The sequence below is a fragment of the Mytilus trossulus genome, chromosome 6, assembly GCF_036588685.1.
Source record: "Mytilus trossulus isolate FHL-02 chromosome 6, PNRI_Mtr1.1.1.hap1, whole genome shotgun sequence".
NCBI classification, from domain to species: Eukaryota; Metazoa; Mollusca; class Bivalvia; order Mytilida; family Mytilidae; genus Mytilus; species Mytilus trossulus.
Window position 1 is genome coordinate 4369247 of NC_086378.1, and position 204232 is coordinate 4573478.

Here is a 204232-nt window from a genome sequence, read left to right on the forward strand (position 1 = left end):
ATGAGAAACCTGTACTTGTGTTCAATACAATGACTTTAAATTTAGTATCTGGCCTTGCATCATAAAACTTTCAAGTCAGTTTTTTGTACTCGTACTTGAAAATCAACCAATCAAAATGCTGGATTTTATGTTTCGAGCAAGACTTTTGTGCTCCAAGCACTGAGCAATTTTTTATGATTCAACCCCTGATACCATTCCCTTGGTTTTGAATCGGAAAGTCCCTTATCAAATGCTGAAATAAATAGCTAAAACACATCATCAAACAAATGGAAAACAGCTGTCAATTTCCTTATATAGAAAATGGCGGATAAGAACTCAAGAAAACAGATATACATGGAGGTCTCATTGGCACTCACACCACATCTTCCTATATCTAATTACCAAAAGATCAGAATATATGTTAAAATTAAATGATGGTATTTTTTGATATCACACACGTAGAATATCACCGAATCCAACTTAATCAGACAGGCAAAAGGTATACAATTCTTCCTCCTGAACAAACATCTATTATCATTGTATTGAGTATTAGTGTCAGTCAGATCTAGGAATGAACTTCAGTCGGAGTGGTCTGTCCGGTGTCATTACCGTATTCAGAATAGGTTCAATATCTTCATGATGGTATTCCAACTTGAAATTTTGAATTATCTGAAATAGAAATGTTAAACGTGAGAACTTGAAAATAAAGAAGGTGTACAATTAATGTTGAAAAATCCCGTTGTTAGAAGGTGTATAAAGGTTTTGAAACATATTAACTTTCTTCCCCAGGCACAAATTGCTTTAGCTGTAGTTGGAATTTTGTTTTTGTGAAATATTACCTGCAATGCTCTTCAACTTCGTATATAAATTGCAACCTTCAACTGTTCTGATTCTGATGCAACTGATGAGTCTTGTGTAGATTAAATGCATCTCTGCTCCACAAATTATAAGCCTTGCTTTTTTTTATTTTGCATATATGTTTGAGACAATCTCTAACTGCAAAAATATAGTAGTACCAACCTAATCAAGCCCGAAAAGTGAAGTTTCGACTTAATATACTTGACAAAACTAAATATTATACACGTGTGGTATAATGCAATATGTAATACATATGTAACCGTGTTGAAGGCCGTACATTGACCTATAATGGTTTACTATTTTAAATTGTTATTTGGATGGAGAATTGTCTAATTGGCACTCACACCACATCTTCCTATATCTGCATAGCGAACTGTTGAACATTATATCAAATAACTGCTACTAGTGGGTGGCTGTTGAATTGTTTGAGAAAAGTTTTAAACAAGAAACACTTTTCTGAAATATTGATTCTCTATTCGAGAAGATTCAATGCATGTTAATTTTAACAAGTTAATTGAAAATTTTGGAATTATAATCTGTCAATCATTGACATATACCATCATCTATTTTTATAACAGTTCTTAACATGACCACAAAAATATAACTAATACCTTGGTTAACATTATATACATCTCTTGCTCAGCGAATCTTCTGCCTAAAAGTAACAAATATTACGTTTATAGATAGATTAAAAGCACTATCATGACTAGTCATTGGTATGAAAAACTGCCTGAGATATAAACTAAACAGCATTTAGTATTCAATGAAGTGACAGTTAACCGTTACAATGTTATAAATTAAAAGTTTGAAAACTCAACTTCGAACATACAACGCATATAAAAGTACCAATAAAACAGAAGATGATACAAAAATGAAAAAAGAACACATATCTTCTTCAAATACTTGCCAATACACATTCTTGCTCCATGACCCCAGACCAAGTTTGACAATGATTTGAGCTTTCTGTCCATTTCACCGTCCAACCATCTCTCTGGTTTGAAACTCTCTGGATCTGGATATAGTTTAGGATCATGGTACATAGCATATAGGTTCCCCTGAACATGCGTCTTTATTTAGAAATAAAAATTGAATAACTTAATATGGAGATTTAAAAAAATAAAAAGCAAACCTATGTTCGAGAGTGACGTACAACGTCACTAGAATAATAAGATAAAATGCTGATTTTCATGAAAATATTTCATCGAAGATTCAGTTGTGTATTATGTGACGCTTGAAAATTACTTTCAATAACTTAAAAGTCACATGGCCATACAAGAGGCAGGTTTGGCATGCCACAAACACAGGTCCAACCCACCATTTTGTCCTTTAAAAATGTCCTGTACCAAGTCAGGAATATGGCCATTGTTATATTATAGTTCGTTTCTGTGTGTGTTACATTTTAACGTTGTGTTTCCGTTGTGTCGTTTGTTTTCTGTTATTTTTTAGTGTGAATTCACATTACTATAAGACGTGCCACGGTACTCTGGGGGTATCTATCCCAAATTCATGCATTTGGCTTTGATGTTGTATTTGTTATTTTCATAGGATTTGGTCTAATGTTTAGTCCGTTCCTGTGTGTGTTACATTTTAATGTTGTGTCATTGTTCTCCTCTTACATTTAATGCGTACCCTCAGTTTTAGTTTGTTACCCCGATTTTGTTTTTTGTCCATGGATTTATGAGTTTTGAAGAGCGGTATATTACTGTTGCCTTTAATTAAACCAATGTAATACACACATTTGTTACGACGATTGTTTCTTGTGTATACTTCGATGCAATTTGCTGTCAAGTTTTTTTAAGCGAGTAAATACAATAACTGGCATATTTTATGTTTATCAGAATCATACCCGATAGCAAGACCACGTGATGCATGTTCATCTACGTTGTATTTATCCCCTTGTTTCTTCGATGATTGAACTTCCCTTTACAAACTCAACTGACTAGTAACGTTTTCGAGTATAAATTTATTGAATATTGAACATTAAACTTGCAATGCAAATAACAGGTTCATCTAGCAATACCATCAAGTTTAATCTTCCATTTTCTTATTTAAAAAATGGCAGTACCAAGTTAAGAAAAAGACAGTTGTTGTCCATTCGTTGGACGTGTTTCATCATTTGATTAGGGACTTTCCGTTTTGAATTTTCCTCGGAGTTGAGTATTTTTGAGTGATTTTACTTTTTTTATATATATATATCTATTTTACTTTGCCATTTGCTTAGGGACTTTCCGTTAAAAAGATCTCTCAGAGTTCGTTATTTTTGTTATTTAACCTTTTTTTTTTGGTTCAGACAGTTGGTATCTATGCTTAGCAGGAGACCCATACGCTGTAGACGAATACAGTCTGATCTCAGTTTACAATGCTATCATGTTTTATATATATACAATAAGAACAATCCTCCTTTCGTTTGATGTGTTTCAGCTTTTTAATTTTCGTTTTGATAAAAGACTTTCAGTTTAGAATTTTCGTTGGAATTCTTGGTTTTGTTTACTTTTTTTTTGTTTAAGTTGAAAAGTACATACCCCTGCTGGGATAATATAATTGTTGACTTCCAAGTCATCATCTATATGTCTGCTGGTGGCAAATGTTATAGGATATAATCTAAAACAATAGAATATATTTCTATCAAACTTGCACTGTAATTCCATCGTGTGAAAACATGTACGGAGTTTTTCTCCTGTATTATTTTCACAAAAATATCGACTTCGAAAGGTTATCATATCATACCAGAAGTTCAATAGTTTAAAGTCTATTTCATATTTTAAAAAACATTTCTATTCAATCATGATATTCAGCGCTATAAAAGATGGGGAAATTGACTTTCCGCTTTACAATAAACCTAACAAAATACCCACGTTTTTACCAAAGCAATTTCATAACGTTTAATTGTATCTATTTTTTCTGGAAATTTCATTCATGATGTTTGAAGACAAAACTTCAAGCGTTTAAACTTGTTTGTTTTAGTTTAACACTGAGTCTATTCGTGTTACGCCATACATCTGTCTCAATTACCTATGATTCATAAGTATTGTAAACTTCCATAGGGGACAAGGGTTAATTTTGGGAATTATTGTTATTTACTTTGATTGCAATAGTAAAATAACTGATGAAAATTCGACTAGATATGAAGAAGAGGGACGAAAGATACCAGAAGGACAGTGAAACTCATAGATTGAAAATAAATGACAACGCTTTTATAGAATCGTTTTACGCATCTTCTGCAACCTAAGGTTTACATGTACGGTGTAACAGTGATGAATCTCACCTGAAAGTTTCCTTGACAACAGCTTTAAGGTATGATAATTGGCTTAGTATTTCAGGTGTTATTGGTTCTTTGTTTGGTAAAAGATTATTAATTTCTTGGTACAGTTTTTCTTGTACTTCATGATTCTTTGCTAAGCTGTATAGTATCCACAAAGAACTGGTCGTTGTCTGGGTACATGCAACATAAGATATAAACATTTAATTAACCTACTGTATTTATTTATATAAGAACAAAAAGAGATGTGGGTTATACGTTTAAAGAAAGTACACATGGTGTTGCCTTTATGTTGATCAACCCTCCTTTTTGTACACTTCAATCTTGTTTTAATATGTCCAGGGTTCTGCTTATTTGTAAGTAATGTTCGTCTTTAGTCTTCACTTTAAACTACCAAGGAGCTTTATAACAAAGTAAAACAGTCTACGCGTGGTTTGGTGATGAAGTTAATTTTAATAGTACCAGGATTATAATTAAGTACGCCAGACGCGCGTTTCGTCTACATAAGACTCATCAGTGACGCTCATATCAAAATATTTATAAGGCCAAACAAGAACAAAATTGAAGAGCATTGGGGATCCAAAATTCCAAAAAGTTGTGCCAAATTAGGCAAAGGTAATCTATGCTTGGGGTAAGAAAATCCTTAGTTTTTCGAAAAATTCAAAGTTTTGTAAACAGGAAATTTATAAAAATGACCACGTTATTGATATTCACGTCAACACTCATCAGTGACGCTCATATCAAAATATTTATAAGGCCAAACAAGAACAAAATTGAAGAGCATTGGGGATCCAAAATTCCAAAAAGTTGTGCCAAATTAGGCAAAGGTAATCTATGCCTGGGGTAAGAAAATCCTTAGTTTTTCGAAAAATTCAAAGTTTTGTAAACAGGAAATTTATAAAAATGACCACGTTATTGATATTCACGTCAACACTCATCAGTGACGCTCATATCAAAATATTTATAAAGCCAAACAATTACAAAATTGAAGAGCATTGGGGATCCAAAATTCCCAAAAGTTGTGCCAAATACGGCTAAGGTAATCTATGCCTGGGGTAAGAAAACCTTTAGTTTTTCGAAAAATTCAAAGTTTTGTAAACAGGAAATTTATAAAAATTACCACTTTATTGATATTCATGTCAACACCGAAGTGTTACTGCTGGGCTGGTGATACCCTCGGGGACGGATCATCTATGCCTGGGGTAATCCTTAGTTTTTCGAAAAATTCAAAGTTTAGTAAACAGGAAATTTATAAAAATGACCACGTAATAGATATTTATGACAACACTGGGCTAGTGATACCCTTGGGGACGAAACGTCCACCAGCAGTGGCATCGACCCAGTGGTGTAAATATTTATCGAAAGTACCAGTATTATAATTAAAAGTTGTTCAATCCGCCTTATTGTACACTTGAAATAAAGTTTTCGTCATGAGTTTGGCCAGCATAGGTTTGAAAATGAAAACGAACAAAAAAGTTTATTTACATTTAGTTCTTACCGTTTCTGTTGCGCTGACGAGAAGATCGGTTGCTGTTGATAAAGCTTCGTCTGGGGTGAGTGACTGATTCGACAGTAAATATGTCAGAAATGGTACGTGGTCATCGCTCTGGTTCTCTTGAGACTGAAGCTGCGCAGCTTTCTTTTAAAGATATAAACAGGTTTTTTTCAGTAACATGATGTTCAAGTTTTGATTATTTCAAACTCATATACAAAAGATCTCATTTTTTCTCTTTTATGTGTTGTGGACTGCTGTGTCTTGTTTTCACTTTAACTTGGACTGTTCTCTTACCTATTTCATTATGCATTCTTGTTATCCTTTTGTTGTGTACGATTTTTTCGAGAGTACTATTATCTTATCTTTTGATATGCTTCAAAAAAGACAATTTATCCATGCGAAACGTTTATTTATTTATGCGTGTGTGTGATTAAGTGACTTTTAGGCTGCAGAAAACTGTGGAAACCAAAAGAAAACAATAAATAAAAACATAATGACCATATTCTTTCAATCATTCTACAATGAATAAATTCATCATGCATAAGTCAAAGTTAAACACTTTACAAAGCCACATCAGCATTTATATCGATCATATTTACATAAATAAACTTCCGATAACTTAAATGTTGCTTACTCTGTAGGTATCAATGTTATAAAATAAATACATATAGCGGGTTATTTTCGCGGGGTGCAAATTTTCGCTTATTTTCGCGGATAGAACAAAATCGCCAAAATAAGTTCCGCCAAATTAAAGATGTACATACAAAGATATGGATACAAGTTTTTAATCCGCCAAAATAATAACCGCCAAAATATTTCGCATACCTTGTTCAATGAAAATTGCGAAATTTTACACCCGCGAAAATAACCCGCTATACGGTACCTTATCTACGTAAGATCGTCCTATTTTCAGGATATTGTCTGTATATTGTTCATACTGTTTCCATGTTTTAGTTGGGTATAATTTATAGATTGGCAGATTGTACATCAAAGGCTGCATCAATTTAAAGAAACCATGTAGATTTATGATAAAGTCTTGGGCTTGTTCTGGTGTGCTATCTCCAAGGCATCCTATTCTTTCGTCAAACAAAAAAATACCTATTGCTAAATTGAAAAAAAATATAATGTTGATACAATTTAAATTCCTATTGCTGAAATATTGTATATATTGTGGGCATAATTAGTTTGAATATTTTGTTTGTGCTTTGCATTACAGAATAGCAGAAGGATAAACGTAATATAACTTTATAGATGTACATGTGCATGTGAGGAACAGTCAAGCGACATGGTTAATATACATTTTAAACATTGCAGATAGTTAAAATTAATAGGAAGAACAACACGTTTATTTGACGTTGTTTGCTTATTAGTTCTGTTTTAACATATTCTTTTTGGAAACATGACATACATACATATATATATGAATGCATTTCTAAAATTTGACAATGGAACAATTGAAATTGATTTTGGAAACAATGTTGACCTTTTATAAATCTGTTTTCCTGCATTTTCAGAACTTATAACTTGAATTTGAAAACTTTCCATTGATCTAAATGATTTCATGTGTAAAATCGATATTAAGATATCACTGAAGGTTAAGTTATTTTATCATAACCATATTCTCAAAAAAAATAATGAAATGAATATAAGTTATTTAAGCATACTTAATGGCAATTTTTGTGTTATAATAGAAATATTAGAAAGTGTTACCAGAATTTTTTAAGGTATTAAGCTTACATTCCATGGACCACTTGAATAAATCCGTCTCTAGTCCCTGTATCTCGCATTCGTCATCAAGCCTGGTCATAAGATGTTTGATAAAGTCTTCTGCTACTATGTCCAATCCCTCACAATATGCCATCACCTCTTTCATTTTCAACATTTTCTTACTGACCACAGTTCTGTGTTTGTGCCATTCTTCTCCCTGTCTTTATATGTATAAATAAAGTGAACTACAATTAACACTGCCATTAAAGCGGGGGGGGGGGGGGGGGGGGGGCATGCCACAAAACAAGGTTCAACCCACCATTTTTTCATAAAATGCCCTGTATCAAGTCAGGAAATTGGCCATTGTTACATTATAGTTTGTTTCTGTGTGTGTTACATTTATGTGTTGTGTCTCTGTTGTGTCATAGTTCTCTTATATTTGATACGTTTCGAAGTCTTCGATATTTATAATTTGTATTTTTGCATTTGTATGGCTAAAAGGGCGTTATCTACGAGTAATATAAAACAATAAGAATAGGATTTTATTTTCGTTCAATCATCAATCAATGAAAGTTGGAAATTGAAATCATATATATCTTTTTTAGCAGTTAATTTGATCCTATTTTGTCAAAAGAATTTAAGAAACATCGCTGATGATTGATTTTTTCGACCTAATTCAATCCGTATTCATGTGAACGTCAATTCAACACCTTAGCTAGATCCACAAAATCTCATTTTGTACAGGTAAAAACGACTCACATGACTAACATATATCTTTTTTAACCTAGAAAAATCCAATTGGGCGAGTTCGCTATCTATTTATATCTATGTTCATGTTTATATCGGTTATATGATCGTTGACAGTCTTCGGAGGTCAATGGTAATGAGATAACGTCTAGAATAAAATAAACACGAAATGCTGAAACTGATTATCGTGTTCATGCATAGTAAATTGTTTCTTTCAGACATTTTTTGGAAATACGTTTCAGTATGTAATAATGCGAATATGAGAAAAATTGTCGTACATGATTTTGACAGCTTATGTCCCTTTTATAGCAATTTTTTATACGGAAAGTTTAAAAAAAACACATTTTGATTCAAAAATGAAATAGTATATAAAACATGAATTTTTGATATCGACAACAGTAGTTAACCGACGTTGAAAACATTTTTCGGAGGAAGCGCGAATACAAAGTACAACCAAACAAACACATCAGACGCATTTGACAAAAATCAAATGATTTATTTAATATAGTATACATACGCATTAACTAGCCCTAATCCTATTTTCTTTTTCCTTCGATAATGAGCCATCGGTTCCATTTCTCTTCTGTTTGGATATTTCCCCTCTGAACGAATAACCTTGTTGTACTCAAGAGGGTCACTGATTACTACGGTTGATATTGCTCCTATTTGCTCCTTGTATATTGGTCCATATTCGAAAGCTCTTTGTTGGTAGGCCTGTAAAGGAACATCCAGATATATAAATAAGAAATGGAGAGTTGTCTCATTTGCACTCACACTACATCTTCCTATATCTATTGAATATTCCTTTAGTTTCTTTCACCTCCATTTTATATAATACATCATAAAAGATCCAAAATATTTTTTAATGATAAACTCCTTTTCTCCGACGGAAGTTTGTTCTTTTCAAAATTTTTACACGAGATAAATAATTACAACTTACTTATTTGTTTCAACCAGAAATATACAACCAAATGAGAACAAAAGAAACCTGAAAAAATTAATTGAAGCAAATGAGTCTTGATTGAAAAATAAAACAATTATAAAAAATATCATTTGTAATTATTCTATTAAATCATAAGCATTAGTTATGGTTACTTACTTTAAACATTTTATTAAATCTAGGTCCATCTTTTTTAAAGTAATCAAACAAAGTTCCCACGATCGGTAATCCTTTAGGTCCTGGAATATCTTCAAACAGTTGTGTTTCGTTTTCAGATATAGTAGTTGTTTCATCTTTTGTTTGTAGCGTGTGTGTTTTTCTGAATGGACACTACAACATGAAAAATATCGGCTACACAGAATTTTGTTTTGTTCACCATACCATACAATATCATGTAAGACATAAGGAACATTTTGGTACGCCATGTCAACATTCTTATATCCGTAAACGCGAAAGCCATATCGTTTGAAAGTTTAGAACACTTTTGGATATAGGATTATGTTTCGGACCAAATGTGTATTTGGACCATACGGGTATGTTCATTACCTTTTACCAAATTGAGTAATGTAAATATTGTTGTCATTGCTCATTGGAAGATAATTTTAAAGTTGAATTAAAACAAAAAATGATTTGTTACTCACTATAGATGACAATAAAAAGAAAAGACATACAATGTACTTATAAATATACCATATAAAAGAGGGACGAAAGATACCAAAGGGACAGTCAAAATCATAAATCTAAAACAAACTGACAACGCCATGGCTAAGAATGAAAAAGACAAACAGAAAAACAATAGTACACATGACAAAACATAGAAAACTAAAGAATGAACAACACGAACCCCACCAAAAACTAGGCGTGATCTCAGGTGCTCCGGAAGGGTAAGCAGATCCTGCTCCACATGCGGCACCCGTCGTGTTCGCTTATGTGATTACAAATCCGGTAAAAAGTCTAATTCGGTAGGTCAAATTCATGAAAGGGAAAGGGATTGAAGTAACGACGTAAGGAACATATCCGATATCATTTGTGAAACGGTTATTCCATAACGGTCAACCAACTCGTGATGGCGTCCGTAAAATTTACGAAGGTATGATTTCAACTTCACCATTTGGAACTCTTGGTTAAATAGCTTCCTTGTGAGCAGTAACCCTCTATCAAGAAAATCAAGATAGGAAATGCGAGCACGGGAATATCGTATCAATTGGGAGATATATACCCCGTATACAGGAGCTGCTGGAATGTTGCTACTTAGAAATGGAAAGTTCACAATTGGAAAGCTTAAATCATCTCTTTTGTCGTAAAGTTTTGTATTCAACCGACCCTCATTGTCAATTTCTAGATGAAGCCGGTTTAACGTTATATGTAGTATCCTTTATCTCCAATTCGATGGGATAGATGCGTTCCACATAGTCACCAAATTCTGAATTGTTTAGTGAAAGAACGTCATCTATATAGCGGAAAGTAGAGTTAAAGGATATTGCTAGCTTCTTATCTTTCTTCCTAAGAAGTTCCTGCATGAAGTCAGCCTCATAATAATAAAGAAACAAGTCAGCAAGTAGAGGGGCACAGTTTGTTCCCATTTGGATGACGACAGTCTGTTGAAAAACACGTCCTCCGAACGTAACAAATATGTTGTCAATCAAGAAATCAAGCATCTTGATAATATCGGTTTCAGAGAATTTTTTGTTTGAATCAGAGTGATTCTTTACAAAGTAGGATTTATCCCTCCCTAAGACAAGATACTTGTAACTACGTTGGCCATTCTTTTTTATGAAGCAAAGTAATACCAACTCTTTTTATTTGTCTTTTAGTTTGGAATGTGGAATACTTGTGTAAAGAGTAGAAAAGTCAAATGTTTTAATACTGTTACAAGATGAAAGAGAGTTTGATTGTATGTACTCTAAAAGATCTTTTGAATTTTTAAGTATCCACATCTGATTCACGCCACCTCTAGAATAGGCAGTGTCACAATAACTATGAAGCCCGTCTTTGATTGCTGATAAAATAGATGTTAATAGTTTAGAAAGGGGTTTCGTGGAGCACTTGGAAGACCCAGCAATATACCGTTGTTTGTAAGGACATTTAAGTAGTTTAGGTATCCAATACAGTGATGGAAGATCCAGTTCTTCATCTTTGGTTGAAATACTAAAGGAACAAAGAACAGACCTATGATTATCCAGGATTTCCTCATTGGTAAGTGTCGTGAGGGTATATGTTGAGTTTCCAAGTGAATTGTCTATACCTAATTCGTTTATCAAGCAATTAATGTAATGACTTTTACAGACAAAAACGATGTTATTTGGGGCTTTGTCTGCGGGGACAACAACATATTTATCATGGAGGTCGGATAGGTGTTTAGCAACATTTGGGTTTTTGAAGATTGAAGTAGCAGGGGCATTGATAGACCCATTCAGTTTCTTAATTCTGATTTGTATTAACGACCTCACTGCCTTAATCCATTCGGATAGAGTGTCTACGTCTTCCTTCTCGCGCTTAGCCCATTGCCTGGCATAATCCTCGACTGAATCCATCAAAATTTTAAAGTTGTATTTCCAATTGATGGATTTAGGCTCACGATATTTCGGACCTTTCGATAACACATTTCGTAGAGAAGTGTTATTAACAATGTTAAGGTCAGCGGTAATAACGTGGCCAGCAGGATTGTATGTGAATTGGGAACTAGCACCGTGCAATCAGGAGGTTTAGACTTGAAGTCGTCAATATCGAGATCCTGCAAAACGCGTTTGTAATTGAAAATCTTAGTTGCAATAGGTTTGGTATAGGTATAAGAAATTATTGGTACAGACTAGTCTTGGAAATAAGGAGGTATTTTCGATTGAACTAATTTATGATGAAGGATATTGCCTAGGTTGACGCCATCGAGACCTTTGTTGGCAAAGGAAAAATTTAGAAAAGATCTTTTTTTTTTTTCATCTTTTCCAATGCGAACTGGCTTGAAAAGTCTGTGACTTGCAATATCCGAAATTATAGATTGAAGTTTGTATTGGTTTGAATGAGGGTTTGTAACAGTGGATTCCAAACATAAATTTAACAGAGAATGAAGTTTTGAAAGGGGTAATGAATAAAGTTTCGTGCGAATGTGATGAATACCTAACGGTTTTTGTATGAATGGCAGCAAGTCATTAATAGAGACATCATGCAGAGAGGGTGATGTATAATGACGATGACCATGACTGCGTCTACGTCGAGGAGTCGAGTTGAAAATATTCATCACATTCACCGAGTTACACGAAGGACTAGATAGAATACCTATACCATCAATTTTGTCATTGCAGCCATACGGTGTTGCAGTTCCCAATTGTCTAATCCAGTAGTCTTCTTTTTGTCTACGGATAGTCGTTGAAATATTAGGATTGTTAGAGCTATGGTATATCTTTTCGATAAAGCGAACTGTCATAGAAATATATAATATATATAACCTAAGAAATACTGAAAACTCAGTTTCGATGATATCTTAAAAGATCGTCAATTTGCGATAATAACAATTTTTCTGCACCAGATGCGCATTTCGACAATACATGTCTCTTCAGTGATAATCGTAATGTTTTGGATTGTAGTTTGACTATCCGATTGGTATCTTTCGTCTCTCTTTTACAAAATCTAGGAAAAAACTACATATACATTGATTAAATTTCTAATGATTTTAAAAGAAGAAAACATACGCCATCGAATGTCGCTGTATCACCACGAACCACTTCTGTTCCTGTTGCATTTATTGATCCTGTACGTTTCGATGTGCTGGACAATATAAACTTAAGTTTGCTACCATGTCTCATGGCCATTCTATAAACATACAACTACAAAAGTTAGTTTTTGGATAGCGAACAAAATATGTTAAGCATAAAGGTCAAAAACAGTTATTTGGCCTTATCATATTTCTTTTAAAATTTTGCATACAAATTTTGGATCGTTAAACCATACTAAAAAACAAGAATATATCACATTTATCTCATTCTAAAATGTATATTATATTATTTAATTCGAAAAACGATACACGTTTGTATAGAAATTATGAATTCGACAAAAAATGTTGTTTCATAAATGTGTCTTACAATCATCAAATTTGTAATTACCATTGAATAATTTTTCTTTTCATTGTTGTAAGCATGTTAATTTCCATTTTAATGATATGAAAGAAATATCTGAGCCTAACATAGCTGTTGTTTGAAATAGTTATCAAAGGTACCAGGATCTTAATTTGATACGCTGGACGCGCGTTTCGTCAACATAAGACTCATCAGTGATTCTCATATCAAAACAGTTAACAAGCCAAACTTTTCGTCTCATGAACATTCCTGATTGTACCCAACATAGGTTGCATTTCTGATTGGGTACAATAAAGATTTGTTGATATTTGTGTCTCATGTGAGTGTTGTCTTCCTTGTGTTTCCTGTTTTGTATCGCCTTCTTCTTATTTGAATGATTCATAGTTTGATTTCAATGACGTGCAAGAACTAGTGAATGACTTACTTATATAATATGTAGATAGAAGGTTAAATTTATTTATGGAAGTTGTCACTTATTTTGGTGACATTTCAGATTCAAGGAAACTTATTTCTTGTATTGCATTTTCGTTGTTGTATGTATTCTGACCTTCCTGATGATACTGGTAACTTAGTGGGAAGGTGCAAATTTAATAGGTAAACCTCATAGTCATAGAACAGAACAATATAACGGAAAATAAAAAACTTCAAATAAAATAATAGTTCATTAAACCTAAAACAAACCCATAACTTAAATCAGTAACATATATTTATTTGAGCATTGCAATGATAAACTCTACTTTGGGATATAAACTGATTGTGATAACAGTTGTCTCTCTATTATATACGGCTGTGTGTCCAGTTAAATGATATGAAGGGTCAATCGAAATCAAGCTAAGAGGACAAAAAAATAACCTATTTGAATAAAGATAACTTAAATAAAGGCAATGAAAAACTAAGATTGAAAATACCATCCGCTATATAACAAAACGGACAGATATCACACCGTACAAAGACCTTCCTACCCCACTAATGACATCTGTTAAGCCAGGTAACTTTGATAACCATTTACACCACTGGGTCGATGCCACTGTGGTGGACGTTTCGTTCCCCAGAGTATCACCAGCCCAGTTATCTGCACTTGAGTGTTGACATTAATATCAATTATATGGCCATTTTTATTAATTAACTGTTTGAAAATGTATTAATTATTCCAAATACTAAGGATTTTCTTATCCCAGGCATAGATTACCTTAGCCGTATTTGGCATAACTTTTTGAAATTTTTGGTTCTAATACTCTTCAATTTTTATACTTGTTTCCAACTATTTTGATCTGAACGTCACTGATGGGTCTTATGTAGACGAAACGTGCATCTGGCGTATAAAAAAAATGAGAAATCACAAAAATACTGAACTCAGAGCAAAATCAATTCGGAATTTTAAACCTGATGCTATTTGTTTGCTTTTCTTTGTCTAATATGTTCTGCTTTTTATTTGTATTGTAGTCCTGTAATTTTTTGTTTTCATTTCAATGTTATATTTAACTGTGCCTTTAAAGTGCGAGGTTTGGCATGCCTTAAAACCAGGTTCAACCCACCACTTTTATTCCCCTTTAAAAGTGTCCTGTACCAAGTCAGGAAGATGGCCATTGTTATAATATTGTTCGTTTCTGTTTTCTCTTATTTTTGAAATAAGACGTGGCACGGTACTTGTCTAATCCCATATTCATGTATTTGGTTTTGATGTTATATTTGTTATTCTCGTGGTGTATTGTCTGTTGCTTGGTCCGTTTCTGTGTGTCGTTGTTCTCCTCTTATATTTAATGCGTTTCCCTCAGTTTTGGTTTGTTGCCCCGATTTTGTTTTTTTTTCCATGGATTTATGAGTTTTGAACAGCGGTATACTACTGTTGCCTTTATTTAATTATTCCAAATACTAAGGATTTTCTTATCCCAGGCATAGATTACCTTAGCCGTATTTGGCATAACTTTTTGAAATTTTTGGTTCTAATACTCTTCAATTTTTATACTTGTTTCCAACTATTTTGATCTGAACGTCACTGATGGGTCTTATGTAGACGAAACGTGCATCTGGCGTATAAAAAAATGAGAAATCACAAAAATACTGAACTCAGAGCAAAATCAATTAGGAAAATACATAATCACATGGCAAAATCAAATAACAAAACACATCAACTGGCGTATCAAATCAGAAGCCTGGTAACTTAGAGAACTATTATGTTTTTCACGACAGGTATTATCTTGTGATAAAGCAATTACCAGTTAAAAAACTCTGAAGTCAGATTTGTTTTTAATTCTTATAATTAGTCTTTTGAAAACAGTATATTATAGGAATTCAGCAAACACACACAAACCTATCCACTTTCCAAATACTGGAGAGAAAATATAGGAATATTAAAAAAAGTAAAATTAAAAAAATCTCGATATTGCAATTCAAATACTCCAATATCACATGTTTTTATGTTTTTAATCGGAGATAAAATTTAGCATTTTTATAAAATATTGTTATTTTGTGAACATTGTAAAATGTAAAACTTACTTTTTGATATCTTTCGTTCTTATTCCAGCTGTTGGCAAACACTCTTAAAACACTAATTGTATTTCCTTATTTAAGTTGTAAGTGGGATTATTTTGATGAATGTTTGAATGATTGGTCAATAAATCTGCTTCTATTTTAAAGGCAACACCTGATCACAAATCACCTAGTGTGAATGTCGCGAAAACAGATATTTAATTCAACGCCCTCAAATTTACTGTAAATGGCGACTCGTAGAACTTTCACAGTATGTTTCTTGACGTCAATTATATGTAAAATAATCTTTCTATTTTTAATTGAGTTTGAACCTTCTTCCTTTTACTTATTTTTGAATCCATCAAACTTTTCATGTTTTTGCAGGAATATACTATACGTAAATTTTTTACGATATCTTTAATGTTTAGTCATATACTTTATCTCCTCTTGGAGATTTTTCAAAAGTTATAATCGCTATTAGAAATTATTTATTAAAATTTCTGTAACGATTTCTTTAAAATAGAGAATGAACTGCAGTTGCTTCAAATGTAAGCCGTTCTTGCTCAAATAGTTAAATCCTTCACGTTCCAGGTAGAATAATCTGATTATAAGCATTCACTAGGGAAGAAAGACCTATGTGTCTACGGCAAATATAGAATAGAGGTAATGTGTATCACTCATTTTTTATAACAGTCAACTAACCAAAATTCTTAAAAATTACCTCTTTACTTGTAAAAAGTAAAAGTACAAAATACTGAACTCCGAATTTACAAATCAGGTAAGAGCAGATATTAGAGTATCATGATATCGTATATTGAGGCTGCCCAGGGGATATATGCGATCAACGCATTCACTGCATACTAGACTATACAATGAAAGGACACGTCTTTTAAAAACGTAGAAAGTGAAATCAAAGAATTATGCTAGACTTTGCATGCAATATGCATAGTACGGATAAAAGACAAAGTATCCCAAAAGAGGAGCACATTTTGTACCCAAAGGAATAAAAAAAATGTATCAACCTTGGACAGGTGCGAGAGGACAACATAGGAAAAAAGGAAAAAACAGATCGAAACTAAAGCATAAAGACAAATAACCAAAGGAAATAAAATACCCAAATTACCGATCCTGACAGTTAAGAAAAATTAGTTCAATGTAATATACAAATTCTGAATAAACACATAAAAACTAAAATATCAATCAAAACTCTTCCAAAGGATTAATTTAACTGTTAACTTTATAGACACACATTATTAGATTTCACTATACAAAACTAGTTTATATCATAGTTCGTTAAAGTATCCATTCTAACATCACCTAATGATCATGTCTACAATTAGGGATATAACAACTAAATGTTTGTATTAATCTAGAAAAATGAAAGTTACTTTTTGGCCTTTAACCTTAATATAAAAGTTGTAGTAAATCTAAAAATAGCTGGAACAAGTTATGTAAATATCAATGAGGTCAAACTTTTAAAGCGTCAACATTTGATTTCATTCATTTTTTTTAAATGCCTGTTTGCATTGATCAGGTTAATCAAATGATCACATACTTAGGATTTTTTAATTGATTGAGTGTCGGGTAGAATATAGATATGAAGTAGTTGTCACAGTCTAGGTTACAGTAGATGACTCATTTTCACATGACTATTTACGGTTGAATAACCTGGATCAAAGTCCAATATATTCAACAAAATACGCAAACATGGAGAAGTTCTACTCGGTGATAAGTTTACTATTGTTTGTTGTGGAAGTTTCATCCATCGCAAAATGTAAGTATTATATACAAGTATTTGTTAGATATACGTCTTTTTTTATGTCAATAAGAAAAAATACTCTATAAAATATTAATGTATACCATTTTTACAAAGCGAAAGTAGAAAACTTAAACAAAACAGTTGGGTTGAAAGTATGTAGAAGAAATGAGTGAAACAAAGTCGACATCTATATATCTAATATTTCGTTCAAAATTGTGGTCGAATACACAGATTCCCTTATTTTACAGTCAACACAAAACAGATGTCAAATTCAACAAATTGTCTTCAATTATGGACAAAACGCTCATACAACAAACATCAAATTCACAATCTTATTGGGTTCTATAAACTGCAGTTTTTCAAAAATTGGATATCTATTTTTGATATAATAAAAAAAAACTATACACAATATCACACCATAATTAGAATCGGTTGGTTTTTTGTTTTCTTTTATCAATGTTTTTTTCTCTTAACGATTTGTCTTTGGTCCTGTATGTATCTTCTCGCAAAATATATGTATACATGATGTAAATGTATATTTATAATGTTAGACTGTATCTATGATCTACATAAATTTAAGATTTGTCTTTGATGGTTTTATTTTGTATCTTCTGATATCGCAATTTATATGTAAATAAAGGCAACAGTAGTTTACCGCTATTCGAAAGTCATTAATCGATTGAAAGAAACCAAATCCGGGTTACAAACTAAAACTGAGGGAAACACATCAACAACAAGAGGAAAACAACGAAACAACAAATCAATAAAGTACCACAAAAAACAAACGATAATGTAATACAATCAGAAACAAACTATAAGATAACAGCTTCCATTTTCTTATTTGGTACAGAACATTTAAAGAAAAAAAAATGGTGGATTGAATTTGGTTTTGTTGCTAGCCAAACCTAGCGCTTTTATGACAAATGTGTAAATATAATCTTATTCTTTATCTATGAGTATTTTGTTTATCTTTCAGACGACTTGAAATCTGTATGCAATGGTCCGTCACAGCTGTTAACAATACCTACAGATGGAGACATATTACTATCCCAGTCCTCATCAGATCCTCTGCTGCCTAATAAGACATGTGTTGTGTCTATTTACAATCCCATGACGAAGTATCCCGGGAGAGTATTGGCATATTTTGAAAGTTTTTCTACAGATAAAAGTAAAAATTGTGTCAATTCCCGTTTGGACATTTTTGATGAACGTGGAACAAGTGGAAATAAGGCTCTTACAGGTTAGACTCATTCCATAGATAACTGTGTTTATACATAAATGATATTACTGGAATACAGTTTAGATTTTATGTTTTTCGATATTTTATATACATTCTTGTCCATAGCAAAAATTACTATGAAATGGTCTTAGTACAGTCTCTTAAACTATACTGCAGCCAATCTAATAGAATTATTTAATCAAACCGACTGATAAAAGAATGATAAGTTCCAGATAAGGTTAAGGCATAATTTTTAAAAACTTAACTATGTATTTATGATTCATATACAAATAAAAGAAAGACTGTTTATGTCATCAACTGAGTAGGGAAAAAATCAAAGACGATTTTAAGGGGGTTCGCGGGTCTAAATCATTTATATAGGATTTCTCTATATTTTTCTATAAATAAACTTTATCTTATAGTTAATAGAAAAATAAAATAAAAAAATTGGGTCACCGTTCATTTGCGCTCACAATCTGCTTCGAAAGAAGCATAAAAGTGGGTTTTATTCTGTTGAACTAATAGGAGAAATAAAGGTAATATCGAAATAAAAAAAGAAATTTATTACAGAAATCGCTCAAATTTTACAATAATTTAGTTTAAGTACAGCATATATCGAAATTATATCCAAAAATATAGGTCACCGATGAGTTAAAAGAGATATTTCAATTTTAAAGCCAAAAAATGGCATTTTTCCACCAAAGGGAGATAATTTGGAACTTTTTCAATGATGTTTACCAAAAAAAGTCATCTGGGGCCAACACCAATTAATTGTTTTGAATGTTTTTGTACCATATGATAAAGTAACAACTACAAAAGGTAATAAATAAAATTTGTAATCAAAAACAAATGTTTAATTTTTTTTGAAATTTTTATACCCTCGAGCCTCCTTAATACCATATAATGAATAGACGATATCTATAAATGATGATATGAACAGGCATATGAACGATATAAAGTTTAGAATTTTCAATATGTACAAATGTATTAACATAAACCGGTCCATATTTCATGCTAATTGTAACTTTATATATATATATATATGTACCGGATAAAACTTCTAATTTATTTTACTTATTTACGAATGCTATACCAGTATCATATTTGTTACCTATATAGGTCCAAATGGTGTTTGTGGTGATAGGGAGAGTCTTGATGTATATTATAATTCTACACAGCAATACATGACATTCAGTTTTAGAGATGTAAACCAAACATCCAATTTTAAAGTCGTGTTAACAGCAGCGCATACAGGTATGAACCTTTAGATGTATTTGAAAGACTTGCAAATCGTAAAACATTTTCTTATTATTTAGTGTTTTATTTTTTCCATTGCAATGTGTCTATTTTTATATTAGACTTTAAGTTTATATGGAACAACATAAAGGCAACATAAGAATACTACTGTTCACACATTGATTTTGAGAAAACAAATCTGAGTTACAAACTAAAATCAAGAGAAACACATCAATTATAAGAAAAAAAACACTGCAGTGGCAAATAATTAAACATTTACTTAACACAACTTTTCTCAAAATTTTCGTTTACATCTACCACACTTTTGATATCTGATTATAAAGTAACATGTTTTGTAAAACCATTTGGTTGACCAGGGAGCGTAAGAAGTTACTACAACAATGATTGGTCAGCAGGTTCCACAGACCATTATTATATATAAGATTGAAACCAACACATACAAGGTATACCAGCAATACGCTAACAATCCTAAAACGTTTCTTATTCAAGCGTCACTATAGAGTCTTTTGTGGACAAAACGTTCGTTTAGCGTTCAAAATGTCTGGTATATAAGGTCACTTTGTCCCCGAGGGTATCACCAGCCCAGTAGCCAGTACTTCGGTCCTGGCATGAAAATACGGATTTTTTGTGTTATTAAAATTTGCTGTTACAAAATATTAGAAATTATTATAAATTAAGGAATGTATCTCCCTCATGCAAAGCTCTAATTCTTTCAAGGATTTGGCTATACTTTTTGGACCTTTTGGATTATACCTCTTCATCTTTTATATAAGATTTGGATTTCAAATATTTTGGCCACGAGCAGCACTGAAGAGACATGTATTGTCGAAATGCGCATCTGGTGCAAGAAAATTGGTACCGTTAATTTTATTGTAAGAAAACATATTTAAACTGTATTTTGATAAAGCTTCCTAGATGCTGATTTTAATTGCAATTGAATATAGATGTCCGTTGTCAATTTCTTAATCTTTTACTTTTCCTAGGTATTTGCCAAAAGATTGAGTTCGGTTGTGGAAATGGTTTTTGTATCGGACAACATCTAGAATGTAATGGTTACAACAACTGTGGAAATGATATCGACGAACTGGCATGCGTCGTGGCACTAGCTGCCGGAATAATCGTCGTCATTATAATTGGCTCAATTTTGGCTATCATTTGTATCGTCACAGCAATTATGTGCTTGGTTTGCCGTCCACGACGTAGGAACATATATACAAGGATATAAAAATATGTACTAGAAAATAAGTGGTTGATGAACTCATACTATTGTCCTACAACTGAAAGCATAATATATCTGAGGTTTGAGGGTTGGGATTTTTCTAACTATATGAAGGCATGCACATATTTGACGCTGAAATACCGGGGTAGGTTTCTTTTTGAATTGTTAGCTTTCTATAGGTTGTAATTTCGCCTCGACAAAATGTCAATTGGTCATAAGTTTTCATTTTTCAACTATATATATGCATACTTGCTCCATTATCCATTTACACCAAATCAAAGTATATGGTTATGATAAGAAGAATATTTATTGGTCGTGATTTCAGATGACTAAAGATATGATTTGGGATTGTTAAAAATTTAAGCTGCATGTCTGTTTCTGAAAAATTCATGTTAAGATCACTGCGCCTGCCACCCCTGTCCTATATGAAGAGGTTGTTTCATACCGATTTGTGTGATTTGTACTGCCTTTAGAACCCACGCTATATCGGACTTAAAAATAAGCGTTATTTTATTGTATATATAGATCTGGAAAATGTGTATCATTAGATATAATGTTATTGTAATATTTATTGTTTATTTTTGTATTAAAATCTTTTAACTCAACATTGTTTCTCACATTATAAAAGCATTGGCGTCACGTTTCTTCAGCTGGCAATATTTCAGTTCAGCGGAATGAGCGCCACATTAAACACACAAACATACAAATGAATCTTTTTTTTTTAAAACACATGAGACTTAAAAATCTATTTTTCTCTCTTAATTTTGTATGTATAGAGTGACGTTTGATTGCTGTTTACACCAAATATTGTTTTAAAAAAAGTTCAGACATGTTTCGCTTATGTTGATAAAAATAAAATTGGAAAGATACTTATAATTGTCAATGTGTCAAGTCTCCACAACTTACCAAATGAAGTAGAAAGGAGTCAACTACAGATCACCATACGACCTTCATCACTAGCAAAACCCAAACCACATAGAAAACTGTTTAAGGAGGCAAAATTAAAAAGATAAAACAATTCCTACGAGAAAAGTAACAGTCTTATGCACTTACCAAAACAAAATGAAACATAAAAAAAAAAAAAAATATATTGCAAAAAAAGACAACCGCTGAATGACTAACTCCATACGTAGGACAAGCGCAAACATAAGTGTGCGTGTTTAAGCATGTTTCTTGGCATACAACCTTCTCCTAACCTTGGACAATGATGTATATTCACAAAATAAGAACGAACTGTAACCTAGCTCTAAGTCAATACCTAAGTAATAATCTGTTTTTTTTTAAACCGCATATTTTCGCAAAGACATTTTTTTTATATATATATACAAATCAACATATGGCGCATACCTTTAAATTCGTTATGAAAACTCTTGCGTGGACTTGATAATTAGATTTATAATATTATCCTTGACACTGTGATTTGTGAATATTGCCTTCAACCAGGTTTACCTTGGATAGTATAAGACATATCAGATCAATCAAAACTTCAATTTTCAAAAAAAATATAATTATAAAATAGAGAGGAAAACAAATTCTAATGAAATATACAAAAGGACAAGACATAAATATATGTACATAAACGCTAAATGATCCTGTCAACCGAACAAGAATCAAGGGACTATGAAAATCTAACTATATTGAAAATAAACTCATCATAGATACCAGGACCAAATTCAGAATACACGTCAGACGCGTGTTTCGTCTACAAAAGACTCATCAGTGACGCTCAAATCGAAAAACGTTTTAAAAGACCAAATTAAGTACGAAGTCGAAGAGCATTGAGGACCAAAATTTCCAAAAGTTTTGCCAAATACAGCTAAGGCAATCTAAGCTTGAGGTATAAAAGACTTAAAAAAGACAAAAAGTGCTGACTACTGGGCCTGTGATACCCTCGGAGAAATAAATCTCCACCAGCAGTAGCATTGACCCAGTGGTTGTAAATAAACTCATCATAGATACCAGGACCAAATTTAGAAAGTTAAAGATTAGTTGGAATAGATATAAGCAATTTCTATAATCCATAAAATGCGAATCAATCAGAAATATATTGTTGATGGATTGACCATAACATAAATAAATGTGGTGCACATAACAGTAAACAGAACATGTGACAGTTGTTGTCCATTCGTTTGATATGTTTGAGCTTTTGATTTTGCCATTTGATTAGGAGCTTTCCTTTCGAACTTTCATCGGAGTTCAATATTTTTGTGATTTTCCTTTTTATACGACCGCAAAAATTGAAAAATTTTCGTCGGATATTGCTATCACGTTTTTTCCATTATGTTATTCCACCAAACTGAAGCAAATAATATGAAGTGTCATGTTTTTATATTTCGTTATGAACTAGACTGGTGACAATGAAAGAACATTATGATTTATGGAAATGGAAAGAGTTCTTTTTTTGTACCTGAACAAATATTAACGATAGATAAATATACTGAGCCAAAAAAGTTTAGCAACAAAAATGTGGAATTTTATTTTATTACCAAATCATAACAACTTATAATTTTAATAATAAAAAAATGAAATTATGATTTGTCAGAAGCAACATGAATGTTTATCACTTACATTAATTAGGATTTTCTTTGTATGGAGCGCGGGAGGGTCAAAATGCGTAAATGAGTAAAGTGTTTCTCAAATTGAATTTCTCAGCCATGCCCTAAGAGCACCAATGAAGGATTGGCAGGCACACCAGCAGCTTCCCTTAGGCAATGCACTACTTTTTTGCCGGAAAAAAACTTGTCACGTGTTGACGTTAAGCGAAGGGAGCGCTCCTCACTTGACGATTGTTTTTTTTTTGTCTACGAGATATCGACCTATCCTGTGCAGTTGTAATTTGTCGATATCTGTAAGTTAGTCTCTAAACTGTTGCCTTGTGCACATTAAATCGAGCCATGATGTCAGCAACCCTCATTCCGGCATCAACTATTTCAAGACCTTTCTGACTGTCATTTTCGGGGAGGCCTGGTTGACGACCCATGCATGCAATTTTTTCAAAGGTGTTTGTGTATTTCTTACCAATGGTGTGTTTCTGAACGTTAGTGAAAAAGAAAATTTTAATATCGTTTAAATAGTATAGGTACAGAAGGTAAAACATCATTTACACGTGCCAAGCAGAAATGGCGCGAAATCAATCAGCAGGAAAAAAGAACGACTGACTTAAGTTACAGGTAAAACTAAGGATAATATCAATGATGGTTAAATATTTTTTTCCAAAAACAACCAAATATAATTTATGAAAAAAAGTGTTGCTAAACTTTTTTGGCTCAGTATAGATCAAAATGTTATCAAAGGTTAAAGGGAGATTGCTCAAATGTTGAGAATAACTGTACTTAAACTGTTTGTTATGAAGTTATGTCACAGAAAATGATTAATCATTTTCGCATACAGAAGAGACCCACACATATTAACTCCCCATATATACCAGGAATGACATTATGTAAGACAAAAGATTCATCAGTAATGCTCGAGTCAAAAAAGTTAAACAGGCAAAACAAAGCATTTCCTGCCTTCTGGCTGGTAATACCCTCATGTAGGAATTATAAAACAGCAGTGCAATCAATCAAAACGTTTTTGATTAACTACAAGGATTATATATTTTTGCGCCAGATTCGTACAAAAGGAGGGGAAATGTACTTCACTGTTTTATACATTCACACTGATATAAGATAGCTGTGACTTGACCAAGTGATGTTTATATCACTAGCTCCAAGACCCGGATTTTTACAGTTATATAGATTTACGGCTATTGAATAGCGGTATACTAATAATGCATTTACTAATTCATTTACTTATATAAGCATGCCTAAACCTCAAAAAGTGCATACAAATATAGAAATTCACCATTAAGAGGGTTCTTAAACAAGGAAAATATTGGAACATTCATGTTGTAGTCTCAGATAGACGACTTTTTATTAGTTGTTTTGGCACTGAACTAGCTTTTAGTAATTATGAGTACTAAGATCTGTATATAGTTGATTTTGTTGTTGTTGAATGAACGCATGTATAACCTGCCACGTCCAGTCTGCATTTTCTTTACTTCTTTTTCTACTTTGTATCGATCAGACGAGTTATAGTTTTAGTTGGTAGCACGAATTTGTTTTTTCTCAATCGAATAATGACTTTTTAACACCGCTATACTACTGCATGTTGCCTTTATCTTAACTCTTTTCATTTTTTTTATAGTGAATTTATATAAAGTTCTGTTCCATCCCTTTTCGAAGGTTATGGGAGGGTTGGGCGTCCGTTGAGATAATTAATCACGCAACATTCTTAGTGTGTGTCCTAAGTTATGGGCATGTAATTCAGTGATTGTCGTTTGTTTTTGAATATCATATTTGTATAGCTTTTTGTAGCGGACATTGCGGTTGGATTTTCCTTATTTTAAAAGCCGTACGATGACATATAGGTCTATGTCAATTTGTCTCTGATGGAGTGTTTCCTCATTCGTTATTTTGCTTCAACTTCTTATTTTTATATGCTATATATATCCAGTCTAATATTTCTGCATAATTATTCGGAATGAGGCTTCATTATGGCACGAAATGATTTAATCTGGCACACGTTATTTCCAGACGTGCAAAGGTTTTGTGAAGAAATGCCATCTTCTTTTTTATATAAGTTTCATGTAACTTTTTTTGCAATCAGGCAGACTGTTATGCCCTATAAAGACTTATACCAAAATCGGAGTTTAACAGCTGATTTTGTGACCAAAAGACAATGACACAAAAATAAAATAAAATGGCAAAGAAAACAGTGTACAGAGAACTTAATATTAAGCAAAACACATCACGAAATACCAGGAACGCAGGGATATGGAATTTGGAAAATATCGCAAAAAAAAAACCAACACCTCATTATGTCGTAGAATAAATAAAATCAACAATAAATACGTTTTACAGTCATCAAAATAAAAAAGTTGACCGATGCAATATGTCGGTATTGGCGTCGTGTTTGTTCTCAGTTTAAATTGTAATATTTGAATGTCGAATAATGAACGATGGATAGCTGATATATGCATAGTAAGATACACTTAACTTGGTGACGCACTCCCCAGTCAGGTTTCTGAGTTAATGTGATACCCTCAGATGTGTAAGCTAGTGTGCTTTGTCGTTATGCCTTATGATGTTTCATTGATACATATATGACGTGGGTATGTACTATGTAATCTGTCATTGTGTTATTGTACTATGGTAAATGTGTGTATACCGTCTTTATTTTGATAATATGCTTGGTCTTCGGTGATGTGGATCATAACACAATTTTGACTGCTGTACCCTTGTGTTGATTTTTTGACTATTGTGTTTATTTGTGTGTTACACATCGTAAAACCTTTAAAACATTTATTATACCAAATTAATTTTTTCGATTTTTCTTTATCTTTTTAAAAGTTCTACGTGTATACAACTTCTTTTTAAAATCGCTGGAAAAGCCATTTACGTACCTGTTACCATAAACATTGATGTTAATTTTATAAGATAACTACTAGTGAATCCTTTCATAATTATAATTATATCAAATTATATTTTGTCGAACGCATCTATCGCATTGAACTAGAGATGACTGTTAAGTCGGACTCATATCTTGACTTACATCTTTAAATTAACAATGAGGGTCGATTGAAAATAAAATTTTAAGATGATTTCAGCTTACCAATTGTGAACTTTCCATTTCTAAGTAGAAAATTTCCAGCAGCACCTGCATACGGTGTATCTATCTCCAAATTGAAACGACACCCCGTGCTTGCATTTCCTATCATGATTTTGTTGATAGAGGGTTGTTGCTCACAAGGCAGCTATTAAATCAAGAGTTCCAAATGATGGAGTTGAAATCATCTCTTCATAAATTTCACGGACGCCATCAAGAGTTGGTTGACCTTTATGGAACAACCGTTTCACAAATGATATCGGATATGTTCCTTACGTCGTAACTACAATCTATTTCCCTTTCATAAATGTGCCCTACCGAATTAGACTATTTTCTATGTTGTATCGTGTGTACTATTGTTTGACTGTTTGTCTTTTTCATTTTTAGCTATGGCGTTGTCAGTTTATTTTCGATTTAGGAGTTTGACTGTACCTCTGGTATCTTTCGTCCTTCTTTTTTAGAAGTTCTTGTCCATAGACTATTTAAATTTGATAGTGTATCAAAAGTGAGTGGTTTATCATTATTAAAAAAAAGTTCAGGTAAAAAAAGAATATCAACACCAACCTTTTTTTTATAGGGAAGTGCTAGCTGGTATATTATCAATTTATCACACTTCAAAAGTCACTCATATGACCTAATGTTATCACATGATTCTCAATGTTTCCGTATTAGAACTTCCGTATTATGCACAATGGGGAAGAAATAAGATGGCTGTTTTATACACATTTATTACACTGATTTTAGTTGCAAATGTTAATTCAATTCAAACAAGTAAGTGTTTGTCCATATACTTATTAGACGTTAAAATGTTACTTGTTTGATATATCAATAGCCGAAATCTACATTTGTATTGATATAGAGCATTGATTAAAAATGAGTTTTGATTGTGTTTTTATATTCGTGAATTGAAAGTAAATAGATATTTATACCTTTCACATTTCAAAAATTTATAACCTACACAAAATGTGTATACAAGTAGACACTATATTAAAAAAGCAAAGTTTATTTATGCACTAGTCACAAATTATGTTAAAAATATCAATTTTATTATGAATACAGTTAGATCAAGCAAATGAAGGTCTAACACCTTCAATAAGAAGGAAAGTGGATTTCATTTTTAACAATCGACAAATTCAAAAATTATCAAGTGGCTGATATATGATATATCTCTCTTTTGATTTGTTTATGTTTAATTCGCATTGATTAATTTGATTTACTTAACTAGAAGTGTAATTCGCATTTGAAACATTCTTAGTCTGAACGTAAATTCTAAAACGATTTGCAATGCGCTTTACTGTCCAAACGTCGTTAACTTTTCGCATTATCAGTTAACTAATTGTAATTTGATTCGAATTACATTAAAGAAAGTGTCTACACAACAATTTTATTCGAATTAAAGCGAATCAACTTATTCACATCAACGAATAAGAATATTTAATGTCAATTCGATAATGCAAATCAGCCCATTTCAATTCGACTCGAATTAATAAAAAAAAAAAAAAGAGATGGTGTGAACCTGATTAGCGAATACGATTCGAATTCGATGCGAATTCATTTCGGCTTCAATGTACGTGTGAACGAGACATATATTTGTATTACATCGAGAACAAAAAAAACTGTCCCTGCTTGCTGATTACGTATGTTAGGTCTTACTTTAATCCCATGTACATGGGGTATCATGTAAAGAAATCAAATTGCAAAATGAGCAACTTAAAAAACTAACTTCCAGTTTGTTGTGAATAAGGCAGACAAGAGGTAAAAAAATACAAGTGACGTACTTGAACAAATAAGTTCTTACTGAACCGCAATAAATTAAGTATTCTAACATTCAAAATGTACGGGAAAGTGCACAAACAATAAAATCGTGTTTTTTTTAATTTGACATTCGGGTGTACCACAAAAAATGTCTTTCAAACCTATATCGTTTCGATGAAATAACTGCGACTGGAATATCAGCTTAAAAAATACACAAAAATTTGCAAAAAAATATAAATAAAATCTAGATATCTGCACAAACAAAAAAAGTTAGCACTCCCCATTTCAAGAAACATAATTTTTCAGTTACCGTAATTTGTTTTTATCTATTTCAGAATACTTTAAATCAGCTTGCAACCAAACTATACCAATACCGGACGAGGGAGATATTCTATTCGTAATAGACAAGTCTCACCCTTTATCAAAAAGTCCATGCACAGTGTTTGTCTTCAATCAAAAATCTCCGTCACGTGTTTTGGTAAATTTGAACAAATTTAAAATTGATGGTTCAAAAAAATGCACACAATCTGGTTTGGATATTTACGATGGACATGGCAGTAACAAGAAACAGTCACTGACAGGTACCAATAACTTTATGACTTAATTATTATTAACAAATTCAATCAAAGTACCGATGAAAATAAAATTTAAAGCTCTGATTAAATTATCAAATTACTATTTTTTTTTAAATGAGATCAGTCAAAATATCGATAATATGTCATATTAGGATTTCTATGAAAAAAATAAGGCAAAATGAGGATGTGATATCTCGACCGGCATAGCTATGTAATGGAATAAGTCGGAATGTCAACAAGTGATTTCACTGCTGTCGTAGTAAACCCAATTGAAATCATTGAATTTATATAAGTAAATATTTATATTACATAGTCACTTTCAGTGGTTTTTCATCTTATTCTTATTCCTATGGTATTTAAAATTTATCAAAGAATTTCAAGTTAGTATAACCATGTTGATTTATTTATTGATATAACTTCGTCCTTATTTTGAATATTTGAATTCGGCATGCAGATCAAAGGTAAAAATCCATGTTTTCGGGGTTTTTCTAATCATTATTTGTTAAGTTTTATTACTATATTCAGCTCTTCCATAAACAGAACTTTTTTCCAAATTTTAAAGTTGCACAAAAAAGTCTAACCATTGTTGTAACAGTGCTAATAATCAATTATAGGTCAGAACGGGTTATGTGGCTCTATCAAAATAGATTTGTACAACTCGACGCAACAGAATATGACGTTTACCGTCCATGATAATAAAGGAACAGCTTTGCTTTCTCTACTGGTAACGTCAGCTCGCAAAGGTTTGTTCACTTTTGTTTGCTTTAAACTGCTAGTAATAGACATGTTCATCATAAGCTGATACCGAAACCGAAACCAAAAATAGTAGTAAGGTAAACGGGAAATGATTATTATGTTTAATTTAATTAATTCTTTTACTCCATTTTATTGTTTGAAATTTAAGTGTCAGTCTTTGTAAGAATCAGGCAATTTAGGTAAAAATCAAAACATGATCAGAAAAAACCCACCGAGCTAATCATGCTATTTAATACTAACCATCGTCCTGAGTTAAAAATAATTGGTCTTTCGTTTGTGTGCATCTGGTAATATCAAATAACTCGGTTAGAAAATTGGTTAGAATGATAGCAAATTATAGCAAATTACAGAGTTATCTCCCCTTATTCGTTAATGTCAAGTGCATTTCAACCAAATTGTATCTTCTATTACCAGAACAGAAAACAGAAATAAATGTTATTTATGTGCATAACTACATTTTATGAACTGAAATGAATGTCAAATTGGTGGGGTTTTTTGGTCATGTTTTCACCACTGCCTGATTCTTAGGCAGACTGGCACTTAAAACACTAGATGGAGTTTTTATTCAATTAAAAAAATAAAAAGAATCTATCAAAAAAGCCCCATCAAGTTTTTTGGACCTCTTTCTTCTGACACAGATTAACAGCAGTCATACACTTATAATTAAATGAAAAAATGTTTGCCTTTATAAGTATTTGTTTTAGGTCATTTGGTAATTAAAGGTTCCCTTTATATATGTAGTTTCGTGAATGATAAATTCTATGCTCTCTGCAAGTTTAGAACCCTTGCAACAATTCTCTGCGAGGTCCGATGCCTGATGCGAGGTAAAATATTTGTCCTTTATTGGTCAAGATATCCCACCTACAATCCTGGTCATCCAACCTAGCAAAACCGTGCATATTATATTGCTTGTATTTCCTATCGTGACTTTCTTGATAGAGGGTTGCTGCTCACAAGGAAGTTATTAAACCAAGAGTTACAAATGATCAAGTTGAAGTCATCCCTTCGTAATTTTGTTTTGTTCACCGTTAAGGAATTATCGTTTCACAAATGATATATGATATGTTTCTTACGTCGTAACTACAACCCCCTACCCTTTCATGAATTGTGCCCTACCGAATCAGACTTTTTACCGGAACTTTTCGGTAATACTTTTGATATTTTTTTATTGTATGATTTTGTTAAAATAGACGCAAATGTGACAGCGCAATATATATTGGTTGTAACATAACTTGATACTTTGGGGTCTAGATGACTAAATGGTCTAGGCAGTATTGTCCTCTATATTGAATTATCTGTAACGTTGTCTGTTCGAATCTATCACAAAATTAATTTTGTTCGACTATGATCCTTATTTACATGTGCATATTTTCAACGTTTTCATGTAGAAGGTTGATTGTTCTATCAGTTCCATTCATCATATATACAAAAAAGGCCACCTTTATTGCAAAGGATGTTGATAGTTGTGTCAAATACTAACACCTAAACAAAAAACTTTATCTGATATGTCGGAAACATTAATTTACTGCAGTAAATCTGCATTTCTTATATTGAAATAATGCCTATTTTTTTCTGTAGGAGAATGTCATCATAACGAATTGAACTGTCGAAATGGTTTTTGTATTCCTGGAAAATTAGCATGCAATGGATACAACAACTGCGGAAATGGAATCGACGAATTAACATGCGTCTTATCACTAGCTGTTGGTGTTATCATTGCCATAGTTATTGGTGCTTTGTTGGGGATTGCGTGCCTCACAACTGTGATCATATGCGTGGTATGCCGTCCACATCATAGAAGGAGGTATCGACAAATATAGTTTTTGGAAGAAAATTGAGCAAATTTGGTGTACTCGATGAATCCATTCGTTCTGAAGACCACTTTTTAAAAATATCGAAAGAAAGAAGCTCGATTTACCTCTTTTGAAAATATTCTACTCCTTCCAACTTTTTTTTTGTCCCAAGAGTGTATTGTAATAATCATTTAAATAAATCATGAGTTTTAAAAGTCTTCTTTTAAACCTTAATTCCATATAAATAGGAATATGACAGGTTTTTATAAAGAATACTTTATTTTGTGTAGATACATAGGATTCCAGATTGAGAGAGACAAATGACTGTAAACTTCATTGAATTCCATACAATGTACTAACATTTTCGAATATCATTATATTTAATGTTTATTTTATATACTTACATGTCTCTTTTGAATAAAGTTTTCCCCATCTTTTTGCGTACTTTCATTCATAATTTGAGACCTTTCAAGAAGGTTTTTTTTTAAAGAATTCATGAACAGTGTAGGTGAAAAAATTACCTCTAAATATTGCATATTCATCTACGTCACAAACATGGACGGTGTAAGTATCAAGCCCTGAGTACGGAGCTGATGATACCACTGGGTACTTAAATATGAATTCGAACTTGAAAAAGTTGAAAAAGTAATATCGAGTTCACGTCAAGTTACGATTTTTTGACTGTCATACAAGTGAGAGGTTTAGCTAGCTATAAAACCAGGTTCAATCCACCATTTTCTACATAAGAATATGCCTGTACCAAGACAGGAATATGACAGTTGTTATCCATTCGTTTGGTGTGTTTGGACTTTTGATTTTGCCTTTTGATTTTGGACTTTCCTGTTTGAATTTTCCTCGGAGTTAGTTCAGTATTTTTGTGTTTTTACTTTTTGCATTTATGGGATACAACTACATGAGTATTAAGCATTACATGGAATAGCCACGAGGGCATAGAAAAACAAGTAGTTGAGAGATACAAATGATAATACTGTGTTATTTGCCAAATGAATTCTTAATATACATATTTAGTATATGTTGATAAGCAGTTATTATTTTAACACCTTCGTAACTTCTAAATAGTAAATTAACTCATCAAATAGATTTATACGCAGTGACGTTTTTTAAGTATTATAAAACACTAGACGATTTTATAGGTGGCACGGTAGTATTTCCTGGCCCATAGGGGATAATGATAGCCTTTTTAGAATTTTCACCATTTTCTAACACTGCAAAAAATTCTACATTCACAGTTAACTGAAGTACTTTCATTTTACTATTCAGAAATGAATTTGAATATGTATCATGACCGTTTACTTTTTTTGCTATTTTTAAAAATCTAAGGCCACTAGTACTTTTAGGTCTTTTATGGTGCAGTGAATACAAAATTTAAAAAAATTCTCAAAAATTCATTTTCATCTGTATGTAAAATTATTTCATATTTTTCTACACCTGATTCATCCCTCAGTTTGGGAAAGTATGTTCAGTTGATACTGTACTTTTTGTCCAATCACACTGTTTAGATACATTTACCTAAGTAGGGTACACAAAAGAGCAACCTAAATTCTGGAAAGCAAATACTACCGTGCCACCTATATGTAAAGTGACATTATTAAATTCTGGTCCACAATCTAAATCGGAACTATAAATTTGGTCATACCGATTTCATTGAACACCTCGCTAGCTTCAGCATGGTTCAGTTGACAGATTTTTTTTTATTATAGCTGGTAAAAAAAACATCGAATGAAACATTATTTCATCTAATTCAAACATACAAACGCAGTTAAAATTAGTCCATCTAATACAAAGAGACAAACACGGTAAATATTAGTCCAGGCTGTACAAGCAAACATAAGAGTAAATAGAGTTCAAATACAAACAACGATTACTATCCTTTCCTATATTTCTATATTTCAGTTACATGTGGAAACTCAACAAAAAAAATCATAGCAAAACGGACATTATTTATAACCTTCACTTTATTCTTCCATAGAGACAAAGATTAAAGTTTGAAAGTTTGGAAGTACCTGTAGAAAATTTATTGCAAACGGAATAAAACATCCTTATTTTTACGGTGATGTTGTGTACTGTGCCCGTAAATTTAGACGATCATCAAAATAAACTGTTTAAAAAAGGTAACCAATTCAAAAGTGCAATTGGTTTTTTGAATTTTGTTTTTATCGGTAAAAATATTGATTTTGTTATCATTCAATTGAAACAAAATGAAATAGTATTGTTATACATATATGTGCATTGACGGTCCTACACTACCTATATTTTGGCATTGTACAAGGTCTTGGTATTCTCTGACTGTTAATGACGTGTTAAAACTTAATTGATTGGATGTTTGATGTGAATTGATTAATATTTTAGTTTTAGGAACATGATCTTTTTTATGATCGAGTACCCAAATATGTACTTTGTGTCTTTTTGTTTTATAATTGTTTTCGTGCTTTTTATCGATTTCATGAGTTTAAACCTTTTCAACTAATTTTATAGCATATTCTGCTGTTATTCCACTGTCCCAGGTTAGGCTAAGGGTTTTGCGCTATCAAACAATGTTTAAACCCACCCCATTAGGGAGAGGAATTTGTATAAGTGACTTGTCACTTGTTTTCCAATCCATGTATTGTATTTATGTACGTATTTATGTTTATACTGCAATCAGTTATTTTACTATACAGATAAAGCTATAGTTTCTAGTGGAGAGTTGTCTCATTGGCAATCATAATACATATTATAATTATTAATAAATTTATTAGCTGGAACAAACAAACAAACAAGCGAATAAAACATGAATCAATCTTATATAAACAGACAAACAAAATGAGTTCAAAAGATACAAGCAAACATGAGAGTAAAGAGGAGATCAGCTGGTATAAACAACTCATTAGAACTTACTTTAAATAAATCAAATATGAACGGTTATAACTGTTTTCATTCCTTGATTTCGATATTTCAGTTTTACACGGGAAACTCTCCACTCAAATTAATGTACTACAAAAGGGACAATGTTTTATCGGTATTGGCGGTTAGCTGTATTGGCCCTCGACCCTTACGGCCTCGAGGCCAATACAGCAAACCTTGAATCTATACCAGTGCCAATACAGAAACAGCCAGTTCATAACACTTTTATTAAATGTCTATAAGAAAACTAAAAACTGTTATCCATTCAGGGCCAATACGGTTTTTTTCCTGCTTTTTCCTGTATTGGCTCTGTTTTTCTTTAAAAAAAAACGTTATCATTAAAGGGCCAATACGTCTTTTCCCCGCTTTTATTCTGAACTGGCCCTGTTCGAAGAGCAATACCAAATCTTGATTTATATTGACAGTATTAGGGCTTATTTGCTCATATCATTTAATAATATAGTATATAGTTATCAAAGGTACTTATAATTTAGTACGACAGACGCGCGTTTCGTCTACATAAGACTCATCAGTGACGCTCATATCGAAATAGTTATAAACCAAACAAATACAAAGTTGAAAAGCATTGAGGATTCAAAATTCCAAAAAGTTGTGCCAAATACGGTATATGTCTCTCTTTGACATGAACCCCATTCAAAACAGTAAAGATCACCTGTTGATTAACTTCCTGGATAAGATATGTTTCATAAACATTGTTTAAACAGTATTGGTTTATAAAAATGATCAGATTCTTTGAATATTGTAACCATTATACATTATGTTGTATCCCTGTGTAAATTTGTCATAGTTTGGGCTGGTCATCTCACTTGCACTCATTCTTTTTCTAAAACCTAACGTACAGTCTATTGAATACTCAAATATTTTATTACTTATTGTACATATTTTGTTTGATATTTCAAATCTCTAGTGACTCTTGTATGAAAAATTGCCGAGTTTTCAATATTTTCATTATTTGAAAAGTAGAAACACCTAACTACTTCTATAAAAGAGGGACGAAAGATACCAAAACTTATAAATCTAAATCAAACTGACAACGCCAAGGCTAAAAGTGAAAAAGAAAAACAGAAAAACAATAGCATACACAACACAACATAGATAACTAAAGAATAAACAACACGAACCCCATCAAAAACTAGGGGTGATCTCTAAATTTGAACCAGGAACATTTATTGTAATTATTTACTTCCTGTTGTCGTCAACGAGTGTAACTACAACAGTTTGTCATATGATTGATTATTGATAAATTATATAACAGATCTTAATTCTGCGGCCAAGTAAAACATCATGGCCGAAGGTAAGTCTTGTGTTATGGTACCAAATTTTAAATGTTTAACTATTGACGCACTGCTACCTTTGTTTTGAATAACATTTATTTGTTTAAATGTTTAAATTGAGTAAAATCTAATTATTGTAATGTTAATGAAGTTTTACAGACTAGAAATAAATCCTAGTCTATTATATATATCTTCATTGCATAATTACACCCATAAGGGTAAAGCAATACAATCAAACAATAATTTTGTACAATACAATGCAATACAATGAAATGCAATGTAATACAATAAAATACAATGCAATACAATGTAATACAATATAATACAATATAATATATAGAATAATAGAACATTAGAGTTCAATTATAAATGCATGTAAAAAACACCATCATTACCTTGCCCGACACGGGTCTGACTACCTCAGTTCTAAAGACTGTTTAATGAAGACTACAATATGACAAACAAGTTCAAGGATGGGGTTTAGAATGTGTTTAAGTTTATTGAATGCATAAAGATGTTGAAATAATGATATATAGTCTTTTAGATTATAACTGGGGTTAAAAAAAATAAAAGTAAACAGTTGTGAACTTCTTTTAAATATAAGACGTGTCATAAACCATTCCAATGAACCATACAGGGGCTTTATTGCGTATTGGTACATATGAATGTTTGATTGATTGAATCTAGTCTATTATTATTTGATACACCTGGTGTTTCGGTTGAGGCTTTATGCCAAGGCATTCCTCATCATGTACCCCTAACCCGTATTTTTTAAGTCTAGTTTTAATGATTGTATGCATTAGATACTGGATATTATTACTGGGGCACGACACCTGGTGTATTTTTAGACTGGCACATTATTGAAAAAGGCGAAATTGCTTAACAGCTTTTTCAGACACCACCCATTATAGTCTACAAGAAGCAAAATAGCGCGAAGGACATACTGACATCATCCAATCATTAAAACTAGTCGAAAAAATATGGGGGTACCTGATGAGGAATTCCTTGTCCTTAAGCCTAAACCGAAACATCAGGTGTATCAAATAATAATAGACTAGACATGCAATTAGAATCATTTAAATCTATGACAATATTCAATCAATCAAACATTCATATGTACCAATACGGATCAATTAAGCATCTGCATGGTTCATTGGATTGGATAAGGACACGTATTATATTTAAAAGTCTGTCTGTACTTGTGATTGCAAGAGCCTTTCATTGATAGTCCATATGACCCATTTATACTTTTTTTTTTAAAGCGGGGGTATAATGTTTCACCTCTGTCTTTCAGTTCATTCGTCCGTCCATCCGTCCCTCCATTTTTATGAGAAGGGTGTAATGGAGCATTCGTCCATTCGTCAGTGTGTTAGTCGGTCCGTCCGTTCCATGAATATTTTTCGACGCACCCATCAGGAACTACATTACTAGGATTTCTGAAGTTTGGTTTCATGGTTTACATAATTCAGCTATACTGTGTTTTCAGATTCATCACTCAACCACTTCCTGTTTACGGTAAAGTATTTGGGCGGGGCTATCACTAGTGAGCAGACGCTCGTAGTTTTACTTGCCCAAACTGAACTGTATACTAGGAAGTTCAATTTTGTAATTGCTTTAGCCATAAACTCTTCTATATGTATTGCAACGCAATCGTTATCGATGATAAAAATAAGAAAAATGAAAAAATCATAATACGGCGAAGAGTTGGGGCTATTTTGTGGCCGTAACGTTAATGATCTTGTTACAATTTTTTAAGCAGAGATTTATTTGTTATCACTTTTCGTCTTCATTGCATTTTTTCAGCAAGGATGGGTATTTCTCTTTTCTTTCTGATTGGGTTGGATCATTGTTATACACAGAATTTTAACTGCATCAATATCTGTTTAGTTTCATTTCAAAACTATTGAAATCCCATTGATGTTTGTCAAAATATTAATTTTTCAAATACATTTCGTTGTATAGCTATTGAAGACTAAAGGGGCACTAGCTACGAGATATATAATAAACTTAAGTAAGATTTTTGTTTGTTCAATCAATAATGAAAGCGAAATAGTGAAATAATAATTCGCTTTTACCAGCCAAAATGGTTCAATTTTGTCAAATTAAGCGAAGAAACATTGATTATTACTCATTCACTTGCAAGTGAATTAGTCGACCTCATTAAATCCGTATTTATGTGAACTTTCAATTTAACCCTTAGCTAGAGATTGAAATCGCATGCATTGTACGTGTCCTGGTTAATTAAATAAAAATAATGTCAACAATGAAAGTGAAACTATGGTAAATCATTTGATTACTGATTCGATCCATATAAAAGCATTCTTAAACGGTTAAAAACAATGAGAAACCGTTATTTTTAATCTTTAAAATAAACTCAAACAGACCTAAAAAATACAATTGCACGTCATCTGAGGTCAAATCGATAGTTAATTAGATGGCGTCTGGACTAAAATACATACGAAAAGAACCTCCATATTATCTACGCCATGCTCAGTAAACTATTTATTTTAGACTTTTGGTAGTTTGGATAAATGTTTTACATTATTATAAATCAAATATGAGAATTTTAGTCAAATCGGTGACCACGAATTTGACAGCTAGTGCCTCTTTAGATATGACAAACTTTTTACCTAAAATCACCAGCACCTTATCAGAATCCACTAGCACAATGACAGGACCCACCAGCACAGTATCAGGACATGAATAAACTGAGAAAATATTTTTTTACTAAATTGCACTGGTTTTTCACAAAATAATTTTGTCATTTTGTCGTTTTGATTTGTGTATAGAAAGCGGACTTCATGAACATTTATTTTTTTATTTTTGCATTACTAGATTTTCTGAAAATGAGCACTTTTGTGTTACACTTACTGAAACAGTTTAGATGGACAACTTTTTAATGGTTTGGATATGAACACAAAAGAAACAAAATTGAAAAATCTCAACTGCTTCCTTCAATTTTTTTTAAGAGAAAACGTCAGAAATCATTATTTTCGTCTTTGTTTACATTTTTTCATTGATCACCGGCACCGGTCAGGACCGAATCACCAACAGATAACGTTTTCTCACAGGACAACCGTACCCACTGTGAAAATAAACTTTAAAACTGACAATTATCAATTTAATATATTTATTAAAAGAAACACAAAACAACATATATTCTTCCTTCAGGTGGATATAATGAGTCTCTAGCATCATTAGAAGACTTTAACAAGGTTTTTGCAATTCCATTAAAGTATAGTGATTCAAGTAAATCTTGGCCAAGTATACCAGTTCTGCTATATAAATACGCATCAAATACTACTGGTAAACATTTTGATATACCTGAGAACACTTGGATAAGAGTAGACAGCAGACTAGGACAACATGCTGAATCAATTATGGTAACAGATCTAATAAACACTCAGGATTTCCTGGAAAGTCAGGTAGAATATTATACAGGTAGCCGTTACCAAGGTATACACAGCATAGAAGTAATTCTAAGTTATTCACCGTGTAGTACTTGTTCCAACAAGTTATGTGGTTTGAAGGGAATACTTGATGAGAAAATTACACAACATATGATGACAATCTTTAGCATTGGAACAGACGTTGAAGAAACCGAAAAGACGGAATTCAAAATTACTTTTTCAAACTTCAACAAGAACAATGTGGATGAACAAGGTTACGAAAATAACGAAGGTTTGAAAAATCTGAGGAAAAATGACGTCAATCTTTATATCAAGTCGGATGACGATTGGCAAGATTTTCTAAAAGCCGCTGGATTAGTTACTGAGAGACGAAAAAGAGAAACAGATGACAAGATAGCTCTCCAATATTTTGAAGGATCTGCGGATTTGGACCCAATCAATCTAAATTATTTCAAAGGTAATGAATTTATATAAACATTGCATTGAATGTACTTTTTGTGACGTATTCAAATTGTTATTTTTAAAAATGGCAATTATAAAAGAATAACGTAAATAACATATCAGTTCTAATATACATATCACTAGTAAATTATTTACCTTATAAAACATAAAAAAATATAAATGTATTGCCTACTCTGCAGGAAAATTTAAACAATTGAATCAGGTAGGGATTATTATAAAAAAAAAAGAACAGTAATTGAATCAATATCTTTTTCTGTTTTTGTTTCATTTCAATAGTACTCCCATTGATGTCAATCAAATATTTATGTTTTAGTTACATTTCGTAATATAAGTTTTAATGACTCAATACTTTTAGCTATGCACATTACCAACATTGTTATGTTAATGGTAAGAGTTTTTACCAGCTGTTAGCTTAAAACAGAATCCCAAAAACTAGTAAATTATAATCTACAGACACAAATAAACAATAAAACTGAAAATTGTTAATGCTTTAATTTATTAATAGAAATTAAAAACAAACTATATTTTTTTTCTTTCAGGTGTAAAAAGTCTTTCTTCTGTATCGTTAGTAGAATTAAATGAAACGTTTTCAATTCCATTCAAATATGGCGATTCAAGAAAAACTTGGCCAAGTAAACCAATTCTTCTTTATAAATACACATCAAATGCTACTGTTAAGGATATTTACATTCCTGAGAAAACTTGGATGAGAGTAGACAGCGGACTAGGACAACATGCTGTATCCATTATTGTAACAGATCTAATAAACGTTCAGGATTACCTGGAAAGTCAGGTAGAATATTTTACAGGTAGTCGTTACCAAGGTATACACAGCATAGAAGTCATTCTAAGCTACTCACCATGTAGTACTTGTTCCAACAAGTTATGTGATTTGAAGAGAATACTTGATGAGAAAATTACACAAAATATGATGTCAATCTTCAACATGAGAACAGAAACAGAAGAAACAGAAAAGATTGACTTTATAATCACTTTTTCAAACTTCAACGAGATCGACGAGGATGATCATGGTTACGAAAATAAGGAAGGTTTGAAAAATCTGAGGAAAAATGACATCAAACTTGATATCAAGTTGGATTGCAATTGGTACGATTTTCTCAAAGCCTCTGGGTTAGTTACTAAAAGATGAAAAAGAGGGAAAGAAAACTCTGTTCGACATTTTTACAGACATTGAACTTATCTAAAGGATTATCATAAGAATAGGTTGCATGTTATTTTTGTTGAATTTTCAAATTGTTATTTAAATGGCAATATGAAAAGTAGAATAATTACTATGTCAGTTAAAAAGTTCAGATCATTACATTATAAAACATGCAAAAAAATATTACTTAGTATGCGATTTTCAAAACATGAACAAAGACAAATGTATGAGTTACATACTCTGCAGAAAATTGAATCAAATAGAGTTGGTATTGCATCAATTACTTCTTGTATGACACCTGATCAGAAAACTTCCTAACCGTCTTGCTGCTAATTGTTTTCAAGATTGCATTTCATTAGCCAGAAATACGACCGCTCGACGTTTGTGACATGATATGCCAAACAATGACGTCATGCCATAACGACCGTTACATTTGACAGCCATTGTAGAAACATATTACACATTTTAATTTGCTGTCTTTTATTTTGAAAGAGGTACAGCAATGATAACGAGCTGGCATAAATTAAAATATGGATATATGTGTCCTTCCGGCACCATCGGTGTGGACACATGTGTCCTTCCAGCAGCAAAAGGGTTAAATTGGAACTATTCTAATTAAATTATTGCTTATGGTTTGAAAATCATGCTACACAGAGGAGCAAGTGATCAGTATGCTGGAGTTTTTTTATTAGGTTTTGAGGTGTGCACTTCGTGTTGTGATAAGACTAGGTTTGTCTCTCAAGAAAATACTACTGTACAGTTCAATATTCTATTAAAATATAACCATTATCAGTAACAATATTACTAGTACATAGATACGCGACGTCTTATCGTTAGTGGCGGTGATACATATAATAACGCTTTACGTTCCCGTAATCCTCGACAACATATTTGAGGATTTTTTTAACAAATTAACGGCTTCTTATATGAACAAACTGTGCGCATCTCCTTGACGACCTCTTCTTATTTTCATATGCGTCGGAGTTCCTTCAGACACTTGTAAAAAAGAAGAAGATCCAGGAAGCCAGATAAATAATTTCACATTCAGATATATTGATGATGTTCTTTCCATGAACAATCAAAACTTTTCTAATTGGGTTCCATTTAAGTATCTTCAAGAACAAAAAATTATAGAAACAACAGACACGGCTTCCTCAGTCTTATTTTTAGACTTATGCCTCGAATTTGATATAAGCGGTCATCTCAGTACCAGAATCTGTCACAAGCTTATATGGTCATATTATAAATTTTCTGTTTATAAAACTTTGAATTTTTCGAAAAACTAAGGATTTTCTTACCCCAGGAGTAGATTACCTTAGCCGTATTTGGCAAAACTTTTTTGGAATTTTGGGTCCTCAATGCTCTTCAACTTTGTATTTGTTTGGCTTTTTAACTATTTTGATCTGAGCGTCACTGATGAGTCTTATGTAGACGAAACGCGCGTCTGGCGTATAAAATTATAATCCTGGTACTTTTGATAACTTTTTAGCAGCAATATACCACTTTTCATTCGTTATTCAAGAGATTGCAGCTGCTACTCAGACTTTATGAAACGTCACCAGTGTCTGAACAGAAAGTTAACGAACCAGGGTTATATCAAATAACTTCTCATTTTTGGGCTAGAACAAAGTTCACTGGAAGATACTAATACCTTGTTGATAAATATTCCGTATCATACTTTTTGTACATTCCGCCATTGTGTTGTTGTGCTATGAACTTTATTATATTGTTGTCAAAGAATTAATCATCAAAGTTTAAATTAAACATTAAGCATAACGAATCAAGTATTGAATCATGTCCAAATTTTCTAGATTTGAACATGTTTCACGAAGATATAGGTTTTGTTTAGGGTTTTCTCACATAATTTAAGAAAAAATGCTATCCCAAAGTAATATATTTTGGCAAAATCTTCTAATTATGGCGTTTACAATTTGAAAAATTCATCCAATTACTTGTATGATACCATCATACAAGTTATTACATGTACAAATATAACTATACAAGTAATTACGTGTATAATTTCTGGAGATAAAGAAAATAGCTAGTAATAACTCACTATCTTTGAGTTGTATTTGTAACTTCTTCTGTTTCAAATGTTTTATTCAAACATTCCTTTCTTTGGCTTTGTTAGCTTGGGATATATTGTCATTGTTCTTTTTTCATTTTCTAATTTCTCTTATTTATTTATTTGTTTGTTTATTTTTGCTTAGTATATATCACTCAGTGTTTGTATTTTGAATTTTTTATTGTGTTTGTTTTTCTTTTCTTTCAAGTGTTTATTTGTGTTAATTTTGAAATGTTAGAAGATTTCAGACGAGTGCAATGTATTATGATAATTTGAGCTTGGGCAAATTTAGCTTAACAGATATACATTTGCCTGTTTTACAGCCACCCCGACAGCTGCGGTGAACATGGTCTTGGCCATCATTTGCAATTGCAATTGTACTGCTTTCCTGATGTTGACTTCAACTATTTAGTGAGAGAACATCATCTATATAGAGGAAAGTAAAGTTACAGTATACTGATAACTTCTTTTCTTTCTTCTTAAGAATTTCCTTATGAAGTCAACTTCATGAGAATAAAGTTACAAGTAGGCAAGAATATGACCACAGTTTGTTCTCATTGAAATGCCGATGGTTTGTTGAACCAAACGTAACAAATAGGTTGTCAATCAGGAAATTAAGCATCTTGATAATTATAAACTAGAGGCTTCAAGGGGCCTATGTCAGTCACATGATATTTTTATTTACAATTGATGCATGAAATAGTGCATTATTTTTCTCTAGTTTCAAAGATACAAGTCAAAAACTGAATTTCCAAACTATAGATATAGGAAGATGTGGTGTGAGTGCCAATGAGACAACTCTCCATCCAAATAACAATTTAAAAAGTAAACCATTATAGGTTAAAGTACGGCCTTCAACACGGAGCCTTGGCCCAAAACCGAACAACAACCTATAAAGGGCCCCAAAATTACTAGTGTAAAACCATTCAAACGGGAAAACAACGGTCTAATCTATATAAACAAAACGAGAAACGAGAAACACGTATATATTACATAAACAAACGACAACTACTGTACATCAGATTCCTGACTTAGGACAGGTGCAAACATTTGCAGCGGGATAAAACGTTTTAATGGATCCAAACCTTCTCCCTTTTTCTGAAACAATAGCATAACATTACAACATAGAAAAACATACGAATATGTTATTTATAGCCATGTCTGTCATCTTGGTTGGCAGACAGGGTGTCGAAAAACAAATTTAAAAACTAAATATCCGTATATAGATATAGGAAGATGTAGTGTTAGTGCAAATGAGACATATTCATTATTTGTGGCCAAGTTTGGTTAAATTTGTCTCAGTTGTTTAAGAAGAAGATTTTTGTAAAATATTACAAAAATTTATGCACAATTGTAAAATTTGACTTTAAAGGTGAGTAACTTATTTGTAGATCTTACATTGCTGAAAATTTTTGCTGTTTACAAATTATCTCTAGCTATAATAATATTCAAGATAATAGCCAAAAGCCACAAAATTTCCTTAAACTTACTAATTAAGGAACAGCAACCTAACAACAATTGTCCGATTTGTCTGAAAATTCAAGGACACATATGTGACCCGCCATGACATTTGCAGGCTTATGGAGGTAGAACGTCATTGTTAATTTTTTAACTACATAATAATTTTATTCATCAAATATTGCTTGTCATTGGTAGAAAAATTAAAAACATGATAAATATCGAGATTCAATGAAATACGTATTTGTGAAGAAGAGATTAAAACATTCCTTGGCTTCTTTTTAGCGGACGCCGAACTATACATCATATATAAGTTTTGAAGAAGTTTGACTTTATCGTTTTAATTGAAAAATATTTGAATCTACATTTCAAATTGATATAAAAAAAAATCAAATTTCTGCTCTATAGATTTCCTTTCATAAATGATGTATGAAATACATCCATGATAAATGTACCGCATCGAATACCTATAAGAGAACACCTACTTATAAACGGTTACACGTCGCATACTATGTTTAGAGACATGCATAATAAATCTCAATTAAAAAAGAAATTCTTAAAGCTTAGTTTGACAACTTTTAAATTAACTTCATTTCAACAAGTTTAAATAACATGTTTCAAATTGAGCTACAAACAAAACAAAAATGCTCCTAAAGATTTTCTTTCAAAAATGAAGTCTGGAAAATATCCATAATAAATGCACCATATCAAATGCATATATGAGAACACCTACTTATAAATGTTACGCTTCGCATACTATGTTATGAGACATGGATAATAAATCTAAATTAAAAGAAGGAATTCTTAGAGCTTACTTTGACAAATTTCAAACTAACTTCATTTCAACAAGTTTAAATTACATGTTCTAAAATAGAGCTAAGAATTGTTTGTATTGTAGTAAATTTATTTTTTTGAAATTTTATTCAAATATGCTATTGAACACCACTAAGAGCCAATAAATACAATAATTTTGTATTTTATATATTAGTGACTTCAACAAATAAAAGTCGTCATAGAACAGTCTCATTTCCATACCGTTATTCGAAATTTCATTGCTTTTACAACAAGTATGTCATAATAACATGACAGAGAGTTTGTTTCTGAATATTCTACATAAATATACAAAAAGCAATTTTTAGACAATTTTCCCTCCTAAGCCTGGAAGTGGCTAGTCACATATAGTTTACGGCGTTTTTATCACAATGACGTTCTACCTCCATAAGCCTGGATATGTCGTGGCTGGTCACATATATCTAAACCTGATAAACATTTTAATCAACATCAACATTGCTTTAAATGCTTTAGTTTCAGATATTTTACGGCTATGTTCTATGTTAGCTATGTCGACCATGTTAGTTGGCAGATGCTTTCATCAGACATCTTTTTTTAAACAAGATACCCTAATAATTATTATTACCAAGTTTGGCTAAACGAGTAGGTCCAGTTAGACCCCTTTTTGGCCCCAAAATATAACAGTTTTACCAAATTGTTAAAATGTAAACTTTAAGCTATTTTAATTGGAAAGTAGAATACTTCTGCTACATAAATATGAGGCGTTTTTGGCAATACAATGCAGATATATCGGGTACAATCATCATTAAGTCATGCTAAATTACTAAAATCCTCGAAATGTTTGCATTTTTGTAAATTTTTTGACGGTTTCCGTTTGAAATAGAAGTGGCCGCATTTGTGTTCATTCTAAATATTAAAATGTAAGTTGAATTTGACGATAATACATAACATATATAAAGGTTGAGAGTGAACACGGATGCGGCCACTTTCATTTTTGACAAAAATCATATGAAAAGTGACATATTATGGCATATTTGATAGATTTTTCATATGTAAGCTTGAATTAGAGCGTTTTTAGTGATTAAATCAGTTAAAATCTTTCACATGTACTGATTGATTCGACTTAAGTAGACACTTAAGGGGGCTCGCGGGTCTAAAATTTTCAGAAAAAAATAAACTTTTATTTTTCATTACAAATTTTATTTATTACCTTAAGTGGTTGCTACTTTATCATATGGTTCAAAAATTATTAAAAAAAATCAATTCGTGTTGGCCCTATGTGACTTTTAAAATGTGGATATCTATCTCCCTTTGGTGCAAAAATGCATTAAAATTGAAATATCTCTTTTAACTCATCAGTGACCTATATTTTATATTGTTGTTTTCGAATAAGCTGTAAAAAAAACCTAAATAATTGTAAAATTTAAGCGATTTCTGTAATTTAGTTCTTTTTTTTATTCGATATTATCTCTATTTCTTCAATTAGTTGAACAGAAAAAAGGACATTAACAAAAATGTATGCTTCTTTCGCAGGCAGATTGTGAGCGTAAATGAACGGTGAACCCATTTTTCTATTTCATTTTTACGGTGGCAGAATGCGGCCATGAAAGATTTTTTTTTATGTCGTTCCCTCAAGGTACTATGTCGTTCCCTCAAGATGCTATGTCGTTCCCACAAGATAGCTATCTCGTTCCCTCAAGAAACTATGTCGTTCCCACAAGGTAGTTATCTCGTTCCCTCAACATAGCAATATCAATACAAAGATGATATGTCGTTCCCTCAAGATACTATGTCGTTCCCTCAAGATATTATGTTGTTCCCTCAAGATCCTATGTCGTTCCCACAAGATAGTTATCTCGTTCCCTCAAGATGATATGTCGTTCCCTCAAGATATCATGTCGTTCCCTCAAGATATTATGTCGTTCCCTCAAGATACTATGTTTTCCCCTCAAGATGATATGTCGTTCCCTCAAGATGCTATGTTGTTCCCTCAAGATAGTTATCTCCTTCTCTCAACATAGCAATATCAATACAATTTAAAACTTTGTTGAGGGAACCACATAGTATCTTGAAGGAACGACATAACATCTTGAGGGAACAACGTAGTATCTTGAGGGAACGACATATCATCTTGAGGGAACGACAAAGTATCTTGAGGGAACGACATATCATCTTGAGGGAACGACATAGTATCTTGAGGGAACGACATATCATCTTGAGGGAACGAGATAACTATCTTGAGGGAACGAGATAACTATCTTGTGGGAACGACATAGTATCTTGAGGGAATGAGATAACTATCTTGTGGGAACGACATAGTATCTTGAGGGAACGACATAGCATCTTGAGGGAACGAGATAGCTATCTTGTGGGAACGACATAGCATCTTGAGGGAACGACATATCATCTTGAGGGAACGAGATAACTATCTTGAGGGAACGAGATAACTATCTTGTGGGAACGACATAGTATCTTGAGGGAATGAGATAACTATCTTGTGGGAACGACATAGTATCTTGAGGGAACGACATAGCATCTTGAGGGAACGAGATAGCTATCTTGTGGGAACGACATAGCATCTTGAGGGAACGACATAGTATCTTGAGGGAACGACATATCATCTTGAGGGAACGAGATAACTATCTTGAGGGAACGAGATAACTATCTTGTGGGAACGACATAGTATCTTGAGGGAATGAGATAACTATCTTGTGGGAACGACATAGTATCTTGAGGGAACGACATAGCATCTTGAGGGAACGAGATAGCTATCTTGTGGGAACGACATAGCATCTTGAGGGAACGACATAGTACCTTGAGGGAACGACATATTTTTTTTTTCTTTCATGGCCGTATTCTGCCACCGTACATTTTTCTATTAAGTATAAGATAAAGCTCATTAAAAAAAAAAATAGCGAAATCCTATATTTAATAAAAAAAAATTGATATAGACCCGCGAGCCCCCTTAAGTGTTTTAAATGTGTCCAAAATATTTCATCAGATGATCCTGAGATTTGAGGCCAAAATCGGCCTTTACCGGACCTACTCCTTTGTCTCAGTAGTTTCAGAGGAGGAGATTTTAGTACGATTACAACTTTTACTATAAAGGACAATAAGCCCTTAAGGGATTAAGCGACCATTTTGATCATGTTGACTTATTTGTAGATCTGACTTTGCTTACCTGGGAGAGTGGTGTAACCTTTCAACAGCCTTTATGCTAAGTAATACATTATTTGTTTAAAGGGAAACGATTTCATGTTAATATCAATAAGTCATAGTAGAATAATGATTTGTAGAAGTTATATTATCTTTTTCTGAGTAAAAATTGTACTAGTAATTACTAAATTACAAAATAACAACATGTACATTCCATTAAATATATAGAAACTGCAGAAACAGATGTTTATAAATTTATCATTATATGGTTTTATGGTATTATTGGCTGTTATTAGAAAAGGTCATCTACAATGTATTGATATGAAAAAAGAGTTTTCGAAAATTTCACTTGTAAAGATAGAGATGTAGTTAAATAAGCAAAAAGTAACATTATGATTATTTCTAGTGTTTTAACAACGAACTTAAAAAGATATTTCGTGTTTCATTCTTAAAAAGCATCTATACTCTAAATTTAGAATAACAATAAACTCGGATGTCCCCATACATAATTTGACGTCAATTAATTTTTTACGACTTTTTTTCACAATGACGTAATATCTTCATTAGCCTGGAATTGTCATTGCTGGTCACATATTTGTTAAATGTAAAGTCATAAAATACCGAATTGCCCCTGACCTTTACGTCTTCATAAAACATGACCAAGTATTGCCTAACCTATATGTAAAACAAATAATGATTAATCTACAGGTGCTCGAAAAGATTGATAATTGTAACGTAATTTTAAAGATAAATTGGTGTAATATTTTATTGACAAATATTACGCATGCCCATATGATATCAGCTTAAGCTTTATCATATACGATAAATAAAGGTTAAGTTTTAATGGTAATTTCATTTTGGATAGCTCCAACAAGGACATGATGAGAGTTGGTATAAGCTTCGCGACGTTTTTGATTTGTTTTACAAAAGTGACGTCACTTAAAGACTGTAAGTATCTACAGGATAAGAAACTAAGCGATTATATTTTCTTTTATTAACAAAAAAAAACGATACACAAATAGTGGAATATGCAATGAGACGCACTGCGAAAAAAGTAAAATCACAAAATAACTGAACTCCAAGGAAAATTTAAAACGGAAAGTCCCTTATCAAATAGCAAAATCAAATGATAAAGCACATCAAACGAATGGACAACAACTGTCGTATTCCTGATTTGGTACAGGCATTTTCAAATGTTGAAAATGGTGGATTGAACCTTGTTACAGACAAACTAGTATTATTTCATTATATTATTTATCCAGTGGCAAACTATTTATGCATAACCGTCACGAACAAAGCAAAAGAAATAATCCAGAAGACCAGTGCGTAATGTGTGTCCATCACCATTCCAGTCGCTTTTGACAAAAATTGTCCGAAACACGTCACTCGTAAGTGATAAAAGTAACACTAGTAATAACAAAGAATTTGTTTTATTAGATAGTTTTTTTGGTCGAGTTGACACTTCAAATAACTCTTTCAATATCTAACTTTTATGAATAAGTTCTTTTAGTAGCATTTCTGGTCGTTAGTTAATCATGATATGATTTCACACATTTTTATCAAATCCATTCATGTGACTAAAAGAATTATCCTTTTTTTTCAGATAATTTTAAATTGCAATGCGGTAGTAAACCAATCCAGATAACTAATGGTGCCATTACACTGTCATATTCTTCAACATCACCCATAGCTTACAATACAACATGTACTGTCAGAGTATTTAGTCCTATCTCAAAGTATCCGGCCAATGTTATAGCCTATTTTAGAACATTTACCACAGACTACAGTCAGAATTGTGTAAATTCACGAATGGAGATATTTGATAGCTTGGAAACCACTGGAAGAGCTATTACAGGTACCAACCATAAAACTTTGAATAGCGGAAGAGCTCATATACTAAAAACTTCAGACATGTCATCGCTTTTTTCTCTCCATATAAAGCTACAAAAAAAAAAAACAGGCATCAAATTTTGATACATGTAAATACTAGGAAATTATGAGTTTAAACAAGCTATATATGTTTATTTTGTTTTCAAATTTAAGTATGCATTTTTTCAACGATGTCATGAACAGTATGTTCCTTATCATGAGTTATTTTTATTCTTTATTTTAGTACTATTCCTGTGCAAATGGAAATTTATTTATCCTCTTCACTTGTCTCAAATCAAAATCCTATATACCATAATTTAACACAAGGTACTTAACCCGCATTTTAGAAAAATGTAAGCCGGTGGCGAAATTCCGATTCATGCCGATTTCTCGGCTATCAACCCAACTAAAGTTAGTTTTGTCGTAAATCTAAATTGATTTTTCTACACCTGGTGTATTACACGTCTACTTCTATTGTCAGAAAAAAGTAAAACCACAAAAATACTGAACTTAGAGGAAAATCTAATCGGAAAGTCCGTAATCTCATAGTAAAATCAAATAACAAAACACATCGAAAACGAATGGACAAGAATGACTTGGTACAGGCATTTTCAAATGTAGATCTGTAGCAGGCCTATCGATGTATATCAATCGTAATTATTTTGTCTACTGACGTTGGATTGAAAATAAACGTCTTGTAGTAAAGGTATCTTCCCATTCTCTTAATATATATATATATCGGTTTTCGTGGGTCAAATTTTATGACGATTTCTCGGCTGTCATTCCCAGTAAAACTTGTTATGTTGTCAATCTAAATTGGGTTTTTAAATAGAAATATGCATGTTTATAAAGTTGTCATGAACAATATGTTCTGTCATGACTTTTTGCTGTGTTGAAGACCCATTGGTGGCCTTTAGCTGTTTTCTGCTCTTTGGTCGAGTTGTCTTTTTGACACATACGCGTTTCCATTTTCAATTTTACTAGTAAATAATTGAATTCAATACGCAATATTACTGGAATATTAGACCGATTGCCAAACAAAGTGAATGTAATATAATAATGTATATAAATATAAATCATGATTATAATCTGATGATGTCCGTATAGATAATATGATTTATAGTTATAACGATTTTTCTATAATTGTAGGACAAAACGGTTTGTGTGGAACTAAAACCATGGTTGCATTATACTACAATTCATCACAGCCTTACATGACCTTCAGGTTTAGAGATGTTAAAAGGATTTCACATTTCCAAATTACTCTCACGGCAGCACATACGGGTATGTGGTCAAATGCTGTTAGGGGTCATATACATGTAGCTTTTGTGGTAAAACACTGTTTAGTTTTAAGGTCAAATATACAAGTTGGGTTAGGTGCAATATACAGAGGCTTTTGGTGTCTCGTAGGAATGAATGTTTTGAAATGACACCATGTTATGCTTTTGAGGTTTAATAAAAAAAAATATATTAAGACAAGTTAAACTAGAATGTTATAAATGCACACCTTTACGCTTATACTTTGATACAGAAACTATTATGCCTCTTTGCTAAATAGTAGAATTAGTCACCTTTCATCTGCAAGTTTAAATAATTCATCATCGATGTTTCTTAGCTTATCTTGACAACATTGAACCATACTGACTGTTTCTTTCACCGTTTCACATGCAGTGGTGATTGAACAGAAAATACATATCTTATATTTTTTAATACCATGTAGCTTATGCCTTTTCAAAAGATACTATATTTCAATCCACAGGTACTTGTGAAAACAACGAGTTTAGATGCACTAATGGCTTCTGTATAGACAACAGACTAGTCTGTAATGGGTATAACAACTGTGGAAATAGAGATGACCAGGTCACGTGTGATGTTTTGGTTTTAACAGCTGGAGCCATTGTTGGTATTGTTGTCGGTGTCTTAGTGACTATTATAGCAATCCCCTTATGTTTCATATACCTTATTTGTCGACCACGACGGAGCCGAATGGTGTATAGACAAATGTAATGCTAGAATACAAATTCAAATTTATTTTTTTCTACTTGATTCGTTTAAAGTTTTTAAGTAGTAGTATGTTGTTAAATGCATGCATGCATGGAATTAAAGATATATTGTTTGCATGGAAATTCACACAAAAAGGAATATATACACTTTAGTTGACATATACTAGATCTGTTTAAAAGAGTCTTGAGAGTTCTCTGAATGGAGCTCTGTCAGGGTGGAATGGAAGTATTTCACCATCTTAGATTGTAAATTTGCAGATGGCAATAGGTTTAGAGTTTCAATCAAATAAGCAAATGTTGCTGTAGCACAGCCGATTATTGATCAGAATGTACATCTAAACAAATAAATGTATGTGGTATTATCTGATGATAACAAATATGTTTTACAAAAGTCGAAGATCATTCCGTCATAGTATTCATTGTGAAAAGTAAAATTACCAAAATACTGAACTCAGAGGAAAATCAAATTGAAAAATTCCTAATCACATGGCAAAATCAAATGAAAAAACAAATAAAAAACGGATGGACAACACCTGTCATATTCGTAACTTAGTACAGGCATTTTCAAAATGGTGGATTAAACCTGGTTTTAAACCTCTCACTTTGTACGACAGTCTCATCAAATTCCGTTATATTTACAATGATGCGTGAACTAATCAGACATAATAAATAATAAAATTAACGGTACCAATTTTCTTGCACCAGATGCGCATGTCGACAATACATGTCTCTTCAGTGATGCTCGTGGCCAAAATATTTGAATTCCAAAGCTTATTTAAAAGATGAAGAGCCCTATTCCAAAAGGTCCAAAAAGTATAGCCAAATCCGTGAAAGGAATCAGAGCTTTAATCAAATTATCATCTTGTTACAACTTTATAAGAGATGATTTCGCGTGTCTGACGCCAGAAAATGTATACGTCACATATTTTTTGACGTTAAATGTTAATACAAACAATTCTAAAATTTCACATGGGCAATGTTGGCATACAGGGTTAAAAAATCAAAAGCATGTAAGAATTTATTTCAGAAATAGACCGAGATTTAAAATAGCCCCAAAAAGAATTATTAAGAATCCAAAAATGGTTCATTCCACTTCGTAATTAAATAATTTTGACGTTTGTGGTTCCACGAATTATCTAATTTATAATAGAAATATAACGTGAAATGGATATTACAGAAAACAATCCAACAGTAAAAGTAATATTAATAATAGAACAAAGACAAATGAAAAAACGATATTACACGTTGTTAAGATGATAAACAACGTCAGTACGTAGAATCCATGCATTCAGATCTACATGTGTTATTTGTGAAATTGATATGGAATATTTATCAACAAGGTCTTGGTACCTTCCGATTAACTTGTTTAGAAAAAGGACGATACGTTCTTTGAAATACCCCTGGTTCATCAACTTTCTGCTCAGACAGGTCATTTTTATCACACATCCTTGTCAACATAATGGTATTTTATGCGACTGTCATAGTGAGAATTAGCTAGATGTAATATAAGATTCAATCCTTCATTTTCATCATAAGAAAATGCCTGTTTCAAGTCAGAAATGTGACAGATGTTATCTACTAGTATTCGTTTAATGTGTTTGTTCTTGTGATTTTGACATTCTATAAGACACATTCCGCTTTAATTTTTCCTCGGAGTTCGATATTTTTACTTTTTAGTACAAAATAAAGGCAACAGTAGTATACCGCTGTTCGAAACTCATAAATCGATAGAAAAAAACCAAATCCGGGTAACAAACGGAGACCGAGGGACACGCATAAAATATAAGAGAAGAACTACAACACAACAGAAACGCAACACCGAAATGTAACACACACAGAATCGTACTATTATGTAACAATGACCATTTCCTGACTTGGTATGAAAAAATGATGGGTTGGGCCTGGTTTTGTGGCATACCAAACCTCCCGCTGTTATGGTTGTGTTAATTTTAAAATTAAAATGACAATATTAAACGAAAGGGTTACAATTAATAAACAGATAAATGGGAGAAAATATAAGACAGAGAAACAAACGAATACTAGCCTTCTAAAGGTAACAGGTTAAAAGAAAAAATTATACACCAGACGCGGGCTACGTGCACACATAACTATTTTCAGATGTAAAAATTACAGCGGAAAAAAACACCAAAATTGGAATACAGACTGCCTTAATCATTAATCCAGCAATCTCAACTAAATGTTGTCGATCTGAAAGTCATCTTTTCTTTGAGTTCTAGTATCTAGTTTGACGTTATAATTAGAGGCTCTAAAGAGCCTGTGTCGCTCACCTTGGTCTATGTGAATATTAAGCAAAGGACACAAAGGATTCAAGACAAAATTGTGGTTTGGTGATGGTGATGTGTTTGTAGATCTTACTTTACTGAACATTACTGCTGCTTACAATTATCTCTATCTATAATGAACTTGGTCCAATTGTTACAGTGGAAAATGTTAGTAAAATTTTACTTTCGTGAAATTGTTAAAAAATTACTATATAAAGGGCAATAACTCCTTAGGGGGACAATTGACCATTTTGATCATGTTGACTTCTTTTTAGGCCTTACTTTGCTGTACATTATTGCTGATTACAGTTTATCTCTATCTATAATAATATTCAAAATAACCAAAAACAGCAAAATGTCCTTACAATTACCAATTCAGGGACAGCAACCCAACAAAGGGTTGTCTGATTGGTCTGTAAATTTCAGGGCAGATAGATCTTGACCTGATTAACAATAGTACACGTGTCAGATTTGCTCTAAATGCTTTGGTTTTTGAATTTTAACCCCAAAACTGCATTTTACCCATATGTTCTATTTTTAACCGTGGCGGTCATCTTGGTTGGTAGGCTGAGTCACCGGACACATTTTTCAAACTAGATACTCCAATGATGATTGTGGCCAAGTTTGGTTTAATATGGCCCAGTAGTTTCAAAGGAGAAGATTTTTGTAAAAGTTAACGACGCAGGACGACGACGGACGACGGACACCGGACGCAAAGTGATGGGCCAGGTGAGCTAAAAATGTGTTCTATGACCACGACTGCCAACCATCATGGCATTTATGGCTACAAACTAGTACATATGGTACGTTGAATGAAAGGTTTGTCTTTTATCCTGGTAATCGCTATAGATACAGAAAAACCAACATTGGCAGAAAATTCATAACGTTCAAATCTTCCTATTAAACATTTACATCAAGAACTGTCAGACGGCAAAACATAAAATTTATTGCCCTTTTTGTCGAATTTTTCCATTATCGTTATTTTTTTACTATTATAATGAAAATTAAAGCTAGAAACACACTTCAAATAGCAACAAAATGACAGTGAAACAAAATCTCCAAATAAGTCAAATGACCAAAATCGTCAGTCGATTCCTCATTGGAGTTGTAGCTCATTTAGAATAACAAATCAATCATATCTTTTATTCTAGGTAGTTGATCTATTATATTCAAGCTATGATATATAAAATAGACACTTAACATCAATAAGACAAGATCAGAAATTAATCGAACATGTAAAAATATCGTCAGATGTCTTCTTATAGCAGTTAATTTGTTTTGTGATTTAGTCGTCAACATATAGAGACATATAAATAGGATTAAATACCAACAAAAAAAGAGGAATGACAAAAACAAACGTACATTCTAGTCTACAATATAAGAGAGAGTCAAAATATTATTGAACACGCTGATAGACCTAGATAAGCGACACAAGCTCGTTAGAATAACATTGATTTGCTGTGAATTTCAAGTTGATTAGTGAGACATTCCATAGAAACAATTATTAATGGTAACTTTTGTAACTTTTCAAACAAAATATCTCTGAAACTTACATTATCTATCCCATCGAACTAGAGAAAGAGGGTACAACATATACAGTTATGTCAGTCTATTAGCTTGACTCACATCTAGAAATTGACTATGAGGGTCGGTTGAAAACAAAACTTTACCACAAATATGATTTCAGCTTTCCAATTGTAAACTTTCAATTTCTAAGTAGCAACGTTCAATCAGCACCTGCATACGGGGTATATATCTCCGAATTTTTACGATATCCCCGTGCTTGCATTTCTTATCATGACTTTCTTGATAGAGGGTTGGTGCTCATAAGGAAGCTATTAAACCAAGAGTTCCAAATGGTGAAGTAAAAATCATCTCTTCAAATTTTACGGACGCAATCACGAGTTGATTGACCGTTATGGAATAGCCGTTTCTCAAATGATATCGGATATGTTCCTTACGTCGTAACTACAATCACCTTCCCTTTCATGAATTAGACTATTTACCGGATTTGTTATGAAATGAGCAAAACGACCGGTGCCACATGTGGAGCAGGATCTACTTACCCTTCCGGAGCACCTGAGATCACCCCTAGTTTTTGGTGGGGTTTGTGTTACTTATTCTTTATTTTTCTATGTTGTGTCATGTGTAGTATTGTTTGTCTTTTTCATTTTTAGACATGGCATTGTCAGTTTATTTTAGATTTATGAGTTTGACCGATCCTCTGACCGTCACTCTTTTGTTAATAAACACGTTTTTTGCTATCCTCAACGTTTGCCACATTAAATGAAAAGCCTGGTATATTTGATGAGTTATTAAAAAAAAGTAACAATCAAATAATTACAATTAAACATATTCTATTATCATCATCATTAAAACAAACGTGCAACCTTTAAATTAACCCTGAGATTATAACATTTTGAATTATGACTAGATAACACAATTTCTTTTCGCATGGTTGATATCAAATTTAAGCTATATTCTTCTGATTGATATAATATAGTAGAAAGCTCTGGATTATTTTAAATTGTTTAGACATATAGATCACCATGGTAAAGATTTTCCATTATAATCTACAAATATGTCGGATGTTTCTCCATTCATTTTAGACATAACATCTAATATTCCTGCAATTGATGTATCTTTAGTTACGGCTGCATTGGGTCCACCCATGTCTGTCTGTACCCAGCCTGGATGTATGCAGAAACATAGAATTCCTTCTGATTTAAGATCCAAATTCATATTTTTGGTCAACATATTGAGAGCTGCCTAAAAGAAATTATGAAAACATTTCTAAAAAATATGATAACAAATATATCAACAGTTTAGGGACGACATCAAAAGATCAATGTAAGATAAAAAAAAACTTAATTCAAATAGTTTGGGGATGGGGGATTGAACTGCTGCAAGATTTGGTTATCCGACATTGATTTTTACATACATTTGTATATCTAAATGGGTCAATCAATTTTTGCCAAATTAAGTTAAGAAGGGGGTGGGGGAGTCAATGAAAAAACTATGTTAATTAAGTTTTTTATCCTTCATTGAACTTTTGGTGTCGTCCCTTACCGCATAGTATAGTCCTAAATCGATTTAGCAAAAACAAGAAAACAAATCCGGGTAACCAACTAAAACGAAAAAACAAAAACAAAAAGAATGGCACATCAACTATAAGAGGAAAACAGAACAACAGAAACACTCAACTGCAACACCAAAAACCCCAACACACATTATAAACGGACTATTTGTAATATGTAATCTGCAACTTTTGTTCTTTTTTTTGCCTTATAACTTTTTGATTGGAGCTTCACTGATGAGCTTTTTTAAGACGAAATGCGCGTCTGGAGTACAAATTATAAGCTTGGTATCTCTGGTAAGTTTTTTGTTTGTTAGATGTATAGTATGGAAAAAATCCGCCACTTTGCCATGAATAGACATTTTTATTGTCATCCTTGAAACAAACTTTACTGTAAGTATTATTTATCAAAAACAAACAATTTCACAGCAAAGATTTTCCGTTCATACAACATTAGAATGCTAACTGCTTTATTAACCTTATCCTATGATTTAATCTCATATGAACAACATGACGGGTGATACATATGAAACATATTCTGCATATACTTCCTAACCACATAAAATCGCTAATAGTTATGGTGCGCATCCTGTTGCTTAGTCTTTCGTTTTCTATGTTTTCTTTGGTGTACTGTTGTTTGTGTTTTCTTTATTTTTTCGTTTGTCGATTATATTGTTCTGCATAAAATTAATGTTAGACCTTAGGAATAGATAAAATAAGCTATAGTTGACAATCCATAACGGATCTACAAAGCTCTACAACTTTCGCACTTTTGTTCGCCACATAAATTTGTGATTCTATCTTCACTGATGATTTTTTCGTCTTGCGTACAATATTAAAAATAGATATGAAAAGATGTGGTATGAGTGCCAGTGAGACAACTCTCTATTCAAGTCAGAATTTATAAAAGTAAACCACAAAAAGCCTTGTATCTTGATGTTTGTTTGTTTTGTTCAATATATGGTATGGATAAAGTGAGCCACTTAGTCAGGAATAGACATTTCATTGTCATAATTGGAACAAACCTTAGAAGTCCGGTATGGATAAAGTCCGCCATTTTGATTTTCAGCAATAGATGCCAGTATACTTGACATATTGACAATAGCTGCCCTATTACAGTTCAAACTGGTATCCGTTGAGGATATTGCTGCCTGTTTTATGTATGGTAATAATGCCTACAACAAAATATAAAATATAAAATATAACAATTGTTGGCTATTTTTTGTCCTTTTTATGTTCTTAGGAATCCTATGTGTTGGTCCATCATACATTGTAAAAACTTTCAGTCTGGACTGGCTTGTAGTTAATATCTTAAAAGCGCGTCCATTTTGCGTTAGGAAACAAATAGTGTTTGCATTGTTCATATAAATGTTATCCAAAGAAACAAAAATGTTTATTCAAACACGAAAAGATAATAAAAATTAACAAACAGAATCCTAAAATATTTGAAATATGTATGATGGTCTCATTGGCAATTAATGTGGTATCAAAAAGTAATCATCAAAACTAAAATTGATATTTAATAGACACATAAAGCAATGTTTAAAAAATCATTTTTTATTTGTTATTGATGAAATAGTTACATGTAATTATTGTACATTTGAATCTACGTCATCGAAAATAATTTGAAAGTCGGCTATATGATACTTACGCTTTCGGAGACCCCAAGCTCATCCCCGATGTTTGATGGGATTCGAGCTGCTAAGACACTCTCTTCTACTTTGTAGTTTAAAACAATTGTTGTTTCTCATTTGGTGGTTTTCATTTTGTTTTGCCATGGTGTTGTCTATTTAATTTCGACTTATATATTTGGATGTCTTTGTCGTATCTTAATTTATCTTCTTTTTAATGACAATTCACATAACTGTTACCAATTTGAATAAGATTATATTGACATGTCAGTGGGATCATCGCAAATAATGTGAAAGTCTATACAATGACAACTTAGTGTTTTATAATTCTAAATTACTAAAATATAGATTTTACATACAGTGAACCAAAACAATATATCTAGTAATTATGGTAGTGATTTTTTTTAACGTTACATGAAAACTTCACCTGTGACAATAGGATAGGACCAAAGATGTTAACGTCAAATTGTTCTAAGAGAGTTTGTTTTTCCAAATTCCCTAAATACTGTTTCTTGTTGGCAATGCCTGCATTGTTAATCAGCAGGTTAAGTCCCTCTTTGGCTAGATTTCCAGCTAATTTAGTTGTGCATTCTCCAATATCAGCAGGCTTCGTTACGTCTGTTATGAGCAGATACAACAATTAGTTAATAAAAAAAAAAGAATTAACACCAAACCCATACAACTGTTATATATGTGTTAGTAAGTTGTCAGTGATGTTCAGATTGTTTCAAGAGCTCTTTAAAAAATTCCCCTTCTCCTTTTGTAATTCAAATTACCTGAGTGTTGGCACTCAAGTTAAACAACTGGTGAATATATAAAAAAAAAGATGTGGTATGATTGTCAATGAGACAACTATCCACAAAAGACCAAAGCTCATTTACAAAAAAACAACATGTTCAAAGCACCTGCTTTGTATTTGGTATTGTACCTTTGTTGTGTGAAGTGGAAGTGACAGGAATTAAACAAATGGATAATGGATTCACTTAAATGTGGTTGATAAAACTTGAAGTCAAAATAGTACGAGGAAGGCAGAATTGTCTATAAGAAATTTATCCATTTCTGTCTTTCAAAATTACACCTATGTCGACAGGTTTTGATAATAACACAAAAATAGAACTCAAATAATTGGAATATGAAAACATTTGAAACGGAGTGATACCAGTAACTTCGACAGCACACAAACTATATGAATCTGAAGTTTTATCAATCACGTAATTTCATCTCCGCTGATTTTGTATTATTAAGTAGTATATGATAATATTAGTGGAATACACCTCACATGTGATATTATTTGTGATAAAAAATAATGTTTCAGAGTCATCAATAATGCTAGGATGTATATGACTGGAAATTAATTCTGCACTAGTAGTTAGTAATATAAGAAACAAGATAATATTAGTTTTCAAATTATTTTTTTTTGGTGCAGCCTCGTCTTTACGTAAGGGTGTCCTTCTTTTAAAGCCTGGTATCTTTGATGGCTTCATCTTCGACTCCTACTTTTTTCTTATTGTCATTTTGCTTATTGTAAATTATCACAATTTAAGGTATAAACCTGACAAATTGTTTGAAAGCTTATAAGTTAAAGGTATTTGACCCATACCAAAAAACCAAGGTTTCATGAACTAAATTTAATTCCCGTATCAGTTTAATATGAAGTTCTTTTAACAGTCTGAACAGTTGGCAACTTGCTAGAAAGATGGTTAACAATGTATGGGTCCGGTTGCAAGATTTATTGGTCTCTCATTACCTGAACCGTTCGCAATGGACCAATGACATTAGTTGTGTATGATTCCATCATGCTATCATTGTCAGCTTCCACTAAACCATGTCTTATATTAATACCAGCGTTGTTTATAAGTAGGTTTAGCCCCTCTCCTTCAATGAATGACTCTACCAATTTCGGGAAATTCTCAAATGAGGTAGGTTGTGCTACATCTGTGAAATTGCAGAAAAAAATCACTCAAAGTTGAAAAACAATAGAGTTATAAGATATGATTCATGATTTAATTTATGAATTTCGAACAGCGGTATACTACTGTTATCTTTCTTTAAGCTAAGTTTTTTTTCATCGACCTTGCAAAGTTAATCAGATAACCCTATCTGATTTTATTGCAGTGATAATGACAGGGAACTTTAGCACTTTAAAAAGCAATTGCTTCCTTTTAGCAGCTTTTCGCTTAATTGAAGCTTCTCAGTTTATATGATGCTACGTCGCTCATTTATGACAAAATATTAAAGTTCCTAGGCTTTGGGTCGCGTTTCATCTATTCAAATCATAGCAGTAATCAAGTATTTGCATAGGCTACATATATGAACATCATGATTTTTAAACAAAAATTACATTTTCAGATTTCGTGTAGACTTCAGAAACGTTAACTGTGAAACACATTTGATGTTTATATCTTTATCAATTCAAATACTTTTTTATACTGCAAACTGTGCAAGGTCTAAAATTGAAATATACTTTTAATTCTGCAATTCAACAGAAAATGATAACTGTTTCTCGTAAAAGATGTTCAACTTTAAGCCTAAATGAAAAATGTTTTAAAATTTACTGCCAAATGTATGCAAATTTGTGACATTGTTGAAGAGATTCTTTATAAAATCAACCGGAGTATTCCTTTTTCCGATAGGAACAACCTCCTTGAGGCATAAAAGGAAATAAGAATTCCTGTTCCAAAGATCGGGGATTTTTTGTTTGTTTTTTATATATTCAAATAATAATGAACGAGACAACACAGATATGTTTAATGCTATTCTATGACAGAACAGAAATGCTGACTTATGAACTGGTGGTACCTTTATGAACGAAAAGGCCATCAGTATTTATATCGACCCATTACTTGTAAAAGTCATCAAAGATACCAGGCTTAAAGTTTAAGTACCCCAGACGCGCATTTTGTCTTCACTAGACTTTTGAGAGGTGGCCCTATCAAAATATATGGAAACCAAACTAATTACGAAGATGAAGCGCTTGGAATCCAAATAATGAAGAAATAATTGATGCAAGCTATATTTTATTGTAGTTTTAACATGGGTAGGCATTAAATTCGTGATTTGTTTTGCCCGAGCGATAGTGATTAGGACAATTAATGTTATTTCTATGTCCGATGTGTATAAGTGAAGAACTTTTGTGTAGGCTCTTCCATGAACCTCCGTGTTTTTGTTTGTAAACATGCAAACGAGTGGCAACGTGATTTTTAAGGGGTCGTTTTGAACAGCCAGCATAAATGGTTGTCGTATCTAAGTTAAATATGTCAATTTCGAATTGCAGCACATTACAGTCATGATAAATGAATTAGTAACAAAGTGTGCATCATTTAAGAGTTTAGAAGTGTTTACGTTAATGAAATATATTAAATGCAGGCAAAATTGACAAAATGCATTAGTCTGCAGTAGTCAATATACGCATGTGCAAACAAAAAATATTGGATTTAGACATTTAAAGCATAAGAAGCAAGTCATATTAAAATCCTGCAAAACATTTTGCCAAATTAACATCAGTAGTGAACCTATTAGTTTGAAAGCAAACATAATTCAGAATATAATTTTCGCTTTCTTTTAATTCCCTCATTTTATTTTTTTAATGCATTATGCTGTATTTAAAATGTAGTTAGAATATCTTAAAAGGCTATTAATATCCCTCGTGTATAATGGTCATTACAAAACTTTTTTGCATGTTGTGTCGACTTTCATTATGTGTGTGTATGTTTGTCTGTGATAAATGTTCTTTCGTGTGTTAGTGCTATATTTCTGTCACATAGTGTTGTCATTTTAGCGATATTTTCCAACATTGTCATGAAGCGGTCGGTTTGGCTAGCCATTTAACAACGTCTAACACCATTTGTTTCTTAAAATGTCCTGTATTAATTCAGGAATATGGCAGTTGTTATCAAGTAGTTCGTTTCTATGTATGTTGGAGTTTGTTTTGTTGCACTTAAATGTTCCTGTTGTTTCTTTGTTTTCCACTTACAGTTGACATGTTTCCCTCAGTCTAAGTATGTAATCCTAATTTGTTTTCTCTCAATCGATTTATGACTTTTTAACACCGGTATACTACTGTTGCCTTTGTTTAATGATGTATCACAACTCACCTAGCTTCATGACTTTTACATTGCTGTGTTTGGCAGCGATATCATTTAGATCCTAAAAATATCAATAATGTGATAAACTATAATGAGAACATCGAAAAAAAAATTAGCATAAAAATATTGATTACATTGGTTCCTCATATTCAACCTTAACACTAACATTTAACACAATACCTGTTTACATGTCAAGGTTATTTCACGAACAGATTTTAACGACAATTAACTGACGGAAGTAACTATGGGAACAGGACCTATTGACCCTTTCAGATCAAAAAAGTTCACCTGGGTGGGATTTGTGTTTATCCGTCTTTAGTTTTTTGTAATAAGTTTTTACAGTTATGTATCTCCATTTTCCTATTTGGTCATTATTTTGTCCGGGTTTTTTTTCTCTCGTACTTTTAAGGTTTTTGGTTGCCTTCTTTGACATACTATTCAAAATATAGTTCTCTGATTTCGCTATACTCATGAATACGAACACTGGATCATAATAATATCCGCCTTTATTTAGATATATTGAATAATAAGTGGATAGAAAATATATTAAAATCAGTTAATATAACAAATATTAATAATAAAAGAAGATGCGTTATATACTTGAATCAGAAAGCAACAATTAATTATCTGCCATCAACACCAAATGCTTCATAGAAAAACAAATATTATGATATAACACACATGAAGAATTGACGGGGATTCAGACGCGGGACATGAATATGAATATGTTACGATGTTAAACAGCAACCAGTAGAATAAAAAAACGAACAGTAGAAAAGCATACAAAATAAGCACTTCATGTACATGCTTCATGGAAGGCATTAATATAAAATTAAAGAACTTTTGTGAGAACGCTCACATACCCCGCCAATCCCAAACATTCACACTCCTCAAACAAAATATCATAATACATAATTGCACAGACTCATTTCTCATACAAAAGTCAATTAATTTCTTGTGGATATGCACATTTACATATTATCCTGTCCTTATTATCTACACAGAATCATGGAATTCTGTGGTGTGCTTTCGGAGGAGTTGCAGTGACGAGAACAGGACTTACGGACTGTAGTTTATTGAGGAAAATAAGTTCAATTAGGCATAATTCCTAGAAAAAAAACTAGACTCACAGACTGACTGTTGCGTGGGTTGTAATAACAGTTTAATAGACATCATTATCACGAGCTGGTTGACCATTATGGAATATCTGTTCAATAGACGACAGATATGTTCCAATTGCCGTGACCACAAGGCCGTCCTCTTTTCCTCTAATGTCATCTACCGAGTAGGAATTGTCACATACGAGCGCAACACGACGGGTGCCGCAAGTGGAGCAGAATCTGCTTAACCTTCTGGAGTACCTGAGATCACACACACCTGTTTTGGTAGGGTTTATATTTATCAATCGTTTTCTTTTGTATACCTTTTCGTACTTTTTTCGTTTTTAGTCGGTCAGCCTCGTCATCTCGTTTTCGCCTTATGAGTTTTATATTCCTTTGGTATTGTTCTTCTCTTTTCCTAACTAACCTTAAACAAACCCAGACTAAATAAAAACAAAACACAAAGAAACCACAAAGCCAAAAAAGAACTATGTACAAATTTTCAGGATCTCTATAGTAAAGCATTGTTGATGTCAGCTAGGCAATATTTTTTTTAAACATGTAAACAAGGTCTACTAAAAAAGCCACATAAATCACAAAATCACGAAACGCCGTTTCGCGTACAAAATTTAATTCTGATATCTATGATGAGTATTTTAAGAAATAAGATGATGTGGTATAAGTGTCAATGAGACAATTTTCCATCAAATTAAAAATATGTAAAAAGTAAAGGTACCAGTCTTGTATTACAACTCCAATTTCCGGTGCATGTCAAAACATGGAGGGAAACAAAATAGTGCATTTTTTTCTGAATTTTTTTCTGAACTCAATTTTTTCTGTTTGATTATAGGTTTATGCTGAATTGAAAGATATATATAGACTTTAAAAAAAATCTTGCATCTTTTGGGGATATCAATCCAGGAAAGTGGAAGGATATCATGTTTACTGGCAGTGGTGCGGCCTAGTAAAAATAGCAAACAGAAAGTAGAAAAACAATGTTTTGACTTCAGGATTGCGTAACTTTTTATTCTTCGTGGCAACACCCCCTTTTTTTTCGATTAAATCACAATTTCACATTAGTACATACATGATATGAACATGATTTTTTTTTTCTATGTAGCATTTTTTATTTTTTTATTTTCAAAGATCAGCTGTTTAACATGTAAGCCTATGGCGCAGTCAATTACAAGACTGCAACCTGCATAGGGTAATTTGTTCATATGTTCACTGCAAGAAAGTAGCTCATGTGGACTTATGTGTGCCCAGAATGATAAAACATTATGATTTAAGAACTTTTTAAGAGAAAAAAATTATGGGGTATCAAGTTACACTGAAAAAACTGAAATTATGTAATAATTATGCATTTTCATACTAGACACCATTCAAAAGTATTAATAGATATAAAGCACAACAGTTTGAGGCACTTTGAGATTTTGATGGTATTACATACATGATTTTTAATCAAAAAGAACATAGAAAGATTTTTTTCTCAATGAATTCTTCTTCTTATGATGCAATCTTTAGTTGCACAGTTTTATTGAAAATAAGAGCAAAGTTGAAGAGACAGCTACATACAAAATTACTGTTTTTTCTTTAGTGTTATTATTTTCACGGCTCAATTGTTGACATTTAGGTAGAATATGTATAAAATGAACTTTTGGTGAAAAGATTTTCACAAAATGTTAATTTTTCATGAGTATATACTTCTTTTCCTGTCTGCGGCACTGCATGGTTTATTGAAATTTCCATATTTGGGTTAAAAATTTGTTTAAAAAGTTGAATTTTTCTAAAACTATCCATCATGACATGGTTTTTTGTGATTAGGTGTGTCAAGTAATCAATATTCTTACCAAAAACACTAACTTGAGTATTCATTTTGCTTTTTCTTGAATTTTATTTCAAGTTTTATATGCATAGGTGGGTCAAGTACAGGCTAAAAACCATGATATAGTAGGCATGTTTAAAGACCAGTATAGTGAAACAAGAGAAAGGTATGGTATTTCTTGTGTCCAGATAGTTGTATTGTAGCAAATTCTTCAATATGAAAAAGTTTTGGGTAGTTTTTCAATTTTGACTTAAACAAGAGGCCCACTTGTGTAGATTTCATTGAAAAAAGGGGGAGGGGTAAACTATTGAATGTGGTTCATTTAAACAGGAGGAAAAAAATAAAAATAATAGATCAGAATACTCTTCTAGCTCCAAAGTATCCAAATAATAGAAAAACATTCATGAAGATAGACTAGAATGAGATTTACAGATCATTTAGTAGACATGACTGATTTCCAAATTTTGCCTGTTTTCAGAAAGGGGTACTGCTTTAATAGTGGGGTTATTTTTATAAATATAGCCAAACAGTTCTAATAATGGCATTTTTTATGTTCAAATATGGCTACTTAATGAAACTAAGTAAATGAATTATTTTTTTAAGACATTTCATTAATGTTATAGGTACCAGTCTTGTATTACAACTCCAATTTCCGGTGCATGTCAAAACATGGAGGGAAACAAAATAGTGCATTTTTTTCTGAATTTTTTTCTGAACTCAATTTTTTCTGTTTGATTATAGGTTTATGCTGAATTGAAAGATATATATAGACTTTAAAAAAAATCTTGCATCTTTTGGGGATATCAATCCAGGAAAGTGGAAGGATATCATGTTTACTGGCAGTGGTGCGGCCTAGTAAAAATAGCAAACAGAAAGTAGAAAAACAATGTTTTGACTTCAGGATTGCGTAACTTTTTATTCTTCGTGGCAACACCCCCTTTTTTTTCGATTAAATCACAATTTCACATTAGTACATACATGATATGAACATGATTTTTTTTTTCTATGTAGCATTTTTTATTTTTTTATTTTCAAAGATCAGCTGTTTAACATGTAAGCCTATGGCGCAGTCAATTACAAGACTGCAACCTGCATAGGGTAATTTGTTCATATGTTCACTGCAAGAAAGTAGCTCATGTGGACTTATGTGTGCCCAGAATGATAAAACATTATGATTTAAGAACTTTTTAAGAGAAAAAAATTATGGGGTATCAAGTTACACTGAAAAAACTGAAATTATGTAATAATTATGCATTTTCATACTAGACACCATTCAAAAGTATTAATAGATATAAAGCACAACAGTTTGAGGCAAATTGAGATTTTGATGGTATTACATACATGATTTTTAATCAAAAAGAACATAGAAAGATTTTTTTCTCAATGAATTCTTCTTCTTATGATGCAATCTTTAGTTGCACAGTTTTATTGAAAATAAGAGCAAAGTTGAAGAGACAGCTACATACAAAATTACTGTTTTTTCTTTAGTGTTATTATTTTCACGGCTCAATTGTTGACATTTAGGTAGAATATGTATAAAATGAACTTTTGGTGAAAAGATTTTCACAAAATGTTAATTTTTCATGAGTATATACTTCTTTTCCTGTCTGCGGCACTGCATGGTTTATTGAAATTTCCATATTTGGGTTAAAAATTTGTTTAAAAAGTTGAATTTTTCTAAAACTATCCATCATGACATGGTTTTTTGTGATTAGGTGTGTCAAGTAATCAATATTCTTACCAAAAACACTAACTTGAGTATTCATTTTGCTTTTTCTTGAATTTTATTTCAAGTTTTATATGCATAGGTGGGTCAAGTACAGGCTAAAAACCATGATATAGTAGGCATGTTTAAAGACCAGTATAGTGAAACAAGAGAAAGGTATGGTATTTCTTGTGTCCAGATAGTTGTATTGTAGCAAATTCTTCAATATGAAAAAGTTTTGGGTAGTTTTTCAATTTTGACTTAAACAAGAGGCCCACTTGTGTAGATTTCATTGAAAAAAGGGGGAGGGGTAAACTATTGAATGTGGTTCATTTAAACAGGAGGAAAAAAATAAAAATAATAGATCAGAATACTCTTCTAGCTCCAAAGTATCCAAATAATAGAAAAACATTCATGAAGATAGACTAGAATGAGATTTACAGATCATTTAGTAGACATGACTGATTTCCAAATTTTGCCTGTTTTCAGAAAGGGGTACTGCTTTAATAGTGGGGTTATTTTTATAAATATAGCCAAACAGTTCTAATAATGGCATTTTTTATGTTCAAATATGGCTACTTAATGAAACTAAGTAAATGAATTATTTTTTTAAGACATTTCATTAATGTTATAGGTACCAGTCTTGTATTACAACTCCAATTTCCGGTGCATGTCAAAACATGGAGGGAAACAAAATAGTGCATTTTTTTCTGAATTTTTTTCTGAACTCAATTTTTTCTGTTTGATTATAGGTTTATGCTGAATTGAAAGATATATATAGACTTTAAAAAAAATCTTGCATCTTTTGGGGATATCAATCCAGGAAAGTGGAAGGATATCATGTTTACTGGCAGTGGTGCGGCCTAGTAAAAATAGCAAACAGAAAGTAGAAAAACAATGTTTTGACTTCAGGATTGCGTAACTTTTTATTCTTCGTGGCAACACGCCCTTTTTTTTTCGATTAAATCACAATTTCACATTAGTACATACATGATATGAACATGATTTTTTTTTTCTATGTAGCATTTTTTATTTTTTTATTTTCAAAGATCAGCTGTTTAACATGTAAGCCTATGGCGCAGTCAATTACAAGACTGCAACCTGCATAGGGTAATTTGTTCATATGTTCACTGCAAGAAAGTAGCTCATGTGGACTTATGTGTGCCCAGAATGATAAAACATTATGATTTAAGAACTTTTTAAGAGAAAAAAATTATGGGGTATCAAGTTACACTGAAAAAACTGAAATTATGTAATAATTATGCATTTTCATACTAGACACCATTCAAAAGTATTAATAGATATAAAGCACAACAGTTTGAGGCAAATTGAGATTTTGATGGTATTACATACATGATTTTTAATCAAAAAGAACATAGAAAGATTTTTTTCTCAATGAATTCTTCTTCTTATGATGCAATCTTTAGTTGCACAGTTTTATTGAAAATAAGAGCAAAGTTGAAGAGACAGCTACATACAAAATTACTGTTTTTTCTTTAGTGTTATTATTTTCACGGCTCAATTGTTGACATTTAGGTAGAATATGTATAAAATGAACTTTTGGTGAAAAGATTTTCACAAAATGTTAATTTTTCATGAGTATATACTTCTTTTCCTGTCTGCGGCACTGCATGGTTTATTGAAATTTCCATATTTGGGTTAAAAATTTGTTTAAAAAGTTGAATTTTTCTAAAACTATCCATCATGACATGGTTTTTTGTGAATAGGTGTGTCAAGTAATCAATATTCTTACCAAAAACACTAACTTGAGTATTCATTTTGCTTTTTCTTGAATTTTATTTCAAGTTTTATATGCATAGGTGGGTCAAGTACAGGCTAAAAACCATGATATAGTAGGCATGTTTAAAGACCAGTATAGTGAAACAAGAGAAAGGTATGGTATTTCTTGTGTCCAGATAGTTGTATTGTAGCAAATTCTTCAATATGAAAAAGTTTTGGGTAGTTTTTCAATTTTGACTTAAACAAGAGGCCCACTTGTGTAGATTTCATTGAAAAAAGGGGGAGGGGTAAACTATTGAATGTGGTTCATTTAAACAGGAGGAAAAAAATAAAAATAATAGATCAGAATACTCTTCTAGCTCCAAAGTATCCAAATAATAGAAAAACATTCATGAAGATAGACTAGAATGAGATTTACAGATCATTTAGTAGACATGACTGATTTCCAAATTTTGCCTGTTTTCAGAAAGGGGTACTGCTTTAATAGTGGGGTTATTTTTATAAATATAGCCAAACAGTTCTAATAATGGCATTTTTTATGTTCAAATATGGCTACTTAATGAAACTAAGTAAATGAATTATTTTTTTAAGACATTTCATTAATGTTATAGGTACCAGTCTTGTATTACAACTCCAATTTCCGGTGCATGTCAAAACATGGAGGGAAACAAAATAGTGCATTTTTTTCTGAATTTTTTTCTGAACTCAATTTTTTCTGTTTGATTATAGGTTTATGCTGAATTGAAAGATATATATAGACTTTAAAAAAAATCTTGCATCTTTTGGGGATATCAATCCAGGAAAGTGGAAGGATATCATGTTTACTGGCAGTGGTGCGGCCTAGTAAAAATAGCAAACAGAAAGTAGAAAAACAATGTTTTGACTTCAGGATTGCGTAACTTTTTATTCTTCGTGGCAACACCCCCTTTTTTTTCGATTAAATCACAATTTCACATTAGTACATACATGATATGAACATGATTTTTTTTTTCTATGTAGCATTTTTTATTTTTTTATTTTCAAAGATCAGCTGTTTAACATGTAAGCCTATGGCGCAGTCAATTACAAGACTGCAACCTGCATAGGGTAATTTGTTCATATGTTCACTGCAAGAAAGTAGCTCATGTGGACTTATGTGTGCCCAGAATGATAAAACATTATGATTTAAGAACTTTTTAAGAGAAAAAAATTATGGGGTATCAAGTTACACTGAAAAAACTGAAATTATGTAATAATTATGCATTTTCATACTAGACACCATTCAAAAGTATTAATAGATATAAAGCACAACAGTTTGAGGCAAATTGAGATTTTGATGGTATTACATACATGATTTTTAATCAAAAAGAACATAGAAAGATTTTTTTCTCAATGAATTCTTCTTCTTATGATGCAATCTTTAGTTGCACAGTTTTATTGAAAATAAGAGCAAAGTTGAAGAGACAGCTACATACAAAATTACTGTTTTTTCTTTAGTGTTATTATTTTCACGGCTCAATTGTTGACATTTAGGTAGAATATGTATAAAATGAACTTTTGGTGAAAAGATTTTCACAAAATGTTAATTTTTCATGAGTATATACTTCTTTTCCTGTCTGCGGCACTGCATGGTTTATTGAAATTTCCATATTTGGGTTAAAAATTTGTTTAAAAAGTTGAATTTTTCTAAAACTATCCATCATGACATGGTTTTTGTGATTAGGTGTGTCAAGTAATCAATATTCTTACCAAAAACACTAACTTGAGTATTCATTTTGCTTTTTCTTGAATTTTATTTCAAGTTTTATATGCATAGGTGGGTCAAGTACAGGCTAAAAACCATGATATAGTAGGCATGTTTAAAGACCAGTATAGTGAAACAAGAGAAAGGTATGGTATTTCTTGTGTCCAGATAGTTGTATTGTAGCAAATTCTTCAATATGAAAAAGTTTTGGGTAGTTTTTCAATTTTGACTTAAACAAGAGGCCCACTTGTGTAGATTTCATTGAAAAAAGGGGGAGGGGTAAACTATTGAATGTGGTTCATTTAAACAGGAGGAAAAAAATAAAAATAATAGATCAGAATACTCTTCTAGCTCCAAAGTATCCAAATAATAGAAAAACATTCATGAAGATAGACTAGAATGAGATTTACAGATCATTTAGTAGACATGACTGATTTCCAAATTTTGCCTGTTTTCAGAAAGGGGTACTGCTTTAATAGTGGGGTTATTTTTATAAATATAGCCAAACAGTTCTAATAATGGCATTTTTTATGTTCAAATATGGCTACTTAATGAAACTAAGTAAATGAATTATTTTTTTAAGACATTTCATTAATGTTATAGGTACCAGTCTTGTATTACAACTCCAATTTCCGGTGCATGTCAAAACATGGAGGGAAACAAAATAGTGCATTTTTTTCTGAATTTTTTTCTGAACTCAATTTTTTCTGTTTGATTATAGGTTTATGCTGAATTGAAAGATATATATAGACTTTAAAAAAAATCTTGCATCTTTTGGGGATATCAATCCAGGAAAGTGGAAGGATATCATGTTTACTGGCAGTGGTGCGGCCTAGTAAAAATAGCAAACAGAAAGTAGAAAAACAATGTTTTGACTTCAGGATTGCGTAACTTTTTATTCTTCGTGGCAACACCCCCTTTTTTTTCGATTAAATCACAATTTCACATTAGTACATACATGATATGAACATGATTTTTTTTTTCTATGTAGCATTTTTTATTTTTTTATTTTCAAAGATCAGCTGTTTAACATGTAAGCCTATGGCGCAGTCAATTACAAGACTGCAACCTGCATAGGGTAATTTGTTCATATGTTCACTGCAAGAAAGTAGCTCATGTGGACTTATGTGTGCCCAGAATGATAAAACATTATGATTTAAGAACTTTTTAAGAGAAAAAAATTATGGGGTATCAAGTTACACTGAAAAAACTGAAATTATGTAATAATTATGCATTTTCATACTAGACACCATTCAAAAGTATTAATAGATATAAAGCACAACAGTTTGAGGCAAATTGAGATTTTGATGGTATTACATACATGATTTTTAATCAAAAAGAACATAGAAAGATTTTTTTCTCAATGAATTCTTCTTCTTATGATGCAATCTTTAGTTGCACAGTTTTATTGAAAATAAGAGCAAAGTTGAAGAGACAGCTACATACAAAATTACTGTTTTTTCTTTAGTGTTATTATTTTCACGGCTCAATTGTTGACATTTAGGTAGAATATGTATAAAATGAACTTTTGGTGAAAAGATTTTCACAAAATGTTAATTTTTCATGAGTATATACTTCTTTTCCTGTCTGCGGCACTGCATGGTTTATTGAAATTTCCATATTTGGGTTAAAAATTTGTTTAAAAAGTTGAATTTTTCTAAAACTATCCATCATGACATGGTTTTTTGTGATTAGGTGTGTCAAGTAATCAATATTCTTACCAAAAACACTAACTTGAGTATTCATTTTGCTTTTTCTTGAATTTTATTTCAAGTTTTATATGCATAGGTGGGTCAAGTACAGGCTAAAAACCATGATATAGTAGGCATGTTTAAAGACCAGTATAGTGAAACAAGAGAAAGGTATGGTATTTCTTGTGTCCAGATAGTTGTATTGTAGCAAATTCTTCAATATGAAAAAGTTTTGGGTAGTTTTTCAATTTTGACTTAAACAAGAGGCCCACTTGTGTAGATTTCATTGAAAAAAGGGGGAGGGGTAAACTATTGAATGTGGTTCATTTAAACAGGAGGAAAAAAATAAAAATAATAGATCAGAATACTCTTCTAGCTCCAAAGTATCCAAATAATAGAAAAACATTCATGAAGATAGACTAGAATGAGATTTACAGATCATTTAGTAGACATGACTGATTTCCAAATTTTGCCTGTTTTCAGAAAGGGGTACTGCTTTAATAGTGGGGTTATTTTTATAAATATAGCCAAACAGTTCTAATAATGGCATTTTTTATGTTCAAATATGGCTACTTAATGAAACTAAGTAAATGAATTATTTTTTTAAGACATTTCATTAATGTTATAGGGTAATTTGTTCATATGTTCACTGCAAGAAAGTAGCTCATGTGGACTTATGTGTGCCCAGAATGATAAAACATTATGATTTAAGAACTTTTTAAGAGAAAAAAATTATGGGGTATCAAGTTACACTGAAAAAACTGAAATTATGTAATAATTATGCATTTTCATACTAGACACCATTCAAAAGTATTAATAGATATAAAGCACAACAGTTTGAGGCAAATTGAGATTTTGATGGTATTACATACATGATTTTTAATCAAAAAGAACATAGAAAGATTTTTTTCTCAATGAATTCTTCTTCTTATGATGCAATCTTTAGTTGCACAGTTTTATTGAAAATAAGAGCAAAGTTGAAGAGACAGCTACATACAAAATTACTGTTTTTTCTTTAGTGTTATTATTTTCACGGCTCAATTGTTGACATTTAGGTAGAATATGTATAAAATGAACTTTTGGTGAAAAGATTTTCACAAAATGTTAATTTTTCATGAGTATATACTTCTTTTCCTGTCTGCGGCACTGCATGGTTTATTGAAATTTCCATATTTGGGTTAAAAATTTGTTTAAAAAGTTGAATTTTTCTAAAACTATCCATCATGACATGGTTTTTTGTGATTAGGTGTGTCAAGTAATCAATATTCTTACCAAAAACACTAACTTGAGTATTCATTTTGCTTTTTCTTGAATTTTATTTCAAGTTTTATATGCATAGGTGGGTCAAGTACAGGCTAAAAACCATGATATAGTAGGCATGTTTAAAGACCAGTATAGTGAAACAAGAGAAAGGTATGGTATTTCTTGTGTCCAGATAGTTGTATTGTAGCAAATTCTTCAATATGAAAAAGTTTTGGGTAGTTTTTCAATTTTGACTTAAACAAGAGGCCCACTTGTGTAGATTTCATTGAAAAAAGGGGGAGGGGTAAACTATTGAATGTGGTTCATTTAAACAGGAGGAAAAAAATAAAAATAATAGATCAGAATACTCTTCTAGCTCCAAAGTATCCAAATAATAGAAAAACATTCATGAAGATAGACTAGAATGAGATTTACAGATCATTTAGTAGACATGACTGATTTCCAAATTTTGCCTGTTTTCAGAAAGGGGTACTGCTTTAATAGTGGGGTTATTTTTATAAATATAGCCAAACAGTTCTAATAATGGCATTTTTTATGTTCAAATATGGCTACTTAATGAAACTAAGTAAATGAATTATTTTTTTAAGACATTTCATTAATGTTATAGGTACCAGTCTTGTATTACAACTCCAATTTCCGGTGCATGTCAAAACATGGAGGGAAACAAAATAGTGCATTTTTTTCTGAATTTTTTTCTGAACTCAATTTTTTCTGTTTGATTATAGGTTTATGCTGAATTGAAAGATATATATAGACTTTAAAAAAAATCTTGCATCTTTTGGGGATATCAATCCAGGAAAGTGGAAGGATATCATGTTTACTGGCAGTGGTGCGGCCTAGTAAAAATAGCAAACAGAAAGTAGAAAAACAATGTTTTGACTTCAGGATTGCGTAACTTTTTATTCTTCGTGGCAACACCCCCTTTTTTTTCGATTAAATCACAATTTCACATTAGTACATACATGATATGAACATGATTTTTTTTTTCTATGTAGCATTTTTTATTTTTTTATTTTCAAAGATCAGCTGTTTAACATGTAAGCCTATGGCGCAGTCAATTACAAGACTGCAACCTGCATAGGGTAATTTGTTCATATGTTCACTGCAAGAAAGTAGCTCATGTGGACTTATGTGTGCCCAGAATGATAAAACATTATGATTTAAGAACTTTTTAAGAGAAAAAAATTATGGGGTATCAAGTTACACTGAAAAAACTGAAATTATGTAATAATTATGCATTTTCATACTAGACACCATTCAAAAGTATTAATAGATATAAAGCACAACAGTTTGAGGCAAATTGAGATTTTGATGGTATTACATACATGATTTTTAATCAAAAAGAACATAGAAAGATTTTTTTCTCAATGAATTCTTCTTCTTATGATGCAATCTTTAGTTGCACAGTTTTATTGAAAATAAGAGCAAAGTTGAAGAGACAGCTACATACAAAATTACTGTTTTTTCTTTAGTGTTATTATTTTCACGGCTCAATTGTTGACATTTAGGTAGAATATGTATAAAATGAACTTTTGGTGAAAAGATTTTCACAAAATGTTAATTTTTCATGAGTATATACTTCTTTTCCTGTCTGCGGCACTGCATGGTTTATTGAAATTTCCATATTTGGGTTAAAAATTTGTTTAAAAAGTTGAATTTTTCTAAAACTATCCATCATGACATGGTTTTTTGTGATTAGGTGTGTCAAGTAATCAATATTCTTACCAAAAACACTAACTTGAGTATTCATTTTGCTTTTTCTTGAATTTTATTTCAAGTTTTATATGCATAGGTGGGTCAAGTACAGGCTAAAAACCATGATATAGTAGGCATGTTTAAAGACCAGTATAGTGAAACAAGAGAAAGGTATGGTATTTCTTGTGTCCAGATAGTTGTATTGTAGCAAATTCTTCAATATGAAAAAGTTTTGGGTAGTTTTTCAATTTTGACTTAAACAAGAGGCCCACTTGTGTAGATTTCATTGAAAAAAGGGGGAGGGGTAAACTATTGAATGTGGTTCATTTAAACAGGAGGAAAAAAATAAAAATAATAGATCAGAATACTCTTCTAGCTCCAAAGTATCCAAATAATAGAAAAACATTCATGAAGATAGACTAGAATGAGATTTACAGATCATTTAGTAGACATGACTGATTTCCAAATTTTGCCTGTTTTCAGAAAGGGGTACTGCTTTAATAGTGGGGTTATTTTTATAAATATAGCCAAACAGTTCTAATAATGGCATTTTTTATGTTCAAATATGGCTACTTAATGAAACTAAGTAAATGAATTATTTTTTTAAGACATTTCATTAATGTTATAGGTACCAGTCTTGTATTACAACTCCAATTTCCGGTGCATGTCAAAACATGGAGGGAAACAAAATAGTGCATTTTTTTCTGAATTTTTTTCTGAACTCAATTTTTTCTGTTTGATTATAGGTTTATGCTGAATTGAAAGATATATATAGACTTTAAAAAAAATCTTGCATCTTTTGGGGATATCAATCCAGGAAAGTGGAAGGATATCATGTTTACTGGCAGTGGTGCGGCCTAGTAAAAATAGCAAACAGAAAGTAGAAAAACAATGTTTTGACTTCAGGATTGCGTAACTTTTTATTCTTCGTGGCAACACCCCCTTTTTTTTCGATTAAATCACAATTTCACATTAGTACATACATGATATGAACATGATTTTTTTTTTCTATGTAGCATTTTTTATTTTTTTATTTTCAAAGATCAGCTGTTTAACATGTAAGCCTATGGCGCAGTCAATTACAAGACTGCAACCTGCATAGGGTAATTTGTTCATATGTTCACTGCAAGAAAGTAGCTCATGTGGACTTATGTGTGCCCAGAATGATAAAACATTATGATTTAAGAACTTTTTAAGAGAAAAAAATTATGGGGTATCAAGTTACACTGAAAAAACTGAAATTATGTAATAATTATGCATTTTCATACTAGACACCATTCAAAAGTATTAATAGATATAAAGCACAACAGTTTGAGGCAAATTGAGATTTTGATGGTATTACATACATGATTTTTAATCAAAAAGAACATAGAAAGATTTTTTTCTCAATGAATTCTTCTTCTTATGATGCAATCTTTAGTTGCACAGTTTTATTGAAAATAAGAGCAAAGTTGAAGAGACAGCTACATACAAAATTACTGTTTTTTCTTTAGTGTTATTATTTTCACGGCTCAATTGTTGACATTTAGGTAGAATATGTATAAAATGAACTTTTGGTGAAAAGATTTTCACAAAATGTTAATTTTTCATGAGTATATACTTCTTTTCCTGTCTGCGGCACTGCATGGTTTATTGAAATTTCCATATTTGGGTTAAAAATTTGTTTAAAAAGTTGAATTTTTCTAAAACTATCCATCATGACATGGTTTTTTGTGATTAGGTGTGTCAAGTAATCAATATTCTTACCAAAAACACTAACTTGAGTATTCATTTTGCTTTTTCTTGAATTTTATTTCAAGTTTTATATGCATAGGTGGGTCAAGTACAGGCTAAAAACCATGATATAGTAGGCATGTTTAAAGACCAGTATAGTGAAACAAGAGAAAGGTATGGTATTTCTTGTGTCCAGATAGTTGTATTGTAGCAAATTCTTCAATATGAAAAAGTTTTGGGTAGTTTTTCAATTTTGACTTAAACAAGAGGCCCACTTGTGTAGATTTCATTGAAAAAAGGGGGAGGGGTAAACTATTGAATGTGGTTCATTTAAACAGGAGGAAAAAAATAAAAATAATAGATCAGAATACTCTTCTAGCTCCAAAGTATCCAAATAATAGAAAAACATTCATGAAGATAGACTAGAATGAGATTTACAGATCATTTAGTAGACATGACTGATTTCCAAATTTTGCCTGTTTTCAGAAAGGGGTACTGCTTTAATAGTGGGGTTATTTTTATAAATATAGCCAAACAGTTCTAATAATGGCATTTTTTATGTTCAAATATGGCTACTTAATGAAACTAAGTAAATGAATTATTTTTTTAAGACATTTCATTAATGTTATAGGTACCAGTCTTGTATTACAACTCCAATTTCCGGTGCATGTCAAAACATGGAGGGAAACAAAATAGTGCATTTTTTTCTGAATTTTTTTCTGAACTCAATTTTTTCTGTTTGATTATAGGTTTATGCTGAATTGAAAGATATATATAGACTTTAAAAAAAATCTTGCATCTTTTGGGGATATCAATCCAGGAAAGTGGAAGGATATCATGTTTACTGGCAGTGGTGCGGCCTAGTAAAAATAGCAAACAGAAAGTAGAAAAACAATGTTTTGACTTCAGGATTGCGTAACTTTTTATTCTTCGTGGCAACACCCCCTTTTTTTTCGATTAAATCACAATTTCACATTAGTACATACATGATATGAACATGATTTTTTTTTTCTATGTAGCATTTTTTATTTTTTTATTTTCAAAGATCAGCTGTTTAACATGTAAGCCTATGGCGCAGTCAATTACAAGACTGCAACCTGCATAGGGTTATTTGTTCATATGTTCACTGCAAGAAAGTAGCTCATGTGGACTTATGTGTGCCCAGAATGATAAAACATTATGATTTAAGAACTTTTTAAGAGAAAAAAATTATGGGGTATCAAGTTACACTGAAAAAACTGAAATTATGTAATAATTATGCATTTTCATACTAGACACCATTCAAAAGTATTAATAGATATAAAGCACAACAGTTTGAGGCAAATTGAGATTTTGATGGTATTACATACATGATTTTTAATCAAAAAGAACATAGAAAGATTTTTTTCTCAATGAATTCTTCTTCTTATGATGCAATCTTTAGTTGCACAGTTTTATTGAAAATAAGAGCAAAGTTGAAGAGACAGCTACATACAAAATTACTGTTTTTTCTTTAGTGTTATTATTTTCACGGCTCAATTGTTGACATTTAGGTAGAATATGTATAAAATGAACTTTTGGTGAAAAGATTTTCACAAAATGTTAATTTTTCATGAGTATATACTTCTTTTCCTGTCTGCGGCACTGCATGGTTTATTGAAATTTCCATATTTGGGTTAAAAATTTGTTTAAAAAGTTGAATTTTTCTAAAACTATCCATCATGACATGGTTTTTTGTGATTAGGTGTGTCAAGTAATCAATATTCTTACCAAAAACACTAACTTGAGTATTCATTTTGCTTTTTCTTGAATTTTATTTCAAGTTTTATATGCATAGGTGGGTCAAGTACAGGCTAAAAACCATGATATAGTAGGCATGTTTAAAGACCAGTATAGTGAAACAAGAGAAAGGTATGGTATTTCTTGTGTCCAGATAGTTGTATTGTAGCAAATTCTTCAATATGAAAAAGTTTTGGGTAGTTTTTCAATTTTGACTTAAACAAGAGGCCCACTTGTGTAGATTTCATTGAAAAAAGGGGGAGGGGTAAACTATTGAATGTGGTTCATTTAAACAGGAGGAAAAAAATAAAAATAATAGATCAGAATACTCTTCTAGCTCCAAAGTATCCAAATAATAGAAAAACATTCATGAAGATAGACTAGAATGAGATTTACAGATCATTTAGTAGACATGACTGATTTCCAAATTTTGCCTGTTTTCAGAAAGGGGTACTGCTTTAATAGTGGGGTTATTTTTATAAATATAGCCAAACAGTTCTAATAATGGCATTTTTTATGTTCAAATATGGCTACTTAATGAAACTAAGTAAATGAATTATTTTTTTAAGACATTTCATTAATGTTATAGGTACCAGTCTTGTATTACAACTCCAATTTCCGGTGCATGTCAAAACATGGAGGGAAACAAAATAGTGCATTTTTTTCTGAATTTTTTTCTGAACTCAATTTTTTCTGTTTGATTATAGGTTTATGCTGAATTGAAAGATATATATAGACTTTAAAAAAAATCTTGCATCTTTTGGGGATATCAATCCAGGAAAGTGGAAGGATATCATGTTTACTGGCAGTGGTGCGGCCTAGTAAAAATAGCAAACAGAAAGTAGAAAAACAATGTTTTGACTTCAGGATTGCGTAACTTTTTATTCTTCGTGGCAACACCCCCTTTTTTTTCGATTAAATCACAATTTCACATTAGTACATACATGATATGAACATGATTTTTTTTTTCTATGTAGCATTTTTTATTTTTTTATTTTCAAAGATCAGCTGTTTAACATGTAAGCCTATGGCGCAGTCAATTACAAGACTGCAACCTGCATAGGGTAATTTGTTCATATGTTCACTGCAAGAAAGTAGCTCATGTGGACTTATGTGTGCCCAGAATGATAAAACATTATGATTTAAGAACTTTTTAAGAGAAAAAAATTATGGGGTATCAAGTTACACTGAAAAAACTGAAATTATGTAATAATTATGCATTTTCATACTAGACACACAGGCACTTGTCTCAAAAAAAAATCTCCTATATACCTTAATATAACACAAGGTACTTAACTAAATTTTTAGAAAATGACACCCAGTCCCAAATTCACGTCATTTTTTTTTATTTCTCGGTTTTCAAACTTACTTAAACTTAATATGCCGTAAATCTAAATTGATTTATCTACACAATGGTATATGACACGACTATCACTGTTGTCGGGATCATTGGTAGCAGGCCTCAGAAGTCGGTCAACGGGATGTTTTTTTGCATTCGTCTCAATTTTTGGCAACACCCGGTCCGCATGTAATTTTATACTGGTTTCTCATTGGTCAATCGTCTGGCTAAAAATAAATGTGGGAAATTTTGGTCAATTTATAACTCTACATTAGTGTCGTTGTGTACACGTGTGTTTCATAACAAAGTTATTTGGGTTTGTTTCACATAATCTGTAAAGAATTTACAATAAAGGTAATAATTCATAGTCAGAGGGAAGCTAACAGTTTTTATTTTAATATTTTTTTATAATAATTCAATCACTGCGGGCTGGGTGTTGCCAAAAATTGAGACGAATGCAAAAAACATCCCGTTGACCGACTTCTGAGACCTGCTACCAATGATCCCGACAACAATGATAGTCGTGTCATATACCATTGTGTAGATAAATCAATTTAGATTTACGGCATATTAACTTTAAGTAGGTTTCACAACCGAGAAATGAAAAAATAACGTGAATTCGGGACTGGGTGTCATTTTTCAAAAAAATAAGTTAAGTACCTTGTGTTATATTAAGGTATATATGAATTTTTTTTTTGAGACAAGTGCCTGTGACTAGACACCATTCAAAAGTATTAATAGATATAAAGCACAACAGTTTGAGGCAAATTGAGATTTTGATGGTATTACATACATGATTTTTAATCAAAAAGAACATAGAAAGATTTTTTTCTCAATGAATTCTTCTTCTTATGATGCAATCTTTAGTTGCACAGTTTTATTGAAAATAAGAGCAAAGTTGAAGAGACAGCTACATACAAAATTACTGTTTTTTCTTTAGTGTTATTATTTTCACGGCTCAATTGTTGACATTTAGGTAGAATATGTATAAAATGAACTTTTGGTGAAAAGATTTTCACAAAATGTTAATTTTTCATGAGTATATACTTCTTTTCCTGTCTGCGGCACTGCATGGTTTATTGAAATTTCCATATTTGGGTTAAAAATTTGTTTAAAAAGTTGAATTTTTCTAAAACTATCCATCATGACATGGTTTTTTGTGATTAGGTGTGTCAAGTAATCAATATTCTTACCAAAAACACTAACTTGAGTATTCATTTTGCTTTTTCTTGAATTTTATTTCAAGTTTTATATGCATAGGTGGGTCAAGTACAGGCTAAAAACCATGATATAGTAGGCATGTTTAAAGACCAGTATAGTGAAACAAGAGAAAGGTATGGTATTTCTTGTGTCCAGATAGTTGTATTGTAGCAAATTCTTCAATATGAAAAAGTTTTGGGTAGTTTTTCAATTTTGACTTAAACAAGAGGCCCACTTGTGTAGATTTCATTGAAAAAAGGGGGAGGGGTAAACTATTGAATGTGGTTCATTTAAACAGGAGGAAAAAAATAAAAATAATAGATCAGAATACTCTTCTAGCTCCAAAGTATCCAAATAATAGAAAAACATTCATGAAGATAGACTAGAATGAGATTTACAGATCATTTAGTAGACATGACTGATTTCCAAATTTTGCCTGTTTTCAGAAAGGGGTACTGCTTTAATAGTGGGGTTATTTTTATAAATATAGCCAAACAGTTCTAATAATGGCATTTTTTATGTTCAAATATGGCTACTTAATGAAACTAAGTAAATGAATTATTTTTTTAAGACATTTCATTAATGTTATAGGTACCAGTCTTGTATTACAACTCCAATTTCCGGTGCATGTCAAAACATGGAGGGAAACAAAATAGTGCATTTTTTTCTGAATTTTTTTCTGAACTCAATTTTTTCTGTTTGATTATAGGTTTATGCTGAATTGAAAGATATATATAGACTTTAAAAAAAATCTTGCATCTTTTGGGGATATCAATCCAGGAAAGTGGAAGGATATCATGTTTACTGGCAGTGGTGCGGCCTAGTAAAAATAGCAAACAGAAAGTAGAAAAACAATGTTTTGACTTCAGGATTGCGTAACTTTTTATTCTTCGTGGCAACACCCCCTTTTTTTTCGATTAAATCACAATTTCACATTAGTACATACATGATATGAACATGATTTTTTTTTTCTATGTAGCATTTTTTATTTTTTTATTTTCAAAGATCAGCTGTTTAACATGTAAGCCTATGGCGCAGTCAATTACAAGACTGCAACCTAAACAATTATGCTTATTGGCAGTTTTCAGCAAGTGCTTAATTATTCCATCTTTTCCATTATGCCACTAATAAATACACTGTATACTGACCTTTGCATTTTCTGGACTTCTGCATGTTGCAAGTAACGTCTTAGGTGGTGACGGTAACCTCAAAAACTGCTTAACAAGTTCTAGTCCTAAACCTCTATTGGCACCTGTGATAAGAACATTTTTCGGCTGAAGTCCCATCTTGTGTATGTTGTTGAAGTATCGTACCCAGGTGTGAGAATGGTGCGTTCGTACAAGCACCTTGGGGTATATTTTGTAATCTATAAGTATATATCGGAAAATTTTGTAATCTATAAGTATATATCGGAAAATTCAACTTTGATTAACGGATCTAAACTGAATTGACCATTAGCGGCACTGTCGTAAGAACGGTGGAGCAGTTGTCCCTCCACCTTCCTCTACCAAATATTAAAAATGAAAGACGACACTGGTATTCCACTACAGAAAAACATAAACGTTTATGTCATGTCCGAATGTTTTTTCACAACTCCTTCTTACAGGTAATCAAACCATATAAACCATTAAGGAAAGAAACATTTATAAAAATAATATAAAGTTTTGAGGATTTGTTACGAAAGTTTAATTAGATACAAGAAGATGTGGTATGAGTGTCAATGAGACAATTTTCCCATGATCCAGATCACAATTTGTTGAAGGAAACCATTATCTGTCACAGTACGGTCTTCAACACGGATCATTGGAAAACAAATGCATTGGGTTTAAACGTTTAAATATGTACAAACCTCCACCCTAACCTGAAACAATAGTAAAACATGACAACATAAAAAGGAGACAGATTAATATTAGCAATTGTTGCCGCTTGTTTCTGGATCCTTATTGTGAATATGTTTATAGTTTATACTTGTATTTTTTATAATAAAAATATTGTTTACACTAACATAGAAAGACACACTGTAATGACTTAAATCAATCAAAATACAGGCGTTCGACATTTGCGTAGATTTCATTTTTTTCATTTGCGCCGATTTCATTTTTTACCGGATTTTTGAGACAAAAAATGTCGGTTATTGATTTGGGGATGTACGGCGAGCGGCCGGCAATCAAATGTTGTCCGTGCATTAACTCATGAACCGTTCAACCAAAGCTTTTCAAATTTAAATATGTTGTTATTGACAACTAAATGAAGGTCAAGTTCAATAATGGCGATTTTGACTTTTACCGTTCAGGAGTTATGGTTCTTGAAAGATTGAAAAATGGAGATTCCAGTCGTGTCCGTGCATTTACACATACACTGTTCTACCAAAGCTTCCCAAATTTTAATATGTTGTTACTGATGACAAAATGGAGGTCAAGTTTAATAATGACGATTTTGACTTTTACCGTTCAGGAGTTATAGTTCTTGAAAGATTGAAAAATGGAGTTTCCAGTCGTGTCCGTTCATTTACACATGAACTGTTCTACCAAAGCTTCCCAAATTTTAATATATTGTTACTGATGACAAAATGGAGGTCATGTTCAATAATGACGATTTTGACTTTTACCGTTCAGGAGTTATGGTTCTTGGGAATTTGAAAAATGGTGTTTCCAGTCGTGTCCGTGCATTTTCTCATGAACCAATCAACCAAAGCTTTTGAAATTTTTATATGTTGTTACTGATGACAAAATAGAGGTCAAGTTCAATAATGACGATTTTGACTTTTACCGTTGAGGAGTAATGGTTCTTGAAAGATCGTAAAATGGTGTTTCCATTCACTTTGTTGCATTTACACATGAACCATTCAATCTAAGCTTTTCAAATTCTAATATATTGATACTGATGACAAAAGGAAGGTCAAATTTGATATCGACGATTTTCACTTTTACCATTCATCAGTAATGGTTCTTGTGATACTGCCAGGACACAAATAAATGTTGATAAATTCGGTTTGCTGTCGTTGTGACAGCCTCTTGTTTCATTTGCGGCGATTTTGTTTTTGCTTTAATTGCTTTTACAGTTTAACATAGGTGAGTAAATACTTGTTTTTCTAAATACTTTAATTTTTATGTCTACAATTTTAATAGATGGAACTTTTCTGTGCTGTCCGAAATATTTTTATCAGTTTTATACTCTACACGGATGTAAAATTGGAAACTGTTTTCCTCTAATATTACCCCCTCTTACCAGCGTAAGATGAGCAGTGTTAGGAAGTGATGTGGAAAATAATTTGCGATCTCTGCCGTCAAAAACAACTTTCCTTTGAGTCCGAGGTTATACATTTTGAGTTTGAACAAGCAATGCATAACGCAATTATGGATGCTTTTCCACAATGAAGAATAGATTTAAGCTACACAAAACCCCTTACAAATATAGATTTATTTCGTCTTCAAGCCATTGTTCAACTACTAAATTGTCTATTCTTCTTACCAGCACACTTGGTACAATTAAAAACCTTATAATAAATTGTTCAAATAAGGCCTTCGAAAATAGTGGAATAAATTACTTTTGGAGTGTCAAGAACTCGTTGGAAGTACTTGATAAATTGCATGCTTATATTGGTGATTTTAAATCTGTTAAAAGTTTTTATTTTTCTACCCTGTATACCACATTGCCTCACATTCTCATTAAGAAATAATTACACACCTTATTAAATGGGCATTTAGAAAATCAGAATGTGAATATATATGTTCAAACTCTTTTAGGTCATTTTTTAGTAGCAATAAACAAAAAAACTATGTTAATTGGACATGCTTTGATACTATATATGCCCTTGAATTTTTACTAGATAACATTTTTGTTCGCTTTGGGGATTCCGTGTATCGTCAGATTATCGGAATTCCAATGGGGACTAACTGTGCACCACTTATTGCGGACCTGTTTTTGTATTGTTATGAGTTACAATTTATGACAAAAATAAGCAAAGACCCATCGAAACAACATCTGATAAACAAATTTAATAATACTTTTAGATATTTGGATGATATGTTGGCTCTCAATAATGACGACTTCAGTATGTATATTAATGAAAGTTATCCTGTTGAACTTACTTTAAATAAAGCTAATACTAACAATGACCACTGCCCTTTCCTCGATCTTGATATCTTTATCACTAACGGAAAGCTGAATACTAAAATTTATGATAAAAGGGATGATTTTTCATTTCCTATCGTTAATTATTCATTTTTAGATGACGACGTTCCCTTGTCACCATCTTACGGTGTTTATATATCTCAACTTGTACGATTCGCTCGTGTATGTAACAATATTTTAGATTTTAACGAGAGAAATTTATGTATTACTGAAATATTATTACACCAGGGTTTTCGATATCACAAACTAGTCAAAACATTTACTAAATTTTATCATTGGTATACAGACATCATTCGTAAATATAGCTCAACATGCAGACTTCTTATACGTTCAGGTATTTCACATCCAATTTTTTATGGAAATATTCTTTATAAAGCACAAAGGTGTCAGTAATCACCTCAGAAACTAACAAAACCTTTGAATAGACTTATTAAGAAGGGATATCATTACGATACTGTTGTCAAGTCATTAAAGATTGCATATTTTGGCGTTAATATTGAGTCACTGATAAGGTCTTTGCATCGGAACTAAACACATTTATTCTAAAAACAGTTGTTGGCATGACACGGGTTATGTTCTTCTCATATATGCTATGATGGTATGATACTAAACCCCTAACGGGAAGGATTGTGCCTGATGTTCATATGATGAAATCATAAGATTTCATTCAGTTTAATTGAAGTATGGAGCTGGCATGTCAGTTAACTGCTAGTAGTCTGTTGTTATTTATGTATTATTGTCATTTTGTTTATTTTCTTTGGTTACTTCTTCTGACATCAGACTCGGACTTCTCTTGAACTGAATTTTAATGTACGTATTGTAATGCGTTTACTTTTCTACTTTGGTTAGAGGTATAGGGGGAGGGTTGAGATCTCACAAACATGTTAAACCCCGCCGCATTTTTGCGCCTGTTCCAAGTCAGGAGCCTCTGGCCTTTGTTAGTCTTGTTTTATTTTTATTTTAGTTTCTTGTGTACTATTTGGAAATTAGTATGGCGTTCATTATCACTGAACTAGTATATATTTGTTTAGGGGCCAGCTGAAGGACGCTTTCGGGTGCGGGAATTTCTCGCTACATTGAAAACCTGTTGGTGACCTTCTGCTGTTGTTTTTTTATTTGGTCGGGTTGTGGTCTCTTTGACACATTCCCAATTTCCATTCTCAATTTTATTTTAAAGGAAAATCCCGTCTGTTGGGCTGAGCAACGAGTATTAGACAAATTAAGTGACATTGCTAAATGGCGGTCCCAATTGGTTGACGTTCATAACATTTGTAAAACTTGTTAACGGAAGAGGTCTTTGGTGATAAATAAAAAAAAACCATTCACCTGAAATTAACCTGTTATTTACCTGTAAAATAGTCTGTGCGAATGAAAAATAATCGGCGCAAATGAAATAAAAAAGAATCGGCGCAAATGAAAGAAAAAATCGGTGCAAATGAAATGCAGATCGGAGCAAATGGAAAACGCCGCAAAATACCTACCAATTAAGTTAACTCAAACAAGTAAATATACCCTCAACGCATAAATTTTATCTATGACACAATGTTAGTACAAAGGCAATAGAATAGAGGGTGAAATGTTAAACAATTTTAGAAAGACCATTACCTTGAACAAAATGCCGCCAAATAGAATAATGATTATGTACATAATAGGAAAATGAAATTAATTTTGTTGTAAGGTAAACATAATGGAGAACGGAAATACATGTAGTTGTTTCCAAAATGAATATTTTTGTTGTTCATAGTACGAAAACAGAAGTGAAATTTTATAGTCATACCAGACACTTATCAAAGCTGTCATATATTTAAAATACCGAATAAGTAAACATTAAATTAAAAAAACATTCAAATTGTATCAACATGTTAAATTAACACGAAAGTGCGATTTGAGAGTACTCGTAGTTACTGAAACCTACATAATAAGTTTCAGTAATTTGTTTAATAATTTTTGGCGGTTTCCATGGTTACGGTGACCAATTCCAAAATGTTATTAACAGGTACCTATAATGGTACTTGGAAATTCGAAGGAACAAACCATTTAAGTTTCACTGGGTTTGACCTACCATATTAAGAGAGGAAATGCTACTTAAATGTTTTAGAGCATTTTGACCTTTTTGCATTGTTTTAATGGTAACGACATACATTTTGGAAATTCAAACGCAAATTGCCACATCTGCAAATGCTGCTCATCGTTACTGTGAAGTTTCATCAAGTTTGAAGCATTTTTATATTTTTTAATTTTTTAGTGCAGTTTCCATGGGAGCATAGTAGTTCCGACCATTCAAGTTTGAAGCATTTTTATATTTTTTAATTTTTTAGTGCAGTTTCCATGGGAGCATAGTAGTTCCGACCATTGTCAAAAGCATACAAAACCTGTATAAAGTGTACATCTACCTAAAACGTCTCTTTTGTTTGGAGTTTTCCTTTAGAAATTGGAATGTCTAAATCTATTACAGTTTATGTTAGATTTAGAAAGAGTAAGTTCTTCTGGGTAAATGTCGGTAGTGTGTTTAGAGAACTCTGGATTATTTAACAAAACATATCATCAAGATAACGGTAAGTATTGTTGAATGTATCAACAAAATGTAAAAATGGCGTGTCTTTACTGGGTTGGTCATAAACAGGAATAAATCTGCTATTAAAGGGGTGCAGGTTTTGCACATAGAAATACCTACTACTTGTCGATACACTTTATCGCCGAAACGTTTATATAAGTTGTCCAATCACTCCAATTTTTATTGTCACGCAGATACAATTATGTCGCAAATATAGCGATCATATATTGCGCTTTCCGAGTGTGGTCGTGTCGGCGTAGGCAACATACACGTTCAGTCTGTGGTTATATTTTATAAGCATCAATCACTTTTTAAAACCTTCGCTGAATTTTCTGAAACTTTAGCAGAGGCTTATTTAATGATTAAGAGATATCAAAAGCAAACTTTTGAAAAGAGATGAGATTTTTTTTCTTCATTTTTCGACTTTTTTTTTTATAGATGGACTCTGTTAAAAAATTTTACACTCAGTCTGCTTGTTATGAAACTTAACAGAAGCTTCTCTGCAAGTTAAACTAGAGGCTCCAAAGAGCCTGTGTCGCTCACCTTGGTCTATGTGAATATTAAACAAAGGAAGCAGATGGATTCATGACAAAATTGTGTTTTGGTCATGTTGGTGATGGTGATGTGTTTGTAAATCTTACTTTACTAAACAGTCTTGCTGCTTACATTTATCTCTATCTATAATGAACTTGGCCCAGTAGTTTCAGTGGAAAATGTTAATAAAAATTTACAAATTTTATGAAAATTGTTAAAAATTGACTTTAAAGGACAATAACTCCTTAGGGGGTCAATTGACCATTTCCGTCATGTTCACTTATTTGTAAATCTTACTTTGCTGAACATAATTGCTGTTTACAGTTTATCTCTATCTATAATAATATTCAAGATAATAACCAAAAACAGCAAAATTTCCTTAAAATTACCGATTCAGGGGCAGCAACCCAACAATGGGTTGTCAGATTCATCTGAAAATTGTAGGGCAGATAGATCTTAATTTGATAAACAATTTTACCTCATGTCGGATTTGCTCTAAATGCTTTGGTTTTTGAGTTATAAGCCAAAAACTGCATTTTACCCCTATGTTCTATTTTTAGCTGTGGCGGCCATCTTGATTTGATAGTCGGGTCACCAGACACATCTTTAAAACTAGATACCTCAAAGATACTTGTTGCCAAGTCTGGATTAATTTGGCTCAGTAGTTTCAGAGGAGAAGATTTTTGTAAAAGATAACTAAGATTTACGAAAAATGGTTAAAAATTGACTATAAAGGGCAATAACTCCTAAACGGGTCAACTGACCATTTCGGTCATGATGACTTATTTGTAAATCTAACTTTGCTGAACATTATTGCTGTTTACAGTTTATCTCTATCTATAATAATATTCAAGATTATAACCAAAAACTGCAAAATATCCACAAAATTACCAATTCAGGGGCAGCAACCCAACAACGGGTTGACCGATTCATCTAAAAATTTCAGGGCAGATAGATCTTGACCTACTAAACATTTTTACCTAGTCAGATTTCCTCTAAATGCTTTGGTTTTTGAGTTATAAGCCAAAAACTGCATTTTACCCCTTTGTTCTATTTTTAGCCGTGGCGGCCATCTTGGTTGGTTGACCGGGTCACGCCACACATTTTTTAAACTAGATACCCCAATGATGATTGTGGCCAAGTTTGGTTCAATTTGGCCCAGTAGTTTCAGAGGAGAAGATTTTTGTAAAAGTTAACAACGACGACGGACGACGGACGACGGACGACGACGGACGACGGACGCAAAGTGATGGGAAAAGCTCACTTGGCCCTTCGGGCCAGGTGAGCTAAAAAAATGTAATCTTAAAAAAAAGGTTTGCCTTTTAGATTCCTGTATTTTACTGATTACAATTACATTACATATGCATCGGCAATCGAAGACGAGACCACAGTCATCCGTCACGAAACTTTACGATTCTTTGAAAAGGTAATGTGCTGGTGGCGTAGTAGAAGATCTAGACTGAGATTCGGGGTAAACAAATGTTGGCAAAAAGTGAGGGCAATAACATTGCTTCTACTCAAAAGTGTGTATCATCTAGGTTTTGAGTAAAGGCCATTTCTAGTGTTTTCATTTGTAGATAAACAAACAGTTAACATTGGATTAACAGTTTTGTTTAGATTTAACGTTTATTGTTATGTTCTATTTACCTTTGGTGTGACCATATGCATTGATCGAAGGACACCACGGCACCCCACCCCCGTGACATATCTGTGTTCCTATATCAAGAAGAAATTGATGATGGACGATTGAAAAAAAGTGCAGAAAACACATTAAAACCTCTGAACAAGTGGTTATTTTTTTGTATTTGTTTTATTTAGACCTATGGAAGCAGGTTCTTTATTTTGAAAATATATCGAATTAGGTGTTCATAAGGTATGCATATTGGTCATTTCAAGGTTAATATCAAAACGCACCTTAGGTAGTAATTCATATTTACATAATTTTATAATAGTTTATAAAAACTGCAGTTGATTGCTGTAGACTAACTTACTTCAGGAAAAATAATTATAATTTGCAAGTTTGAATGTTCGTGTTTTTATGACATAATAGGGTGTTCATGTACTAGTATAAGAAATAGAATGTATTAGCTGGACTAAAACGAATCTGACATGGACGTAAGAGAGATAACTCTATATTTCTTCATAAACTTTTTGACATGCCGCCCGGTTCCTGTATGTGTGTATTATGGTTATAATGAAGACACCTCTCTTTACCTCTCGATAATTTGAATCTTATAGATGTATAAAAGATATTCAATGATAATTAAAAGCAAAATCTATAACAATTGTAAAACCAATCTTTATTTGTATCTTTGATTCGAATTCGGTAACTCGGAACATTGTATACTCGGAAGAACTGTGTGGGATCGTCGTTTACTTAGTTTTATCATAAATTCCATTACCTCGGATTAATTTGATGAATATGTCATGTGCGTTATCTTTCAAACGTGTATACTAGTATTATGTTCTTTTCTTTTTTCAATTAATTTGGCTGATCTTATTTATAAAGTACATTATAAGTACAATAAGGAGCATGATATGATACTAGTATATGATTGCCAATGAGACAACTGTCCGAAATTGAGTCCATATACCATCGATTGTAGAATTTGTGGATCACAAAACTGACTTCAACATTCAACAATATCCATATTCATCTATTTCAAGAAATAACTAAAAGTTGCTTAGTTTTCTAAATGCTAACTTAAGTAGGATAAACCTGGGCAGTGTATATATTCTTTACAGTTAACTTACCGGTCAAGTTATACTGTTCCTGACCTGGGACATACTATATTGACGTATAATGGTCCCATAATAAACTGGTATGGCTTGTTCACACAAAGGATACTTGAGAGTCAAATCTGCGTACTACTGCTGCTAAAGTTATTTCTAAAATTGTTGATGGTGTGGCTTTCTTTTTGATTCAGATCGATGCGAGTTGGACTGTGTGAATGATGCTCCTTGCATTGAGCACCGCCCCTGGGTTTCTATCGCAGCTGAGGCTGAAAACTACCGTGACTATTCCGGTCAAACCCTATTACTGCAGTATATTTTATGTGCTGTCATTAAACTTGAACTTTTATAACCATAATTACGTTTGTTTTTACTGCATCAGCTACGAGGTTTGCTGAGGCTATTTTCAAAGCTCACAATCCTAGACTCCATCGTACCTTAATAATTGGTATATGTTGTAATGTCAGAGCTTGGTAGATTTCCTATGTATTTTACTATAATTTTATCAATGTTAAAATATTGTCATAGACTGGAACATTTAACAGAAGGACTATTATATGATGCGTTTATATGTTGTAAAAAGTTACATAGCTCTAATGTAAATACATGGTATTCTAGTATAGATTATATTCAGAGAGAAATTGAATTACCAAATTTTGACCAATCAATTGGTTCTTTATGTCAGTATGTTAAAAATAAACTATGTAAAAGTTATGTCACTTTTTGGAATAAACTGAAATATCAAACAATTAACTCTGAAAAAGGGAAGCTTGGTACTTATTTTTCCATAAAAAATTGTTTTAAAAAAGAAAAATATTTAGAATTGCAGGACTTCAAAAAAAGGCAGTCAATTTGTAAATTAAGAATAAGTGCTCACTCTTTAAAAATTGAGACAGACAGATATTCAAAAAAGCATATAGAAAGATCTGAGCGTCTTTGTACTAATTGCTCACTTGGTAAAGTTGAAGATGAGCTTCATTTTTTATTAGAATGCCCTCTTTATGATATTCAAAAGGACGATTTTTTTCAAGACATTTCTAACAATTGTTATAATTTTATAAACTTAAATAAATCTTCTAAATTTTTATGGCTCTTGACCCAAGAAAATGTTACTCTTATGGAAAAACTGGGTTGTTATATTTGTGACTGTTTTGAATTAAGGAGATCAGGCATGAACACTGACATTTAGTCAAGTAAATAATTTGAAAATAAATACATATGCATGTATAATGTAATTTTATTATTCTTTTATTCACAATATATATATGTGGGTTTTAGCTTGATTCTGACCAATGCTTATATTCCAATTATATATGTATATGCCTCTATTATTGCTGTTGTTACTAATTATGTAAATCAATTGTATCTGATTTTATGCCCTTTATGGGCCCTGTAATTTGGGAAATAACAATATTCTATTCTATTCTATTCTATTCTGTTGTGGTTAAACCAGCAATCAGCCCGAAAACTTCACAGTGAAGTTAACAAAATAAGTAAAACCTGAAATAATAGTTACTGAAGATATAGTCAAGTGAGAAGACATTTGCTACATATCTGGAGCCTATAAGGCTCCCTTAAATACTTTTATTTTTATATCTAAATCTATACCGGGCACCTTTTTTGTCTCAGAAAAAAATCCTTTATAAGGAAAAAAATGGTGAGAAAATTAAAATGCCTGTGCTCTGATAAAGATATTTTTATGATGTGTATTACTGGTATCAGGAACATATATATTAGTTATATATACTGTTCCCAGGTATTATCAGAGACATATAATACAATTATTATATGTCTCTGGTATTATACCTATATAAAAAGGAAAATGGTGTGTGATTTCTTATGAGCAAACTCTCCACGAGAAAATATGAAGTAAATACTGTGTACTATCATTATTATCATTTATAGTATTATTTTATTTTATCTTTTTTGAAATTTGAACACATAATAAAAATACGCGGACCTCGTTGAGGACACCCTTACATTTAATTGTTGTACAGCGAGTTCGTAATTTCCAGCGCGCCTCCGGAGAAATACACATTCCCGTACCTCACACTGGATTTGAATGAGTGGATTTTGACAGATAAGAAAAACCGGGTCCCAGGTGATAAATAACAACAAACGTTTAATCAGTGTTCAGTAAGATGAATTTATCAATAAGTGACATTCAAATTGTGTAAAACATCAAAGAGATTCAAAGAATCTTTCGGTATGATCAACTGTTGAAAGAAAATGGATCGGTAATGTTATCGGAATTTCTGCTTTCTTGTACGTTTTCATTCACTTTAGAGGTAAATTGTTTGGATATGTGTTCACATAGGAGAAATTAATTATGTGTCTGAGATATTATTCTTATAATCAATGATTGATCCTCAAGAAAGCATTTGAATATTTTTGAAATCGAAAAGATGAGCAAGATGGCGGCTCCCAGCAGTTTGTGGTGTCTGGGATCATATTTAATTCTGTTAGCTATAGATCTTGTAATGTGTGATCGTGTCAGTAAACTTCATGTTCCTCATTTAACTCCACCTGATTCTGTCATTATTACAATATCATCATTAGGTGACATACCATCGTTAGTTAATCAACAGGAGTTATCAGGAATATTTGACTTATCTGACACAGAATTCAAATCAAAAGGTGATCTTTCTGGATTTTTAGGTGGAACATTTGATATCATTATTAAAAGTGATGTGCATACTTCTGAAGAACACCATCTTCTTGTTAAAGTTGATAATTCTTCAAAATTATTTTCATTTTCACATCATCAATATTTTGCATCAGTGCTAGAAAATTCAGCTCGACATACTAAATTAGATGTCATTGGGGATCTCTTTGTGAATTGTGATACAGATGTGTCCTTAAGATTTGTCTCAGGTACGGGAGATAAATTTTATGTGAAACATCAAATAAATGGTGCTAAGCAGGGTGTAGAAATATATACTAATGGACCACTAGATCGAGAAAAGAAAGATTCATATTCATTACTGCTACAAGCAAAATCACTGGATGGAAAGATTGCACAAACAGTCATTCATGTGTATATACAAGATGAAAATGATGAAATTCCTCAATTTAATCAAACAAAATATACCACAAATATACCCACTGGTTTGTCAGTTGGGAGTTCTGTTTTTAAGGTTCTGGCCATTGACAAGGACATTGGAACAATTTCATATTATTTAGAGGGAACAACAGATTTCAGTATTAACTCAGTGTCCGGAGAGATCATACTATCTTCAAGTTCATATTCCGTAAGAGATCATAAATTCAGAGTAGTGGCTACTGACCAAGGTGGACTAAGGTCATCAGCAATCATTCAAATAAATATTTTGCCAGGGAATTTAAAGTTTATTCCACATCATCATTTGTCAAAACGATCAGTCAATAGATTAGAGAGAAGTTTTGAAATTATTGAAAATGAGGGTAAAAGCAAACCCCTTTTCTCCATTGCTTCCCAGCCCTCACCTTCAATAGGAATTGAACAGTACCACATCATAGAGTCAACTATTGACATGTTTCAAGTGGATACGAGAGGAAATGTTTTTATCAAAGAAGGACGTACTTTGGATTTTGAAGAAGCCAGTCACAGATCCATCATCATGAATTTTAATATAACTAATACTAACAGTCAGACAGGTAAGATATCAAGTTCAATACAATATACATATATACTTAGTATTACTGACACTTAAAAACATGCATACAGTACAGGTTGGAATCCAGGATTTTGAAAAAGACCCCCCCCCCCTCTTTTGGCAAGCCAATGTTTGGATTATCAAAAAGAATCTGTCTCTGTTACAATTGAACATTTTCATAGTCGGATCCAGGGGGCGACCCGGAAACCTTAAATTTGTACCTACATGTATACATAAACAAGTTCTTGTTTTTACACTGTACAAAATAATGGCAAACGAAAATAGTTCTTAAATTTACACAGACATTTTAATGAAAGAGTTATTGTCCATGTACATAATGTACATGTACATATATAATATATTTATTTTATGATTGTTTAATTATCTGTTTCTTTAACAAGTTATTAACTTTTTAGTCACTGCTTCACATGCATGTGTACACTATTGACTACACCTAACTTGTATATATAATGAATTATGATTGACATATGAACCATTGTTTTTACTTAAGTAAATTAGTTGTACACCTTGAATAGATTGTATAATTAAGTCATTTCATGGTCAGATGGAAAGGCTTTGATTATAGTATAAATATTGGGATAATCACATCAGCCTTAGTTTACTTTGGTGGTGGTTTTTTTTTCTTCACAATACAGATCTATTTATTAATATACAAAGAATTTAAACAATAAATAACTAACAATCTAGAAAACTTTAAAAGAACGGTATTTCATTTGGGATTTCACAACTGGCATCCCACATTTTCTTTTAGGCCTAAATTACTATATTGTTTGTTTCCCCAATCCCGACCCTGCCAAGCCAGGTGTTGGTAGGTAGGTAGGGAAATAATTTTATTTTTCCAAAAAGCTTGAACAATATCATACACTCCGGCAAGCCAGGAAATTGGAAATGAATATAATGATATTTGACTTAGTTTTGACAATAAAATTTTATGAGTAGCACTGATTTTGCAGGGTCGGTCGGAATTGGGGAAACAAACAATATTTTATTTTAGGCCTTATCAATACATGTATGTGCAAAAGTTAAGCACCTTTTTTGAGTGCCATGCATTAAAAATGTTAATACTACAATGTACATTTTACATGTACAAATGTATATCACAGTTTTATGAATATAGAATGGAGATGTACTCAAAATTGTACCTTTATATACAATGTATATGTTTTAGATTGGAAATGTCATGAATGGATGCATCTTAAGTTAGGTTTTTGCAGGAGTTGATGTTGCTCAGTCTTTGTTTTCAAATTTGTGTTTTATGGACAAGTACTAGTCTTTTCACCCTTTCTGTTTTTTTATTCATAATGATATGACATTGTCAGTTTGTATTCAACTTTTACATTTGAATGTCCCTCTGCAATCTTCATGATCTTTTGCCTCTAATTTATTTAAAAGCAAATTTCAGGTCAAAATTCATTTTGAAATGATGTTGCAAAAGCTACATGTATTTGTTTTACATTTATAATATTTTTAATTCAGTTTGAGTTTATAATACTAGAAATGAGTTATGTTACTATTCAGACTGTGCTAAAACTTCATTGATTTAAAAAATGCAGCCATGCACTTGATGACTCAATTATTTCTTGGTATTTTAAATTTATTTAAATTAAAAATTTAATATCACAAGACTATTTGTCATGGGCTTAAAACATTGACAGAAGATAAGAAGTAAAAAATGTCTAAAGAAAAACATAAGAACACATTTGCCAAAGAAAAAGATGTAAAGACAAATAAAGTCAAGTCCACAGGTTAATACACATGCAATTTTATAATTTACTGAAAGAGGGTTGAAGGGTTGGACTCAAAAGCCATAATTAACCCAACTAAAAAGGGGGAGGTGGTTGAAACTGAAGAGCCCTGTAAAGGTTTACTTAAGAACCTCCAATTATTATGTATCAATCCTTTATGACTTGTGACCTGGCACTATAGTACAAAATGTATACTAGTACTATATACATTGTATGTATGAAGATTATCAAATTGTATTTTCAATCAAAGTACACTATACTTTGATACTACATTGTAGCTGTGAGTCATTGCCATTTTTTAGATTATAAATTTTTATGTTATCAAACACTGTGATTTAAAGATTGGGAGTGCAGTGTACATGTTGTTTGAAAGGCCTAGACCTATATGCATGTATCAATCCTATTTGGCTTGTAACTTATAATTAAATGTCAATCAAGTCTAACGCATGTTTTCTTGGTATATATTTCACCAATGAATAGCTGTATAAAGTCATCTAGAGCTTTTACCAGTAAAGAGGCTTTCTTGTTTAATTCTTTGAAGGTTTAGAAATTCAGTTTTATAATCTGTGGGGAAATTATAGTGATATTTTCAATTTGTATAACACGTTTTGCTGTTTAGTAACTTTAGTTAAGGACCATATATTGTACATTCGTGTTGTCCTTCAAACCTATGGATGCCATCTGAATTCAAACATACATGCATGTACAGTCTCTTCAATGCTCTTGTATATATTATATATCAGAATATGTTGCAGACAATTTATTTATCAAAAACAATGCACTGACTTTTTATTGATCCATCAAGACAAGGATGTATATTAGATATATACGTCCTTGATCAAGAATAAGAAGTATCCTCTGTACATTGGAACTATTTGAATTTTTCAGTTCTGTGCTAAAATTTCCTCTAATTAGCTATTTGATTTTTTTACTTCTACCCCTCATTTTCTCCTTCGACCTTGACTTATTTTGTATTTCAGTCCTGTATTAGGAAGCAGATTGGTGTAAATTGAAATTTTATTTTGAAGTTCTTTACATGTACATACATGTATAAATGTACATGTAATTAGCTTAGTATAAACAATTCTTTGTGTGATAAATGTAATTAGCATGATAAATCAGTTTATTAGTTTATTGAGATAGTAATAAATCTAAGATTGATTTAATTTGATTATCTTTTCCTCTCCACAGGAATAGTTATATTGTGACCAATATAGATAAAAATATTTTCTCTTTTAGTTTTGAGTATATTTATATTGGTTTTCTCAATCAGTATTTCTGTGGATGTACCAAATTATTTAAATGTACATGTATCATGCACTGAAAAATTGCTGTACATGTACCTGTATATTTACTAAATTGAATGTCACCTTTGTTTACATGTGTATGCGTCATGTAAGATTTTGAAGTAGTGGAAAATCCTGCCATCTATTTGTCATTCAGATATTTAGAATTGTGCCGTTTAAGATTATATTTCATCTTGATTACACCACTGGCTGATGATTTAATTTAGGGTCAGCCATTTCAGTAACCTGTATACATACGTTCATTATGAATTTGCAAGATGCAAGCTGATTCCTATTATAACATTGGTACTATCCATTAGCCATTCTTATTCGTAAATTAACTATAAAACATGTAAATTAAAATATAAACACAATAAAACCTAAAATGATATCAAAAACTGTTCTTTTTATATACATGCATGAATATGTATTGTAATTTCAGAACACAGTTTAAAATGCTATCTTAAATGTTTGATTATCTAGATCTGTTGCACATGTACATAATACCTAGTATTTTGTCCTCATTTTTTGTTAGATTACTCAAATAGTCAAATTTCGGTCTGAATGTAAAGATATTTTTTGGATCTTAACACACACTAAGTGTAAAATGGAACGTTATAAATGACAGGGGTAACAGTATGCCTAATATATATGTTCCTGATGTTAAACTGTAAATAATTTACTGGTAAATATAACTACATCATAACTTACATAAAATTATCACATTGTGATTGGTTGAACACCTTCATGTGGTGACCCCCCTATGGATCCTTAGGGGGTTAGTAAATTTCATAGGAGGTTCATGACGTCACATCTACTTTTATGATGACGTCATGTACTAAGGTTGTTGTGTTTAATTGTTTATTTTTATACCACAATTTGTCATACAGTTCACTAGTGACCCCCTATTGACCTTAAATTGGTGTTAAAAATTAGCCTTGCTAAAGTGTAACCCTTTCCACTACTTTAACCATTTTGGACAGTAACCCTCTTTCCTCAGACTCTGGAACCCGCTCCTGGTATCAGCAATCACTAAATACAGGCTCTCATTAGTAAACTATTTGGGAGTAAACAATACAGTTGATTTGAGTGTTTGAGGTTTGAAGAGTTTTCTTGACATATTGATTTTGATTTCACAGACAGTTATGGGAATTGGTTTCAGATAAAAGGTTTCAGACATGACTCAGAGAAGAGGGGACCTTGTAATGACCCTGATGATAAAAGGGGGAACCTGTCTGACCTTCCAGTACATCACACTGGTATGATAGGATCAGGTTGTAAATATTTACTGTCCTTTATCGTTGATACTCCAGCTGGTCTTTGTCTTTATCTCTGCCATTAGATTCTGGTTTCACTTGATTTCAGTTTAATTACATACTTGTTGGACATTTGGTATGCATCATGCAGTTTAATGAAGATTTAATCTCAGAAGTATGTATGGCCCTCAACTATTAATTGCATGTAAATTATATATTTACCTGATCATTAATATAAATTACTTGCTTACTTACTTACTTAATATTTATTTACTGGCCAAGAAAAAAAATAAAAAAATAAACAGTTACTACTTCTATGCTATTTAAATAATTTTCTATGATTTTATATATATAATTATAAAGCTTTTGTAAAAAAAACAATTCTCCTTACCTAATTTTAAACTAAATTTGCTTTCCTCCCGTACCCTAACATATTTTATGAAAATTTTTTGTTGAAGTTTCAAGTCCTTATATTTGTTATTAAGCACCTCCTATCATATATACATATATAATTACAGTTTAGAACACTTCCTTATATGGTCTTAATTAAGATATTTTCCAAATAACATTACCTTTCCTACCTACTGACCCCCCTCCACCCCACCCCTGTTTAAAATACTTGATGGACATTGGACTTACAAGGATCGTTTATTAAAAGAAGTCATTACGTGCATTTACCAAAGAAACAAGTTTAACGAAAATCATAATTTTAAACTTTAGTTTTCTAAAAAAAAAAAAAAATATTGCTTTATCATCGAGTGTTTTGTTTATAATCAGAATGTAGGCATAATAAACATGTAAGAATATGTAGAGTTTGAATTCGAAATGAAACATAACTTTATTACAATTTACTGGTACACCTGGTAATCAGACTGTTTGATGTGGTGTCTGCCAGCAAGCTTTATTGTTATTGTCTGTTTATTCTCCCCTATATACATGTAGGAGAAAAATAAAGGGTAGTATTATATTTATGTTAGGACACTATTGGTCAACTTAACATAACATTGTCACATTATATCATAAATATGCCATATTTCTAAATATTGTATTCTTTTCTTCAGGTCATAAAAAAAATCATAAAATCGGTGTTAGTAATAAAGTTGTATTTATACAGTAAAATTCAGAAACCATCTGATGTCCATATTAGTTTTAATGAAGCTTGTCTGAATTCACACTATGTTCAGTGAAATGTAAAATTAGAAATTGAATGGTAATTGTGTAGAACTCCATCCCTACTGCTTTTATTTGAAATCTTCCAAGATGGAATTGTGCATCTAGTACCATATGAATAAAGCTTAAGAAAAGAGGCTTTTTTTTGTAAATGAGTATTTAAAGTGATGGATCAGTTTATAAGAACATTAGAGAAATCTTTTTTCTTTTGTAATGTAAAAAAAATAAAGATGGTCCAGTGGACCTAATAAATCATTCATTAAAGCGTGTAATTAGGGTCGGAGACAGGTCACTGCTATTATCAATAATTGACTTTATTTGTAGCTTCCTGAAGCTCATTGGACCATGTTTACAATAATAGTGGTCCATAATCCTTGATCAGGAATTTGATTTGGTAGTAATTAAATTTGTAATGGTAGCTTTCATCTAAATCCTGATCCAATAATAAAGTGTAGATACATTGTAATATTGAGATAGATAATTATCCCTGTTGATGTCTTTCTCTTTCACGGGAGGAGTTAAGACTGTCAGATGTGATTTGTAACTTTCTTAATTTAATTGTGTCCAGAGAAATCAATACAATTTTATTGGTCATTTGACCAAATATGGACAATGTAAAGGCCATAAAGCTGTCCAGGGGGCCATGTCATCTTTGTCATATGGTGTTAAATTTCACACTGTCCATGACATCCATTTAATTTGTTTGATTTACGTTTCACTAGGGGGAGATTACTCCCTGATACATGTGAAGGTTTGAAGTGTTTTGTTTGGGAGAAATATCAAATTAGGTTTTGCTGAAAACATTAAATGGATAAATAACAGACGAAACATTTCCATTTGTGGTTCACCCTCTAGCTTGTCCTTTCTATATATATTCTTTCTGCTTTTTTCCTAGGCAATACATTATCTGTGCTGAACATTAATTTCACACTATATTGGTAAATATTCATCTCAACACTTCCCCCTATATATATAGAAATTCTTGTTACATGGTATTTCTTCCCACAACTTTCAAGCAGGTTGATATATTAAATTCTTCCCTTATATTAGATTATAAAACGTGATACAGTTTGATGTCTGTATTTCAAAAATAAATAGCTGAGCTTTATCTCATTTTTTGTTATAATTTTGATGTATTAAATTTACATTTGCTGTCAAAAATGTTCTGCTCATTGTTGAAGGGGTTATATTAACCAATAGTTGAAGAATTGTCTCATTGGCAATCAAATCACATTTTCTTCTCTCTATATCAATTTATTCACAAAATTGATGTTATTTGAAACGACTATGTATATTTAAAATATTCAATTAGAAATAATTAACAATTTAAAAAATGATAACTCAAGAATATTTACAATGGTAAGATTGTGTTGTCAACCTAAAGGCTTTAGAATCCACAAATTGAGTCCCCCTTTTTTTGGGGTAATTACACCAAAACAGTGCAAAGGTTATAACTATAAACGAAATTGATTATTGAAGTTCTGAGTGATGACCAGGCATCATACATTATTAATTAATCCCACGTTAATTAAGTTCCCAAATTTATAATCTCCTACATTATGACTGTAACTCCATGCCAAATAGAATATTCAAATATTTTGTCAATCAAGTGTTTAATGATATTGAGTCTGTAGAAGAATTTTCTTTGTGTGCATTGCCATGTCAAAATTAATTAGTGTGCTATTGGAAAGTCTGCTGTCCAAAGCAACCAAGTCGTTAATGATAGCTCTCATTATTTCCTTTTAAGAAAAAAGTGGTATGGCGTTAAGCATGGATTTAACCAAATTTGCTATTAACCCGGGAATGAGAGTCAACTTGCATGACAGAAGAGATGCATTTTTGCATCTATCCTAAGTCAGTCCATGAGCATTTTACCTTTGTTAGTATTGTATGTTTTTGAATTTTAGTTCATTTAGATATAGGAAGATGTGGTGTGAGTGCCAATGAGACAACTCTCCAGTAACAATCCTATTGTTTGGATTTCAAACTAATAAAATTCTTATTCTATTCTTATTCTTATTCTTATTCCATCCAAATAACAATTTAAAAAGTAAACCATTATAGGTTAAAGTATGGCCTTCAACACGGAGCCTTGGCTCACACCGAAACAACAAGCTATAAAGGGCCCCAAAATTACTAGTGTAAAACCATTCAAACTGGAAAACCAACGGTCTAATCTATATAAACAAAACGAGAAACGAGAAACACGTTTATATTACATAAACAAACGACAACTACTGTACATCAGATTCCTGACTTAGGACAGGTGCAAACATTTGCAGCATTTATATGTTTTGGAGTTTACGGTTGCATCCATTTTCACTGAACTAGTACACATTTGTTTTTGTTAAGGGGCCAGCTAAAGCACTCCTCTGAGTACAGGATTTTCTCTCTGTGTTGAAGACCCATTGGTGGCCTTGGGCTGTTTTCTGCCCTTTCTGTTTGGGTTGTTGTCTCTTTTTTAGACTCTTTTATATATATATATATAGACACCTAGTTTCGAGATGTGTTATCGTTTTTTGTTTGTTTTTTCACTGCAGTACATGTATATACCCCTCATCTGTTTTTATTCATAACTGATTCAGATACAATTTCTACTTATGTCTATATTAATTGCCTAGCAATAAAATTGAAGAGGCATTTTAGCTATATATTCTGACCTTGGTTTAGGGTGAGAGTAGTTTTACATATTACTTGTTACTCATTTAGTTTACATATAGGTTTATATATAATTCCAGAAAAAAGTTGAGTAATATCAAAACTTGTTATTGAAGATATATTTGATTGAAACAGATTAGTTTGTGATTACTCCCAGATTTACATAAAGCCTGTCTTCCCAATATAATGTTTTACAGCATGCCATTTAACAAGTCTGATACCCTTGATCTTCATTGATTGATTTCTTGAGAAGACCTGATGACAGACTATAATTATACCTGCAAAGGGGGAGAAAAACATTGGAATGGGCATGGAACTGAGAAATTATGATTATACCTGCAAAGGAGGGGGGACATTGGGAGGGATTTATGGACATGGAAATGAGAAATCATAATCAACACTTGGTAATAATTTAGGAAATACTGAATAAATGGGATATTCCCGTCCACACTAAGTGATATGTTATAATATATGAAATGTAGAAAAAGATTAAAATTATAATTTATATGACAACTTCTAAAAGGTTCCTTTAATTTACTCTTAATATTCAATTTATTGACTAGGAAATTATTATAGAAATATGTTTGTGACTGAATAGTATAATACTGTAAATTCAGAAATTATTGTGTAAAATGCCACAGTTATAATTGCAATAATTGGAATTCGCATGTATTTTGAATTTTTTTATAGGAATCAAACAGGATTTTTTTTCAAAATCGCAATTATTAAAATTTCATTTTAGTATAAAAAATGACAAAAACGTAATATAAAATGAACACAATAGTTTCTAATTTTACAATAGTTGGTAATATAGGTTTAGGATCCTGTACAATTGACTAATGTATGCATGGCTTCATCTTGAATGCTCATCAAAATGCCACTTATGCCTCTAGTGAAGAAACTGAGGCTTGGTTTAAGGGCCTAAGATAGTAGAAGCTAATGACAAATCTTCCCTGAAGAACAATTAAACATTGTGTGTGTGAAAGTCATTAAGAATCTGTCATGAATGCCTTTCTGAGAAACCTTGTTAAACAGTATTGATTCTAGAGAGTCAATAAAACATTAAACTGGACACTCAGCTCGCAATGACCAGAAATCCACTAAACAAATGTGTATTTTTCCCCCATATACTTGCATGTAAATTGAACATTAAATTTATATCAAAAATGAGATACAGAACCTATTTAAAATATATTATTTATAATTATTTAAAAAAGAGACTGACATATATATTGCAGAAGTTACACAGTAAAGACGGACATATTTACATTCAATGCAGGGATTTTAAGTCGGCACCATCATTATTAATTGTTTAGATTTATATATATTAAAGTTTCAATAAATTAATCATACTGAATATGACTATATAAATAAATAACTTTAGATCAACAGTATGCATATAAAAGATATGTAAAATTCTTAAAAAAAAAAGACAGCAATATTGAGGGCAGACAATACTTTAAATACTTATACCCCATCTTTATAAAAAGAAGGGGTGAGCAGTTTCAAATCTATCTGTCCGTCTGTCAGTCCATTGATCAGTCTGTCTGTCCATTTATGAATATTTTTCGTTTCATTTTTTACACATGGCCATGGGTAACCAATGCAAATTGAAATTTTTTGTCACATTTTTCTCAGGAACTTCATTTCAAGGATAATGAAGAATTTCTGAAATTTGGTGTCAGGGTTTATTTAAGTCAGATATACTGTGTGATGCGTTTTTCAAATTCATCACTCAACAACTTCCTATATATATACCAAATACTTATAATTACATAATTTTAAACATGAGTAAAATTGAGAATGGAAATGGGGAATGCGTCAAAGAGACAACAACCCGACCATAGAGCAGACAACAGCAGAAGGTCACCAACAGGTCTTCAATGCAGTGAGAAATTCCAGCACCCTTAGAAATTTTCATCACATTTTTATCAGGAACTACAATTGAATTTCTGAAATTTAGTTTCAGGATTTATACAAGTCAGCTATCCCGTGTGATGCGTTTTCAGATTCATCACTCAACAACTTCCTGTTTACCAAAATATTTGGGCAGGGGTATCATCAGTGAGCAGTAGCTTGCAGTTTCAATTGTTTGAAAAGTCAATTTTTCTTCTATAAGAACATTTTCATGAATAAGTTGATTACCAGTACAAAAAAGTGTGGTTTATAATTAGACAAAGATAAGATGTAAAAGAAAAAACAAAACCTATGATTTATGATAGCTGTTTATATATACTTCTATTGTACACACAAACCTATACATAATTTGTAAACAAATCATTGTATTCATAGCATAAAAGACAAACGATGTGCAGATTATAAAGTACAAGATGCACAACTGATTGGTATATTTTCTGTTGATGTAGATAATACTTAGGGTTTACCCATTGACTATTAAAACATCTGCCAGTGAAATGCATGCAAGATATTTTAGGATCATAAGATGAGTTTATTATGTCAGTCTACTGTGTGATATATAGTATTAATTCCTGATCATTAGAGAATTGTTCTACAAAAAACTTGAGTAGGAGTTTAAACAGACTTTTTGTTGTTATGTAACCAGCATGTACATGATGCAGTTTACATTTCCCTGAAATCAGGTGGTTTTATATTAACTTCTTGCACACATTATATAATGTCAGTGATTTAACTTAGTCTATGTTAGACCAGATAAAACAAGCAGTCCTCATTGTGAAAGGCAGAATCTTAGCTTTTACTTGTTAACAAATTAAAAAATAAATCAGACCATGGCCGGGCCTTCATTGTATTAGAATTGAGTTAAGAGTTTTTTTTGTTTTTTGTTCAATGTTGAAGGTCTCACAGTGACTTTGAGATGAAGAACAGCAATGAAAGTACTGTTCCTTGATTTTTTTCATGTTTTTTGCTGCACATGTACTGATTTTGTGTGGAGGGTGGATATCCCATATCCTTTGTTTTTCTATTAAGATAAGTTTTAGTTGTAAGGTATTTTTACATAAACCAGTTTCAGTACAAACAATTGTTTTTCATTCATTTTTTTACATAAATAAGGCTGTTAGTTTTCTTGTTTGAATTGTTTTACATTGTCTTATCAGGGCCTTTTATAGCTGACTGCATTATGGGCTTTGCTCATTGTTGAAGGCCTTACGATGACCTTTAGTTGTTTATGTTTGTGTCATTTTGGTCTTATGTGGATAGTTGTTTCATTGGCAATCATACCACATCTTCTTTTTTATAATGTATAAAAAAAAACTATATTTTAAGGTTTCTCTTAAATATTATTATACAGGGATGATTGGATAATATGTATTTATAGATTTTTGTTTACAAATTTGGACAAGAATGACTTATAAGCAAACATTTACACAGAAGATATACATTCATACATATTGAAACTATTTATGTGGTAATGAAGTAGTTAATCTACTGTTTAATCCTGTAATTCCCAGACCTTTATAATAAGATGAGGTTGGTGATGAGGTTTATACAGAACAAACAAGATTCTATCGTTTGTATATTTTCTTTTCGTTTATAAGTCATGGTATCTGATACCATTAGGTCACTTTATACATTTTTTTGTTATTATGACTAATTGAGTATAGACACCAGGTTTTTCATATGTTATTTAATGAATGGCTATTACTTATTTTGATTTTATTGAACCATAAAACTAATTTTTGACTCTTCACATTGAATAATCCGCGAAGCGGATTATGTAAAATGTGAAGAGTCAAAAATTAGTTTTATGGTTCAATAAAATCAAAATAAATCATTGCCATTCATTATAAATAAATTTCTATCAAAAATAAGGCTCAAAGAACTTTTTATATTATTTATATTAACAATAACAAACGTACCCACATGTTGGCGTATGAATACTCAACGTCAGAGTGGGCGTGTCGCCATCAAAATTGACAACATTGAAAATAAAACTAATAATTTTAACCAATCAGAAGACAGTAAAAACACCAAATTTATTTATTAATCAGACAAAACATCCCTTACAACTTCAATGAGTGTTTTTATAATCCAATAATCAAAAAGAGATCATCATTTTATTCAGCATATTTTCTTACAATATTTTTAGAATATCAAGTATAAAACCGAGAAAGAATAGGATGTTCTAAGACTGATCAATATTGATTTTTTTACAGAATTTATTGTAGAAAACCATCTATTTAAGGTTACTCCCTGGGGTCAAATTTATAAAAATGTTAATGGGTTTCAGTCTGCTACACAAAATGAAATGAAATTGTAGAATGAAAAAGATGTTACTCCCTATTATTATTCATATTTAATGAAGTTACGAGTTGCCTTTGTTCTGTTGCATGTATAGCAATGAGATAATTCGTTTAATTTAATTGCATCTCTGGGTCTTGATTTGTCATAGGCATGTTGCTACATTAATTTCAACATGTGTTTTAATAAAACAATATAATGTTAGCATGGTTAGCTAATGGAAAAAAAGAGAGAATTATGAAAGAGAATCTCCGGGTGCTGGATTTTCTCGCTGTATTAAAGACCCATTGGTCGCCTTTGGCTGTTTACTGCTCTTTGGTCTGGCTGTTGTTTCTTTGGTACATTCCCCATTTCCAATCTCAATTAAGAGACAATAACAGATATAAGTTTTTCGTATTTATGTTTTAAAACCCATAATATGACAATTCTCTCAAATTCTTAACTTGTTTTTAAGAAGGTTTTGATAGACTAAGAATTGCTTGCTCTTTTGTTAATCCTTGATGGGTTCATGTCATTAAATAAAACATTAGTGTACTCCACCTAGACAGTTGTTTCTTTTTATCAGATCACTTGTCAAAAAATGGAAAAGTAAGTGAAATAAATATTTTTAGAATTTTTTATCAGATAAGTTTTTCTGTAGTAAATTCATTGAACTGATTATAAAAGATTTTATCAAACATTCTTGTGTAATTTCTGCCAAACTTTTCTTAAAGCTGTATAGGTTTATTGTAGGAAAGAAATTGAAAGAATTATTAGCAAATACCGATTTTCTGATAACAACAGTTACAGTGATGCACCATTAAACATTTACTTTTTTTGTGGTTAATGTAATAAAATAGCTCCATGTCAGTAAATTGGTCTGTTTTAGTGCTATTTATGAAGTAAATTGTTACATAATAGTATCGTAGAACTAGATCTTATCGAGGATTAAAAGCAGTACTTAAACTTTATATGTGTTGATAAAGGTCTATGGGAATGTAGACAATGCAAATACATGTAATTAGAATGATAAAACTGTATCAAATTTTTTATTCATTTTGAGTCATGTTAGTTGTGTGTGGTTTTTTTTAAAATAATTATTTGATAATCTTGTGTTACATTTGTAAGAATATACAATGTGTACATCCTACAGGGGGAGATCCAGACATAATAAAAGGAGATGGGTTCCCAACCCAAGATAAAGGAGGTGTTTCAGCAATAAGTCCCCAATCAAATGCATTGATCGTCTTAAAAATATGAGGTTGTCAACCCCCTGACCTGACCCCCCTGGATCTGCCACTGCTGTAAATGCTACAAATTGTCTCTTGTACACCCAAGTGTAAATTTGTTTAAGAGTGTATATTTTGTTTAAGAGTGTATATTTTGTTTAAGAGTGTATATTTTGTTTTAGAGTGTATATTTTGTTTGAGTGAGTATATATTTTTTTAGAGAGTATATTTTGTTTTAGCATGTATATGATTCATCTGTATGCAGCTTTTCCTGAAATCGCAATAATTAAACTTGAATCTAAATACCTGTTTTATATATTGTAGATTATACATTGCTGAAAGTAACATTAACTGTGAAGGATGTTAATGATGAGAAACCAAGGTTTATCAATGAACCGCGACCATTCCTGGCTACAGTGTCCACCAATCCAAGTATCGGAGAGCTTGTGTATGAACTTATGGCTGATGATGCAGACACAGGCTCTAGCATTACATATATACTGGAATCAGGTCAGTAAAAAGTATTATAGTCACCAAAGTTTTTAGCTCCAAGTAAATCCAAAACTTAGTCCCTATTCAAATGGAAAAATCAAAAGCTCAAACTTATCATACATATGGAAAACAACTGTCATATTCCTGACTTGGTACAGGCATTTTCGTATGTGGAAAATGGTGAGTAAAACCTGGGCTTATAGCTAGCCAAACTTCTAACTTGTATGACAGTCACATTAAATTACATTGTATTGACAACGATGTGTGAACAAAACAAGAGTAACAGGATGCATATATATGTCATGTATGTGATGATAGGTTTTTCAATAATATATGCAAAGCTAATAAATCAGACAACATCTAGGCAAGGTGTGAAAATTAACAGAACTAACATTAATTTGCCATCAAAGCCATTGTAATTTGCCATCAACTTAGATGAACAATGACTGTTACTGTTCTTAATTTTTGTCGAGCCTTCGACTTTAGTCGAAAAAGCAAGACTAAGCGATCCTACATTCCGTCGTCGTCGGCGGCGTCAACAAATATTCACTCTGTGGTTAAAGTTTTTGAAAATTTAATAACTTTCTTAAACTATACTGGATTTCTACCAAACTTGGACAGAAGCTTGTTTATGATCAAAAGATAGTATCCAGAAGTAAATTTTGTAAAAATAAAATTCCATTTTTTCTGTATTTTTTTTATAAATGGACTTAGTTTTTCTGCGGGGAAACATTACATTCACTCTGTGGTTAAAGTTTTGAAAATTTTAATAACTTTCTTTAACTATCAAGGGTTTGTACCAAACTTGGACAGAAGCTTGTTTATGATCATAAGATAGTATCCAGAAATAAATTTTGTAAAAAAAAATTATTATACTTTTAAATGGACTTAGATTTTCTGCCAGGAAACAACACATTCACTCTGTGGTTAAATTTTTAAAAAATTTAATGACTTTTTTATACTATTTTAGATTTGTACCAAACTTGGACAGAAGCTTGTTTATGATTGAAAGCTAGTATCTAGAGAAGAAATTTTGTTAATATTTGGTACCTGTGTATCTGTATTTTACTTATAAATGGACTTAGTTTTTCTTCCAGTTAACATTACATACAGTCTGCAGTTTTAAAACATTTATTCGATTCATAAACTATCCTGAAATTTTTACCAAACTTGGACAGAAACTTCTACAATGAAAAGATGGTATCAAGAGGAATATTTTTATTGGTTATTTTCGTCATTTTTGTTGAGCCTGGGAGTTAAAGCAAAAGTAGGCGAGACACTGGGTTCCGCGGAACCCTTACAAATTTTTATTCCTTTATAATGTTTTATGCAAGGGAGTGGGTATTAAATGTGTTCCATGGACACATTCCCCATTTATTAACTCTTTCATTCTAGTAACTTTATTTTTGCTTATTTATAGCTGGAGAAGGAAAGTTTGCCATCCAAAACATCATTGCTGCTGGACGTCATATTGGTAGGATTGTTACGACAAAGACAGGTCATGGACAATATGAGAAAGGACGAGAATTCTCATTAGTTGTGTCAGCTCAGGACACATCAGTTCCACCAACCATTATACAGAAATCTAATTTTGAGATTGTCAAAGTTTTAGTGGGGTCTAGACCTCCACAGTTCTTTGAAGATCCGTATATTGGATATGTAATGGAAAACAATCAAGCTGGCTATAAGTATGTAAATTTATTATATCTCTGTTTGTGTTAGCTATAGACACAACCATGAGGGCTTACGAGGGATGGTTTTGTATCTTTTTTGAACTAAGATATTATGGTTAATGCAAAAAGACAGATTTCAGAAGTCGATTTTACCAAAAAAATGATTTGTTCATGACTGAAGACCAATCTTAGTTGTAATTTTTTTTGGAAAACCGACACCAGTAATTTAGGAGGAGGTATTTTTCAGTAATTTGAACTTATGTTTTAGTAAAGTATGATAAAAGATTGAATGTAAAAAACCTTTACAGCAGTCATTATGTTATTTCTTATGTTGTATTGTTGGGTTGCTGTTTCATTGAGCTGAACATCAGACAGTTTGGTTAAATTCAATCCTTTTATGAGGAGAACGAATACAAATCTAGAGATTCAGCATTATAAGGAGATGCTAACAGTTAGTCAATACATTTTAAAAGTACATTACTTCTTACATATTAACAAACATAAAGTGTTCCTATTTTAAGAACTGTCATTCATTTGGGAACATAAAAATGAATTAACTCTTGTGCATTTCTGACATTGTGACCTGAAATAAAATCTTGCAAACATGTTGCACATAAAATGATATTAGTCACTACAAAGTTTGTACTTTATATCTTGAAAAAAGACTAAAAGATATATCATAAGGACTTTTTGATAGTGGAATGACTCTCTTATCAGAATAAAGAATGACAGTCATTGTTGTTCAAAGGTATAGAAATGGTCAAATATTAGATTATTAGAATTATGAAGCGGGCATGGATAAGATCAGCTTCAATTTAGAAAAGCTGTATGATAATTGACTTGGGATACACACTTCCTTATACTTACAAGTATTTGGTAGGCTATTTTTACACCTGGAAATCAGTTACATAAAGACAATTCATGTTGTGGTTAGCTAATTTACGAGCAGATTGTAAATCATCAATAGTATATTAAAATAATTGTTTTATTAAAGTGCATTTTCACATTGGCTGGCCTCTGATGTATAATTACACCTACATACACATATTAAAAACTTGTCTCATAACTGAAACATTTCAATTAAGTACATGAAAGGTTTATAATTACTTAACAACATATAATATTGCATTTATAATTCCTTGACAACGTATAGTACATGTATTGCAGTAACTGAAAAATTCAACTTTTACTGTAAAACATTAAAAGTTTGAAAATATCACTTTTTTCATATAGATAAATGACTTTAAGGTTAAAACTTTTTTACCAATTGTATAAATCATTGTAGTACTAATAGTCCAGCAGCTAAGTCCAATATTTTGGGACAATTGATCACTTTATGGTAAAAGCATGAAACTTTGCACAGTGTTAGTTATGATGCTTATAAACATTTTTGGATATGGAGCCATCAAAAAAAAATCCACAATGGCCGCCAATTTCAAAATGGCCGCCAACAGTCATGAAGCAGAGTCCAAAAATAGAGTTCAATTTAACTTTTGAAAATTAAAGCACAAAACTTTGCATATTGCTAATTATAATGATTATTAATTTTTTCTGAATATGGAACAATAAAAAAATTAAAAAAAATGGCCGCCAATTTCAAAATGGCCACCAACAGTCATGAGGCAGAGTCCAAAAATATGGTATAATTTATCATTGAAAATAAAAACACAACACTTTGCATATTGCTAGTTATGGTGCTTATTAATCTTTAATGAATATGGAACAATCAAAATAATTCCATAATGGCCGACAATTCAAAATGGCCGCCAACAGTCATGAGGCAGAGTCCAAAAAAAAAAATGGTATAATTGATCATTTGAAAATAAAAGCAAAAAACTTTGCACATTGCTAGTTATGATGCTAATTAATCCTTTCTGAATATGGAACAATAAAAAATAATTGCTTAATGGCCGACACATTCAAAATGGCCGTCAAAAGTCTTATTATCAGAAACTATATCGTGTATATCTAGAAAGCTATTAATAATCAACAAATATTTGTGCTTTGCAAAATTTTCCGGATTTCAGGTCGTCAAATATTAAATTACATATTTTTTGTTTGTCTTTTTAACTTTTTCGATTCAAGCGTCACTGATACGTCATTTGTAGACGAAACACACGTCTGGCATACAGAAGTTATATACAAGGAATATATAAACTAATTTACGATCATATTTATTACAACATGACTACTGAAAAGACGTTCAGGGTATCAAGTGTAGAATATGACAAACCAACTAAGTTAAATAATATTGATTGGGCAAATTGCATCCTATGCCAAGAAATAATAGATGAAAAACGTATATGCCCATTTGATTCTAAACGTCTCAATGTTGGTGCTGGTAATCAATCTTTAGCTGATAATATTTAGAAGTTTCATGAATTACGATTGATGCCTGAAGGCATTAATGTGTGCATTGAAAACTTATATTTAGATGAGGGATCTGGAATAGCACAGTATTTCATTGACCAAAAGGCATGTTGGCACAAATCTTGCAACTTGAAACTGAACAGGACAAAGTTGGATAGAGCAGAAAAATCAACCTCACATGAGAGAATAGATGATAAAGCAACCACATCTAAAAGAAAACTAGACATAGCTTCTCCGTTCAGTGCACCAGTAACCTGTCTGTGTGCTTTTTTTGTAATGAAAATGGCCAAAAAGCCCTTAAAGAGTCCTCAACGTTTGGACAGGATACACGTGTGAGAGAATGAGCAGTAAATTAAATGACACTTTGTTACTTGCAAAGTTAAGTGCTGGTGATCTAATTGCAAAGAAAGCAAAGTACCACTCTAAATGTTTAGTTTCCTTATATAATCGTGCATCTCAAATTGAAATGAAAAATGATAAGGTCGAATCTAAGAAGGAAAGTCAAATCCATGGTATTGCATTTTCAGATTGTCAGATCCATGTAAACTTTATACGAAAAGAACTATATGGTAGGTGCAGATGTTTCATCTCGAGTTACACGACTAAAACACAGAATTGTAATTTCCCTAACTTAGATGCTTACAAACAAGGTCTTGAAAACAATCTTGCTTTCAAAGATGACATTGGTCCTGCATTGAAGAGAGTCTGCTTAGAAGATTTCGCATCAAATTCAGAATTTAAAGGAACCTTCCCAAAGGAATATCAGGAAGCTTATGTACCCCAGTCATTGCTTACTTTGGTCAGTATGATTCAATTTGGACCCACCATTCAGGATCGTTCATATTCTGAGTCGACATTAACAATAGCACATCCTCTGATGTATAGTTGTACAAAGAAACTATCCAACCGTCACATGAAAGATCATGAACCTCCAGTTTGTGCTTATTTGGGAATCATGATCCATGTAAGACTAGCAAACGTGATCTAGTAGATACTTTCTCCAATCTTGGACTGTCTATCTCCTATGACCGAGTGTAAGAAATTTCTACTTCCATGGCCAAGGATGCTTGTCGTCGTTATGTCAAAGAAGGTATTGTTTGCCCTACCAATCCACTACAAAATGTATTTACTTCATCTGCTGTAGACAACATTGATCACAATTCAAGCAGTATCTCGTTAAAAGATTCATTCCATGGTACAGGTATATCTTTATTCCAACATATTTCAGAGGATGTTCAAGGCGTTGTTCAAACATTTGACCAATCTGAACCTATGTTGAAATGCCAGTCAAAGAGAGTGTCTCTTTTACCAGAGAGTTATTCAAATCTTCCACCAGCTGTACTTATATTCATCGAACCAGATATCCCATTAGTCGAAGGGGAACTTTCAATTGATATGTCCTCATTCCCAGCTGCATCAAAAGGGGAATTCAAATAGCTGAACAGCTGTGGATAGGTTTTGGCACTGGAAAGAACTTTCTATATATTTCAATTCATGGATTGTGCCTTGCTCTAGGACCATTGAAATTGAAAGTCTTTCTACTGTTCCATTCATTTACCGGTTGTGACACAGTCTCAGCTTTTTCTGGGAAAGGTACGAAATCAGCTTGGGATACATGGTTCGTAAATGAGGAGTTGTCAGAAGCATTTCTGCAAGTTATTGAAAATCCAAATGAAGTGGAAATTTTAAAAGTGTTAAAAGTAATAGAACGATATGTTGTGCTTTTGTATGATCGGTCTTGTACAGCTAATATGGTGAATGAGTTTAGAAAACAGTTATTCACGCAGAAGACAAGAACAATTGACAATATTCCTCCATCACGAGATGCACTTCTTCATTGAACATATGAAACGTGCAGCTTACCAAGGTAGTGTTATTTGGCGCAGTTGTTTATTTGCAAATTCTAGTATGCCATCACCAGATTTATTTGGTTGGCAAAAACTTGATGGTACTTGGGTACCATTCTGGTCTGTGCTTGCTGAAGCTTCAATGTCATGCCAAGAGTTCATCCACTGTGGATGCAAGAAAGGATGTATAGGAGCATGTAAATTCGTGAAAGCAGTATTAAAATGCACAGCATTATGCAACTGCTCACCGGACTGTGAAAGAGAAACTGATCGTGACTGTGCTTTCTTTTGTTTTCCCTGCATTTTATTATATTCTAATTATAATTTTAATCTGTTGTTATGTTAAATAGTTACTTGTGAGGGTTTTTTCAATTTCTTATCTCATTTCTAAAAAAAGAAATACTCTTTGCACTGATTCAATACTGCATATGTTTTGGGTTTTTTTTCATTTCATGAATTGTGAAATTTTTTAAGGTCATTACCTGTTACTGTGAAAATTAAGAACTCGTCGAAGACGCCATTTTGAACTGTATCGGCCATTTTTATTTCATAGTTAATGTCACCTGTTACATTAAATAATAATATGTTTGTATATACGTGCTTGTATTGAAATAAATTATCCATTATTTTTTTAATCATTTGTATACCATATTCAAAAACAAACGTCAAATTTGTACATGTTAAACGGCGCCATTTTGAATATTGCCGCCATTTTGAAAATATTATCTATGCACCCAGGCATTGATACATTGTAGGTCTTTGTCGATATCAAATGATCAGTTTCGCGTATTTGGTAACTTTCTATCACACAATGATGGTGTATACATACGAATACTGTCAAACTTAGACATTTTGACGCGCCATTTTGAATTTGGACGCCATTTTGATGATTTCTGTATTATAAGGTTTAAAAAAAATAATAATTGACATATATCTTAATTGTATTTCCTTAAGTTTGTGACATCTTCTGAACACATTAAAATTGGAAGACTTCATCAAGTGAATTATGTTATACTAATGTCGGCCATCTTAAATTTGGCGGCCATATTGGATTTTTTTTTCGTGGCTCCATATCTGAATTTTGTCTTTACCCCTTAATCTTTCACTATGCCAAGTTTCATGCTTTTACCATAAAGTGATCAATTATTCTGATATCCGCTGGACTATAAAAACAATAAGTTACTTAAAATAACACTGACTGAAAGTGGGCTGTTGCATAACTAAACAAGAAAGCTTACACTCGATATATATATCGTTTTATTTTGACAACATTCTGGAGTCACAGCCTCGAGTTAGTATGAATTCTAAATTTGGTTGTCTCATTTTGGAAAATGACCTAATTTACATAAAACATTTCCTGATCTTTGGTTCTATATGTTTCGTGGAAGTCTTCAATAAGTTTGAAAATCATTTTAATGTCTTACTACGACCATACCCTGCTTGTGCGGGTACACTCAACTCCACTATTGAAGGTCATGGTTTTTATGGGCTTCCTTCACCAATAAAAACTGACGGCCACAAAATAGACCAAACTTGCACTTGAAAGTGGCATTAAAACATCAACATTCAATCAATAGAACCATCATATTTGTATCTGTTTTAGAAATAATTTCATCACTTGACATGTTAGAGTTTTTAATCCTTTTTTTATAGATTGACAAATGATGACGGCAGCCCATTAAGCATCAAAGCCAAACCATTCCAATCCAAAACTCCAGATGAAAATACAGATTACGATGGGACCATTAAATTTTCACTGTTGGATGACAGGGGGCAAACATCCACATTATTTACCATGAGTGACGAGGGAGAGGTTGCTACCTTACAGAGTATGGATTATGAGGCATCCACAGCACATCAGTTTGTACTCACTCTCAGAGCTGTTGAAGAATCAACGGGACTGCTCAGTACCACCCAGGTATTATAATAAAGATTATTAACACATTTGAAAATTGAAGAAACAAAAAATACTGAACTCTATTAAGAAACATTAAAAACAGAAAGTCCATTATAAAAAGGAAAAATCAAAAGCACTAACACATCAAACTCATGGGAAATAACTGTCATATTCCTGACTTAGGGAAAGGTATTTCCTAATGTTTAAAATTGTGGATTAAACCTAGCTTCATTATTTATAGCTAGCAAAACCTCTCACTTGTATGAAACGATAAACTATCCAATTAAAAAAATATTCCAAGAGTAACTGTAAACATCTACTGGTATTTCATTGCAGTATGTTTTCATTTTAAGAGTTGAGAGAGGATTTCACTAATATAGAATAAGAATTATAAACTGCAAACTCTAGTTAAAGCTTCAAACCTGATCCAACAGATGGCTTTGAAATTTTCTAAGTCTAATTTATAACTGTATACGTCAAGTGAGAGAAAAAAACTATGACAGAAGTTATAAAGACAGCTAATTGGCAATTAGAAACTTTAGAAATTCTGATATTAGTTGTTTTGTTTACCTGTGAAACATCAACCCTGGTGATAATTGTATTTATATATGTAAACTGATAGGATCAAACAACTGTGAAATATAACAATCATTCACAAAACTGCTAGATAAAGTGCAATCATATGACATAATGTGTAGTACTGATTTTTTGTTTCCCTTTCAAATATTTTTTCTAAAGGCCAAAAAAAATGATTGATCCTATATTCCCTTGTTTGGTTGTCAACATTTTGGTTATGTTTATATAGATGTCTATACTTTTGTCAAATCTATATGGAATTTCACAAAATCTGGACTGAAGCTATAGATGGACTTAGTTTTTTTGGCAGTTAAGAATTGCTTATAGTCTTTGAGACATGTTATGTTCTTCTTAAGTTATGACTGTTGTTTAAATCATTACATAATGGTTAGATAAATACCATAAAAGTTTTATTTCCATGCATGGCAAACTCTAGGAAAAGTCAATATATTTGTTTAGGGGCCAGCTGAAGGACGCCTCCGGGTGCGGAAATTTCTTGCTACATTGAAGACCTGTTGGTGACCTTTTGCTGTTGTTTTTTCTATGGTCGGGTTGTTGTCTCTTTGACACATTTCCCATTTCCATTCTCAATTTAAATAGTTAGGATTTTGTGCATTTTTCCCTTGATCTTTTTTGTGATAATTTTCATATCATGCTACTCGCTTGAGATGGAAAATTATCGCTAGAAACTAAGCATGCACGTGGTGGCGTTGGCTAACGAAATTGACATGAAATTGACCTGAAATTGACAATGTCGTCATAGGTAAAATAGCGATAAAAAGATTATCATTGTTCATCTCCCGGCTCAAGCGAGAAAATCAATCTCGTTGAGATGATCACCGATAAGCTATAAATACTGAAGAAGAACTCCTATGTTTATGTTGCAGCCTATCATTTATTTATTTTAGTGATCTCCATCAAATTGAAATTCTGTAATCCTAATTTATCTGATTTTTCATCAATATCATAAGAATATGCTATTGATACGTACTGACTCACATTTACACTAATGATATAAGACATATATGGCATTTGATTTCAGCTGAAAGTCAATTTGATAGATGTTAATGACAATGACCCAACCTTTGAACTATCAACCTATACAAATACGACCTCTGAGGGGACACCTGTCAACACCACACTGTTTTCTGGTAAGGTCACACATGATTTAGATTATATTATATATAGAAATAGCATTCTTGATGGTATATTCATGAGTCAGGTTCTTTTTTAGTAGTATGAAATGCATTGTAAATTGTAACTGTATTACCAGTGATTCATCAAAAAATTTGAACTATGTAAAGGGGATATTTATCAATGTGACATTTTTGGAATCAATAAGCTCCACTAAATAAGATGACAAAAACTCCAGCGTAAAGTTGAGTTTGCCCATACCCCCAAAAAAATGTTTGCTAAAATATACTCCAAGGTTAGAACTGTCAGCAGTTTGATATACAATTTATTTGCATAATTAATCCTTAACACTTTTATGTCACAATTACATGAGAGAGAGATATACTATGAAAAGTAAACAATCAGAATGTTGTCAAAATTTTAATAAAGAAATTTGAACTCTAAAACAGCATACACCAAATGTAAATTCAAAGCATCAGTTAGGTATATTAAATTCTTCAAATATAATATTACAGCTTTGCACATAGCAACCAGATACAGAAAAAAACTGACTGTCCAAATTTGGAAAATATTTTTCTCGACTCAGTTACAACTTTGTTCATATACATAATACAATTGGTTGCTTCTTTTCTTTTTTGGCAATACAGACATTTTTTTAATGAAAAACAGCTTTTAACACTTATTATTTACTGTGGCATGTTTTTGTTTCTATAGTGGCTGCCACAGATAGAGATTCTGGAGACAATGCCAAACTTACCTACTCTGTTAGTGATGATCATTTCTACGTGGTTACCAGAATGGACCAGAGGGGCAGATACATTGGAGATATCAAAGTAGCAAAGTTAGTAAATAGTTAAATTATATAGAATAGTTAATGATGTTTATAGTAAAACATTTTTATGCCCCACATACGATAGTATGTTTTCTGGTCTGTGGGGTGTTCGTTCCATCGTCTGTTCGTTTGTCCTGCTTCAGGTTTAAGTTTTTAGTCGAGGTAGTTTTTGATGAAGTTATAGTCAAATCGACCTGAAACTTAGTACACATGTTCCCTATGATATGATCTTTCTAATTTTAATGCCAAATTAGAGTTTTTACCCCAATTTCCACTGATCATAGAAAATGATAGTGCAAGTGGGGCATCTGTGTACTTGGGACACATTCTTGTTTTTTCTTGAGATGAGGCATGTGAATACTTGGTTTGTACATACAGAAATAAGTATAACTTGCACAAAAGAAGAAATTCATTGAACAAGTTTTAGAAGTCAACTAGGATGCAAAAAGTGAACGTTTGATAAGATTTCCTTAGAATACTTTGTCTTTTACTTGATTTATAATGCCACCACTGTTTGTAGGAGACTAGATTATGACTTCCGACCAGATCGTTTGTACAAGTTCAATGTAACAGCCACAGATGCTGGACCATTCAAGAAATCAGGTCTCGCCAATGTTGTGATATATGTTACCAATATAAACGATGAGCCCCCAGAGTTTGGTAAAACAAAGGAGGATATACATACCTTCATACGTGAGGACCAAAATGCTGGAAGTTACGTCAAAACTGTACAGGCTATAGACCCAGATGGTGATAATGTGGAATATTACTTTACAGGTAAGCCTAGAGTCACTTTAGTTTCAAGTATGACAAGACTTAGTAACATTTTCGTTTTGTTGAGTAAATATCCTGTATTCACATGTTTATATCAAGGTGGGATGGCGTTTAAAAATATCTAAAAGCTGTCTGATATTAATAAGCTTACACATTTATGCATTTTCCTGTATATTCCAATGTGTCACAATGCTTATGTTATTACATCACAATAAGAAACAATTATTCAGTGAAGTCATCTTCACAGATTGACCTCAGTATAGAAATAAGGAGTTGTTGTAATTATGATTGTCACTGAGAAAACTATCTACAGAAGTTCAAATTAAGTAGATGTGATTAATGTACTGCCTTCAACTATCAGAAAAACACATACTTAAAAGTCGTCTATAAATATTAAAAATATGAAACAATTCAATTGAGAAAAAAACTAATAAGTGAAGTTATAACAAAACAATTAGATCAATAACTCATTCATACCAAAAGAGCTGGGAATGTGTCTTTAGCTAAAGGATTCATGTAATTAAACAAGATAAAGGATATCCTTATCTATATTTTAGTTCTTGAGGTCATGTGACATGAGTACTGAATATTATCAGCAAAAGATACTTTAGGAATACTTAAAAATATTCCAAATTACCAATTATATTTTTTTTTAAGATGAAAATGTTTTTTTCTCTTTTAGATAAATTGTCAGTTGCACCAAATGGACCATTCAGAATTGATGCAAGATCTGGTCTGATTACATTAACAAACATAATACCAGCTCATATCCCCTCCTACACATTAAACATCACAGCTTATGATGATGGCAGCTGCTGTGGAGGTTCTCCTAAACTTAGGAGTGATTCCTATGTTGTGGTAGAAATAAAGGATATCAACAATAACAATCCTAGATTTCCTAGTTGTAGCTATGCTCCTCATATCATGGAAAATATGGCTCCTGGAACCTTTGTTGTCAGGGTAAAATAGTAAATTCTTGTTTAAATAAATATACAATAAAAATTAGAATTAAATGTGCTTAAACATGTACAATAATAGTTTTTTAAATATGATATCAGTTTGTGATTTAGCAGAACTTTTAACAAATTTAAATATAGTAGAATACTGTTAATTATTGTAAGATTTTTAGCTCACCTGGCATAGCCATGTAAGCTTATGCCATCACTTGACGTCCGTCGTCGTCGTCTGTCGTCGTAAACTATTTCAAGAATCTTCTCCTCTGAAACTACTAGGCCAAATACTTCCAAACTTTAACTGAATGTTCCTTCGGGTATCTAGTTTATAAATTTTATCCGAAGTTTCGATCTATCAACAAACATGGCCGCCATTACTTAAAATAGAACATAGGGGTCAAATGCAGTTTTTAGCTTATATCTCAAAAACGAAAGCATTTAGAGCAAATCTGACTGAGGTAAAAATGTTCATTATGTCAAGATCTATCAGCCCTGAAATTTTCAGATGAATCAAACAACCCATTGTTGGGTTGCTGCCACTTAATTGGTAATTTTAAGGAAATTTTGCAGTTTTTGGTCATTATCTTGAATATTATTATAGATAAAGATAAACTGTAAACAGCAAAAATGATCAGCAAAGTTGGATCTATAAAAAATTTAACATGACCAATAATGTCAATTGACCCCTTAAGGAGTTATTGCCCTTTAAAGACAAATTTGCTCTATTTGTTCAAACTTGCTTAAATTTAAAAATCTTCTCTGAAACAATTGGGCCAAATACTCTCAAACTTTAAATGAATGTTCGTTGGGGTATCTACTTTTTGAATTGTGTCCGAAGTTCTGATCCATCGACAAACATGGCAGCTGTGGCTAAAAATAGAACATAGGGGTCAAATGCAGTTTTTGGCTTATATCTCAAAAACTAAAGCATTAAGAGCAAAGAGCAAATTTGTTATGGGGTAAAAATGTTCAATAGGTCATGATCTATCAGCCCTGAAATTTTCAGACAAATTTAACAATCCATTGTTGGGTTGCTGCCACTAAATTGGTAATTTTAAGGAAATTTTTCAGTTCTTGGTTATTATCTTGAATATTATTGAATATAAAGATAAACTGTAAACAGCAGAAATGTTTGGCAAAATAAAATAAGATCTACAAATAATCAATATGATCAACATTTAAATGGCATTTTAAAGCAAAAATAATAATTGTGAAAGGATTAAGCAAAACGTTTCAGGTGAGCGAATCAGGCTCTTGAGAGCCTCTTGTTATAAATGTGAATAATGCATCTTTGTAAGTATCACAATGATAAGAACTTGAATTCTGATAACTGATACATATACATGTTTCTAAATACAGATTTTCCTCAAATCGCAATAATTAATCTCACATTTTGTTCATTCTTCAAAAATTCCAACAATAAATGCACTCAGTATTTCTGAGTTAACAATAGTCTAATTGTTAAATTTAGTTTTTGATAGCAGTTTATAATTTTGCCAAGTTAATTAAGATTGTGTATGAAAGACTCAAAGTTAATAAAAATGTAAGAAATGGTGCCTTTTTGTCTAAACAGTATTTCAAAGACATACAGTAGGGTAGTATTATCTAACCAGGTTGAATTAAAATATTTACCTTTAATTAACAGGTACAAGCTGAAGATGATGATAGAGGCTATAATGGTAAAGTTAAATACCATGTAGTTACTCCAGCTGGCAAGACACAGAGCTTCGATGTAGATCCTGACAATGGTACCGTCACGTCCAGGGTCATGTTTGATCGGGAATCTGAACAGGGCATGAGAGGCTACCCTCTCACTATCATGGCTGAGGATCAGGGTCAGACCAGGAAATTAAATAGTTTGTGTACATTCTGGGTTACCATTGATGATCTGAATGACAATCCACCAAAGTTTGATTCGTCAGTTTACACTCCTACAATTGTGCGTAGTTTAGACGTCAACAAAGTTGTGACATCATTGTTAGCAACAGATCAGGATATGGGTACAAATGCTGAAGTCACATACTCTCTTATAGAGAATCCAGAAGACAGATTCAGAATTGATTCAGATACTGGTACAATCTTCCTCAGCAAGAGTTTGTCTGATGTAAGTATTTAGTTTTATAATCATGAAATGTGATGTGATGGCCAATGAGGCAGCAACCCAACAGAGACCACAGAATATAACAATCAATATTATCATACAGAGATGTAAATCTTTCAACTTCAAAATGATGAACAAACCCATACCATAGAAAAAGCTATTAGATGACATTGATAATTGATCTGCACATACTTCTGAAGGGACAATAAAAATGGCTCCTTTATGCCTTCAGTCATGAAATTAAACATTTTAAAATTTAAAAAAAGATTCAAGTTTACATTGAAGGAAGAAAAAGAACCAAGCATAGCAGAATTACATCACCAAAAAAAAAGACTATTTCTTGTATATTGGATTTTTTCTTTAAACTTATGATTAACATCTAAGGAAACACATGTAACTTTTCTACAGGTTTGTATGTCAAAAACCAAAACATAATTCTACAGCAGTGATTTCTTTTTAAGAGCTAGTAAAAAGAGTTTTAAAAAAACATGTTTTTTTTGCTAGAAAAACATTTATCCTGTTGAAACTAAACATATTGATATCTCTACTACAACTGACTGTTTTCTTTTTCAGTTTTTTGATAGTTCAATAAGATTACAAGTGCGGACAGAAGACAAGGGAATTCCCCCACTTCACAGCAAAGTACTGGTCAACATTGATGTTACGACAGGTGATCAGCCTGCTCCTACATGGAATGACAACTATAACGGTCAAAGCTTTACCGTAAATGAAACAGAACAAGTGGGATACAAAATAGCCACGTTTTATGCTTCGTCTAATGTACCACCACCACTAGATGGCGTTTCATTTGCAATAGTCGATTCCAACGGACATCCTAGGCAATCAGCTGGAAACTTCCGTGTTGAAGGAAGGGACAATCACATGAATTTACGATTGAATGGACCATTGAATTATAAGATAAACAATACTTATACACTACGTCTCAGAGTAACTGTAAGTTTTAAGAAAGATTTACATAAAATGGTAGACATTATAAAATTGGACTGTTAGAAAAATCAATTAAATCACAGTAGATTTATTTATGCCAAAAACTGAAAATAAGACCAGGGATCTCGATGGCCTGTTTAACAATGTCTTGCACCATCGTTCAAATGTCTTGCGCCATCGTTCAATTGTCTTCTGCCATTGTTCAAAACTGTGATCGATTTTATAGCCTGATGCCATTTTATTAGAAATTTTAATCAGATGCATGTAATTGCATAACCCTTCAGCCTTTTTTATAGTATAATCCAATACAGTTCTAACGCCTGAGGGATAACCGGATTTAGATAGCTAATCGTTTGTACCTGAGCTTGTACAGGTAGATCAACACACCAGACAGGAGAATATTATCTGAAGATAAACAATTTATTTGTCGAATTATTTAACTTAAGTTTCCGCAAATGCTTATAATAATTCAGATTAAATAAATAAATTAATAATCCAGTTACAAAGTTTAACAAGTTGAACACGTGCTTTTATTTTGACTTACGCAATTAACATCCCCCTTTTTAAGAAGTACAAAATAAGACGTAGAACAGTAATTATTATTTCATCGCAAATAACTCGAGTACTGCTGTATTGTAACGATAATTTAGAATTACTTTAAAAGTTAAAAAGTATTTTTTTTTAATATATTGTATCGTAATTCCGAATTCATTTCATATTTTACAAGCAAATTGATACATCCGCGCTTCCGGTTTCTATTCAGACTCGAAAGATGCATGTTGCATAGCATTGATTTGCTAGATAAAGTCATTAAAAACCTTTTCATTTGACAACGTCTGTTTTACAAATCTTTTTAACCTTTTAAATAACCCGTACGATTCGTTTTGTCGTTACCGGCTTCTGCAAACCAGCCATACGGGTAATGGGTTCATGACTTCTGAATTTGACAAGTGTCCGTGAAAAATAGGCTCCACATGATTTTTAACCCCCATAACAATTACCAAAAAATAGCAAGAAAACTACATTGGGACCTTCCTGATAGCTATTGGTTATTCTCGACTAAGTGAAGGAGGGGGCATGAGGGCTTGGCCTTTGAAGGGTTACAAACAGCAATTATTGAAAATATATATACTTCTATATAGTATTTATAATGAAAATTCAAATAAATATAATTCAAATAAGCAATGAATTAGCATGTTCACCTATCCTTATGTGGAGGGATGAAATACATTACATCACGCTACACTGTACGGCGTAGATACGGTTTATAATGGTGAAAGTTCCTCCATGGTTCAATTTTCATTCATGGAGATCCCTGAAGACTCAGAAAAATTATATTAAGTCCATTAATTTTTAGATAGATCAGTAATAACATACATGTTTTACTGCTTTTAATTTTATGATCATAAATTGAATTGAAATAATTTAGCGTATGATCTGCATGCACACTAAATATGTTCTGGATTAATCTTCATCAGATTTGCTTTAGAACAAGTTTTAGAATTTTTTTATTTTTATATCTTTCATTTTTTTCAGAATCAAGGCCTAACTCCACTTTCACAGGAAATGCGTGTAACTATTAATGTCCGTGACATGAACAATGAAGTTCCACAGTTTGAAGGACTAGACCCCAAACTTGCTAACTTGTTCCGTGGTAGTGTCCCAGAAAATGAACCATCTGGAGTTTCAGTGTTTACAGTGAAAGCTGTAGATGCTGATGCAGATCTCCCAAATAATCTGGTGAGTTATTTCCCTTTATGTGATTTCAATATTATTTTTTTTAAGGTATATGTTTAGATATTTTTTTTTGAAAAAATAATAATGAAAAGTAAAACATTTGAACACAGAGAAAAATCTAAACCAAAAATCTCGAAGCATCTGGCAAAATCAAAAGCTCAGACACATCAAACAAATGGATAACAACTGTCATATTTATTGAATTAATTAACTGAAACACTTTTTGGAAATAGTTAAAGATATTTATAGGGATTTAACATGCTTACATAGTGATACTTTGAAATTCAACTTTTAGGCATAATATTAATTTTCTCTTAACTTATGAATCTTGCATTGAAAATCATAATATTTTATATAAAATCAAAATTAAAAATTCATTTTTCCAGGTATACTATAGCTTGGTAGCAGACAAGAACAATGCCTATCTAAAGTTCAGAATTGACCAGCAGACAGGTCTAATTACCACAAACACCACGTTTGATAGAGAGGAAGAGAATGTCTACTTTATAACTGTAATGGCTAAAGATGGTATTAACTCTGATATTCCTTATCATGAACCACCCAACACACCTAACAGTGGTAAGTGGTTAAATATATAACACAAATGGCGGTTAAATAAAAATAATTTGTATGGTTTAAGGTTTATCAAAACCATGAACATAAATCTGAGATTATTTTTTTTTTAAACTAAAAAACCTAATATGTAAATTTTCTATGAACCAGGAAAAATTGAAATCCAGAAACAAAAGTCTCATTATAACCAAAACTATGACAGCATTTTCCTGAACAAAACATGAACTTTTGCCATTTAAATACAAATGCTGTAACAGGGGTCTTAATTTCTAACCTTGATTCACATAATTCTAAAATAGTATGTGGCATCCTTGAAAGTTGTTATGTATTAAAATTTGTGGTTTTGATATCAATGAACCAAAAAATCTTTAAAAGTTTGTACCATATTTATTCACAATAATGAATTTTCATGCAGAAGTTTGTGGTTCTCTGCATGTACTACGGTGTCTTCAAGCAATGAAAACTAGCCATCGTGATATAGCCAAAGGTGCTGAAAGAGAAAAAAAGTGATCATTACATTTGGAGCAAAACTGAAATTTTATATTTTTTTGCAGCTCAAGCTCAAGTTCAGGTTATTATTGGAGATAAGAATGACAACCCTCCAGTGTTTGAGAAACCTCTTTATGAGACAAATGTCTTTGAACAACCACCAGATAGTAGTAAATCTATAATCAGGGTACAGGCTACTGATAAAGATATAGGTAAGTTTTGATCAGAATCATCATAAAGTGGTTGGGACATAAGAGCCATAAGTAGTGGAAATCAATGATTTTACCACAAACACCCCATGTATAAGCTGTTACTTCAAAATTATTCATTTTAAGGTTTGTGCATCTTTTTTAATATTTGTAATTTATATTTCATCAAAACTCACTTATTAACATATATTAGACATACAGTAGAAAAAACATGAAAGATCGTAAATGCATAGAAGCTTTAGAAAATGATAAAGGAAAGTTCTCACTATTGATATTTTTATAGTAGAGGTTAAGATCCTTAATAATTACTGAGGTTATTCATGTGCCTAAAAAGTAAAGCTTTAATCTAACTTTTCAAGTTGAAGTGACAATATCTGCCATCCTGAATAAAGTAACTAATTACTTTATATTATAGCTGATACCTTGACATACTCTATAACCAGTGGTAATACTGATGGTGTATTCAGTATACGAGGGAAGACTGGAGATATCTATGTGGCCAGAGATCTGGATTATGAGACCATGTCACATGTAAGCTTTGAGAGGACATTTTGGTATTTTATCAGTTAATGTATAATTTGCATATTGTTGTCATATGTTTCTTAAATAATCTTTGATAGTTAAGCTTGAGGTAAAAAAAAAAAATGAATTTAAAAAAAAATGAGATTTATAAATCGATAGTACTCTTATTATAGGCAGCTCTGTTTGGCAATTTGAATTTAAGGCAAAAAACTTCAGATACACACCATAATTCGGTAAATGTTGAAACATACTTTATGTTAGTATAATGCAGAGAGGCTCTATTAGTTTAAAAAAAAATGTAAATATTTCAAAGGATTTTTTACAGTTTTTAGTTGGTATTGTATTATTTTATTATTTTTCAGACGTTCACCCTAACTATAACAGTGAGTGACAGTTTCTATACCAACATGACAACAGTTATACTCCATGTACAAGATGTCAATGATAACGCTCCAGAATTTACAAAGTCAGAATATGTTATAACATCTGTTGTGGAGGAGGAAACCCCACCCCGGGGAGGACAGTTTCTTGTTCAGGTAAATATATATATGTAGAGCACAGGTATTATTCCATCAAATCATGTTACGTCACATCTTGTGTCATACAAAGAAGTGGTATTACTCCTTCATTACACAATTTCAAACTGGTTGTGAAAGATGAATATACAACTTTATCAATTTACAAAAAATGATACATAATGGGTTGATTTTGAAAAAAGTATACATCCATTGTCACTTGGCTTTACCTGACGTTCTTAACTGCAAACTTTATAATTATATAAAACATAACCAGATGGACAAATATTCCTATTAAACATAAATATTACAATTTCACTATGTAATGGGTTCCAATGTTTGTTTATAGGTTGGTGCAACAGATAAGGACACCGCCAGAACCACAGATTTTGTATACAGCATTAGTAGTGATGACAACAAACCTAACGATCCAACATTCTCTATAGAGCCTAAAACTGGTAGGATCTTCTTACTCAAGTCCTTAGATAGAGACTTGCCAAAGGGACGAGCAGAGTACCAGTTTAATGTTCTAGTTGTGGATGAACCTAACTCGGCACAGTCTCTGATAGGTTATGCTTATGTCAAGGTCAAACCTATTGACATTAATGATAATCGACCAGAGTTTACCACAAACTTGACAGGTTATGTTCCAGAAAATTCTGCTAAAGGTAAGGGACTATATCTATGGTTAAGTAAATCTTTGTAAAGCATTAACTTATATTAGTAAATTTAGATTTTATTGAAGAAATTTTGGTTTATAATATATCTTTCTGAATAACATTCTTTATTAACTACTATAGCTAGAGCACAAGATAGCCTTGAATATTAATGTTGCATTCAATAACTACAGATGATATTAAACACAAATTCATCATACCTATATCAATTATAAAATCATTGTCATATCATATAAATGTGTATAAACATCAAACCATCATTTATATCTGCTGTTTGCTGCTTGTTGTTTATGCATATCTGTGTAGGAATATTACATCTCTGAGGGGTTGGACAGGGGTAATGACATACTGTAATGAGGGAGGGGAGTCAAGGGGAAGAGAGAAAGTAAAATAGGGACATTCTGGGGGATTCCCCCCCCCCCCCCATTTTTTTCTGGGAGTTGGAGAGATGAAATGGAAGCAGAAGAGAATCTGTAGTCTAGCTAGATAATTTGTAATCAGGTCCCTCTGTCCATCCCTCATCTGTTGCTACAGGAGGCTTTAGACATTTTGAATTTTTAGATTTTAGAGACAAAGTATTCGGTATGTATGGTGTTGTGTGCTTTTCAAGGTCAAGGCAGATATTTTTACTTATCAATTGATTTTGATTTTTTGTACAAAGAAAATGCAGCATTTTTTCCATTCCTCATGTTTATTTGCAATTGACTCTGTCCTGATTTTGCTTACTTTCATCTGTAACTCGCCACAAATTTTTCATACATTTTTATGATTTTATGAATGATATGTTAAATAAATATAATGCTTGTATTGTACACTTTAGTTTTGCCAAGTTTATTCATTTTTGTGATGAAGTTTTTATTTATTCATTTATTTACTTATGTGTAAAAATAAGGAGATGTGGCATGCTTGCCAATAAGACAAAAATCCACCAGAGAGTTAAAACTAAGATGCATGTTAAGGCAAAAGTAGGACACTGTACTGCCTTCAACAATCAGAAAGATATATATTTAGTCAGATATAAAAGGTCCTGAAATGAAAATGTTAAACATTTTAAACAAGAAAACTAATGTCTGAAATAAGGGAGACCCAACATTTTGAAAAATCAGGTTCGTCTCGTTAAATTTTCCTTGAATTTTGACATAATATTAACTTTAACCAGTTGACTAAAATATAATAGAATTCCAGAAATTTGAACCACATAATTTACATGAATAATTTCATTTGGTACAGAACAGTTTGAAAACACTAAATTTGATTATTGAGAACTTGATTTCTCTTTACTTTCTGTCTGAGGTCAATAAAGAATGTGGCAGGGGTACATTTGTATATGCCAATTAAATATCACATATATAAGATATTATAAATATATATTTCTATCATCTAACACACATCCCTTCACATCAGTTTTACACAAGTATTTGTGCACATTGTTTTTTTTTTTAATGGTGATTTAGTCTTTTAGGTATTATATTTTATGAAGTACTGGTACAATGTTTCTTTGTTTCACTTTCAATATTGATCATCAATATTTTTGATAATTTTCTTTAAAAGTTTTAAATAACTTCAGATAGCTCACAACCAGTTTACAACATAAGCTTTTTATTGATTTCTGTAACAATAATATTTTCAAGGGAAAAATATTGGAACCCTCCCAGTGTATGAAAAATCTAAATATGATTTTAGCTTTTCTTGCAATGACTGCTGACTATATCTGTTGATTAGTACAACTTATTGAATTTATAACTATAAATATATGAGTGAAGTGTCTAATTGTAGGTAAGAATGTGATGACAGTGCGAGCTAATGACGTGGATTATGGCAGAAATGGAACGGTCCATTATATGATAGGGGACAATCGTCCAGTGGATCCAGAAACTTCCATGAGTTTATTTCTAATTGATAGAGAAACAGGTCTTATTACGTCTAACACCAACAAACTGGACCGTGAGACATTAGATCGTTATTATCTCCCCATTGTGGCGTATGACAATGGTGTCAATCCACAAAGCTCCACAGCTACTGTGACGGTCGTGGTTACAGATGAGAATGACGAAAGGCCTAAATTTCTACAGAAGATTTACCGTGTAGATTTGTCAGAGAGTCAGTTAAGTGGTCCTGTGGTCTCCGTCGTGGCGACCGATGATGATGTTGATGACAATGCTAAGCTTACATACTCCATTGTGACACAGAATGATCTGAATTTTTTCTCCATTATAACATTACCATCAAATGATGGAGTAATAACAGTCTATAACGTAAGTTTACACGAAATATTTTGACTACGATGGACTCTTTTTTCCTTCATCAATATTTTAACTTTATAGAGTAAAATACCATAAATAATTCTTAACTATTAAATTTGAGAATGAAAATGGAGAATCTGTCAAAGAAACAACAACCCAACCAAAGAGTAGATAACAGCCAAAGGCCACCAATTATTTTAAAAAATTCACAATAAAAACCATTGATAAGTGACAAGAGAAGTATGATATAATTAAAACATTGCCAAGCCTGTTATTTATATGCAACATTTCATAAAATGAAATCTTTTAACTCTTGGATCATCGATACACTGTTTATATAAACTAACTTTTCTGAGAGTACGAAAATATTGAAATTAAGATAGAGAATCACAATTACAAACATGCAATAACATAAAGACAAATATTTAAGAAAAAAACAAATTTCTTGTGTTATAATTTAAATATATGTTGCATACACAATTGAATTCATATTTTTCTGTATTTTAGCCTGTTGACTATGAAAACAGAGGCCAGCGTTTCTTCAACCTGACAGTAAAAGCCAGAGATGCTAATCCTAACCATTTTGATATCGCCCATGTTGAAATTACAGTCACTGATGCTAATGATGAAAAACCAGAATTCCTCAAGAAAGTAGAAGTCATCACAAAGGATGAAAATATCCCAGAGAATTCATTGTTACACACCTTCTCAGCACACGACAAAGATAGCCCGCCAAATAATGAATTTACGTAAGTTACAAATATCTCAGAGAATTCATTGTTACACACCTTCTCAGCCCATGATAAAGATAGCCCGCCAAATAATGAATTTACGTAAGTTACAAATATCTCAGAGAATTCATTGTTACACACCTTCTCAGCCCATGATAAAGATAGCCCGCCAAATAATGAATTTACGTAAGTTACAAATATCCCAGAGAATTCATTGTTACACACCTTCTCACCACACGATAAAGATAGCCCGCCAAATAATGAATTTATGTAAGTTACAAATATCCCAGAGAATTCATTGTTACACACCTTCTCAGCACATGATAAAGATAGCCCACCAAATAATGAATTTACGTAAGTTACAAGTATCTCAGAAAAATAATTTACTGCTACATACCATCTCACTACACCATTAAGATAGTCCCTAGATAATAAATTTACCTAATTTTAGGATGAACCCATCTCAGAGATTGTTTGATAAAAACAGTGTATCAACTAAGATAAAGATGGTCAATCAAATGATGATTTATATAAGATTGACAAGTAACTGTATGCATTCAACATAAGGCCTCAAAAGCCAAAAACTTCTGGTATAAGGTTAATAACTTTATCTTGGAAAGTAACTTAACATTCTCAACAAATAATCAGTTTGGCCAAGACTTTAAGGAGTAGTGTTAATACCTTTTGATTTTCACTTCAGATTTTCAATAGCTGACCATGCAGACAGGTTTTATGTAGAACAGCATGGAGACTATTGTATGGTCAAGATACAGAATGGACTTGATGGTCAGACATTGGACAGAGAGACTAGTGACCAGTATACAGTTAAAGTTCTAGCAATAGATAAAGGTATGATAACCATGATAACACTAGTGTATTTCAGAACATGGGCATTTTGTAGTTAGTGACAGTAATAAAATGATATTTGATCTTAAATGTGAATTAAGAATTAGTTTCCATGTGGGCAACAGGCTCTAAAATAAAGCAACCAAAAACAATGATGCAATGTAATCATTTAATCTGCAAAATATTATCTCAAAATCATAAAACTTGTGACCAATCAAAATTATTTTTATAGGAATTCCAGCACAAACAGGAACTGCCACATTGTATATCAAAGTAACAGATCTAAACGACGAGGCACCAACCTTTGCCAAACAGTATCGTCCAATCGTAATGGAAGATGAGGACCCATCACATGAACCAGTCATTACTTTCAGTGCCATGGATAGAGATACCAAAAAATATGGTCCTCCATTTAAGTTTGAGTTACCGCCCTGTAAAAATCCTACATGCAATGAGAACATCAACCGTATGTTTAGTTTGGAGTTTGATCCAAGTAAGTTTTAATTATGATTGTTAATTATGTTACTTTTATACCCTATTCTGACCTGGTCTTTGCTCATGAACATTTTACTTAAAAAGAACTATAAGTATATGAAAAGAAGGAGAGTAGAGCTATACATCAATTAGACAGCAACCCTGTGACACAAATAGATAAACAAAGAACATCTATAATTTATCAATAGTTTGATACAGTCTAAGAACTAAATTTACAATGAACAAGAAACGATTATTTCAATTAAATTTTCACAAAATAATAGTCAAAATGGTTGACTGCTTGATAATTGTATTCAATGCAAAATATGAGAATTCACTTTTGTGACTTATTGGGAAAGCTTTTCTCTACATGTTTTAGTTCAATTAACATTTAATTTTTCTTAATTCTTCATATTTTATCTATTCTTTGTTTATCTCTTAAGATGGAGATGGTGGAAATGGAACAGGCAAAGTTATGGCCCTTGGGAAATTTTTCCGTGAAGAGCAGAAATTTTATTATTTACCAATCATAATGAAAGACATGGGAGGTAACAACCGATTATCAATGACAGGAACGAGTACGCTGACCATAGAGATTGGAGATAAAAACAATAATCAACATTACGATGGATTCAAGGAGATATTTGTATATAATTATAAAGGTATGTATAAACCTTGATGACAGCATTGGTAGATTTTCAATACACTTTCTCACACAAACAAGTTTGAAATGTAAACATGCTGTAACATGGACATGGTATAATATGCCCTAGTTGATTGGGTAAGATCTTGTGACATCGATCATAAAAAAAGTATACAGTTACTATTTATGCTAAATCTACTTTCAATTGTTGAATTTTAAGAGAGCCTTTTACCACATTTTGAAAGCATATGTAGAAGTGGGATTTACTTATTTACTTCTGTGTTCAACCTTTTCATGAATCTTTTGTTGCCTTTTTCTCAGGAACTACAAATCAGACTTTTTGGTACCAACCTTTGTGTACTGTAAGATGCATTTTCACATCCATGGCTCATCAACTTTCTGCTTACCAAAGTGTTTATTATTTGTTTAATATTGCAGGTTTGTTTGGAGACATAGAAATAGGCAGAGCTAATGCTGAAGATCTAGACGATTGGGATCATAAAGATAAACTCTACGTCTTCAAAGGACCAAAGGCAATGGCACAGTTCTTCAGGTAAACCTTTCTATGAAATACAATTCTTACATCAAATTTTTGACCAAAAAAAATTGTGTTCATAAAAAATTTTAAATCTAAAAAATTATGATGAAAAGAATTGATAAAGTAGAAATAATTAAAAAAAAAAATTGTATGTTTAAAATTTACACATAAAATGATCATGTTTTATCATGGTAAAAAAAATGCTGACATATATTTAGAAATGAAAAAATAAACCACATTAAACTGGCAAGTGATAAGCTGAACAAGTTCCAGAATGAGAAATCTTGCAAGATCTTGTGGCATGCAACATATTGCAACACAGTGTATGTGGTCTTCAACAAGGAGCCTTCGCTCACTCCGAACAGCAAGCTATAAAGGGCCTAAAAAATGAGTGTAAAACCATTCGAACATGGAAAACCAATGCTCTAATCTATATTATAAACGCAAAACACTTATGAACCACATCAACAAACAACAACTACTGAACATCAGTTTCCTTCCTTAGGACAAGTGCAAACAAATGCAGCGTGTTGAAACGTTTTGATAGTTACTAACCTTCACCATTAACTGAAACTATAGTAAAACATCACAACATAGAAAGAAACACTGTAAAATATCAATTGAAATGGCTTAACTCAATCAAAAGACATATTAACACAAGTGAACAAACACTAAAAAATAAATTTGAATAACTCATTGAACATAAAACTTTGTTTCTTTCAGTGTAAATGAAGAAACTGGTATGATTACCATGAAGAAAGGGGTACCAGGAGGGGTATTTGATTTTAAGGTGACGGTGTATGATCATGTCGTGTTTAATAAGAAGAATGCAACAGCCTCCATTAAAGTAACAGTAAAGGAAATATCTGATAATGCTGTGTACAGCTCTGGTTCCATTAGATTAACAGGTAATTGTAAGGAACGTAATTGTGGAAATTTTCATGAGGTCCTTTTAGTCTCTTAAGCCGTTGCATTAAAATCTATAATATAATGGTTGCACAAATAATTTCCAATATTGATATGAAGGATTCACATTTATTTTGATGCACAAACTTAACCCCTGTACGTAACTTTTGCATTGAATTCATGATTATAACATCCTGCAAAATAATCCAATCTTCTCAGTACATATAGTAACCTTTCCTGGATCCTGTAAAAAAAAAATCAAAATTTTAAATGGAAATAAGCAATAATTTTGAATAATTTTAAAGCAATGCTTTATTTTTGTTTCAAACTTTGATTAAAAATAATTTCAAATTTCTGGACAAAATGGGCATCCCTTTCAGAATGTAATCCTCAACTTTGCCAGAGTTTGAGAGGATTTATCCGGTGGTAATTTTCAGTTTCCAGCTTAACTATTTGACAAGATAACTGAATGTCACTGAAGATGAATTCCATTTTGTTTAACAATGTGAAAGCTATAGAGACTTAAGGAAACAGTTTAATATACCTTATTATTATAGACGTCCATCTTCGTTCAAATTAGTGCAACTTCTCAGCACTGAAAATGTAAAAGATTTGCATAATTTGTGTAAATTCTTGTTTAATGCACTTAATCATAGGACCAAACTGTTATTGATCAATACTTGATATTTATTTGCTTCTCTGATGTATTATGTCATGTTGTGTTATAGAAATGTATTTGTATTAATTGCACTGATAAGCATAATGTGCTTAAAGTAATAAAGAATTGAATTGAATTGTAAGTGGTTAACAAAAATTTCTAGCTAAAAAATCAAATTTATCTGAAAATCTATATGCAAGTGTTGAGCATTGGTGATTTATTACTTTATTTTGTTTGGCTCATTGCCATATATATCACATCTTTTACTGTATATACAAATCTAAAACAAACATAACAGAATCCTGATCATTTTAGGTATAACAGCTGAACAGTTTATGGAAAAGCCATCCTACATGGACTCTGCAGGTAAAACCCAACATTCAGAGAGTAATTATGAGAAATTTCAAAAGAAGTTAGCTGAAAAATTAGGGGTACCAGTAGAGAATGTTGATATATTTAGTGTGATGGACAATAAGACAATGCAGTATTTAGATATCAGATATGCAGCCCATGGTTCTCCTTGGTATCCTCCCAGTAAAATAGATGGCATTGTTACACAGTATAAGACCGAGGTTAGTAGCTGATATACTTGTATGTGTTTTGTAATAATAGGCTTATTTGTTTTCAGATATCTTTGATACAGTAAGTCATATGCTATGAATGGTTACTTAAGACAATTTTAAACGATCTCTTGTAACATTACAGAGAGTTAGTTTTAAGGCGTTTTTTTTTTGTAGCCATTTATAAAATTTGTCTTGGAAATTACAAGATTATGATGGAAACTATGTTCTGTAGATTAATAGTTATTTGTACTAGTTCCTGTATTGGTGGGTGACACATTTAAATGTTAAACTACAGAGCTGCAAAACATTTGACATTTTGTGGAATATTATTCTATAGGGACTATATAATGTTAAAGAAAAGGAATACCAGTATTGCATTTGAAGGACGAGCAGTATCAACATCAAGTACAGTTTGGCTTTACTTTAATATCATTTTAATATTATTTAAAGACTGCTACACTAAAACACCTAACACTTTTGTTTTATTCCTTTCTTCAGTTTGAAACTGAATCTGGAGGTAATGTTGCCATGGTGAATATAGACGAATGTTTGAAAGAGATATGTGACAGCGGTGGATGCTCCAATGTTCTGTATGTGGATGAGCATGCCCCAGTGATGATCAACACTAAAGGCAAATCGTTTGTTGGCATAGGAACAAAGATCGTAGCTGAATGTCAGTGTCTGGCCAAAAACTTCTCCAAGCCATTATCATGTACAGCTGGTTATTGTTTCAATGGAGGAACTTGTTTTAAAGATGACTTTGGTGATCTGAGGTATAAAATATTGTAATGTTGTACTACATGCTCAAAATATTTTCGTGTTTAAATCGAAAAATTTTGATGTTGTTTTGGAAAATTTATTGATAATTTGATTGGAACAATTGATAAATTTTAAGCAATTGTTTTAAGGTTTTAGACTTTACACTCTGAATTACCTCAAATTTGCACCAGTTGACATAATAATGTTTTCAAACCAATCATTTTATGTCTGCTACATTGTATATTTTCTGCAATGATTTGCAAAAATAATAATAGAAGACACTGAATCCTGAAATGGCTAACAATCTCAAACATGTTGAATTTAGTTTGGATATTTTATGTACATTGAAATTTTTATGGGTGAGTAAACTTATTAAAAAAGAATTGACCATATATTTTCTAAGAGGTTGTGTGTTTTCATATTGGCTATTGACATGATTGAGAAAATTTATCCCCTTCATGATTTTATTGAAATTGAAAGGAGGCTTTGAGGTAGTCATAATAGTTAATATTTTTAACACAAAAAGAATCTATATATTTTCAGCTGTTCATGTCATAGTGAATTTAATGGTAAACGCTGTCAACAGACCCACCATAGTTTTAACAGTGGTTATACAGTGTACCAGCCATTGGCCCAGTGTGAGGACAGTACAACTAGTATAGAATTTGTCACCAAAGAAAAAAATGGACTATTGTTTTATAACGGTCCTGTGGATAAGATTAGTCCAGATCATCCTAAAGATTTTATCTCCTTGGAGTTAAGAGATGGGTACCCTGTGCTGTACATTAATCATGGAACTGGTACCTTAAAATTACAGTTGGATGGAAAAGGAAAAGATGGTATAACAAGAATGAAAGGGTTAGATGATGGGACCTGGCGTCGTATTGATCTTATAAGGAAAGGACAGGTCAGAATTATATTTATTTCAAATGTTTTATTTTTTTAAATTCAGCTGAGTTTAGATTCCAGTTAAACAAAAAGAAGACCACAGTATTTTCTATATTTGGTTGGAATGGAGTTTAGCCAATCAATGTTCTTCCATTTCATGTGAGTGGAGGAGGGGGTGAAGATTTAATTTTTTTATAAAGTCGAATTCATTATAGACACTAACACTATATCAATCTATATAACATTGTAGAGGCATGCTTAATTGATGGTTTTTAGTTGAAGGTTATACAGATAGAAAGTTTTCTTATGGACATGATGCACATAAATCCATTCAATTTTATTGCTGAAACATTTAAAGAAAAAGATTATCTCATTAATTACAATTCTGTTGGTTAATTATTGAAACTTTGTGTGTCATAAAAACATGATGTTTCTCTTATCTAACTGTAAACATCATTTAAATTTAAACTTAAAAATTGATCTATATTTTTAGCATGTAACTATGATTGTGGACCATTGTGCATCAGCCACCTCTGGAAGTACCCGGTCTCAGGACAGGAAGTCATGTGAAATCAGTGGAAAAACACTGGGACGAAACAAATACCTGAATGTGAACACGGTGTTACAGATGGGTGGACGATATAGTGTACCAGCCTTCCCTACAGGGATCACAAACCACAGATTTAATGGATGTATAAGGAACTTCTACCACAATGGAGAGGTAAAGAGCAGTCTTGCTTCATTCAGAAATTTTCAATAATTTCAATATGAATTGACATTCAACTCTTAAATAAATCCACAATGGACAAGTACATACTATAGACAAAAATGAAAACATCACTTTAAAAATTTCATTGGGCCAATTGCTTTTCTAGATTTACCTTCATCAAAATTATTTAAAAGCCTAACTTTTGTAAGCCAACAATGTTTAAGGAAATAAACAGTTGGAAGAGATTTATGACAAAAAAAGAACCTATTAAAGAATAAAAGCCAAATCCATTAACTGTTATTTTGCCTGAGATAGAACCTAGAATGTATAATAGAACATAGTATGATCTTTAAAATTGAAAATGGAAATGGGGAATGTGTCAAAGAGACAACAACCCGACAGTAGAAAAAAACAGCAGAAGGTCACCAACAGGTCTTCAATGTAGCGAGAAATTCCCCACACCCGGCGGCGTGATTTACAGATTGAATCTTTGAAATCAAAATTTCAAGTCCATTAAGATAGGTGAAGAATTTACCTTCACTCTTTGAATATAAACTGGATCCTTAACTGTAAATAATATATATTTTCAGCTATATGACTTGCATACAAGTAAGAATCACCCTGGAGAGAATCACCAGAATGGCTGTCAGAGGGAGGATGCTATATGTGGTCGAGCTTCAATCAATAGTGTGTCTAAATGTGGTCAGCATGGGACTTGTGAGATGGTCAACTGGTATGACAATGATGTCCAGTGTGTCTGTAATCCTGGGTATAGACCTGTAGATAAAAACTCTATTAGATGTCAGCTTGGTAAGTGTGTAATCTGTGGAAAATATTCTATCAAAAAGTTAATACTATGGATGTCTTTATTTGAATGGGTGCCATCCTTTGTGAATTTAAGAAAAAAATTGTCTTGTTGATACTTGATTTCATGGTTTTGCCAAACAAGCAGATATCCCTTTAAGAAATTTATACTTCATTTAACATTTAAAAATGTGTTCCACTTTTACCCAGAAATTTCATTAAAAAAGTAATTGCTAATTCCAGAGGGAACCATCCACCTTCAGCATGAAAACTGACAATACAATAGTCAATTAAGATTGGAGATAAACACGAAAACCTCTGTTCATAGTTGAATTGGACAGGTTATCTATCTGGTCAGTCTTGTTTGCTGCCATATAAATAAAATCTTAAATAAGTCTCTGAGGGTTCACATGGCTTAAATTGTACACAGCAATATGCACAGTTCATTTATTTTTTAATTTACTTAACTTGGAATTCTATAAATATTTGTCTATCTTTTTTAGCAACCACTGTGAGAGATTTCAATACTTCTGCCTTCATGGTATGGGATCTAAAGGACCAGTTTTTAACGAGTAGACATCCACAGAAGTTAAGTCTACAGCTACGATTTAGGACTAGAGATTTTGATGGAGGAGTATTATTACATCTTCCTTCCACTGGAAATGAATTCATTACACTGGAGGTAAGATCTGGATCATCTTTAAAATGAAGTAGACTCCTGGCAAATGCGATAACCAAAATGTCAGCCGAAAATATCCCATTATCTGATATATTCTAAAAGAACATCAATAAATGAAATATTCATTCAATATTCTACAATGATAAGTATATAAAAAAGAAGATGTGGTATGATTGCAAATGAAACAACTATCCACAAAAGACCAAAATGACACAAACATTAAGAAACTATAGGTCACCAAACGGCCTTCAACAATGAGCAAAGCCCATACTGCATAGTCAGCTATAAAAGGCCCCGATAAGACAATGTAAAACAATTCAAACAAGAAAACTAATGCCCTTATTTATGTAAACAAATGAATGAAAAACAAATATGTAACACATAAACAAACGTCAACCACTGAATTACAGGCTCCTGACTTGGGACAGGCACATACATAAATAATGTGGCAGGGTTAAACTTTGTTAGCGGAATCCCAACCCTCCCCTAACCTGAGACAGTGGTAAAACAGTATAACATACCCTATCTGAGATGTTACTAGCCCTGACCACTGCTATATATAGGAAAGGGCTGGAGTGATTCTTATCAGAACTTTAAAAATCTTTATATCTCCACGATATTCAAGTAAAAATACTGCAAAAGCATGTTATAAGAACTGAAAAAGTCTATTATAATTTTTACAAGAGCATTAAATGATTTAAATCTTTAAATTGTAATCATTTTTATTTTTCATTTCAGATTGTCAATAACCATGTCCAGGGTAGATATAACTTAGGAAGCCATGATAGTTCTGTCAGTAATGTTATAGCATTGTCAGAAGCAGTGGCTAACAATGGTCAGTGGCACACTGTCACACTGACCAGGTCTGGACAATGGATTCAACTTAAAATGGACAGTGGTGAAGGTCGCTTCTTCAATGAGACTTTTGACAACACATATAATGGAAAGTCCTTTATGTTAAGTAGAGACAGAATTGTGTCTGGATCCAGAGTAGTGTGGGATCCCAATGCAAGATTTGAAGCAAGAGGACTTAGCGATAGTAAGTTTAAGTTAAATATGGTGGAACAAAAATATTCAGGTGTTTTTCTATATATTTTTTTCTAGAAATTTAGGGTTAATGTCACCTCCGTTATAAGAAAAATAAAAAAAAGGATTTGTTTTGTTTGAAAAGTCCCTTATTTGATTTGATAGATAAAATCTTTCCTATTTTACTTTGCATTGAAATCTACATCGAATGTCACATATATTGCAACACAAGTAGTTGGAGATTTTCAATTCAAAATTATCTTATCATGTATTTGTTTCTTTCAACCCAGCCTGTGTAACTGACATTCGAGTAGACAACAAATGGTTCCCTATGAAGATGGAGGAGAGTACCGAAAGTCCTGCCGCTGTGATGACAATCAGTTCTAATGTCAGAATGGGATGTTATCGACCTGACTGTAATGGTGTTGTATGTCAAGCTGGGAAACCAATCAGAAAAGAATGTTATCCGTTGTGGGGCACCTACGAGTGCAGGTAATAATATTTGGCAATACTACGTAGATACAACTGATGTTTAATAAACAATCCTCGATGTTGTTTTCATTCTGATTTTGTTCATGTACACTAAAGTTTTTACTTGATATGATTAAGTTCCGACTTCCCTCACCAATAAAAAAAATGCCACCAAGAAATAGCCCAAAAGCCATCTAATTATTGATGAAGGGAGAGAAAATAACAAACTATTGAATAAACATGACATACTATATCTTCACAGTAAACAGTTCGAAAACATCTTTGCATCAACACTTTTCTATTGTTACGACCATATCTTGACCTCTAGCGGTAGGTATGTTTTTGATGTTTTTGATTTCTATTGTTACAACCATATCTTGACCTCTAGCGGTAGGTATGTTTTTGATGTTTTTGATTTCTATTGTTACAACCATATCTTGACCTCTAGCGGTAGGTATGTTTTTGATGTTTTTGATTTCTATTGTTACAACCATATCTTGACCTCTAGCGGTAGGTATGTTTTTGATGTTTTTGATTTCTATTGTTACAACCATATCTTGACCTCTAGCGGTAGGTATGTTTTTGATGTTTTTGATTTCTATTGTTACAACCATATCTTGACCTCTAGCGGTAGGTATGTTTTTGATGTTTTTGATTTCTATTGTTACAACCATATCTTGACCTCTAGCGGTAGGTATGTTTTTGATGTTTTTGATTTCTATTGTTACAACCATATCTTGACCTCTAGCGGTAGGTATGTTTTTGATGTTTTTGATTTCTATTGTTACAACCATATCTTGACCTCTAGCGGTAGGTATGTTTTTGATGTTTTTGATTTCTATTGTTACGACCATATCTTGACCTCTAGCGGTAGGTATGTTTTTGATGTTTTTGATTTCTATTGTTACGACCATATCTTGACCTCTAGCGGTAGGTATGTTTTTGATGTTTTTGATTTCTATTGTTACGACCATATCTTGACCTCTAGCGGTAGGTATGTTTTTAATGTTTTTGATTTCTATTGTTACAACCATATCTTGACCTCTAGCGGTAGGTATGTTTTTGATGTTTTTGATTTCTATTGTTACGACCATATCTTGACCTCTAGCGGTAGGTATGTTTTTGATGTTTTTGATTTCTATTGTTACGACCATATCTTGACCTCTAGCGGTAGGTATGTTTTTGATGTTTTTGATTTCTATTGTTACAACCATATCTTGACCTCTAGCGGTAGGTATGTTTTTGATGTTTTTGATTTCTATTGTTACAACCATATCTTGACCTCTAGCGGTAGGTATGTTTTTGATGTTTTTGATTTCTATTGTTACGACCATATCTTGACCTCTAGCGGTAGGTATGTTTTTGATGTTTTTGATTTCTATTGTTACGACCATATCTTGACCTCTAGCGGTAGGTATGTTTTTGATGTTTTTGATTTCTATTGTTACGACCATATCTTGACCTCTAGCGGTAGGTATGTTTTTGATGTTTTTGATGTTATTGGATTGTTATCTTATTGATATGTACCCACATCTTGTTTTCATCTCAATCTATCAAGTAAACTTCTGTGTGTTCCATTGAATATATTTATATTTTTTTATGTTTAGATGTCCAAATCACAGTACACCAATATCTAGTGTTGCCTGTGATAAGATTCTTTATTGTAAAGCAAAGAACCCTTGTTATTCTGGAGGACAGTGTATAGAGCTCCCATTCCCTAAGACATTCCGTTGTAAATGTCCACCTGGATGGACAGGAGAACTATGTAATCAACAAGCCATTGCAGAGGTAGCACAAGGAGGGGTCACCACAGAACTACTGGTCATTATATTTGTCAGCATATTTGCAGTATCATGTAAGTATGATTTATTACAACTGCACAATAATACTCTTCAGGTTATACGATACAGTTTTGATCCTGTATTTACAGTTTGATAAAAATTTCCATATAGGCTATATACAACATTAAAAAAATTACACTATTTACAGTTTTATAAAATTTGGTTCACATTTTCTCCCTGTAAAATAAAACAAAATGTTGGTTTAAAAAAAAAGGGTCCTTGCACTCATTTTTGGGGAAAGACGGCTTCAAGCCGTCAATCCCCTATGGGGTTGACCAGAGTGACACTCCCTCACATCATTCATTTTGTTTTTATACATGTTATAGTGTGGGAAAACCCCCCAACAAATCTTACTTAGATTGAAGAACAGGAGACCCAGAAATGAATAGTTTGACTTTAAACACTTTTTTACACAATTCCCTTCTGTTTCTCACGAAATTATCGTATCTTGAACTCTCCTTTACACTATTTACGTTTATTTTACAATCCGGAAAAATTAGTATGACGAGATAATCTAAATATATCTACCTACATTGTATTTTATAGTGACGTCATTCTTGGAAGAAGCAGGGATATATGCTTCATCAGTTCACTGGTTATTTAAATCATTCTTAGAGATCAATCACTAATTACAAATTTGTATTTGTTAAATCTAAACATAATATTGTTTACTGTAGATGATTTAAACATCAACATACAATACTTTAATTTGTAGGTCAACAACTTTCAAAAGAAACAAAGATCGTGGGGTTACATGAGACAGGGGAAAGAAACGATTTTATTAATTTTTTTTGGTCTCACTAATCAGAGACAAGAAGCGTAAAAAAGCGACAAGACGCGTCAAGAAGACTATTTAGCGACAAGAAAAAGTTATTCTTCTTGTCGCTTCTTGTCGCTAAAATTCTTCTTGTCGCTAATTAGTGAGAGCACTTTTTTCTGTAAAAGTTCTGAGAATCTTCCTCCAAGTCAGGAGCACCTCAATTGATGAGTAATTATCCACTAAAATAAAAGTTAATGTATTTAAACACTTCAAATGTGACATTTCATTGGATTAGTAGTCTTCTATTAAAACTAAATTTTTGTGTACCTTCATAATCATTATAATGGTAAAAAAAAATAATAAAAATTTGCATTTTTTAGTTTAAACATATTTATTATTTACAAATATTTCAAAATAAAGATTTGGAAACAAGCTTCACACAGTTAACATCACTCATATTGTTTTTTTATAAGTACCTGTTTCCCTGTGATGAGAGTTGTAACTCAGAACTTTAGCAATGGAAATTTAAAACTGAATAGATTTTTCAGTCCACACTTTCTAAAGAAAAAACTTAAAAATTCAAGAGAACTGTCACAAAAAATGGAAAATGGCCCTAGCCTGCAGTTCAGTGGTACACAATCAAGATTTCAAAAAAATATTGTAGTTGTTGTGAAATGACAGAATTCAGTTGAGTTTTAGATAATAAGCTATCAACTTAAATCAAATGTTTAGATTTAGAAGATGCAGATCTCTTCCATTGGTCCAAATTGAATCCTAAACTAAGGAAATGAAATTACATAAACAACAATTGATTTCAATATTGTCAACCTTTCTACATGTTCTAGCTGTTCTCTTTTTCATTCTTCATATGAAAACTATCAAAAGATACCCCCCCCCCCCCCCCTTCCAAAAACATAATTAAATAGAAACAAGGGCCGTCTTTCCCCTCAGAGCTATTCAGCTCTTTGATTAAATTAAATCAGTTTGAATGATAAAAATCAGTCCAAAAATGCATCTTTTCCCAGTATGTCATAGTTTGATGTCGCGAAAATAACATTTAACGTTAGCAACGTCATTACCTCCCCTGTAACTGTATGCCCTTAAGCTTGAACCTGGCAATGATGTCCTTTTCCCTTGCCTACAAAGGTCCTTTTCAATCAAGATGTCAAGGTAATAGAGGTAGGCATCACCCCTGAATTGCTGGTCATTATATTTGTCAGCAATATTCGTACAAACTTGACTGTATCATTTCAATGATAGCTTTAATTATGTTCCTGTTAATAACATATTTAACTGCATATTTTCAGTGATATATTTAATCAGGTTCATGTTAATAACAAACTTAACTGTATATTTTCATTGAAAGGTTTAATAGCCTACCTGTTAATAAAAAACTTACCTTTATTTTTCAGTGATAGCCTTGATAGCTTTCCTGTTAATCACTAGGTGTAACAAGAGAGAAGGAGATAAGTCTATACTGTATGATGATCAGTATGATGACATCAGAGAAAATGTTATTGATCATGACGAGCAAGGAGCAGGTGAATTATAATTTTAAAGGGGCATTAGCTGTTAAATTCATGTTCACTAGTCATTTTTGGTGACCTTTATAGCTTACTGTTTGATGTGAGCCATGACTCCATGTTGCAGACCGTAATTTGACCTATGATGGTTTTTATGCCCCATTTATGGGCATTATGTTTATGGTCTGTGTGTCTGTTCATATGTCCATTCATACACCTGTGCGCATTTGTGAAATTTAATTATGCATCCTAATTTCTTCAAAAAATGCTAAAATTGTCATTGATACCTTTATCTCACATTTATTAAGTATATTTTCTTATGGAAATAACATAGTAAGAGCTTCTTACTCTCTTTTATGCTTTGCAAATGTACATGGAATTTACCTATCCGTCTCTGGTCCATGTTTTACCATTTTCAAGATTACATTCGGTATTAGATTTAAAAACATACTATTTATTTTACATTGACTTCATTGAATGTTATTTTGATTTTAATAGGTGAAGAAGACAAAGACATTTATGATGTTTCCAGATTACGTAGAGCAGATATGCCATACATGGATAAAGGTTACATGTTACTACCTAATGGGAAAGGTAAAATCACATCTTGTCTTTGTATCTAATTTAAATAGGTCAAAATGAGGTGTCAGCTTTATGTAGTCAATGAAAATTTTCATTGGATGTTCTTTAATTTACTCTATAAAAGCACATCACTTGTCCCATGTTTGGGTAACATGATGCAAAATATATTAGAGAAATGCTAACTTGTCATTATTTAAAAAAAAAAAATATGTACCATTACAAAAAAAGAATGAGAACCACATGCCTAGAAATGCTCATGCTTGATGTGGTATATGTTACTCAATAGTTGTCTATAAATAGACAATAATAGTGCATTGACTTGACATATCAAAGATATAAGGATGAGGCTAAGAAACGGGTAAATGCGAGGCTGTGCCGAGCATTTTCCCTGTTTCGGGCCGAATCCTTATATGTCAAGTCAATGCACTATTATTGTCTTTATACTGCAATCTAAAAAAAACATTTTCAATTGTTGTTTAGTGTGTTTATGTTATTAATTTGATTTAAATATTTGGAAAATTTCCCTTTAAAAAGGCCTCATATCACACTGGCGGAGAAATATACAGCATGATGAAATGAACATCATTACCTGTTGAAAACTGATAACTATGGTGAATGAATTGGTTTGTTTACAGACTAAAATATCAACAATAAACATAAAACATAATGAATTATAGGTTGCAAACAAAAAATATTAAAAAGTGAAATATGGTTTCCCAAAAATTGTAAAAGAAACAAGTTTGAGTCGTTAAATGCATCGTTGTTTACATTGGAAACAAGAACAGGTTGAAGAGGTTGTATGAATAATTAAATATAATTTCGACAATTTCTATCTAAATATTCATGAGTAAAAGTGATATCAGGTCAGTGACTGTATATGACATAGAAATATACGGTTAACACATTTTGACTGCTCAAATAGAACGAGTGCAGTATAAATTCTTATAAGTGGCACTTCTTTTAATTATCTGGTTTCTTGTTTGCCATAATAGAAATTATACAAAACTTTCGTACACAATCAGAGTTTCATGAAAAAAAATGTACCACTTTTTCACAGAAAATACGCCAGTGCAAACACAGATATATCTAAAACAAACAAAAAACAAAAAAAATGTATATGTTCATAGGCTTAAAAGTTGATTGTTTCCTTTTAATTTTAGGTCCTTATGGAGAGGGTGTAGAGCACTTTATTCACGACAGACTAGACAAAGCAGATGAAGATGGTCCACCACATGATAACGTCATGGAGTTTGCCTATGAGGGTGGGGACACAGACGTTGGTTCTCTTAGTTCTCTTAACACATCAACTGATGGGGACCAAGACTATAATTATTTAGAGGACTGGGGTCCAAAGTTTTCTAAGTTAGCCAATATGTATGGAGGGGGAGAGGGAGAGGAGGATTTGTAGCATGAGATGACCAAAGACATTTGCACCCCCTTATCATTACATTGTATCTAGAGGAGATTTAATCTCAGATCATCTTAAACATTTGTATAAATCAACCTGTGTCTAGGGAGAGAATTAATGTATTAACACAATGAGATCAAATCTCACAAACTTATGTGTCACAATCAACCAGTTCATACATGTTAAACTCTAGATGCAACATACACAAATACACCATTCAGTTTTTTACATGAACAATTTCCTTTGTAAATATGTAATCAAAATCAACCAGTTTATACATGTTAAACTCTAGAAATGCACCAATCAGTTTTCTACATAAAAAAATCCTTAAATATGTGATACAAGAAGATAAACTGTTCTTATGTAAAGAAATGTTAAAGCAACATTATAAAAACGGAATAAACCAAAATGACGTTAGAAAAGTCTGTCTTGTTGTATTCCTATATTTAGTCATGCGTACATAAACTGGGAAAATAATTTAACATTCCGAAGAAAAATACAACAGAGACAATGAACACAATTTATGTGAGATCTAAACTAAAGATATCTCTGTTCAGTTCTATGGGTATATTAAATCCTTTCATGTTAGTATGTTATTACATGTAAAACAATACTGATATATATTGCTTTAACTCTTATGAAAATCAAAGCTGTATTATACAACTCAGTGTTCAAGAATACTTTAACTCATAATATGACGTCCACTTGTGAAATGACATTTGTACATCAGAATTGAAGACATGAAAGATTTTGTAGAGAAGAAGGGTTATTTTGTTTCAAAGGAAGTCTTTACAAGCAAAGTTTTAATTAATCATAAAGCTTTATACCATTGTTATATGTGATTAAAGATTGTTTAGTTTATATAAATGAAAGTTTTGACATCAATCATGTTTCGAATCAATCATGTTTTTAGAAACATGATATATCAGACCAAATAATTTCACATGTATTTGAAATCAAATTAAATGTGATGCTGTGTTACAACATATAATCATTATTATTATCATTGTCCAAATGTTTTCTATTTTTGATACCATCAAATCATACATCGAATGAGACATTTTTTGCCTTTCATGAATTGTTATAAGACACCCAATTAATGGTCCAGTTCTATTTTAAGATAAATGGGTATTTTTGCAAAATGTGTATGGATTGTAAGGCTTTTTTTTTACATCCAAGTATTAGCTTTCTAAAGAGTCCTGTAACCCTACTTTTAATACTTTATTCAATGTTTAAAAACTTGCAAACCTTCCATACATTTGTTTTGGAAAATAACCCAGTTTAAAAACAATCAGATAATATATGTCCTTTTGATTATTATACCCCACCTAGCCATAGACTTACGAGCCTAATAATTTCTTGCCGATGATTACCGTGGTTACTATATATGTTGTACAAGTAGTAATGCCTTAATTTGAATGTTTTTGGCCAAAATGTTACTAAAAATAACATTACAAAAAAGTGCTGTCATTTAGCTCAATATTGCTGTTTGAAATTTTAGTTAAATATTTGTGAATACACTTGTTAGATAAAAAAAATTCCTAATTAGCAACAAAAGCAAATTTAGATTACAGAAATAGATTAGGTTGTGAGAATAGTGCAATATTACATAGTCGTGTTGTGTTGTATATTTATATTGTAGATTTTTAGTTGCAATAACTCAGCAATGTAAGTTGTCTCTATAAGTCAGTATTATTTTCAAGGTTGTGGCAATATTTTACATTTTTTTTTTCTAAAATATTTTTTTGCAGATTTTTCATTTGATTTGTAAATGCTAGAACTTATCTGTTAGCCTTTGCATAGCTGAAGTAGCATTAACCTTCCGTCAATAAATCTATTTTGTAATAATTTGTTCTTTAAATTAATGTTCAGGTTGTAGCCAGCTTTTATAGGTACATGTTATTTTCATATTATAAACTTTCTAATGTGAACCATGATGATAAAAAGATCTGTATTTATATAGAATATGAAATGTAGAACATAAACATGCTCCAATACCAAAAATGAAGTACATTTATTAGAATTTCATGTGCTGTTTGAAATTATCTTAATCACATAGGGGTAATTAGCATTCTTCATATACATATCAAGCTGTCATTTGTCAAAATTGTTCCACAGAGATATCATCGTTTGTTGTTTTTTATGATGTATGTATAGTTTTGAAATTCTAAACTCTGCAGTTCTTTGTATATACTGCAAGAATTTGGAGATATAAGTACCGTGAGAATGTATACATGTTGGAAAAAAAGGTTGTGAAAAGTTTGAATTTTATAGTTAGAATTATGTTTGTTTTTCTTCAGATCGTATTATGAATGTAGTTAAATCTTTGCGTTTCTGAATTTATTGATTTTGTTGTCTGTCCTTAAACCTATTTCATGATATGTCATTTTACCAAGTATCTGAAATTAGATTGAATACTTTTACATCAAATTAATATAAATGTGCTTTTTTTTATTGTTGAAAGACTGAATAGTGATCTCTACAGGTCATTTGGGTATTTTGTCATTTGGTTGTGGTCTCCATTCATTCATAGTTGCATTGCAATAATTAAATCAAATATTTAATTAGTTCAGAAAAATTGAAACATTTTGTCTCAGATTTATAATGTTGAAAGATATTATAGAACTTTAGATTCTTCCATTATTAAGACTTTCAAAATCGCAAATTCAAAAAAATTGGGTGTTGTTTTCTGTATAATTGCTGTTACACTCAAATTTACATAAAGTTAAGTATGAATGAAGTTTTTAATATATACAGTGTGTGTTTGTGTAATAATGTGCTTTTGTACATAGGAAAGAAAATATTTTGTGAGCCAATCAAAATAATCTCTGTTTTCATTAAAACTTTATTATTCAGTTTAAATGATTATCTTTTTAACTTAAAATGTCTTTTCCATCATTAGAGAAGATTAAGCACAATTCTTGTGTGATATTGGGTGTGTTTGGATATACGCCTGAGGCGGCCTATGGTTACCCATAGGTACCTATGGTTTGATATTTTGTGTATATATCCAAACACACCCGATGTGTTTGGTGAAAACAGAGATCTTTTTGATGTAAACATGTTGAGCTAGATATTGTGCAAGTTATTGTTAAATCATTCATATCTTATTAATAATTTATTCATTTTAATTATGATTTGCATGTTGTTATTTAAAATCATCCTGCATTCCACTTTATAAATTAAATGAAGTATGTGTCCTGTCCTCAACTACAAGCATCTGTCTCTACGTAGAACGTTGATTTTTTTCTTTACTTACAGAATAAGTATTGAGATTAATTGTGTGATCTATTCAGACTACTTTAATGGAATATTAAATTATTTGTACTGTTCCAGAACTAATTAGGGAGATACAGAATAGTAAAAGGACAAGATAATAATCTCTGAAGTTAACTCATTTATTTTCCTTTTAAATCTCCGGAAGAAATACATTTAATCAAAGATAAACTATTGCCGTCTGAATTAATCTTCCTTGTAAATTTTTAAATTTCAAAGTATTTAAGTACTTTTTGATTAGCATAAAATGTCATCTTAGTACCTTTAGTGCTATACTTCACCTGATCTAGGGTAATACTTTAAGTTGTTTCCCTTTATTATGTATCATTGATCATCTGCCGTCATCCTTCCATTATAGAGGGTAATAGTTCATTTATCTACCCTTTACTATGTATCATTGAGGGTAATAATTAATTTATCTACCCTTTATCATCTTCCATAATCCTTCCATTATAGAGGGTAATAATTCATTACAATCTAGTCATGTACAAACTTGTGCTTATTTTACCGTAAATGGTGCTTCCATGTTGATTGTGTATACATGTTTAGTGCACATTGTACAGCACACATATCACATTTACATTTTGTATTCATCATCACGACTTTATATCAACATCCCCATGACAAAACAAATCAACATTTCATTGTGATTTTTTGCAGCTTTTCCATTTTCTAATTTAATTTTTGTTCACATAATGTTTTATTAATTTTATATACGTTTTTATGAGAATGCATAATTTATTGAAAGTATTATTACATAATTTTCATGAACAACACAATTGTTTTAAAATGTATATGCTGTTATTCAGTATTCTATAAATTAAAAAATCTTGTCTCTAATGTTCATTTCCAAAATATTGCATTACAGAAGAAAAGTTTTATCATTTTATAATATTTGTAAATATAAAATATTTGATAAAGCAGTCATAGTTTCATTCATTTGAAAAGGCAATATTCATTTTTTATACAACGATTTTTTTAATTTTAAATATGACATAACACAATCAATTCTTATTAAAAATAACTTGTGTGTATAATATTACCAGTGTAACTTAAGATCATTTCTGTTGTCATGGGGATGTTGATATGTAAATTAAGTTAGGACCTATTTTTAGTATCTTAATTTTTTCCACATTTGGAGTAAAATAAAGTGATGAAAGAACTTTTGACTTGTTTGTTTTGCTTCAGTGAGACTGAGGCTGTTAACAAGGAATGCCACATCAATTTTAACCCACCAAGACTAAAGGTCTATTTTAGCCTTTCAGGAGTCAAGCGGGCAGGACTTAAGGTCCATGTTATCTGTTAACAACATAGTGACCACAACACATTTAAGACTTTTTCACCAAATGGTAATATGTACATGTGTATGAACACATTAAAATTGCGAATGAAAATGGGGAATATGTCAAATAGAAAACAACCCGACCAAAGAGCAGACAACTGCCCAAGGCCGACAATGGGTCTTCAACACAGCAAAAAAATTAACCTACTTCATCAATTGTGGATTGATACACAGTCTTCACAAATACATGTACACACATGTCTGTTAAATTTCATGATCCATACTTCCAGCCTAGAAAAAATATAATTCAGGAGGTGAATAATAGATATGAAATGAAGACCAATAGTTTGACCATATGTATTATTCCAGGAGAGAATCCATGAAAAAGTAAAATAACAAAAAAACTGAATGCCAAGGAGAATTCATAACAAAAAGGCCCTAATCTAATGGCAAAATCCAAAGCTCAAACACATCAAATGAATGGATAACAACTGTCATATTACTGGAACCCTGCACATTGCCAGACACAATTTCTTTTCTAATTTGTGTCTAGCCTGCGACTGGTGTATTACAATCCAGCAGCAGTAACAGCATAATCTATTTGTATAAAGTTTTATAATAAGAAAAGGAAGAAGATCTGGATCCTTCATTTCTTATATGCAGATACCTTATGTTAAGTTGTTTCCATCCATCAAATTTAAAGTCCTTGAACTCATTTAAATGGTTCTAAGGCTGCTTCACGGAGATATGTTTAATATTCATTATTGTTTTGTTTTGTTTACTTACTGGTTCCCAGATATGATATGTATTTTACATCTCATTGATAGTATTACACTAGTCACTTTTGAGGCTGTATATACCTTGCTGTTAATGTTAGCCACGACTCCATGTTGAGGACCGTACCTTAATTTATAATGGTTTACTTTGACAAATGGTGACTTGCAGGGCCGTAGCGTAATGGAGGCAAATGAGGCAAATGCCTCACTTTTGAAACAACGACCAAACTTTTAAAGTGTCGTTTGTTTTTTTTTAATTATGTATTTTACATTATCAATATGAGTTTCGCCTTTCAAATTATCTACCGGCACACTACTACATACAATGTGTCAAATCTGCAGCAGCGATTGCAGCTTTTATCATGGCGATGACGATAAAAAAAAATTAATAATAAAAAGTTGAAACAAATCTTAATGTCGTTACAAAACTGGTGGAGGATGGGTTCTTTAAAGAGAAAAAATTAAATATGAAAAATGTAACTCATGAGTATAAACAACCCCTATTAAGTATGCTGGCTTATTTACTTTCCTTGGTTTATTTTTAAATCGTTATGCTATAGTTGTCAATATTTACACTAAATTAATTCATTGGCCAAAAACATAATAATTATTCATTATTAATTTAAACAAAATCAGAAGTCTTTAATGTATAGGCAATTCTTGATTTTTATTCATCTTTTATAAAAGTATGAAATATATTTTTGGTATTGTTTGAAAATATTTTTTTCGTGTTTCTTTTTCTGTTTATGATCAGCATTGTCTGATTGTATGCTAGCGTGTTCGAAAACTTCCATTGATTCTAGTGCGGTAGGTCATGGGTTCGAACCCCGGTAGGTCATGGGTTCGAACCCCGGTAGGTCAAAGCAATGACTTAAAAATTGATAGAATAATGTGTCCAGGTATAGGTCTTCTAGCAGAATAATATGTCCAGGTAGGTCTTCCAGCGGAATGTTTACAGATACAGATAACGTCTGATCACTTGTGACATTAGAACGTAAAAAATCCGATTAAGTAACAATATTTTTCTCTGTACCTTTTCTTATGGTTAATGATTATGTATAATAAATATATTCTTATAGATGCTCGTCTTTTAGAAGCTTATAACTTGCTGTTGGACATACATACATATATATACATAAGAACGTGTGTTGAAGTATTTCGATAGTATAGGTCACAGGAGAATCGGAAAGTTTTAGTTGACCAACAGAGATTAACTTTAATATTAAAACTTGATTTGTTACTTACTAGGCTAGTTAATAAAAAAAACTCATTTCTGTTATATTTTTTTTTTTTTTATTATAGATGGTTCTGCTTGAATAAGCTTCTCCTGTTTCAGGCATCCGAAACCACCCTAAAAAAAAAGGCTCAAAATTTTTTCGCCTCGCTCGAATTGCCTCACTTTAAATGGACATGCCCTACGGCCTTGACTTGGATGGAGAGTTATGTCATTGGCACTCCTACCAAATCTTCTTATATGTAACAACTTACAAATTTAACCTGTATAAAAACTGACAAATTGAATTTTCAGACTCAAAGTAAAATAGTAAAGAATTTTAGTAGAAGTTCAAACTTGGAAGTTAAACGCATGTAAATGTTATAAATATGCTGCACATCCCTTTGTTTTGACCTTTGAATAAAATATAGTAGTGCAAATGAACTTTCCAGGATATGATATTTTACAAACTGAAAAACTCAGAGGGGCAAACTACTGTCAGAGTAGATAAACTTGACCTAATTTTTTGGATCCATGACCAATAAACTATATTTGGTATATGGAATGTTTGTAAAGTCCGACTGGCAGGTTTTGTCTAACCTTTACCTCATTTTCATGGATCAGTTTTAAGTTTTTAACTGTATTTTTGTGACAAAAATGTCGGTTATTGATTTGGGGATGCTCGGCGGGCGGGCGGCAATCAAATGTTGTCCGTGCATTAACTCATGAACCATTCAACCAAAGCTTTTAAAATTTTAATATGTTGTTACTGACAACTAAATGAAGGTCAAGTTCAATAATAGCAATTTTGACTTTTACCGTTCAGGAGTTATGGTTCTTGAAAGATTGAAAAATGGTGTTTCCAGTCGTGTCCATGCATTTACACATGAACTGTTCTACCAAAGCTTCCCAAATTTTAATATGTTGTTACTGGTGACAAAATGGAGGTCAAGTTCTTTAATGACAATTTTGACTTTTACCGTTCAGGAGTTATGGTTCTTGAAAGATTGAAAAATGGTGTTTCCAGTCATGTCCATGCATTTTCTCATGAACCATTCAACCAAAGCTTTTTAAATTCTAATATGTTGTTACTGATGATAAAATAGAGGTCAAGTTTAATAATGATGATTTTGACTTTTACCGTTCAGAAGTTATGGTTCTTGAAAGATGGTAAAATGGCGTTTCCAGTCGTGTCCGTGCATTTACGCATGAACTGTTCTACCAAAGCTTCCCAAATTTTAATATGTTGTAACTGATGACTAAATGGAGGTCAAGTTCAATAATGACGATTTTGACTTTTACCGTTCAGGAGTTATGGTTCTTGAAACATTGAAAAATGGTGTTTCAATTTGTGTCTGTGCATTTTCTCATGAACCATTCAACCAAAGCTTTTCAAATTTTAATATGTTGTTACTGATGACAAAAAAGAAGTCAAGTTCAATAATGACGATTTTGACTTTTACCGTTCAGGAGTTCAAAGTATAGCATGCAACATACGTGTGCATATGCACTCTTACATCAAATTTCTTATAAACGTTTCTATCTTTTAGAGAATATATGATAGGCCATTACATGTATTTATAAAAATAAGATTCGATTTAACTTGAAATATTTTTTTATTCTTTTTCTTTTTCTTTTTCCGATTCAATTTCAGATTTGAACTTCCATTTCATTGGCTTGTCATATCCCAACATATGTATAAACACATCATAGTCTAAGAAATGCTCATCAAATGCCATAAATGGTTTTCCTTTGATCTTCAAGGTTGTAAAAATTCCTGCAACATCTGGAACCACAACATCTTTAGTCGTGTACTCCATTTCTTTATTTCGTAGAAAGAATGTAAACCGACCTGCTGTAAATGTCTTATTTTTACGGTTGAAGTATATGTATGTTATGTATCTTTTGGTTACGAAATGCATCAGTGCTGTTGTTCCAAACATAAAAAATCCTAATGACCCCATCCCTGCCACTAATAACGGTACGGGAAGTGTATCACCAATCATGTACAGATACGGCTGAAGTGCAGCACTGAATACACATGTTCCCAATGAAACAGCTTTACATAAAAACACAGTTGAGTTGTTTGGTCCTGCATAAATTAAATCTCCTTTCTTGGGATGATATACAGGTTTTTTACACATTGGATCTAATGGAATTTGTGTTGCCATGGTTCTACAAGTAAGGGAGATAACTCTACACTTAAATGGTTGTAGTTGAGAGCAAACATTCTGGTTGGTGGCTACTTTGTATAAGACCCTTGTACCATTTGATATCAGTCGTTGGACCAGCATATTTGTTTACATGTAAATCTGAAATGAAAAAATCATTAGCGTATTATTATTACATTTCAATAAAAAAAAGGAACATTATTATTGTATTAATACTACGTGTATATGACAAAAGAAAGCAATGATTTACAAGTGTCAACAAGATTTGACACAATAAAGCCTGTATTGCTCAGTCAGAGTTCAGTTTTTATATGACCGCAAAAATTGAAAAAGATTTGGTCATATATTGCTATCAAGTTGGCGTCGTTGTCTGTGTCGTCGTCATCGTCCGAATACTTTCAGTTTTCACACTCTAACTTAAGTAAAAGTGAATAGAAATCTATGAAATTTTAACACAAGGTTTATGACCACAAAAGGAAGGTTGGGATTGATTTTGGGAGTTTTGATCCCAACATTTTAGGAATGAGGGGACAAAAAGGGCCCAAAGAAGCATTTTCTTGGATTCCGCACAATAACTTTAGTTTAAAAAAATAGAAATCTATGAAATTTTGACATAAGGTTTATGACCAGAAAAGGAAGGTTAGGATTGATTTTGGGAGTTTTGGTTCCAACAGTTTAGGAATTAGGGGCCAAAAAAGGGCCCAAATAAGCATTATTCTTGGTTTTTGCACAATTACTTTAGTTTAAGTAAATAGAAATCAATGGAATTTAACCACAAGGTTTATGACCACAAAAGGAAGGTTGGTATTGATTTTGGGAGTTGAGGTCTGAACAGTTGAGGAATTAGGGGCCAAAAAGAGGCCCAAATAAGCATTTTTCTTGGTTTTCGCACCATAACTTTAGTATTATAGGTAAATAGAAATCTATAAAATTTAAACACAAGGTTTATGACCATAAAAGGAAGGTTGGTATTGATTTTGGGAGTTTGGGTCCCAACAGTTTAGGAATAAGGGGCCCAAAGGGTCAAAAATTAAACTTTGTTTGATTTCATCAAAAATTGAATAATTGGGGTTCTTTTATATGCCGAATCTAACTGTGTATGTAGATTCTTAATTTTTGGTCCTGTTTTCAAATAACCAAATATCTGTCCATCTACATTTTTCGAAATTGACATCTTTCTTTTTATTGTCAAAACAGCATCCAACATTTTAACTGTTTTTTTAATTGACCTAATTTTTACGGAATTGTTGCAATGATGTTTAACCCAGGACGAAAAGAGGTATATAAAACTAGTTAAGGGGGTTCGCGGGTCTAAATCATTTATATAGGATTTCTCTACATTTTTCTATAAATGAACTTTATCTTCAAGTTAATAGAAAAATCAAATAAAAAATTGGGGTCACCGTTCATTTGCGCTCACAATCTGCCTTCAAAAGAAGCATACATGTGTGTAAAAGTGGGCTTTTTCTGTTGGAGTAATAGAAGAAATAAAGTTAATATCGAAATAAAAAACGAAATTTATTACAGAAATCGCTCAAATTTTACAATAATTTAGTTTAAGTACAGCTTATATGGAAATTAAATTAAAAAATATAGGTCACCGATGAGTTGAAAAAGATATTTCAATTTTAAAGCAAAAATATGGCATTTTTCCAACAAAGGGAGATAATTTGGAACTTTTTCAATAATGTATACATTTTAAAACGCATTTGGGGCCAACACAAATTAATTGTTTTGAATGATTTTTGTACCATATGATAAAGTAACAACTACAAAAGGTAACACATAAAATTTGTAATGAAAACCCAATGTTAAATTTTTTTCTAAAATTTTTATACCCTCGAGCCTCCTTAAACTGACCCAAGGGCAAAACAGCCTTAAACAACTATGAAGACGAATGTGCCAATTTGACTAGGTGCCGATTTGACCAGGTGCCGATTGACCAGAATTCATGTGAATCAGGGCCAACAGACTAGTCCTATAACATATGACTTCGCATTCTTATTCAATTTTTAACGTTTTTATACTGATATTTTCATTTTTTATTTTTTTGGAATACGAACTCATATCGAGATACGTTAAATTCCTTTAGCACTTTCCGACATGATTTCAGGTCGGAACAAAATTGCTTCAATCTTCTTTCTAGGTCCAATATTTAACGGGCCAAATATCATTTTAAATAACTTGAGCACAAAAACTATTAAAAAAATTACTTACTTGTGCGAAAGAAATAGTTAATCCATCACTTTAAGAAAATTTTATTCTCGAGTTGGGTGGCACATTGATAGTAAAAAGAAAATATCAGAACTGTAATGGTGGTCACTTTGTTTACTTGTTTATTCTATCTATTTGGGGAAATTGGTTAACTTTAGAATTACTTATAGTTCCGTAACTCTTTCTTCCGAGACCGGCCATGAAATTATCCTTGTCAGGACTTCCTGTTCTGGCACGTGCCCGGCCGGGCTCGTTGTCCCTAGGAACTATAAGTATGACGTCACTCACCGGGTTCGGGGCAGTCTACACTAAGGATTTAAAATGAGCGGACGCTCATACTTTGGCTTGTAATGGAAACTTTATTTATACAAGTAGACTAGCCACCACCGTATTTCAGTATAATATGTATTTATGTCAGAATCGTATGTTCAACCATAATGTTTGTCTTCAAATAAACATCTTGTTTATATTCACGTAGTTTTACGTACTTTGTCCGATATCCCACAACTTGGGTAGACAACGGGAAAACGAAGCCAGTGGAAACTTCCACTCCCGTTACAGAACAGCAAATAGAAATAGTGAATAATGCCCTCTAGGTCATATGTTATAGGACTAGGCAGACCCGCATTTATATGAAAAGATCAACAAAAAACACACATGATGACGATTTATTCAGGATAAAATTATCTTATCTCTAGAACCCATATACCAAAAAAAGATATGCTTTTTCTAAAGGATATCACTGTATAAGCAGATAAAGCAGAGACATATAATGTTGTATTATATGTCTCTGGATAAGGGAACAGTCATTATTTATCAGCTGAGGGGGTCGGTGCATTTTAGGGGGGGTTATTACCAAAAAAATCACACAGCTGGGGGGGTTGCCATCAAAATTTTTATTTTACTGGGGGGGTCACATAATGAAAGTTTTTATGTCTGTCAAGTATATAAATTGTTGACGATATTGTAAGTAAGTGTGCAATCTCTTTGATGATTTCTGTCATTTTAAAACCTTTGATAGGATGCCCAATCTCTCATTTGTAGTGTATCTCGAAGGGTGAAAATAATTCATAACAGAAAAATAATAAAGGCGCAAAGACAAACAAAACTTAACAACACTGTCATATAACTGAGAGGTAGATCAACTACTAGTATAACGTCTTTCTCTGATGTGCGGAAGTCGTGTTAGCTGGACAATATACATAAATAAATAAATAAATAAATTTTTCATCAATTGTGCAAATTAATATGCATTTTCATTATTATTTCAATACAATTGTATATTGTGTATAATATAACTTTATTATACTGTTTGTATTTATAACTATGTTATTATTATTTTGAGGACTCTCAGGAAGATTAGTTTTAACTAATGGGATCATCCTCTTAAAATAAAGATTATTTATACATAAATAAATAAATAAATAAATTTTTCATCAATTGTGCAAATTAATATGCATTTTCATTATTATTTCAATACAATTGTATATTGTGTATAATATAACTTTATTATACTGTTTGTATTTATAACTATGTTATTATTATTTTGAGGACTCTCAGGAAGATTAGTTTTAACTAATGGGATCATCCTCTTAAAATAAAGATTATTTATTTATTTATTTATTTATTTATTTTATTTATTTATCTAATCACTGATTTGTTATGGTTCATTATCCATAGGATGTGAAAATTTACAACCAAATCATAAGATTAACAACTGTATAAAACATGAAAAGTTTCTGAACATGCAGTTGAACATGTTTATTCCAACTTTCTAAAGTGTTAAAATCATGTTGATGATATTTCTTAGGATAGATGTAGGACTGTTAAAGGTGTGTACATTCTAAAATCATTTGATAATTATATAGATATTATTAATTTATTAAATTATTACAAAGTTATCGATTAAGATAAAGAATATTTATTGATTCAAGTAAGGGCCTTTAATTTTGATGGGTAGCATGGCGTTCACAAACAAAAAACAGTACACTCAGGGATTTTGTAAAACATTTCCACATTGAAATGAAATTGAATGTTCTTATAATAATAAACCTATATATACATGATAAATATATATAAATATAAGCTCCAACATCATGTTACTGTATATTCATATTTGAAGCAGGACGGACCAGAACCATAAGTTGCACTCCCTTGAACTATATCATTAGAAAATTAAAATCCACGAAACATTTATAAAACTTTAAAATTTTAATAAAGGCATTAAATATATTGAGACATTTTCCTTCTTTCTGTACACGAACTTTCGAGTTAAATTGCGATCTATATTTTTTTAATTTAAATGTTTATTTTGTCTTTTTTTCTTCTTGCATGTGTCAGAAATTCGTGTTTCAAGAAAAAAAAATCTGAAAAAAAATCGATGTGATATTTCATGTATTCAGGCTGTTTTTTTCAAAGTAGAATTAACCTGAAAAATATTAACCAAAATCAGTTCCATCAGCTTCAAAACAAATTTAAAGAACATTGAAGGTCATGATGAACATCAAGGGAATATAAATTACCTTACAGTTTTTTTGCTTTATCCAATAAAAAATATTTGAAAATAGTAAGAGAATATCAGTTATTAAAATGACTGCTAACATGCAGTCAAACTGCTCAGGAACATATATATTGTTAGATATACTGTTCCCAGAACTGCTTTATTAAATTAATAAGTTCAAGCTACTTATACTAAATAATAGAAAAGAGGAACGGAAGATACTAGAGGAACTTATAATTGTAGAATGTAATATAAAAAATAAGTACAAAATCAAAGAAAATGACTGCAATCAGGGAAAATTTCTTTCTGCCATGCATACTCGCTAACAGATAGTGTCAATGTCCACATTCTTCCCATAGTTATTTGCCCACTGTTAATTAATAGGGATTTGTTTTAGTAGGGGGGGTCATACTTATGTAACATCATTTTAAGGGGGGGTCATTATGTCGTTCATAAAAATTATGGGGGGGTTGCCAACAAAACTTTTTGATGTGAAAATTTGAACCGACCCCCTCAGCTGATAAATAATGACTGTTCCCTAAAGTAAGTATTTCAAATTAATGTTGAAATGACCCCCAAAAAAACAACGGTTGAATTTTTCTAAAAGTGAAGAAAAGAAAGGTCAAATTTTTTATCAGTGAAAAAAAAACGGCTCGTTACAAAGAAAGTCAGATAACAGTTTTATATTTAAAGTAAACTTACCTACAGACGAGCGTTGTCAAAAAACTAAATTAACATGTTAAGGTCAATATTTAGCCCGGAAGTGTCAAATGTAATTGTCAGAGCAGCCTTCGGTGTGGATACGATAACATATATTTTTACTTACTGCAAATATAAGGTGACGGAATATTGCACCTTTATGCATTCAATATTAAATTCAAAACAAAATTTTATAGAAATTATTTATTCAAGAAAGGTTTAAAATATCAGTTCTTTCTAAAAATAAATGTCAAAATATTGCTTCCCCGTAATAGCATTACCCGGAAAAAAAACAAAGTTGCGGAGGCGTGGAGAATCTTGCGTGAAACCGCTCAAAATTTGGCATCAAATCAACATTTGACCAGGAGAAATATCTTGTTACACATATTCATTACAAGCTACCAACATGCCTAGGATCGACAACGACATTAAATTGGACTTTAAAGATGTCTTGGTTCGTCCAAAGAGAAGTACTCTCAAATCAAGGTCTGAGGTAAATAAAAAATATGCATATCAAATGAGCATTTGGAATTATGGGTTAAAAGTTATGTATATATTGACATACTTTGTTTTAATTATGTCTTTACAGTGCAAACAGTAATTCTATCAATTCTTAACTTTATCAAACAGTTGCTTACAAAATATCTGATAAGGCTCTAAAAAGACATACATTTTGAAGGTCATTTTTTCATAAGTCATAAGAGGTTCAAAGGAAATAAGCTATCTGCAATGGATATCTTTTCCAAAGGAGTAAATGTGGATCTTTAGGTCCAATTCAAGGGCATAACCTGATAACGTAGTGTCACAGTCACCATTCTAATTTCTTAGATAAATGTGGATAAAACTGTCAAGATACATGTAGGTGCAATTTTAGTATCCCTACAATACCATGACCTTACCAAATATACAACTGTCTGTACAAAGTTATATATTTCTCTGGTGCATATTAATTTAATCATGCAACCACGGCAACTCTTTGATGCTTGAAATTGCACATAGAATGATAGAAATGATATAAAACTAGAATAAATGTCAACTTCCAAAAACTTCAATCTTGACAGTAGAAAATCTACCTTACAACACATAATATCTTGGTGATGATTAGAACCATTTATTGTGGTATTATCTAAACATTTTGTCAAATAAGTTGGAAGTTTTCTTATAAATTGTCTCAGTTTTACATGTATCATTTTTGTCGAGCCTGCAACTTTTGTTGCAGAAAGCTCGACATAGGGATAGTGCTACGGCTACAGCGGCGGCGGCTACGGCGGCTACGGCGGCGCGGGCGGCGTTACCTCACTTCTTAAAAGCTTTATATTTTAGAAGCTGGAAGACCTGGATGCTTCATACTTTGTATATAGATGCCTCATGTTACGAAATTTCCGTCAGTCACATGTCCAATGTCCTTGACCTCATTTTCATGGTTCAGTGACCACTTGAAAAAAAAGTTCAGATTTTTTGTAATGTTGAATTCTCTCTTATTATAAGTAATAGGATTATTATATTTGGTATGTGCGTACCTTGTTAGGTCCTCATACCCGTCAGACAGTTTTCACTTGACCTTGACCTCATTTCATGGATCAGTGAACAAGGTTAAGTTTTGGTGGTCAAGTCCATATCTCAGATACTATAAGCAATAGGGCTAGTATATTCGGCGTATGGAAGGACTGTAAGGTGTACATGTCCAACTGGCAGGTGTCACCTGACCTTGACCTCATTTTCATGGTTCAGTGGTTATAGTTAAGTTTTTGTGTTTTGGTCTGTTTCTCTTATACTTTATGCAATAGGTCTACTATATTTGTTGTATGGAATGCTTGTAAGGTGTACATGTCTAGCGGGCAGATGTCATTTGACCTTGACCTCATTTTCATGGTTCAGTGGTTAAAGTTAAGTTTTTGTGTTTTGGTCTGTTTTTATTATACTTTATGCAATAGGTCTACTATATTTGTTGTATGGAATGATTGTAAGGTGTATATGTCTAGCGGGCAGCGGTCATTTGACCGTGACCTTATTTTCATGGTTCAGTGGTTATAGTTAAGTTTTTGAGTTTTGGTCTTTTAATCTAATATTATATGCTGAAGGTCAACTATATTTGGTGTATGGAAATATTTTATGATCTATATGACAGTCCCGCACGTTTTATTTGACCATGACCTTAATTTCACGGTTCATTGCACAGTGTTAAGTTTTTGTGTTTTGGTCTATTTTTCTTAAACTATAAGTAATAGGTCAACTATATTTAATGTGTGAAAGCATTGTTAGCTGTGCATGTCTGCCTGGCATGGTTCATCTGACCTTGACCTCATTTTCATGGTTCATTGGTCTTTGTTTAGCTATCTTGGTTAATTTTAAGTTTATGTGACAGTTGTAATAAAGCTTTATACTTACAACTATCAACATAATATCAATGATTAGTTAAGAAGGCGAAATATTTCAGTGTGTGCACTCTTGTTAGAACTACATATTATTTTGAAACATTTGTTTTAAAAGCAAGAATTCTGATATTAAGTCAGTGAATTTCATTAACAAAGGTTCATTTGATGGGGTTCAATTATACTGCTTCATTGTGCATTTACAATGTACATTGCATGTATCAAATATTGGTAGTTAAGCTCTATATATGAACAGACAATGTACAAATGGACATGTCCATGATGTCTGTAGAGAGTTTTAACAAATTTAAAATGTTCTAATGTTATTCAATAGATGATAGAAGTCTCTTTCATCTCATTCTGATTACAATTAATGTAATTGTGTCAATAATTAAAACATTGTGTTCATTCCTGTATATTACCTCAGAAGTTATAATTATTATTCATGATAACACATGTAATAATGGACTACTGATTGCATGCATTATATAACTTATCTAGAGTTACCATGTCAACATCAGGAGATACACGAAGAATTAACCAAAAGAAAAGACAAATGATGCTCATTACATTAATCTTTAATTTAAAATCTTCATGAACATGTCTTTTAAAAATATGCAAACAGGGCCTTCTATTACCATGATAACCCAGGAAAGGTGTTGCACAGTGCATCTATTTTAAATCTGAAATTTACTGATATTTAGTCTTTAATTTAATAATTTTGCACAAATAGATGCATGTAGAACCAAAAACCAGCTAAGAGACCAAACAGTATCAATGAAAATTTAGCCTACCGGTACATATAATATTGCTTCAATCTGCTTGAAACCACAAAATTAAATCCCCATGCCATCAAACCTTATTTAAAGCCAAAACCACAAAATTTTAACCCCACACAAATTAATGTTTCTACAGTATACAATTAGTACATGTATATCATTGTATATATCCAACATGGTTCCAAACTGGAAGAAAGAATCTCGAAGTTTATACTCATTTACATTGATTTCAAGAAATTGCTATACAAAGCAGTAGATATATTTATTTCTTAATTTATGTGTATTAATATTTTGAGTAATTCAATTTCTCTCAAATACACTAATTAAAAGCTGATTTTGTTTCATTCCTTTATTGGGAAAAATTACCTGATCAGAATTGATGCATAAAGCTGTAAAGCATCGAAACAGATCAGTCAGATCTCTAATTCCATGCATATGTAGCCTTTTTGTTTTATTAAGATAATTTTTATGTTTGTATGTCAATTGCAAGGCATAGCGAGTTGAAACATCACCCTTATCCCCCCAAACAAAGTGTTGAATTTCTAGACTAGAAATTTTAGACTTTTTAATATGGTATACATCATTACGTTCAAGCAAAAATATAGAATATTTAAATATTTTATGTCTATTTGATTACCAATGATTACAGATACCATAGATCAATATATAATATATATATATTAATTAATAAGTAAAAAATATCTAAAGTGCACTATGACTTAATTTAACCACCTGTTGTACTATTTCTTTGAATTCAAGCAAAATAAAAAGTCATAGAAGAGTTCAACAGAGATGCCAACTAAATATATGTATGCTCTCACAGATAATCATGATGGATGTGTTAAGTGACCTGGGCTGGCTATAAAGCTCTTGTATGTTCGTAATCCTTTTATGACTATAGCTACAATGTGAGGGGGTTTGTAAAATCTGTTGAGTGATTTAGAGGTATTCCCTTAGGCTTAACAGTGTGGACAACCACAATATTTATGTTGGTAATACATGTACATCTAATACTGAATCATTTACCTTCAACTTGTTTGTAATCAGCTATCGATAACAATGATTTCACTCTCACTCAGTCTGTCAGAGTCTTTCTAGTTGGCATTAAAGTTCATTCATAATTTCAAACTGCCATTCATGTAAATCTTTTTTAAATTACTGTATAAACCCTTCTTGTATCCTTTTTTAGCTCACCTGGCATAGCCATGGGAGCTTATGCCATCACTTGGGGTCCGTCATCATCTTCGTCTGTCGTCGTAAACTATTTCAAGAATCTTCTCCTCTGAAACTACTAGGCCAAATACTTCCAAACTTTAACTGAATGTTCCTTAGGGTATCTAGTTTATAAATTGTATCCGAAGTTTTGATCTATCAACAAACATGATCGCCATTGCTAAAAATAGAACATAGGGGTCAAATGCAGTTTTTGGCTTATATCTCAAAAACGAAAGCATTTAGAGCAAATCTGACAGAGGGTAAAATTGTTCATTAGGTCAAGATCTATCAGCCCTGAAATTTTCAGATGAATCAAACAACCCATTGTGGGTTGCTGCCACTTAATTGGTAATTTTAAGGAAATTTTGCAGTTTTTGGTCATTATCTTGAACATTATTATAGATAAAGATAAACTGTAAACAGCAAAAATGATCAGCAAAATAAAATCTACAAATAAGTTAATATGACAAAAATTGTCAATTGACCCCTTGAGGGGTTATTGTCCTTTAATGACAATTTTTCACAATTTGTTCATCATATTTGCTAACTTTAAAAAATCTTCTCCTCTAAAACTACTCTACCAAATTCAACCAAACTTCAACTGAATGATCAGTAGGGTGTATAAAATAAAGTTTGTGTTTTATTTTCTATTTCATCGAAAAGCATGGCCGTCATGGCTAAAAATAGAACACAGGTTAAAATGCAGTTTTTGGCTTATATCTCAAAAACTCCAGCATTTAGAGCAAATAAGACAAGAAGTTAAAGTATTAATTAGGTCAAGGTCTACCTGTCCTGAAATTTTCAGCTGAATTGGGTAACTGGTTTTGCAGGTATAATGCCTCTGAATTGATGATTTTAAAGAAATTTTGCAGTTTTTGGTTACTATCTTGAATATTATTATAGATACAGATAAACTGTTAATAGCAAAAATGTTAAGCAAAGTAAGATCTACAAATAAGTCAATTGACCCCTTAAGGAGTTATTGCCCTTTAAAGACTTTTTTCACAATTTGTTCATCATGTTGACTTACTTTAAAAAATCTTCTCCTTTGAAACTGCTGTATCAATTTCTGAGTTTCAGAGTATCTAGTATAAATTTTATATTTTATTTCCTTGTACATGTATGTCAAGAAACATAGCTCCTATGGCTAAAATAGAACATAGGAGAAAATGATTTTTTTTTTTGCTTTTGAAGAAAATATGACGATTCAAAGAACATTTAAATAAATTGAAAAGCCAAAATAATCATTGATGAGAGATTTAAACAAAAAAAATAAGGTGAGCGATTCAGACTCTTGAGAGCCTCTTGTTTATTAGAGTAAATTTGCAAATCTTTTGGTTTACACAATTTTAAAGTTCATATTTATATACTTGTCTTGGTGATTTTTTGTGTTACTTTTCTTGATTAAACAAGAGTCAATATCAATATCTAGTCGGATACTTATTACAATTTCAATAAGGCGTTATGTTGAAAAAATGCTGATGATATGTATATATTACATGAGTCAATATTGAAGTTATTTTGTTTGATGTGATTTCTGTTGGATGAGAATAGCTAGTACACCATTTTTAGAGATTTTACATGCTGTGACAGTGTTATGCCTGTATGAACATTTCTTTTTCAATTAAAATTGGAATGATTTTTATGTTTTAAATTGAAAATTAGAGTATGCATACATGTGTATTTATCAAAAAGAGGTCATAAAACCATGAAAGATGTGTGAAATACAGATTTGTTATTTTATACTTTCTTAATTTTGATGAGAGAAATATTGAACTAGATCATTGAAGATAAAAAAAAAAAAACACCTATTCATTGAGAAAATACCTTTACACTGAGAGTATAGGCAAGAAAGGGTGATTTTAAATGAGGAATAAAAGCAGTTAGCAGCTGCCAAATTTGAATGTTTTAAAATTATTACAGAACCGAGTTAGTTATGCTACAGCAAGTTCTTCAACAACATCTTTTACGGTATGTTGTTTGTTGTGCCGTGTGCTCCTGCATTATCAACCATAATTATGGCTGCCATTTTTCACTGTCCTCCATGTACAAGTTAAAATATTAACTATATGATGTAGTGTTTCATTTGTAAATTTATTATATTTTTTTCACAAAAATAATTAGTAAAAAAAAAACAGTTAAGGGAAAATGTATAGGTACAAAATGTATACAATTTTATATATTTTATTATGGGGATATTGATCTTTAGAACAAAAGGAACATACAACTTTCAACCATCATTGGATTTTTGTGTTGTACTGTACATGTATACACATAACATATAATGTACTTGTAATTGTTTGAGATTTGCTGTGCTGAGTCTTGATGTAGGAGATCTGCTAAATCTTGTTAGATCTATTTATATATAGGTAAATTTCAGGATACAGAAAACAATATTCATACAATATTAAAGGGAAAAATAAACTGTATAAGTTGTATTCTATGAAACCGTAGAAAATCCTCTTTTTCTAAAGCTCAATTTAATAGATAAATTTTATAGTTTCTTACCATGTAATAATATTGTCAATAGATTTGGGGATGTTACTGATTTAAGATAGCAATTATGACCCAGTCAAATTATTTAAGAAAATTATTTGACACCAATTAAATTTTGAAAAACTAAAAAAACATCTCTTGATGTGGAAAATGTATTGTATAAAGCATGTTTTTCATTGGTTACTGACAGCAAGTAGCAACCTGTCCCTTTGACTGCAACCTACATTGGATATATAATAGACTTTTGTCATATTAACTATTTTGAGGCAGTCTGCACTTGAACTTTTTCTGACAACTTAGTGGTAGGACATCCTGGTACTCTGTCAAGAAAGAGCATCTGTAAAAAGTAAAATCAAACATACAATCTATATATGATATTGCTGAAAATAAGCTGTTTCATATGTTCCATTAGCTGCGAAAACGAAGCTCTTAAGGTCCTTTTGATGATTTTTGATATTTGCGGACCAAATCAAAGGACAATAGAGCTATGTTTTCGCAGCTAATGTTCTATAAACAACAAAGTAATTGATAATAGTTAAATTCAAAAGTTAGTAATATGAATATACTGTGGATTCATTTATTTTCGTGGATATCAATTTTCGTGGTTTGATGAAAACCTGTATATTCGTAGATATTTAATTTCGTGGTTTTAACAAAGTCCACATACATTCCTTAAGAATATTTGTAATTCGTTGAACATTTAAATTCGTGGTTCTCTTGTACCCACGAAATCCACGAAAATTGGTATCAAACGAATATTACTGAATCCACAGTAGTGTATGGCTTGTTTTATTTTGCACACATCTTTAATATTGGTGTAAAGTTATTCTCATCAACATTCAATCACTGAAGAAAATCTTTTTGAGTGAAGTTTGCTTAATCTGAAATTACAGTTAAAACCAATACATATACAATGTTTAGGCATATAATGCATTTCGTGTCAATAAAAGGGAGATAACTTATTAGGTACTCACTCTCTGGTGGCTATGATACACTGTGTATATCACTTGGATGTATTTTTGATGTACAAAAATCTGAAGAAATCTGACCATAGCTATGTTTTAATATTAGAAATCATATGAAGCAACATCTTTCATGTTCTATGGGATTTTTGTAAGAATCTTATTAATAAGTAAAAATTTAGGACACCGAAGGTCACAGAATACTTGACAAAGCTATTAATAGCTAGACTTGAGCCAAGTACGACCATGGAATTAAATAACTAGATACTACTTTCATGGTCTGAAAAACTGTTAGGTAACTGTACAGACTACTGTAAATTCAGAAATTAATGCAAGGTTTTTATTATTGTGAAAAATGCGACTGAATTGTAAATGCAATAATTTTAAGGCACATTTTTTTTTTTTATATGAATTTAACAGGATTTTTCTCAAATCGTAGAAATTAAAATCACATTTAAGTCTAAAATGACAAAATTGCAATAATAAATGCACGCAATAATTTCTGAATTTACAGTATACCTTTAAGTCAAGACGAAATGCACAAATGAGTTTTATGTATATATATATATATATGGCAATGTGGCACGTCTTTACTGGAAGTTAATCACTATGTACCATTTTAATAAAGTCATGCATGCATCACTTTAACATAATCTTTTGTTGTTAAAATAACATTTACATATTTAAATACAAGTATACCTAGAAACAGTGAAAGCCAAACATGCATTAATAATGTAGTCAGGAGATATATAATGACTTAGAACACTGTACAATTCGTGTTCAATAGATATTAAATGGAGCAATGAGTTGACATACTTCTGAAAAGATATATATTAAATAGAACAATAAGTTGACATACTTGTTAAAACAGACTTCTTTGGATTACACTGCAAAATTTGTTTAAATCTTGATATATATAAGTCTTGTCATTTAATAGATTCGAAAAACGACATTTTATAATGCAAAGTCAGTTAATGTGTGAATTTGGATATAAAAGACATTTTTCCATTGAAGGGAAAAGCTAACTTATGATGAGTTACTTAATTAGCTAGGCACTTAAAAGGAATAGGTCCAGTAAGACACCTTATTGGCTCCAAAATAAAGAAGATTTATAAAATTGTTAAAATGTCAACTTTTATTTATTGGAAAGTAGAATGCTTCTGCTACATAAATATGGGCTGTTTTTTAAGTCATGCTTAATTAATGAAATTTTCACATTTTAGCATTTTAGTTAAATTTTAGACGGTTTCCGTCTTAAATGAAAGTGGGCGCATTTGTGTTCATTCTTAATATTGAAATATAAGTTGTATTTAATGATAATAAATAACATACATAAAGGTTGAGGATGAAAATGGATGAGGCCACTTTCATTTTTAGTGGAAGAAGACGTCAAGTCTTCTGAAGACTTTAGGGGCTGACCATTGGCATTGAGTCTCTGTATGCCGCATTCATTTCGTGTATTACAATTTCAAAACAACTTAGATTCCTGACACCGATTTTTACACATGCTTAGGCATCTGAATCATTTAATTTGTGAATTATGATTGTAAAACAATCACTTTGTAAATATGACCCTTTTATTTATGTAAATTATTAGATTTCATCTCATCCACATGAACGTTATTTGTTTATTTGTAACAGGATGTTTTAACAATCGGAACTACTCGGCCTTTCTGGTTGCACGAAGAAATAACTGTTATTGTACTGCATAGCGAGAATGGCCGAGTAGTTACGATTGGATGTTTTAACTATTTGTATTACGCATGCGTGAATTTGGTATCGGGACAACTCGCCCTGTTTACAAGTTCGCCCTTGAAGTTACGAATTTGCAATCCTGCAGACAACAAGATTTTGTTTTTATATAAATAAAAAGGATATATAAAGTGTTGTCTTTATTCATGGTTTTCCTTTGTCATGTGAATTAGATGCCCTTCGTTACATACATGTGAACCTCCCGTTTAGGAGAAAAAACTCCCGTGTATGAAATTTTTCAGACCCATATTTGATCATTTCTTACTACCTTCCGGGTATAATTGACACCTGTGTTAAATTTTACCTGAACATCAAAGAAGATGTATAATTATATGGCTTCACTTGACAGCTTGGGTGTCAAACATACTGGTAATCAACGATGTTTACCTCCGGCTAACTGCCGTTGTGTTATCAAAACGATGTGTATTGGGAATATTGAAATACTTTTTTGTTACTTCCCTTTGTTTTATCCTGTTTTCAGATATTTTGCTTTTAAAAATGTTAATTGTAAAAAGACTATAAATGATTAATATTTTAATCAAATAATCATAAAAGGATGTTGATTAAATGAATTTAAATGATTTTGTACATATAAAAAAAAAAAAATTTATAAATTATTTTAGCAATCTAGACCTCCTTTCAAGGATTAAATTGAAGTTTATATGATAAATTTGTTTATAACTATTTAGAAGTTAACATACAATATGTGCAACTAGTCTAATAAAAGGTCTAGTAGTTAGATTAATTCCTAGAAAATCTTTAAATTTAAATTTGTAAATGTTAATATAATTAGATTTCATTGTGTAAGCTAAGTAATAGCAAGACATGGGGCTGCTTTTATGGTAATTCAAGTTACCTTTTATTCACCTTCTTCCACTTCAGAGCTATCAGCTCTTTGATTGACGAAAATCATCTAAAAAGTGAAAAATGTTGGCATATTTGATAGATTTTCCCTAATCAAGCTTGAATCATAGTGTTTTAATGACTAAATCAGTTGAAATCTTTCTCATAAACTTATTGAATCAACTGAAATAGACACTTAAATGTTTAAAAAGTGTCCAAACCTTTCGTAACATGAATTTGAGGCCAGAATTGGCCCATACAAGACCTACTCCTTTACTGTGAAGTGAAGATATTAACATGCATATGATTTCAACAGCATTACATTCACACATACCAGTAACTAACTTATATATTTATATTATCAAGATTCATCCTTTTCCTATGCCCACTTTACTGAGGATACTCAGTGCTCTTCAATTTTGTACTTGTTTGGCTTTATAAATTTTTCTATTTGAGCGTCACTGATGAGTCTTATGTAGACGAAACACGGGTCTGGCGTAATAAATTATAATCCTGGTACCTTTGATAACTATTAGTAAAGTTCCAAAAGTTTGACGCTAACAATAACTGTTAAACAGATTTTCCAAACAGATAAAACTAGTGCAATATTTGAGTAAAGTCATCGGGAGATTTTTTAAATCAAGAAATTGTATTATGCACCAACAATGTGGATCTTACATTAAACTCAGTAAAAGAAAAGATGAAATATGTGTATGCAATGGACAAAAATATTGCTATGAAAAACAAATGTGAACATCAGTTTCTCAGAGAATGGAATGTTTTTGATACATTACTTAGTTAAATACAAAAATGTATATACTTTACATTCAATATTATACATGTTATAAATGAAAATGCTGTATTTACTATACTAAAATAGAATTCAATTTCTAGATGAATTATATTGAAAACTCATCACACTCTTCTCTCTCACTCTCACTCTCTTTCTCTCTCTCTCCCTCTCTCTCTCCGGTGTTCAAACTGCTTTACTCTTTATCTTATATTTGTATTTAAAAAAAAAAAAAAAAAAAAAAATTGCTTCCTAATAGACAGTTGTATTGATTAGATAATATCTATAGATTTATATATTATATTGCTATTATATTTGTGTATATTATGTTGTAAATTGGAAGTTATAAATAATAAAAATTAAAAAAAAAACAATGTGGATAAATCAAAGTTATTAATGAGATGTTATTTTAAACACTGGTCCTTTTTATTTTTCAGGTTGACCTCATGCGGTCATATAACTTCAGAAACTCCAAACAGGAGTATACTGGGATACCAGTTATGGCCGCTAACATGGATACAGTAGGCACATTTGAAATGGCAAAAACACTTGGAAGTGTAAGTTAAGTTGTTGTTATATTTCTAACAGGACACAATTTATTAGTCTTGACTCATTAACATACACAAACCATCTTTTATTTCATTGTCATGATTGTGAAAATGAATTAAGAAATGAAGTGATTGATACTTACTATTACATCAAATTTTAAACAGGTTTGAAATTGAAGAGGACAGAAGCATACTAAATTTTCAGATTATAAAAGGATATATTTTCACGGGACAGTCATGACAGTATGGGAAAACTAAAAATGGAAATTTTCCTTAGAGAAACTGATGTCTATACATGAAATTGAGAATTGAAATGGGGAATGTGTCAAAGAGACAACAAACCGACCAAAGAAAAAACAACAGCAGAAGGTCACCAACAGGTCTTCAATGTAGCAAGAAATTCCTGCACCCACCCGGAGGCGTGTATGAGATTTTTATAGACCAGGTAGTGTGGGGAAGAGGAGGTTATATTAATAAGACAACACTCATTCAAACAACACATAAACTAGAGTTCAATATGCAGTCTTCAACCATAAACATTGTCTACCCAAATGTGAAGCTATTATAAAAAACAACCACTGAAATCATCTGAATGGACTTTGGACAGACATATGGACATGTGCTAGAGTCACTATGAAGTGTAAAATTTAGTGACATTTTTATTTCTGCTGATTTTGCAATTTAGATAAAATAGTGCAAATATTCTCTAAGGATTGTTAAGGGAGATAAGAAAAAAAAACATGAAAATAAAAAGCTGGGAACAGGTTTAAACATTTAGATTGAATTATAGGATATAAAATTGATACCGCTAATTCTATTTTTATATTTTTTACAGTTTTGTGTGTTTACATGTATACATAAACATTACTCTATAGCAGCCTGGAAAGAATTTGCAGTAAACAATCCTGATGTACTAAAGGTATGTTCATATAATGGTGCCATAGCAGTTTCTAGTCTGAACAATTCAAGTTAAATGAAAATGCTACATATTCTTAATTATAAAACAACAGCAAATCATTTAAGGGATAAAATACACCCCCCCCCCCCCCCAAAAAAAAAAATACAAACTAAGATTAATTAAAGGCATAATGACAAAAATATTTGATACAACTAAGTACACATGTTCAGTATGATATGATCTTTCTAATTTTAATGCCAAATTAAGAGTTTGGACCCCAATGTCATGGTCCACTGAACATAGTAAATGATAGTGTTAGCTGGGCATCCATGTACTAAGAACACATTCTTATTTTAGTTTGTCATTCTTCAGTATAAGAGAGACTGACATCCATACCATAAGTACCGTTACAAATGTCCTCTGTACACAGGTTAACATTTCTTGTTTATTTTTCAGTATGTAGCAGCCAGTACGGGGACAGGAAAAGCTGACTTGGAGAAACTAAAACAAATCATTGAAGCTGTCCCAGGAATAAAGTACATTTGTGTAGATGTTGCTAATGGTTACTCTGAACATTTTGTACAGTTTGTTAGAGATGTCAGGAAAGAGTTCCCTACTCATACTATTATGGTAAATAGACACATTTGATTGGCTAGAAATCCAATTAAAAAAGGTTAGGGATCAGTTATAAATGTCATAAAGGTATAGATTGACTAATTTGGGCACCAGTCAGTAAGAAAATATAAGAAAAGAGGACACCTTTCAACCTAATGGTTCTTACTGTGGATTCAATGTTATTCGTTGGATACAAAATTTACAAACGAAAAATGCAAGTTTTCATCAATCCACGAAAATTAATACCCACGAAAAAAAAATGAATACACAGTATGCCTAGCTGTTACTTTCAAAATATGTAAACTATTTTATTTTTCTGTTAATTTGATCAGAAGAACATAGAAATAAGATGTGGTATGAGTGCCAATGAGACAACTCTCCTTGAAAATTACAATGTGTATAAACATGGTAAAGTAAACCATTATAGGTCAAAGTACGGCCTTAGACACAGAGCCTTCACTCACACAGAGCAGCAAGCTTTAAAAGGTCCAAAATAGATTTATCACTCTGGAATTTCTAGAAACCAGTGCACTTTTATTAGAAATTATTTTTCACCAGTAATGACCATGAATCTATTTTAATTGCAGGCAGGAAATGTAGTTACTGGTGAGATGGTTGAAGAATTAATTTTGTCTGGTGCTGACATAATAAAGGTTGGCATTGGTCCGGGTAGTGTGTGTACGACAAGGAAGAAGACTGGTGTTGGCTACCCACAGTTAAGTGCTGTGATAGAGTGTGCTGATGCTGCTCATGGGCTAGGAGGACATATCATATCAGTATGTATTTATAATCTTATGGGTGCTATAAACAGTTTCGTATAAAAAACTAGGGGTTATTACCTGACTAAAAATAGACATGGAGGGAAGTCCCTTTTTATCAATATAATTGGTGAAAAAGTATCTTGTTTTTTTTATTTAGTTGTAAAAATATGTTAATTAACTTCAATTAAAGCTGGTTGAATCATTAAAATAATTTAAAAATTTAGATTAAATATTCATGTTTTAAGGGGAGACAACACTGTAAACAGTCTGTTTTTTTGGCAGTGAAAACTGAAAACTTATTTGCAGCCACTGTAGCTCTTTTCAGAGCAGGCCATTTCATGATTTTTTTGAAAGACCAGGTAAAAATCTATGAAATTCATACAATTTTGATTATGAAAAATATGCAGGTATCATGTCTTCAGGGGTGTGCACATGACCTGATTTTAATTTTTTTAAGCTTAAGTTGGGCAAGGTTTTTCCCAGTTTCTCTGGATAAAACTTTTTTTTACTGTTAAAAGTACATTTTTTTTTATTCCATTATAAACTAGAGAACATTCTGATTCCAGTGATATATATAGGTTATGATCTATCTAGAAAAAAGTAAAAACACAAAAATACCGAACTCCGAGGAAAATTCAAAAAGGAAAATCAAAAATCAAAAGGCAAAATCAAAAGTCCAAACACATCAAACGAATGGGTAACAACTGTCATATTCCTGACTTGGTACAGGCATTTTCTAATGTAGAAAATGGTGGATTGAACCTGGTTTTATAGCTAGCTAAACCTCTCACTTATATGACAGTCGCATCAAATTCCATTAAATTGTCAACGATGCATGAACAAAACAAACATACTCAAAGAGTAAAAATGTCAAAAATAGGGGTACAACAGTCAATATCATATTTATATAAGTTAAATATCCTTAAATGGCTCTGTGGCGCAAAATGTGTAGTCGATGTGCTTTTAGTTGAATGTTTTTCAGATATACCTTGGCTAATAAAAAAAAAAGTATTTCAAGATGAATGCAACCCTTTACTTCCATATATCATTGATCTTTTTGGGATGTTAATTATGCATGCATTACTGATGAAATCTATACATTACAGAGCTTGATATGACTTCTAAATAAGTAATTTTTCAACTAAACTGAATAATGTTTACAGGATGGAGGTTGTACCTGTCCAGGTGATGTAGCCAAGGCGTTTGGAGCTGGAGCGGATTATGTAATGTTGGGAGGAATGTTGGCAGGCCATACAGAGTCTGGTGGAGAGATGATAGAACAGAATGGAAAGAAGTTCAAGTTGTTTTATGGAATGAGTTCTGCTACAGCAATGAAAAAACATGCTGGAGGTGTAGCTGAATATAGGTATAGAAACATATTACTATAGGAATGCAAGTTTTTGTTATTTATTGCCATCATATTGGCAGATTTCTGACACATGGCAAAATACTACAAGTCAAAGCTAATTAAATAGGATTTGTTTATATTTTTTCCCAAAAGTAGTTCTTAAAAGTGGCCTTAAATTGCAGAAAATCAAATCATATATATGTTTTCCTCAAATTGGTTCAAACCAAATTGGAAATAAGAGCAGACTGGTTGGTTGGAGTCAAAATAATGTGTTTGAGTAGTGTGACATACTTACTGCTTACCTTTATTATGTGAACTAACTATTTAGATATCTGATTAAGATTATTAGATAGTAGAAGATTTGGTATGAGTGCCAATAAGACAACTCTTCATCCAAGTCATATTTTGTAAAAGTAAACCAATATAGGTCAAAGTATGCAGAGCCTTATTAGTGTAGTACTGAGCATTCTGATTTGTGACACAAAAGTCACCATTAACATCAAATCATCTTTACTTTCATATAGAAAATGATTGTCATTAATTAATTCCCGTTGTCAACAGCAAACAATCATAGAGGATAGATTGTATATGTCAGTTGAAGTAGCATGCTCAGTTAAAAAAAAGGTCAACACTAAAGTAAGGTTGCCTCACTGATATCTATTAATGTTTTAAATGATAAAAACCAATTGCTAACAGTCTAACAGGCATGAGAATTTGGTGTTTCCTACAATGGCTATAATTCTTTTTTATTTCAGGGCTTCTGAGGGAAAGACTGTTCAGATAGAATACAGAGGCGACGTGGAGACCACTATACAAGATGTACTTGGAGGTATCAGATCTACATGTACTTATGTTGGTGCTGGGAAGTTGAAGGAACTCAGTCGTAGGACAACATTTATACGAGTCACACAACAGTTAAATGAAGTCTATGCTGCTAATACCAAAGAACATTGATCATTTCTTATGCTTACTCCATTCCAGTTACCAGAAATCCAAATGCTTTCTGCCAAAAATGTCTCTGATCCCGGTTCTTTTTTATTAAGTCTGGTGAATCTCATTTATCAATAACATCTTTGTACTTTGTGATTTATAATCAAAATTCTGTTTTGATTTTTTGGGAAAATTCAGATCAAATTGATACTGGGTGTTATTTTCACATGCAAAATATGTGAAATTAGCCCCTTGAAAATATGATTATATTAACATTATTGATCTGGATTTAAACTTTGATTTATTTGATTTTGTTGCAGTCCTTGTTTAATGTTTTACCTGAGTTTTATGAGGTGTTAATATAGTCCTCCCATCTTTATTAACAAGAAAAAATATGGAGAAGAAAAATTGTGATGGTATTTTGTGATTTCTTTCATAATCATTTGTACAATTTTTCATGGTGTAAATTTTTATTGTTTATTGTAATCTGGTGATCCCAGAATGTTATATTTAAAAAAAAAAGATTGTTTTTATTTGTTAAAAATCATTTTGACATTGTTGTGAGGAAATTTACTTGTTGAATGTAAATGATGGTGATCCAAACTCTAGGAGTTCTATAAAAGTTAATGGAAAAGGTATGTTTTGATCTCAAAGAAGTTCTGTCTTAAAGTTGACTCCTTTCCTTTTCAAACTTTTTTTTTCTTGTATAAAAATTCTCCTTTTATGCTTGAAATGTCATTAAAGTCTTTACCAATTAAAGACAGCAAATGATATACACTGTGTGAAATATTCAGTCAATTCAAAAATTAAATATATGCGAAACATGTTAGATGTTATTCAACTCTTAAATGGCATAATATTTTACAATTTTTACAACTTGATTAAGATATCAAAGCAGTCTGGGACAAGCAGGGTTATATCATTCTATAAGGAAGTAAATTGTATTTTGTATTTTTATGGTGGACAAATCTGTGTTTATTGTTGCAGTATTTTAAATCAATGTTTTATACAGTATTGTCAAAGGGTACAGTATTTATTTTAGTTACATCATATATATGCATGTACAAAAGGTTAATGATTAGCTAATATTTACTATATTTCAACCAACTTTAAGATTAATAGTTGTTGTCACTACCAAGATAATTGAGACAGGAATCACCCTTTTATCATGGATTTCCCAAAGCCATTGAAGAGCCCTTAAAAAAAGTGTACTCCGTTGAACATTTAAATATGTGGGTTATCATTCCCCTTGAAAAAGGTGAATATTAGTATGACAATCCCATAACTCAAAAATGAGTTCATAGTATAGCTCATATAGAATTCATTAATATGCTTACAAACAAGCTTTAACTTTAGGGGTTGGGGTTTCCCAAGAGTACACACCTAAATAGTTTAGCTTTAACAGAAGAATTGTAAATTGAGTTTTATAAAAAAAAAAATAGGTTAATCACCACTTTGATTGACCAACTATTATGCTTGTAGCATTAAGCTTGAATGAATATCAATTTAATATTGTGTTATATTGCAAGTACTTCCACTTCTGTGTGGCATATTTTACACCTTATTGTTAAAATAAAACAAAGTTTTTTTATTCAGAATTTTGAGTACAAGAGAAATTATTTGATAATAGATTATTTTGGTAGCCATATTTTTTTTCAAAGTGCATGTTTTGAAATGTGCTGGATTCATTTATGTTGGTTGATATCAATGTTCATACATACATTGATAAGAAGGAAAACTTATTTTTCAAGTGGTTTTATCTTATGTTCCAATAAAAGTTACTAAGAAAAGCTTTGATATTTAAAGAATACTAATGTATCTACAGTTCTTGTTACATTTGAAATTAATAATGGTGAATTATAAATGACAAATGTTTCAGAACTTGATTTTTTTGCTACCTCTTAAATCATGAGAAACTGATGGCTAGTCCTTTTATTTTTGTGGATGATATTGAAATTTTAATAAAAATTGCTGTTATTATGATATTTTGTTGTATTTCTTGATTTGATGCAAATTATTGTTTGATTTTGAAGCTACTTTTAAACACCTGGCTAACCTCTATGATTATATTTTGTCATTGCAGACAAAGCTCCATTGAAAATAGGTTATGATATTGAGACTTTATTTTGTATGCATTACACTACTATTCTCCATACTCAATTGGAATATTGAATACATTGTTTCACACAAACAGAACTTTTTCTACACACATAAGGATTTCTTTGTTTAGGTCATGAAAAATTATTTCGTGAAGAACCGCTCTGATTCTAAAAACAAAGATACCAAAGGTGATATCATCAAAATGCTAGACGATTGGATCAGCAACCTATCGAGTTTTAAAAGTTGATTAATATTCCATCAAATAGTTGTTAATCTAATGGATACCTATATTATGCACCCTGATTAAACTACCTGTTTTAACTCATGTGAGACACGAAAGAACAAAATCTGTTTGCAAATGCTGCTTGGATCCAAATGTTTCTATTTAAGTCTGTGTTTTTGGTAGTAATGGCTGGTTTAAGGTCTTTATCAATATTCACTCTCTATAGAAGTGGGACGAAAGATACCAGAGGGACAGTCAAACTCATAAATCTACAATAAACTGACAGCATCATGGCTAAAAGTGAAAGGACAAACAGACAAACAATAGTACACACTTCCTTGTGAGCAACAACCCTCTATCAAGAAAATCATGATAGGAAATGCAAGCAGGGGAATATCGTATCAATTGGGAGATATATACAGCGTATGCAGGAGCTGCTGGAATGTTGCTACTTAGAAATGGAAAGCTGAAATTATCTTTTTTGTCGTAAAGTTTTGTTTTCAATCGACCCTCATTGTCAATTTCTAGATGTGAGTCAAAATTTGAGACCGACTTCACTGTATCTGTTGTATCCTTTATCTCTAGTTCAATGAGATAGATGCATTCGACATAGTCACCAAATTTAAATTATTTAGTGAAAGAACATCATCTATATAGCGGAAAGTAGAGTTAAAGGATATTGCTAGCTGCTTATCTTTCTTCCTAAGAAGTTCCTGTATGAAGTCAGCATCATAATTATTAAGAAACAAGTCGGCAAGAAGAGGGACACAATTCGTTTCCATTGATGATCACTCTTATGTAATTTGTCACTCCAAAAATATAAATTAAATTAGCTATATAAAATCAGGAATATGCTATATGATTGGCAATGAGACATATAAGACCAACTGACGTATGCACGTGACAGTTAGGACGAAATAGAAGTTCAAAATGGAAAAGAATACTCTGGAAAATTATTTCCACTGGAATAAATATTACAGTATATTTTCCTAACGGAATAAGTGGTATAGAATATTTGTTCCAACAGGAACACATATGACATTGTTTATGCTGTTTTGCGGAACAAGTACATGTTGACAACAGTACTAGATAATGGCTTGTCTTATTGTTCTCCTTCGTTGTTGCAACTCAGCATTGCTGTTTCATGTGAACTTGTAATACATCCGTTTGTTTAAACATACTGTCGACGACTTGTGTTTATATAAATAAAGGCAACAGTAGTATACCACTGTTCAAAACTCATAAATCTATGGACAAAAAACAAAATCGGGGGTTATATAGCCAGAGTCTACATATTTCTGAATGCTGATCATATTTGACATACATGTTCATTGTTCCATGGTTCCTTTAATTTGGGTAATATTGAAAAAAACATTTTATATTCTGTACTTAATATAAGAATTGTAAGCAGGGGCAAACTATAATGTTGACCAGACGCATCTTATTCAGAATGTATAAGAATTATATGTCAAAATAGTAAATAAATTTTCATTTAATATTCATAAAACTTTTGTGCACTATAAAAAGCTTGTAAATGGGATGATTCTGTCTTATTGACACCCCTACTAATTTTGGCTATGGTTTTATTTTTTCTGTCTTGTATTTGATAGAGAACAGCACCAATTCCTTTTCGGACTTTCACATAAATTCGCCAATTGACTTTTCTTCTTGAATTTTCGGTCTCTTTCCTTGTTTTTGATTTTTGTTTCAGCGACTTTAAATCGTTAAATGGTCTCGCTTTTTTAATAAACGTTGCAAAATCTCACGTTTTGTCTTACTTCTCCTTAAAAATTCTCAGTTGGTGACTTATTTGTCATTCTCGTCTGACAATTTTTGTCAGAATGAATAGGACTTAAGAATCGTTGTTTCTTGCTGTTCTTTTCATTAACAATCCAAACATTTCTGATGGAACTACACATTAAAGAAACAACTAACACAACTTCCTCTGTCTCATTTATTAGAACTATATCTCGAATTTTACATGTAAGCGGTCATCTAAATATCTGAATCTATGACAAACGATAGAATTTTAATTTTGAAATCATCAATTCCCCCATATAGTTAGTAGGCTAGCAATAAACCAACTTCACCTGCATATATAATATACATTTCAAACTCATTCGGTTTTCAAGAGCTTGCTTTTGCTACACAGACTTTGAAAAACGTCACAGTGTCTGAGCAGAAAGTTGATGAACCAGGGGTTTCTCAGAGAACGTCTCTTTTTTATGAAAAAAAAAATCCTCGGAAGATGCCAAGAGCTTGTTGAAAATTTTCCGTATCAACTTCACAAAAATATATAGATTCTAGGAACTAAAGTTGTATATCATCTTATTAACGGTGTGTTATAGTATTCTTTTATTTGTCTTTGTAAATTATTAATTTTCCTCTACAGTCTTTTTTTGGTTATATACATTTGACGTTGCTTGATTACTTATGCATCCTGTCATTGTGTTATTATGATGTGGAAGATTTTTGTGTCTTCCGTTCTTTGCTAACGTGTTGTGTTTGTTATATTTGTTTGTTTTTATAGTGATTAATTATAACACAATGTTGACTGCTGTACCCCTATATTGACATTTGTACATATTGTGGCCGTTTGTTTTGTTCACAAATTGTTGTCAATACAATGGAATTAGATTAGACTGTCGTACAAGTGCGTAGTTTGGATAGCTATAAAACCAGATTTAATCCACCATTGTCAACCTAAGAAAATGCCTGGCCAAGTCAGGAATATGACACTCATTGTCCGTTCGTCTGATTTATTTGAGCTTTTGATTTTGCCATTTGATCAGGGACTTTCCGTTTTGAATTTTTCTTCGGAGTTCTAAATTTTGGGGATTTTATTTTCCCTATCTTTTTTGACATATTTGTATGTTTTCATATTGATTAAGATTAAAACACAATGGTGACTGGTGAACCCTCTATTTGACATTTTTATTATGTCTGTTTTTTGGTTCACACATCATTGTCAATATAATGGAATTTATGACTGTTATACAAGTGAGTGGTTTAGTTAGCTACACCACATGGTTTTGATTTACCATTATCAACATAACAAAATGCATGTACCAAGAATTTATATAACTATACAAATCCTTGCATGTACCAAGTCCGGAATATGACAGTCGTTATTCGTTCGCCTGATGTTTTGAGCTTTTGATTTTGCCATTTGATCAGGGACTTTCCTCTTTTGAATTTTCTTCGGAGTTCGGAATTTTTGTGATTTTCTTTTGTCTATTTATATGCCTTTTTTTGTTTTTCTGTGTTGAATATTTGTATTTTTTTTATTAGTGATTACAATTTTGACACAATGTTGACTGTTGAAACCCCTATTTGACATTTTTATTATGTCTGTTTCTTGGTTCATACATCGTTGCCAATAGAATAAAAATTGTATGCGACTGTTATACAAGTGAGAAGTTTAGCTAAAAAACCAGGTTTAGTTCACCATTTTGTACATGACAAAATGCCTGCACCTAGTCAGGAATATATGACAGTTGTTATCCATGCGTTTGATGATGTGTTTTATCTTTTGATACTGACATTTGATTACAGACTTTCCGTTTTGAATTTTCTTATGGGTTCGTTATTTTGTTATTTTACTTACATGTAAAATACTAGAAGCCCTATCGATCGTGAATTAATTCCTGTCCTCGTGAACTTCATTTTGCATTATTGACTTTTTTTGTTCGAGCGTCACTCGCATTTAAGTCTCTTGTTGACGAAATGCGCGTCTGAAGTACAAAACTATAATCTAGTATTTTAATATGGTCAGTTTATCTATAGTTAAAAAACGTTTTCATCAAAGAGTCATGGATTTTTTAAACAACTCTTGGTAGTGCATTAGAGTTTCGAACTGTTATTGGTTCAGTTAGCGGAGATCTATACACATGCGAATTTTAATTTTTGCATTAAGCGTTATGATGTGGAGTTTCTTCATGTGATTCCCTCATGTTTTGTTGGTTAACAATGTTTATATTTCATAATCAATTTATGAGATTTAAACAGTAGTTAAATTTTTTGCCTTAATATATCTCGAAAGAAACGTGATAAATATTGTAATTAATTTTAAATATATTAATTGTTGTTATAGCTGGTGAGAAACTTATTGTATCACACAATGGCGTTATCACCTTAGCTATGACTAACATTAAAGACAAAAAAATAATTACAAGTTCTCATACTTTACTTAGTAACGATGTCGGCATATATATATAAGGTGTTATTTTTAGATTGCCGATGTCATTTATGTCAAGTTCTCCTACAACACGTCATATTTTCGTTTTATCGTTTCGGATCCTCGTATGTGCACACCTTGAAAATGAAATATACTGTCTGTCTTAAAAAAATCAATTATGAAAGACATATTTATTTCTAGAGGTATATTGTACAATCATAGCACTTGTTCAAATTTCTAGTACACCTGAGTTCATTCGTTACACGTCGAGATCAATAATAACAGAACAATGACCCGGAAATATTGTCTGGTGAACTAACATTCCACCGTCTGACCGATATATTCATACGCCTTAGAGTTGTAAACAAACAAATGTTATTTGTAAACATGACACAGCATGCTATTAATACACAAATTTTTCTCTTCAAAAATATCTTGACTTTAATATTCCAAAAGCACTATGTAAAAATTTGACTAAGTTAAGAATTAGTGCACATTCTCTTTTAATAGAAAAAGGTCGTTATCATAGACCAAAAATTCCGCATAACTCAAGACTTTGTCAGACTTGTGATTTATTAGATGATGAAAAACACTTCATTTTATACTGTAAAAAGTTTTCAATTTTAAGACAAGATCTCTTCAAAAAATTAAATATCGACCCCTCGGATTTAAATAAAAGGGAAAAGGAATCTACTATTCTACATAACATTATGTATCCTTTAAATAAAATTGATACAAAAGCTATCTGTACTTTTATTGAAAAAGCTTTTGAACTATATTAATGTTTTACAACTTATAATGGCTCTGTCCAGATATTATTTCTAATGTATATGCATTTATTTTGTATTAATTGTTTTAATATCTGTTCATTGTGTGGAAGACATCAATTGTGCACTGTACATATATATTGATTATCCAATAAACATATTTGATTTGATTTGATTTGACATTTAGTTAGAAAAGTTTTTTCATATGATGTATAGTCTTATTTCCATTTTTAGTACGCAGTATCAACTAAATTCAAGATATGTAATAAAGATTAGAAGTGTGAGACTGAAACAAACGGTTTAACTCGTTTCTCTTTCCGTTTACATTTCATTAAAGAATACAAATTTTGCAAAATTGTATAATGAAACCGGGAAGTCTTGAAAATATATCAAATAGTATTATAGTAACAAAAGTCTAGAAAACATATCAAATAGTCAAGTACAAAGTTTAAAAATCACACTCATTAAAAATCCTTTTCCAGGAAGCTGCTCATCATGATAGGAGGCCGGTTGAAACCAGATTGCAAATTGTTCTGTGTATATTTTACACTAAATGAAATGCAAAACTTAGTCTAGGTCTGAATCACTGTCATAACTAGTATAATGACTCAAACATTCACTATTTCCATCTTCAGACTTATAATGATCCCTACTTTTAGATGTTAATAAAGATTTAAATTGGAGTCGCCGAACAGCTTCCTGTATTAAAGTTTGTTCTCGCAATAATTTTTCCAATGTTTTAGATGAGTCCATAATTTTTGCTTGATAAGTCTGTTTTTCTTCATTCGTACAAGAACAATTTCTAGAAAAACATCTAGAACATTTCACCGGCAAGAGTGTGTGCAATCCATTACAAGCACGTGTCCGTCGGCTGATTGTTTTCACAGGATCATGTCTGTTACATCTGAATGTCAGTTTTTCACTAATTCTGTGACTTAAAGTTTCCACTTCCTTTAAATTGAATGTATTGTCTAAATCCACACGTTGAACTTCGTGAAATTTCATTCTTAATAATGTTACCAATCAACAGCACCAATGCCGGAAAAGTTCTTTGTTTACGATCAATTTGTTTGACCTCAAAATATTAACCTTCCGAGAAATATAGTCCGATTGTGTTTTTCTATGCAAAGTTGTAGGAATAAGTTAAGGATAACTTGTTTTTTTTTCTCAAATGCTCTTAAAATCTTGTTTGAGCTCACATCTATTCAAATCTTATCCAGTGAAGATATTTTAAAGTTTTAAAAAACACGCGCTTATTTTGATCATTCAGTGAGTGACTGATATTTAAATGTTGTTTACAAACATCTGTTTAAGGTGATTCACTTCTATGTTGTTTATAATTTTGTACATTATTTTGTTTAAAATCTAAAATGAACATATGTTGCGTTCACCAACTATTTCTAAAGAAAGAAATAGACAAATTATATAAACAGTTATTAATAGAATATATATATATATATATATATTTGTTGTTGTTACGTAAAAAAAGTTGAAAACTGCATGAGCATACTGCCCTACTTAATGGACAGATAACATATTCAGATTCTTATTGAAAATTTACGTTTAAACAAACTAAAAACGTCTGAATGTCTTTATATGAATGCGTTTTATGTCTCCTATATCAATAAACAATTGTATTCAGCATGTTGATGACATCAACAATTACGTTTAATTAGTAGACATTTATTACTATATCGATTTTTGTAAATAATTTACGCATTAATCAACATGTTAAGTAGATGCATCATATGAAACAGAAAAAAATACATCTTCCACTAATTTAGAAGTGGTTATAATATTTCCACTATATACTCTACTTTTGCGATGGCAACTCATCAAATATATAGACTAAAGATAGAAATTGTTACAAGTTCTGTTTGAGTGCTTCTTGGTTGTTTTTTTTTAATTATTATTTAGGTCAGTATGGTGAAATAAAGGGGGAATTACATTTTTAGTAACTTAATTAATCAGTAGTATCATGGAAGTTTTACATTGAGAATATAATACTTCCTTGGTAATATATGAATGAATGAAGGAAGGAATATATCGTATTGCAGAAGCAAATAAAATACTATAGCAAAATAACATAATATACAATTACAATAATGACAGTTAACAAGCAGAAAACAACACAGTATGGGTATAATAAGCACATAATTACAACTGCTATGCAATGATTATTTGTGATGTTAACTTCCATGCCACATTAAATAATTATATTAATGTAATATAAGGTCTAATAGACAATAGAAAATAGACAATATTGTATTGGCACAAACGCATTAATTTTACAATAAATGGCAATGACCTAATGGATAAACATATCGTGGTAGAACAAAAACACTTACTGTTAATTCAGAAATTATTGCGTGCATCTAAATTATTTTTGTGATTTTGTCATTTTAGACTTAAATGCGATTTTAAATTTTACGGTTTTGAGAAAAATCCTGTTTAGTTTAAATAAATTACTTCAAAATGCGATTTCAAAATAATGCGTTTACAACTCGATCTGTCCCATTTTTCGCAATAATTTATGAATTTACAGTATCTAAATATTGAAAATACATACATGAACATATATTGCAATCGATTACTGTTATATATCTGTATGTTGAATCCGTACTTTCCGGAAACGTTGTATTGTCTTAACCATGATTGTTGTGATGATTAGATGTATCAGCCTCTTTTGGCGTTTGAATCCAAAGTAAAGGATGATAATTTGAAAGCTGTTCTTTTTATTTACAATATATATACTTCGTCTTTAGTCCCCCAAACCTAAGTCAGGTATATCACATGGTGGAGGAACCTAAAATCGAACAATTGGTACCTAATATTACAAAATGAACATATGAAACATTAAAATGAAGATAATTGTCAACAGTGCAAAACACGTGGTATGACTCGCAACGTTACAAAAGGGCAGAAAATGGCTGTATATTTGAATAAAACTGTTTATTTATGTATGTGAGATTTATCTCGTTACATTTGAATTTTCTATGACAAGAAGCGTCACCCATGAACCGATATGATAGTGAAGACGATCTAGCTCTTTTTCATGACACTTATTTGCCACGAAATTACGAATCTGAGGATGCCGAATTCAACGAATTACTTTCTTTAGTTCCTAAAATAATCACTCCCAATAATTCTGTTTCATTGGCAAATCAATCAGGAAGTTTCATTCGAGATTCAGATACAATAATGGAAAAATTGGCTGCTTGTCGCAAATTTGGGGGGTATCCTCACGAAAATGCGTCAGTGTTTATGAAAGAATTTACTTCATTTGCAACTCTTCACAAAATTGACCATATCGATGATCAGAGAATGATTGCCGCTTTCCACCTTAATTTAACAGGGCCTGCATTAACATGGTTTAATTCACTAGATTCGGGAAGCAAACGTACATGGAGACATCTTCTTACAATTTTTGAAGAAAAGTATATTGAGTTAGATTGGCAAAGTCCGACTGTGTTCCTTGAGAGCGAAAATTTTCAAAATATGAAATTAAGTAGGGGTCAAATTTTGGAAGATTTTTATGGACAGATAGTTGAGAAAGCTCAGATTTTGAAAAAGAAGGACCATGAAATTCTCTCTCAGTTTATCAAGGGTTTACCGGAACAGCTTGCGTTTTTTGTTAGGGCTGGTACACATAAAGACAGTGTTAGTGCGTTGGCCGCAGCTAAAATGGGCGAAGCCTATGGGTATAGAAAGAATGATGAAGTTTGTGTTTCAGCTGCTAAGCCAATGATTGCTAATAACAATAATGCGGTTCAAGATTTACAAAACCAAGTTAAAGAGCTCACAAAAGCATTATCAGAATTAAAATCACAAAGTACCGATATCAAACCAGAAATGCCTCCAAAATATCAAAAACCTCGTTACAACAACCCTCGTTACAACAATAACTTTTCAAGTCAGGCAGGAAATAACCGACCAAAAACATGCTTTAATTGCCAGGCTCCTGGTCATTATCGAGCAAATTGCAACTGGAATGGTCACGGTGAAATAAGTCCAACTACGCAGTGTCAACTTTGTCAGCAATTCGGTCATGGTGCTTTTCAGTGTTACCATCATAGTAATCCGGGAAACCAGTCGAACCCGGGGGTCATAGGGCACGCTCCTCCGGGCGTTCATCCATAGGTGCCAGAAAAAGGAGTCCGCCTCAAAGTCGTCAACGTGAAGAAATAAACTATGTTAATTATTCCACTGATACTGAAGACTGCGAATTTACTGATGAAAATTTAACAAGTTTCAAATCTCAATTTATTCATATGCCCGTCAAGGTCAATCACATATCTGTCGCTGCACTTGTAGACTCTGGAAGTTCAATAAACATTATTTCTAAAAGTTTTTATGATTCTTTGCCTGACACTAGTAAAACTTCGATATGTTCAGTATCAGAGAAAATAGTTTTGGCGAATAACCAGTCCGTTAATATTGTTGGAAAATGTACCGTCAAAATACAAGTGCCACAGGGCAAGCATTGGATACATACATATATTCTAACTCAATCTTCACATCCATTGATTCTTGGTACGAGTTACTTAATTTCAAAGAAAATTGTATTGGATTTTAGTAGTTTATCTGTCTCAAATAAAACAGCGAAAATAAAATTACAAAAGCATGTTACTGTAGATCCAAATTCTGAACTTTTGATATGGGGTAAAGTGGCCAACTTTATTCTACACGGACAAACAGGAATGTGTCAGAATAGTTCTCATTTGTTGAAAAGCGGACTTCTTATTTCAAAAGCCGTTGTTACTGTAAATAGTCATAAAACTGTTCCGATCAAGTTATTAAATCCTACTAATGACCAAATATTTATCTCACGTGGAGACATTATTGCTAGTTTTGAACCGTTCACGGAGGATTACATGTTAATCAATGCAGATGAAAAAGACAAACACTTTGTTCAAAATGTACAATTAGATAAAAGTAGTCATACTTCAGGTGAAGAAACTGAGTCCAAGTTTTTGTCAAACTTTGAATTGCCGGAAAATTTATCAACCGATGAGCAGCGGCAAATATCACAATTTTTAATTCAATATAAAAATTTGTTTGTTACGGATGAAAATCCAAAGTTAGGATATACAGAACTTGTTAAACATAACATTTGCTTAAAACCAGACTTTAAACCAAAGCATCAGCAACCTTATAGATTGTCTCCGGACAAGAAAAATGTACTACGTGATCACTTGGATGAATTACTGAAACAGGGCATTATTTCACCGGTTCAAGAAACGGAAGATATACCGATTACTAGTCCGATAGTTCTTGTATCTAAAAGAACGAGACCTCAATCTAAAAACACTTCAATGAATAAATCTACAAGTTTGTCTCAGTTCAGATTTTGTTGTGACTTTAGGTACTTAAATAGTCAATGTCAAGACTTCCGGTATTCAATACCAGATTTACAAGACTTAACCGAATCTTTTTCTGACCGAAAACCAGTTTTTCTTACATCAATAGATTTGAGCTCTGGATTTTTCCAATTACCTATTTCAATGGAAAGTCAACGATATACTGCGTTTAACACTTGTTTTGGATCGTATAAATTTCTCCGTTTACCAATGGGTTTAAGTTCTGCTCCAGCGTCCATGCAGCTATTAATGGACAAAGTTTTGAAGGGCTTGACATTTCGATCTTGTTTATGTTACTTGGACGATATACTGATAGTTTCTGAAACATTTGAGGATCATATTGGTGATTTAAATGAAGTTTTCAATCGTCTTGCCACTGCCGGATTAAAGCTCGGACCGAAGAAATGTTCATTCGCACAAAGTTCTTGCGTTTTTCTTGGACATCTGATATCAAAAGATGGAATTCAACCTCCCGCCGATCGTGTCAGTGCAGTACTAGATATGCCATCGCCAACATCGGTTAAAGATTTACGGCGAGCCATTGGACTTTTTAACTGGTTTCGAAAGTACATACAAAACTTTAGTGCGGAAGTTGACCCAATGACCAAGTTACTGAAAAAATCTGTAAAATTCAAATGGGGAATCGAACAGGAACAGGCTTTTAAGAAAGTTAAAACATTACTAGCAAACTCACCAGTTCTTGCGTTTCCGAAGTACGACCTGCCGTTTTACCTTGCAGTTGACACATCGTGTAAAGGAATAGGATATATGTTATATCAACAACACCAAATGGATGATTCTAGTGAAGAATTGCGTGTTATTCGTTTTGGTTCAAAGTCTCTAAGTAAATGGCAGAGGTCTTATGGTCCCACAAAATTGGAGCTTCTTGGTATGGTAACAGCAATATTAGACTGTTCAATGTATTTAAGGGGACAGAAATTCGTAGTTGAATGTGATCACCAAGCACTTAAGCCACTTTTTCAAAAACAGTTAAAAGGAGCAATCTATGAAAGGTGGATCGCCATATTACAGCAGTTTAATTTTGAATTGAGATATAAACCGGGTAAAGACATGCAAGTCGCCGACGCTCTGTCCCGTGCGCCTAACAAATCGTCAACAACAGGTTTTGAAAGTCCGGACCAGCTTGATCCATATTTTCCCTATCACACTGAAAATGTCGGAAATATTATTACACCGAATGGCATGCCTTTTACAAACTTATTGTGTAGTGACAAATCAAGTGACACCGACGAGCTACAGCTTAATAATATTGATATTTTGCAAAATTTGTTTAGTAGGTCAGTCAGTGAATCTTTCAAACAAACAGACTTTGAATATGATGGCGATACCGAGGAAAATGATGATTGTGTTAAACGCAAATTTACTAAGAAACGAATTCGCATGAATCAACCCATATCGATAGTCGAAAAACCGATGGCGTCTGACATTTCCGACTCAACTGCAAAAGTCTCCGAAAGAGAACATTCTGTCCAATCTTACGATAAAGGTGAAACAAGTGATGAAAACCTTATGATGAACAATTCAAGCGAAGCAAGTCAATTTATTACAAATAACGTCGAAACGAGCCAATCTGCATTAAGCTCATCAAATATCCCTGAAAGTGATAGCATAGTATCGGCAACTGTAGACGATTCGTCAGATGTTAATTTTATTTCCGATGAGCAAACTGTCCAACAGAAAATAGAATCGATGAAAATTTTCCGAAATTGTGATTTCAGTCCGAAAAGTTTAAAACAGTTACAAGTTAATGACCCGCAATTTGGCAATATTTTCCGATATTTAGAAAATGGTGATTTACCACAATCACAAAAACTAGCTCGTAAAGTTCTACTTGAATCAGGAGATTTTTCTTTATTCGATGACTTGCTTTTTCACACTAGAGTCGCAAGATCTAAGCGAACACAACAATTTTGTCAGTATCAGCTTGCGTTACCTGAAATAGCCGTAAAAACAATTATTTCGCTTTACCACGATTCACCACTTGGAGGCCATGGCGGCATACAGCATACAATAGATTTGATAAGGGAACATTATTATTTTTCAAATTTAGCAGGAAAAGTGTCCGACTTCATAAAATCTTGTCATGCTTGCCAGTGTCGTAAGATGACTACCAGAAAGACTAAAGCCGGCATTGTTGCTTTTCAAACTCCAATTCGTCCTTTTCAAGTTTGGGAAATTGACCTTTTTGGTCCTGTTCCAGTGTCTAAGTCAGGCAACAGTTACGTGTGTACTGCAGTCGATATGTTTAGCAAGTTTATTTTTACAGAGTCTATACCAAATTCGGACCCAATTACTGTTTCGCATGCACTTTATAAAATAATCACTCAGTTCGGTGTTTTTGATACTCTAATTAGCGATCATGGATCCGAGATGATAGGAAAATGCACGAAAGAAATATGTAGACTTTTAGATATCAAACAACAATTCACACCAAGTTTTACACATCACTGTTTGGGAACTTGCGAACGCTCACACAGAACCTTAGCAGAGCGAATTACACCGTATTTGTTGAACAATACAAATTGGGAGGATTTTATTCCAAGCATCGTCTTTTCTATGAACAATTCCGTGAATGAAGGAACAAAATATTCACCATTTGAGATTATCTATGGACAAAGACCATCATTTCCCTTATCGTGTGTATCAAAAACCGCATTTTCAGAAATTCCCAAAGATTATCACAATTATATTCGAGAGTTTGCTGACAAACTTGAATTCATTCGAAAACAAGTGCGTGAAAATTCTGAAAAATCTAAAATATCAATGATTGAAAGGGCTAATCAGAAAGCTCATAATTTGTCTCTAGAAAAAGGGGATTATGTGTACTTAGGAAAAGACCCAAGAGGAGCTGGTCAGAAATTTAAGCTAAAACATGCAGGACCGTATTTCATTCATCAAATAGACAGTCCTCATCTTTATTCGTTAATGGACCCAAATACAAACAAAATTATTCCAAAAGTGCATATAAACCGTTTAAAACCAGCGTATATTCGTGTACCAAATCCATGTGAATATTTTATGGATCGTGTTATAAACAAACAAGATACCGTGGATACTGCGTCAACAAGTCATGATAATTTGATTAGTGAACAATCTAGCACAAATAACGAAATTCAAGAAGTGCCAAATCTCCGGAGATCAACAAGACAGAGACAAAAACCTATTCGATTCAGAGACGATTATTTTGTAACATCAGGCAATGAAACAAGCTCTGCGTCAGACGGGACATTATTAAAAGTGAAAAGATTTTTAGCAAAGAAAAATCACGATGGAAATACTCGCTACCTTGCGCATTTAATAGGGGAACCGGCGCAAAACGCAATTTGGATCGAAGACAATCAGTTAGGACCAAAGGCGCGTGCCTTATTGAAGTCGAGACCACCTCCGATTATTCCGTAAACGCATGTCTGTGAGATTTATCTCGTGACAACGCAATCAGAAGGCTGAATAAGACATATTTTGCTGTGAGATTTATCTCATGCATATCGAAAGTTACAGAACAAGATACAATTTACTTGAACTGTTTTGAAGATACATTTTATTGATACATTTTATGATTAGTACATGAAGTAATATCATCTATTGCAAACATATGTTGAAGATGTTGTTTTTTTTTGTCACAGAACTGTTATTTTTTTTAAGTATTTCAACTATTTGAATATAACGACATACAAAGTTTTGAGAAAAGTATTAATTTTTCTTTTTAAAAGTTTCCATTTGAAAAGACTTTCATGTTTTGGCTCACTTAAGACAGTAGATTGTTTTATTACTAAAAAGATTAAAATGAATCAGTTAAGTTTTTTAAATACACTGAGTGCGAAAATACCGTCAAAGTTCACTGTGTTGAATGATTTTGTTTTTTGTTGGTTCACATGTACATATGTTGATTAGTTTAGATAGGCCAGTTATCTTATTGGATTCATTGTTGTATTTTTAAGTAGTTGAGTTGCTAATGGTTAGTTTTTTTTTTGGTATACCTCAATATGTGAAATATTTTGACAAGTCACAGAGGTAGAAGTTAATGTTTTGAAATGAAGTACTGCGATACTTAAATTTACTTGTTAGTAAAGATTGATGAAGAATTGTTTTGGTATGATAACGAACATTATGTATGACTGATTTGATGGAAATCCTAGCATTTAAATTTTTAATCTGTCTGTGTACAGTAAGAAAAGAAAATCTGATTTGTGTGTAAGTGGTGCATTAGAGATGACTCAGAAATGAACCCTGGTTGATAGTCTTGTTCTGCTGAAATTTATTTGTTTCACTTTATTGTTTATTTTATCGAGAGAGTGTGTGTATGATAGGGATGGTATACCATGAAAGTAGGCGCAATAGTAGATTTTTTTTTTCTCATAGTGTAACCTATAAATTTTATTCATTATAAGGTGTATCTAACCATTAGCAGGAGTAGGGACTCCACTGAATCTAATCTCGTACTGTATATCAATCACTTTTTAGCAAGCACACTAAAATTCAGTAAATGATAATATGCTATATTTTATAAGATTTCGCCGCATCATATTTATGTTGAAGTTAAAGAGTAACTAGCATTTGGTCATATGTATTTGTATTTACATGTCTGTGAAACATGAGAAATTAAGAGATGATGAAGTTTAAAGGTGCCTGTTATTTTGTATGTTGTATTGTTGTATATAACTGAAAAAAATTTTGAATCTTTTTCTTTTTGGAGTACGAATTCAACATTTTTCGAAAAATATGGGAATTTTTCATTTTTGGGCGGGGATGTTATATATCTGTATGTTGAATCCGTACTTTCCGGAAACGTTGTATTGTCTTAACCATGATTGTTGTGATGATTAGATGTATCAGCCTCTTTTGGCGTTTGAATCCAAAGTAAAGGATGATAATTTGAAAGCTGTTCTTTTTATTTACAATATATATACTTCGTCTTTAGTCCCCCAAACCTAAGTCAGGTATATCACATTACTTCTCGCATTTAACAAATGTTTAAACGATTTGTTACGAAAGAGGAAGATAGTTTTACAGCCATGTACTAAGATTTATTATTAAGTATATATATTGTACGCTTTATTTCATATTTATCGCACAATGTGGTTATACTTTTTTTCTGTAATTTGAGACATTTTGAATACAAAAGTCTCTCTAATACTGGAATACCCGCTGCTGTGTAGAAGCATATGCTGCTCATATTCACTTTCTCCACTTTACAGACCTCAGAAATTCTTGAATACCCGGGCACTTGAAATATATTCCTCTTTCAATGGCAAGGTTATGAGCACTAACTCGTAATTTACACAATGAGGATCCGCCGATCTGGTATATTTCGTAAAGCATAAACATTAGCTGCATGTTCACTCGTCTTGTAAATAAAGGCAGCAGTAGTATACCGCTGTTCGAATGTCATAAATCAATTGAGAGAAAATAAAATCCGGGTTACAAACTAAAAGCAGGGGACAAAATAGTACATTTTGACTTGCTTATAGTTATCAAATATAGCAGGCTTGTAATTCAATACGCCAAACGCACGTTTAGTCTACATAAGACTCAGCAGCGTGACACTCAGATTAAAAAGTCTACATAAGACTCAGCAGTGACACTACGATCAAAATAGTAAAAAAGCCTAACAAGTGCAAGTTTGAAGAGCATTGATGATCAAAAATCCATACGGCTAAGTTAATCTATGCCTGGAATAAGACAATCTTTAGTATAATTCATACTTTTACAAACAGTAAATTTATAAAGATGACCATATAATTGATATTCATGTCAACACCGAAGTGCTGACTAATCACATACAAGCCATCCTGAAATAAAATACCTGTACCAAGTCAGGGATACGACAGTTGTAATGCATTCTTTGATGTGTTAGAGCTTTTCATTTTGCTATTTTATAAGGAAACCGTTTTGAATTTTGCTCAGAGTTCAACTTTTTACTTTCCACGTACACATACTAGATTTTGTTATAGCTTGTCTTTTGATTAATAAATACGACACTTACTTATTTTCATAAAGCGGATATAATTAGAAGACTATATAAAAAGTGTAATAAAAGTTCGCAGAATTATTTCTTATTTATATCTCTATCAGTGACTATAAATCATTAACAGTTATAACAAGAACCTTTCATATTTGACTGATTCATTCGCATCTTTTCTAAATTACAATCAACATTCATTTAAAGTAATTCTAAATTAAAAAAATAGGAATCAATAAATGCTTTAAAACAAGTCATAACTTTTTTGAACATTTCCTGATTGATTTTTTTTATTTACCTATATAAGATTAGTTAATAAAACCACAATATCATTTACGAACTGGCTAGGGTGACGGACCCGATACTGTTGTATAGCTAGCTAAACCTCGTACCTATACGACAGTCGCATCAAATTTCACACACAAATATTGAATCCTACTCAAATAGATTTTACTACAATAGTTATAAAAGGTACCAGGATTATAATTTAGTACGCCAGACGCGCGTTTCGTTTACTTAAGACTCGTCAGTGACGCTCATATCAAAATATTTATAAAGCCAAAGAAGCACAAAGTTGAAGAGCATTGAAGATCCAAAATTCCAAAAAGTTGTGCCAAATACGAATAAGGTAATCTATGCCTTGGATTAGAAAATCCTTAGTGTTTGAAAAATTTAAAGTTTTGTAAAAAGGAAATTTCTAAAAATGACCACATTATTGATATTCATGTCAACACCGAAGTGTTGACTACTGGGCTGGTGATATCCTCGGGGACGAAACGTCCACCAGCAGTGGCATTGTCCTTCCTTTATTTCAGAATGCACTCAATAATAAAAAAAAACCACCAATAATTATAAGTAAGCAAAGACAAGAAACGCATTGCTGCTTTATAATTTAAATTCTGTATTTTGGATGTGCGTATCGTTTATAAAAGACTTATCAAAGCTAAAATTTAAATAGTTCAAAAAGCCACATAAAGAAACCTGTTGAAGAGCATCGATGGTCGTGTATTACCAAAGCTTTTTGACAAATAGTTGAGTTAATCTACGCCTGGATTAGAAAGACCTTACAATTTGGAAAAATCGAAGTGAAACCGCAATACAATCAGTACTATTTCATGCACACTAGTCACTGTAGAGTTCTACAGTATATTAAAAAAAACAAAAAAACAATGATGTTGATATCATTGATTTGTCTTGTAGTTTTTCCTGTTTGAAAATTTTTACACTAGCCATTTTGGAACCCTTTTGGACTTGGCATTCGGTGTGAAAAGTAAAAACACAAAAATACTGAACTCCGAGGAAAATTCAAAAAGGAAAATCAAAAATCAAAAGGCAAAATGGCTAGGCTTCGTGTTGAAGGCCGTTCTTTGACCTATAACGGTTTCTTGTCCATTCGTTATTGATGCGTATTGTTATATGATTTTGCCATGTAATTATGGACTTTCCGATTTGATTTTACTCTAAGTTCAGTATTTTTGTGATTTTACTTTTTACCTTTCACTAATTGTTATTGGATGGAGAGTTGTCTATTTGGTACTCATTTAAAATGTTCTAATATCTACTAACAACTATAAGTCAAATTATAACCACCAGTACCTGTACTACTGATAATAATGACGACGTCGATTTCTGATTCTTCATCATTTAGGATTTTGTCTGATGCTTAGTCCGTTTCTGTGTGTGTTACAATTTAATGTTGTGTCGTTGTTCTTCTCTTATTTTTAATGCGTTTCCCTCAGTTTTAGTTTGTTACCCCGATTTAGTTTTTTGTCCATGGATTTATGAGTTTTGAACAACGGTATACTACTGTTGCCTTTATTTAGCACAACTATAACAAGGAGTTACGGATTAAAAAGTTTAAATAGCAGACGTAGCATGCAAAGGCGAAATTTCACAGGCAATTTGTCCCCATAGCATGCGATGGCCTGTAAGACGACGATAGTTAACGGTCTCCGAATTTGGATATTTTTCTAACATTGGCAATTTCTCTGTAAAAAGATTGTTTCAAAGACAAATTTAGGAGTTGTATGACACTGGATTTATACAAGTATTTCCGACTTTGTATGGTTTCAGAAGAGTTGATGCTAAATGAAATCGATCTCATCATTTAGAAGTATAGTTAACAGCTGAAAACACATGTTTCTAATAATGTTATATTGAAACTAATAAAATGCACCTATAAAATTTCATTAATTCGCATGCTATGGGGACAAACTGCCTCTGAAATTTCGCCTTTGCATGCTATGTCTGTGAAATTTTTAAATTACTTTTTGTTTTAACACCTGCCCAATTGTACCATGATTTTGGGAGCATCATTTAGTTAATATTGGAACATTGCATATCAAAATTATTAATATTTTGGAAATCCCTGTTTTTCCTCCATTGAATTAACAGATTAATTGTAATGTGATTTCTAGCAACAGGTATCATATGCCTATTCATTGTTAAAGCATAGTAATGGCATATAAATGTAAAGTCTCATTTGTTCTTGACCACAGTTTTAGATTGTTAAACTAGCTAGCATACAGGATCAACACCTGCAGGAAGACATCTTCCTGACAGTGAGTAGAACAGTATTTCTCCTAAATAACACACTCTTGGAAAAGAGGTTGTTAGTAAATAAAGGCAACAGTAGTATACTGCTGTTCAAAACTCATAAATCCATGGACAAAAAACAAAATCGGGGTAACAAACTAAATCCGAGGGAAACGCATTAAATATAAGAGGAAAACAATGACATAACACCAAAACGTAACACACACAGAAATGGACCAAGCATCAGACAAAACACCACGAGAATAACAAATATAACATGAAAACCAAATACATGAATTTGGGATAGACAAGTGCCGTGCCACGTCTTACAGTTTAAACGTTTAGTTTGGTACCTTCCAGGATTGTGTCATTTACTTCCAAAATATCATTGGGGGTTTACTTCATGGGAAAAAACATCAGGCAGTGAAATTTAAAGATCAAACTTGAAACATCATATTGTAAGTATTTATTTATTGCTTTTAATTGATTTAACATCACAAATGTGTATACATGAATACTGTGATCAAATATATATGTAAATATTCAACATAAAATATCTATTTCATAACAACCTCTTTAACAATATGTGACAATAAATCTTATAAAATTTCACAGACATTAGGATGTGTATGTTCACACACTTCACAGACATTAGGATGTGTATGTTCACACACTTCACAGACATTAGGATGTGTATGTTCACACACTTCACAGACATTAGGATGTGTATGTTCACACACTTCACAGACATTAGGATGTGTATGTTCACACACTTCACAGACATTAGGATGTGTATGTTCACACACTTCACAGACATTAGGATGTGTATGTTCACACACTTCACAGACATTTGGATGTGTATGTTCACACATATTTCATTTGCTTTGATTAATACTTTAAATTCGTTGGAATGCAACAACTGTGTTACACTGTTTAGATAGCAATAGCATGAAAATTTAACTGATTATGACTACAAGTAATTAGATAAAATATGAGATAAAATTACATACATGTTAGTAAGTTAAATGTACACACAAAAATAAGTTTTGTCAATATTTTGATTATTTGTAATAAAATTAAAACTTGCTTAATGCTTTTTAAAAATGTTTTAAAATAATGCAAAAATACACAAGGTAAATAAACTACAAGTTACGTTTTTTGATTTTGACAAATATTAGAATTCAGCAATTATTAATATCACATTACTTAATGTTGCTTGTTCCTACAATTTTAAATAGCTACTTTTTTGCATTGAATTACAAATGTATTTTAAAAAAAATGTTTTTGTAAAAGAAAGGCCAAAGGGATATTCAGACTGATTGAATTTGAAACAAATTAAGGATAATGGCTTGTCATTTTTTGGGGATTTTTTGTCAGATTTTCTGAATCCTCTGGTTTTATCCATTTGAATTCCTTAAAAAAAATTCCCCATGAACCCCCATTTTTCTTTTTATAAATCCTTTACATGTATAATTATAAGTAATTTGTAAAAGTCTTATAATTTTTGGAATTTTGGATCCTCAATGCTCTTCAACTTTGTACTTGTTTGGGTTTATAAATATTTTTGATTTGAGCGTCACAGATGAGTCTTATGTAGACGAAACGCGCGTCTGGCGTACTAAATTATAATCCTGGTACCTTTGAAAACTAATTATAAAATTTTATTTATTCTTTAATAATATTTGAGAACTTCAACTGGTCAATGATAAAGAGAGAACATTTTCCCGCCAAAATTTCAATGGCTAATATCTCGAAAACAAGCACCTTGACCCCTATATATTTTTTGCTTTTTTGATTCCTTAATTTATTCCCTTTCAGTACATACTAGTTTTAAGAAAAGTTATTTATTTTGAAATTGAGCAGCGAACATCCTTAACATGCATTATACAATTCATACAATTCACAACCATCAATGTGGATAAAAACAACCTTTCATTAACCATATTGTATATATAGGGACAGTGTTCTACGCTGGTCAATTTACACTCCAGTTAGGCTTAATATTTTATAATCCTGAACATACCACAAATGACCTTCACAGTATTTAATTATAAAATTCAATTGACCCTGCTGACTTTTAATTTATTATTCTGGTTATATGAATTGACTATTTGCCAGTTTAGGTTTAACATATTTTATTTGTAAGATTAGCAAAAATCATTAGACACAAGGTATAACAACATCATAGAACTGTTATATACTTTATAAAATTTGTCTTTCATAACCTTTAATTTTTTTTATCATGATGTTCCCAGATATCCAGTATCATCCACTTTTAGACCAAATAACAGGACTACTTTTCATTTTTTTATATAATACAACTAACATTGTTTGTGAGATAAGTAGAAATAAAAACATGCTGAATTGTCTTAAAAAATATAATAATGTATGTAAAATACATTTTTGAATTCTTATCTAATTGTTATAACTGCAAATCAAAAAAAATGACAACATACCAGCAGTATTTTATACTGTGTTCACAATTATAAAATTAAAATAACATTATTTTTGTTATTGATGTTTGGACGTAAAATAATACAAGTTTTATTATCAAAAATACCATTGTCTATAAATAATGCTGATAAGGTTATTTTCAAGGATTTATTGGTTGAAACCACTAATTCATAAAATTCTTATTATTTCAGCTTAAACAAATTCCATTTGATTTCTTATGTTTTTCAACCAATACTGCAATAATTCATAATTTGAAACTGAAGATACAGACAAGTATCCTTGCCTGGACAGAAAATTAATTACTTTAGGTCCACTTACAAATGTCACATAGAAAAGCAGCCTTGTGTCAAGGAGGTTCCTTCAGAAAGACCTTTGAACTGTAACAAGTTTGTGATAAAATTCTTTTGTCTTTTACACAGAGTGGCTTTTAAAATACAAGATAACATAAAACAGGAGATAGATGGATATAGCTTAAAATTTTCAAAAAGAAAACAATTTACTACACAAATTTTTGGATGGAATCATAATGAAATAAAAACATGCATAAAACAATTTTATATACTTGATCTAGTGCGAAAAATGGTTATACACAGTGAGTTTCTCTTAAATTTCAATAGTGCACATGTATATTGTATCACTTATCTATAAATTGATCGCTCACCTTATAAACAAAACATATGCACCACAAATAAAATATGATGGTATCTATAATATAACAAATGACAAAAAGCTCTGTTGGAAGCATACGGTAAATCTGATTAGTTTATTTCAAAAATAATATGTTAACATTCATATATAAAAGTTTTCATAAACAAACACTTTTAAATTTACAATTCATTTGAATATTAAGGTATTCTAGATCTTCTATTTTTATTATTTCTGAATAAGGTTGCCTCATTTGAGTTTTAAATAGTTTTTATGCCTTTTCAGATTGTTTAAGATTTGGTGCACATGTAATTTCAACAAAATCAAAATAACGCTATGCAATTTGTTGAATATCCATTCTTAGATGCATTTATATATATGTAGGACTAACAATAATGAGCAAAGTAATAATACTATCTATCTGAGTATATGAATATGTGTATATAATAGAAATATGAATAAAATATTTATATATTGCATAATATCAATACAGTGAATTTGTTTCCATTTAGGCAAGGTGATTTAGGAACTAACTAATATAGTAATTAAACTAGTACAGCCAATACACTATGGCTTTTAAAATTAATCTATAAATATAACATTTTTTAACATAATATGGCTTGGCAAGTACCAGTCTATTTATAAATATACAATAAACCCTGTGGTTGCAATAAAAAAAATCATTTATGAGTTAATAACTACAATACTAGTTGGTAATCACATCCCTAATGTAAGTCTGTTCATTTAAGAATATATCACAGAAAAGCAGAGACCTAATTATGAACAATGAAAATAAATGGACTTAACTGTTAACTACATTTCATGAAAAATATAAAATTACTTCTTTAATGAAAATCTGCCCTAATCAAAGTTAATACTGCTTATATTGGTATGGACAATGTTAATGTCATTGTAATAATAGGTAGGTCTATAGACAAAAAAATGTATGGTTGAACCTTTATAACTCATAGGAAAAAAAATATATTAGCCTCTAATATCAAACATTGGAGTTATCCATAGCACATCATGTTTTTCCCTATCTATACATTGTAATATGTATTGTCAAACTTGTATGTTAAGGTTGGAGACATACTTTATATTCAATCTGTCTGATTACGTAGGA

The 204232-nt window shown here is 31.8% G+C and overlaps 9 protein-coding genes across 12 annotated transcripts; 6 read left to right on the forward strand and 3 right to left on the reverse strand.

Moving 5' to 3' along the window:
• Positions 1–534: 534 nt before the first annotated feature.
• On the reverse strand, positions 535–9568 carry LOC134722273 (cytochrome P450 10-like). Its single transcript, XM_063585883.1, has 11 exons — positions 9539–9568; positions 9145–9315; positions 8563–8759; positions 7329–7519; positions 6475–6695; positions 5595–5735; positions 4103–4269; positions 3360–3438; positions 1745–1904; positions 1449–1492; positions 535–648 (listed from the first exon to the last, which is right to left on the reverse strand). The coding sequence occupies exons 1-11, from the start codon at positions 9566–9568 to the stop codon at positions 535–537; spliced, it is 1515 nt and encodes a 504-aa protein (XP_063441953.1).
• A 7566-nt stretch (positions 9569–17134) lies between these two features.
• LOC134720619 (uncharacterized) lies at positions 17135–21524 on the forward strand. Its single transcript, XM_063582977.1, has 4 exons — positions 17135–17298; positions 18260–18523; positions 19622–19756; positions 20743–21524. The coding sequence occupies exons 1-4, from the start codon at positions 17232–17234 to the stop codon at positions 20982–20984; spliced, it is 708 nt and encodes a 235-aa protein (XP_063439047.1). The 5' UTR covers positions 17135–17231; the 3' UTR covers positions 20985–21524.
• Positions 21525–27258: 5734 nt separating this feature from the next.
• Positions 27259–31939, forward strand: LOC134720620 (low-density lipoprotein receptor-related protein 3-like). Its single transcript, XM_063582978.1, has 4 exons — positions 27259–27395; positions 28715–28960; positions 29569–29697; positions 31289–31939. The coding sequence occupies exons 1-4, from the start codon at positions 27272–27274 to the stop codon at positions 31528–31530; spliced, it is 741 nt and encodes a 246-aa protein (XP_063439048.1). The 5' UTR covers positions 27259–27271; the 3' UTR covers positions 31531–31939.
• A 3719-nt stretch (positions 31940–35658) lies between these two features.
• LOC134722274 (uncharacterized) lies at positions 35659–40724 on the forward strand. The gene is made up of 3 exons (XM_063585884.1): positions 35659–35722; positions 38874–39569; positions 40114–40724. The coding sequence occupies exons 1-3, from the start codon at positions 35713–35715 to the stop codon at positions 40722–40724; spliced, it is 1317 nt and encodes a 438-aa protein (XP_063441954.1). The 5' UTR covers positions 35659–35712.
• Positions 40725–49033: 8309 nt separating this feature from the next.
• Positions 49034–52430, forward strand: LOC134723148 (uncharacterized). The gene is made up of 4 exons (XM_063586784.1): positions 49034–49155; positions 49811–50062; positions 51226–51360; positions 51836–52430. The coding sequence occupies exons 1-4, from the start codon at positions 49086–49088 to the stop codon at positions 52081–52083; spliced, it is 705 nt and encodes a 234-aa protein (XP_063442854.1). The 5' UTR covers positions 49034–49085; the 3' UTR covers positions 52084–52430.
• Positions 52431–56660: 4230 nt separating this feature from the next.
• LOC134720621 (C-signal-like) lies at positions 56661–83266 on the reverse strand. Of its 2 annotated transcripts, none has more exons than XM_063582979.1 (5): positions 83054–83266; positions 63163–63214; positions 59496–59686; positions 58463–58612; positions 56661–57130 (listed from the first exon to the last, which is right to left on the reverse strand). In XM_063582979.1, the coding sequence occupies exons 1-5, from the start codon at positions 83189–83191 to the stop codon at positions 56906–56908; spliced, it is 756 nt and encodes a 251-aa protein (XP_063439049.1). In that variant the 5' UTR covers positions 83192–83266; the 3' UTR covers positions 56661–56905. The 2 variants fall into 2 exon arrangements, with proteins under 2 accessions (XP_063439049.1, XP_063439050.1); XM_063582980.1 differs by lacking the exon at positions 59496–59686 and adding an exon at positions 60816–61003 and having other exon boundaries at positions 83054–83263.
• Positions 83267–93862: 10596 nt separating this feature from the next.
• On the forward strand, positions 93863–151144 carry LOC134720622 (neural-cadherin-like). Its single transcript, XM_063582981.1, has 35 exons — positions 93863–95496; positions 109382–109567; positions 110970–111237; positions 117093–117357; positions 118955–119063; positions 119761–119887; positions 120399–120655; positions 121335–121612; positions 123251–123709; positions 124280–124660; positions 126191–126394; positions 126778–126970; positions 127519–127665; positions 128078–128193; positions 128547–128720; positions 129049–129367; positions 131153–131631; positions 132127–132368; positions 133051–133199; positions 133429–133689; positions 134114–134332; positions 134752–134866; positions 135575–135759; positions 136731–136987; positions 137477–137751; positions 138281–138644; positions 139119–139346; positions 139925–140144; positions 140642–140820; positions 141556–141856; positions 142134–142335; positions 143922–144169; positions 146328–146456; positions 146937–147032; positions 148181–151144. Exons 1-35 carry the CDS (start codon positions 94266–94268, stop codon positions 148426–148428), a joined length of 9111 nt encoding a protein of 3036 aa, XP_063439051.1. The 5' UTR covers positions 93863–94265; the 3' UTR covers positions 148429–151144.
• Positions 151145–156352: 5208 nt separating this feature from the next.
• On the reverse strand, positions 156353–162617 carry LOC134720623 (transmembrane protein 70, mitochondrial-like). 2 transcript variants are annotated; one of them, XM_063582983.1, is made up of 2 exons: positions 162567–162601; positions 156353–157287 (listed from the first exon to the last, which is right to left on the reverse strand). In XM_063582983.1, exon 2 carries the CDS (start codon positions 157267–157269, stop codon positions 156592–156594), a length of 678 nt encoding a protein of 225 aa, XP_063439053.1. In that variant the 5' UTR covers positions 157270–157287; positions 162567–162601; the 3' UTR covers positions 156353–156591. The 2 variants fall into 2 exon arrangements, with proteins under 2 accessions (XP_063439053.1, XP_063439052.1); XM_063582982.1 differs by having other exon boundaries at positions 156365–157287; positions 162563–162617.
• A 200-nt stretch (positions 162618–162817) lies between these two features.
• On the forward strand, positions 162818–179092 carry LOC134720624 (GMP reductase 2-like). 2 transcript variants are annotated; one of them, XM_063582984.1, is made up of 8 exons: positions 162818–163052; positions 168849–168896; positions 174206–174325; positions 175152–175235; positions 175671–175844; positions 176417–176605; positions 177754–177956; positions 178694–179092. In XM_063582984.1, exons 1-8 carry the CDS (start codon positions 162966–162968, stop codon positions 178890–178892), a joined length of 1104 nt encoding a protein of 367 aa, XP_063439054.1. In that variant the 5' UTR covers positions 162818–162965; the 3' UTR covers positions 178893–179092. The 2 variants fall into 2 exon arrangements, with proteins under 2 accessions (XP_063439054.1, XP_063439056.1); XM_063582986.1 differs by lacking the exon at positions 168849–168896 and having other exon boundaries at positions 162819–163052.
• Positions 179093–204232: the final 25140 nt, after the last annotated feature.

Bases quoted from the DNA above. Each gene is read 5' to 3' on its own strand.
- LOC134722273 (XM_063585883.1), bottom strand. From the start codon at position 9,568: ATGACAACAATATTTACATTACTCAATTTG. The intron at 9,316-9,538 runs GTAAAAGGTAAT...TTCATGTTGTAG, and splicing joins TATTTACATTACTCAATTTG to TGTCCATTCAGAAAAACACA. The intron at 6,696-7,328 runs GTAAGCTTAATA...TTTTCAATTTAG, and splicing joins ATTCAAGTGGTCCATGGAAT to CAATAGGTATTTTTTTGTTT.
- LOC134720619 (XM_063582977.1), top strand. From the start codon at position 17,232: ATGGAGAAGTTCTACTCGGTGATAAGTTTACTATTGTTTGTTGTGGAA. The intron at 17,299-18,259 runs GTAAGTATTATA...TTTATCTTTCAG, and splicing joins AGTTTCATCCATCGCAAAAT to ACGACTTGAAATCTGTATGC. The intron at 19,757-20,742 runs GTATGAACCTTT...TACTTTTCCTAG, and splicing joins GTTAACAGCAGCGCATACAG to GTATTTGCCAAAAGATTGAG.
- LOC134720620 (XM_063582978.1), top strand. From the start codon at position 27,272: ATGATTCTCAATGTTTCCGTATTAGAACTTCCGTATTATGCACAATGG. The intron at 27,396-28,714 runs GTAAGTGTTTGT...TATCTATTTCAG, and splicing joins TGTTAATTCAATTCAAACAA to AATACTTTAAATCAGCTTGC. The intron at 29,698-31,288 runs GTTTGTTCACTT...TTTTTTCTGTAG, and splicing joins GGTAACGTCAGCTCGCAAAG to GAGAATGTCATCATAACGAA.
- LOC134722274 (XM_063585884.1), top strand. The intron at 39,570-40,113 runs GTAATGAATTTA...TTTTTCTTTCAG, and splicing joins CAATCTAAATTATTTCAAAG to GTGTAAAAAGTCTTTCTTCT.
- LOC134723148 (XM_063586784.1), top strand. From the start codon at position 49,086: ATGATGAGAGTTGGTATAAGCTTCGCGACGTTTTTGATTTGTTTTACA. The intron at 49,156-49,810 runs GTAAGTATCTAC...CTTTTTTTTCAG, and splicing joins AGTGACGTCACTTAAAGACT to ATAATTTTAAATTGCAATGC. The intron at 51,361-51,835 runs GTATGTGGTCAA...TTCAATCCACAG, and splicing joins TCTCACGGCAGCACATACGG to GTACTTGTGAAAACAACGAG.
- LOC134720621 (XM_063582979.1), bottom strand. From the start codon at position 83,191: ATGGGACTTCAGCCGAAAAATGTTCTTATCACAGGTGCCAATAGAGGT. The intron at 63,215-83,053 runs GTCAGTATACAG...TGATATTTTTAG, and splicing joins GAAGTCCAGAAAATGCAAAG to GATCTAAATGATATCGCTGC. The intron at 58,613-59,495 runs GTGAAGTTTTCA...ATTTTGTTGTAG, and splicing joins GTCCTATCCTATTGTCACAG to GCATTATTACCATACATAAA.
- LOC134720622 (XM_063582981.1), top strand. From the start codon at position 94,266: ATGAGCAAGATGGCGGCTCCCAGCAGTTTGTGGTGTCTGGGATCATAT. The intron at 133,690-134,113 runs GTAAGTTTTAAT...TTATCTCTTAAG, and splicing joins TAGTTTGGAGTTTGATCCAA to ATGGAGATGGTGGAAATGGA. The intron at 147,033-148,180 runs GTAAAATCACAT...TTTTAATTTTAG, and splicing joins GTTACTACCTAATGGGAAAG to GTCCTTATGGAGAGGGTGTA.
- LOC134720623 (XM_063582983.1), bottom strand. From the start codon at position 157,269: ATGCTGGTCCAACGACTGATATCAAATGGTACAAGGGTCTTATACAAA.
- LOC134720624 (XM_063582984.1), top strand. From the start codon at position 162,966: ATGCCTAGGATCGACAACGACATTAAATTGGACTTTAAAGATGTCTTG. The intron at 175,845-176,416 runs GTAAATAGACAC...TTTTAATTGCAG, and splicing joins TCCCTACTCATACTATTATG to GCAGGAAATGTAGTTACTGG. The intron at 177,957-178,693 runs GTATAGAAACAT...TTTTTATTTCAG, and splicing joins GGAGGTGTAGCTGAATATAG to GGCTTCTGAGGGAAAGACTG.